This window comes from Patagioenas fasciata, chromosome 4 (assembly GCF_037038585.1).
Source record: "Patagioenas fasciata isolate bPatFas1 chromosome 4, bPatFas1.hap1, whole genome shotgun sequence".
NCBI classification, from domain to species: Eukaryota; Metazoa; Chordata; class Aves; order Columbiformes; family Columbidae; genus Patagioenas; species Patagioenas fasciata.
The window spans coordinates 40,934,270-41,174,788 of record NC_092523.1 but is presented as its reverse complement, the minus strand read 5'-3'; the positions used below and the strand labels follow the sequence as shown (position 1 = coordinate 41,174,788).

The window sequence follows — 240,519 nt, the reverse complement described above, 5'->3', positions numbered from 1 at the left end:
TTCACTTTTGGGCAACTGTACGACAACGTAATGAAAACCCAGAAATTTCTGCAGATTTTGACAAACACCTTATTCTCAGTGTCTTATTCTAAGAGCAGTTACTGGAAGTAACTCTTAAAAACCACTTGTGCTTTTGCAGTCATTAAAGCATAAGAAATGTATAGTTATGGCAGTGCTATGTCTGTGCTGTGGTTTGTGTGTGTTTTATGGTGAGTCCTGGAGTTCTTCCTACTGTCCAAATCGGGAAATCTGTTAAAAAGCACCAAACTCCCTTCACTTAGATCGATCGCCTCTGCAGCCAGAGTTGGTTTGGATTTTGTCCCAGAGCAGAGTCTGAATGTACCTGTGCCACACTGCCAGGCTTAGGAGCAGGGACGGGTAAGATGCTCCAGGATAAATATGTGACATCTTTCCATATGAAACTCATGAGTTTTTAAGAGTAATTTCTACAAGAATTTGCTAGCTAGTTTAAATTCCAAACTAGGCCATTTTAGAATTTTGAGTGCTGCAACAGTTTGATAGCTGGGGAAAAAAAAAAACAAAGCACACCCACAATAAAAGAGAGTTGTCATGTTAGTTCTTAAAAGCATGCTCAGCTACTTTTTTTCAGAGAGATTTATTTCCTTAGAATAGCATTTTCCTACTAAAACTGCCTGCTGGGCAGAGCTATCTGACAGGCAAGTAGAATTATCAGTGTGTTTACTTTTCAAACATCTCTGCCACACTTACACAGTTCTGCTGTGATATCAAACACACATGAATGATGAGAGAGTGGATGATGAGAGAACTGTTGTAAGACTTTGTGGACAAGGGTATAAACAATCAAAAGGTTACAGCATTTAAAGAGCACTAACATTTCCATCCCAAACTAGTCAAAGCAATGTCCTTATACCAAGGTAAAGCATTTTCTGTGACTGAAGCACCCCTTATTGAAACATATCCTCAGCTCAAGGAAAGTTGCATTCCCATTAGCACAAGTTATATTTCATGTGTTGTCTAAAAGATGCAGAAGCTCCTTTGCAGCTTCAGTTATCTGCAATTTCTAGTAAACTTACGAAAGAATGTAGGCAGAGGTTTGGATGTGATCATTGTACCATCTACTGTTGTTTGTGTTTGTGATATCCTAGAAGCAAAAAGCAAGGATTTCCAATGTAGCTTGACTCTGAAGGAAAGTTTTGAACTACACTGGGATGAAAGTAAGGGAATAAAGGGACAAGTTCCCTGGTGATTTTTAGCAGAATCACTATCATTCTGCTACCACAGTTCTTTACAAACAAAGGAATGTAGAAGAAAAACTTCAAAACTTTCCTTGTTCAAAATAAGATTAAGGAAGTGAGATAAATTTATGAAGTATTCAGGGCACTACTTTGGATTTCTTTTATAAAGCTTGGGAGTTGGCTTTCAAGTTGAAGACATTGAGATGCAAAATGAATTCTCTGGGGCTGCTGGTGCTACAAGGCTATATAATCACTCTGGGATTGCCAAAGAGGTTTTTTTTTTTTTAGTAGATTAGTGTCACTTTCACTCCCACACATCTGGCAAGAGACCTCTCTGCACTGGCTTAGTTGAAAATCTTATCTCATAGATCATTACTAGCAATAAATTCCAGCCTTTGTGCTTACTTATATCGTCCCACAGCCTGGAGTCACCGATTTTGTGGAACTAGGAATGCGGGCTGTAAAATATTTACTCGCTAAAACACACACACACACAGACACACACAAAAAGCCTCAAAACCAACTCTCTAGCTCCTTCTTTGTGAAGCCAGCTCTGAAAATGTAAATCACATCGAACCCACTGTCAGAGCCAAAGAAAACAGGCAGCTGGATTCCATCCCTTTAGTTAAGAATCAGCCCTTAAATACCTCTTAAATATACTTTATACGAGCTATAGTTAAACTCATTTTCAGGTAGTGTTTTCCCACGTGTCCTAGCAAATGCAAACAACAACTCTTCTGCATGTGGATGTGACTTGGGTACTGACAATGGATAAGTGTGCCAAAAACCTGTTCGCACGCATCACTGCAAACCGCTAGTGCAGTTCTACCACCATTCTTCTCCAAGGTCACACCTACACTAAAAAAAGGATATATTTCTAACCCATGTCACAGTCTTTAAATATAGCTAAGGCAGCTGTGCTCAAAACAGTTGTCAGGAAATGGTCTGTGTTAGGTGTTTTCCTGTCTGCTAGTTCACATTGGTCAGTGAGAATTCCCCTGGTATTGCATTCTGGAAGCATTCTTATTTATGGTATTTATTGTGCTATTCCTTTTCTGTATGACAGGGATGGGGAGCACAAAGACAGAGGTACCTCACACATTGATGACTTTGCAACTAATAACGAAAAAGACTGGAAAGGTAAGAGAAGGCAAGATGAATGAGGGGACATAATGACCAGCATAGATGCAGTTATCTCTGCAGCATAAATTAAATATTTTGCTGGGGACTAAACCACAGATCTCTTGTTTAGTGACCTCTTCTCCTGGAATACCCTTAAGGAGCAGGATCAGAGTTAGTAACAACCAGTGACTGTTGCTGGGTAGCAGAGGCATTCTCTATGTGCGGGGGGAATGGTATAGAGACACTTGAGGTGCAATGTAGTCTTATATCCCTCCATTCTTGATTGTCAGATTTCAGAAGAAAAATTGGCAACTGGCAGATAATAAAGCCAGAGTATTTTTCCAAGTGTCCTGATTATTATTATTTTTGAGTAACATACCCCAGCAAAAACATGGCAGAATAAACAATCAGGGTATAAAAAAACTTGCAATGCCTTCCCCTTTTGTTTTCATAGGACAAATTAAGACTATTTTGACTCTAGGTAGTGTTGCATAAGATGAAACATAGTAGTTTTAACTAAAATAATCCAGGAACAAACTGTATCTTAACTTTTGGCTTTTTTATTTTCAGTTTCCCAAGTGAATACCAGTGAGTGCATGGAGGTGTTTTTTAATCAGCCCTGATCCGTATCCACATCCACTGCCATCTAGAATGAGGTTAGTGCATTATAGCTGATGCGGGAACCTTAACTCACTTTCATTGACTTTAGGAGGATTAAGTCAGAAACAATACTATTTTAATGCAATTTTTTGCATTTACTTGGCAAATACTCTTGTCAATTTAAAGTTTCCCATGGGAGGTGTCAAGAGGTCACTGAAATGTTCCTGGGCAAGGGAGGGAGAACAGCTGAAACCTTGGCCTCCCTGCTGCTTCCTTCAGTGTTTTTCTTCATGTCATTAGTGCTGTGCTCGGCACTTTCCCCCCAGGTTCCATTAGAAGAGGGAGTGAGTGAATGTAAAAATGTTAGTAAGAAATGGAGGCAAGAAACACAGAGAAGGCTTCCCTGCTGTTTTATTTGGCTAATTCCAGGCCTTGGTAACAGTAAACTTGGTCACAGAAAATGAGTATAGAGTATATTGTCTTGTATGCACAAAAAACCTCCCAGATGCTTTCAGCACATTTTTTTTTTTTTCCAGTTCATTCTATTATTCTACACAGTTTTCTGTCCCAGGATCACAAAGCCTTCTGACCCCTTCGTTATCCTATGGCAAGGAAACACAGTTCCCTAAGGCTGGAAAAGCATCAGGGTTTTATTTCCAGAAATGAGGTACTTGCACTTTCCATGAACATCAGTGTAACTGTGAGCAGCATATTTTTCAGATACTACTAAGACAGAAATGCAGAATGGAGGGCAGGAGAGACACCCCACATCTTACAGACCTTGTATGCAAGATTTCTGAATTTTAGCTGAAAATACCTGAGTTGAGGTATCAAAACCAGCTTTGTTAAAGCTAGTGACTGTAGGAAGGCATCTGACCCATCTCATACTATGGATTAGTGTCATCCCTCTAACAAGCCCTTGTGGTTTATTGTATGACAAAACAGGCAATTTCATAGTTACTAGATATTTTAAACTATTTCAGTTATACATTTCTCACATTTTCAACTGCTGTAAGACAGAATAAAACATCTGTGGGGAGTTTTGCCAGCAAGTGAAAACAAAAACAGTGTTAAGTAAGCACATTATGATTTGATTAATTTAAGATAAGCATTATACATGGCACAGCTTTTGCTCCTCAGCAGGCCTGTTTCACATTGTGTATTCATACATAAATGTATCTTACTAACACTGCACAAGCTGTCTTGCACCATCTTTGGCAGATGAGTTTTAGGAAGTATTACAAAGTGGTTTAAGTTATAGCTCCATCTGTTACACTCCATCCTTCTGATGGAGATTGCTTCCACTGTAGCAGAATAAGCAGAGTGGAAGATGTGCTGATACCCTCACCAACTGCAGCTCAGAACCTGGTGACTTGGCTCAACCCCCTCTTTGCGCTTTAATCAACAACGCTATGCTTTGTGCCAAAGTGCGAGGTTGGGCACACATTTCATTCTCCATGTCCTGATAATCATCAGCAGAGGGAAAGAACAAACAGCTGAAAACAGGAGCACCTTAACAGATCACAGTGGGATTTGACTCAAGTTTTCTTTAAGTTTTACTGGGAAGATGGGGGCCTTATGACTGTGCTCTGTTATTGTATGTACAATTAGGTACTGGTAGTTATGGAAAATCTGTCTGTGACTGATCTGAGCAGACTAGTTATTGCAGTGTCACTGCATGGTTAATAAAGGTCACAGGCCAGGACTGAACTGGGCTCCCTGTTCCAGCTGGCAATGCTTAACCCCACTGTCTGCTTGAGTCAGAATTTGCCAAGTCTCTTCCTGGACAAACAAGATTGCCCAATGGAGAGAAAGCAACAGTGGTCACCTGAGGAAAGGAGGCACTGCAGTGAATTAGGTGAATACAGTGAGTGAAGTTATTCAGGGCACTGTGATCATTAGCTGATGTACTAAAGTCCATGGTGGAACAGGATATACAGCTCAGTGCAATCAGGCTTTTCAACAGCTGAAAAAAATGTGGTATTATTAATAGCTAAAAATCATGTGAGATGTTTTAGTGCTGTGAAAGAATTCTCCGTATGTGTTTACTAACAGATCATCTAAATAAGTCTTTTAAACTATTAAGTATGAAGCACTAAAAAATGCTAACATTTCTTACCATTAAAAAGGCATAAAAGTATGTCCAGCCTAAGCCCAAACTTACTCTATTGAGAAGCCCAACTGCCATGATAATCTTTACCTTTTGATTTTGTCCTACAAGGTTTGAAGAACAAGACTAAAATGCCCCAAACCGCTATGTAAGTTATTAAGACTATTATTGGTGGGAATGGATCAACTAAGTGCACTACAATAATGGTAAATTAGGTGCATTTTATTTCTTTTAGATGTCTTCATTGAGAGTCATTACAGCTTTAATACAGAGGAAAAAACAGAGGGCTTTTTTAGTATAACAGCTACACCAGTTTATAAAAAGGAGACTGACCAACCCTTAAAGCAGTGGTCATGTTGGTGTAGCTCCACAATAGACAGAGCTCTAGCTCATCATTAATAGCATCTCAAGTTTTCTGTCATTTCTATAGCCCTATCACATCAATCACTTCTTCAGAAAAAGGCAGCATACCTTACTTTTGCAAAACTAGTCTGATAACTTTTAAATAATTCCCATAGCAATAAAATGAAGAGCAATGAGAACTCTTGCCAGCTGATGGGGAAGGCAATAGAAGGGAAAAATAAAATCCCTGAAGTATTACTTGAGATTTAAAATTTTATTAAGAGAGCTAGAGCCACAGAGGTTTTGCCTAAAATTTGAATCAGGGGAAGTTTTTTCCTATATTGAGGATACAGCGAAAATGCATACTTCATCCCTTCCGCTTGAGAAGAGATTACTGTCAGGACTGTCTGCAAGACACAGCAAAAATGAGGGTATGTCAAGGACCTGATTATGGTGCCATTATCCTGAGTGTGTCTGCATCAGCCTGCGCCACAGTGCTGTTTAAAACAGTTTTCTCCTGGCTGGCTGTAGTCCCCGAGGGAACATCCATCAGCCAGGCAGAAGTGACTCATGCAACGCCCCAGCCTCACACTTGATACAGTCAAGCTCGGGAATGACTTGTGAAAGAGCTGTCACAGCCATCCTGAAACTGAGCAAATGCTGCCTCCCTGGAGTGTTCCCCCTGCGCCCCCTGCCTGGGTTTGGCTTTTGTTGTGCAGCTAACGTGAAAAAAAAAAACCTCTCCGAGTCTTTGGCTCCGCGAGTTTTTAAACTGCATCATTACAAGGAGAGTTAATGGAATTAGCTAAATCACATCTTGGTTTAAGAATGTCTTGGAAATAAAATCTGGAAGAGTGCACTGGATCAGAGGTGCTCAAGGCAAGCAGTTTAGCAGGAGCAGCTGAACTCCTATGTTCACAAGTAACTACAAATTCATGTATCTTTATGGAAGCAGCTCAATTAAGGGTTTAGTTGCTGAAGAAGTGTTTTTAAGACTGTTGCACAAGCCAGCCATTCAAAGTGCTACTATTTGATCTGATGAACACATCAGCTCAGCTGGAAAACATATCAACTTGAAAATGTGTTTGAAGTGTGTATTGCATTAATACACAAACTTAATTGAAATGAAGCAGCTCTTAATGGATTTTAAAACTGGTACTTAAACTCTGCAAATTGCTCCATCTAAATTGCTATGATAAAAACGGGCAAAATAAATGTTCTAGGAATGGTAACCATTGCTTTCTGTTTTATGCTAAATTTTAGCCTACATGGCTCGTGAATGAACAAGTGTTAAAATAAGATCTGAGAAAACACTTTATTTTATTTGGAAAGAAAAATATTTAAAAGGATTGAAAAGTCAAATTTCTATATTTGTCTTTGGTTTATCAGTTAGTAAACTCTTAGCGGAGAGATAAAAGTCAAACCAGTAATTTAGTCAGGGACATTTCTGCCCCCCGCCCCCCAAGTTGAAGGGAAGATTGATATAGTCTGACCATATACAACATCATAACTATGCTAAAACTGTCATATTTTGTTTTATTAAAATTTGCATCTAGTGAAAACTGGACATATCCGGCTGCCCCTCTACCCCCCCAGGATAAGGAGCATAAGGATTGCAACAACTGATACAAGCTGAGAAACTCCGCTCTATCTCAAGCCTGCTTACCTAGTTGAGTAGGTTCTATATATTTCTCTATATTTTGATCTCTAAATTTTTTGTAACAATGCGTTGTAAACATATGGAAGTCTTGTGTTTATGTGTAGGGTTTTCAGAACATGACCTTGTACAGGGATATAAATCTTCATACATCAGAGGAACTTGAGAACTCCCAGGCTGATTCGGGCTCAGTTATGCTGCCACCTGGCGGCTGAACGGCGGCACCACCACCCCGTGTCAAACATGGAGGCTCGGGCCGCGTTTTCTAAATCCCGGTTTAAGAATTCGCAGTTCAGCTCTAGAGTCGAGGACAGTCAGCTGTTTGAAAGGGTGTGGTTTCCTCTTCAGATAAATTATAAAAAAAACCCAACAAACAAAAGTATTTCGTAAGTTTTCAACATATTTATACACTTTAGAACAGAAGGGTTAGAGGAGAATGCATGTTTGAATAGACGTACAGCATTTATGCACAATTCAGAGCAAGAGGAAGAGAGAAGCACTAAAAGCTGAATAAGAATTATTGATAAGTGTTATAAATGTCTACAAGAGCACAGAGGACCTTGTCAGGAAAAGGTACACTGGAACTTTGTTTCAATCAGCCGTTTGCTTACCAGACCACAGAAACATTAGTGATCTGCTTTGGTTCACGTTGCCCAACCAGGTAGTCAGTTTTTTGTTTTTGTTTTTTTTTTTTTTTCCTACAGTACCTTCTAGCAGTAACTTCAAATAGTCAGAGTTCAGCAAATTGAAAAGCAAAAGCCTCTTCAGGCTTTCTTCTTCAAAAAAGATTTTAGGCACCAGTGCTTGTGGTAGCATTACTGTACATGTTCAGCTCAAAACAAAGCCAGTTGGCAGCCAAGACTCCCTGTTCCTGCCACAGCCCATGAGAACACATTCGCTCTCATACTGTCTTGCTGCTGGGGTTTCACTCCTTCCTGCTGAGGTCACAAAACTCCCTGTGTACACACAGCAGTAAATGGCACAGCTGGCCAGGTGCCACTGACAGGGACTACAATCACATCTGCAGGGCAGCACAATACAGGGGCATGGTGGTTTTGTTATTTGTTTTTTGTGTTTTTTGTTGTTGTTGTTGTTGTTGTTGTTTTGTGGTTTTATTTTAATAAGGATTTCTCATCTGAAATACAGTGGGCTTCGGAGGTCAAGATGAAAGACCAACAGGGACATAATGTGGAACAGTTCACAGAGTTGTGCCAGAAATACCATTCTGTATCTCATCTTGCTACTAGAATTACAACAGAAATTTCTTTATGGTGAATGTAATATGAATACAAGCCAAATACACAACTAATTTCAATAAGTTGTTACATACAGACCAATAAATTATCCTGAAGTCACACTGTCTTTGATGTCATTATAATGTATGTTAAATAGGGATTTTAAATTTCAGATAAAACTGGTTTTTAGCAAACTTATTTACTGTGTCGATTTTAAATTAGCTCTTGGGGGATTTCAAGGCTATCCAGTATTGGTTGGCAGGTTTGAAGATTATTCTTGAAAAACTGTGCACAATCTATGCATATTTTTCAAATAATTAATTGATAAAAAGCTGTATGTCTATAAAGCTTGGCATCTGGAGACTAGGTTCTTTTTCCTTACCAGAAGAAAGCCAGCACACTGCACAAGAAATGAAGAATGTCGATAATGATATTATTTTAATATTAAAATAATTAAACCCTCCCCAACCCTTAACTTCATTACTACCTTGAGAAAATTCAAAACCAGAGCATGGAATATAGCAGTTAGTATATTTTTTTCTTCCTATGCAGATCTACATCCTTGTAAATCTACAGGTTTTGGGTCATCCCCCCAAAAGGTGGGCAAGGTATGACCTGAAAAAGGAAAATAATGCGGACTCATGCTTTGTGAAACCCTTTAGGATGTGTTTGCTAAATGCCATGGATGATGTAGCTCATGAGGATCATTTCACTGTTGAATAACCTATTCAGAGAAAAGTGGAACAGAAACCTTAGAAAAAGCTGCAAAATTTGCTGTGGAAAGTTTAACTACCCCCACAAACAAAAAACCCCAAAACCAAACCCAACAAGCTCCCCTCCTCCCACCCTCCCCCAAAAAACCCAAAGAAAACCAAAACAACAACAAAAAACACCCCCATACACACAAAAAAACCCAACAACAAACCAACACAGAAAGGGAAGGGAAAAAGCAGCAGCATAGGACAGAACCAGCACTGCTTCCAACAGTGGTAATACTTTCATATAAGATGAAGCAAGATGTGTTTGTCAAGTGAAAAAGGATATCAAAATTTTAATTGAAAGGCATTTCTGATTATTAATTTTATTTTCATAGCAGGTTCCCAGGATCTAGCTGAAATAGAATAAATTTGGTCCACCTTCAAGAGTTGGATGTCTTTAAAAATAATTATCACTTCTCAGTGGGCAAAACTTTAATAACAACACCATAAAACAGTTATACAAAAATCATGTACATATTTTGACAGCTCTAAATAATACATATATATATACACTTTATTTTACTTTGTTGAAAAGTAACTTTTGACAGTTTTAGATTGTGACTGGCTGTAACTGAAAAAAAAAAAAATTAAACATTTTTCTCCAAGAGGGCAGTTGGAAGTTGGACAGTCCATCAGATTTGTACCAAGGAACATATTGTATGGCTAAGCCAGTAAAGCTGTTCCAGAGATGATGATTGGAAAGTACACCTGATGTACTACCCTGTATGGTACTGCTTTGACCAGGAGGAACAAGGAAGTGTGGGGCAGAAGAAACCTGTTTTTTGTTTCAGGCAGTGGAAATCAAGCTACAAAACATGAGCCAAAAGCTGCAAAGTACTTGTGCCTGGAATATTTAATTGCCTGTGGTGGTTGCTGGAACCATGAGTTTAACAGGAAGAATTTAAAAACCAACTGGAAAAAAACCACCCCTTTCAATTCAACAGCATACTATATCACCATTGACCAGATTACAAAATTCAAAAGAGCTAAATACTTGGGAGTTTGGAAAGGGGCTGGGGAAGGGGACAATGAAGGGGAAGAAAAATAAGAAAAAAGAAAAAGAAAAAAAAGTATTCTAGCTCCAAATGAATCTTACAATCTCAAAAACCCCAGACATTGCAATGACAATTGGAAGTACCTGTTTGCCTTGTCTTAGACATACAGCCCCGCATTGCGATATTTCAGATGACACTGGTTAAAAAGTGAGAGAAGCCTTCAGCTTCAAATTACAATAATTTTTTTATGAAGAAAAAAGTGAAATACACAAACTGGACCACTAGGATTAAGATGCTATTAAAATACAACCACAAGGGTCAATAAAATGAAGTAATTTCTTTATGTAGTTGTAAAGAGAGGCTCTTTTAAGTATGTAAGTGAACAGTTAGATGTACTTCCACAATACAGGAGTCCTTCCAGTTGGTTAACCGTACCAGCCAACTGCTGATACAGCAGAAATTCTGTTTTACAGGATAGGTCTCAGTTTTGTATCAGAATCTCTACAGGTATTCCTCTCTATACTTCTTCTGGAGTTTGAGAGATAAAAAGGTTTGAGTGGGTTTTTTTGTTTTTGTTTTTTTTTTTTTTTTTTCCTTTGTTTTTAATTTTTGGGCTATGATAGTTAATGAACACACATGAGAGTAGACACAAGAGAAGCATATAGATATCGCAGTTTCAAAAGGCATGTTTTTCCTGTTTTTCATACAATCAACATTCTTTTCTGAAGTCTTGCTTCTCCTGCCCCATGTTACATTCTCCACTATGATTTGCTATTCAGCCGTGCAGACTTCAAACACCGATCCGTAGTTCAGCATTAAGGAATTTCCTGAGTCAGGTTTATTCATCATTATCTGTAAAAAGCAGAAGAGGGGGAGAGACAGGGTGAAAAGGAAAGACGCACACAAGTGAAGCTGGGGTTACAAAAACTAGAAACCACAATTTCCTAACCAATAATACAAGAATTAGCACTAAGTCAGTCACCAGTGAGGTGACTGTTACCAAAACTGCCTTGAAAGTGCTATGCATACAAATACTGAACAATACGCCATCTTCACTGGATGAGTGAATTTCAGACAGTTTCATCCCAAGTTGCCTGCTTCACTTAGAACGATCCTCTTAGGAAACAGCCTACCATTTGTATGCCAACAGCAAAGTGTCTAGTTTTAGTTTTAGTTTTAAAATATCCTTAAGGCAAAGTGGTAGGGAAAAGAAACTGGTAACAGTATCGTTACCATTCTCTTCTTGTTCTACATTGCCAGTCCTTTGGACACTTGAAAAACGCACTACTACAATGTATCTTTCAAACTCTGTCACTAAATCAACACACTGTAGTTGAAAATGTATTTTCCAGGCACTTCTCTGTCATACTTCTATAATACAGCATGAAAGCAACCTGGTACTGGTTATTCTTACTGAGTGGTTCTAAATCAGTAGCAAAGAAAAATACGAAAAATGTAATTTGTATTAGAAATTTTTTTGTAAATTATTGTTTTTAAAACTAGTTTTAAGACTTTTTTTCCTCCAAGCATTTATATATAAAAACCATAGAAAGCCATAATCTTATTTGCAATAGCAGTGAATAAAAGGTCAATGTATTTGTAAAAGAATTCAAAAGATGCAGAAAGTAGACATTGGTTAACATTCATTAGAATTTTTTTTAAAATTGAAATATATTAAATAGTGATTCATTGCACACCATTCTAAAGCCAATATGTAGGTGCTTCTGATTTCTTTAAAAATAATTGAGATTTCCGTTTTTTTTTTCCTCTCCAGTAAAGACTTTCATCATAAGAAATCTAGAATTACACAACTGCAGTTATACTTTTGACATGAGAGAAGAAAAAACCAAAGACATTTCTCCTCAACAGTGGTTTGTGTGGTATTTAACAGAGTGACTCAGATCTAGGACCTATCCATCTGCCTAGTAACCTGTGCTAAGCTCAGCAGGGCTCCAAAGCAACATAAATTCTCTTCGTGTATTACTAAGCCACCTGAAAACTAAGATGGATCGTGCCTCCATATCAAGTTCTTCTGAAAAATGACAATTATAAAGAGCCACATGAAATTTTTTTCAGAAAAGTAGTGATGCTGCAACTCATTAGAGTTTTGTAAAGAACATCATTAATTTAGATTAAAAATCATTAATTCTTAAGACAACATTACTTTTAATTCTGAAAGTTTTTTTCTAGATTTCCATCTTCTCAATCTGCATAAGTGCTTGACAGAATCTAAATAATTATACTACACCTTTCATAAGGCATCTATTGTTACACTTGACTGTATATGTACATGCTGTTAAATCCAAGTGGTCAGCATCCCTAATCAAAGTTTGTAACTTTCTTTGCAGGAACAAAAACACCCTTTGTGAAAATGTTATTTTTATCAATGTAGCCAATCAATATAACAAAGCACAGATGTGTTTTAGCAGTATATTAGCATCTATTGTATATAACCAAAAAAGAACTAAGACAAGCCTTAATTGCCAGGACACAGTGAGATCACCTTCTTGGTAGGCTCCATCTGCCATCACCAGGTGAAGTATTTTGGCATACAGGTGTTTGTGCTCGTTTCCAAGAATAGTTTGAACTATGGTGGAACAAATATCGATATTTTCATCTTCATCTTCATGTATAGCCTGGGAGAAAGGACAATCCATGTAGCCCAAATTAAAACTAGTATAGAATTAAATAGTTCAAATTTATTAAATGCAATTCATGGTTAAAACTGAAGATTTCCTCCTCTTTAAATCCACTGGTATGACATTTTCTGTGTATTTTAGTGTGTTGAAACAGAATAAAAGACTAAAGAAATAAGCATTGATTCTAGTCACACAATGCAATTAGCTACTGGCACAGTAAACAGCCCCAGGTACATTTATCTTGTTTCTTAAATTATTTTCTGCTTGAGGTTATTCCACAAACCTTTATTTTCTCATAAACTTCAATGAATTTATCAAAGCCTATTTCCTGCTCCAGGTTATATCTCAACTCTTCCAAGTGGCTGAAGATACTATCACATTCTTCACATTCACTGGCAATCTCACCATCACTATTATCTGTAAAGAAAGAAAACAACAGTAAAACCCCCTCAGTTTTCCTACATTCTTAATGTTTCTGTGTCCCTGAACTTTATATTCACACAGACCTCTAAATGTAATGAAAGCAGGTAAGCTCAGGACCAGTAGATGATGTTGACAGATGTTCTGAACAACCTGCAAGGAAACAGGAACAGTCCCCTTCTTAACAGCAAATAAATTCTGAATCCCAAATGGGAAGCATCTAGCTATCACCTCTAAAAGCCCACTCTGATAGCTAGCCATAAGGGTATTCACACCAAAAGAAAACCCTGTATGGTCTTAGAGCAGACTTTGATTTATCAAAGCGATGTTAGTAGCTCAAGTTCCATATAACCATTTCACATATTCCTGAGGTGGAACTAATGTGGGGTTCAGTGGCTGTCCCACTCCAGGGAAAAGAGCTTTACCTTAATGAAGCAGCTGTCTTCTATCTGAAAATAAGGGCATGTCTATTAAGAATCAGTTATCTAACTTCTGCACTGAGATGCATCTTGTTCCATGGAGCAAGTCTACAAAACTCAGTGCTAATTTAGCTAAAGTTCTTCATTCTTCTATGAGTGCATTTCTTTTATGCTGCAAATTTACTATGCCAATTGGTGCAATAAGATATGACAGAAATCAAGATGATTTTGCCTATAGTCTACAGAAACCTTACAAATAGGTTTGTAACAGTCAAATATTAGGTAAGTTTACCAAAAAAGGGTCTATTTAAAAATACAAGATAGAATCCCTATGTGAAATCCTATTATAAAATGCAAACTTCTTTTGCCCAAGAAAAACACCTCCTTAAAGTAAGCATTCAAATTATGAAAGAATTTATCTATCCAGGGAAAAAAATATACAACATTTTAGATTTCAGAGCTTATCAAATCTGTAAGAAAATACATAGTATTGCCTGGTAGGTGACAGACTTCCTGAGTTAGTATAAAAACTCTACAGATTTCAATTCCTACATGTGACTAGTGTCAGGTATAATCCTGACCAAATCATATCCCTTATTCAAATATCAACAATAAGTTATTATGGAAATAAGAAGAAAAGTCGTATATAGGTTAAAGACCCACTAGATGACTTCTAATCCTGTATTTAACTTACAGATCTTGAACAGATTTGGTTTCAAGTTCTGTCTGTTTCCCTGAGTTTTGAAGGCCTTCCTCCTACCCCCAAAAATGAAACCTGCAATTCTTATGAAATATAATGAATCTAGAAGGTGGGACACTGACACCAAATACAACAACACTTGCACCAACAACAGAATCACAGGAACAGAGAGTATCATATGTTTTCAGTGTATAACATCAGCACTATCAGATATGAAAGAAGATGGTATTACCCAAGTTTATTTTCCATAACATACTTATTGGAATGTATTATATAAATAATATTTTACAGGAACATTGACCAATTTTCAACTTGTTTAAAATTTTCTTCAATAAAGCAAAATTACACAAAAGCTATGGTTTAGATTAGTTATTGATTGTATACATTTTTTACTATCTTTCTAAAAGCACTTCATTTTACTGCAGTAGTAAAATACTTATGTTTCAACCAGAATTTAAAAAGCAGGACTGAGGCTTCAGGACACCAATGTGTGTAGCTAATGCAAAATGCTAAAAGCAATAATATATTTTTCTGTCTCGTTTTTAGTTTAACTGCATTAATAGCTATTTTGGACTAAGGACAAAGTTGAACACTTCATGTTCATTTTGACTGCTTGTTAAATTACTAAATTGTAATGTAAACTGGACCCCAGATACTCCAGTCACATCAATTGCTATTTCTTTTTCCCTCTTACGTTGCAGTCATGAATTATTCAACACATATGACATGCAGAGAGTCTTTCATCTTCCTTGAAAACAAATTTTAGGCAATTAGAGAAAAAGTGACTTATAATAACTGCTGAATAAATAGCCAACATTTAATTTGCAACATTCAATGTTGATTAGATGTTGACCTTAACATTTAGGAAGTCTACATATTATATGACTTTTTAAAACTTCTGTACAAAAACTATTAATTAAAGCTTTATTTCATTGTAAGTATACAATGAAAAAATATTCTTCTGTGTTCAAATTGTTAACATGAATAACTTGTAAAACACATAAAAGAAATTATACCTGACTGCCATTCTTCATTAAGTGCACTTTCACTACTGGGGTTATTTTCGTCTCCTTCATCCGCCTCTGTACCATTTGTGATGCATTCGATGACATTTGCCTTTAAAGTAGACTCCTCCTCTTCACTGAATTCCTCACTAGGCTGCTCCCTAAGCAGTTGTTCCATTGAGGCCTGGAGTTCCTGCAGATCCGTATCTGCCTCCCCAAACATACTAAAAGAAAGTGATACAGAGGTTATATTATTAATGCCTTACAAAACAAACCCTGTCAGAAAAGCTGATTTCTTTTGTTGAGCCAACAAACTGGAAAGTCAATGTAAGTGGAGGAAAAGAAGAGAGAAATATTTGTGTCCCCAGTTCAATGTGATTACAGCACTAATACCACTATGTTGTGCAAGACACAGGGAACAAAGATAAGCTACATGGATATCAGACTGCTTTGTAGAAAGATGATGGCAGGTCCTCTGTTTGACTTTATTAGTAAGACAATTTCAAAATCTTTCTATTAGTGTAGTATTATAGAACCCCAGAATCCCAATTATTGCGAAATAGTTATTGAAACTTAAGGAGTTAATGGTAAGCTTTTCCTTTTCTGTCTCACCCTTCTAAGAGATTGTAGACAGAGAGATCTGGGAAGAGTTCTCTTTTACACAGCTCAAATAAGTGATGCCTAGAGATGAAGAAAGGTAAAGACCAGGTAGTGATGAGCCTGAATTGGCGTGGCACAACTGATGGGTAAGGAAAGGGAAAGCGATCTGCACAGATTTATTTTTTCAAGAATAGAACAGGAAGAATTTTATTTGATTCCACAGGGGAGCACTTGCTTGTCCAAAATAGAACACAACCAATAAGGCAAAAGCATCAAGAGAGCTGTGTAGAAGTAACAGGGTAGGATCTGAGTCATTTTTCAGGGCACTTTCTACATATATCATTTAAAAACAAAACCAAAAATGTCCATTAGGAAGACGGATTACTTTAGTAAATGGCAACAGAAATTGGTAGTAGGGGCCAAGAGTACACATACATATCTCGAAAATTGAGGTGAGGGAAGAAGGGATGATTCTAAGTAATGGAGCAGAGAAAAATTTTATGTTGGTTTTTTTTTGTTTTTTTTTTTTTTAAACCAGGAGAGGAGCTGGCATAGGAATACCAAAAATGATTATATAGTCAAACCAGGAAAGTAGTGATTTTTGTAGTAACATTCTAGATACAGAGGTATGAGTTAAGCTCATTTTTAATCAAGGCTAGGGGAAAATATGTTTAAGTATTTAGTCCTAAAACAGCATGAAACCAGTTGACTTTCTTAAGCCCATGAACAGAAGAAGCTGAATATTCTCATAAGTGTTATTTAAGACACAATCTGATGAAAAAAATAAGTATGGTTTGGATACAAAGACATAAAAAGCTTCACTTATAGCAGCAGGAAATATAATGAGATTGTTCAATGGGACTTAAAACAAATGAGAAAAAAATCAGGATGAGAAAAAAAGCACAATTAATAGCTTGGTTTTCAAGTCCCTGGATTTGAACCAACATATTTATACATTACAAGGAAATGCTGGAAATAAATGAAAACTCGAATCCAGATAAAAATGTGTCTGAAGCAAAAATAGATCACAATCTCATCAGAATAGATACATCAGATAATTTTATCCCTGCAGACTATCCAGGCTGCAGGGAACATTCAAGAGCCAGGGTCAGATTTTTAAGCCCCTGGAAGAATTTGAGGGACTTGAAGGACATCCCGGTACAACAGCAAAGGAGAGAGATGAGCAAGATTCCCAGAGAACATGAAGAAAAGAAATAGTCAAGAAATCTTTATTTCTAGATGAGTGGTAGCCATCGACTTTGATCTGCTTCAGCGGAATGCAAGGTGCAGAAGCCAGATAGAGTAGCATCTTGGATGAGACTTGGAAAGGAATTTCAGACAGCTGCTGTAAGCAGTACATCCCATTAGCTTCTCTGGAAGAAGACTTGAAGTAAATGGAGATTCAATACAGTATTTTTAAAATTTGGGTAAAAACCTCATGCTGGTATACCATGTATAATTGTTAGCATCTAACCAATAATATTATTGATCTAAGATGCCTGTTGAAACACTCAACAAACTTGATATACTCACGTATCCTCAGAATCAGAGGGTCCTTCTTTGGCTTGCTCATCTTCCGTATCATCTATTTCAAGATTATGTTGATGCTGCACATCTGCTACACTGGGAACATCGACTAAAGTTCTACAGAGTTTGTAAAGATCCGGAAGAGAACATGTCCTCAACATCTGCAAAGGTAAGAGAAGGTCTGTTTGCTAACACTGCTAAAGACAGGCTGAGCTTACAAAAGACTTCAAAATGAGATTTTTTTTTTTTGTCCTGTCTCATTTGAGGGTCAATTTCAAAATAATGATGTGTCCAGCACAGATACGCTAATTGCTGCAAGTCGGACATCTTGAATTTTGCCTCTCAGCTAAAAGGAAAGCATTCCTTCTGCCTTCACAGGTCAGTGATTGAAAAGCTTTGAGAACGTCAACTGACATACAGATCCCCGTTTCTGCAGATTTGTTCGGAACCTTAACGGCTATCTAAAGAAAAGGAACATTGCAGTAGATAAATTATATATATATATATATATGCAATTGTTTACAATGTATGTCTGTCAATCACTTTTAAGATGACACTTTATTATTTCTCTAGGTTGGTTACTGAAAACAGTTACTTTTGTTTACAGTATACTTCAAGGCAGTTCCATAGTATTAGAAAGAAGGTCAAATCTGGGGCAATAGAAATAAAGCAACACAGAAACAAAACAGCTATTTGATCAGTGATCTACCAGATCACTTAAGAAGTCTAAGAACCCCCAAAATTTACTAAATATTCATCCTAGTGTTAATAAAACAAGATCTCATATGCACTAAGAAGTTTTACCAATAAGCCTCACCTGCCTTCAGCATAGCTCTGAATACATGCATGTTCAGTGTTTGCTCCTAATGAAACCCGCTCAATTTTAATGAAAAAATAGTTTGTACCAGCGCAGTGTGTTCATATACATGCTCCAGTATCAAACCTCTGTCAGCACATGGCCAGAATATTACTGCCATCAAAGGAATAACCACTATTTTTGACCACTACTACCAAAGTAAAGGAACAATTAGAAGACTGGCTTTACCATCATTTGAAAGATTAAGATATTTCAAAAATGCTTCTTTTCCTATTAGCCTACTTCTGTTAGCATACAGAGCTGCCTACAGACTGGACACTATGTCTGCCCTGCTCCCTGCTAAAGGTTTTATTAGTTTCTGAGGAAGAGCTGCAGCAGACATATATTTGAAAAATTCCAGAAAATTACATTTGCAGGTACTGCAAAGAAGTACTGAAATTAGTCTTGTTGCAATCAAATGAGGAAAAGGAATTAATTGTTCTCTTTCATCAAGTCTACTGCAGCAGTAAGAAAACATATTTGTTGCTTTTCTTCAAGTTCTCTGCTATTATGTATAGTTCATCTGGTACTGCATTAACAATTCTGTTACAAACACAGCCAAAACACATGCCAAATAGGAAGTAACAAGGGACATACTGAAGCGGTTCACAATGGTACACTGAAGAACTTAATTCTAAAACACTAATCTGTAAATCTGCTAAGTGTACAAAGAATGTTCATCTGTCACCCAACTGCAGATAACTTCCCTGCTTTATGAAGCTGTTTAACAACAGACTAACTCTTGAGGAATCAAAATTAGAGTCATGAATCCATTATGATGATCAGACAACTGGAGCACTTCTATGAAGCCAGGCTGAAAGATTTAGGTTGTTCAGCCTGGAGAAGAGAAGGTTCCAGGGAGACCTTACAGCAGCGTTCCAGAGCCTAAAGGGAGCCTAGAAAAAAGCTGGAGAGGGACTTTTTAGAAGGTTGTGTAGTGATAAGACAAGAGGTAATGGCTTTAAACTGAAAAAGGGTAGATTTAGGTTGAATATGAGGAATAAATTCTTCACCATGAGGGTGGTGAGGCACTGGAACAGGCTGCCCAGAGAAGCCGTGGATGCCCTATCCCTGGAAGTGTTCAAGGCCAGGTTGAACGGGTCTTTGAGCAACCCGGTCTAGTAGAAACTGACTCTGCCCACAGCAGGGGGGTTGGAACTAGATGATCTTTAAGGTCTCTTCCAAACCAAACCATTCTATGGTTGACTGAATGCAACACAGGTGTGCAAGTTTCCAGAAACCCCTTGTCACCACTGTTTCTCGAAAGCCAGTTGTTCTTTTACCTACTTTGCCCTTGAAAACCTAGGGAAGTATTTCACATCATTTTAAAAAGTCTATTTCACCTATCAGTTCCATAACTATTCTTGAAGTATTTTAAATTAATATCAAGAACACATTCCACCACCCTATGCTCATTTCACAGACCATGAGCTGCCACTCAACCTTCTGTAGCTGACGAGGAAACACCTTCAAGAAAATTCTTAGTTCCACTGACTCTTTTTCAGTTTTCTGCTTCACAACCTTCGCTAATCTATTCAGTGTTTATGATGGCAAGGTAGCAATAAGTCTGAAAAACTCTACAAGAGGGAGAAAGCAGATATCAGAACTCAGGAATCTCCTCTTGAACTCCCTCAGTTGTATCTCAGAAGTGGTGGCATTCCTGCATAAACACTTGGACATAGAATGCTGAATGGTGAAACCAAAGACTTTCAATGCTGCATGAGTCCTGCTGACAGAATGAACACGGGACACAGTCCTACTGCAGGGCAGACGTAGTAAGACAAATACAAACATGTGCTGAAACAGTTATGCCATCTGTTCTGGCCTCATTCAGCCTCAATAAGAAAATAAGAATAATATTATTATGGAAAAACAAGTATTCTTTTTTAGTTTTTTAAACTTGCCTTTGGGTCATTCGCATCAAAAAGCCCTGTAGAAAGGCCAATCAACAATGAACTTTTGCCTTTATTTTTTGCTGGCGATATGGAACGTGAGCGAGGTACAAAAGACTCCTCCTGTGAAGACTGAGCTGACAGAACCGGTGAGGCTGTTGGTCCAGCTGTGGGCTGTATTACCCTCTGGAATAAGGGTTCGGGTTGCAGAGAGTCACTGGAACAAGTTTCTGATGTGGTAAAAGAAAGTCTGTTACAAATCTAAATAGATTAAAAACCCCATGCTCTTAAGCAAAAGGCAACTAAAGTGAGTAAAACTAACTCATTTCTGTTGTACAATTAAAACCAGAAATAATACAGAAAATAGATAGCACTGTAAAAGTATTAAATTTATTTGGATTATTTTAGAAAATACATTATAACATTAAACTGGCACATTTTAACTTTCTGAGAATACACCGCCCTCAGCTATAGCCTGTTCTGCTCTCATGCCTTCTAGTTTCTCATTAACCAGTCCAGGCCTGAAATTATAGTGTCATCCCTTTTCATCTGTTGCTTTTTACCTTATACTAGATTTCTGCAAAGCTACCTCAACATAATTCATCCAAACACAGGAAAAAAAAAAAAAAGTTTGCTCAAGCCACCCATAGATAGATGCAAGAGTTTCACCAATGATACTTGACAGTATTGCCAATGTATTTTCTATTCTACTGTAAAATATGCAGACCTTCTGAAGTTACTTCAAAGACCTCCAAGAGCAAGGAATTTTTCTATGCAATAAAACCAAAAGATTATAATTAGCAGCTGCCTAAAACATTTAAGCCAAGCTGCAGCTCAAAATTAATTTGAGATGTCTATAAACAAAGCAAGAGTTATTAAGTAAAATAATCAGATTTCATAACATTTAAAACAGTAGTTTTAAAAGGTCATAACACTCAGAAACTTTCAAGTATCAGTGTGGGCCACTGCCCTGTTTATCTACACATACTCTGGCTTTGCTGTTACAGGTTTTCTTCCCAAGTGGCAAAAATAACATCCACAATTTCTCTTTGTAATCCATCAAAAATTTGCTTTTTAGAAGTATGAACTAAAAAAAGAAACCAAAACCAGAAAACCTGCTTTTCTGGAATTGGTGAAAAACTGAAAATGGATGGATCAAATATTCCATACTGCCAGCTACAATAAACAAAACGAGAGACTTCAGCTGACCTTCTGGAGCTTCCTTTTGTGGCTGCACCTTGTCCGGCACTGGTTTCTGAGAAGCTGCCTCATTTCTTCTATCATGTTGTGCCCTATTATAAAATACCATATCCAGGGGAAACATCATGTAAAGAGAGTCATTAATCTACTGAAGAAGTCACCAAGTGCAATAAAATTAACATGTCAGACAAGCCATAAAGCTTTAGCTAAGCTTAACATATTAGCTGATATATCTAAATCCTACTCAGTTAAAGGCAGTTGTTTGAACAGGAAAGAGAAGGCTAAAAGGAACAGAGTACTTACTCATCCTCCTTCTCTTTTACCCATACTTCATTAACAGTGATGGGAAATTTCTTACTCTGGTGCTTTTTATCATCTTCTGTTTCTTCCAACGTCTCTGTTTCCAAGTCATCAAGCTCTAAAATTAATAAAGTCATACACCCCATTAAAAATTAATCCCAACCAAACAAAAAGACAAGAGAAACTGCAGATCTTAAGATTAGACTTAAATCCTTCAGCTTTAATAGTTTTCTGCATTTTGTAGGGACAACTGAAGTTTTGTAACCCCAGAGGTAAGGTTTGTTTCTGATACAAGAAAAGCATCTTAAAGCTCCAACGAACTATGTGTCCTGAAAACCTCCATAGCATTCATTCCCCTAGACATCAGCAGAGTGCTGGTATCACCTAGGGGAAAAGATTCCATCACAATTGATGGGGAGAAACAAACAGAAAACCCAACAACAACAAAATTGAAGCACTTTACAATTCTACTTGTATTCTAGAGAGTTTTCTATAAGCACACAAAAAAGGTTTCCAGAAATGTCCAACATAGGCTAGTGAATCAAATTACAGCAGGGAGATACCTAACATGGGCCTACCTAAAAGGCATTAATAAAAAACTGCTCATTACTTACCGGAAGATATAAAAGCATAAAGGATCAGTACTTCCCTCATCAAATTGGAAAACGGATTGTAATTATTAATGAAATTACCTACCATTCAGCATAATAGGTTTGCTCTGCACCTGGGTAGGTCCAGCTCTTTGAGATTCTTCTGGTATAGTCATGTCAGACACTGTGACACCAACTGGTACTGAAGACTGAGCTTCAACAGGAGGAAAAGCTTTTTGTTCCTTCTCTTTTACAATTAAGGACTGGTGACCTCCTTCAACAAGTTCTGCAGTACCTAGCACAAAAATTATTTTACTGTTTAAGCAGTGCTTTGACACAGTTTGATAATAAACTACAATGTGACTAAAAAGTAGGTTGAGAATTTTTGTTTTGTTAAAAGAAAACAGAATGAAAAAGTTTGCAAGCTTTCATTGTAACTTACGAAAAGAAAAGCTAGAAATATTAAAACTTGAATTTTACTTGCTACATTATCATAACTACAAGTTTATACTTGGAATAAACATAAGTCCTTTGGTCCTCGGAAAGGATAAAAAGTGGGAGCTGACCAGAAAATAATATCCACTGATACAGTAAGTCACATGCTAACAAGAATGTTATAGGAATTATCTAATACAGAAGTCAGTTGATGACATCCTTTTAAAAAAGACTTGTTTCTATCAGTAAGAAAAGTCCAAAACACCAACAAAATGAAGATACTTCCCTTTCACCACATCTTTCTTAATTTCTTATCACTTCACTGAGTTAGAAATATTTTGGTGTATTCCAGTATCAGCGTTTGCTGAGATTTAGAACTGAGGCAACACCCCACCCAGAAATGGAAAACAAGAGTGAGGGTAAAATACGCTTTTATGACTTCAAAATTATTCTCGATAGACGAACTGGTGATCTGACACTTCCTACACTTGCAGTGCAGATAATTAGCAGCTGTGCTTACCATTTATTACATCTAGCTCCTCGAGTAAGTCGGTTTGCAGCTGCAACTCTGCTTCTCCTAGGATCTTCAGGACAGAATCAGTAGGGCTTTTGCCCCAGACTTTCCTGTGGGGTTCACCAATATCTAACTTAAGTACTTCTCCCAGAGTTTGACCTGTTGAGACACAAACACAATACAGAAATATTCAGAAATTAGAAACTTTCATTCACATTCTATATAATAAACAAAGAAACAACCTCCACAAACCTGAAAACTACAAAGCCAGAACTCATGTCACCTCCCCGCAAGTTAGACAGCCTGAAGACTGTGCTCAAAAGTCTAGAGTTTTTCTTCTGCCAATTCCATTGAATAACAGGAGTTATCCAATGTCACTTAATGTCTGCAACTTAATAGCAGCAGGAGATCTTTCAGTAATTCAAGAACGCCAAAATAAAACAGTATGAGAAATGTTTAAAACTAGCATGAGATGGTCTTGACTTTACCAGAAATGGTAAACTATAAAGTCTCTTGTCCTGCTACTCTTTTACATTTGTTTCTGTTATTTCTCCCTCCAAGGAAAACAGAGGATACAAAGCAACAAAGGAAAACAGAGCAAAAGAAGTTTCTTGATCTTCCAACATTTCGGCTGTGTAAAACTACTGTGCTGTGAAGGAAGTATTTCACATTCTCAATGATTATTTATTTCTACAGTGAAACAGACCCTTAATAACACACACTGAAACCAGGAAAAAGGTCTGCCACCTGAAAGACCAGAGAAGGCAGACTGAAAATTTGAAGATAGGCTTGACATAAAAAGAAAACAGGAAAAAAAACAAACCAAACCCAAAAAACTAAGAAGGCCACAATAAAAGTAACAGATACAAATTGAGAAAACCCTCAGTTTTTAATGTCCTAATAATAACATAAAATGATATCAAAGTTAAATAAGAAACTTTTATCTATCTTAAGTGCTTTTATTCTTTCTGTTAAATAGGTGCCTATTTAAAAGACACTTAAAAAGAAAGCTCAAAGAAAGTAGCCACGCATTTATTTAGGTAACTATTTGTTGAAATTAGGGAATTATTTGTTGAATCTCCTGCATGCCATTTAATTACTCAGCCTGTGCCTTATTCCTTATCCAGAGGAATACAAAACCACCTGTTTTTCAGAAGCAGATGACACACAACTGACAACAAAATGGTAATAATAAAGACTACTGGCTTTATAAAAGCAGACACTACACATGGTAAATTGATTTACTCATGTCATGGTGACAAAAGAAAAAAAAAAAGTACTTACGGTCTGTTCCAGAGAGAGAATCTTCCATTGATAGCTCAGTTAAAGGAACTACCAACTCTGATGGCTCAGGTTCCCATTTTTTGCGATCTCCTAGAAGTGCATGGTCACCTTCTTTTTGTTCCTTACCATCTTCAGACCCAGCTGATTCAGAGGTATTTTTACACTCCTTTTTTCCTTTCTCATCTTCTTGAGCTTTAAGATTTTGATTTAATCTTCTCAGTATTTCTCGTTTATTCTGAAATAAGGGGCAACATGTATCACTTAAACAGTAACTTTCTTAAAATGAAAACTATATCAAATGGAATACGATTTGACATACTTGAATTGCAAAATCTGCCTTTTTGATTTCTTCCTCAGCTTCCTGGATAGCCATTACATTTTCATCCTTTAAGTCCAAGAAGCATGAAATAAAATGCAAAAGAATGTCAGAAAAAGATAATCTTGAGAATATTAATAGACATAATAGGGAAAAATCACATCTAAAACCTTTTCATTGACAGCTGCAGATAGACTGAGACAGAATGTATATTTCTGTTTTTATGGAACCTCCCAGAGACAGAATTTCAAGGGCAGCTTCAGTCTTTGGGCCATTCACTATCTGAAAGTGGTGAGCAAATGATTCAGACTCTGTTTAAGCAAATATGTGAAAGTTCAGAGCATGAAACACGTAGAGATAAAGCTACATATGACCTCTACAGCAAAATGTCATCAAATTCCAATGCTAGAAATGAGTAATTCTATAAGAGAACAGAAAAGTGGCAGGGACAGAGTCAAGGAACACTTGTAAAGAAAAGCAGAAGCAAGAAGCGACAACTTCAGTGATACGTAAAACAGTCAAACTAAAAATTGAAGGCAAAAATGTAGAACTTATAATCCTTGTGTACAAGGCTTATCTTCTGCAGTTGCTCTATGTGCTAATTTGTAGTCAGGTATAGTCACCATCTTGCACTACTGTAAGACAAACTATCCACATGGAAAAAATACTCTAATGATTTAAGTATTTGCCAAAACATGATTTGTTTATTTCTCCAGCTGTCAACTGACATCTTTCAGCATATTTCATTTTACATACACTACTTAGCACTAATATTCCTATAGTCATAGCCTTCAGTGTTGCATACAGCACACTACACTGAAATCTAGAAATAGCTTAGGTAAAACCACAAAAGTTAGCATACAAATTAACACACACTGTGTTAAGAACTCGAATTACACAAACATTCACTAGTATGCTCGATTTCACAATCATTATTTAAATCAAATGGTGGTACTTGAGGTAAATGTGTAAGCATTTACAATATCAGGACCCAGTATAACAGAAAATAGAAATTAGGAAGCCTCTAATAATGTTTTAGACAACAAGAAGAGACAACATTATCAGATTCAAGTCTCTTAAACTTTATATTCTTTGTTATATTCAGTACATACTTTCAAACTCACTGAAATAAGAATTAATATAAAATAGTCTTATTATTCAAAATTTATCTTCTCACACTAGGTTACAGATTCCCTAATTCTCCTCTTCACAGGGTTTATGAAAATGCTGCTATCTTCTTCCACTAATCATCTCTGCCTTGATCAAAATTGAAATTGCAGCCTAAGGTTCATCATAACACCATTTTGTTAAAAACTGACTGATTTTGAGTTTCAGTGTACAGATGTGTTTCAGCAGCTTCCAAGTTTTGGTTTCTTTATACATATTTTTTCCTTTCCCTAGTCAGAAACAAGTATCCTTAACAATTTTTTTCCCTACCTAATCTACACATTCTTCTAAAAATTTTTTTTCAAATCAGTATTTTTTTTCCCCATTTATTTTAGCCTCTTAGCAGAAGTACCTACCACACCCACTTCCTTCAAAGCAGAAGTCATTGAGATGACTGGTGTACTGGGCTTCACTGGAAGTTGTGGCTTAGGAAGAGCTGCTCCAAGCTCCTGTAGTCCATGCACAGGACTGTGTTCTGTAGCTCCCACATGAAAAGGCACATTAGGACTCTTTACCCCTTTCGCTATCAGCTGTAGAGATTCAATTAAAAAAAAAAAAAAAAAAAAATTCGACAAATTAACTTCAAGACTTTGCACATGAAACACAGTATTATCAAACAGGCTCATGTAAATCTTAGAAAAGGACAATAATGCCACACATTTTTATATAAAGTTATTTTTATACAAAAGACAACTGCCAACTGTACATGTGAACTATTTCCAGTTTATCAGCTTCACAACATCCTGCTTTTTGTAGTGATATATGTTACTAGTTGGACTTGTCACTCCATAGCATGCAGAAGCAAAAGCAGATGAAGTACACTTTGGTAAGTTACAGATCATTAATGAAATACTTAAGGTAATCCTAGTGATTCTTAGGTTTGATGTTCTTAAATTCTTGAACCAAATTCTTCATTTCAGTATACCTAAGATTAGGTTACTAATGAGGGAATTCTGACTGACAGATGCTCTCCTCAGTTTCAGAACATAAACTAATTATCTAAGCTTGGAAAAAAAAAAAAAAAAATCACACAATGAGATTTTAACTATACAAAGATATGGCACTACATACTTGGACTGTATGTAACAGATTTATTTTCTTACATGTTCTTCCCAGGCTCTTTTCTCTCTTTCATATGCTTCCTTTCTCTTTCGCTCTAACTGTTCTTTCAGAACTGCAGCTCGGGCATTTGCTTGGGCCTGTAGTAAACAAACAAGCAAAAAAAGGCCAACTTAAAATAATGTAAAGCATTAGTACCTAATTCCATGGAACATTTTAAAAAGAAACATTCTTGGATTACCTCATCTTCCTTCCTCTCACTTACTACTGTATAGACTATGAAGGGAGGACTCCATTGACAATCGAGATCACCACACAAGTATAACAACAGATCTTCTATGTTGAAAATAATGGCAACTCAAAATTTAATTACAGCTCTTGATTTGCACAGTTATATATTTACTGTACATAGTAATGTTAAACAGAGTAATGTAAAATTAGAATATCTACTTGAAATTAGTTTTGAAGCCTAAATGCATTAATTATAAAACATTACATGTTCAGTTTAAGCTTTACATACTTACTCAACATAAACACAAAAAGCTTCAGTTGCTGGTTCACCCCTAGTTTTAAGGGTAGGCATAAGGTTAGCTTGGTTTTACATCGGCTCTTTGAATATGATGGGGAAAAAAAAGCAGAGAACTGAGTAATACTTGCTATTCATCATATGGTAGACACAGTTATTGACAAAAGAACTCCACAGGGAATAAAGTTCCAACCGAATGCTGGATTTCTGCAATCACATTTGCTTTAAATGTACTTCACCACAGGGGTATATTGCCCACTTTCCAATCCATACGTGGTCCATGTCAGCACATGTAAGGAGTCTTGCCTTCTTTTATTCTTCTAACTAAAATAAAGTTGTTGCTATTTAAGGTACCTCTTCCTTTCCCCTTTAGTTTTTAAGGGCTATCTTAGTTATACCAAATTGCCTAAAGAACTAAAGCTAACCTAGAGGAAAATCTCAGAGACAGTAAAAATCCTTGATCCGCTATGTTATGTCACAACACATTTGAAAATTACTGAGATTTGAATAGAGTTGAATAGAGTTGCTACCTCAGTACAGTTAAAGTAAAAAACACTCTTGTGGTGGATGTATGAACAAATTCTTGATAGCCAAATGAAATGTAAGAAACTTCATGAGATATGAAGCAAATCTGAAAACAGCAAGTTTCCATCTCCTCCCTCCCCACAATTACCTTCTGCGCTTCTATCTTTTTGCGTTTCAGTTCTGCTTCCTCACTTGATTCTTGTCCATCAGAACTGGCAGCATCATTCTGCAAAGCAAGAGTCCTCAAAGAATTATTACATAATTAATTAATGCATTGAAAAGCTGAGCAATCTGAGTGACTACTCAGACAATTTAGATCGACTATGACTAACACGAGTCATAACTTTTTAGTGAGGAGTTACCTAGTAAAATTATGTCTACTTGTCAGAACTTTGAGATTTCTGTGTGGTTTTTGTTTATTTGTTTAGGGTTTTTTTGTTTTAAAAGATATTAAGTTTGTACAACCCAGCAAAAAAAGTTATGTGGCTCCTGTTGCAAGGGAAGTGACCTAATGATGCGGGGCTCTCACCCGCCACCCCTCATCACTGTTGCATGCTCTGCAGGTAAAGTATAGGAAAAAAGGTTTGATCCTCTGGAATTCCAGTTTATTCCACTCTATGTGCTCCAAAGAAGATGGAATAGGTGAGGGGAGAAATGCTAACAAGTGAGAATATATGTCTGCCTCTGAAATCTCTTCTTTCCATGGCCTCTGCATATTCCAATTTACAGAACAGACAAGAGTTACATGAAAAAGTTCTGTCAGGAGCCTTTTATTGCTCATCACCAACTTGTGCAGGCCTTTTACTTAAAATAAAACATTTAGAACGCCTATAGTAGGCTTCTTACAGTGTAAGAGCATTACTAGAAATAATGTGGCAAAACACAAGCAAGAATTTTAGATAAATCTTTAAAGAAAATTTAAAAAAATAAGGTCATGCCCAACATGGCTTCAGTCAGGTAACAGTGAAAAAAAAAAAAAAAAAGGATGACTGGAAAGATCACTGAAGACAGAAAAACTTCAGGAGAATAATTTGGTACTTTTCATAGGCAAAGGAATGAATACATATATTCATCAATTGTATATAAAATAGGATACTATGCAGTAGTGACAGAAAATTAACTCCATTTCAGCTGAAACCAGGACAATAAAAATTGTTAATCAACATAAGGAAATAAATGTATCTACAATAAGATTTGGTCTGAGATGGTGTTCCTCTAGAAGTGAACCTCCATGCTAAAGTTTGCATTCACAGGTCATCAAAAAAAAAAAACCCTCTTAAATTTGGTCTCTGAATTCTGACTTAGTTTAGGCCTACTTCCTGGAAATATAATAATCTATTCTCTGTTCCTTTGTAGGTGACATACCTTCTGGGACATCCAACACTACCCCAGGTAAGGTACAGTCACTGGGAAAGGAAGTGTGGTTCCTGACATGCCTCATAACCCATACAGAGAATTAATATCATGGTCACAGCAACAGTACTTTTGCCTTGCAGAAGCAGCCTTGGCTTCTAGAGGAAAGGTTTCTGCTGAGTACCTTTGCTTCTGCAGTTAACTGTGCTGCAGGTAGAGTGCTGGTGCTCCTAACTTTGAAAGGAAGTTTGGCAGTTTCTCTGTGAAAGAACTGAAAAAAACAGTGCAGTATAGAAATGGCTCTGTGCTGGTAACATTTTAGCATTGTCCTGAGTATTCTAAGGATACTCAGGACACACAGATGTCGTAGGGCTGTGCATGGAGAGGATTAGTCTCACTGCAGCGGTTCTGAAGCTTGTCCAAAACAGCAAAGGAGACAGGAGTGAAATTAGAACCAAATGCAATTAAGAGAGCATGGGCTTACAGTGCATCAGCTTAACATTTTATGTGAGTCAGTTCTAGTGATCAGCTTCACTGACCAGGCTCTACAGTAACTCCATAGACTCACAAGACCTCAATTTTCCTGATGTTCCCTATGAAAGACTTAGGAGAATGGTCCATGTTAGTCTCATGCTAGACTCAGCCATTAGCACATCTTATGAAGTTTGCATAGTCTTCTCAGGTAGAAATGTACATAACTTTTGCTCTGAATCATTAATGTTGGATTTAAAAGGGAATCCTCTTCAATGCACTAAAAAAATTTTGCACCTCAGGCAAGAGATTGAATTTGGCTCTCTTGTGTCTCACCTGTGAGATGCAATCAAGGCTAAAGAAAATAAAGAAAACTATTCAAAAGAACTAACAAAAAAACCAACCACCACCAACAAAACCCCCAAACCAACAAAAAACAAAACAAACACAAACAAAACAAAAAACACTACAGCAATGCAAAACTCTGTTTAGGTGGGATGGTGGTCCAAAGCACATGAGTGGTACTGGACATGCCCTTGCCTTACATATCCACTCATTATACATAAGATGCACAAAAGCACTTAACATGGGTGCTTAAAGAAGGGCAGGGGTGGGGGAGGAACATTTCTCTAGTTTTAAATCACAAAGTACAATGAGAATATATAAGCTGGTAATCACTTGTGGAATCCTGAACATTTCCTTAAGACAAATGGACAGGAAGAGGAAGAACACACTGGAGTACAAGATCACACAGTAGGTTAATAAAAAGACAGAAACAAACTCTGGACCATATTTACTACACGGATTGCCTCTCAAATGAAACTTTTTTAAACAAGTAAATGGGTTGCTTCCAAGGGTGCCTTGGATTATTCAACAATAAGAAGTGCTTGTTCTGAATCTACTATCTACTGTTGTATTATGAAAAGATTTTGAAAAGTGATGTTTAAAAAAAATGTATTGATTAAATTGAGCTCATGCCAGGAATTTCTAACTTTAATACACATCTACAGAATGTATGAAAAGAATTGCTTCATATGTATTCTGTGTGAGCATTGTTGAAAAGTGAATTCGGAGAAGTTCCTAACTAAAAGCAAATAAATGCAGACATGCTAGTGCTTGAGAAATGTATATGTCAAATTCAGATGTAACCTTATGTTGTCTTGTTTTTAAAACACTGTTAGTTCACAGGCACTGAAGCTGCACCCCCAGCACTGAAACAAACAAACATATTTTGCATATTCTGGAAAAAGAGAGAAGTACACTAAGTGTGGAACAGAACTAAACGTCAAAAATATATGCCTCTATATACAACTGCCTGTGAGAAAAGTCTTCCTACAGGGATAAAAGAATAAATACTTATGGAAGTTGGCTGGGGGATGTAAGATTTTTCAAACCAACCTTTTCTCCACGAAGTTTTGCTCTAATCTGTTGACGTTCATTAAAGTTTTGTAGTCGGATCTGTCTTAATCTAGCCAAATATTCCTGAGGCAAAGAAAGGAAATAAGCTTCAGTTATAAGGAAACCATCTCCGGTATTGTTAACTTAAAATACATAAGGTTCCACAAAAAAATAAGATGGGTGAGCCCCCTCACCCCCACTATTGCTGTCACCATATTTGCATTTACTGATCTGCAGGAAAACCCTCACCTAATGAAAATAAAGAAAACTGCAATGTATGTTTCCCAGTATTAAGCTTTCATTACAGTTTAGATCACTGAAGGCTTAGGAATCGTTACCTTTATCACAACAGGATTAAGATACAGAGAGTCATATCTATATGTATGCACACTCAAGTATCTCTCTGAAACAGACTGATATAAACAATAATTTCGATGATTTAAAAAACAACAAACAAACAAAAAAAACCCCAAACACACACAACAAAAAAACAACACACCAAAAAACAACCAACACACCCAAACTCTTTGTACAATAAATTATTTCTTAAGAATTTACAGTCCTTTTATTTTGTTACACAGATGGACCATGCAGGGAACTAGGCACAGTCAAGGTCAGCGCTATTTGTGCGATGAGCAAAGTGGTAAACATGCGGTAAGCATACCTCTTCCTCCTTGTTTCTGGATTTCCTTCCTCTTGCAGAAATGGACCTGCCTCCATAGATATCTGCCATGTTTTGCAGTGTACCCTGTTTGCCATTTAATGGTATCAAATTTAAGGTGGCTGGGGCAGTAAAATTATCTGCTTTATCTAATAACTGTTCACTTACAAGAAATCAAATCCATCAATAATCTGCAGTTGTTCTGTAATTAATCAATAACCCCTTTTCCCTTACACTAAACATATGACAGTAGTAACTAAAAATCCAGAGTAGCTAAAGAGAGAATGGAGTTGCCCACTCCCTGTAATTCTGACTTTCTCCTGCTATGTTAGAAAGCCTAAATTCTGATGGGCACGAGTTTTTCTACATCTGGTTTATATACAAATTGTGGCACAGAATTGGCATTTCTGCCATTGTTAAGCCAAGCCTAAAGTAAAAATAGAACCTTAGTATGTTCTTAGATTAAGCTTTTCCACAATTATGACTTTTAAAAAATATACAAGTCGCAAACTCAAAAACCTAATAAAATACTTTGATATACATATTCATTCAAGTAAGCTATGTTAAATGCCTAGTACGTGTGCATTTATAGGGTACAGTCTTGGTTAGTGTGATTTACTCTGAATCCAAAAGGATTCAACGTTTAAGGCAGTTTGATACAAAATAATGCAGAGATCATCTAACTCCAAGTTTCCTGCTTGAATTAAAATCCAAATTATTTCAATTATTTTGTTCATGATATACCATAAGCCTCTGCTGAACAGGCTAAAAATATCTTGCTTTGTTAACTCAACACAGGATCATAGACAGTAAGCATACATGTAATAGTTACATGGACCTTCTGCCTTATAAAATACCAAGGCTTTAGATTTCTCAAGTGTGAGTATAGAGAACCATCAGCAAGTAAATACCCCAGTTAAGTTCTTGATAGGGATGACTGAATCCAAATAGTCTGGCTAAATACTCTCTCAGACTGAGGAAAAAAAATCATCAATAACTCAAGGAAAATAGCAAATTTCTGCATTTCTGCAGTTTAGTGACTGGGGGATCAGAAAACAAATTAAAGGAACCATCCTGTGGATAAGAAGTAGCATACATTCATAGAGACTCCACAATTTCTGGTTTCAGCTTAAGCATTAAGCCCTACAAAACGGAAAGAAATATTTTCGTATTTACCTTTTCAGAAAACATTTGGGTTTATTTTTATCTTTTTTATGCCTGTTCCTGAGTTTTACAACAGCTGACACTATTCAAGTCATCGCATTGTTCTTCATTCTAGCATTCAAGTTTGTTTAGGTATTTTCAAACTGATGGAGATTTATACCTCTGTTCTTAAACAAGAAAGAAACTGGAAGCAGGATTTTTGAGAATTGATTTTCTTTCTGTAGATCACTAACTTTTACTCATCTGCCTACATGAAAGTTATCAAAGACCAGGACTCGAAGTTTTGCAAAGCCACACAACTGTAGTGAAGTAGCAAATCAGGTCAGCAGCTGTCTCAAAGAAGAGACGACTGAACGGATCAACTGAACTACTGAGGCAAACTTCAGACTGTTGCTTTAAAATTAAAATTGACAGCAACTACATTTAACAGAAGCTGGGTAAATTAGTGTGAATCATCTAACATACAACTACTTATATGACAGAGAGATGCATATTAGTTGATGATTCCTACTGATTTTCATCATGGTCTGGACAATAGTCCTGTCCCCATAAAAGAACTACAGCCAGCTAGTCAAATGATTTTCCTGCACAAGTAGAAGGATGCTGCTGAGAACTTCTGCCATCAAAGGTAAATGATAGTACACGAAACTGGAGCCTTGGCTTTGAGTTAGAAGTCCTAAACACCTGGAAGTTACTTTTACAACTGTTCAGTAACCTCCCTGTTTTATTATGGCAGCCAGTCAAAACATTCGGGCTCGGTTGAATACATTAGATAAACCTGAGAAACATTAACCTGAATAGTTGGGTATCATGCATCAATCGATATCACATATTTATATTAATGACAACAAAGTCAAGAACAAAATAGAAGCAGGTACTACTAAGGACTTGTCTAAGAACAAGCAGTCTTAACTAGAATTTTCACTTTTTTCAAAACTATTTACTGGTCTTAGAGGTTTTAAAAAACAGAACCATATTTTTAAAGTGGAAGATTTGTCATTTAAATCATATATACTAATGTAAGGATACTTCACCATCAAAGCAGTGAGTCAAAGTACCTAATAATTGTTTACTGTGAACTGTAAGTGAAATAATCCCAGAAACAAAGACCTGGCTGTACATCATGATCTGATATTCAGCTATAACGCGGGTGATGCTTCTGTAAATCTGCAGATGGTCTTGTCTTACTGCTGTGCCAGCACGGTCAGTTTAATTTCAGCACCTGACAGTGATTTTGTGACTTGGTTGTATAGGAATAGCGTGGAGAAGCATTCAAAATGCAAAACCCTCCACATCACAAATACACATAGTTCAACACACAAAGTCCTAGTGCAAATAAGTAATTTCAAAGATATCTTTACTGCAAAACAAACTTCCTAAAGGAATACTGAATTTAGAACTGCAACACAAAGAACATATTGTGACACTGTCCACTAGTTAACCTCTACAGAGTAAAGGGTTTAGAAACATCAACCTTGACAGAGATAGATGTCCTTATAATACCTTCTCAATAAGCAGAATGTGTTTTTGTAAAACACACTACTGTAACTGATCATTAGCTGTATCAGTTTAACCAAACTTCATTTTAGTTGCAAGCTACTGAATAATACATACAGTTTAATTTTAACCATATCTTTAAAGCTATACAGGAAAAAAGGTAAATGAATGTTCCAAAATTCACTGTATCAAGTTAGACACATGCAAAAAAATATACTTTCCTTCATTAATAAATGTATAGTCATGAGAAGTGTATTGCAAAATTCTGTTAGATTTTAATAAAACCAAGAACAGAATGCAAAAAAAAAACTTACCTACCCCCTTTTTTTAATACTTAAGGAAAATATTTAGCCAGCATTTCATGTTAATGATGCTACTTCAAAGATTCATAAAGCACGCTGAAACAGTAATATACATAGGAAGACCAGATTCCATACCATGTGTCCCTCAGCTCGAGCTTTGTTTTCCATGGCTTCTCTCTTTCGTTGCCAGAATTCTTCCACTTGCTTTGCTCTATCTGCGGCTATCCATCCTTTTTGCCTGAGTAATTGCAACACATCACAAGATGAAAGTCTCCAAAACATGACACTCAAAAAATCCCCACTGCATTTATTCTACTATAACTAGGACACATACAAAAAAAAGTAACTTTATAGGAACAAAGCATCTTCAAAATATGCCTTACATTAGCCAAAATACAAGTGAGACTTCCATAAAATGGAAGAAAATAGGCTCAACTAAGTTAAAAGAACAATTAAAAAAAAAACCCAGACCAAACCACTACGTTGTCCTTCCAGATCCTGGTCATCGAGACAAAAATGAATGTCAAAACACAATCTTAGTGCGTTGATTTCTGAAAATGTCTCAGCTTGCTTCATTATTGTTGTCACTTGTGAAAAAGAGGACTCCTTCAACATTTCCCTTCAGAGATGAGTAAGAACTCATTACGTGAGCTGCTCAGGAAGGTCAATACTGCAGCAGTCTTTCAAGACTGACCTACACTTGGAGTAATAGCTTCTACCACTTAGATAATTGGTATTCTCAGTGTTCTGGCAACAACTTTTGGGGGATTTTTTCTTTTTTAAATGGATTGTGAAGGAATTTTCCTACCTTAGAACTAGCCAGAGCAAGATTTTTTTTTCACATTGTCCACCCCAGATCAGGGACCTGCTTGGGTAGACAAGGTAGTTGTGTTCAAGTTACCCCAACTGAGCATCTAGCAAGTCTCCTAGTACATATACATGATCATTGGCCTCAAGTTGCACCACAGAAGGTTCAGATTGGATATTAGGAAAACTTTCTTAATGGAAAGGGTTTTGAAGCACTGGAACAGGCTGCCCAGGAAAGTCCCTTAGTCAGTCTCCCTGGAGGTGTTTAAGAGACATGCAGATGAAACTCTTAGGGACATGGTTTAGTGCCAGAGTTAAGTTGTGGTTGGACTTGACGATCTAGAGGGTCTCTTCCAACCTAAAAATTCTTCCATTCTATAATTTAGTAGAGGAGCCAGTTTCTGACAAATTGTTTAAAAGTAGACTCAGAGGAAGCTTTCTATTAATACAAACAAACGAGACAAAACACAACACCCAACTGAGAAATAGTGTAAGATAGTCTAACAAATGGCAGAATGATGAGGCAATCTGCTCGCCAAGGTTCCCCTACCCTCAGCTGACTGAGGAATATTGGGAGTCCAGCAACAGAACTTGGAATAAGCTGATAGCAATAACCCATCAAGCTGAGACAGTTAAAGACAGAACCATTTTGCAACATAGGAACTATTGCTAGTAATTAATAAATGAATTAGCACACTTAATTAAACATCTTTGCAACTTGTTTTTTCTCTCCCCTCGCCTCCCCCCCAAGCAACAAGAAAACAAAATATTTCTATATGCTACAATTCATTATGAGGATGACAGAGATAAAATCACTTCGATAAAATAAAACAAACACTCTAGCTAACACCAAACAATTTATAATCTTTGTATACAGATATGAGACCCACTAGGAGATTTTTACTGTAACAGTTCATTACATATGAACTTAATTGGTGGACGGTGAAATCTGTCCAGACCTGTGTCACACAGCTGAAGTTTAGTTTACATTGTTGGAGAGGTGCTTCCCAAGCAAAAAAAAAAAACCCAAAGAACAAACAAACAAACAAAAAAAAATCAAGCCAAAGCAAACCAACCAAAACAAACTTACTTGTCTGAAGCCAATTCACAGGAAAAACTTATTTCAATTACAGTTCATGAAAATAATTATGCCTACTCTAAAGCTGAGTGACTCATTTTGATAAAACATTTCTTCTTGGCTGTATTTCTGGTCAAGAGACAATTTTGAAAGATTGTTGATGTTGATACTTAGCTTTATGTTAGTTCTGGTAGTGTAATCCAAAACATTGTAACTTAAGGACTTCTCAGCTTCTTTAATTTATGCTCTAAATTACCTATGTTTAAGAAAGTTGTGACTATTTAAATGCTTCATTTGAGCTAAACATTCTGAACACTTACCTTTATATTTCACCTCCAGTTGAAAGAATACAGTGTAGGAGAGAAACACTGCTAGGCTAGTTATGATAATAAAATAGCTTCTGGATTATTAATAAAGTACAAATACTTACCACATTTTAAATGCTAAGAAAGAGAACCTGTTTACGGCTAAAGGTACTCCGGTTTATAAACAGAAGAAAAATCTCTAAGTATTTTGAAACTACTACATAGTATTTTCAATGAGTTCTTCCAAGTTCATGTATTTAAGAAATATTGAATCAGTTTCTCTTCATTATCTCTATGTTAATAATTTGCAGTCCTCCACTACAGTTCATCTCAATTTTAACACATTTAAAACACTTTACCCAGATGTAGCCAATATCACTTAATATTGTCAATGTGCGAGGCAGTGTTTCCTAATGTAGGCAAGACCTGGGGATTGTGCCACTTCATGCAAAGCACTGAGAATAAATAGAGGAGGATAGAAATATGCACCTACATCAGCTGGGAAAATACACCTTCCAGTACTGGGTTCTACCAGGAGGAATTTAGCTCATAACAGCCCAAATTACTGTAAGAAAGATAAAATATATCTTGTAGCTTGCAAAATTGTAACAGTGTTATGTTATTGCTGCAAATTTTAAAATAGAAAAAAAAAAACCTACAGAGGCAAAATATATTATTAATACATTGAAACATAAAACTTAATAAAATTAGTTTAGAAGAACAAATGTTTTCTTTGGCCTCTTTCTTTTCCTGACATTAACACCATTTATTTCTTCCTCCATAGGATACATCACAGGATCTGCAGACGTTTAAATAATGCATGAGAAAATTGGTCCCTCTAGGAAAGTTACTTAGTGATGCTCATATACTACACTTCTAGAAGGATATTTTCCCATTTATTGCTCAAAAGTGTGGACACAAATCTTTGGGCAATACAAACAAGTCTGAAGGAGTACAAAGAAGTTTTGAAGAAGTGACCTGAAAGAGTGAAATAATTAAAAAAAAAAAAAAAAAAAATCAGTACTTGTTTACAATCCTTTCATATATAAAACACTCAGTTTATAATAATTGAAAAGAATAAGTGTCACCAAATCAGAAATTGCACACCATTATAACATCTTGATGAGGAAAGCTTCTGGAAGTTTTCCACTGATCAATAAACAGGAGCTAACAATTCTGGAAGCATTCTAGACACTCTCCTATGCTAGAGAGCCAAACACTTAGATGTAGGGAAGGCAGGCACAGAATGAGATGACAGGAGAAGGAAGCATCTAAACACGTAACACAAAAAGTGGAACTATGAAAACAGCAAAGGAGGAGGCTCATAATTATAATATTATCTGCAAGTGCATTAAGTTAATAATTTTGGCTGAAATGTAGTTTACTAAACAGTTGTTAGTAATCTACTTTTTTCCACTATTGGGGAAGCCAAGGTTTCCATTGGTTCTAAAAGAACTGTGGTCTGTGAGGGACTAACGCACCAACAGACAGAACAGTACCAATGGATAAGAGTGATTTTGAGACATGTCAAACTACTAAATGAAACAAGACACAGAACAGAATCTAACATGTAAGGACAGATTTACGGATTATTGTAGTCCAACCTGTTTGCATTGCCTTGTTTAGACACTTCCTTCAATCTTTTCACTTTTTTCCTAATTGCACCAGCATCAGGTAAATGGTGATGACCTGCAGGTCCCTTAGGAACTCCTGGACGTACTCCAGGTGGAATTCCTCTGTAGGTAAATATGTACAGTAACTTTCATTACTTTCATCTAAAGCAGACCACACACAACTTCTAATGCAAGGTACTGTACCTTTCAGAAACTTCTTGGCCTTGTACTTTTGCCCTCAATCTGGCTTCCCTCTCTTCAGCTACTCTAATGTTCTCCTTCTGCTGTTGCATCTGGTCAAAAATAGCATGATAGTGTTCATATGGTCCTCTGGAAGACACAGGAAAAGGGCCAACACCACCTCCACCGCCATAATATGGTGCCTGAAAATCAGAAAGGAGAGGGTGGAAATCTCAAATACTGGTTTTAACAAGCCCTTCCAATTTTCACCTCTTCAGCAGAATAGGAGCATTAATACATCCTGCAACAATTCTGAATTGCTCCTAGTTTTACTCCTGGCATGCCCCAATCTTAAGGAACTACAAGATAAATATATTTAAAACTTATTTTTCTGTTAGGACTTCAGAATAATACAGCATTTTACCTCCCTCTGATACCAGAGTAGTTATACACAAGACACCTGTCACACATTTTGAAAGTTATCAGTAACACATCCATTGAAGTGCAGTTAGAGATAGATGTTCCACACAGGAAAAAGAAAAGTTTTAACACAAAAGCTAGAAGTGACAAAGTACTAACCAAAGTACTAACAAGTGACTTGTAGCCAAACACCCTTTTTTTTTTCATGAAGCTAGAAACGGTTAAGCACACTTCTAAGGTTGCTGAATGGCATTAAGCGCAGATTTATCTAAGAATCCCTCTTGCTACCAACCTATAGTTCTGTTTCATCACTAGAACTGAGATGCTTCACTATTAAAGCTCAGATCAGGGGCACATCTACCACAAGTGACTACTTTGAGAATGACAGAGATAATTTGCATAAAGAACTAGAGTTCCTACAGAACCTTCATATGAAAATAATAATAAAAAAATATGTTGCAAGCAGCTGTGTACAGTAGCAGGCAAGGATGGAAGCAGAAGATGTGAAACTGGCAAAACAAGGTTAAGGTTGTCAGCACATGCATAAAAATGTTCCCTTTACACCTGAGGAAGCAGTTAAGTAGCCCATGGTAGAGAATCTATGGGATTTGTTTTAACAATAGTGTAAATGTTCCTTCCAGAGTGGCCTTACGTACTTTTAATAAATTCGAATAGGTGAGTGCACATATGACAGGTTCAAGATTGCCTGCTTAGCAGTTCTTGAACAAATTACATCTGGCGATGGAATTTTGCTCACATTCTGAGTTTCAGTTGCTCAGTACCTATCAATAGCTCCCTATAACTCATATGACAGAACACTGAAAGATTTATCCAGGCACTCAAATACTTATGCTGGTATGCTGTTCATCTGAATAGAAGTAATTCACTATACAAGACTCCAGTTTCCACAAATAGAATGCAAAGTCTTGCATTAGACACTATTCAAGGTTTCACCTATCACTATTACAGCTCAGTTTTTAAAAGGATTATCTAAAGGAATAGTATGATCAACATCCAGGCAAATGCTGTGAAGCAGGCGCTCATCAATAACCTGCAGAACAGTTACAGCCCCCACTAGAACCACAAATCCAAAAGCCAGATCCTTGTCACCTCTTTCTCCACTTTCCTTCAGAAACAGGTACCAGCAACCAACCCAAAAAGACAACAGGAGGAGAAAATCATGCAGTCCCTGAGCCTACTGTGCTTTCATGAGAGAATGTGGTTCGACAGCATTGTCAGGAAGTTGCTGGACACACTGTTTTCATTTTGGAGAAAGGAAAATGATAATGAAGTCAAGAATACTATAATAATATACGGAAAGCTGGAGTGATGATAACCTAGCAGTATGCAGTAAGATCTGCCCTAAACCATCCAATCTGGAGAAGACATTTCAATGAATTTTAAAGCATGTTTCCCATGACATTTTGCACCAGTGATCCTTACTGAAAAATATATGCAGTCACTGAACCCGTTTCCCTAGATGACTGAGGATACTGATAATGATGCAGCTGTAGCTACAACAGAATACTTCATACATTTGCAGTGCCTGAGGACCTTGCAATAAAATTCTCAAAGCTAACCAGAAACATGACTGTTTTCAGAAATATATATAGCTCTGATCCAAAAATGACAATGCTGATATATCGTGTTGTGTGGAAGCTTGCATTGGTGCCTACCAGTTTCATCTTGAGAGAGAAGCATGACATGGCATAGCAAGCAAATTATGTTTTTTGATTTTTCCATTAAATGCAGTTTTTAAAATCTAGTATGCTTAAGCGTGCTTTTATATTTAAGCTTTACTTATATGATGTGTGACACACATCCAAAGATGATGTCTATTGTGAAATAATATACTTAATAAGCAGCCACTAAAACCTTGTCAAGTGCTTGTTTATTCCCCATATTCTTGTACAAGGAACAGAAAATAAAACCTTATTCATTTTGACTCTACAGCTCAGTCAGACCTTGTTTACAAAAACACTACTGAACATGTTCAGGCCAAATATTTTTCTAAGACTCACTAACACCACAACAAATAGCTGTGTTTAATCCATTTTCTACTGTGAAATAGATTTACATCACAGCAATACTTAAATTCCTGCACTGGCTCTGTCTGATGAGAGTACCCAGACCTTTATACTCAAATAACTTCACAAGACTACTTCCCAGAACAGTTGTTTCCATGAAACTATAAGACACAAAGAGGAAAACGAAACTGTCATAGAATCAGATTAAATTATATAACTAAATTATGTAAGAAGCGAATGGCTAAAGAGTTTATTGTTTTCAGACAAAAATAATTAGATTTACTGAGAATTTTCACCCCCCTCCTGAACAACTTATCAGTATATATAAACATTGTCATTTATGTCACTAAATAACAAAGAATGCTTAGAACTAGGTGTTTAATACTGGGGAAGAGGTCCATTATCATAATATGAGAACCTGGAAAAAGATTTCAACAAAGGAATTCAAGAACAAACTTGAACGTGAAAGCAGCTGTTCATGCATAGATTAAGCATAAGAAAAGTAGCAAAAGCAGGAGTGGAAAAAAGAAAGTGGTGCATGAAAACCATTACTGGCAGAAAGAGAAGAAATTCAGAAATTTAGGAAGTTGGAAAATGAAAATTGCACATGTTCTCCAAAAAGCCAGGGAAGAGAGTCTGTTATAGAGTTTCAGTTAAAATATCCATAGATTAATAGTGGACAGCCCCAAGAGTTGACCTCCAAGAACAGATCTTTCTGAAAAGAGAAGACCATGCCAGATAACCAAAGTCAGGGGGAACAGACTAAGCACATTTCTGCATCTGCTGCCAACCTTAACATCACCACTTCCACCTGAACCAAGCACATTCCTCCATCCTTGTTCCCTGGCTCTGTTTATTCGTTCCATCTGAAGGAGAAAACAATACAGGAAAACGTAATTCAAGGAATCACTAAGTAAAAATTGAACTTCACTATTAACACATTTTAAACATATTTTACCCTTTCTTTTTCCAATCTTCTCATTTCATCCGCCTTCAGTAAACTGATCTGCAATGTGCAAGGTTTAAGCATGTTTAGTAACTGAGAAATTGAACTACTCCATATTCTTATGCAATGTACAACACACCACAAGATATTTCATTAAAATTAATATGGGTGGAAAAAGAAAGTCTGAAGAATCTTGTCTACCTGATCTCTCTGGCGTTTTTCTTTTTCAGGCAACTCTAATCTTTTCTTTTTTGAAAGTTCCTGAAAAATAAGCATATAATTTGGTATTTATTACTGAGCCACTATTCTGTCAAGTCTCTGTCAAGATAGGCCAGTGCTCCAACTGCTGGTGTATGTCCAAGAAGATTAAAAAAAATATTTAATTTTTTTTTTTTCAGGTCACTGTTACATAATGTTTGGAAAAGAGGAGGAAAGGTTTGAAGGTTTTGTCATTCTTGCTCTGTACTTCGCTTTTGCTTAGTTTGAGAAAATAACATTATTTCATGATACCTCAAACATTTTCCTCCTTTCTTCTCCTGGACTAATTTTCTTCGTTGGAGTTGGAAAACCTAGATAAAAGGTGAAACTTCAAATTAGATAGTATGATGCCAGAATGAGAGAAAAATTCTAATTAGAAAAAAAATCTTAAATCCCCAACTTAGTACATGCAAAATGAGGTTTAAAGTAATTACTCAGGAGGTTTTCAATGAAAAGCACTGCCAGGATCTAGAAGTAAATGTACTTGTTCATCTTCTACTATAAGCTCTGCCTTGAAGGTTGAAGGCAGTAACTTTTGAATGTGTTTGTCTTAATTTTTCTTGTCTGGCAGTATCATTGTGCATCACAATCTCTTCCTATTAGAAGTCTTTGAGGGTCCCTGGATTTCTTGTTTATTCAGAGAAGAGATTTATTACGTTATTCTCAGGTTCTTGAGCCTGGGTAACTCTAACCAAGGCTCTTGCTACCTATGGAAAAGAAGAACACAGCCACTACTCAATACAGAGTAAAGAAACACCCAGACATAATAAAGCACACTGCTTAGTCTAGTCTTCTTAAAGAAGTGGTTACTTCTAAAGCACGTTTTTCTGACCATGCCAGAACACAGAGAGCTTCATAGTATTTTCTTATGATGACCTAAAGACCTATCAAATGAGTACTTTAAAATCAAGTATTTCAGAAGACAAGCCTTTAGAGACTTAAGTCAATGTAGTTCAACTACAGTGAGTTAATGTAATATCACTAAACAAAGCAGATGATTGCTGCATGCTCCTCTGAAAAAACAGTTGAGAGATGAAAGCTCAGACTACCCTGGAACAACAACAAAGAGAAGAAAATGTATATGACACTGTAGTAATTGTTTCTATTTTACATCTTATTCCTCATCACCAGGTACAATCCACACAAAGAGTATGTCTTAAAAATAGCAGTGTTACAGACTCCTTACATGTAGAGCAAAAGGTATTTCCTCAGTGCAAGTTGGATTGGTGTTGACTGGTGACAATGATTACAAAGAGCAGCAGCCTTAAACCATAAAAACCTTGTGGTCTCATAAGGCCACACAAGAAGTCTGTGCTCTCCCTTCTTCTTGCTCTCTTTGAAAAAGTATGTATCCCAAGGCATCAAGACTTGTGTGATCAATAAGTTTTTCCATAAACCTCCAATAATTTTGAACTTAAAGGATAAGTTACATCTCAGGGGTAATTTTCTATCCACCTATCAAATTTGACAGATGGGTAGAGATATCAATATCATATTCCCCAAAGTGCCATGGAGAGAAGGGAAAAAAAAAAAAAACAAAACACCAACACCTCCAAAATCCACAACAAAATACTACTCATTCAGAACAAAATGTGAATTACTTCTCTTGCTGAAATGGGAGCTTCTTGGTTGCTAGTTGTTTGGTGTGTACATATAGCTCAAAACTAGCTGTATCATAAACACCTCCTGGCCATGCAGTAATTAAAGGAATAAGGAGAGAGAAGAGGAAAAGGAGAAGAAAACAAACAAACAATGTTTTACATAATAAGAACTACAGAAAAGATGACTGGCAGAAAGATCAAAAGTAAAGTATGAAGTTATACAGAAGGCTATTTCTCATTAGCTCATGGAATTAAGTCTGGGAAACTCCTCTTCCAATTGCACAGTTTCCTCTGGCTGACAACACTTCAGAAAATGACTAAGAAATTTTCTATGTCTTGAAAATTTGAGATTATTTTTGAATAAGGAAGAAAGATGTAAAGATTCTTATTGTGTCAATTATCCTGACAGACTTCCAATATTTCTAAGAGTGGTTAACATTAACAAAGGAACTGAAAACATGCAAAACACATCTAATTCAGCACTGAAATTAAACCCCAAACTTATGGTAGCAGTCTCCAAAAATCATTATATTAAAACCAACTAAACAAACAAAAATCAATAACAAAGCAAGCCAAGCAGTTAGACTACTACTACTACTTTCTCTGCAGATGCATGTGTCCAGATAGAAGACATTTTGAAAAGGAATGCATAGTAAATATGAGCAAATCAGTTCAATTTAAGTAACTTAGCTTCTTACCTGCCTAGATTTAGTCAATGGCTTCTTTTCATTAGGCTTTTTAGGTGCATCACAAGACTTCCTGATCGCTAAAGGCACTCCATATTTTGCAGCAGGTTTGGTAATTTTCTGAGCTGGTGCAACTGAAGTCAGTAATTGTTCTTGAGCCAGTCTTTTAGCTAAAAAGGAAAAAAAAAAAAGTTTTACAGCTATCCTAGGTGGCCAGTTTACCGTATTTCCCTTTACCAAGGTGTTGGAACAGCCAAACCTAAGGAACACAGATGAACTGCTAACATTTCATTCACGTGGGGTGATGCATAAGTGCAGTATACCCAGTTGTCTAAAACAGCATATCTAAATATCATGCTTGGTAAGAAACAGCAGAACACAATCCCTGAGCTTTTCACTCTCAACACTTCACTCTAAACTGCAGAACTGAAGCTTATTTCAGCTGCCATGCTTTATTATCCACTGGATATCCCATAGCCACAGGGCAAAGTTTTCCTAATGGAATACAGAGACAGGCATCTCTCCACTAAAGACACTGGACTGCAACCTGCAACACTCGTATCAGAAGATGATGAGCCCTGGAAGAGCTTCAAGGGCCTTGAAGGATATTGTTTTCCCTGTAGAGTTCTCAAAAATATGTCAATATTGTGGATTTTATTCTGTGTTAGCAGTGTTCTCCTACTACAGAATAGCAGGATATCAGTGAAACACACAACATTCTGACAAAACATCAAAGCATGTGCCATAGCTTCAAGTAATTATGAAGAAAAATAAAGGGTAAGAAAATCTAGGAAAAAGGGTAAAATAATGCAGGAAAAAGAAGTAAGATACGAACATCTAAACGAAGTGAGGCACAATCTCATTTCATAGAACATAGAATAGTTTGGGTTGGAAGGGACCTTCAAAGGTCATCCAGTCCAACCTCCCTGCAATGAGCAGGGACATCTGCAATTAAATCAGGTTGCTCAGAGCCCCATCTAGCCTGGCCTTGAATGTCTACAGGGACGGGGCACCTACCACCTCTCTGGGCAACATGTTTCACCACCCCCATTGTAAGAAATGCCTTTCTCATGTCTAGCAACAACAGGTCCTGCTAAAAAGCATGTCTCCATCTTTCTCATAGGCCCCTTTTAAGTACTGAAAGGCTACAATAAGGTCTCATTGGAGCCTAATTTGCTACCAGTAGTAGAAATTCTACTGCTTTGGGCTAAAGTCAGGGCTAAATCCTGGAATCTTTACCAAAACCTCCCACATTTTTACAAGAAATGGTATTTCTCATTGCCCATTTGTCATTAGTAAGGGAAAAAAAATAAACAGACAATAACAACATATAAATTATTTCCAATATTTGCAGTCTTCACTGTCTCCTTTCATTTTGGAAGCGTAGCATACTTCAGGAGGAAAAAGTACACCTAAAATCTTACAGAAACATAGTTCATATTTGCATCATTTGTACCCTACATACATCCAAGCTCCCTGGGGGAGATGGAAAAATTGCTTCCCTCTCTTTTTTTCCTGTCAGTTCTACAATCATGTATAAGAACACACCAAAACCAATAAAAGAACAAAGCTCTGTACACCGTCTTGCCAGAACTGAAAGCAAAAGCACTTTCCATACTTACTTACCTGGTGCAGCATGCGGTCCAAACTTCTGGAAGATTTTGTGATTGAATTCTTCAGCAATAAGCTAAACAAAAAGTCAAACAGTTAGCCAACAGTGTTATGTCTAAAGCTTGAAAGAACCCCTTTTCAGACAAACTTATCTGTAAAGATTTCTGAATGTTACCTTTCATTGGTACTTCCATCTAACTATTATGAGTTGAAAGTCTATTTTATATACAAAACAAATGGCCTTCTCCTGGAATTTCTTTAGTTGCCAGTTAGAATCCACTAGAATTCTTTATACTTAGTGAGGTCTCCTTTTGCATTAACTTCCTGTATGTCCTTTCTCTGCCTATATTTATTTACCTTGTATTAGTACTAATATTAAAGTGTTAAGCTTGATCTCTTTTGATTAGATTTATAGTAAAAGGACATGAATAGATGTCAAATGTTATCAACAGATTCTAAACTGAATAGTGAGCAACTTCTAAGTCATATATACATGATACATTTAAACATCAATAAATTTAAAGATGACTTTGCAGTATTTCACAGAACACACTTTCAGGACATTCCAAATTCCAATTAAAAATGGCTTAAAGAAATTGTGATAAAGAAGTGATGCTGAAGTCATTCGCAGCACCGTTTTATGAAAAAATACATATGTAAACAAATCAACATCTCACTCATACTTCCTCGCTATGTAGAAAACCACACAAAACAGTGCTCTGAAAATGTCAACTTAAATTTGTTTGTGGAAACTACCAAATACTTAAGTAATTTGAGATTTTTCTTTGCAGTCTGTAGTAAAACCTTTTCTTCCACAACTGAAAGCATCTCTATAAAAGCTCTAGGAAATACCATTACTCCAGTTTCTCATGTTGTATATTGACATTGCAAAAAAGAAAAAGAAAAGTTCTATGATGTTTTCAGCAAAGTTAGAATTAAAACTAACTCCATACCTGTGGTGTGAGAAATTTTTCAACCCGTTTGGCTATAAAATTTTTCTCCAATATGGAGTTTACTGATGGTCTATTCCTAGGATTTCTTTTAAATAACTGTGACAACAGATTACGTAGATCATAGGAGTAATGCATAGAAACCGGAGGGAAAGGTCCAGAGATTATCTTCAGTACCAAATTCTTCATGTTACCAGCTTCAAACTACATCATGCAAGAAAGAAAAGTTATTATTACTTACTCTCTGTCCATATGTGAGGCTGCACATAAACATAAAGAGAAAAACAAAACACCTTCCCTTGCCTCAACGTATCAAAAAAATTTTCAAGGCCATCAACAGTTCACATCAGTGGTTTGAAATAACCTGCTGCCTCATAATAGAGATATTTAATACTACAGAGATACAAACCTTGCTAACAATTAATTACTTCACTCCAAATCCAGACTGACAATGATATATAATTAAGGACAAAATAATTATATAATTATCTGCTTCATCTCCTCTCCCACACACTTTCAACCATCACATGCCCTCTGCCCTTTTTAGCAAAGCCACATTTCAAATGAAACAATGTCAAGTAGTCACACTCGCACAGTGTGAAATCCAAAGGAATGTTTAGACTTCAGCTTAAGCTCAGGAAGCACAGCACACTGTTTCAATTCCTTTGTACTATAAAAGAAAAACAGTACATATCACCCAGCTCACAGAAAACAACCTATCGCTATCAATTCTCAGGCAACATTGTTGGCAGTGCTGCCACAGAAGAGACCAAGCAATAAGAAACTATAAAAGCTTGAAATGAAATGAAATCCTTATTCCTTGGTGTTTTTTTTTCTGATATTAATATTTTAATCTTTTTGTTTAAATAAAAATAGCTATTTTAAAAAACAAACACAAACAAACAAAATCATAAAAAACCACAACCAAAACAAGACAGAAAAAAAGGTTTTTCTTCCCTTCCTAACTGGAAAACGCATGATAAAGATGTGTTCTTCAAAACAACACATACACACACAAAAAGGCAACTCTTTCACGTCAGGAGCTTTTTCTAAGAACTATTTCTGTTCTAAACACAAACGCATTAATCCATCTGCACAAAAGCCAACAGTCCAAATTCAGACTTGCAATGAAAAAGTTTTTGGAAAGAAAGGAAGACTACTTGCAGTATCATTTGCTACAGCACCTGATATTTTTTTTCAGCTAGCATTGTTCATTAGAAACTGACATTTAAACAAAATATACAGTACAAAGATTTCTGAAGAGGTTGGAATGAACAGAAAACAGATGGAAAATGTTGGTCAGTATAGGAAGAGGAGATGAAAATGTTGAGGGTAATTTTAAATAGTCACCATTAAAGCCTTTCATCAAGTGAGACACATTTGCATAACATCAGGAAAAATTCCTGTTTGAAATCACTACGATTTTAAAGAAACAAAACGCTGCTACTCACCGCATGTTTAAGTGTGCACATTTCATAGAGAACACAACCAAGAGCCCAGATGTCACTAAAGCAAAGAGAACATGCTTAAGAATTGGTTCTAGGAGTAACATGGCCATGCAACCTATATCTGTGAAGTCCATCTTTGAAAAGGAAAAGGTTGTATTTTGAGTATGTACAAGCTCTCTTGTATCTTCCACCCCTTCAAACACAACATCCCAAACAAAAAAAGAATTCAACAAGCAAAAATCAGGCCAACCTGAAAACCAGCTGGGGTTATTTTGGCTCGAGATTTTATTTAGACCTTTTCATCTATACCACCCCAATCAGAGAAATTAGACAAAATATGGACAAAGGTTTTCCTTCTTTAGATGTATACATTTACCTGAGGTTTTTGAATAAAACAAACAAAAACTCAAACAAAACCCACCATCCAGTTCAGCAAATAAAATTCTTACAGTCAATTTGCTCTGTTTAGCCTTGACTTACCTTACCCTTATTCATGACAGGATTACAGAATTTGGTTAGAATACCATCTGATAATAAATCCCATACAGGAGAAATTAAGGGACAAGGAACTGTAGTAATTTTTATCTTTGAAGAAACCAATTGGAATTAGTACAAGACACTCACAACAATGGATGGAGCAGCTTAGTGAGGCATAAGACTAACTTGAGAGTGACCATGTTAATGACATGATGGATGCTGTTACCAGTTACAGCCTAGTGCCAGGACAGCAAATACATAAGCGAAGTATCTGTATGATTTTGTTATCTGAAGCAAGCTGAGCCACTTATCTATGCATCTGCTTAGAGAACTCAATTACTGTGTTTGTGATTTCATTCTCATCATCATTCATAGTGCATAAATTAAGGCAGTAGAACTAGTGTGGAGATAACCAAAAGCTGAGCCATCATGAAGAACACAGCTAGATCAAGAACTCAGAGCATTAAGCGACATCATCTCTGCATCACATTGCTTTGTACTGCACAGACCTGCTAACGTCCCACTTGTACAGACTCAATACTTTCTTGGGTAAGAGATGGAACAAATGGCTCCTCACCATCATCTGAATAGAACAGCTTCAGATTTCTAAAGAGCTCACTCTATTTTCCTTACCAAAAATGTTTAATAAAATGTTTATTAGTACCTTTTATTGTTGTAAGGTTTGTTCTGACATATTTCAGGCGATAAATAGTACGGTGTTCCTATGCAAGTGCGAGCCAACTCAGCAGTACTAAGAAAAAAATAAGAATGAATGTTAACTCGTTAACTCACATGAAGTGCACACATGGTGTTTTCCTAGATCAAAGCGATTTAGATTAAGTCAGAGAGAACAGCATCAAAAAGGAATTACCTGTTAAGAACTCTGGCGATCCCAAAATCTCCCAGCTGTATTGTTCCATCTTTGGTTAAAAATATATTCTTGATATAGAAATTTTAAGAAGTCTGTTAATTAAAACATTCATACAATTGCAAACTTCTTGTTCTCAACATGTTTTGGGAAGAATAAAGTTTTCTACTATTAAATCACTATGAAGTAACTAGCAGTAGCGTTACTGACTACTCCGATACACCAGACTTACTCTAGTCTTGCTTAATCAAAATTAAACACTATTACACATTCTAGAATATAACCTTTTCTGTCCCTACTGATAAATACAAGTAATAATCAAGTAGCTTCATCAAATGGCCTCATCTGTTTGTACAAATATCAGATAAATCTCTTGCAGACAATTCTGAGGAAGAAAAGTGCTTCCAGTATTCAAAGTGTTTAGGTAAAAAGACTATTTTCTATAATTTTCCAACTTACACTAGCAAGATATGAATGTAACCATTTTGGAAGTAAATTCAGTTAAAAAATAGTTACCTACATACCTGTGACTTTATATCCCGATGCAAGATTTTTCTATCATGTATGTGTTTTAGTGCTAAACAGATTTGTACAAACCAATCCAGAATCTATGCGTGAAAGAAAATGCAACATTAGTACTGCTATTTATCTGAAAGCTGCCCCAGTTACATAACTGAAGATATTATCAGATCAGCTTTAGAATTCTAACTCTAGATTTCACCCTCTTCCCACGAACCTGTCATTTATACCACAGAATAATTAAAAACATAACAGTACTGTCACTACAGTGCAAACTTTTAAATGAAAGATGCGTATTACCCAAATTGGATATTAAGCCAGAGACCACTACATATTATAAAGCTAAAAAAAAGTACGCAATATGAATTTGATTGACTAAAATATTTAAGATACAGAATTAGCATCTTAAAGAGTGTACTTTTGCTGTAATGAATACAAGTCTTCTTGCAGTCAATCAACCAAGAGTCCTACAAAACCATACCGATGTTTATAGAAACACTTATTGTATCATACAGTAATTTTATCTATTTTACCATAAATAGAAAAATAGTACAAAGCACATTTCAACTAGAAAAGCAATGAACTACATATGCCTAGAAGATTAACAACAAGTCAACAAAACCCACGTTTTCATAAATTTATAAAAACCATAATATAAAGTGACTACCTGCAAGAACTTGTCCATGTGAACACTGGTTTCACATTTGCAACTTAGTACATACATGTCAAAATTACAGTATAATCCAAGGTGTAATTTTCACTTTTCTACGTTAAGTTCCTCTTGTAAAAGTGAGCCCAAATTAGAAAAAAAGTTTTACAAATCATATTCAAAATGTTTCATGATTATCCTATTCTAAACACCATCAATAGACCTAATGTAATAGCAGGCCTTTCCAGCCACAGGTAAACTGAGATACTACTGGAAGCAGACACAAAAGCATAGAAACAGTTTTATAAACAAGGAAACATATGTTAGTTGTAAACAAAAAAAAAATTAATCCTACATAATCTATTTTCACATAATTGAATCAGATCTACATAAAATCCTCTCTTTTATTCCAAACTCTCACACAGTATGAATGACTTTATAAGGAGTATCATGGAAAAAGAAAATCTGCTGGCATACATGAATACAAGATTAATTTTTTTCTAATGGAAAAATGAACTTTTGAATGGTATCAACTTCATATTGCCATATTTCATATTAGTGTACTTATAAAGTATGTTATTCTATATTTCTCGTAAATGCAAATCAGTGTTACAAAACAATAATCCTGTGCCATTACATATTTCCAAAAATAATTCCAAAGGTTTAAAAATATTCATGTTGTCTTTCAGTATTTTTCATTTCTCAGACTTTGTTTACTTACTTCGTAAGAGATTGAACTTTTTTTAAATCATCTTACACATATAGACAAAGCCGCAATTAACATAGCCAAAAATTTCAGCTACATTTTTTTTTAAGATATTCCTGTAACTGATGGCAATGAGAATCACAGTTTGAGAACCTCCTTTAGATTAGCCAACTATATCTACCACACTGAACCAAAATAATTTAAAACTCATGAAAAAAGTATCATGCAAGAAAACACTATAGCAGTAGTTTCCTGTTACCTGATCTTCAGAGAACAAGATTCCTTTCTGGGCATTGATTTTTTTAAATAGGTCTCCTCCTTCACAGTAATCCATCACTATGTAGAGACAGCCATTTTCTGTAAAATAAAACAAAACGTATTTCAAAAAGAAAAAGACAGATCCATCTTTAATGCAGCTTTCCAAATATCTTCACTGCAGTCACAGAAAAAGCTACAAAAATGCTAACCTTTTCACATGCAGCTTCAGATATCACTTATTAAGTCCTTTTTTTTTTAAACTTCAAGCAAAATTACTTCTATTATTTTGAGTTTCACAACATAAGTTTCCCATTTCTGGTAAGATAAAACTATTTTGATATGGAGAAAAAAAAGTCACACCTGCTGAACCAATGGCGCAAAACGAGGTTCAAAACCACTGAAATTAAAGGTGTCACTTTATGAATAGAATATAAAACCACTCTTCAACCTGCTTTCAAACATCTTATAGATCCCCTACTCTAAAAACAGAGTTCTAATTCAGGTAGTTGCCTCTATTTGCCTAATCCTTTCTTGGAGTTTTATCTGGCCAAGGTATTACCCACAGTAAGTGAAAGACTGTGACAACCATTAGCTCTCACACCAGACACACTGTTCATTTCAGAGACTGAATAAAACTTCCAGCAGATGATGACAGGTGGAAACAATTATTTTTCTTATTTTTTGAATGAAATTTGGGGAGACTTCCAAAAGTCCTATGCAAGTTTCCATTAGGATGTAAGAACATATATAATACATTTCATACAAAGTTACAGTTTTGCTCCCCAATGCAATCTTATCCTGTTCCTGATGAAAAAAAGACTGGGCAGAAGCAGGTTACTAAAAACTACAAAGAACTACACTAGCCACATATTAGGCATAATTTGGTAAGAGCTGAATAAATGCATTATATCAGTCACATGTCACTCAAAAAAACCCTCTTATTTTTGAAAGAGATTGTCATAGCACTTAAAATCTAAATAGAGTCAAATTAATTAAATCATCTAAGTTGCTTAAATTTTACTCCTTCAGAACGCTTCTGGAATTTGCCTTTCAAAACATCAAATTCAAGACTTTTCTTTCATGCTTACAGCTATTTGTATCTTGATTAAGTTTTATAACGGTGTAATTTTAAAAGATGATCCTAGGATTCTGAGTTTCTGGTAAACCTGTTGCTGAAATAGTTCTCTTTTAAAAACCAAATCAGTACAACTCAAAATCAATGTCCTTTAGCAATAAAGATGCAACATGAAGTCTCTTGAATTACAGATTACAGGATCTACCCTCGAAAGAAGAAAAAGTAAAAAAGAAGTCTTAAAGAACAGGCTTCTGTTACAAAGAAAAAAGTGTAGGTTTATAAATTAGAAGACTATGGCTGTGCAATGATTCCAGCGCAAAATTCTAATTTAATGAATAGACAAAAATAAAAGCCCCAAGAAGACATAAGAAAGTTAGCAGAAAAGAAGGAAAATAGAAAAGAGCAACATTCCTAAAGAGTACCTCAAATAACATACATTTTAATAGTATTTTAACCTACAAAATAGGCTCTTTAAATCTTTTATCTGTTCTGCTCATTTACAAAAACATTCACTGTGAAAACTAATGTGGGATTATATTTCTCTCTTTCCTTCACAGCTTGGTGAAGCAAATGGTCCCATGTATTTTTCCACCTCTGAAAGCAGTTATATGATTATAGTTACTGAAGACTGTATTCTAAGACAACAGGCTTTGACATCCAAATTGCTCTAGGTTATCAATACTCAAATTTAGACCACTCTCAGATTTAACATGCACAAGCATTCAAGTCATTAGAGTATACAAAAGTATTCAAGGAGACTTACACTCTGGAGAAATAAGGGGAACATAACCCTTTCATTTAAGCATCAACCAAAACTGACACACATAAGGAAGAGACATGAATATTTCTATTTAATCGTTGCACATTAACTATTATTTTTAAACGTGCAGGGAATTGTGGAAAAATACAACCAGAAAGAACTGAAAAGAGTAACAGAACTGTGAAAAAAAACTGATTAAAGAGAGAAAACACACTGACTTTTAAACTATGTGCAGTAAGTAATGCATGGACAGTCACTATCATTACTTCAGGTTCTACTGTGTTAATTAATCTTACCTTCAAATGACTCCCTATACAGGACAATATTCGGATGTTTCATGTTAGCCAATACAGCAACTTCCCTCCTTGATTCTTCTCTCTCCTTATTTGACATCTTCAGAAGGAAAATAATAATTTTGAGAAAAGGAATGCAAAAAGAATGAATCAGTAATTAGTAATAAACACTCACCTTAGAGATGTTGATTTCTTTAATAACATACTGTTGGCCATTTTCTTTAGCTTTAACAAGAATCGCTTTCCCAAAGGATCCTTCTCCAATCTTTCGCACTTTAATATATTTATCCATAGTTATCTTCTTAGGGCATCCTTACTCAAGTACTAGGGAAAAAAAAACCAAAACAAAATACACACACAAAAATAACAAACACAAAACTGATCTAGTTTGCTGTACTTAGTCATCTGACTTGCCAAGTCATCTTACTTTTTTTTTTTTTTTTTTACTCAAAATGTCAACCCATTTATCTCCTCAGTTGTATCACTTGCTTTGTAGCTTTTCTGTAAATCACCTACTCTTATTCTCAATTCTATTTGGGTACAGTTGGCTTACTTGGTGTAAAAACAAAAAGGCTGCATTGAAAAAAAAGAGTTTAATCATTCTGCTTTACAGACAGTATTTTAAAAATTGTGTGTTTTATAATTAAATAAAGCAAGTAGTCAGTGCCATAACTTCTGATTTAGCTAGCATGCAATCATCATATAGAGCTATAACACCTGCTTAACAATCCTCCATTCAGCTGTACCTGGAAGAACTATGATAGTGGTGAGGCAGAAATTCCTACATGTTGTTTCTTAAGAAGCACTAAATCCAATATTTTGGAAGTTAGTCACTATAATGAAGCAAAAAATAGACTAAATTCAAGAGAGCCACATCAAGTTTAGAATTATTATAAAATATAAAAAGGTGTGACCTTAACTTTGACTGAAAACTTAGATAAATTATTCTTCCATGTTGCACAGAAAATAAATTCATTACAAAATGGTGCAAATCAGTATTTTTAAATTACTATCTGACCACTTAGACTACCTTTTGAGATTGAACAGATTACTCAGCTGAATGTTGATGGTGTTTATGGTCCTATGTTTAAAACTACATTGGTAAAAATAAGACACTAGTGAGTTGCATGTGCAAAGTACACCAATATAGAGATGTGTCAAAACAAAGACCAAAGTGATAAACATCAAAATAAACTCATGGTGGACTAAAACATATTTCCTACTGCAGATGGAACCTACATACCCTGAGTAAGTTTCCGTAAACTTGAAAAGGCAAAAGGTTCCTAAGCTTTTCTGCATCCAAACCTCACTTGAGAGCACTAACAGTATTGTGCCCTATTAGATCCATACTGCACACACATCTCAGGTGCGGCTCTTCTTCCAGATCGGGGATTTTTTTTGGTCATGAAATTACCATGCACCACAGACGCTGCTAAAGAGTGTCAGGATGATGAAGGACCCATACCACAGAAGGAGACTAAAATGAGTAAGCTGGATTAATATAGCAAGACAAAACACAAGAGAACTGCAGTAATCTTTTCTGCAATATAGAAGATGGGGAAACAAGCAGGACTAAGGATAACTACCAGGAAAGAAAAGAGTAACAATAACAGGCCTGCAACATCTTGGGTGTTTCTTTGCCTTGGAGTACCGAAAGATAGTTTAGAGCAAAGCTGCACTTCTAAAAAAAACAAAACAAAACAAAAGACTCAGTATTAACATTAACATTCTCTTTTGGGCCATAGTAAAATATAGCAGGTGAAACATAATTCTAACTTCAAGTGGCTTTACTAAGTTCTCTTCCTACTCCTGCTTTGTTTGTGAAACAAGCTATGCTGTACTACTGCTTAATCAGACGCATTAGGCGCGGCTTAGGGCTCTCACACTTCTGTACAAATATAAGCGATCAAGAAGCAGCCTGTGGGTGAGAAGGTACAGTTCGGTCAAAGAGAGTATATAATTTCGTACGAGTTAGATGGCTTATTTTTACCCGTGGCATGGGAAATACAAGTCTTGAGAAAGGGCCGTCAGCGCTGACAGGGCGTTGGCTTTTCAAGCCCTGGGCAAGAAGTCATTTTACCCATCACAGACGCGCACAGAAAAGCGGCTTGTGCGCCAGGGCACAAGTCACATCCCGAGACAGACAGACTGACCAACCGCTAGGTGCGGAGGCGAGGCGACAAACCCGAATCGCACAGACAGACCACAACCAGGCGGACGCGAAGCGGTATCGCGCCGTGCCCGCCGGCCGCAGCCCGGCGGCAGCGGAGGCCCCCAGGCCAGCGGGCCCCACCAGGCCACCGCCTCCGCAAAGCTGGGACAAGGCCGGCGGCAGGTGAGACTCGCGGCCAGAGACCCCCGTCCCAGACCGAATGAAACAGGAAACCAGCCACCGGCCTAGCCCCACCAGCAGCTCCTGCTGCCGCCCGCTCCATCCCCACCCCAGCATACCTCCGCGCAGCGCCCGCCGCTGCCACGGCTGCTCTACCCAGCCTCACGCCAGCCGCGGGCCGGCCCCCTCAGCGTCTATTGGCTGAGCCCCCAGCGTCTCAGCTCCTATTCGGTAACGTATGCCAAGGCGGGGCAGCTGGTTCGCTTGACCGCCCTTCCCGCGTTAGCGGCGCTTCACCGTGGTAACGCACGGGCGGCAGTCACGTGACGGGCAGGGAGCACTTTAATACAAATGAACCTGCGGGTATTTAACAATTTTTCCTTGGGGAAAAAAAAAACAAACATTTAACCTGCCACAATATTTTCTGGAACCTCCGTTCTGTGGGTGCAAGTTCGCTCTTTGCTGGCCTCCGTACCTCGGCGGGCACTGCAATGCCTTGCGCCTGCCTCAAGCTGGGAGTGCACAGCAGTGACGCGCTCTGCCCGCCATCTGCACGTCACCTGCAGGTAACATTTGTAAGCTCTTTGGACCCGACAGTCAGAGCGCACGGCGCCCGTGAAACTCGGCCGCGTCTTGCTTCAGGCAGAAACCAAACGGTGCTGCGATGTACGGAGCCACCTCCTTTACCTGGGAAGCAGCCTCCTCTCTGTTCTGAAGCATGGGGGTTTCCTGCTCCCCCGTTACCGCCCACTCCGCGCAGCGGCGAGCTGCGACCCGGGCCCGTAACCCGCCCTCACAGAAAGGGCCGCCGCCCGCGTTACGATCCGCCTGCGGCGCGGCCGGGCGGACACTCGGGCACGGCGGCACCGCTCCCCGGCAAGGCCCCTCATCGGGCAGTCGCCTAACGGTAGCTCTCCTCAGGGGCCGCCGGGAAGCCACGCCTCTCCGCGCTCTCGGGCAACAGGGAGGACCCGTATGGGCGACGGACCGCGGGAACCGGAAGCAGCGCCGGTGACGCGGCCTCGGGCGGCCCTGCAGGTGCCGAGCGGCGGCTGTACCGCGCGTGCGCGGCAGGAAGCCCCGCCCCCAGGCCGAGGGGGCGGGGTTGGCTGCCGGGGCGACCGTTGGGCCGGGGGCCGAGCCGGTGTCCGCGGCGTCTCCGCGACCCCGCGCCGCCGGCGCAGGAGGATGAGCCAGCGCCTCCCCGGGGAGCAGCAGGCGGCGCCACCCGGACAGGTATGGGCGGGACTGGGCCCGGCTTGTCTCCCCTCCTCTCGGCGGAGGGCCGCGGCACGGGATGGTCGCTCTGGCACTGCGACGTGACAGGAGGGGCCGCGGGCGGGCCGCTCGGTCCTGCCCGCTGCGTGGGAGCGAGCGAGGCCCAGGTGGCGACTCCGGCCCGATGGTGGCGAGACGGGAGGAGGAGAGGAGAGGAGAGGAGAGGAGAGGAGAGGAGAGGAGAGGAGAGGGCAAGGCAGCCCCTGCCGCACGGCCCGCCCGCCCAGCGGATGCTGCGCCCGCGTTAGCGGGACCGCTTCGTTCGCGGCTGGGAGGCGGGAAGTGGCAGAAATGGCGGTTTCTCATGGACCCCTCAACTTATCTGACCTCCTCCCCCGAAACGGGAAAGGCCGGCGTCGGGGGAAGTGTTCTGCGTGTTTACTCAGCGTGTAACCTCATCACCTGATTTCGCGGCTCTGTGGCAGCTGTTCTGACGGCTCTGCTGCTTGGAAGATCCAGAGTCTCCTTGTCATGTAAACAGAGTTGGAAGTATTATTCTGCTTTAGTTGCTCACTTTATGTTGACTCACGGGTTTGGTTGGTAAAGCTGTTGTTGCACAAGAGAGGGAAATAATTGCCTACTCTGGGAGCCTCTTAATTAAATGAGGACGGTGCAGTCCAGTGAGGTTAAAACCGAAGATTGCTACATTCTTTCGTATTATCTTCCCTCCTTATCCAAAATCCTTCCCTTCCCAATCAAAAAACATGGAGCTGATTGTAAAACAAGTACATATCGATTCACATCTAAAATGAGCAGGAGCAAGTGTGATAGTAGAAAATCATGTGCTAATAGTGAAATATGTTGTGTTGAATAGCAAATTTGCTGTGTCACACTTTAAAATACTCAACTAGGTAAAACAAGGCCTTAAAATCAAATTAAAAATGTTTCTGGTGCTAAATTATATTAGAGTAGCTACTTAAAAATATTTTTTGAAAGATGTCCCAAAATGGCAATAGTTTTTGTTTTAGGACTTGAACCTTCTTTCTGAGGCTGTTGGACCTCTAAAATTTAACGTGCAGAGTTTGTGAAAGAAAGAAGTTCATGATTATTTATGTGTCAAATATATTGGTACCTCTAGCTTTTTGACACCTCTCTTCTTGGTGGACCTGTGAAGGGTTTTATGGCCTGTATCCCTTGGCAACATGGATGCTTCTTTGCAAAAACAGCAGTTTGAATGAAGGATCTGTATGCAAGTGTCTTTGCTTGGCAAGCAGATGAAAACTTAGTGCTCAGTACTCTGACTTGTCAAAACGGGAAGCAGTTCTGCTGTGGGAAAATTGCAGCTAGCGTGAAGCTCACAACTTGAAACAAAATGACTTTGCATCTGTCTTCAAAACTTGTGGAAATGCAAGGTTCCATAAAAAGTGAGCTTGTTTCTCATTTGCTTCTGTTTGTTATTGGTATATTAGTCCTGAAAAATCTTTGCCTGACAATAGTAGATGTCATGCACAATGTGTATTGCCATATTTCTAGAAATATATTTTTCGTGTTCTATGATTTCCAAGGCTGTCTTTGCCCAAATCTTTATGGCATCCTATCTTTAAGTGGTTTACAATACCACTGTTCTCCTTGTGCATACTTGCAAGTAAAAGTAATCCTGGGGTGTATGTCTTCTCTCTCGTGCTTCATATTGACTTGTAATAAAAACAAGGCTATCCAAATGCTCAACCGGAAAGACACTTGAAGCTGTTGGTCTTTGCTCTTCTACCTGGACTTGTGCAAAGCATTTGTCACTGTCCCACATGACATCCTTGTCTCTAAATTGGCGAGACATATATTTGTCAGATGGACCACCCAGCTGGTAAGGACTTTGCTGGATAGTTGCACTCAAAGAGTTGTAGCCAACAGCTCGGTGTCCAAGTGAAGACAAGTGGTGTTCCTCAGAGGTCAGTATTGGGACTGGCTTTGTTTAATATATTTGTCAATGACATGGACAGTGGCATCAAATGCACCCTCAGCACGTTTGCTGAAGACGCCAAGCTTTGTGATGCGGTTCACAAACTGGAGGGAAGAGGTGCCATCCAGAGGGATCTTGATAGGTTAGAGAGGTGGGCTTATGCAAACCTCATGAAGTTCAACAAGGCAGAGTGCAAGGTCCTGCACATGGGTTGGGGCAACCCCAAGCACAAATATAGGCTGGATGGAGAATGGATTGAGAGCAGCTCTGGGGAGAAGGACTTTGGGTTGTTGGTTTATGGGAAGCTCAATGTGAGCTGGGAATGTGCGCTTTTAGCCCAGCCAACTGTATCCTGGGCTCTATCAAAAGAAGCATGGCCAGCAAGTTGTGGGAGGTGATTCTGCCTGTCTGCTCTACTCTTGTGAGACCCTGCCTGGAGTACTGCATCCAGCTCTAGACCCCCCAGCATTAGAAGGACATAGACATCTTGGAGTGAGTCCAGAGGAGGGCCATGAAAATGATCAGAGGGATGGAGCACCTCTCCAATGAGGAAGGGCTGAGAGAGTTTGGGTTGGTCAGCCTGGAGAAGATGAGGGTCTGGGAAGACCTTGTTGTGGCTTTTAAATACCTGAAGGGGGCCTACAAGAAAGCTGGAGAGGGACTTTTTACAAGGGTATGTAGTGATAGGACAAGGGGTAATGGCTTTAAACTGAAAGGGGGTAGATTTATATTATAATAGATATAAGGAAGAAATTCTTCACCATGAGGGTGGTGAGGCACTGGAACAGTCTGTCCAGAGACACTGTGGATGCCCCAACCCTGGAAGTGTTCAAGGCCAGGCTGGACGGAGCTTTGAGCAACCTGGTCTAGTGGAAGCTGACTCTGCCTGCAGCAAGGGAGTTGGAACTAAATGATCTTGAAGGTCCCTTCCAACCCGAACTGTTCTATGATTCTATGACTGCATTGCTCTGAGCCACTTTATTTTGTGAGTTTGCCTGCATTTTGCTCTTGTGACTATGTATTTCCTCTTGTGGTTGCTTCAGCTAATGTTTTGTCACAAACATGTTTCAGTAACCTGCAAGTGAGAACCCACTGTGTGCTGGTTATTCTAGGAACAGCTTGGTCTGTTTAATATATGTTCTCTGGTTTACTGAATATACACTTCAGGTTTTTTTTCCCCCAGTTTGCTTTGGGGACTGTATGTATCTTACACTGGTATTTGAACAGCAGAGTTGTATTCTTTTAATGTAAACACTAAAGCTGGGACAACTGTTCCAAGTTTGCACCATTGCTGAAAGGCATTCTAGGGAACATTTAGAATTTTTTTCCCTCCCCTTATTGAAGTGACTTCATATGCATGTGGAATAGGTGTTACTGTGCAGACCAAGTTTTCAGGGTGAAGCCTTGTAATAATTTGGTAGTAGGGATATTTTTAACTTCATCATAAGGAAAAATGGAGTAGAAACTCTACTTTTGAAGAGAGTTGTGCCACAAATTATAATGCCAGTTTGTGTTGATTGAAGGGTTAATTTCCTAATTCTCAGCCTCTAGGTTGCGTGTTCCTAAGCATCCTGCTTTGGCACCTCCTTGGCACAGCAGTAACCGAGTAATCTCTGAAGGCGGTCAGCAGTGGCAGTTACCATGAGCATGAAACTGCTTGTATACCCTCCCTGCTCATTCTCCCCAAACTAAGGTTTCAACTTAATACCTGCATGCTCGGAGAGCAAATTCCCAATTCTCTGCTCCCTGGGTCAGTCTTTCCCTTGTGTCATAACCTGAAAGTGCAGGTTCTGTGTTGGCTGATACCCTAAAGCTGTACAGGTGTCAAGTCAGACCGTCTCTTTCTCTGTGCTCATGAATGAGGTATGCAGTTCTAGGCTGTGCTACACAGTATGTTGTGCTTGTTTATGTGGCAGGCTTTGGAAACCAAAGGTGCTCAGAATATTAGAAAATTGGCAATTATAAATTTTTATAGCTATTCAACTTGAAACTTGTTTTTTGAATTTTGGAAGCCTTTATAAAATCACCTGAGAGAATAATGTTTAGACAAAACAATGTTCATTGAAATTGATTCTGATAAGAGGGTTGTAAACCAACTGTAAAAATAATGTTTGTTGGGATGTGTGCTCTGCTTTAAAAAGATTAAGTGGAAAAATCTACATAAAACGTTGAGATGTTGGTTAAACTTCGTGAGCTGATAATACCTGTCACTAGCGGAGAGCAGAGAATTGACAAAGTAATTCCTGGCTTTCATGCATAGCAGAAAGGATTCCAGACAAAGCTATTAAAATAGTTGTAGATCTTTTTACATCTGTAGTATCCTTGTTTGTTTGTATTATGTAGTTGAATATGTACTCCTGGAAATGAATGGAAAGAAAGCAATTTATAATTTCACAGTGGGTACCAGTGGTTGTTTTTAATGACTTGTAGGAAGTCTAGTTTATTTCCCCTTAAGCTTTCTAGACATTCAGCTTTTTTGTTTGTTAAGCATTTTACTTAGGCTTTCTCATTAGAGGAGTAGACTTTGTGCTTACTATGGGAGGATAAGGAGGAACAGTAAATGAAAAAGTGAATTAAATTCCCTTCTAAAGTACAGACGCTTTGATATAGATAACCTTTGCTGTTGCTTTTTTTCCTTGGTTTTGGTATATTTTGATAAATTTATCTAAAAAATTCATGAAAGAGGAAGTACTTATGTCCATTTTGCGTTTTTATACTGCAATACAGTATAATGGTGAAACATTTCCTAATTGAAATAGTTAACATGAAATTTTAGTTAAGTAATATGTTTAAATTACAGATAGAGCTACTGAGTGACTTAATACTTTGGTGTCCTTTCAGTTAGAGTTCAAGTACTCATTTTCCTGAAAGATAAGTTTGTGTTTGAATTCCTTCCACTCTTATCCCCAGATTAGTGTTCCCTGCCAGATTTGTTGGGTTTTAATGTTTTATCTGCAGTTCTTGATCTACTGCAGCTTTCCCCACAGATTTCTGTTATTAATGTCTTTTGTGTATGTGTTGGGAATAAACCCATGCAGTTCTCCATATGCTTCCGAACACGCTCATTTTATGATTCTGAAAACTGGATCTACAGATTTCCAAAGGAGGTATCTCTAGGAAAGAAAACTAAAGATTTTTTCAACTATTATTTTGCTTTTTGCTTCTTGACTTGCAGAAGACTTTTATTCTTATGTGGAACACTACAAGAATGAGTAAATACAATTATTATCAGTCTTACAGATTACCAGTTTTCTTCTGGTTTGTGCTGAGACATGAATATTCTTTTAACTTGTGCAGCGAAGCTTATAAGACTGCAGAAGCCTAACTCACAAAATTCTGAATGCTTATTCATCTAAGAAGTTTTTTAAAACCTTTTGGTTCTTTATATAGGTAGAGGATGGGTTATTTTTAGTAAATTCGATCTATGAACCCAGTGAACTGATCTCATCTCTGTGGTTATGTAACATGTTTAAGATAACTGACCTTCTTGTGTTAGTTCTGTTAACTAGAAGCCTTTTAGTGAAGTATTACTGAATCTTTTTTTTTCTGTAATTTTCGAAACTTAAAATCTCCCATAAAGCCACTTTATTTTTTTCCTCATAAAATATCTGCCACGATTAATGCTTTCAACTTGATACCACTATTTAACAATAATAATTTCCCTCCAGACTTTCCTGCCAGGAACTTGTCTACCATTTGTAGACCCTGACAAAGTATACATAATTTTACAAGTTGTATTTGCCAAACAGCCAACTAAGTTTTACAGCTGGAGAGAAGAATATTCAAGTGAGTGGAACTTGCTATGCATTCAGAACTGCTAACACACTTGGTTTAGTGACTGCTTCACTTCTGGTGGTATTTATGCATTCAGGGCTTCATTGCCTTTTGGTTTGATTTTGGGGTTTTGTTGTGTTAGTGTTTGTTGTTGTAGTTTTTGTTTGGGGATTTTTTTGTTAAGGTATACGTTTTTAGTAAAATACAGAGACAAGCCATTAACAATCTTACGCACGAACATCAGAGGTTCACAGGTCTTTCCTAAAAACTTAGTTTCATCCTTTGAAGAAGACCAGAATGGAAATCAGTAATAGTTGGATATGCTGTATTTACAAAAATGAGGCGGCTTCTCTCTAGTACATGCAAGAAGCTCAGCTATGAGCCAGATCCAGGTGTTTCTTGCAGATTGCTTCAGTCCTTCCTCACCTTGCTGCCTTAACCCTGCTGCTTAAGATTATTCAGAACAAGAAAAAAAGCAAGCCTATTGTCAGGGCTCCCGGCCTTGAAGTCTGAATAGCTGCATCTGTCAGTTTATCTGTGCATAACACAGGCCAAGAAGAACCCCCAGCATTTTGTACTTCTTGGCGACCAAAGACTTGTAATTTCTGACCTGAGTACAGTGAAGGGGTTCCTCAGTAGCTGGTATTCACTTCTTTGAAGTCTGAAAATCGGTGGTAGGGAGAGTAAGTAAACAGGACCCACCAGGGGTCCCCACAAGATTTCATAAGCAGTGGTTGTCTGCCTGTGCTAGGTTTTGGAGAGATCCATAGGATTTTTTGTTTCTTGATTCAGGGGCTTTAGTGTGTTTATAAATAAATAGGAGTTCAGTGCAAGGATCCTAAAAATCTGTGGTAGCTGCTGTTATTGAGAAGATGCTTAGAGTTAAAATGGGGATAGTGGTGCTTCTTCAGATTCCAATTTGACTATCCTGAATTATAATTTTGTCTATCAAGAATGAATACTTTTCATGTGCTTCTCTTTTTGCTGGAGTCTGTCTTGGCTTGCAGAACCTCTTTTCTGTGATGCTCTCTTATTTCCTTTAATATAAAGTTTCTTTTTCATTCCTTGAGTACTTTTATTAATCATTCAGATATAAATGTATTGAACTGGAACAAAATTATCTGAAAGATATCCGGCTGAAGTGTGACCCTGAACTTACAAATCTGTGCACATAGCTGAGGACTGTTCAGTGCATTTCTCTGAAAAGAGAAAGTAGTATGAATGACAAGACTTCTGGTAATTCCTGTGGTGTATTAAAGCTCTGTTCCATTGTTTGTGTAACCCTCAGATGACTGCAACACAAGTCTCTATTAAAAAGGAACAAAATCCTTTAAAAACTGCAAAGAGAAGGTTGCACACTGTTCCCATGTCTTTTCATCAAACAGAAAATGAGAATCATGGCCAAAGACAGTCATAGTTCCTGCCCTTCTAAAGAAGAGTATGGGTTTTACCTTTCAGTTGTCTTAATGAATTTCCATGTCATTCTCATGTGAGTATGATCAGAGAAGAAACACCAAAGATTATTTTGCTAAAGAGGTTCTCCATCTTCTCTGAACAAAATATTTACAGCTATAGGTACCAACCCATTAGTTTAGAAACTAATACATTGCATGTATTTTAGGCTTGCTCTGAAGTGGCAGCCACAGACACAGTTGTTTGTTTTTTTCTCTTTAAGTAATTAACTAAAACCCTCTTAGAGACCTTACCACTCACGTAGCTGCTTATTGTTGTGCCTGTGTGGGAGACTACTCTTCAACTCAGATAGCAGAGTTTTTTCTAATGTATCAATAAATGAGGTTAGTTTAGTGAGTTTAAATCCAAGTTTTTAGCTAATCCTACTAGTTTTGATTGAAAGCAATTAAAAAGTGTTTATATTGGTAACTTGGTGAATGTGAAAGAAGCAATTCCATCATATAGGTGAATATCTTTATGCCAGGTGGTACAGATCTTCAGCTGTCACAGCTATGCGTAGCCATGGCGTTAGTGGTTAAGACATTTTTACAGAGTGGAGATGAAGTACTTTTGAATGCTTTATACAAACTGAAGTCAATACCCTTAATGTTTGGAATCATATGACTAGAAGCATGAGTTCAGTATTCATCCTGTAATTAGGCTGGCAGTTTTTAGTTTTTTGATTTTGTGTGAGTTTTTTTTTTAAGCTGAGAAGGTTAAAAGTCCTATAAAAATGAGTATTTTTTTATTTATTCTGCTTCTGTGAAGATCAGATATAGTGCTGATATTCTGTATTGGTATGTATCATAAAAGTGAAAAAACTTTGCATGCTGTTATATTATATTCAGCTTTTATAACTAAGAGTGGTAAGATTCAGTAAATTCTAGAAAGTAGATATGAATACTGGGCGGGGGGTGGTGGTGGTGGTGGTGTTACAGTTTGAATGCTAAAATTATCTTCCTGCTTTACAAGTATAATCTTTTCATGTAGTTTTGTCTGTGTGTTTCTGTTATTGCCCTTGCTTTTTTTCTTGTTTAAAGAATATTTGAGTTTGTGTATCTTTCCTCCACGAACATTGTCGTTATTTTGGAAGCAGCTGTGAATGAAACTAGACTAAAATTTACCTAGGTATATTTTTGCAAGTTGACTTTGAATCTTCTGTTCCAAGAGAACATACTATGTAAACTCAGAGGTTGCCTTTTTTTTTTTTTTTTAATGCAAATAGCTTCAGTTAACTGGCAGTGCTCCTTTGTGACTTTATTTTTCTAAATATGACCTAAAAATTGACCAAGATCCTTTCTCACTAAATGACTGCAATGAGAACAGTCTTGTCCCTGAAATGAGTACAAATTAGTTTCAGATGGGTATTTTTGAATGCTCTAGAGAATGATCTTCTGTGTATTTATTTTTGCAAGGTTAGAATATGCATTTCCTAAATTGTTAAGAGTTTGGGTTCTTGAGTATCCTTAAGAATTTTTATGGTTCAAACTGACTTGAGAAAGTTCAGGAAAGCTGCTGTTGCACTCATCTTCCCCTCTGTATTTGAATTGAAGTGTAAGATTTTTTTTTTTTTTTTGAGCACTTTTATGAAGAAAAAGTCTGCTAGTGATCAAAAAAACCTGAAGTTCAGAAGATTAGTGATGTTCTCATCTCACTTAACAATCTTCACATGACAGGCAAAATAAATAAATGGAGGTTAGATATACTGGGTCTGTGATGAAAGTGAGAATGTAATTCTGATGCTGGTGAGACTAGGGATGGAAGAGTGGCCACAGCATGGTCTTTTAAAAAACTGTTATAAAAGTCTTATTTCTGAGCTCAAAATTTCTTTCTGAAGGGTAGGCTTATTTAAAAATTAAAAAAGATGACACTGTGTAATTTTAAAGTAACATAATATGAAAGGTTTGGAAGTAAGCCTTTAAAGCTGTTCTTGACCTCCTGCATTTTTTGGGCAGTTGTTCTGACACATATCGCCATATATGGGGTATATGATAAAATTTTAATTTAAGTGTGGGTGTGGGGAATGTTTCTGTCATATTATTTACCTGTCCTTAAGGTATATAGTAGTTGGATACTTTTTAGATAAGATGATGTATTTAGAATTTCTGTTTATAACAAAAAATGACTTTTGAAGGTTCTTACCAGTTAAAACCTTTAAAATCCTATAATTTTTTTTTTTTTTAAATTTACAGCAAATGAGTTTTCTATTGCCATCACTGCATTTCCTCTACTGTTGGACACATGTTTAGAGACTGTATTCTTAATTTTCATTTCATCTGCTTTTGATACATGTCTGTATAGCATTTCTCACTAGGTGCTGTGCTTTTGTAGGGTTTGCATGAAGGTATGCGTGAGTTAGGGGACTTCAGCTCTTGTTAGTACTGAACAGAAAAATTGAATATTACACTGATTTTGGGGTTTATTGAGATTCTTAGTTTGGGAAAAAGTTTTTCTGTTAACAAGAATAATCATGGCTTTGTTTGTTTGTGGGGTGTTTTGTTTGGTTGTTGGGGGAGGGGGGCAGATAGGGGGTAGTGTGTGGTGGTGTTTTTTTTCCCCCCCACTTAATCAGATTTGGAATCTGGAAGAGTACTTTTAAGTTTTCACTCCACCTTCCTCCCAGGGAAACAACAAACTTAAGATGCCTTGGTTTCCTGCCACCCCTTTGAGATAAAGGAAAGTGTTTTTATGGGACAGCAGAGCACGTAGCAGAGATTTACAGATTACTCAGATCACCTGACAACAAATGTCCTGTAAATCAGACTTTTAATTGTCCTACTCTGTCTTCTCCAGGGACACTTCTCTGAGTTGAAAATGGTTCCCTCAGCTGACTCGCTTCTCTGCTTGACCTTTTCTTTGTAGAGCTTGGAAGATAAGCAGGACATCTGATGTTTGAGAGTAGAAAAGTGCCTGAGGTACTAGACTGTGCAGAAAACTGCAATAGCCTTACATTCTTTTGCTACTAAGAATGTAACTGTTTCTGTGCTGTTCTCTTATACCAGTCTAGTTCCTGCGTGCACGGTGTTTAATTAGATCTTTTACAATTCAATATACCTACTTTTTACTTTCTTCTCTTCTCCCTAGTCATAACAGTAAGACATCCTGCTTTAGCTGCCTGTTCTTTGGTTTTGTTAAGGCTTTTTGTTGTTTTTTTTTGGTGGTGGTTTAATTTTTTTGGTGTCAGAGGCTTGTATGTTAACCTGCTTTGTAGAAGAATTTTGATGGGTCAAGACATCCTGGAAACACCTTAGTAATGGAAGCATGATGGATTAGTTGCACCTTTATTGCTTTACAGTCTTTTCATGGAAGATTTGGGTGTGTGAGTTGAGTCAAATTCCTTACCTGTTTCAAAAGCTCCATGAATATTGCTTAGAATTTTGTTTCTACTTTATTTTATTCTGAGGGGGAGACTACTCATGGTGTCCAGATCACTTGGTTTCCTTCGCTCAAGCAAGTCAGATCTCTTACTTGCTAATACTATTTTAAGGTTACATAAGCATACACTCTTAAGTTGTCTTGAAAGTTTAACACAGCTCAAGATAGTTCATCCCTAACTTTATATCCTACTTTGTTAAACAAGCCCTTTTCTTAAAGGTACTCAAAGAGATTTATTGTTATGTTGACCTAAGCTGTCCTCCCTCCAAGAATTGCAGGTAGTGGTAGACAAATTAGTGACAGATGTGCTCCCAAGAAGTGAAATTTTAGTCCCATGTGAAGGTTATTGCACGGTTAGCATTCTCATGCTCTTACTCCCTGCATAAGGCATTATCTGTAACACAGTGTCAGATACAAAGCAGTTAGTGTAGTTGACTCTCTTTGAATACAGAGGACTAATGTACAGTTCTTAAGAATCTTGATTAGGGTGCTTGTAATGGATGGTTTTGGTGTTACTACTTCTGCTTGATTGTAGGAGAGGTCTGTCGAAAGTGGTACTTCTGCGGCAGGGGACATACAGTGTTTCAAAACAAGAAGGGTCAGCCTGTAGAATCCTGCCTGTGGTGTATCTGTGGGCATGTATGTGCCAAAGGAGTTGGCATGAGGGATGGCATCTGTGTGGAGATGGTGTGGGGTTTCTTTGCAGTATGCTTGGTCTGGCTCTGAAGAGCCTGTTGGGGTTGTTTGTCAGTTACTGGTTGATTAAACTTTCCCTTGCACTGTAGACCACCAGGCTGAAAGCTTTTTCTCAGTTATTGGAAGATTTAATATCTATAAGCCACTGTTCTGACATTTCTCTAAAGTGATTAAAAAAAAACATCCAAAGGGAGAGTTATTTATCTTATTCTGAATAGCAGATGTGTAGTAAGATTAACTGAAGCTGTGGAATTTAATACAAAGAAACATATCGTTTTTTTTTAAAGAGACACTTACAGTGTTTCAGCTTCATGCTGTAATAAATATTTCTGCTGAGGCCATTGCAGGAAAGTGTCTTTATTAGATGAAAAATCTGTATGTGGCTTTCAAACTTGGTACAATAATTCGAAGACTAAGCAGGTTTTAGCCATGCCCTCAGTATGCATCAAACATAACAAAAAAGAATGTTAATAACAGAATTCACTACTTACGTCTCCTTAATTTGTGTCTGTTAACACTATAGGATCAATTCCTTCTGAGCTCAAGTAATTGCCTTTGCTAGTTGTGTTTCTGCCTGTGGTTTACAAAATGTGTATTCTCGCTTTTGCACACTGAGGATCTTCAGGAGTCCTTGGAGCAGTGTGAATTTTGAGCTTGGAGGCCTGGGCTTTACTTAGAATTAGTAGTACTTTTGGGGTCTAGATTTGCTACTTCTTTTTTGTTTTGATGTATTTACAAGCAACTCTTGGTGATTGCTAACTGAAAGGTGGTCGTTCTCTTGCTGCTTAATTGTTTTCTCCTTTGTAATAAAGATTACTACATAACTGAAAAAAATTAACTATCAAAAAAGTCTGATATACAACAGGAAGAGAACACAATAGACTAAAATTTACAGTGTGCTGCAGGGAGGGGTTTCTGTCCTGTGCTTTTTGTCTTCTAGTGCTACTTTTATGGGCAAGGCAGGAGACTTTTTTCCTTACTTGCAAACCTCGTTTGAATGGAGGAAAAATCAGATGAATGTAGAAGTAACAAAGATTTCACTCAAACAGGAGGCCAATTGACAGACGAGAGTCTAGAATATAATTTTTGGTGCATGTGGAGGAAGGTGATGAATGATGCAATGAGTGGAAACACTTGTGGGAAGTCCCAGTGTCTCATTTCAGTTGTGCTGTGTGGCTTCCATTTATGATGGTACCCAGCTGGCACTGGCAGAGTGGTATTAACAGGACTTTCTATGAGCATAATAATGAAATAGTCAGGATGTTTGTGATCAGACTTTTTTTTGGTGCATTTTCTTTGTAGGTACCATTTTATTTGGAATGCCAAAAATTACTGTGTTTGAAAACTTAGTAGCAGTTGAACAGTTTCAAGTATAGCTTCTGAATAAATAGTAAATTGTGATCTGATTTATTTGGGAAAAAAATGGAGATGCTTTTATTGTTTCCAGATATAAGCAACTGTATTTTCTAATAGGATATGCTTCATAATATGACACTATGAAATTTTTTTGGCTGTCCATCAGGAAGTTTTTTTCTGTGGCTGTAGAATGGTAGAAGATCAAACAGAATTATCACATGAAGATGAATGGAAGAAATTTATTTGAAGAGAGAGTATGTTTCAAATTGTAAATATTCTAAATATTTTTTTTTAAGGAAATGAGAATGAGTAAAGCCAAAGAGTTCTGTCTTGCCTGATAACAGATCTCTAGGGAAGAGTGTAAGAACAGAATAAGCATATGCACATTTCCGGAATGCTTTCCTAGCCTCTAGCATTTCCACCAGAGGTGTCATCTTTATAGCTTTTGATGTTATTTTTTTCTTCTGTGAATTTGTCAGGCTACTTTATGAACCATTGCCTACTTCTGCAAAGTAGCAAAGAATTCCACCACTTCCCTACATGCAGTGTGAAGAATCAGCTCTTTATTCTCCAGTTGTCACCTAACTTCTTTCATTATGACATGCAAGGACGATTGAAAAACAGTGGATGCTCTTCACTTTCTTCCTGCCCTTGTGATTCTGCTGACATAGGTTGTGTTGGCTTCTACATGAATCTTTTCCAGACTGAAGAGTCGCAGTGCATTTTGTTGCCCTGTAGAAGGAAATCTGTTTTGTACTCGATCATCACTGTGATCTTAATGAAGTTCTCTCTCTTAACTGATAATTCTTGTATTAGATTAATTTGGGGATTGTTATTGCATGCTGAGTTCATTCTTGTAACTTTTGTGAATGGTAGTAGTTGGGTCAGAGCCCTTTGCTTTGTAAGGTAAGTTGGGTTGGTTCTGCTGCCCCCTCACCATGTGATGCGATTCACATTGATCTGTATAGAGCCTTATCTTGTGTTATCATCCGGCCGCACAGTGCTGAGAGTTCCACCTGCAGCTACCCAGCAAACCTTGTTGCTTTGTTTATCACCCCTTCCTTTAGGTAAATTATTTAGAAGGTTGAGTCATTGGCCAATATGAGAAAGCTGTCTGTCTGACCTCCACTCTTAACTCTTGATACTGGCCAGCCACTGTGGCGGTACCTCACAAGGCTTGACAGCTGGCTAGAGGAGAGGGATCCGAAATGGAAGTCCTGTTACCAGTTTTTATTGCTGCCGGCTGGCTGGATGTTTACAGTGCATATAGTGTTGTAGCAGTTAGAGTGAATGGTTACAGAATTTGGAGATTAGCAGGGGGAAAAGGGTATAAGGAAAAGATTGGGAGGTGGTTTGGGGGGACAACTCCTTTGCTTGGAGAGAATGAGAAGTTTCTTATTACTGAAAAAATGGATATTGAACTGTTGTATGTTAATAAGGAATGATGATCTTTGAGAAATGACAAAAGATTTTCTTTCAATAAAGAAGAGCATGGAACCAAGGTCTGATCATGTCCTCCCTGACACCCCAATCACAAAGTTATTTCTGTGGATTTAATTCTACAAGGCAAAGGAGGACTCAGCCTGAGTCTGTGGAAACCTAACATGTTAGTGCACAAAAGCAGGTGTTGCTGACACCTCATTGTGTTTAAAAATAAATTAAGAACCAAATAAAAGGCAGGTAGGTACGAGTTTTGAAAGCTTTATGTGGACATGAAGATTTTAGGCTGTTTTCAACTTTTATATTTTTGCTCTTCCGTGCAAAAGAATATGAACAGTTATGTTCAAGGGGCTACAACTTTAGCCTGCCATCTGTTTCACTGCAAGCAGGCATAGTACAAAGATAATATGACTAAAGAAACTGATCTTTTAACCTTAATGTTGGCTGGGTTTTGCACCAGCTTCATGGTGCAATGCACATGCTTACGCATGGGGCATGCACATTCCAACCACCTGTACTGAAAGTGAAATACTTTCATGATGATAACATTGAACTGAGGGGAGGCCAGGGAAGGGGATGAGGAAGCATCATCCAGTTAAAGATCATTACAGATGTGTGCAAAATGTTCTGTATGTAAAATGTTCTGTATTACTGCTACATGTTTTGTAATTTAGAGTATTGTGACCTTAATATTTTTTCCCCAAAGCATGAAATATAGGATTTTTTTTTGTTTAATTTGATGTAAACTTCTCAGTCTTTTGTGCATATTCAAATAGAAAATAAGTCATTTTCTTTGTATAGGTTATAAAGCAGCTAAATGGAGTCTGAGCAGCTGTTTCATAGAGGCTACTATCGAAACAGCTACAACAGTATAACTAGTGCAAGCAGCGATGAGGAGCTTTTAGATGGAGCAGGTGTAATTATGGACTTTCAGACCTCTGAAGATGACAATCTCTTGGATGGTGATGCATCAATTGGTAAGTTAATGTTAATTTCCACTTAAAAGTTTTTCGGTGGTGTATTTTTCTGGTTTTGTGGAGTTTTTTGTTTTGGGGTTTTCTGTGGGGGGTTGTTTAATAAACAAAACCAACCTTTTTTTCATAATTAATTAATGTTTCTCTTTAGTTAATCTGGCTTTCAGAGGGATCCTTTAAACCTGAAAGTGGCTGGATGTTTTTCTGTGTTCTTGCCCAACAGTTACATTGTATGGGATGACTTCTGATACCAGGCAGATATTAACTTATTTCTGGCGATTGGCAAGTTTGCTGTCAAGTAGGGGAAGGCTGGCTATTCTGCAGCTACCTGGTCTGTCTTTGCTGCAGCAGGATTTTGGAAGTCTTACTGTCTTCAATATTTCTTTGGGGCAGAAATTAACAGTCTCTTTTTAATCATTACTGCTAGAGATAAATGTGTTTTTGCTGGATTCAGAGAGGCATAAACCTCTTAAGTAGGGGTGTTAGAAGTAACAGAAAACACCATATGATTTGAACTTTTGACTAGGTGAAATGTTGCAAAGAAAGGTTGTTATTGTGAGCACTAAGAAACACACTGAAGTAATACAAATGAGAAAGAACTGGGAAGCTTTTCCTTCTTCTCATTTTTTAATTTATAAGCAGTTAATGGAGTGAAAGTGTTAACGTTCTCTTAGCAATGGTCAAAGAGGGGAACAGAAGAAGGGAAAGTAATTTCTGCTTAAGATAGTAAACTTGATTAAATATATACTCTTGTCACTTCCTCTTAGTTTGTTTAAAATCAAAGTCAGTCTCATGGGTTTTCTTTTTTTACTGTCCTTTCCTCCCCTGTTAACATTTAGTTGTCTTCTGTCCATGCAGAGTCTCTTCCTTCATGCATTTCCCCTTTGCCACACTTAGCAACTGGATGCTGGCATTTTACTAGATAGTTGTGTTGTATTGTTATAAGCATCCTTCTCATCTGTATTCCTTCCATCTAATTACATCTGTCTTGAATGTGCAGTTATTTAACTCTTAAACCAATGCAAGTGTCAAGAGCCAGGACACCTTCAATCTACAGGAAAATTCCTTCTGCAAAATTACTTAGAGAACACCAGCTTGATGAAGTCAAGCACTTGGTAGTTAGGAGATTATTAAGTGAACAGCTGGCTTCCATGTGTAATATTTTTTTTCTGAATATCTGGCACTTTTAATAAAATGAGTGCCTTGCTTGTCCAACATAATATTTGCAACCTGCACTGAAAGTCTGAAGCTGCTCTGGTTATTGTTTGGATAAATCCTCACCATCACTTCAAGCTTTACAGGGAAATAAGTTTCCAATAAAAGAAATGGTTTACAGAGCCAGTATTCTGTGTCTTACTTGTTGTGAAATTAGATGCGTAAATTGAGTTTAAACAGATGAGTTTGTTGTTTTGTTTGCACTGTCAAAGGCAATGCTAATTGCTGCACGTGCCCATAGCCCCTCTCTCATAATGCTGAAGCATTAGAATGTGCATTAGAACTTAAAACTAATGTATTTTCTTTCCTGGAGTTGAATTTTTTGCTAGTGGTTTGTCGGCTTGCCATAATTCTGGTCACTTGGTAAGAAGCAGCAATGGTAATAACCACTACTTTTTAAGTGAAAGGTGATTTATGTGTCTCTATGCATGCAAAATATTTTCTTGTACAGTAAATCATAGCAAATAGCAGTAGATCAGAATCTGGTGTAAATTTTCATTTCCAGGTGGTAAGAACGTACTTCCAAAGAAGTTATGAATAAACTTACATGCAGGAGGTGAACATCTGTGTTTCTTGTTCTTTAGGTCTCCAAATGTGTAAGGTGGTTTTTCTTGTGTGTTTTTAAGTCAGCAAATCTCATTGACAAGAGCAAACAAGCACTTTTTTGCTGGACTGCATGTGCCCTTTTTGTAGTCCTCTGTTACTTAGCATCAACTGTTTGATTTGTTTGTTTTGTGTCATTGTTATTTAAAAACTGTTATCCTTACTTGTTTTTGTTTTGCTGAGTCTAAGTACAGCTGAATTCACCACATAGAATCTATCCCACTTCCTGAGGAAGGGCAGAACCATCTCAGGAGCTGGAAGATCCCTTGCTTCTCCACACTGCAGACCCCCCCAGAGCATGATGTGAATGCAGAGGCCTTAGATCTAGCTCTGTACTTTAGCTGGTGAACCCTGCCAAAATGGGGAGTCCTATTTAAACATACAGTTTGTGTTGTAGGTCTGTAGGGCTGGAAGAATTTACAAGCTTGGTTTCTTAGCAACATGAACAAAATGGCAATAATGTATCTGTACTCAAAGTGATGGTGGAAATAAAGTGGTTAAATTGAAAGCTGCATAGCTGTAGAATGTAAGCTTGAACTACAAATGAGCACAGACATGAACTTATTGAATTCGGATAAGCTGCCATGGACAATAGAGTGTTCATCATAATTGTGTAGCTTATGTAATGAAATATAAAATTACAAAGTTTTAAAAATCAAGACCATGCAGTGAGGAGAAAATGAAGGATCAAGAATTTTTTTTTTCTCCTGTTTTTGGCTAATGATAACTGAACCATAAACTACACATGTATTATGCAGATAAAAAACTAACAATATGGAATTTCTAAAATAATTGTAGTCTTCCCCCCTCATTCAGGGGGCAGTAAGTTAATGGAAGAAGTCTGCTCATTTCAGTAGGTTTGGTAAGTCCCTTGGCTGTCAAGAACAGTGATTCTATAAAGCTGGCATGGTGCTGCCATTCACATTACCACTCATACTTAAGCACTTAACTGGGGTGTACAAAGTCATTGAGGCTGTTATTCAATGGTGAATATGCCTTCTTTTGAAAGCATGTGAAAATTGGATTATATTGGGAAAGAATACTAGTGACACATGGTACTTGTCTTATTTGGGAAAATTTTTTATATCATATGAGATTAAACAAGTGAATGTTAACTGGAACCTGTCTTCAGAAAGTCACCTAGAATGTTACGTGTCTTTAATACGTGGTTCGCAGAATCACAGAATGTTAGGGATTGGAAGGGACCTCGAAAGATCATCTAGTCCAATCCCCCTGCCGGAGCAGGAACACCTAGATGAGGCTACACAGGAAGGCATCCAGGCAGGATTTGAATGTCTCCAGAGTAGGGGACTCCACAACCTCCCTGGGCAGCCTGTTCCAGTGCTCTGTTACCCTCACTGAGAAGTTGTTCTCAAATTTAAGTGGAACCTCTTATGTTCCAGCTTGAACCCATTACCCCTTGTCCTACCATTGTTTGTCACCGAGAAGAGCCTGGCTCCATCCTTGTGACACTCACCCTTTATATATTTGTAGACATTAATAAGGTCACCCCTCAGTCTCCTCCAAACTAAAGAGACCCAGCTCCCCCAGCCTTTCCTCATAAGGGAGATCCTCCACTCCCTTAATCATCTTTGTTGCCCTGTGCTGGACTCTCTCCAGCAGTTCCCTGTCTTTCTTGAACTGAGGGGCCCAGAACTGGACACAATATTCCAGATGTGGTCTCACCAGGGCAGAGTAGAGGGGAAGGAGAACCTCTCTCAACCTACTAACCACCCCCCTTCTAATACACCCCAGGATGCCATTGGCCTTCCTGGCCACAAGGGCACAGTGCTGGCTCATGGTCATCCTGCTGTCCACCAGGACCCCCAGGTCCCTTTCCCCTACACTGTTCTCCAACAGATCATTCCCCAGCTTATACTGGAACCTGGGGTTGTTCCTACCCAGATGCAATACTCTACACTTTCCCTTGTTATATTTCATTAAATTTTTCCCTGCCCAACTCGCCAGCCTGTCCAGGTCCCGCTGGATGGCAGCACAGCCTTCTGGCGTGTCAGCCACTCCTCCCAGCTTGGTGTCATCAGCAAACTTGCTGATTAGTACACTCTATTCCCTTGTCCAAATCATTGTTGAATATATTGAATAATATAGGCCCCAGTACTGACCCTTGAGGCACTTCACTAGATACAGGCCTCCAGCTGGACTCTGCTCCATTGACCATGACTCTCTGGCTTCTTTCCTTCAGCCAGTTCACAGTCCATCTCACTACCTGATCATCCGGACCGCACTCCCTCAGTTTATCTGTAAGGATGCTTTACTCCAGTCCTCAGGCACCTCTCCCATTTCCTATTGATAGACATTTGCCTTTTTATTGTCACCTGATTTGCAGTTTGGATGATTTTTGTATATTTCTACATGGAGGATTAACCATTATGTTAAAAACAGTGCAGGACAATGATCTTGTTTCTCTTTAACACCATCTGAGACCATGTATTTTACCTAATCCTTCACTGTGTCATCTGAGAAGAATACAGAAACTGTGAGGATGTAGTATTACATAAATATGAATGTATAGTAATTATAGCATATATGTAGTATATAATATGTCTGTTATGCTGCCCAGTAGCTGTTTTCTTTGCATAAATTTTAGACTTTTAGTGAGAGCATTATGGAAGACAAGTAGGTATAGTAAAATTGTAAATTCTTTGAGCATAGTGTGTTTTAACATGCTAAATAATTAAATTGCTATGCATGCGGAGGCTTGGATGGCTTGCACCAAAGCCCTGCCTAGAAGGGATACTGTCTGTCAACTTGGGTCATAACTTGTTTTTGTTGCTTATCGAAACTAATCTCTTTGTAGTTCTGAAGTTAGTGGTTTTCCTTGATAAACTGCTGTGTAATGAGAATTACAGTGACATTATACTGATAACAGAAGTATCTGCCTTTTTGTAGGGAGGATGTCTTAACTAATGCTTGTACATGTAATGTACTTCCACAGGTGCAATCTGCAGAGATCATTTTCATCATGACTTTCTGTATTTATTTTTAGACTGTATACTCTGTTTCTTGCAAGGTCAGTTTAAACCCATTATGCTTACCATTGAGAAGCTATAAATTGTTTAATAATGAAGTCATACAAGCTAATATATACTGGTTTAAATGTTATAGGAAGAGATCTATACTGTTTAGAGAATAGTTCATTGTTTTCCATCGCTTTAATACGGGAAAAAAAAGAATTATTTCTGAACAGAAGTGAAATCTCCTAAATTGAAATATATTATCAGATTCATATTTTAACTGGGGAATGTGAATGAGAAGATGAAATGTCTGATCTATTCTTTTTCTCTCAACGTTGGCTTGCCTTGCCTTGCCTGTCTCTGAAGTTTGAGAGAGACACAATTTCTGGCTACTGGCTGGGTTTGAAGGATATAACAAGTCTCTTCCAAAGTTCAGACTTTCACCTTTTATGACCCAGGGTTAGCCAGCTAGCAAGGTGAAACGGAGAGGTCTCCATAATTGTACTCGGAATTGAGAGTTGTTTATATGATGTAAGAGGGGACTGCATCAGGGTTTTTTTGTTTGTTGTTGTTGTGGGTTTTTTTTGTTTGTTTGTTTGTTTTTAGTTTAAGTGCAGGGCAAATTTAGCAGAAGTTAGATTTCTGTAATGTTGTCAGACTGCAAATTTTTCAAGGCACTGACTGAAATCAGATGATTAAGCCTTATTTGCAGGAGAAATGGTTTGCAAACAAATAATCTCACTGGTGTTTACGTCTCAAGGTACCTTGATCTACCCATGGGAGTCTAAGTCCTGAATGAGCTTCGTGTTCTTTTCAATAGTCGTAGTGATTCCTGCTGCAGTTGAAGGAGCTTGGTTGCTTATATTGTGACTTCAGTGTGGAGACAGTTTACAGTCTGGCATATGGTGTTAACAGAAAATTGGCAAAAGTTAACCTTAATATGACAACCTGTAAACTGGTAATTCAAAAGCTGCTGCTACAGCTGCTACTATCTCCCCACAATGATAGCAGCACCACTGAAAAAAAGAATATGCCAACAGGTCATGGTGTAAAACACTGCAGCTCTCCTATACTGTCCTTACGCATGAGTTGGACTCCTTTGCCTGAAGTGAGACTACAATGATTAATTTTCAACACCCTAAAGACCAATATCAAAAATGTGATATAGTGAACTAATGTTATGGCATTATTTGAGGAACAGAATGTAATTTTCAGCAAGTGCAGGTTCTTCTATAAATCCAGAAATTCATACCACATCAGAGGTTAATTATTCAAGCAAGATCTAGGCATAATTATGTTTTCCGACAACTTGTGAATGTTTTTTCACATTTGTTTGTTTGTATTTAAATATCGCAGTTCATAAAGAAAAGAAAAAATGCAAAGAAAATAATAAAATAACTTATTTGCTGCCTAAAGAACTCCAGTTCCTGTTATATTTTTTATGCGTGGAAGTTGCATTAACAGGTGTACTTCCTCTTGTCCATGGCTGATATAAAGAAGGCTCTTCAGTGTCATTTTGCACCATTGGCATTGTTTGTGTTTTCCGTGAATGTGGTATAAAACTGACATGACTGAACAGTCCTTATGACAGTTTGACATATCTCTTTCCTAAGTTACATACAACCTATTTTCCAAGTTAGCAATATTTGCATTAAAGGGCTCATTGTTCTTCTTGTGAAGGGAATATATTTGCTTTCAAATTATGTCATACAAATTGAAGCATGAGATGACTTGCTGTGATTACAACAGCAAGCATGAGGCACAGCTAGTTTATTGCGAGTAGTTAAATTGTCAGTAACTGGTTATCATTTACTTTTTTCTTTTGGATTATGGTTAGAATTGTAGACATTTTGCCTGTGCTCCATGCTACTAATGCAGGTGGACACAAGATATCTGACAGTACAGAACAATGTTTCTTTATTTTTTCCCTTATTAGTAATGCATGAAGGTAATTTTGTCCATCTATCTGGAACACAGGTTGTTAGACATTATGTTTACATGGATAACTGGGCTAATTAACAAAACTCTTCCATCAAGGATTTCAAACTTCTGGCAGAAAATGAAAAAATTGACTGGAAGATTCTTAGGTTAAGGTTCAAAAAAATGTTTTCTCTTTAGTTACTGGATGTCATTATTGAATGAGTTGCAGGTGTTTGAAATTTCTTTTGCATCTTATGTGTTTATCATGACGGTGATTTTCTTGGACTCTAATCTGTTTTGTTTTGGTTTGGGTGTGGTTTTTTTTGTTTGTTTGTTTTGTTTTGTTTTAACGTAACTATTGTCCAAAATGAAAAATCACTTGATGTTGTTCTAGTTGAACAACCTGTAACAGTGTTTAGGGTGTTAGTCTGTGCCTTTAGATTTGGATTGGTGTGGCACGAGACTTCCTAAGGGATGGAAATTATGGCAGTGTGTGTATGTAAAGTTCTAATAATGAATTTCTCACAGATGCCAAGGTCAGTTCTTTGAAGACTTGTTTATAGGATATGAGAATTGTATTGGTTTTAGAACTTAACCCTCCCTACAGTCCTTGAATAGTCTTGTCAGTCTTCCTTGTCAAAGTTGTATTTACAAAATTAGGTTTCATCATCTTCCAAAATACACAAGCATATGCATTTCTAGCTTATTACGCTGGAAGAAGATAAATCATAATACTAGTAATTCATCCTTTCTGTCTTTCAGATATTATATAATCTTGGTGTTTTCCTTCTGCAGCTCTGTTGAAGTGCTCACAGCACACTGGCTTTGTTAACAGATGCTGCTGAGGCAGTTATTTCTGACTTGACAGCCTGGTAGAGTGCTATCAGATGGGTGTCCTCCTCCCAGGCATGCTCTATGAATAGTGTAAGGAGAAGGAATGAAAGCTGAGGAAATGTGATGGCAGATATGTAGGAACAAGAGTCTGAAGCATGCAATAGTCTAATATGACCATAAAGTCTTTAAGTACTAAATAAATAATCATAATCACAACATTAATAATAATATTTCATTTATTCACTTTGCCTTTGATTTGTTCTCTCAAGTAAGCCAATGGAGGCAGATAAGATTTTAACCAAATTGATGTCAGGCTGCACTCTTGCTTTCTACCTTTGAGAATATTCTTGCTTACCAGCTAAGAAATGCATTTTGAAGTGAAAGCTTTTCATCTGCTCAGAATGAATAGAAATGTTCTTCTGGAAGAGGATATTGTGATGTTCCTGAAATGCAAGAACAGCTTTACGGGGTGAAACCACAAATCCACCCAGCTCAGCATCCTGTCTCTGACAAGAGTCAAAAGTTAGTGCCTACGGAAGTTCATCTGAGTACTTGCACAGTGGTTTTCAATGGCTGAGGGCCTCTCTCAGCTGAGTGGTGGGTTTTAGAGTTTTAGTCCTCATCAGTGGATTCCTTTTTCGTGATCTTTAGCACCCACACCATTCCTTGGCAAGCTCTATCAGCTCAGCTACGCTTTATGTGAAGAACCACTTTATTTATTGTGAACCTCAATCCAGGTATAAATACTTCTAACAACAGCTATAACTGCCAGTCTTGCCTAGGCTGACACTGGCCTATGCAGTAGCATGGACTGACACATGGACTTCTTTGTCCCTCACCCTTGTACAGCATAAATGCTCTTTTTTTTTTTTTTCTTGATATTGCAGCTGTGAAAACTCTTTCTGCTGATACATAGGGGCTTAAGAGGTTATTATTAGCTTATTGAAATGAAACTGCTGTTGGTACAAAAGGGTTTGCTATGAAACTAGGACAGGGTGACCTGAAACTAGGTTGTCTTGGTTGTCTTGCCCAATACACATACTCTGATAAGGCCTGTCATACATTGGCCATATGCAGGTAGAAACTAATGACGGTCAGCACATGGACAGCATGGTGCTGTGGCTGCGGAAGGCTTCTCAGAGGAGAAAGGAAAGAATCATGGTTTAAAACCCAAGTTTCCCACCAAAAAGAACTGCATCAAAGCAGTAATTCAATTATAGCAAATCAGTTAGTAGGTAAATTTGTTAATCACTAGTGTGAGGTATCAAACTGTTTATAGCTTATGTTTTGCTATACCTGTATACAACGTGTAGTCATTAACAAAAATTTCTTGTTGTCCTTGCCTTTGTCATTTGTTGTTTTGTTGATCCTGCAAACCAGTAACTATCTTAAGAGCTCTTTCATTAGAATAGATGGCAATAATTTTATTTCCATTGCTGCTTATTTCTTTCCCTCAGTTGTCTCTTTTCCAGGTTAAGGACTTCTCGTTTGCTCAGCTGAACCTTGCAGCTATCCCATGCTTTGAATCCTTTTTAGTGCCCCTTTCTGAACCTTTTCTGTTATCTGTAACTTACAGGAGGGAACAGAACTTCACATAGCATTTGGCATGTCATGAAGTAGCAAGTCTTATTTTGACCACTACTAAGTATTGAGCTCATAGTTTCATGGAATTCAAATATGCCTGGCATAGAATAGCATTATGTATTAACAACATGCAAAATTGCTGTTGGCACTATGTTCACACAGTTCATGTATGTATGGAGAAGATGTAATATTCTTGAAGACAAGAAGTAAGCTTAATATATATAGCACATCTAGGGAGGAATACATATTGATGCTGTAATTTCGTCCCAGTGTAAGTTGGAAATAGTGGCAAAAAATAACCCTAAAACTGAATAAGGGCAATCTAGCAGATAAAGGCTATTTCCTTAAATGCATTTACCTAAGGGGGAAACCAAATGATCTTGGTAGCAGAACTTTGGCTAGTCCTAGAAAAGGGAGACGTAAACTTTAGGAAAGCTGCTAAGTAAGCCAGGATTGCTTCCTACTAAGAAAGCAAAATTGTTTTGTTGATGAGTTATAATTACGGTTTTAGCATATTGGAGTTGTGAGGAAGGGACACGTCTGCAAAGGTGAAAATGCAGTAGGACTCTTTCTTAGGAAAAGCCTACCCTGTAAAGAACAGAAAAATGATAGAAAGTAGTTAAGAGGTACGTACAGAATCAGAGAAGGCAACTTGTTTGCAGACCATAGTCCGTTTTTCTTTCAAAGTCCTTCTTGCATTATTAGTACAGTAGAATTAGATATTTTTAATGTCAGTATAAAGCTAACCAATTACAAAAAAAAAAAAAAAAAAAAAAGAACCCCACTTCTCACAGCTGATAGCTATATGTAGTTTTTTTGATGTAAAGGATTTTCTTCCAGTGTTGTTTGGCTATAGATGTAGTGTGATGGACAAGTCCAGAAAGAAGTGAAAAGATAATTGAAGAGAGTAGTCTTGCTTTAAGTGTTTTGGTCCAAGGTGTCAAAGCAGTCTTTAGGGACCAAACACTTGGGTTTTTTCCACTTTATTTTGGTCACATTGCATCATGATTTCATTATTTCCCCTTTTTTCTGTTTATTTTTTTCTTTTCTTGTCCTAAAGTTTTACATGGCAGTAGGGAACCTTTATTCATATTTCACTGATTGGCAGTGAAGGTTCAGCTACCCTGGGGGGAAGTCAGTCTCAAAATTGATTACACAATGTGCTTATAGCTATATGACCTGTTCTACAGCATTCTGTTTGCTGGTTGAGTTTGACTTAAATTACCATCTTCCTTGTCTGGACAGTGAATCAAAGCACCCTTGGAAGTTACACAATACTGTAGAAGCATAATTGAGGAACATGTGGTTGGCCAGTGAAGACACAAGCTTATTAGGTTAGATCCTGGAATCAAGTGTTCTCTGCTGGGTGAAATGATTGCAAGCAAAATTAAGGAACTAATTTGTGGGAAACAAATTATATTGAAAAAAACCCTGTGATTTAGAAGCTGGGTTTTTTTCTGTGTAATAAAACACAAATAGAGGAAATCTTATTGTGTATTGCTGCTGAGCACATTCCTCTGGGCTTTTTGACTCCTGTTTTATATAAACCCCATCTGCCTTGAACTACTTAACAGCATTTTATAATTTTTTCTTCTGCTTTTACAATTTGGTCTAAAATTTTTTGTATTGTTGTCTATCTGCCTTAGTGAGGCTTTTGATGAGGTGGCAATGGAAACACCTTAATGGAGCCTTCTGCGTATCACAGCATTAGCTTGATACAGAGCTGGGAGCCTTTTGCTACCACCACTGTGATCAAGCATGGGGTTCTATATAATGCTAATGAATGAATGAAGTTTGGAACTCTTTAATTGAAGATTAATATAATATATTTTTATTGTGTACTAATTTGAAGCTATGAATAACTGAACTAACGGAAGTTTCTTTTTTTTCTCTCTTTTTCTTTGTTTTAATCACATCTTTGAGTTATTTCATTCTGGACTGTGTCTGGGTACCAGAACTGAGAGAAGCGTGTTTGAAAAAAAACAAAAAAGCGGTATGATTCTATGCAGAATTAACAAAAGTTAGACTGAAGGGGCTGTAAGATTAGTAAAACTGAAGCACATTAAGTATAATAAATCAAGCTGGTAGAGGGATTAGACCTGGTTTTAATTAGGCCTCATAGATTGAGAAAAGAAGAGACTGGAAAAAAGACAGGGTAATAAAGCTGGAAAGAAAAGGAATGGAAGGAAGAGAAATGGGACACAGTGGATTTTAAGACATTTTGTGTATTTTTTGGGGTAGCCTGTTGTAAATGGATGCTTTCATGCCCAACCTTCAGTTTAGGATGTGTACGAGTTAAATGGTTGGAGATGGCAGCTGTTTTGAGGAGTGCTCTATTATGTAGCATTTTTCAAGAGAAAATTACATCCTGGCTCTGCTGAAGGAAAGGCTTTAGTTTTGAATAATAATAGGAAAGAAAATGACAGTGAAGAGTCACCAAAATGTTCTGCATCAGTCACACTAACTTTTGTCATTATCAGACATATTTTTGGCATCTCTTGTTACTTTAATGAAATTATTCAGCTTCCTCAGTCTTAGATTTGGAATTTTATAAAAGACATGATTTTTAATTTTCATCATCTGATGCAATGAAATTACATGTTCTATCACCAAAATAAACCAAGTATTTGAGGGAATTGAGAGATTATGTTTGGTTTATATATAACAAGATGTCTGGTTGTCTCCCTTTAACCTAGTTTACCTTTTAATATGAAATGGTGGAGTAGTGCTTTGGAATGAAGGTCCTCCATCCAGCCTCTGGTAAGCAGGCTGTCATGCCTCTGTGACACTGCTCTTCTTTTCACTGGCCTTGTTTTGTCACCACAAAACACCTTTACCTGGGTGCATCTGATTTGTCTAACCTCTCACTTGTTTTTGTATTTTCAGATACTTTAATGTGTTTCTTCTCTCTCCCTAAAAGGGAAAAGGTGTGGAGGGAGGATTAAGGTATCTTTCTTCATTCTCAGTATTCATTAAAGGTGTGTCACCCATATACATTGTGACATTTATAGAACAATGGACTTAGAACCCTTTTCTGCAAAGATAAATGCATCTAAGGAAGGGTTAACCACAGCATGTGCCAGCTGAGAACAATGGGAGCACTCAGATGTGTGAAGTTACTTGGACATGGAGGATTTCTGGGATTGAGGCCTTAGTCTGTAATTACTGTGATGAAATCTTGAAAGGAAGCTGCTGTACTAACCTGCTGTTTACATATAAGCTGTTCTGTATACTGAATTGGCCATTTTAAAGGGTTCTCAGTCATTGAAAAATAAGGCTATTGTAAAACTAGGTTTAGGCCTTACAACAAGTGTTCATAATATTAGGTACTCCCTAATGCCCCAAGTACTTAGTTAGCTAGAGACACTATTTCACAAACTACAATGTTGGAATTTGTTGAGCTTCACAACAAAAATAACTGACATTCTGTTCTGAATATAAAATTACCAGTCAGACACTATTTCAAACCAGGTAGAAAGAGAGTAATTTGGAAAGATGAAATTGTAGACTTTTAAATATTAAAAAAGACTGGCTTAACTTCGTCAGGTTAGCATGCATAGAATCTTTCTCTTGCTTAAAAACCCCACACTTTTCATTGTATTATAGGAAAGGGAATACACACAGTGGTAGTGGTTATGAACAATGAGAACACAAGCTGCTGGTAATTGAGAAGGGAAAATGACTGTTCTGCTTTTTAAGAGTAGGCAAAGAAAGGACTGTATTTGGCAGCCAGTCTACAAGTGACCTTGGTAGAGCTGCTGCAATTAAAATTAGGTAGACTTGAAATACTATGTAGGAAATGAGAAGTTGTATCTGATTTACACTGCAGACTTGGTGCCATTTATTTTCTATTTATATCTAAAGTTTATAAAAAATGCCCTCCAACTAGTTATACTATTTATATTTTCAAACTTGGACTGCATATTAGAAATGCGTAGAAATTTTTGCATGTGTCTTAGTACAGTGAACAAGTTTAGGCCAACAAATTAGCCATTTATTTGCTGTGACCGATTTTTAATAGCCGTTCTGAGACATTCCAGGCCTTTGGTAACCACATCAAACTCTTAAACTAGCGATGATCTTCCAGACTGTGTTAAGTCCTTTATATCCTTTATTTCATATTCTATCAAATATGAAGTCTTCTATTATCAACATAAAATAAATGCACCAACAGTTCATTCTGTAATAATTCTTTCTTCAGGTTACAAAGATTGTTGTTGTATTTCTTCCTGCTGTGAATGACTTTTTATTTAGAGCCTTACAGTAAGATTACAGACTCTTTCCAGGTGCTGTTGAGGTAAGGAGTTGAGAATGCTCAGGGATTTCTGTTTTACTTCTACTTAATGGAGCAGTAATGAGGATAATTTGAAGTTCAGAGGTGCTTCGGTTTATTTTTCAACAGTCAAAAATATCTGGTGAGAATGCATAATGGCTGTGAAAGTCACACCACTTTTGGATATTAAAGATCATGAAGATTCAGTTGCTCTTGTTGAAAAGGTGATTGTAGGAGGCCACTCTTCAGAAAGCATTTTATTGTATAGATGACAGCAAATGCAGATGTCTGTTTTAACTCAGTAGAAGACACCAGTATTTTAAAACTGAGTATCTGTGGTTCAAGGCTTCCCTTCGTCTTAGAGATAAGATAGTCTTTAAGGTTTTAAAATATATTTTGCTGTATTATTTTCTTTTTTTCCTTCATTGTCATTTGTTTTTTCCATGTAGAGAGAGAGCAGCATTTTTTCAGCATTTGTATTGGAGCAATATTTGAAAGATTAAATTTACTTTACAGACCTGTCAATATATTAAATATTTCTTTGTCCTACTCTGTGCTGAAAAAGATCATTTACAGTACATAGGTTGTAACACTGACATTGTCTTATAAAATAAATCACTTCCTTAAGAACGTACTTGGAAAATTATCTAAGAAACCAATGCATTTGAAAACTAAAGTAGTTGTCTGTCTGTCACACTTTCAGAGGTAAAAAGGCATACATAATAAAATTAGTTTTGTTCCTTATTTCCTGTGTGAATGAAACTGGAGCCGGGCCGTGGTGCTGTAGGCATGCGTTGTTCTCAACTTTGCTAAGCATTAAAGGTCTTGCTAATTTCACTGGGAGCCTTCAGTTACATCATGTGTTTCTGTGTAAACATACACATGTACAAGATATATTACAGTGTTATACTGAGGCAGTATGTCTAAATAGCATATCCATTTTCAGCTCTTGAGAGCATTTTTTACTGTTATGTAGTTTCACAAAAATGAATCTCTGCAAATTAAGTGATAGTGTAGTTAATGTATGACACATTTTTCTGAAGCAGAACACTTAAAATGACTGAGAATAATATATCATGGAACAATAATTTTATGTGCTGAAGAGAAAAAAAAAATGTACATCTTAAGTATTTCATTACAAGTGAACTAACTATGGAAATCTCATGTAAAAAATTAATTCTTACCAAGGTAAGACCAGTACAAGATCATACAGTAAGTGTAAATTAATATATGGATACAATATATAGTAATCTGTTTCAAAAGCAAGCAATGATGTAGTCAGTTCAAGATTTCATGTCTTTAGATACTGGTTATTTGAAGTGCTTGGGCTTTGACAAAGCTGTAACAGTCACTATTTGGTGATGTATCACATGAACGCCTTGCGTAGCATTCATGTGGGTTGTTGCTTATTTTGTGTCTGAGACCTTTAAGAGACTTGGAGCATTTTATCAATGTGTAGAGTAATGCGAAGTTAAGTATGGACCTGTGTTTATTACATTTGCTCTCCCCCAAACTTTTTAAAATATGAATATGGATATTATGTGGTTATAATACCAGGACAATTACCACAAAAAAAATGGAGATACCAGACCGTTCTAATTAAAGATGTAATTAATTCTTGCTTTAATGTTTTGGAGTGCATATGTTCGTATCAGACATTCACTTCTGTAGAACTCGAAGTTCTACAATGTGAATGGGGTGGTGGAGGTGAAAGCAGGGCAAGCTCACCCTGTGAAGCAGTGCTTGGCTTCTAGCATGTGTTGTGGTTTAACCCCAGCTGGCAACTAAGAACCACGCGGCCGCTCATTCACTCCCCCCAGCAGGATGGGGGAGAGAGTCAGAAAAGTAAAAGTGAGAAAACGTGTGGGTTGAGATCAAGGCAGTTCAACAGGTAAAGTAGAGGCTGCACATGCAAGCAAAGCAAAACAAGAGACTCATTCACTGCTTCCCATGGGCAGGCAGGTGTTCAGCCACCTCCAGGGCAGCTGGGTTCTGTCACATTTTACGGTTACCTGTGAAGACAAATGCTGTCACTCTGAATGTCCCCCTCATTCTCTTCCCCCCAAATATACACTGAGCATGACATCATACGCTGTGGAATATCCCTTCAAGGCACATGGGGTCAGCTGTCCTGGCTGTGCCCCCTCCCAGCTCTTTGTGCATCTGGCAGGGCCTGAGAAGCTGAAAAGTCCTTGACTACCATGCAACTACTTAGCAATAACTAAAACACCAGTGTATTATCAACATTATTTTCATACTAAATCCAAACCACAGCACTATAGCAGCTCCTAGGCAGAAAATTAACTCTGTCCCAGCTGAAAACAGGACAGCAGCTTCTCTTGTTCTCCCTCAGTCGTACTAATTTTGATGTTTGAAAAGAGTAAATAAAATTACTGGGCGACAGGCTTTCCCCCCACCAGCGGTAATAAATGAACTTTAATCTTTTACATCCCTTCCACATAAAATGTGATGGTAGCTGTTTAAAAAGTCTGTGCTGCTGTGACTCCAGATGGGCAAATAAAATTAGTTCGAATATCTTTCTTCAGTTTCATTTGCCAAAATGAATTTTTGCCTTTTAAACTGAGCCTGTAACCTCACCGTTCCCTTGTTCAAAAAGCTGGCAGTTTTGGCAGCTTCACATGTGCAAGTGAGGTTCTGCCGTCGTTTGTCTGTCTGTCCCCACGACGCTGGAGCTGCAGGACGGGGCGGGGCGGGGCGGTGCTGGCAGAGTGGGGCCCCAGCCCTGCGCGCCCGCTCGGGGCCACCTCTGCCCTAAGTCGCAAACGGGCTCTTTTCCTCTTCTTCCTGTCAGCGGTTAAGTACGTGGCTTCGTTTTCCTGCGCAGAGGAAACAGCCCGCAACAGCGAGCGCTGCCGTGCGTGGCGGGAGGCGCAGGTAGCGGGGCCGCCCCGCGGGGCCGCGCCCGCCGCCCGCCCAGCCCCCGGCAGCGGCTGCGGCCGCCCCGCGCTGACATCAGCGGCGGGCAGAGCCCGGCTCCTGCGCCAAGGCGGCAGCGGCAGCTGCGGTGCGCAGGCCGGATCCTGGTCAAACATGGCAGCGTCCCCCGCGGCCGCCCTTGTGTGAGGAATGCCGCGGCCCTTCTGAGCCGGCATACGGGCCTCGGGTTCGCCACATCCATGGATGCCTCTTCTGATCCTTATCTGCCCTACGATGGGGGGGGAGAAGACGGCATTCCGCTCAGGGAGCTGCATAAGCGAGGTATGCCAGATTCACGTTTGAGTTACTTGTTTGCATATCTGGATGTGTGAGACTGCTGTTCAGCTTTCAAGCAGAGGGCTAAAGACTTGTTAATCATCACATTGCTTTGTTTTGCCAGCCTCGTGCCGTTTGTAGGAGGAGAATTCAGTTCTGGCTGGTTCCTCTGCTGTCGGTGACTGTTTTCTCTGTGGGCAGATCAGTCCTGCTGCACATCGCATCGGCTTGGGACTCCATCTTCGATATGTGGCAGTCTTCGCTTTCTCTCTCTTTTAAATCAATATAATACTCGTGCGTGCAAAAAAACCAACACAAACACAAAAAAATGTGTTTGTGACTGACCATGACCAAATTGGCAGGAGTGTATTAAATAGGCTATTTTCATGCCTTTCACTAACTCGGAAAGGAACGGTGTCTAGCTTTGAAGTTTCCTTACGTGCTTTTAGTCTTGACTCTCTGTTGACGTCTTTGATATGTGAAGGGAAAGCTATACAATTGTAATATGTCTGTTAAGCCAGTATTGATGAGCTATTAAGAAACTGGAGCTTTATGGTAGGTTCTTCACACTGTTGCTTGCAAGGAAGCAGATTTAAAAAGAAGTGTGTTATCGATGTTGGGAGGAAAAATCCTATTTGGAGCTTGCCTTTTGTTTCTGCAAATTTAAAGCAGAATATGTTCTATAAAGATTTGGGTTTGTTTTGAGAGAAGTTGTAGTGGGATTAAGTTAAAGTTATGCATTCAAGTTCTGAGGATATGTTGTTTTTTCTTGGTTGGATTTGATGGTTGCACTTTGGTGTTCAAAACCAGTAAATGTGGTAAATGCTTACTTTAGTTTTGTTTAAATTGGCTAATCTAAAATTAGAAAGTTATCAATATTTATGGATGATGGTGATGGCATTAGAGGGGAGGTAGGCTGAGAATAAATATATGATTTACATAAGATTTTTTTTCCTCGTTAATTTGTTGTTTCACCTTTCCTTGTAAACTCATTTCTCTAAATAGACAGACTAGGTCACACTTTTTAATGTTCTTCTAGCATTTTTATCTGTGTTTTAGTAGTTTGCTTTAAAGGTTACTTGTTGTCTTTTTATGATTTTTAGAGTATTTTTCAGTGTATGTTAAGAATATCAACAGGTTCTAATATGGCTTAGAGTGTTTTAAGACAAGCAAATTTTTCTCTGCCCAGATAATTATTACATAGCAGGTGCTGGATAGTTATCTAAGTCAGATTTTAGAATCAGTTCCTAGAAATCAAGGATGGTATTTTCATAGAGTATTTGTGAGGTGTGAATTGGAGATCTTATCAATGTATATAAATACCTGAAGGGAAGGTGCAAAGGAGCCAGGCTCTCTTCAGTGGTGCCCAGTGACAGCACCAGAGGAAATGGGCACAAACTGAAATGCAGGAGGCTCCTTCTGAACATCAGGTAAACAGGGAGCAGTTTTTTATTGTGAGGATGACTGAGCACTAGAACAGGTTGCCCAGAAAGGTTGTGAAATCACCTTCCTTGGAGATATGAAAAAGCTGTCTGGACATGGTCCTGGGAAACTGTTTGTAGGTGGCCCTGCTTGAGCTGACCTCTGGAGGTCCCTCCCAGCCTCCACCATTATGTGAGTGTAGATTTGTAGATAGTTTTAAAGTTGAAAACTGTAAAACAGACCTATTATTATTACACTTTCAAACTCTCCAAATTATAGTTAGGTATTGAAAAGTGATCAGCTGCATATTCCTGGAAATTACCAGATTTTAGTTGATTTTACAGTACAAAAAGTAGAGATCTTCACAGTGCAAAATGGTATCTGGCTTACCGGAGTATTGATATTAAATATACAGTTTACAAATACTGTAATGGAAACAGTGGAGGGTTTGACTGGGTGTTCCCATTTGGTGACAGCTCTAGGAGCCAGAAAAAGAATTCCCAGTTATGATGTGTCCCATTAGGGCTTGTAAATCTTGTATTCCGATACTGTATTTCAAAACCAGTGTTACTGTTGTTTCTTTGATTTGCTGTGGTGAGGGTTGTTTTTTTTTTTAAAAAAAAAAGCAAGAACAAAAAAAACCCAACAGTATTACCATAAGCTCTTGCAAATCTTAATTTGTCAAGTGCATATGACTCAGTAGAAGACTGAGTGTCCAGACCAGTTTGTTCTTTAGAATTCGTCAAAATTTGTGTGTATTTCCTGCTGATTTACAATACCAAAGTAACCTGTCACTGTCATCTTGCTATCAAAATGAGACTTGAAATGCTAACAGTCAAAACCAGAAATTTAAAGTAAATTCTGGACATTTCTTTATTATCTCTGAGTCTAGAAAAGGATACTGCCAAGATTTTTTTCATCTCATGTAGATTTCAGAGCATTTTAATAACAAGCTAAGATAAAATGGATGAAGATATTTTTCAGAAAATAAACTTAATTTTTAGAGCCTGCAGATTTTTTTCCCTTAATTCACACGCTGACAGCAGTTCTGTCCTGCAGAGTACCGTTCATGTCATGCAGATCTGCTTCATAACATCAAAGCATTTGTTGCCCTAATTGACTGCAGTGGCTCATCCAATGTGACTGTACCTCAGCAATGATGAAATCACTATAGGGGTCTTTGAGATTAATTACTGGCCTTCACTAATGTTCAATGAGATGAGATACAAAATATTGTAATGCATTGTTATTAAAAGCCTGACCTGTTGGTTTGCATTGAGATTTTTTTTTTTTCAATGCAGATATGCTGTGAAACATCAAATGGAAAGATTTAAAAATATATATTTATTAGTTGTGTTTATTTTTTGGTGTTGATTACTCATCATTATCTCTTTGAAAAAAAAAAAAAAGACGGATATTATTGAATACTTTTTATTAGGTCTTCCTTATGTTGCTCCGTCCTGAGACTTCTCTTTCTGTGCTAGTAAATGCATAGTTCCAGACTTTATCCTCCAGTTCCTTATGCTCTCTCATACACTGAAATAAAATTGCAGGAACACAGTTCATTTCTATTCTTCTGTGGTAACTAAAAGAGTTAAAAGTAGTTCTTCCCTCCTCAGAAAGGGTTTTTAAGTCCTGGTTTAGGATTGCATATATGGTAGGAATTATTTATAGAATAAACCATACGCTGGAATATATGTCGTGTAAATAAATTATTAGTGTTGTTCACTTCTTCCCCTAGATTTATTTTTGCATCATTTTTGCTAGCTGGACCCTTTTGAAATTATCAGTTTGCCTTCTAACCATTCACAGACATACTCACACTCTCTGATTCCCTTCTTGCCTTTTTTTTCCTAAATAAGCACTCATTTTACCTTTCTTTAATAATTTGAAATCTGAGCAATGGCAGTACATGTATAGTGGCTAGGCTACCGGTAGCAAAACTTGAGCTTCAGCAAGAATGAGGGTTGTCAACTCCCTTTTATTTGTCACATATAATAACTACATCTTATTAGGGTTTGGAAGTCCTCAAGCAAAATTAATGAAATGCTGTTCTGATAATAATCGCAGTTAGTGACCAGGAGATGTGAAAATTACCTCTGTGAAGAGCACACCAAATTTACTGATGACTTCATTTTAGTAAATTGTTTTTTTTGAGAGAGAGAGACAAAAGAACTCACAATTTCATTTGTTGTGCGCCGATTACCACTGCATGTAGGTGCAACTCCTGCTGCTTAGATTACACTATTAATAGCAACACTGGGGAAACCCTCCCCCTTCCCCAGCTTCCCTTGTTATCCTCAGCTATAGGGCAGAGGATGTTTAATCATGTCTTAGGAAGATTTTCGGTCAGATGCCTGCTGAGCCATTTCAGATCCTCTAGGTGGTAAAAGTTATACTTTTGTATTTTAGGCTACATTCCTGCTTATGGGCCTCTCATGTTTAAGAATTAGTAGATAAATCAAAAGCAATTAGAAACTGGAATTCTCAGTGTGACCTTTGAAGAAAATGGGTGTGAAAGTTTTGTACACATGCTCAGAGCTAGAGTTTGACCCTGAAATTTTATTGGTAGCAGAGGAAGAGTAATAAAATTGTTTTTTAGACTAATTACAGGCTTATGACAGAAAATGTGCTCAAGTTGCTTATAGCTGTCTAACATTGAATGCTTTGAGAGAAAGTATCGCGTGGAGGAATTCAATGTGGTTACAGCTCTGAATTTCCGCTGAACTTTATTTTAAGATTCCTAGTATAAAAAAGGGATAAGGATTTTCAATTATGAGTTTAGCATATTTGACTTCGGTGATTAATAGAAAATACCATTAGATATAACTGCAGTTCTCTGAAGGTAGTTACAGGCTATTTGTTTGCATCTGCTGTAAATCTGATAAGGTTCTCTATTGGGTTTGTATGTCTCAATTTTTGTAAGTCATCTTGAGATGTACTATTGTCTGAGATATTAGAAAACTAATGAACAAACTGAGTTTATGCCCTCCTTGGGCCTGAACATGGCCTGACTGGGATAATCCTATTAGCAGAATTATTATTTTTGCTGCATGCTGTCTTTACCTTCCAGAACAACATATGAATAGCTCTTATGTACATGCAGCAGCAGTATTTAAAAATCTGTTTATCTAAATTTCTGTTGTTCTGACTGTTACTCCCTTGGCCATTGCTAGATAATAGATTATTTCCCTTTTGTAATGTTTGCTTTATTTAACTTCGTATATCTTTACACCTTTTTTTTTCCTCATCTCCTTCCTGCACTGTTCATGTTATATTTAAGTTGCAGTTCAGAAAAGGCAACTGAAGAGACAGGATGAAAATTCATAATTAGACACAAAGGGGAACATACTACTTGATTACAAAGACTTTAATATCACCAACAGTAGCACATGATAGCACTCTGACATGACATGCTGTGCTTCTGATTCTGAAATTTAGAGATTAGTTCTAGCCATGAAAAGACAATAGTGTTTAATGACTCTTCTTGAGTGGTTACAGACAAATTTAAATAAATTGACAATTGTATTTTGTTTTTTTTAACAGAAGGCCTCATATTTTGAGATCTGAATATGGAGACAGAAGCTGAGGTGCTAACACATATCTGTGTATACAAATCTTCTTTGTTACAAGTGCATTGCATTCAGGGTGCTTCCCGCCTCTGTTCCCCTTGCCACCTAATACCCAAGGACACACGGGTGAAGCAAAGCCTTGGATTAGTATCTGACCTTCGGAAAGCTACAGCTCCTGCTGATTTTAGCACTCAGCAGGTCTGAATGCTCATGTCAGGGAGAGCTTATTCCAGCCTTTGGTGTAAACTGATTAGCTTCATTTTACTTACAGAGGTATATGTATTTTTTCCGCTTCTTTGACACTGCTCCAAGTAGCACAGGTAAAATACTTTGCACTGCTGCCAGCCAGAAGGACAACTGCTGCGGGGAATACCATGTAGTTGTGCACTGTCTAGAAAATGAGATGTGTGAGCAGCAGCAAACTAGTGTATTCTTGCTGAAAAATTAGCAGTTACGTAGCTTGTAGAGAAATACCTTTGAGAAATTGGTTCCTATTATTGCTCTGCCATTGTCTTCAATATTGGCATTGTTTATCTGTTGGTGTGTTCACAACTCTGAAATGTTTCTAAACATAGCCACCTTTGGGAATTTGGAAATGGATATTACTGTGAAATAGATATTGCTGTATGGTGTCTGGATATTAATATTTATGTAAAAGTTTTAAATTGTTTCCAACAGAAAGACATAATTAAAATCTAACAAGACCCCAAGGGTGCATTTATATATTTCAAAGTAACTAGTCTGACAGCTTGTTGCTGTGGAAGAGAGTGAATTTGCTTATTGTGCCCAGTCTCTGCTCTCAGTTCTTGCTCTTGCACTGGCTCTGTTTCTTGTTTGACAGCACAGAAGCTTGATTCCAGTTCTGTGTAAGAGCAGAATTTTTTGTTGTTTGTTTTGTCTGTTTAGTTGGATTAGCATCTTAGATTGGTTTACTGTGCAGTTGGATCTACCGGTGACAGAGCTGGTCTGAGGGTGAGAGTGGGAGCATGTGACCAAGAATGGAAAGAAGTAGTAAGGGGAGCAAGATCTCCTGTTTGGGTGGCAGCAGTCTCTCAAGTCAGCTCAGCCTTCTGTGTAATTATGTCCCAAGAGATGTCTCATTTCAGAAAATTCAGTAAGCTGATATATGCTGGGTTTAAGACCAAGCCACGTATTTTGTGTCATACATTCACTAGATGTGTATCATATGCTGTACAGCATATGGAAGGGGTCTTAAATTTTATCGTAAAATTACGGTCCATTGTTAACTCTGCTAGCTGCTCTCTTGAGCCTGTTCATGTCTCAGTTCTGTACCTTATGCTCTGCAGAGGCTGTAGCAGTGTGGATTTGTTCTTTTGGTTATATTGGGTAATTGTTAAGATGATCACATGGTGGAGAACCACATAAAAAGCTGTCGTGCACCATTTAATCAGCATGCCACATTTGTCTTAAATCTTGATGCTTCTCATTGTTTTTATGAGAAAAGAAGGAACACTGTACACAAGGAAAGAGTCGGGAAGGATTGTTGAAAGGTTATACAGGAATCAGGAGCTTTAGTGATGTTGCAAAACCTCTTGCTTGTGTAAAACTGTGTTTAGGTAACTGTGAAGCACCTGCTACTTCATTCCTTTAACTCAAGATGGTCCAAATTTACTTTCACTGGGAATTTTAAATAGTAGAGTGTGGAAACTGGAATCCACTGCCTCCCCAGAAGAGAGAACACCAAGAAGTGAGAACCCAGGTCCAGTGGCTCTTTGTTTCTTCATACCAGGGCCTGGGTAGCAGGACTCTGTAGATCTTTATGATGTACTGTGTTCTATCGCTGGGGATTTGTTCTGTGAAGTGAAAAATGCGGCAGCCTATCAACTCACATTTTGATTAGTTAGTGTTTTAAATGTTTCATCTTGATTATTTTTGAACAGTACCATAGTGAATAGTCAGTAGTGGTCTGCTCATGTTTTAAATGTATTAGTCTTTAGTGATGTGATCTTTTAAAATGAATTAGCTAAAAACCTAGCAGGTATTTTTCTCAAAAAAAACCAAACAAACCAAACATGGCTTTCATCAGCTTTGTGTTGCTCAGGGTTGCTTTTATATCTGAAAGAAATCTACTGAGTTACAAAAGGGCAAGGGAATATGGGATCACTACTGCAGGAGGTGAGACAGTCTTTGAAAATGCTCTGCATGGCACCTGAAAAGTGGTGTGTGTAATCTACATAAATAGCTTTTTGTCATGTTTATCATAGTTACAACATCAATCAAGATTGATTGTATGAAGGCACATATACAGAATATGATAGAAGAGATATTCCTTGCCTCGGGGGGACATAAGGCAGGGAGGAACCTGTAATGCATAAAACCACTTGTGTATGTATAGCAAAATATTAGTTCTGTAAATTCTTTGTTCCTGCTTTACATCAGAGGGGACTACATAAGCAAAGCAGGAGGTTGGATCAGTGTTGGGAGCTGACAGCCATTCAGTGTAAGTTTGTGTTCAGAGAGAGATGGAAGAGCAGTATGGTAAAGACTGATTTCTCTGTCAGGCAGAGTGTCTTCTCAAGCAATTTTGGATTGCATTTTTTTATTCTCATTAAAACAAGCAAAAAACAACACACAAAACCAACCAAACAACAACAAAACAATGAACGCCCCACTTCAGAGATGAGTGCTTTTTCATGGTCTTGGAATCTATTTCTCTTATTCCAGTTTTGTCCATGTAACTCTTTTGTTTGTTTTTGCTTTACCTCATTCTGGTCAGGTGTCCCAAAGTACCAGTGTTCCACTGTTAACCTTAATGCTTATTACATTGTGGGTTTGTTGGTTTTTTATTTGCTTTCAACATGATTCAGTGTTCTTTATTAGTTTTTCATTGGTTGCTGTTTTCTTTTTTTAATTTTTTTCTTTTTTTTTTTTTTTTTAAGCAGCTTCACTTGAAGCAGTTCTTCAGCAATACCAGAGCTGATTGCTGAGAAGGGATTGTGCTGAAGGCTTGGAATTACATGCATGGAAATGATAATTAGTCAGCTGCCTTCCTACAAGGTAGTTCAGGCAAGACCTACAGTGACTGAATCATCTAAAAAAGTCGGTCTCCTGTCTCTGAAGAAGCATGTTACTTTTTATTGTCTAGAAGCTTACTTTCTATAAGCTTGCAGTCTCTGCAGCAGCTCATTGGTTACATGTTGAAGATACAGGATTGTTACAGATGCTGTTGGAGAAGACCATGCTAATAAAGGGATGCCAGCTACCTTAGTTTTGCTAAGTATGGAAGGGTTGTGTTAAATTTGCTTTGTAAGAATTCCTGTGAGTTGCATCGAGCCTCTAGAGAGGATCAATGTATTGCAATTTGCCTCCCCATAGTGACATGGGTTAATTTGGAATAACAGTAATAATAAAAGTTCTGCCTGCCACTTTTACCATCTACTTCCCAGTCTAATAAAGCCTTAAGCAAACTCATATGCAACAAAGAGAAGGCTTTATTTTCTTTACAGCTGCAGAATGGCTGAGGTGTGTACATACAGAAAATCTTTCCATAGCTAGAGGCTGTGTGCTAAGTGCTGCTTGTATTTTGATGAAAAGTCCTTGCGTTGAGTTGTAGCCTGAGAAACTCTTGAAACTTAAGGACTGGGGAGCAGGGGGAAAAGGGAAGGGGAAATAACTCTCTGAACATTGGGAATGTCCAGAAGGATACCTTTGCTAGATGCTACAATTTATCAGAGTAATGGTGCTTTCCTGCTTGGAGGTTAAAATGGTGTGATGAAAAATACATATTATGGTAAGGATTTTAACAAAGTCTATTGAGTTGAAAATACATTTAATAACACTTTGATTAAATTGGCAATAAACGATGAGAATTCACATGTGTTTATGTTGGTGAGAATCATTATCATCATAGCTGGAAAGAGCATCTTATGTGAAATGCTATAGAAGGAAGAGAAGAAAGGGGAGTGGAAGTTTGGAAAAGTGTTGAGTATTGGTAAAAGTATATTTCTCTAAATTCTCCTTTAGAACAGTTATAACCTGTGTAGATTGGGGATTGTCCTTTTCCACCGCTGTCAGACTTATGTATCTTACCTACAGAGCATCAGATTTTGTACAGTTGTCCTCTTGGTGGTCCTCTATAGGGCAACCTTTCTACCACACAGTGCTGCAGGGATCACTGTTGCCTGTTCCTCCCTTGGAATAGTGATTCAGCTGTGTCAGGTGTTCATGACAACTCTATATTCAACCAAACCACTTCTTCACATCTTGTTCTGTGTCTCCTCCCCATCATACAAGGATCATTTATATGCCAGTATTTGGTGTGACAGCAAATGCTGGCAAAGCAGGAACATGACACAGTCTCAGTGAGGTCTTAATGTATCCAGGCAATGACCATTCTTTGTAGCCTGTTTCAAGTTTTGCTTGGAGTCTGGTGCAGCACCTGTGGTGCTGTCCATGATGGTTTCCCTGGACAGAATTCCAATTCAACACCTTGTGATACGCATAAATTGTGTTACTCTTTGTGATACATTTATAACTCTCAACTTTTCTTTGCCTTGTGTGGCATAGGATTGCATGCTCCTTGTAGCTTGATATTGCTTCATATAAAGCAGGGCGTAAAACCAGCTCTCCTGGGGCAAAGGCAAACTTTCATCCTACTGTGATCACTCAGATTCAGGAAACTGCTTGTGACTTTGTACGAGATTAATAATTAAACTGTGCCTGAATTTAGTTTATGTCCCCTTGCTTTGTGAAGGAGGTTAATTTCATGTAAAAATAAGATTTTTCATAAAGTGTTCTGTTATTCTTTTAATTTTGAGAGCTAAACTAATCATTACAGTGTGAATATTTTTACTACATCTTCCACAATATTGGCCTGCCCTTTCAGCTAGCCAAATATGTATCTTAGTCTTCCTTTCTAGTTATGAGACTTGGAAATGGTAAGAGAATTGAATCTCCCTTATCCTAAAACAAGGTTTTCACAATCACTTCTATTAGCAAATCTGATTTAATTTGTTGTTGTAAGCCTTTTATTAATTGAAGCACGGGTAATGCTTTTTTACATCTGCCTGAAGAGGGACTAGCAGCAGCTTCGGAAAGAGTTTTACAGGGCTTAGCTATGGTGAATAGTTGAGGGAGAATTTAATATGGCATAGACTGGAGGAAAAAACAGTGTTAAGAAAGATGGCAGCCGGGCTGGCATGAGAGAATGGTATTGACATGTTGAGGAGTTGTCACCTGCATTTCAATTCTCTTTTTAGAGACTTTCATAAATGTTAAGGTTTTCTATATGTAGTGTTTATGTGTAATAAATAATATTTTTTGTCTTTACATTGTCTTAATAGGATTTTTATATTATTTTCTTACATGTTTTCTTTCACTACTAAGAAAATGTTCAAATAAACACTGGGTTATCTAGCAGGCATAAACCAGACCTCTCAAGTAATGTATGGCTGAGGCACACCTTTGAGGCTGAGTATAGTGCCAGGTGTCACACTGCTTCTGCTAGAGCTCAGACTCTAAAAATTTGAAGGGAAAGAACACATTTTACCTATGTATAGATCTAATTGTCAGTTATTGGTGAGAGCTGGGACTGCTGAACTCTCGGCATTTATAGCATTTGGAAGGAGGTTACAGGTAGACCCTTAGAAGACTTTTTTTTTTCTTTTTCTTTTTTCTGATAAGTTGGAAACTTCTGCTGTCAACACCAAGAAGCTGAGCCTGCAGTTAAAAAAACGTGAACAACCCTCCACCTGGCTAATTGTGCCACTGTCAGTCTAGTGAAATGGGTTCTAGTGCCTGTCTGAACTGATAGAAGTCTTGGCCAACTTGGGCCTGCATCTTAAGAATAGAGGTTACTGTGGAACATCATATGCTGATGGCCAAGTTATTTTGCTCTTAGTCCAACATTGATTGTCTATATTTACCTAATTACAGATGTTCCCTGTATAGCTATAGCAATTACTGTTGCAGAAGCAGTTTGTGTTGGGTAGGCAAATGGTGGCCGCGCTATATTGAGGCAGGAACTCATAAAAGTCAAGATATTACAGAACTGATGATGTTTGAAACCTTAAAACAAACACACCACAGCTTTCTTGATCACTTGAGAAGGAGGAAAATTTCTCAGTATTCCTCTTGCTCTTCTGATGACTGGAATAAATACTGTTGGGGATGTTGCTATGCAAGCTGTCCATGAAGGGACTAGCTAGTAATGACAAGTTAGTGGAAATACTGTATAAAGAAAATGCCTTCTAACTTTTCATGACTGAGGGCTGTTCTGTGAATTGTCTGAAATAAATAATTTTTTTTTTTTAATTTGCTTGGCTTTCTTTTCCTTTTTAGTTGCTTTGATAATATGTTGATTTTTTTTTTTTTAGATTTAGTGTAGGCATGTAGGAGAGATTGGTAATCAGTAGTATGTATACTTAAAAATAACTGGCAACTTATGGAAGTGCTGTGAACTTTAATCATCTGGTTTTGTTCTCTTACAGTCAGATTTTCCTCTGATAGATCATAAACTGAAATAAACTTCAAGTTAAGTATGTGTTGAAGCTACTCATTTTTCCCACTTTGTTCCTTTGGAGTTTCTCTGGAGTCTGCACACAAAGAGCAACAGTTTCACTAGTACATTAATATTTAACCAGTGGAAATACAAAGTTACCAATGTGCAAATTTAACCTACAGATGAGCAAGAGAAAAAAGTTCTATGCAACTTTGAGAGACCTAAATGAAGTAAAATATGCATATTATGGGAAGTGTCTTAATTACTTGTTCAGAAATTTTGAATACCATAGTGCTATGAACATTCAAATACTTTGTTTATTGCAGAATTAGTTCATTTCTGTCTTTCTTCTGCCACAGGAACTCATTATACAATGACAAATGGAGGAAGTGTCAACAGTTCAACACATTTACTGGATCTTCTGGATGAACCGATTCCAGGAGTAGGAACGTATGATGACTTCCATACCATTGACTGGGTTCGAGAGAAGTGCAAAGACAGAGAAAGGCATAGACGGGTACTTGAGATAAATAACAGTGCTTGAAAAATATTTTTGTTATATGTTGGCATTAAGGTCTGGTGTAGCAACAAATGAAAATATGTGCATACTTCAAATATGTAGGTAGCTACATCAGCTAGAACTACTTGAATGCTATTTAAAAAGCACCATTTCATTGGTACCTGCAGTCCTGCAGCAGTATTATAACTTGGAAAGGAAACAGTAATTTAATAGAGTGGGAATAGTTCCCCATCACCCAAATGACATTTTCACAGTGCTTCCTTTTTTTGCATGCTAGTATATTTAAGGCTGTTCTCCAGTTTAGATATATTTGTAGTAGTAGAGTAGTGCTTACGGTGGTAGCTGTACAGAAAATGAGCAGTAACGTATATTGGTTTTTTGCTGACACGAGTGTATCTGTGCTACTGCTATGTAGTGCTGCGGTCATTTGGATTATGGAAAGTGAACATTTTAATGTCTAAAACTTATCAGTGTATATATGGTTAACAAAAAGTAGTCTCAATATACATGGTGAATGTCCTTTCCACTCTCCCATCACGCTTCAGAGGATCATCGAAGTTCGGGCCATTCACCTTAATCAGTGTGCTCTGCCATGAGTTCTTTAATGAAATGGACTTGGGTTGTATTAGTCAGTAACATGCTAGATACTGTTGTTCGTGTAATAGACTTGTGTAATAGCATTTTAGGAGGAAATATGCTCTTTAGAGCCTTATTGCCAGACTTCTGGGATGCTTACATTAGTTAACCTTAAGAACAAAACAGAGTTTGAGATGTGATTTCTCCTAAAACATCTATAACTGATCAAAATTACTAGTTAAAAATGAATTGTAATTGTATGGAGGCATCAGAGGAGAGGTTCTTCACATCCAACACTGTAGCATTACTCTGCTCTCTTTGGAAACACCATTTTTAACTTTCTGGAAGCAAATATAGGGTGTATATGCTGATTTACTTTGACATGGTTAAAAAAAAAAAACAAAAGAATCCTACCCCAGTTTTCAAACCAGAATATCCACAGTTGTGCTATCTAGTGCTTTTTTGAGGGAAAGAGATCCTTGGGCAATGGACCTGAAAGCACGCACCCTGATTGATGTCAGGTCCCACCCAGGGGTGTGAGTTGGGGTGGAGAGGTGACTCAGGTTCCTGGGTCCCCTTGGTTGGAAAACAGTACACATGATACTTAAGGTCCGTAAACAAAAGGCCTGTATTTTGCAGCTTGGCCTAATTGGCAAATGATTTGGTGGCAGAAGGATTTATGTGATTTAAGTTCAATTGGTAAACGTAAAAAGTTTGCAGGGGCTGTAAATCTATATATGTATATGTTACTATATTAGTTAGAAAAGCGAAAGAATAGAAGTATAGGAAAGAAAGAAAAGAGAGATTCAACGATCTTTATGTCTCCACTTTGTGTGTGATCGGCTTTGTTGTCTTGGATCCAGCAATGTGCCGTGTCCTCCAGTGTCTTACTCAGTTCCTGTGGTGAGACTGCTGGATGGAGTGGTCCTCAGGGTGGTGGGTGGGCACCAGCAATGTTTGTGCAGGTGGGCTTTTATAGTCCTCTGGATCGCCTGCTTGCATAATGTTTGCCCTTTTGTGCTGACATCAGTGGGGGGTGATTGTGGGAGATGGAAAAGTCCTGGATGGAGCACTCAGGGGTCTTCTCCCTTAGTACCATGCTGCCTATCAGAAGACAGGGCTACGTGCCCTTCAGCACGTGCCCCAGCCGGCCTTTGTCTGTGGCTCGTTAGCTTGTTGTTGATATGTAAATCGCAATTCCAGTTGTCCCATCTGCTGCTAGTAGGGATGTGACATCTCCTGCTAGATGTTGTAGAACTGGTTTTGCCACAATGTTTTGAGACATTCTCCTTTTCAGTCTCTGACAATTGAATGCTTTTCATTAAAAGTAAGGTGTTTTCCATGTAATGTTTTTTCATAATTTGATGTCTAAGCAGTGATTAACACAATGCCAGCTTTACCCTGTCAGTGTCCAGTGGACATGCCATTGGATAGAATGCCAGGCCTGACCAAATCCTGGCAAGGCAGATCACACCTGGAAATAGTTTGTCTGGGGTGAATTCTCCCAACTGTTACTCATTTTAATGTGTGAAACCAGAAAAGTCAGACAAGACAGTTTGCAGTTTGTGGTCACAGAATTACTGTGAAATTTATAAATATGCTGTTGTGGTTTAACCCAACAAGCAGCTAAACACCACAACCAGCCGTTCACTCACTCCTTTCCCCAGGATGATGGGGGAGAAAGTCAGAAAAAAGGTAAAACTCGTGAGTTAAGATAAAGACAGTTTAATAGTACAGGAAGGGAAAATAATAATGATGATTATGATAATAATAATAATAAAATAATATATAAAACAAGTAATGCACAATGCAATTGCTTACCACCCACTGACTGATACTCAGCCAGTTTGTGAGCAGTGATTGCCGCTGTCTAGACAAATCCACCAGTTTATACACTGAGCATGATATCATATGGTATGGAATATCCCTTTGGCCACTTTGGGTCAGCCATCCTGGCTGTGCCCCTTCCCAGCTTCTTATTGTGCATCTCCAGCCTTCTTGCTGAATAGTCCTTGACTTGGTATAAATATTACTTAACAGCAACCAAAATATAAGTGTATAATCAAGATTCTCCTCATACTAAATCCAGGACACAGTGCTATACCAGCTATTAAGAAGAGAATTAACTATCCCAGCCAGAACCAGGACATGTCCCCTGAATTATAAGAGATTGTCCATGTAATCAAAGATGTAAAAAGAAGAAGGAATGAATACTGGTTCACTGTGGTTTTGAAAGACATGATTCTGTAGGAACAACTTTTTTTTATTTAAAAAAAAGTTTGAGAATCTCACAAATGTCAAGGAAACTATAAAATACATTTATTTCCATGAGGGATGGTATATTTTTCTAGATTTCCTTGTTTAGTGTTGTGCTTTCATGGTTTGGTGGCTTTTATTTGGTGTTGTTGTTTGGTTTTGTTTGGTTTTTTCTTCTGTTTGTTTTAAATACTTTCGCCCTCTATTTACAGTATGAAAAAATCATTAAAATAGCATCCAGTTACATAATGAAGGTTTAATCATAAAACAAGTTATGCACAAATTTGAGCTAATGGTAGAAAGTAAATAAGAATTATTATTTTTTTTTGGTACAGTAACTTTAGATGTCATTAGTAATAGTTGTATAAAAGTGTCATAGGGTAGTTGTCCAGTTTTTGTTTTATTTTCATGTGTTTTTTAGTCTAAAGATGAAATACATTTATTTTTAAAATAGAAGTTTAGGAATTTGAATTTTATGGAATAGCTTATTAGTACTTCACCAGTAGTTTATTTGAGGTTCAACAAAAAATAATTCAAGATTTAGGACAGAAATTATTTTTCCAATTACAGTTTTAGGTGTGTATCATAGCAAGTATTCATTATCCTAGTAATGCATTTCTTGGATTTTGGTTCTTTAAATTAAGCAAATTTTACCTTCCTCTGTCAGTTGTTTGATGTCTCAGTAATCAAGGTAATTTATTGATGTAAAGCACTGATACAAGGAGAATGCTTGTAGTTTAAAGAGAAGGTATATTTGCCTGCAGCTTGTGTTACGCAGTTTGTATGTTCTACTTACTTTTTTTCCTCCTATTCATATTATAGAAACATACAAGTATACATGACGATTTCTCTTTGCAGATTAACAGCAAGAAGAAAGAATCAGCATGGGAGATGACAAAAAGTTTGTACGATGCATGGTCAGGATGGCTAGTAGTCACGCTAACTGGTTTGGCATCAGGCAAGTTAAAAAACAGAGGATTTCTTTCTTTATGTTTGTCAACAAGTATAGTTACTGTGCTTTTTGTTTGTGTGTTATCCACCGACTCGGATGAGAACTGGTTCTGACCACTGCTGGAGTTCCATGAGGGAAGAAAAGGGTTAACTCTTTCGATTTACAGGCTTTAGCATTTTGAGGGGAGGGTTTACCAGTCAAATGGAAAACGAAGTCCTGACTGAATTTAGTGAGAGTTTCTCAGTTATTGAGTTTCCACCTATTAAATTATCAATGTTCTTTAATCCAATGATTTAAATTGCTGTTTTCTCTTTCTGTTAAATTTGGATTTTTTTCTTGTAGGATTTTTTGTGAAAGTATATTAATTGATTCTGCTAGATGTTTTTTCTGCTGTGAATTGTTTGTTTGTTTGTTTCCTGGGAATTTTATTGAACCCATCAGTTTATTACACATGAACCGAAAGTTAGCTCTGGTTTATGTATAGTTCTGGTAAACATACTTCCTTGTAAAGGATGTATTTATACATGAGCAAAGTCTAGCTGTATGTTTATGTCATATCTTTCAAGAGGTTGTTACACAGAAAATATTAGCTTTAACAGGTGAAGTTTGTTGGCCTCTACATCGACTTTATCTTTTCAGTGTATTTTAGGATGAGTTTTACAGCTAAAATTGTCTGATAGTTTGTGGCCCCACTGTCAAGCAGTGTTGCATTCTAACAGCATAGTTTGGAGTGACTGAAACGTGCAGGAGTGAGAAGTAACCAACTTAGTGCGCAGTTTTTCCGAAACAGTATTTCAAACAGAGATAGTAGATTAAATGCAAGGAAAATTGGATTAGTTGCAGAGTATGGCTATGCCTGCTAAAAAGGCATGGTAACTGTATAATTACTACTTACATACAAAATCACTTTCACAAATCACATATAAATTAATCTATATGCAAAGTATATGTTGTAGCATGTTTATATACCTCTGAATGTACAAACTGGGAGTGTATAATTACTGGAAATTGCTTGTGATAATTTGGGTGGGATCATGCAGTGTTGTGTTTCCACCCCCCCAAGTTGCTATGTATATTGAAATTGCTTTACTGCATTTCTGAGCAGAAAAGCAAACACATTCTAGTTGTGAACTTTCCTAGCTTTTTCAGTTTCAATTGCTTTCTGTTGCATGTGTCTAGTGAATCTTAAATGGTACAACATTGATTTCAATCACAGGGAGATCTTTTGTGCCCATATTTGATTAGTTCGGTTGAAATTTTGTTCTGCTGAAATACTGCTTTTGACTTTGGCCCAGGATCCCAAATTGAGGGTCTGTAAAGATTAGTAAATATAATTTAGAAAATCAGAGGTAATTCTCTACCAGCAACTTGCACAAGTATACTGTGTCTGTCTCTAGACAGCTATGTCTAGTAGTGATTAATACTTTAAAAACAATAAATTGTAACTAGCAGCTGTACATATTCACAAAAATACTGACTTTAGAAGTATTAACAGTTTTTCAATATACTGCTGCCATGAAAAACTATTTTGCTTTAGTCAAAAAAAGGATTTTTTAAAAATCCTTTGAAGCAGTTCCCCGAAGATACATTTAACTTAGGAACTATACACAGTACTAGATTCTTCAGCAAATACTAATCTTACCATATTGCAAACAGGATATATTCCTGGAAATCAGTAATGTTTTAAATGTATATTTCTTTAGGTTTTCTGCAATTTCAATTTACATCAATTAATACCAGCACATTTAATCATTTTAGCTGTGTGTGTTATTTCTATTTACCAGAATATTAATACAAACCTGTTTCTCCAACAGGGGCACTGGCAGGATTAATTGACATCGCTGCTGACTGGATGACTGACTTAAAGGAAGGCATTTGCCTTAGTGCTTTGTGGTTTAACCATGAACAGTGTTGTTGGGGTTCAAATGAGACCACATTTGAAGAGAGAGATAAATGTCCGCAGTGGAAAACATGGGCAGAACTAATAATTGGGCAAGCAGAAGTAAGTATGTACCTATTCTGTGATGATCTTGCTCAGCAGCTCAACTGAACATGGAAAGAAAATAATTGTCTTAAGGTTAGGGTACTAAACATGGATTTGGGCTGTACTGTCAATTCTGTTTTTCAGCATTTGAATTGATTAATAGGTTATACTGTAATAAATATGCATTTAATGCACTGCAAGGGGGCTTGGAATGTTGCAGGTGTGAGTAAATTATAAGAGTATAGAATGATTAACAACATGAGAATTTCTGTTCATCATCATAGTTATACATAACAAAATAAAAATTAAAATGGTGGTGTTCTCCAATAACTAAGGATAGATTTGGTTTATTTTTCCACCACAAATTTTTTCAAGAAGATTTACTCAGTATTCAGTAGATGTTAGCAGCAAATAGCTATTAAAAAATACCTGTGCTATGTTTATTTTTTCTTTTTAAGATAAAGTGTTTGAACACTTTATACCTTGTATAACCTAGTCTTTGCTGATTTGTGGGTGTCATGACTTTATGCTTTTCAAACAAAACTGTCTCTTGGCTTGGTAATAATTACTGTCCCGCAAAATGTGTGCGTACTTGCAGCAAGAGTAATCCTGGGTTATTTTAAGTAGTGATTTTGCTCCTATATCAAATTTAGATTCTGACTTTTTTTGTTGTTGTTGTTTTTGCTTTTAGGGTCCAGGTTCATACATAATGAACTACATAATGTACATTTTCTGGGCTTTGAGCTTTGCCTTTTTAGCAGTTTCTTTGGTGAAGGTGTTTGCTCCCTACGCCTGTGGCTCAGGGATACCTGAGGTGAGGTGTAACTAATGTGTACATTACAGATGTTTCATATTAACGTGAAAATTCCTGCTGCCTTTCATGGTCGGGTGAATCCAAGAGGGAGCGCTCTGTGACTTTGATGAAATCCATTAATACAAGTATTCAAATAGGAATAATGTAATTGTTCTAATTTGGTGCTGAGAATTTCAGAGAATCCCTTGAGTTTGTAGGTTTTGCTGCCCGCTTCTGGTTGGACTACTTTTTGAGGAAGCACTCAGCTTACGAGAGTAAAATTCTGTAGAGTGATTGCCAAACCTAACCCCAGTCCTCCCTATCACTGCAGTGATGAGAAATCAGTGGTTCATTGACATTGGTCCTTTGATACAGCAATTGTTCTTTTGTTGCACTGGTTTTAATCACCTTAACAAGCACAAACCATCAGACAGTCACAAAGTAAAATGTGTAGTAGCCTCAAAACCTCATTGTTTTTACAATTGCTGTCTGCTGCTGTATGCAGAATGGGAGGGAAAAACCCAAAGTCAAAGACTGGTAAGTCTCACTTCTCCAGTCATTCTGTAAATACTTCTTTATGTATGTGCGTTGTAGGAGTTGAAGGAGAAATCGTACCTCTGAATTCCAAGTCCGGAGTAGTTCTGTGCCATTATTCCAGATGAGATTTCATCTTGAATTGCTTTCCAAATTTAGCTGACCTTTATTTTCCAGACACAGCTGCCCAGTGTTTTGTGTACATCCTATTTATAGACATGTTGTCCTTTTCTGTGATAACTATATTATTTCCTATATATGAGCATATTTTCTGGGCTAATATGATGCTGGTAGGCAAAGTAATACCTTAGGTGAGTGACACATCTTTTTTAGTGGAAAAAAGCTGATCTTTTCCATCTTTATGTCAAGGAATCTAATGTTAACGTTTTATGTAGAGATGGTAAAACATAAGGAGAAAACCAAGAGGTGTGAAATTGGTGCAAATGTGATATTGCTACAGTAGATGACCTTGAGTATAGTTTTTGCAGGTTTATTTTATGTTTGGGAGTTTTCTGACTTTCACTTGATAATTTACATCATAAACCAATGCAGTCTCAGAACCTGCTGCAGATTAATTTTCTACTAAATGTAGTTGATAATGTTGTTGTATGTTATTGTCCAGTGTTTCAGAGTAAGTTCCAAGTGAAAGCTTCTGGCAACTAAATGGACTCAGTGTAACGATCTGAACAATTTACAGTGTGATAAAGTTAGTCATTTGAAAAGTCTGGTATTGAACTTATGCAGCTAAAATGATAACATGAACTATTTTCTGAAGAAAGCAGAATACAGTAACAGATATTGTTTCTTTTTCTTCCAGATAAAAACTATTTTGAGTGGTTTCATCATCAGAGGTTACCTGGGGAAGTGGACTTTGATGATAAAAACAATTACTTTAGTCTTGGCTGTCGCATCAGGTTTGAGTTTAGGAAAAGAGGGTCCCTTGGTACATGTTGCCTGCTGCTGTGGGAATATTTTTTCCTACCTCTTTCCAAAATACAGCACAAATGAAGCTAAAAAAAGAGAGGTAAGTTCTTGTAAAAGCATTTCTAGAATGTATTCGATACCCATACATTTAAAAGACAATATTTGTTCTCTCAGTCAGTCTTGAGGCTTCGATTATCAATAGTTATTTATTGTGTTAAAAACAATGTATTAATTATCCCTAGAATTCTCCAAGGTAAATTGTTTCCATGTCAAAGTAAGTTTGCACTTCTCCCACCTCAGAAACTGTTTGATTTTACTTAAATGCTTTCTGGGCTTTGCTCTACATTTTTGTAATGATGAGTGTCTTCAGTTGTGAGGACAGCAGGGAATTTTTGAATCCGTGAACAAAATATTCATGGAAAAGGATTGGTGACAACAGGGTTTCTGCTCTATTTCAGTTAATTGTTAGTGAGTGTGGTGGATTAGCTGTGGTGCCCACCAAGCCGCTCTCTCACCCCTCCTCCTCAGTAAGATACCAGGAGAAAGTAAGATGAAAAAGTCCTGTGTCAAGATAAGGACAGGGAGATCACTCACCGATCGCTGTCGCAAGCAAAACAGACTAGACTTGAGGAAGATTACTTATTGCCAATAAATAACAGAGTAGGATAGTGAGAAATAAAAACAAAACTAAAACCACCTTGCCCCTACTCCCCCTTCTTTGCAGGCTCAACTTCATTCCTGACTCTTCTATGCCAAAGGGGCACAAAGGGATGCGGAACGGGGCCGCAGTCACTTTGTAACATTATGTCTCTGCTGCTTCTTCCTCCTCATGCTCTTCTCCCGCTCCAGCAAGGAGTCCCTCCCATGGGAGACAAGTCTTTCACCAGCTCCTTCAGCTTGGGTCCATTTCCACAGAGTGCAGTCCATCAGGAACAGACTGCAGTTCCTGCCAGAAAACCTGCTCCTGTGTGGGCCCCTTTCCACAGACCGTGGCTTCTGCCAGGAGCCTGCTCTGTCATGGATTTTCCACAGGCTGCAGCTTCCTTTAGGGCACATCCACCTGCTCCAACTTGGGGTCTTCCCTGGGCTGCAGGTGGATCTCTGCTCCACCATGGACCTCCATGGGCTGCAGGGGGACAGCCGGCCTCACCATGGCTGCACCACGGGCTGCAGGGGAATCTGCTCTGGCACTTGAAGCACCTCCTGCCCTCCTTCTTCACTGAACTTGGTGTCCGCAGGGCTGTTTCTCTCATGTTTTTCTCTCTTTCCCAGCCGCCATGCAGCGTTTCTACCATTTCTTAAGTATCTTATCACAGAGGCACCACCAGCATCACTGACTGGCTCAACTTGGGGCAGCAGCGGCTCCGTTTTGGAGCCGTTTGGAACCAGCTCTCATGGATACGGGGCAGCCTCTGGTGTTTTCTCACAGAAGCCACCCATGCACCTCCCCGCTATCAAAACCTTGTCACGTAAACGCAGTAGAGAGAGCTATGCTAACGGAGACAGTTACAGTCAGAGAGTAGCAAGTTTTAACATTCTTATTAATTCAATAAAATTTTCATATTGTAAAATAAAAAAGGGTATCATCCCAGCTGGGCTTCAGGTCTAAGGCTCAACTTCCGTACTTCTAGGAGACTGCAGAGCATGGGAAATTTGGGTTCACTTCCTGTTTCAAAGCTGTGTATTCTTAAGTCATTTAACTCCTGTGGTTCAGCTGCTCATCTCCGAATAATATAATAATTCTTTGAGTTTCTCTCTGTGTTCTTCCATAGGTATGTAAGGGCTACTACCTGAGGTCAGTATTCTTGCAAGGAATTAGTCCAATATTGTTATAATTAGCACACACTTTAATCATCCTCATATATTGAACATAATTCATCCATGATGCTGTAGGACCAGCTGTTGCATCAGTTCCTCTTAATCTCTCCTTTAATCTCAGTTCACCTCAGAACTTTTGCAGGTTTTTGCTTGAAGACTACTGGGGTGAGTCCCATCAGGCCCCATGGGCTTGTGAACATTCAGCTGATAACAGCTACTCCCTTTCAGTTTCAATGTCCACAAATGGAAAGTCACTGTTCCCACACTTGTGGTCCTCTGACTCAGAGGACTGGGCAGCCCAAGGTCTGTCAGTATTATTAGAGACTGAGGCAAAACCTGCATTGAATGCCTCTGCTTCTTCCTCATCCTTGTTAGTCAGATGACCATCTTCAACAAATACAGGTCCAGTGTTTTTCTAGACTACTTCTTGCTATTAACATACTTAGAAAAGCCTTTCTTGTTATCTGGCACAACGCTGGCCAGTTTCAACTGTAATTGAGCTTTGGCTTTTTTGTCATCTCCTTGCATATATGAACCACAGCTGTGTGATCTTCCTGCGAAGCCTGACCTTGCTTCCAGAAATCGTACAATTTCTTTTTCCTCTTGACCTCCATGAGCTGTTCCCAGTCCAGCCAAGCCGGTCTTCTGCCCTGCTTGCTTGACTCACGACACAGTGGAACTGGCTGCTCAAGCACAGAAGAATCTTACTATAGTTCCTTGGAAATGAGATACCAGCAGTTTCGTACTGAAGCACAGACTCCTTCAGGTGCTTTGCTGGGGAGGCTTTCAGCAGCGTCCTTGGCTTCATCATGGCTAGTACCTGTTCAGTGATTGCTGCCACCACTGGCCACAGCTTATGAGCATCCTGATACACTTAACTTTTCTGTTATCAAGTCTGTGTGTCCTTGATGGAAGTGTAGAAGAAACTGATAACTGTAATGAGATTTTGTTGTTCATGTTTAAAGCATATCACAGGTTGCAAATAAAGCCCTCACCATTGTTCTTTTTCAGGTGTTGTCAGCTGCTTCAGCAGCAGGAGTATCTGTAGCCTTTGGTGCACCAATTGGTGGAGTCCTTTTCAGTCTGGAGGAGGTATGTCAAGAGGTGGCACTGAAGGGTAGATATTAAAAAGAATCTCTTTTATCATGAGTAATCTTAGACCCCTTTAAGCTGTGGAGTCTTTTCTAAGAAGGAAATTATTTTTGGACCCACATTTTGAAAGTCAAGAGTCCTGTTATCAGCAGACTGCCACAGATTTTTTTTTTTCTTTTCTTTGGATGAATGTCAGCTTTGCTTTATTCTCAGTTATATTTTTCTGGAGAAGAGCTGAGTCAGTTAATAATTACAGTTTACATACAGATAGAGATATAACAGTTTTTCCCTCTAGGAATGTATCCTAAAAAAACAAAATGAACCCCAAAGAACAACCAAACAAATAAAACCCCAAAAACTAACAGGGAGCTTTCTTTTTCCTTTTGCAAGAGGCTGTAGAAACCTATCTGACAGTTTTGTGATGCAAGTTTTTAAACATCTCTTAAAGTTTCAAACACTAAACACACTTGAATACGTTAATCGTTAAAAAGACATATATACTGTAAAACTGATCTCCAAGGCAACCAAATTCTGTTCTCCAATAAATGTTTCATATTAAATCAGTTTTCATTAGTTGTTTTCAAAATACATAAGAATGTTATTTAGATCATTAGCATTTTTAAAGAATCTGAAAATCTAAACATCTGAGTTGAAAAAAGGAAGCAAAATATTCTTTTGTATATAATTTTGCTGTATCATTAGGGGATTTAGAAGAATTCTTTTGTTGCCCCAGAAAACCTCAGAAGAAGACTCTATTGAAATTGAAATTCAAATCAGGCTATGTGGGGCTTAAGCACGAAATGGCGTGTTCTGTTTGAGGATTATTTTTTTTTTTTACCTTTTAGCAATACTTCATAAAAATAACACATCTGACTGAAACATTTAAATGTTGGCTGAAGGGAGGTGAAACTATTAACAGGAAACTCAAGAGAGCAGCTAGTACATCATCTGGCTCTTATGAATGCTAGAGAAAGATACTTATAAACAGAGGAGCTTTTAAACATTAATTGCCATGCATTATTTACTAGCAGTTTTAAAACAGCAGTGGTTTCAATACTGCTTTAATGTTGACTTTAAAACTGATCTAAGTATGACTTCTTGTAGAGCTTTTTAAAAATGTAGTATGTGCTGGAGAGCCAGTGTTCCAAGTGATACGAATAACACTGATACCCTACAAGTGCTTTTTTTTATCATCTATCATGTGAGCAGAAGGACTGTAACGCACATAAAACAGTTTTCCCAGCATGTTTAATTGAATCACTAATAATTTTCATGTTTTGCCTTTTGCAGGTCAGTTACTATTTCCCCCTGAAAACTTTATGGAGATCATTTTTTGCTGCTTTAGTAGCTGCATTTGTTTTAAGGTCCATCAATCCTTTTGGTAATAGCCGCCTAGTTCTTTTTTATGTGGAATATCACACTCCTTGGTACCTTTTTGAACTGCTTCCTTTTATTCTTCTGGGAGTATTCGGTGGGCTCTGGGGAGCATTTTTCATCCGAGCAAACATCGCATGGTGTCGTCGCCGCAAATCTACGAAATTTGGGAAGTATCCTGTCCTGGAGGTTATTATTGTCGCAGCAATAACAGCTGTCATTGCATTTCCTAATCCATATACAAGGCTAAACACCAGTGAGCTTATTAAAGAGCTCTTCACAGACTGTGGGCCGTTAGAATCCTCCTCCCTCTGTGACTACAGAAATGATATGAATGCGAGCAAAATAGTAGATGATATTCCTGACCGTCCAGCAGGCACTGGAGTCTATTCAGCTATATGGCAGTTGTGTTTAGCACTCATATTTAAAATAATCATGACAGTCTTCACCTTTGGTATCAAGGTAAGCATGAATGCGGTGGTGGCATCATCTGTTGTGATGATGTAATTATTGCCTTTCTCATTTCCCATCTCTCAAAGCTAGCAGCTTTGTTTATAGATTTTTTTTTTTTAATGTGGAGTTCTTTTATAAAAAGGTCTTTTTACTGTTGTTAACAAGCAAGTTTTGTAGAAAACAATATTAAGTTTAATTAAATTCAAACTAGCCCTTTGTTCAGCTGAATAGGAACATGTGCTAAATTTAATAGGAAACAGTAACTGTGTGGGTGGGTGGCTGTTTGCATGGGCCTGATTCAGCAATAAGGATGATTCCAAAATTTCCAGGAGCTGAGTTCAGCTGAGTTCAAACAAAACCAGTCAGGTTCCCTAGTCGTGTTACATGGAAGAAGAAAAGACACTTTTTCTTGAGCACCTTGTAGGTTTGTTTTTTTTAATCCCCTCTCTCATTTATCACATAAATGTAATTACTGCAGACTGTCAAAAGGAACAGATGATGTCTTCTTTCCTGAAATTTCCAGTATTGCATGTCAAGACTAGAAAGCAGGCTTTGTTCATGTGAGTGTAATGGGAATTTCTTCTCCATTACCAAGCAGCGTAATTTTTGTTTTTTCCTGGTTATTTTGTACATCCGTTTTGGAGCTCTCTTCAGCTTATCTCCAAGCTGTGACCATTTTGTGAATGGCATAGAACTGTCATGCCTTCATCATTTTCTGTCTTTTCAGCCTCCCTTCATAGTTTTTTGCAACTACATCATTATCAAACATGTCTTAACACAAACATATTGTAGAAAGTTCCTTAAGCAGGATTTGCATTTGAACTGGCTTTAACTTTTCAGTCTACGTGGCTGTTCCATGTGACTGTATACATAAGAAAACACTTCTTTACTGTGAGGGTGGCTGAACACTGGAGTAGGTTGTCCACAGAACTTCTGAATTCTCCGTCTTTGGAAATACTCAAAACCTGACGGGATGCAATCCCGGGTAACCTGCTGTAGTTGACCCTGCTTGAGCAGAGGTGTTGCTTTACACAGTCTGGAGTGGTCATGTCCAACCTCAGCCATTCTGTCGTTCTGTAACTGACAGAACAATATCATATTGTGTTCCTCACTTGTTGATATTTTAGAAGATGTTGCAGTCTGTTATTTGAAGTTATTTTCCATATATTGATGGGTAAGAGAAATCCATTCCTTATATTTTAAATGCTAGTCTTCCATAGGTAAGAATTTCAGACATTATTCTATAACATGACCACTCAAATCTATTATATTCACTTACTGTATTTCACTTGTATCAAGGGTTCTGCCCTTCTAAGCATCACAACATTTACCATTCATTTGTTTGTTTGCATCTGACTCTTTCTCATGGGATTGTCGCCACAGGATCACACTTTGATTACAGAAGGGTAGGGCTTACACCTCATTTGAATTTGGTTCATTTTCTAATGTCAGCATCTGCAATTTGGTGGAAATACTTTTGTGAAGTTGTGAGAATATATTTTATCACTTTGGAAATAAGCAAGGAGTCCTGGTGCTGTCATTGATGGGACTCTTTTGTACACATTTCTCTGAAACTTTAAAGCATATGGTTAGAAAGCTGGTTAGAATGTCAACCAGTATCTGGAGGAGGGGGGATGTCAATTCAATATTACGTTTACTTCCATTTTATACTTTATGAAAGAAGGAGAAAATGCGATTTTTTTGTAATTACTTTGTAATTAAAATCATTATTAAGGATCCTCTGGGCTCTCCAGGTGTGTTCCTGGAATGTAGCCATGTGCAGACACATGCAGTACCACAGGAACTGTTTCCCTGGGAGATGAGCAAAGGCCCTTGGCTGCCGCTGGTGGGACGTGCAGGTTGCTGCTGCTCCTGCTGCTGCTCCTACTGCTGCAGACAAGGACCACCAGGAAGCTGATGTGGCACTGTGTGGTTGAATTGTTTTGGTTTTTCTTTCAGGTTTTTGTGCATAAACTGTACTGCTTATTATCAGTAGACTCTTTACTGTGCCTAAATGCTGATGGTCAACAGATGGGGTGGGATTACAGCTTTGCCTCAGAACCTGACTGGTGTGCAACTGCGCTACCAAAGTGGAAAGTTGCACCCGTATCCTGATTTCTTGCTCATTATGATATGTGTGCCACAGAACAAATAATTTCCTCTGTAGTATAACTTGGGTTAGGCTGGCATGCACTGGAGAAGAAAGCTGAGATGAAGTACAGCATAACTTTCTTTCCTTGTTCCTTCTCAAGGAAAGTTCCTCTTCACTTTGTGACTTGTGATTCAGAGGCTTATGCAAACAAGTGCCGCTGTAAAATCATAATTATGGTTAGACTAGTAACCATGGAAAGAAGAGAAGGAGCTATATGCATTAAAAAGTTATGTTAACAAAGGACCAGAAACAGTTTGGATGTAATTTCCATGTGGACACTGAATTTCTATGGCATACCGCTGTAGCAGACCATAATCTCAGGCAGATTATTTAATTGCTTTAGTATCTAAAATGTTAGTTTTTCACAATGCTACTGAACTGATTGCCAAGAAATAATTTTACTCAGGAAAAAAAGAAAAAAAAAAGAGTTAGAAAGGGGTTTAGATGCATGATTAATTGTGGGAAATAACAGTAGTGGTATAAACGCACAATTTGGATAATATGCTAGGATGATAGCATTGAATAGTTGCTTCTTATCGACACTGAAATGTTAGGTAATTCGGGATGGGAATGAAGGATTAGTGAACTTTTTTTGCCAAAATTGTTGCTGGCTTTCAAACACGAAGTTTGCTATGTTCCTGTGTCCTTGGTTTGTCTGTTAGAAATCATCTCTCCTACCATAAAGACTGGCAATATAATAATAATGCAAATAGATTCTGAAATACAGTTCTGCACCAGCTGTTGGATTCCATGGCAAAATCTATGGTTTGGAATTGCCAATACTTAAATTTCACAGCTGTGCAGTGGGAAAAAATTAATGTGTCCTGTTACACCGGGAGTGTGGTTCTTTAATGAAGTTATTTTGACAAGATGGGTTTAGATGCATTTAGACAAAAAGTAAAAATTCTACCACTTATTTGTAGTCAGGTCTGTACCTCAGTCACAGTAGAAAATATTTTGATACTAACAGCTGCTGTTAAGGAGAAGCAGTGGGCATTTCCAGTTTAATGAGACATTTAGACACCAGTGTGTTTTTTTGGAAAGAAGAGCTTCCTAAGGAGGACAAAAGATACACAACAGCAGTTTCTCAGATGCACCCTCACTCTTTATGAAGCTGCTGATGAAAGCAAGACTTGCAATAATATTCTGTTACGCCATGTTGGTATTGCAAGGCTGTGTGGCCTTTTCAGGTTTTAGTTAATAACAGAAAAAGAGTTTAAATAACTAAAACTACATCATCTTTGTTTTTCTTTTTTAAGTAATGTGGGGGTTTTTTTAAGTAATGTGTTATCTACGTTTTGCAATGGGAGTTGTCCTTCCTTTTTCTCTCTTAGTGTATTTATCATTCTATGTAGATTCTTTGTATGGGAAACTGCAATATAATAAGCAAAGCCCCTTTTAAAAATCACCTGTTTAGTTGGCTGTCTAATGTATAGCAGTGTTAGGAAGCAGTTTGGTAAGGCAGTCATTTAGTGAGCGAATGTTGACTCATAAGAACATGAAGTAATAAGGGAGTTGGGAAATAGGAAGACCTTTTGATATTAGTAGCACAGCTCAGATTGGACACACATATGGTAAGAATTGCGCTGTTGGCACCAAGTCTAATTTGTAGTCCTGTGTTGGTGATAGATTTGCTCTTAAATACAGTAAAATACAACCACATTCCTAAAAGGGATCCAGCTAACTGGGTTGATCAGAGGTATCCGTAGCATTGTGTTAAGTTTTCCTAACCTTGCAATGTCAATTTACATCTTTTGAACATGACAATTTGAGCATTTGCATCTCTTTTGGAGGAAAAAAAATATAAAACTGTGCATCAGGTGTGTTCCCTTCAGCGTGACAGCAGTTCTTCTGTTTCTGTTGCAGGTTCCATCTGGACTGTTCATCCCTAGTATGGCAATCGGAGCAATAGCAGGAAGGATTGTAGGAATTGCAGTGGAGCAGCTGGCTTACTACCATCATGACTGGTTCATTTTCAAGGAGTGGTGTGAAGTTGGAGCTGACTGTATTACACCTGGTCTTTATGCTATGGTTGGTGCTGCTGCATGCTTAGGTAACTAAAGATAACAAAGTAAATACGTATCTCATTTCTTTTACATTGCCAAAATATCGATTAAAAATGAAAAGAGATAAAAATGTGCAGTTTTGGAACACCTGTTTATGTGGACTTCTCTCTCTTCAGAATAATAAATTCACATCTCTACACAAGACTGTCAGATTCTTATGGTCTGAGGAATAACATGTGAAATTTAAATCAACTATAGGATGAGAAAAAGAAGAATTCAAGTAGGAGTGTTTACTTTCTCTTTCTGTTATCAAGAGGTGTCATTACTACATCAGTCAGAAAAATCAGTTTGTTGAAATATATAAAGGAGAGGATTTGCAGAGTCAAGTACTGTTGAAGTTATCACAAGGAGGTGACGTGATCAGCTGCCACGTCTACATGAACTGCAAAAACTGTTCTTGAAATTAATAATCCAAACAAAACTTTCAGAAGTGTCTTAATGATTTGAGGGGTCCACCTTGAGGTATTTTTAACAAGCCTGATTTACAAACTGTTGAAAATCAGCTTCATGGAAAGAGGCTTAAGTTGGGCACCTGAACTAGGAGAGGATTTTTGAAGGTCTTGTCATGTCCTAGCTTATAACTTCATTGCTTTAGACATTAAAAATTATTAGTACATATTCTGCAAAAAAAAGAAGTAGACCTCTTCCTCAAGGAAAAGTACATTTGGGTGACCAAATAAACTAGTGGTATGAATTTATTTTCTGGAGAGATTTCTTCCTCTTTTACTACATCAACATGAATACCTTTTGAAAGCATTGAAAGAAAGATCATACTCTTTTATTGAGAGAAGATACAGCATCAGAAACTTTGGCAGAAAAAAACATCTTGAATACTAATGTACTAACGAAAGAGAAATATAATTCCAGTCTTCTCCCGTTGTACAAGACAGAGATTTCTTTTCGCCAGCTCAGAATTCTCTTAAGCTTTTATGATTCAGCAATAACATTAGATTCCTAATCCTTTGGACAGTACAGCTGTTGAATTGCTACCTGTGACTTCCCTGCAATAATTCCATTCTTTTTTCCAAATTATTATCTTAGTAGTTTTCCTGGTGTTTCTCACTATTTTTAACCTAGGTGTGGTAAGGAGAAATACATAGTTGTATTCTTAGCTTACATGAATGAACTGCACATGTTTTTTAAATCCCTTTATTGTCTTTCTAAGAATTTTCCCTAAAGCTCACTTTTAATTCTAAAAGTTTTGTGGTGTTTTGTGGTTTGTGGGTTTGTTCTTGTTGTTGTGGTTGTGGTGGTGATGGTGGTGGTTGGTTGTGGTTGGTTGCTGTTGGTTGTTGTGTGTTTTTTTGTCTTTCTTTGGTCTTTTTTTTTGTCTACTTTTCTTTTTATTATACAGAATGTTTGTTAGGTGACCTCCAGTGGCAAAGTTGTATTTGTAGTTCTCAACAGGAAGTCAGGAAACTCTAAATTCGTTGTTATTTGTTATTCATTCTTATCTACTATTTTTCTCGCAGGTGGTGTGACAAGGATGACTGTGTCCCTGGTAGTTATTGTCTTTGAGCTAACAGGAGGGCTGGAATATATTGTGCCCCTCATGGCTGCAGTCATGACCAGTAAGTGGGTAGGAGACGCCTTTGGTAGGGAAGGCATTTACGAGGCACACATCCGACTGAATGGATATCCTTTCTTGGATGCAAAGGAAGAATTTACTCACACAACACTGGCTGCTGATGTTATGAGACCTCGAAGAAGTGATCCACCTTTAGCAGTTCTGACACAGGATAATATGACAGTCGAAGACATAGAAAACTTGATCAACGAAACCAGCTATAATGGTTTTCCTGTTATTATGTCAAAAGAATCGCAGAGACTAGTGGGCTTTGCTCTACGAAGAGATTTAACTATTGCAATAGGTAATTCTCTGCAAGTATATATATGTGCAAGTATATATATATGCTAAGTTAAATTGATTTTATAGCTTAAACCAGAGTTTACTCTATGTATTTCAAGACTTATTTCAGGTTCCTCGCACAGGCTGGCTGTTTATTTATTGAATTATGTGATTATCCTCAGTAGCAGGCTCTGAAGTGAAAAAAATGCTTCTCTCTTTGTCATAAAAACAAGAGTTGTCATACTGAAGTAGGGCAAAACATCATCTAGTCCAGTATTTTTGTTTGGTTTAAGGCTTTTACTGGTGTTTCTTTTCTTCAAGTCATGCTACGCTAACATTCTTCTTCGGAATTGAGTAATTCTCATTTTAAAACAGAAGGATTTGTGAGAATTACTATCCAAGGCATTTTTAAACATACATTGTACTTCTCTCTGACGGTATGTTATTTACAGTTGTTTTAATAAATAAGAATGTATTGTGGAGAGATAAGTAAAATATTAATTATTTTAGTTTTATATTTTTCGATTTGTTTGTGTAATGGGGCATTTGGCCCTGGGTACATGAGCACACAGGCCCTATTTGGGTCCTTTTTCTCCAGGTGGGTCTTGGAACTTGTGTGATATTTGTGACAATGCTTTGTGCACTGGCAAGAAAAATTCTGTGGTTTTTGAGGATATTATCATAACCAAAGGAAAAAAATCAGTATTGGGTAAGACAGTGTTACAAAACAGTAACATTTGGTGCATGAAATCAGTGAAGTTGCATCTTCTACTTCTTTTTGATAATTCATACATTTGTACATTGACAAGTATCTCTAACAAGGACACGTGAGAAAGAGACACAAACATCTCCCGTAACTTTTTAAAAAGTGTTTTGTGAACACAACACTGTTTACTTCAGTAAAACTTTTGCCTGTGGTCTTAATGTTGTTTATACTATGGTATGACATCATGTAGGATGTATAGGAGTGTCCAAAACTTGAAAATTATTATAGACATGATACTGTTTTAACTTTACATTTACTTAAGAGTAAGCAGGGGAATAGCAGCACATTCTTCTGATAATACACATTCACTGGTAAGACTCATTTCAGCTGCTGAGATTGCACAGTGTGACTTGCTTAGTTGTGGATTTTGACTGGCTTATTAGAGTTGGGATGCTGATGTCACCAAGGTGATAAAGACATGAGGAAGATCCAGTTACACAAAGTTAAATAAATTCATATAACAAGAAGACAGGATTTTCAGAGTGATCAGAAATTAGTTCTTTGGTTTCAAACTGACAATAGTTACAGCCATTGGAATCATGACGGGGGAGCTGGCAACTGAGATTGGCTTTCCCTTTCACAGTTTCTTCAGCAGCCATCTATGTGCTTCCTGCCTGGTAGTTTTTAAGCCTTTCCACCTCTTTATAGTAAATAAAAGTCATATTGGAGTAGGAAAGGCAGTAGCCAAAGAATGACTAAAGCTGTATGGTAGATGGCTTTTGTGATTTCTGCACAAGCACTTCTTAGGGATAAAGCAGTGGCTATGGAAACAGATCCAGATAGCATCTGTCAGAATATCAGCATTTACAGGATAACATCAGAGTCTGGTAGTGTTGATTGATCTGTCTGTTTGCACCAAATTATCTTACTCCATGAATGTAAATTCTTCCTCCTCTGCTCTTTCCCCCCGCTTCCCTCTTTTTCGTGAAGAAAGTGCTAGAAAGAAGCAGGAAGGGATTGTTGGCAGTTCCAGGGTCTGTTTTGCCCAGCACACCCCATCGCTTCCGGCAGAAAGCCCTCGACCTCTGAAGCTCAGAAGCATACTTGATATGAGCCCTTTCACCGTGACAGACCACACACCAATGGAAATAGTGGTGGATATTTTCCGGAAGCTGGGTCTGAGGCAGTGCCTTGTAACACACAATGGGTGAGTAAAGTGGCAGCAATGCTGTTCATTTCAGTAGATACAGTAACTTTCATTTCCAGGGTCAGAGTATTTGAACCAGGATATATTCCAGGATCATGGTATTTGAACCCAGAAGTTTGTTACTGCAACTGAGGACCTAACTGTTTGTTATGGAGGTGCTGTGCTGTGGCACCTCTCAAGTCCTTATTCCTCCCTTGTAGACCAAGTAAGCAGGCAAGAGATTTCAGTCACTTCAGAATGTTCTTTTAGAAATCATCTCTTGTTCAGCAGCAGAGTTTTACATGTGACACTTGCATGTGGAGAAGACACGGCTTGTCTCACAGAAATTTAGTCATGTGCACAGTCTGAGGCTTGTGTTTCCTCATTCTTACATATATTCTGAGAATGTCCAATGTATGTATCAACTATTGAACATCTACAAGTATCTGGGTTCATAGAAAGTGAGGGAGAAAATGACCCAGTTGATATCTCCTCCTCTGTAGTTCAGTGATGGTGTTTACCACCAAGCTCTTGGGTTTGGAAGACTGAAGAATTAAGTAACTGCTACCAGTTCTGGAACTTCAATCTGCAACTGTTGTTTTTGCACTTCAAAATATTTCAATAAAGTAATTTTAAGATTTAGAATGTTTGTAAATGAGATTATAGGGAATTATCAGCCCAAGGCATGGAAACATACATGCTCATTAAAGTTGCCTCTCTAAATTCCTCCTTTTTTTACATGATCTTTTTCTGTCTAGCAGTTCCTTTGACATTCTGCTTTCCTATATCTCTTGCTTTAAACACTTGACACACAACACTGCAGCTCCTACCATAGTATCTTGCTTTCTCCTTAGCTTGTCTTTTAAGGCACTTGGGAAGTGAAACATGGTCTGCTAATCCACATCATTTAGGATCAATGTCCATGGCACAAAACCCAAGAAACCTGAAATATGAGTGGGACTTACTTTGTTTTGCTCTGGGCAAAAGAACTGCTGTTATAAATGGCAAATATTTACATATCACATTGGTTTCCAAGTTTATTTTTTCAGATGTGTTTTAAAAGATATTTATTTTACATGTTCTCCTGGTTTTTTTTTTTTTTTTTTGCTTCAATTCATCCCTGTATTGAATGGCGAGTAGATGTTTTCAGAAGTATAAATGACTCTTTAAAAACCTTTCTCTGATGGGGAAAGGACATTGTGATCTAACAGTGCAGGCACGCAACTCTTGTTTTGAGGAGGGAAATTTGAATTGATAAAACTTCAGTGAAGAATATTTACTATGATTTTTTTTTCTTAGTTTCTGTTGTGGTTGACTGCCCAGACATTGCTATTGATGTCAAAATAGACTCTGTGCAAGGCTATGTCACACTGTACTATAAATTTTTAACTTTTATGGTAAAGTAGGAACAAGTATGGATTGCTTTAATAATTCACTGTTTTCAAACATCCGTATTGGTTGTCCTACTTCAGTTTACAAACTTGTGATATTCCATGAGCACACTGTCCATTACAACAAGATCAGATAGTAAATACTACTACTAGTGGTATTTAACCACAACATATTGCCATGTGGACATCAAGGACTAATCTATATTTTGGCAAATTTCCTGCAAATTGAATATACCCACATAAGGACACACACCACCTTATTGGTTCCAGGTCAGATTGGAATAGGAACTGTGCAGTAATTGATGCAAACGTAGAGATATTTAAAGACTGAGCCCGACTCTTCCAAATTTGCATGACACTGTCCATTCCAGGGAATTGCTCTTGCTTTACACTGTCATGAGCAACAAATTTGTCTGTTTCTAGGGCCACCAGATAACCCTGCTCTGCAGTGCAGCTTCGAAGTTCGACTGCTGTGACTTTACATAATTACTACATTGTTCGTCTGCTGAGGCTTGTTAAAATGTGAATGATGATTTGTATGTGTGAGGAGAAATAACTATTGAAGAAAGGAAATAAAGTAGATTTTAGTTTCAGTGCCTCTAAAACCTGAAGAGATGTGAGTCTGGGGAGAAGGGATGCAGTGCGCTTCCCTGACCTGTACTTGACATGAGAAACCTACTGCTCTGGAGTGGTTAAAGACCCAATTCTGTTCAGCATTTTGGGAGAAAGAAAAGAGGCAATGTCTGGGAAAGGGTACTGACTTTCAAATCATTTTTCATTTAATTATCTCATGAGCTTTCTTGCAACCTTTTTTTTTAATTATTAGTTTTGCTCTAATCCTTTTTCATTATGATTAGAACTACTTTTTATTTGATTTCACACCCAGTTATTAGCATAACATGATCTGTTTCAGGATTGTCTTGGGGATCATCACAAAGAAGAACATATTAGAGCATCTCGAGCAACTAAAGCAGCACGTCGAACCCTTGGTGATTAGATATATCAGATCTCATAATTAGACACATTAGAAGTCAGGAAGCATGAAACTTGTGAACTGTTCAGGGCTTTGATGACATCGGCTGAGCAATGAAATCACCTTATGCTAAAAATTTGTATTAAACCCTAAAATAATATGTGCAAAATCCTTTTGTAGAAATTAAGCTGTTAATATGGACATACTGTTAGTCACAACATTAAATGAAAGTAAACAATAGACTTTCTGATATTTTTTGTTCTTGAGAACACAACTCGGTAAGAGTTGATCTGCCAATTTCTGCAGGTGGGAAAGCGCGCAGCCAGGAATACTTTTTCCCCTCCTAATGCAAATTAAGATTTTCATATCTGCCTTTTTTTCTGATCTTGACAGCTGTAAGTAGCTGTTAAATAGTAAAGTATCATGTCGTTTGAGAAGCAAAACCAAGCGTATTTTTAATGTATCACAGCATTAGATCTTCGCTGTAATTCCCCTTTATCAACATGGTTTTTTAGAAGTACTCTTGTTTTTAGTAAAGTCCTGTGACTTTATGTAAAGTCGTGTGATTCTGCGGCTGTTACTTACAGCAATTAATGTACTCCTTTATAAAATATTCAGTGATATCCTAAGCCACTGAGTGACACACTATTGTGTTGACTGTTGACTTCAGAATCTAGATATTGTTTTAACCATGATGTTGTGAACTAACCTTAGACAGAAAGTAGACTTTGTCTTAATTTGGACATGGGTTACTAGTTACATCTCTACTAAACATACCCACCAAGTTTAGCTGCTTATGTGCAAAACATGCTAATTATGTTCTCATTTTATGCTAATATTTCACAAGTATTTCATGCGTCCTTTAATATGACCAAATTAAATGTACTAACCAGAATAACAAGGGCAGCAGCTCATTCGTTCTGCTGTTTGCTTCACCTGTGATATTATCCTTTTGGACAATCTCACCCTTTTTGATATTTTGCAGAGTTGTAATTTAAAAGCCATGAAGACCCTGTCATAAGAGCACAGTATCTAAATTGGAAAATGAAAACTTTTACTATTCATAAGTTTATTGTTTAAAGCTGTGAACTCCAAAAACTAGTTAACTATTGTTTATTCTACAAAAGTTTCATGGCTGCTACTGTGTGCTCCTGTGAGCACATTCAGCCTGAGCCCGTGCATCAGACTGGCAGGATCTTTACAATTTAAAAATGGAGGGAAGGGGAGCTTGATTTGCTGTTAGGATTTGGGGCCATCAGGTGGTATGTCACTTCTGATGGCCAGGTTGGAACATGCCTCCCTTATGAAATGGGATCAAAATCACTTCTTTTTCATACCTCTTTTTTTCTTTGTCCCTCTTTGTTACTTTTTTGTTGGCATATGCTAATCAAAATTTCATTTTTGTGGAAACAAAAAATGAAATAAAAATTGTCATGGGCTCCGCTTGTATTACTTGTATTTTATTAAAATGGACTACAGCTGTCAGAGACCACATGGTATGGTGTCTCCGCATTGCTGTCTTTAACAAACTGGTGGTTCCTCAATATTTTGATTAATAAAATGTTTTTGTTTAAATAAGAAAATCAGGCTGTTTACTTTTGTTCTATTCCTGTCAACAAAAAGGACTTGGCTACAGATTTGTTCTGCTTTATTGTTTTCCCGCTTGGATTAATGCTGATCTTCCATTTATCCTTTCCAGGCGCCTCCTTGGCATTATAACAAAAAAAGATATCCTCCGTCATATGGCCCAGACGGCAAACCAAGACCCCGCCTCAATAATGTTCAACTGAAACCCATAGCTGAGGAGAGAGAGGAAACCGAAGAGGAGGTTCATTTGTTGAATAGCACAACACTTTAGTCTGCAGGACGCTTCTAAAATCAGAGACGAGAGCTGGGTTTTTGCATAGCGGTGCCGCTGGCAGTCGGGAGTTGGTCTGGGGGAACGCATGGCGAGAGGAGGAAGGCGAAGGGAGTGCTGCCGGCCTGCACTGGATGCGTCCCGAGACGTCAGGTCTGCCATGATAGTGCAGCAGGCGAGCTCTGTGAGGTGGCGCCATTCTCCAGCCCCAGCCTGGTACTTCAGCGTTGAAGAGACGTGTTATTAGTCCCTGTTTCTGAAGGGATCATTCCGAATTGAGCCATCTTACAGAGACTGAAAGGTCTTGCCCTTTTTACCATTGAAAACTGTTGTGTTAACTCACAAAGCATTATAATGATTACACGTCACCTTTCTACATTCCAGAAGAGCTTTATTTCTCTCTCTCCTGAGCTGTAACAAAGCCTCTTTAAAATTGGTGTGCCCTTTTGAAGCCGTTGTCTCTCATATTGAGATGTACTGTGAGTTACTGAGGTTTGATCACAAGAAGGGAGTTTTTTCTTGTGCCATTAAATGTGTAAGTTTGTATATCATGAAATGCTTGGAGCAGTACAGATCCAGTGCGACAGAAAGAGATGGAACAGGTAATACCTTGCAAGAACCACGTGAGACTTACTTCAGCCCATGTGCTGTCATGATGTGAGAAAAATTTGAAGCAGATGAAACTAGCATTTCAAAGAAAAATACTGGTTTTGCTGCAGAAAATATCAATAATGTGACCTGGTCTTATGCAATTTTTGTATTATTGAAAACACTATGATATATACCAATGTTGTGCAGTACAAGGAAAAATACTGCTGTTCTACTAGTTAAGAGCTGGAACAATTCTGTATACGTGTACCTGGTAAAAATTGCATGCTACAACACTGGAGATCTTTTCCCCCCTGTAAAATTTGAGAACGGTCATTTTTATTTTTTCTTCTCCACAAAAGACGTTCCACTGCTGACATGGTAAGAAGAAATGTAACTCATAACTTGCACTAAATGTATATTATTTTTCTTGAAGTTTTACCATTCTTTATTTATATTTCTATGGATTAAAAAAATCTATTAAATATGAATCAGTTAATATCTCACATAACTAATTACCTTTTTAATGTGATTTTATAGAATAGTTTGTAATCCTCTGCAAGTAATAGAGGATTAGCGAATGTTTACAACTAGATGAAGGGTTGAAGCAAACTGGTTTCTTTATGATCCAACATGCATATAAGGTAATTTTCAAATGTAACTTTCACTGCCATTACCTTGAGATTTTCTTTTTTCTTTACGAGCATATAACTAACTGGAACAGTAACATTATAATTTTATTTACGAAAACTGCAGGGCTTTAATAATGGGAAGAAAGCAATGATAATTATTAGATTGCTTTTGACTTTTTTTTTTTTCCCAAGTATATAGAGGTGTAAATGATACACAGCCATAGAAGAGGAGCAGCAGGGCAGAAACTAATCCAGTACTTGAAACTTTGGCAGGACTTTAAAATTCAGCAGCAACACACACACTAGCAGGTAAACTGACAGATCCTTCTGTACTTTTTTTTTTCCAGGCACTAGATGAATTTGTTTCATATTCACTTTATCAAACCACCACAAACACACAGGAAAAAGGCAACGTGCCATAAGCCTGAAGTGGGGAAGCAGAAAAAAAAAAAAAGCAATCTGGCTGACATAAATCATGCTTTATAATATGGGGCTAGATAAACTTTCCTTCTTTTAAAAATTATGCCCATAAGACTGCAAAAATATAAATGGTAAATGTCTAAAATAGTAATCCTAGGCATGCCTAAGGCAATCGTCAGTTACCTTAAGAACAGTAACATACTGAAACAAAACTGGTACTTCTGGCAAGCTCCAAAATAATGCCTGTGCTGAAGTGTTCCGCTGAATTTTTAGTGATCTGAGTATAAAACTGCCATATCATCATCTCATCTCTTACAGCAACTGGAACCAGTAGAAAGCAAAATGTGCCTATGGGCTCATGGTGATCAGCCCCTGTATTTAAAAGGGGGTGGGAGCTGAAGTCAATGCTAGTGGTTCAAAATGTGTTCTGTTACAGTGTGTAAGCCTGAAGAAACTTTACAGAAGCGGCTTCACAAAGAGCAGGATTTGGCCCATTTCTAGAAGGCAGCTCTGGAAGTTGGCTCTGATGCTGATTTCTGCATTTTTTTTTTCTACAGTGAAAGAACGTACTACATATATGAAAATTGCTTTAAATCAGTTTGAAACCTCTACCCTTTCTGATGTTTTTCTATTAACTTGCTCCTAATCCTACAGATTGTACCATCTGAATTTAAATACAGTTTACACCCCTGCTGTGTTTTATAATTTCAGTATGGATCTCAAATTCTGCATATAAGTTGTGAATCTCTGTTCTCTCTTCTTACCCGCTAAGCTTTCCCTATTGACATTTAAAATGTCTTCTGGTAAACACACATTAGAGGTTCTGATAAGGAGGTATGTGTGCCTGTGCTGTGCAACAACAATTTTCTAACATAAAACTTCCAGCACCTTACTCAAGTTACTAATTTGAAACAAAATGTGATGGATGGGAGGGGGAAAGTGTCAGCTTTTGTTTATTTTTTTTTTCTTTTTTTTAAACCATTCAGTTACTGATTCATGAAGAATACATTCTTTGTTAATCTGTGATATTGCCTAGAGCTGTATTTAATATTGATCTTAATGTTTTTATTTATAATAGTGTGGTAGAGCTGCATATCATTACAGTAAAAATTCTGATTACTGTAATGATTTAATCAAACATTAAAAACTTCTGTATGACCATTTATTGTTCTGTCACATTCTCTTGTTTTCATGAACAATATTTGTGTTGAATTTTGTGTTTATTTTCCCTGAGAGAAAATTAACAGCTAGGACTTTTAAATGCAAAACTATAGGAGACAGATAGATAAGAAACAAAAGAATGAGTTTTAGGAAATGCAATCTTTGTATTGCCTGGGATATGGCTACAAAGCAGTACCATATCAACCCAATCAAAAAGATCAGTGTTAGGTATATTTTTTTTTCTGAAGTAGACATTTAAAAAATTGTTTTAGTTATAGAATAGTTGTCATCTTTGTTTACAATGTTAAAAGTAGATGATGCTTTTACTGTCTAAAAGTCAGGACTATGTATTTTCTACCTCCAGTTTAAAAAAAAGAATTAAGTTAGACATCTGTTGATGATGTAGATTAATCACATAGAACACTTCAGTATTCTTCCAGTTGTAACTGTTTTCCTCCTCAATTAGAGGTTAACAGACAAGATTGGAAAATCCATATTAAGATCCCCATTTTTGCTGATTTAAGCTCAAATAACAATACTGAAAGTGAATACTTTTTTGTTACTTGTATGATTTACAGGGCATTAATATAAAGGTATCTTTTGCTTGGAACCTAAGATGTAAAGGGGAATGAGACCAAATTTTCAAGGAAGCACTGGTCATATAAGACATAACATTATGGGCCTGTGAAGAAGTCTCTGTCCTTGTGCTTGCGTTTGAATAAATGGAACATTTATATGCCAAGTGTTGGGGCTGTCAAATCTACAAAAGTAAATGACATCTGATCCCCAGAACTGAAAATACCTTTTTGATTTAAAACTCAAAACCCACTTTTACAGCACTCTAACCTACATTCCTAAGGGGACTTAGGAAGTGTAGTAATTTACCAAAAAGTAGGGACAACTTCAAAGTTTGAGCATGTTCGTAGTGGCCTGTAATCTTCATCAGTAGTACATTGTCATTACTAATGACATGAACTGCTCCAACAGAAGCAGGCCTGGTGAGTATAAGCAGATGGTATCTTCCATTGCTTTGTGGACTCTTATTCCAAGCAGTTGCCTGAGAATAACACTCTTAATACCAAGGAAAGAGAGCAGTGGACCAATGAACTTGAAAACAATTCACATCTTGTACAATATCAGTTTGATTCTATTTTTAAAGGTCCAAGCTGTTGAAAACAGGGTGACTTCATCTGACTGGTGAAGTACCAACTGCAGTAGATCTTCTCATTTGTCTTGTAACATCAGTTAGCTGTTTTTCCAGCCTATTTGTTTCCTGTTAATTCAGCCAGATCCAGAAGACTGGGACCTTTGTTACAATCCAAGAGAACACTACTGTGAGTTTGTTACCTGTGTGGTGAGACAGAACTGAGGAAAAACACAATGCCAGTCACAGGCCCCAGGAGCAGGGATATGGAGCTCGGTAGGTGTAAAGGAGCAGCCACTTGTGACTGAGCTGCTCTGAACCAGCTTGCAATTGATTCCCTTTCCAGCACCCACTGGTGGGCCAGGCGCAGCCCCTCCCATCAGCACATACACTAGCAGTACATACACCCCTTCAAGCCCCGGACAGTTTGGTGAGAGAAACCAACACAAAGAGGCACCCACTCATTAGAAAAGCTTTACTGAGTGTGGGGCACAAACCCACACACACACAACACAGAAAACCCAAACCCCACACCCGAGAACGCAAGGATGCCCCCTCGCCTGCACCCCCCAGCTCAGGGAGCGAGCTGGTCCACCTTGTCTTCCCGCCGGCTGGCCAAGTGTGATTGGATGATCTCTGCAAAAAGGTTCCTCTTGAGCAGGGTGTAGGCCAGGGGCAGCAGCTGGCCCACTGTCTTGTGGAAGTACTGTAGGGAGAACAAAAACACAGCACCCCAGGGATCAGCAGCTTTAGGTACAGAGCTCAGGCTTTGCCACAACCAAACTGGTTTCTGCAGCCACCTCTGAAAGGAGTGAGACCCCACCTGTACTACACCCCAACAGCCACAGGAAGGCCAGGCTGGGGGACCTGAGCTGCTGCAGTGATAGAGATATTGTCTAACAAGGCAAGAGGTGACAGCTGTTCTTAAAGCATGCAGACATCCAGCCTGGGACTGAAGTCCCTTGGCCTGTCTACAGCTCAAGGGAATGACAGTGGTACTTAGAGTAACCATTTAAGTGCTCCAAATATATAAAAGTCATCAGTATATTTAGCATCTGTAATGTATGTGTAAGCCCATTATAAACATCTTCCCCGTCACAGGAGAGGTAAGTCATTTTCTGTGTCTTCAGCTACAGAGAAAGTGTCAATGTTTCTTCTGGCTCTGTACACAGAGCTCCATTCAGAATGAAAAGCACCTCTGAGCATCTAGAGACAGGCAAAAAACACTGAGACCAAACCATGGTGCTATTTATGTGTGAAGTCATTGTTTTTTCTTATTTTTTACTAAATTAGAAAATGAAGTAAGGTTTCTATTTTCAGAAAACAGCTGCAAAGTTATAGCAGTTTCAAGTTCCTCCATCAGGTATCAGGCCATGTCACAACACTGTAAAGATATCATTAATCATTGCATGAGTTTATCAGTGGTTAATCTCATGTGCTGAGAAGCATGAAGTGTGAAAGACGGAGTTTCTCTCTACCTACTCAGCCAACTGGAAGTAACTATTTCTTCCAGTGCCCTTCCAGATGTAGGAAGGAATTAAGCAGCTGAAACAGTATAATCACTGAAGGAAGAGTCCTCAGTAAGCAATATACCAGAGAAAGATACATTATCAGATGCTGTAGGGAATTTAAAAAGTAGAGTGGGGAATCTTAAGAAACACATTAGCAATTTAACAGTGTATAGAAAAAACAGCAAGTTTTCCTTCATCTCAGTGGCTAAATACTTTTAACTAGTGTTTAGCAAAATGTTTCTGGGTCTACATTTAATATTGCAAGATTTTTATCTTTCTACATGATGCTTTGGAGCACCCCTTAGCCAATACTGCTTTTACTAAAAAGCAGCTATTTTGCACAGGTGTTTACTGTGACTATCCTTTCCTACTACATTTATGTTCAAGCTTCTTTGTTATTTCCTAGTCACGGATTTATTACAGACATGACCCTTTTCATCAACAGGGCAGTGGCTAATACAAAACAGAAGTGTTCAGTAGAATATTTATGTGTGATTAAGTGCTAAGTAACTCAATGAGCTTATTTATGATATTTGTTATTAACACAGAACCAGACACCTGGTGGGAGATCTTTGATGCAGCCATACGAGCATCAGCAGGCAACTGACCTAGGCTCAAGTTTTCTCAGCTGGGGTTGCTACAAACATCAGTCTGTTTCTTGATCCAGGTGACCACGAGTGCCTGTGCCCATACAAGTAGCTGGGGATAGAGGGCTATAGCTATTCAGTATATCCCAAACAAACATTCTGCATTTTTAGGAATCTTAATGACAGCTTGTTGTCTTACATCAAATCACAACAGTTAAAGGCTGCTTAAATGCTTCTGAATTGCAGGATTATACTTTCATACAAGCAATTTTAAATTCAACATGGAATGTTATCATAAGTGTGACTTTTTAAACAGCCTTCACAAATTAAGACTATTCTTGTAGACTTTCACAATTCCTAGGGATAATTATATAATTGAGTTGGGAATAAAGATCTATGACACATAACTCTTGGTCCACACAAAAAATAATGCATAATTTTGTGACATATGGTTGTTGTATTACTCACATGTGATCCATAGCAGAACAGGTCCATGCCTAGTTCATACCCCATTCCATAGTCACATTCATCATTCGCAAACTGAACAAAGGTAAGCATTTCTTGAATGGGTGCAAAGGCCTTCAGTCTCTCATCATCAGTAGGAGCATCAACAATGGCCTTACAAATTTTTTTGAGATTGGCTGCAAAAAAACCCAAACATTTAGATCTTTAAATAAAGAAATCTAATGTTGCACAGAAGTAGTTTGTGGCAAAAGCTTACTGTGTGTCACGCTTACAGGAAGACAAAGCGAGCACATCCTGAGCTGCTGGTGAAAAAGCCTCCCCCTTTGCCTTTGCTGCACATTCTTGCCCCATGCCCACCCAGCTCAGTTCCCCATATAGAAACAAGTATTTGTGTGGTGAACTTGCATCAGGGAACTGATTCTTATTAGAACACCACTGGGAGAAGACAGGGAATAAGAAACAAACCCACAAATCCCTGAATGTAGGTCATCTCAACTACTACTTCAGGAATTTTCAGATGTAGCACATTTCATTGACTCTCATCTGGTTCATTTAAAGAAAATACTTTGAGCTCAGGTACGATGGTTAAGACTTCTGCCTTTTACTCCCATTGCTCATATTCTTCAAGCAGGAAATATCAGTGCAGTTTTGTCTTTGCAGAGTAGTTGTGTGACTAAAGTTTGTTTACTTAAATAAAACAGGGAAATGTAGCCAACAAGATAGTCACCATTTGTTTCAGGAAGTTCTCTGTATCCGACATCATTTTTGTCTACAGGAACAACTAAGCCTGCTCCATGAAATGCTTTCGTCACCACCTAAATAAAGAGACATTAAATTGAATATAGCGCTCTAAGTCAATACTGTGACATAAAACCACTGACTTCACTAAACAATATTAACACCTGACTGCTGGTGGTCAAACCTAATATAATGTCCAGGCTCCAGGACATCAACATACTTTCAAATTAAAATAGCAGTTACTTTTAAGTACTGAGGTGTAAAATAACTGGAAAATCTATTTCAGTCGAATTCTGAAATCTAGGAATCCTTGTAGTCACTTGTGTAGCACTGTACTTCATCTGTTTAGTCACCTCCTACTATAATTATTTCTGATAGGTATGCGAAAAACCTGTTACTAACCCACATCATCCTTTAACAGTCCTGTTTCCAATAGATCAAACCCAAGTGTTAGCATTAATTTTCACTTTGAAGCAGTTTTCTTCATGCTCCCCATTTGTTTTAATTTTTAGACTACTTTCCTTTTTTTTTTTTTTTTTGTTGTTTTCTCTTTAATTGAATGCTAAGCTATCAAGCTATGGTTTACAAGAATACAGTGTTTCGATTTAATCCTTTTATTTGGAACACGCTTGTATTAATCTTCCCTTTCCTGAAGTTCTAGAGAAATTCCTAAATGAAACATCCTTACTGACTAGAAGGAAACAAAAAATGAAAAAGAAGGCAAGTAAATGAAAAAAGTTTAACAGAACTTGGTGCTCTCCAGTTGATCAGGAAAGTCATACTTTCTTATCTCTCTGTTTCATCTTCAAGGTTTTTTGTTCCAAAGAGTAACCCAGTTCTTTTGCTGTTCTTGTTAGTTTTTCATCTATGTCTTTCAAAAGAGCATTTTTCTTTTTATCAGTCACTTCCTTAAGGTTTTTTGACAAAAATAATCTGCAAAGAAAAAGAAACAGGTCTTAAGAGAGCTTAACAGAAGACAAACAAATGAATAGCCTTCTAATCACTAAACCTCCACATCTTATAATGAAGATTAGCAGTCATGGGTTTATTTATACACATAGACTTGGGATTGCAAGCTTCTTGACAATGAGAAAGATAAAAAGTTAAGCACAGACAGTACTTTGGCATTGCCTATCTGTATTTGCATTACGATCCAGCTTATGCAACCTGCAAGTGAAGATTCTCTTGGACTCAGTAGCTGTTCATCCTTCTATCTTAAGAATTCAATTTGCTGCTTCAGTGCTGTTACACTATTTATCATTCAAGTCATGCACATAAATACATATTTATGAGATTCATCATGGTGCTTTCAAAACAAACGTCCTCGTTTAACTCTGCACTACACAAGGGGTCTTTTGCAGAAGCTATTCTTCAGTATGCTTTCACTTACTGACATGCGTCTGTAGAGAGCTCTCCATTTTTAACTGACAAGTGATGAAATGTTGTTTACATTCATGATGCAGGGCCATATAAAGCTTCATTAATCATATTGAACTACATATCCATATAAATGTTATCCTGCTCCAAGTCTGAAATGGTACTTCTTGCAGTTATTCATTATATACAAAAAATAATATATTTTTATGTAAGCAAGAACAAGAGATAGATACTACTTATTTAGTGAAATATTCAGATTTCCTTCACCACTGTTTGAGATGCCCTTTACTTATGAAGTACTTTAACACACCCAGTAGTCATTTTTTCTTCCAATAGAGCCTATCCCTGCCAACATACTTAAAGGATGAGATAATCAACACTTATCTATTTCATTTTTAAAAGGAAAACATTGTCAAGAAGGCTATTAAGGCTTTTGAGATTACCTTAAATCTTGCTAGCAGGAACAGAAAAATCAATGAGCATTTCTTGAGAAAGATAGATATATAATAAATCTGGTACATTACTCTACATCACATCTCCCAATTAATCTCTTTACTCTTTATGAAGAAAAGTAAATATGAACCTTACTTGACTGCTGCAAAGACATTATCACCAACTTGTGTAATCACGCAGCCCTTCTTAGCTTCATTTGCACCAACCCACACTGGAAGTTCATCTGGTACATCCCTATATATGAAAAAATACACACAAACAATGAAGCTGTTTTGAAGTAAAATTAATTTGCCTCCTTACCACGCTGCCACCTCCTTCAGAAACATAACAAAAAACTCCCTTAGATCTAAAGCTCTGAAGTCTTACAGCATGGCTTTTAGAGGTATTTATATCAATATAAGTAAAGAGAAGACACATTCACTTTATTTCATAGGGCTTGACTTTTTCTTTTAAGTGACATGGCAAACATTTAAGATTAATAAGTGAACGTGCTCTAGAGGGTTGAGGAAGGTAATTTAATAAATATTTAAACCTAGTCTTCAACCCAATATCTGTGATCTTTTAAAATAAAAGATAAATCCATCTGTTAATATCCTACTACAGAAGAGAAAGATTATTTGGTAGTAGCACACAATTCTAAAATCCTGTCTTGTGGAAAAAAGGGGAGAAAAAGCTACATATAATTGCAGTCCAGCAAGAGTATGTATTAAATAAAATACCTGAAATATCCCATGTGATACTGTGTTTTGCTATCCCCAACAAGTATAGTCTGGAATTCTGGGGGATCATAGAAGAATCTCCAGTGAAGATTGAAGTCCAGGTCTGTTGATTTTGCTTTTTTGTGTTTTCCAGCAAGAATATCATATGGGCCAACCAGCTTAAGTCCAACACTTGACATGAGTGCATCTGAAAAGCAAAGCATGAATTAGTTTGCCTTCTGGTGGGTGCATATCTAAAACCAAGAAGTTCTTGTGTCACTCACGTAACAAAAGCTTCCATAAATACAAACAGTCAACCACACCGCTTACCAGAAAGGGAAAGCAGAGACAATCTGTTATTCAGATAGCTCTCATTCAAGACTAAGGTTATTACACTTCTCATATAAGTAGTGGTCAATGGTTCAACATCCAGATGGAGACTGGTGAAAAGCGGTATCCCTCAGGGGTTTGTACTGGGACAAGTACTGTTTAATATCTTCATCAATGGCATAGACATTGGGATCGAGTGTGTCCTCAGCAAGTTTGCAGATGACACCAAGCTGAGTGGTGCAGCTGACACGCCTGAGGGAGGAGATGCCATCCAGAGGAACCCGGACAATCTCAAGAAGCAGGCCCATGTGAATCTCATAAGGTTCAACAAGGCCAAGTGCAAGATCCTGCACATGGGTCAAGGCAACCCCTGGTATCAATACAGGCTAGGGGATGAACAGATTGACCGCAACACTGCCAAGAACTTATGGGTACTGCTGGATGAAAGACTGGACATGAGCTAGCAATGTGTGCTTGCAGCCCTGAAGGCCAGCTGTATCTTGGGCTGCATCAAAAGGAGTGTGACCAGCAGGTTGAGGGAGGAGATTCTGCCCCTTTACTCTGCTCTGGTGAGACCCCACCTGGAGACCTGCATTCAACTCTGGAGCCCTCAGTACAGGAAAGACATGGACCTGTTGGAGAGTGGCCAGAGGAGGCCACAACAGTGATCAGTGGGATGGAAAAGGCCTCCTGTGAGGACAGGTTGAGAGATTTGGGGCTGTTCGGCCTGAAGAAGTGAAGGCTCTGGGAAGACCTAATTGTGGTCTTTCAGTGCTTAAAAGGGGCCTAGAAGAAAGATGGGACAGGCTTTTTAGAAGGGCCTGTTGTGACAGGACAAGGGATAATAGTTTTACACTAAAACAGGGGAGATTCAGATTAGCTATGAGAAAGAATTTTTTATTTTTTCAATGATGGTGGTAAAACACTGGAACAGGCTGTCCAGAGAGGTAACAGATGCCCCATCCCTGGAAACATCTGAAGTCAGGTTGGACAGGGCTCTGAGCAACCTGATCTAGTTGAAGATATCCCTGCTCATTGGAGGAGGTTGGACTGGGTGACCTTTGAAGGCCCTTTCCAACTCAAACCATCCTACGATCCTAAAAGAAACTGTCATTTCTAGAGCACCCAGGGATGCCACATTCTGTTATATAATAAATTTGGGTAAGCTGAAGTGCTGATTGATATGAGGATACTTCAGTTTCATACTAAACATTTTCAATGGACTTGCAGGAAAGGCAGACTTAATATTTAGTCCCTTTGTATTACACCATTTAAGTAATTATATTTTAGAAAGCCTTAAGTGTACTAACGTCTTTGTAATTATCTCCAGTATTCTTGTTTACACTCATTTGAATGTCCTTCATCATAACTGAACACTGAAGCAGCATTAAAATGAATTTGATCCCCTCCAGTCTGCCTGTCTTCAGGCTGTTTTTAAGAGTGAAAATTAGAAGAGGGAAAAAATATTTTAAAACCCACCACTTGGTTTCTCAGGATCTAGTTCCTTGCAAAACTTCCAAAACTGATAGAAGTCTTCAGGTAGCCTAAGCTGATAGCATGCTTCTGCTTCTTGACGAAGATTATCAGGGATATCTGCCTGATTTGACCTTCTCTTCTTAACATCTCCATTTTTTTCACACTGCAGATAAACAAACCAAAACACAAATTTCAGTTAGTGGCTTCCTGTCAGTTCTATTGAAGGATTTTATAGAGCTTCTATATTCAGAGAAACAATGATTAAAACCATCAAGTAATGCTTGTTACTTAAAGCAGCATATATACTGATTAGAACTTCTATTTTAGACAGAATCCCTTAAAAGTGCATTATCTGAGACATGTGCTAAACATGTATGTAATATCAAAATAGCACTTTGATATTTATGGGTCACTGTAACCAACAGAAGCATTTTTATTAGCTAATCAAGCAAAGGACTAAGCAATCCCAAAGTTTAATCCAGGTTCTATGTTATTTTCAAATAACCACTTCCAAACACACGGCAGCTTGCATCCAAGAAACTCATGTCTTTTACAAACACTTGAGAGTAGGCATATTATTTTGTCACATCTGGTTAAACGACACAACAAAAATCCATTGAGGCTCAACTATCTGAACTACTCCACTATTCAGCATCCAAACTAGTGCAGTTTACACCATAGCATTTTAAAGGTAAAGTTGTTTTAAAAATGATGTAATATGAACCATTATGTTTCTGAAACAATCCATTTGGGCATGCACAGTGCTAAAGTGGTAACCTCGATTACCTCATTCCCACATAAGGCTCCAAGAATTTCTAGGAATTATTATCCTACTAATTTAAAGAAAGAAAGAAAAAAAATAGGCAAGGTTTCTTTTATCTTGTCAGGACAGTACATGAGGCAGACATCCCATCTCCTGAGCAGGCCACCACCAGGTACCTCACCACAGCAGGTGTTCCCGGGCAGGTGTGTTTACAGCACACCCCAAGGGCGGCGGTGACGCGGGAGATGCCCGGGTAGCAGGAGAGGCTCCCGTGTCGGAGACCGAGGGGTCGAGAGTCCCAGGGACTTTTATGAAAGCTGCGGGGCGAACAGAACAGGGGCAAGGAGGCCAAGGCCCAGCACTACGACAAAGCACTCACGCCGACTCAGGCCTACGGCCCCGCAACTGCGGCCCTCAGAGCTCGCCAGGGTCTCTCAGGGGGCGGCTGCCGCTGCCCGTGATTCCCGCAGGGCCGGTGCCGCGCGCAGGCTCGGCCCCTCAGGCACCACCACTTCCCTCCCCGCCCCGCCCCGCGCGCCCGCTAACGGCCACCTGCTCGCCGTCCGGGCCCGCCGCCCCGCGCGGCCTCCGCTTCCCGCCACCTGTCATGCTCCCGCCGGCCGCATCGCACCCGCCCCTCGCCGCCGCTTCCGAGCCCGCGCACTGCGCCTGCGCAATCAAGCGGCGCGCTCCTGGCCGGCCACGCCCACCCCCTCGCGCACCGGGGCGTCAAACGGGAGTTTAACGGCTGCGGGCCCACAGGAGGGGCCGGGAGGGAGCAGGTTAGCGGGAGTCTCCGCGAGAAAGGAGACGCTTGGCAGCGGCCGGCTCGGCCTCCGCCCCTCGCTGCTGACTGGCAGGGGAAGGCGGAGTGGAGGGGCGGGAAAGAGGCGGCACAGCAGTACCCGGCAAGGCTGCGTTAGCCCTGGGCTGAAGCGAGCGAACGCGGTTAACCCTTGATTGCGTGCACGCCTGTGGCTGGAGCCAGAGATCAAGCAGGGCGGTTTAGCGCCATGTTTCCTCAGCGTAGGCTAACCCACCTCAGGACTGCCTGTATCAGGGGTGTCAAACTCATTTTCACCGGCGGCCACATCAGCCTCGCGGTTGTGGAAAGGACTTTGACATCCCTGGCCTATATACACTTTTGAGGCTTTAATTACACATACCTGCAAATTATATAATAGAATAATTTAGGTTTGAAAAAACCTTTAAGATCATCACATCCAACCATAATGCCTGTAAATCCCTGTAATGCAAGTTAAGGTAGTATATTTGGATGAGACTGAGGGAAAAAAAAAAAGATTACCTGAAACAAATGTAATCTTCCCCTTCAGAGCCAAAAGTGTAAGAGACAGAGGAAGTGAGACCGATTTTCAGTATACAAAAAAAGGAGGGAGAGGAAGCCAAAAAAAACCTCACAACAAAACAATCCCCAAAGCCTCTGCTTTAGCATTTGACAGCTGCCAGGAATATAAGTGTCATCACATAATTTCTCTTCTAATGAAAGAATTGAGGCAGCAGCATGTAACATGCAGCAAGTGGGACACATTCCTCAATTTCGAAAAGCACATGATCATGTTTATGCAACATCCAGTCATTTGAGTATATGGGCTAAAATGCTTTGCAAAGAAAAAGGTCTAGAGAACCAATAGCACAGAAGGAGGCTGGGTAGCTGTTTACATATAAACCTTCACTTTTCTATTTCAGTAAGTCAGATTGCAGTGGCTTTATTTAAAGCAGCATAAAGTAGTTTAGCTACAGGAATTTTTTTGTGTGTGTAGTGTATATATAGCAAAGGTGCAGGTGTGCTATAAATGCAGCGGTGTTTTATCAACCCATTAAAGTTGTAAGTATTTTCTATGGTATAGATTATTAGCTTAGGTCTAGAAATAAGCTGCAGTACCTTTCAACCACATATAACATTGACAGTTACGCATTTAGCACAAAACCTTGATAATTTTAAGTCTGTCTACAGCATTCACTATTAGAAGTTACACACAACATCCCAGGAAACTTGATCCTGACTGGTGTTATATGTATGTAAAACAGCTAAGCACTTTGTAGAAACCATGGGTTGACATTCTATAGATACAGGACAATCAATGACAAAGACTCCTCCTTCAGCTGGGAAAAATGTTGTTTAAATCAGCGTACATATTAAATAGTTTGCTCATAAAATCCTGCACACATAAGCAAGGAATATTAACTCCATAACTTCTAGTATACCAAACCTTAACCATAGTGGATGCTAGACAAAATGGCACCCAAAGGAATGATATTTTCCTCAGCAACTTAGTGGAAAGCATTCTAGGTGACTTCAGAATAAAGGCATACATCCCCCACCCCTATCACGAGTATCAATTTTATACCCTAGCTAAGCTTCCCCAAATTCCAACCTCATGCAGTAAATTCATTCAGTGAGACCAAAGGCACCAATATTCCCTATGTCAGTGTTGAAGCTAACAAATGCCAAGTTCTGAAACTGTTACTATTTTCAGGATAAGCTTTTTCCCCTGTTGCAAGGTGAGGTTAATTAAGGAATTAACCTCACCTCCAAGCCTAGTTTTGCAGATGCTTGTCATGCCTTTCTCTTATCTCAGTTTTTACTGAAACCTTTCACATAAACATTTTTCAGTTCCACATTTACAGTTTTACTAAGGTGAATGCAAAAGTGACAATGGAAGGATAGCCCAAGCATCTTGAATGATTTAGCCTAGAGTCTCAAGTGTGTATTCTTGCCACATTAGTCTTCTGCTACAAAACAAGTAAATGAAGTCAACATGAAAGCTTCTACCTTTATGTTGGGTCAGGAAGAGAACAGAACCTTTTTACACGTGAAAAACTTTGATAACTTAAGAGAATGATATTTGCTTCTTACAAGATTTTGCATTATAGCATTGAGAATAGTGGCATGACAAACTTGCAGTGGCCCCATTTTAGGTATGCCAGTATCTCACAAAGCAAAACTATGCTGGAAAAAAATGAAAGTTAACTAGAAAAATACCTCCGTGTTGGCTTATTGTTAATATTAGTGCTATGTCTCAAAAACCTGACTTGGAGGGCCTTTACCACTTTGCTGAAGATACAGCTTTTTTGAGCTTTATCAATCAGGTTTTGGGTTGTTTGTTTGTTTGTTTTGTTTGTTGTTGTTGGTTTGGAGTTTTTTGGTTCTTTTCTCCACACAAGCTATTAAGGTCTCTGAGAACACCTTTCCTCTAGAATAGCCTGCAGTCTGGTGATACCCCAGGAGAGAGAGATACATAATCCAGGAGGGAAGATACTAAATCGACTCCATGTGAGGAACTTGTCTCTCATCCTTTACAGGCATGTACCCCAACCACTAGATTGTTGGCTAAGAGTAGCAGTGTTTGGCCATGTTTAACATAGCATGGGCTTTTAAAAAAATATTTGTGTATATATGTGTTTGTATTTATAGTACAACTCAATCCTTTTATAGAAATCTTCAAAACAATTTTGAAATTAATACCTTATGAGAAACAGGTAATAAAATGCCCAGTTGCCTCATCCTATCCCATCAGGCCTGAAATAAGGCACCTAGCTTGGTTCCATTAAGATTATAACAATGGTTACATTCAGAAAACTAAATTTGCATGGCTGCATAGATAAATGGGGTATTTCTGAGGTTAGATGTATCTAGTCCCAGTTGGCAGCCAATAAGAACAGCAGTTTAGAGCTTAAGTACACACTTTAGGTTTGATAAATGCTTTCAGTTATTCTTCATTTAATTCTGTCCTCATCAGTACTTCTCTGAAGTGTGGAAATAGATTGTGGGGTGCCACCATGCAAGCCCTTAAAAAAGAAACTAAGATACTGAATGATTATTCAGTGTACCATAGTAATTTTTTCCTCCTCTGTGAGCAAGTGGTAACTCCATCTGCATGTATATACCCCAAAATGATTCGTTCTTAATTCAAGTCCTAGATTTGAAAAGCATATCTTTGATATTGGTAGTCTTACTGTCATTCATTCTGTTAACAACCTGTAATGCTGCAACATGGAAGACTTTTTACAGAGAAGGATAAACAACTAAAGCAGAGAGTTTATAATATAGTATTTTAACCCCCCCCATCAAACTAGTACATGTAGCTTCCTGTGTCTGTACCATCAGACTTCTGAATGAGCATGAACAGAGATTATCTCAAGAGAATAATCCGCAAAGTAGCTTCATCAAGATGTAAAACTATCTATATGATAGTCCTGTGCTGCAGTGAGCCTAGCTTTTTTTAAAATAAAAAAATTTCATAACTATACAGTAACAGATTTTGTGAGAAACCACACAACTGGGATCTGTTGTTTTGAAACAAAACTTTTCATACCTGCTTTCTCAAAAGCCATGGTAGATATTTCCTGTGTATACACTTAATTTGCCTTTTGAAGTCATCAAGACCTCAGTGTGTCTTATGAGGATTTTTCCTCTCCGATGTCTATTTCCAGTATTATTGCTTGACATCCAAAGTATGCCCCATGCTATGATAAAATCTCAGTTATTAGTTTCAGAATTTTATTGCTATTAATTATTCTGAAGAAAGCCTTCATGAGTTAAAAGCCCAAGTGAAAGCTTTATCAACTATTTATAGTAGATACTAGAAAGAAGGAAAGCAGACTTTCAGGGTTGTCAAAATCCAGTTTATGCTTCCTCACTGCCATTCTCTGACTCATTTATCCTAATAACTTTCCTCCAGAGTTGATTGCTTTCCTCCCTCCCCTTACAAGATTCAGATTTGCTCACCTGTAAAAACAGTAGAAATAGATTAAGATGTGCTATGCAGATACTCTGTGCTAAGATGTTACAGAGATTTATATTCAAGGACAGGGTTCTCTTTGAGACACAGTCTAGTCTGCATTAGCAAGTTAAATGGGGTGCAATACATATGGTTCACAGTGTATTTTCCCTACCCTTCACTGTATATAACTGAAAGGCGATCGTTTCAGGCATGCTTAGATAGTTTTCTTAGGTAGTTTCGAAACTACCTAAGCAGCAAGGCATGAATGTGTGTGGTTTCCTCATCACCAGAGCGTACTGATGACTACACTATGCAGTAAAAATATATATAAACTCTAATTTCTGTTCAAGGACTAAGTTTTGCCAAAGAGTAATACTGAATTTTGCTCACCACCAGAGGGAGCCGTTGAAATACTTGTCATTAAAAAACATTTGCAGAACAAAGGCAAAACCATCGGTATCTTAATACATTATTTGCCTCATTGATGTAATTTTGTACCATTTGGTATAACTCCTTTAAAGGTAGACAGCTTGTTTCTGAATACCAGGTAAAATAATCCCGGCATATGTAGTACATGTTGGATTTTTGTGCATGTCAGCTGTTGTGTTTGGGTTGTACAGAATGCAGTGTGGCACCAATACAGTGAAATTATGCTATTTTAAAACAGTTTTAACACAGCAGCTCAAGTGAAGATCTTAACGAGTTGCTTTACAAAACTGCGAGCCTCCTTCTCTGGCTAAGCCTCAAATAATCCTCAGATCACAGAGAGCCTCTGTAGCTTCTGTAGGGCAGCCCCGCATTCTCAGGTTCAAAGGAGGACATGTCCTACCTTCCATCCAAATAAGGATGGAGCAGGAACTGTGGACACATTCAATGTCAAAGACAAGGTCTGCCTCCAGGAAGGTTGCGAGTGAGCAGTGCTGCACCAGATTGCAAAGACACACAGAGCCTCTGCTGAGTCACCACCTCACTGCTGCCTGTGCTGACAGGTTGTCCTGGATCTCTGCCAGCTCCCCTAGCAATTCTGTGAGGTAGGCTATGTACATCAGGATGAATGAAAGAAAATGCTGTGGGAGGAGGGGTGGGGGGAAGTAGTGCCACTGGAAGAAAAAACATCAGGATGCTGCAATACATGTATTTCCTGAGAAATCCTGGAGGCTTCAAGTTACTTTGTATTGTGAATGTTTAAAAAAAGAACGAGTGAAGATACACAGCAGTCTTGCTGTGAAGGACTTGAAGTTAGATATACATTTTAGCATAGTGATTAATACTATTTTGGCATAAATTCAGTGAGCCTTGCAATAACTGCTCTTGACAAGAATATAAACTCACAGCTTGCTACAGCATTTTGAAGCATTATTTGTTTAGATCTGGCAGCTAGCAGTAGACTATGTTTTTAAGGTGGCAATTGTATTTTACTGCAAGCCAGAGTCTTTTTGCTCTGTTTTGAGTATAAGGAAACCATTCTGATCACATAAATTAGTGCTTGGAACACTGACCCCTACATCTACAGTATTCTGCATTTAAATTACTTTTTAGTCCTGTGATTGTACAGAACTGCTATTTATGTAGGACCATTTGCCATACCTACCAGTTAAGTTTTATAGATAGCCATAGACATAATATTACAAGTTGCCTGGTTTACTTGGAAACAAAGCTATGTGTGTTCAAAGCAGCAGTGAGGCACAGTTCAGCCAAATGTATTATCCCAGGAATTTAAGAGTCTTCCTGTAGGAATCTACTCCTGTAGAGGGCTACTGATGTGGACATCTATCACTAAAAGGATTTCCTCCAACAGAAGCAGAACAACTGAGTTAATAGATATAATCCAATTTTATTTCTAGTAGGATAGTTTCCTGAACCAGGCAATCTAAGTACAAGATTTTTTCAGTTATAGTCTCTTGTAATTTATGGGTATTGTGCTTCTCTTCTCTAACTTTTCACCTTAAATCTTTCTCTGCATATGTACAAAATACAGCATACAGATAAGGAAGATAAAATGTATACATTCAAATGGGTACCATTGGAGGCAATAGGTGAAAAAAAAATAAACCACCACCTTTGGTCCAATACGTAGTCTAACGGCAAGTTATTTTAATAAATGGCTTCTTAGTTAGAAATCCCCTTGTGATGCTTTACATTTTTAAATATGAAAGAAGAGTCACTTAATAGACATGCTTACCACCAAGACAAAACCTACACACATTGTTTTGCCGTTAGTAACTTCTGTCACGGCTTCTGTATTTACTTATAGTCATACACACTAACTTCCAATCTTCCATTTCAGAACCCTGTTTCCATGGGGCTGTTTCCTAACATATAGAGCAATTCACATGCTGCTGTCACCAGATGTTAGGGTGACAATCAATACAAATAATCAAACAATTTGTATTCACTAAGCGTTGACTGATGACATTAACATTTCATCTAGTACACGTGGCTTGCTTTCCTCCCACAACAGATAATGGGGTGAGGGAGGTGGAAAATAGTGGCTCTGAGTCATTTCAGCTTCAGCTAGAATGAGTCAAGAGGCAAGCAACTCCTTCTCTCCTTTTTCTTCAGCATCTGAAGTTGGGTGAATTGATCATATTTTTATTATCTGGTCTTTAGAGACAGAATTGCTTGGCTACAATTGACTGACTGGCAAGACTCCTTTAGGAACTGGGTAATCCATTTTTGTGTTTTAACATCTTGAGAGGCAGTAGTTAACATTTATCAAATAAACCACTCTCAAATAATAACTTCTGTAGTCATTACTGCTGTGAGACTCCCTAAAGCTAAGGATTTAGTGTATGGTTTAGGGTGAAAAAATCCAATTATATTTAGCAGCTTCTATAAGGAACATTTTTTCTTGTGGTTTTTCTGAGCACCCTAGCAACCACAAAACATTAAAAGGAACACAAGCTGGGTTTAGCATAAATCTTAGAAGCAGCCCTGAAGTATAACATTGACTTTGGACTTGGGTTCATATTTAAGGCTCTTTCCTCAGACCTGCTGGGATGTTTCCACTCCATACAGCTTCTAGTGCAGCGGCACAGTAGACTTCTGCTGTAAACTTCTAGCTAGTAAAGACAGAACCCAGCGTGTTCTCACTGTACCATTCCTAACTAATAGCTGCAGTGCCTACAGCAGTGTAGCATTAGCACAGTCCGTTCCCAAATAAGTTAGCTCTCTGTGTATAAGCATGACTAGTGGCAGCTTCAGCACTGTGCTGACACAGCTCTACTGTTTCCATTTCTGGAACCAGTCAAATGCGAAGCTTACCTGGCATTGCTACACTGTAACATTGCACAAGGTAGGTAGCACTGACAATATATCCAACTCTGGTTTAGATGATACCATTTCACATTCGTCTTGATATTATGAGCTACCATAAACATGTGCCACTGCAGTGAAATACATCTAAATCCTTCCTCCATGATTATAGCATATTTAAAGACAACCACCCTAAGGCAGGTTTACACCCCGTATTAGGAAACAACCCTATTTTCATCAGGATGGTGATGGGAGAAGGTAGAGCCTGGCATCCCCACTCAATACACACCTGCTGACGTCTTAAGCTTGCCACACCTTTCTCATCAGGGTTGAATCTGCCCTTAGTCCAGTAACCTACTTACTACAGACTCCTTTGGGAAGCTGCAAATACAGTATGTATAAAAGCCAGGCCTTCACAACACAAGAAGAGATTGACAGCTTCAAGGAGCCAACAGATTTCTTACGTAACTTCAATTACAATGTTTTGTACAGATATATAAAATATATGAGCAATTTAGACAGCTAGAATATCAACACTGAAATATAAAAATAGGTTAATAGCCCCAAAAGATAGTGAATGCTTCTTGCACAGTAGGATTTTGTCCTTAGCATTATCACTGTCTTCTGTTGCAATCTTGTGAAGTTAAGCTTTGTCTTTGTTGGGATGTACTACTTTTCACAAATGACAAATGCACACAGCTTTTAGGGATATTCACGAGCATACTGAAATTGTATTTCATCACCCACCCATAGCAGTACACCAACTTTGTAAGCCACCAACTTAATTACCAACACATTACAAGCTTCAAGCGTTTTTCTGATAACTCACTGACAAAAAAATACGTAGGCTTTGACTCTGTTTTAAAAGTTAATGTGGGACCCTTCCTAACGGCTGCATTAACAGTTATTAGTACCAGCTAGCCAAGATAGCTTTAAAAAACAAATACCTCCCTTCAAGCCCCCTCCCTGCCCCAACATCCAACAAGAAGAATAACCACAGAGTCCCCAGACAACCCAAATAAATACTACCACACAAAAAGCCAAGATCATGAAGAGTCTCATGCAGGTGTTACATAGATACAAGTCTCCACATACAAAAAGATCAGTTCTCCAGTTTAGAAGCCAACTACTGAATTAAGTTTATCATCAACTCCACCCTTTGCAACAAACATCAAAAGAATTAGAATCCCCAAGTTGGACTGGTCAAAAGTTAGAAGACAGCCTCTCTCTTCACTTCTTATTCTGTATTTACAGTGATTAAACTATTTTATAATTAACCTTCTCTGTTTTTTAAGGTATTTTCCAACCTTGATAACACAATATAAAAAATAGTCCCAGTGCACAAGACCTCTATGTTAAACTGGAAACAAAATTGCTACAGTTTAGCCAAGTAACCCATTTGTTAGTGCTCAGCTCCCTCACAATTTAAGTATTGTTTTTCACATACTTCATAGACAAGTTAGATCAGCAGTTTATCTCAACACAACCTAGCTAGTACTTCTCTTTACCAATCAACGCTTGTTGCTTTCTTAGCAGGAGGATAAATATACCAACTATTGTTAGACAAGCTCTCTTATTCTTCCACTGCTCTCAAAGCAAATAGGAATAAAACCTCTTATTAAGTTACACATCCCAACAGTTTAAAAGAACAAACTCTAAATGAAGACTCTTACCATTGCAGGACAAAAAAAAAAAAAAAAAAAAAAAAAAATCCAAAGTACTTCCAAAATCTGTGACTCTGTGGGAAAAGCTGTATGACTTCCTAACAAGCCAGAAGAAAGCTACTATGCCTTGTTCTCTTATGTAGATGTGCTCTTACCAAGGTATTAGCATTGGCTGATGGGTTGCAGGATCTCAGCTGTACCTGCTGCTCCCTGGCCATTTAACCCCTGCATTTCTGGTTCCAGTTTTCAGCAGATATAACTGGAAAAAGAAGGTTTACAATTTTGGATTTTTTAGCAGGATGTAGCTTAAGAAACTTGTAGTGCACCCCAAAACACAGTATAACTTACTGTAGCTGGTTTTTTCCTGCATGATTTCCATATTTTTCTCTTACTTGTTACAGTTTTTTTACTCCCTTTCCTTTATGTCGATCATCAGAAGAGATAACAGGTGTAAAATTTCCCCTGAAAAAGAAAAGGAGGAAGCTAGGCAGGGATCTCATCACAGAAAAAAATGCTCATTAATATGGCAGTTACATGTCTTTCTTTTTGTGACAGTGTCAAGACTTGCCTGAAATAATAGAAATACTTTTTATATTGATTCTATAACTCAAATAATTCTGTGTAACTAGAGGGAACTAATTAAGCAAAAGGAAAGTACTGAAAAGCAGCAAATGGGATGGATGTTGCAAATAGGGCTTGTCGAAACTCTTGTTGAACTACCACTAGTTGTACTTTTGCTATAATTGGACCATGGTCCATTAATAGTAAAGAAAGAAATCTTGGATATTACAAATAAATTCTAAAACCCAGTTCTCTTTAATGCAAACTGTTCAAAGTCTTATTGTCTTCAGAGTGTCCATCTAAATACTTAAGCACCTAAATAGACCATTTAAGCATTACTCATTTTTTCAAATTGGTATCTGTTAAAGGCTCAGTTTCTATCATCGGTCATGTATAAAGCCCTCATGGTGTTAATGCAGCCTACAGCATGGAATTTAAGCTGAAACATCAAACATCCTAAAATCCCTTTTTGCTAGGGAAGTTTGGATTTCTGATACCTTCTGAAAGGTTCTGGGAACTCTGAATTGTAGGTTCAACATGCTTTTCAATGTTGGACTTCTAAGAGCAAACTCATCGCATTATGGGTTTTGCAGCACAGTTCATAGTTGCAGCAACATAATATACACACATAATATGGTGTCCTCTGGAATGGTAAACTGTATAGCATGAATCATGACCAGTGACTTCAAAAATTCATGGCAAAATGTGAACTGCAAAAGTATGCATAAATCTGTTGTGGACATTGGACAGAAAGTTATTAAAGGCTTTGAGCAATCAAAGAAGTTAAGTAGAGGGGCTTAAGTACACATAAGCAAGACATGATTCCAAGGGTATTACTGCCACATCCAGAAATATATTCAGTTATGTGGATATTCCAGGGCCAATGTTCAAGTCCATGCAATGTCATAAGAAAACCCAGAAAAATGCATTGAACAATATTTACTGTTATGGGCTAAATTCTGATGGAAACATCCATTGGCATGGTAACGGGGAATCCAAAGGAAAGTGATAGGCCTGAGAATACTGGAGTGTTATTTCCTAAGTCAAGAACAATGAGAACATAGAAATTTAGACTTGCAGTTCAGATGGGAGTTGGAAGTAGAGCAAAGTCTTTCTCATCTTCCTCGTTAAAGCTTTCAGAAGATTCCCATCCTCTAGTCCCCACTCTTGCTCTGAGATTGTCCTGATGGCTGGGAGCTTGGTGGTAGCTGGTGCAGCCCAGCACTGCAGTCTGCAGAGTGATTCTTGAACAGTAAGAAAATTCAGGATCTGTGGAATGGACACTCCATGGAAAGCTTGCCATCTACATGAAGTTTCTTCACAGTATTTCTTTTAATTGAGCCCCACAGAGCAGGCAAGGACTCCTGTGCAAAGAAGGCTTCATACTCAGTCAGTTATGTGAGCGCTGAGCATTGCTAGAGATGTAACAAAATCATGTAAAATTTCATTTAATGTTGTAACAACCCATTGTTTAACTTCGCCGTTGTCTTCTCTCATATTCACCATTAATATGTTAGTTTTGCTTTGTGATATGACGTATCTTCTTCCTTCTGTCCACTCCACCCCCTCAAAGGTATATTTTCACAACAGTTATCTTGGCAGTCTATGTAAGATTTTTTTGAATTTACATTCTGTGGGGCGGAAAAAAATACACAGATAATATGGTGTGTACATATACTTGAAAACAGCTATAAAACACAACAATAGACGGTCACTGTCTTCATCCTGGAGTTGACTACACACTCATCATATTACCAGCTATGTGTATAGTATGATATTGATAATCAAGTGAGTTTTGTAGTAGGAGATAAAATCCAAAATGTCCACAAAATGGAGAGTTTTGTTGTGAGAGAAATTAAGTATTAAAATCATTAAAGAATTTTTTTTTTTTTTTTAACCACACATCTGCTAAGGGTAATAGCAGGCAAGCAGTTACATTTCTATAAATCAGAAAGAGCATTAACCTATTACAGCTTCAACTTTTTTAAAACAAATGGAATACTGTATAATTTGGCAGCATTTCTAATAATAGTACTTATCAGCCATTCTTAAATCAGTCTATTATCACAAGATTAGTTAGCATCATCATTTTATTCTTCATTAATTAAATAAGGAATTTGTAGCTAATTGCTAACTCCTTGCATTTCTCAGAAATCCTTCCCCAAGATGATTTGCTTCTCTCTGCCTGTATGATATCACCTCTAATGGGATGCAGCACAGCTGTTGAATGGCTCCACATGCTTTTTGGAAAATGCAGGTAAATGACATGGTTTCTCACCCTTCTTACATGCATGTAGTCAATGTGTGTAATCTTATTTCCATGTGATTAATTGATTTCCTATTCAGTTCTGATAGTAGCTTTGCATTTCGCTGAACTGTTTCATGAGTTAAAAGTGGATCACAGTTTTCAAGAGCCTTAATCTAGTGGAGTATACAACATGTGGCTAAAGAAGCTGGTAATGCCTTGTGAGTATCCTGTCACAATAGACAGAATGAGATGTAAAGTGAAAGTGCATTCCATCTAGCTTTGAACTGAAATGTATCCTATCACTTTAAATTAATGGCTTTACATGGGGTCCATCATGAGCAAAGAAAGTTGTCATGGAAACCTTGATGGGATAATTACTATCCAGGCAGAGAGCAATAAGGCCCTGGAGACTGTGTAATGAGGTGTCCATTTATTCTGGAAGACTCGGGCTTCTGTCTAGTAAAGGAGTATGGAATTGGTTGGTTAAAGGAAAGCTGCTCTAGTAGGATCCAATAATGAGATATAAACATTTTTCCTTGTCTATCAAAGATAGTTACTGCATGACACTTTCATTTATTCACTGGTAGAAATATTCTAAAGCTATTTAGAGGAGTCCAAGTGTGGAAGCTAAAGAAGGGTTTGTTCCGGAAGATAGTTTTGCTCCAAGTTCTCCTCCCTTCTGCATTGTCTACACTCTTGCTGTAATTATCACAATTGTGTTCTTTCCTGTTAGCTTGGGTGTCTCTCTATTACACTGCATTGCACAGTGTACGCATAACCAAAGTGCCAGTTGCACCACTTGAGATAAATATCATCCTGTACAAAAAGAATATGCGTAATTAGTTTTGTTTAATTTGAGTATTTCACAGTGTAAGTGCAAAGGGCTAAAATAGTCTTGCAATTGTAGTTGGAAATGTTTAAAAAGTACTCTAAGTACTTTTGTGAAATAGATGATTGGAAAACTTATCGAGTCCTCTGAGTCATACTATTCTGGTTATCCAGGAATCTGGAATTCAAGCTGCACATGTATCATTGATGTAGCTTTTGGAGCAGTTTCCTAAATTGATCATGTTTTTATGTAGTTACCACAACAGAAAGGAGATGGGAACTGAAAAGAAATGTCTAGATTGTTTGCTAACTCGACACTAGGATTCTGAATCTCTCCAGTGTCATTGTTTGCCGTTTAAAGGTATATAAGGTAACCATTCAGAACTGTCCACTTATTTACACTGGCACCATGTTGGAGACAGTTCTGTCTTAGATTGTAGACATCACTTGTAGGATGGTTAAAAATAAAATTGCGATTGAAACTGTCTCCTTCTGAGTTTCAAAACTGTCATGAAAGCAATCTGTTCACACAGTACTGCTATACATCAGGGCTGGATGCAGGCAGGATGTGAATAAGGGTGCTATTGAACAGCACAACACATCCTCTGTCATATGACATGGAGAGCACATCAATCTATGCAGAGCAAATGGGGTCGAGCAGGAGCTGTAGCTTTTCTATGTGCCCCTGGGTAAATCTGTCCTTCTTCTGGAAGTAAAAATACTAAAACTGTAGTTATATAGAGGCTTTCAAAAAGATGGATTCCCCTTTTTGGTTTGCGGAGCTAACTCTTATTATGTAATTTTGGTCAAATATCTGTATGCATTGGGTGCATCAGTGGATCCGATCAAGTGCTTGGTGGTCTGTGAGGCTCTCTAAATATATTTAGTTTAAGAAGATATTAACTTAGTGAAAAAATAATGTGTGAAGAGAAAATACTGGAGTGGAGGATAAATTTTGCACAGGTGCTGGGGAAAAGTAAGGAGAGGGTCTGTGTTTACTTTCCCAAATAATTTTTCTGCTGAAGGAAACCAGTCCATGGAACAACCTGTGTGAAGGTACCCCTGTAACTACAAACTCAACCAGATTGTCTGTCTTTTGAGAACAGAGGTCTGTGTACAGATGTGTTTGTCTCCCTGATGAGCACAGGTAGTCTAACCAGGTGTCTAAAGTATTTGTCGGACCCATGTGTATTTACAGAATCAAATGGAAATGTAAGACCACCTACAGATGGACTGGATTCCTGCTGTTTGGCCTTCAACTCAGGATCAATGTAGAGCCTGTTTTGTGCTCTCCATATTCAAATACATGCCCCTTGGAGAACAAAACCGTTAGAGTTTGTGAGGTGATACCTTATTGCTCTCATCAGAGCCTTATAAATAGCAGTTCAATACAGCTTTTAGTCCTGAATATTAAAGGGTTGGGTGTTAGAATGGGTGGTTGTATCAAGTTAAAAACCTATTTAAAGCCTGCTTTGTTATCTGGGTGAGCTAAAAGCAGGTATATATCCCATATAACTTGTGGTAACAGCCCAGCAGTGAGACAAATGTCTCCCAAGACAGATCCAGCTAGTAAATGATTTTAACTGCAGCATAATTGACTAATGTGAGCAGGGTAGCAGTTCACAATAATATGACTGAAATACTACCATAGAATCCAATACTGCTGATTCTACTACAAATTCTGCACTGCCTTGCACATCTAAAGAAGAGTCTGTCCTTTTGGAATGTTGTTAATCTATCTGTATTCACTTCTGTGTTTTTCACCTTCAAAAATTATTAAAAAAATACTAGGGATATTCTTACTCTTTATTTTCCAGAAAGGCACCGTGTGCAAAGGTGACCCGAGACCATTTAATATCTATTTGCAAACTGAGTAAGAATTATTTTTTTCTAAGTGTTCAGAGAGACTGAAGAAAATATATAATTTGAGTGTATGTCTTAAACATTTCAGTTGTGACACTTCTGGATAAACCGGGTCAAGACAGTTTGGATGATAAGAAGGAACTGCTTAAAATGTTCTTCACACTGTTAAATCCTAGACTGTAGCCTGTCAGTTTATTGCAAGAAGTCAGTTGCTGCCTGGTAGAGATGAGGATTTTCTTTTACTTACATTATCTTTACAGTGTTTTCAACAAAAAAATATGATGGTTAGGGAATGCAAAAATTATTCTCATAAGTAGTTGTCCATTTGTCCAAAAGTTTTATGTACTTGTGTTTTCTATCAATATTTGTGTAGAGCGAAGCCTTTTGTTTAATTGTGTCTGGCAAGACTTGATTGGATTAGTATTAATAAAAAAATCACATGGCTCTCTGCTGGAATATCATAACTAAATAGCATTTGGATAAATCCTTATTTTATTTGGGATTAGCCAACACTTTTTAACTTACTGTTGTGGTTTCTGGTGAACAGTACTCTAGAAAGAGATGTCCTGTTGGCTCATGGAATTAGATACAGGAATCACAAAGCTCTACAGGAGTATTGTGACATGGAGGAACATGTCTTAAGGAGAGAAACAGTGTACTTCATGTTTGTTACGCTGCCTATCAGTAGCAAAGATAACTACAGAAAGCTGTGACTTTGTTCAGTTTTGAAATATGCTGTCATATTTGAAATATTATATTAATCTCATATAGGCTAGCTCTTACTAAACTACACTCATGCTAGCAGATCAGCTCTGAATTATGATGTACAGGAGAAAGATTCTGCCATTATTCATATCCACAAAATGCATTGCTAACATTTTATTCTTTCTGCAGTAGTAACTTAAGGGTGGCCCCTGAATTAGATATTGATGGTGGAATTTGCTAGCAATGTAGCTATAGGCTTTGACATTTTGGTATCTGAGGCATTAGTATTCTGAGATTTAGTCAAGATCTAGGGCATTGATGAATATTCATAGATTATTAACCTAAATACTTCCCCAAAAGTAGAATAGTGGGAGGAAAGAGATGCTTCTATTGCAGCTTGTACTATTCTGTGCTAGTTCTTACTGCTTTCAAATTGTAGAACTAAATGATGCCTCTAGTCCCAGTAAAAATCAGCTTGCTTGGCTGTCTTGTATGCTAGCCATCAGATCATCTTTTGATGGATGGAAGCTGATGGACTGTTGCAACACCCCTGGTGCATACCAATCAAGAAACAAATGTTGTGCAAGGTTAAAAGTATGATGAAAATAATGTGTTGATATAATACCAGAAGGTGAAATTACACTTTTTAAATTAACTTCGTATGATCTAGAGCTTCTTGTCTTCCTCTTTTCCTTTCAGTCCCTTTTGTACTTGATTACCTTCACAGTGTCAAGATCTATATGCAAATGCTCCTTTTGGTCTGCAAACCAGATTCTGTGGCTACCAGCATACAAAATAAATTATTTGATGAGTCTGAATGCCTTTGGATCCCTGATCTGAATCGCCTTTACCCATTTATATTTGGTCATCTGAAAACAGCCTTTAAAACTCTGTCTTGCGGAATCAGTTGATAACATTCTGTTGCCACTCTATCACCATTCCTTTCTGCTGTGATGGCTTACAGTATAATTGGCATTTCATAGATCCTTGGAGTTCTCAAACCTGAATCACAGGTCTCGGCAACTCTGTCTATACTAATCGGTTGCTCTTTTTAGACTCTCATAGTATTAGTAACTGTTACAGACCCACCAGTTCTAGATATTTGGTTTATTGGTATATTTTGGGGAGTGATAATTTTTGATCTTCTGTGTTGATAATCTTTTTACTGTGACAAAAAGATTCATGTTCCTTTTATATAGTAATACTAAGACACTCATGAGAAAGTGCTCTGGATTCACTTTTGCAACATATAAATTAATTTTTTTAGCATTACTTATCACTGTGCATTTGCTCCAGCCAGGGAAAGAATATATATTTCATGCAATAATACATAGAAAAGAAATTTTACATTTCTGAGTGAGAAATGCCAATATAGTAATCCAAAATATTGTGATAGCACCTATCATAAACACTGGTTCTCCTTAATTTCCCATTATTAGGAAATGCTCCCTAAGCCAGAAGTTTGGGTTAAACACCTTTAGGTTTCTGGTGCTGAGGGAGGGGAGTATGCTGTGACTGCCCTCCAGACCATGTGCTTAAGTGCCTTCCTCTTTGAAAAAAATACACACAAAAGGAATATTGGATATGCTGATGTGGAACCAGGCACATGTGCCTGCACCCAAGAGATAACAGATGCTCTCAGATCCCGCAATACAGACAGAACCACAAAGGCCAGATCAGATTTAGATTCATAAAAAATGTGTTCTGCATCTGGAGCAGGTTATCTGTAAGAATGCATTTTTCTCAAATAACTGACTTTTTAAAATTTTCATAAATAGAGGTTAAATTGAAATAATTTTATTTGTAAAAAATATTCTTGCAATACATGGAAATTAGGCTAACTCCATTTGCCTTTTCATTCCCTCTTTCCTGCTGTTGAAAATGAGATATTATTTTCATCAGTAAAGATTGTAAAACATGCTGGTGAAGCCTTGTAAATGACCTTTGAATTTACAAAGACAATATTTTAATTCTATTGTCATGCTAGACTGTTACTGTAGATTTTTGAAGTAGTCTAACTTTCTGTGTAGTGAACCGAGCATGTGCTGTTTTTCTTGAACTTTTCCCATTTTCATGCTACTAAGTGGCAAAAAGGAAAGCTAATGCTATGGACATTTCCAAATGCCTATTTTGGAGTGTTCACTTCATGAATTCTGTCTTCCAACTCAGTTCAGATTGCAGGCTAGAAAGATTCTGCCTTAGCACCAAACTTAATTATCCCTTTCCGAGTAAGAGCTGCTATGCTTTGTGTCTTCAGGGACTGACAAGGGAGGAGGGAAAGAGAAAGAAAAGTTTGTTAAGAAATTTAAGTTCTTGCCATAAAATCAGAAATGTCAATCTCGATCTTTTTCCTAGAATTGCAACACAACTTCTCCATGCTGTAGAAGGACGTTGTTCAAGCAGCTTCAGTATGTGACTCTCTCATGTCTTCAAAAGCCTCTGCTCGTGTGAATCTGTAGGTCTTGATAACCAGTCCTTAAATAGTTGCTTCACTGCATTAAATACTCTCGGGCTTACATATGCAATGTATCCTGCCCAGGAGGAACACGGGGCAAATTATTAAATTCCATTAAAGAGCTGAAGTTATTTTTCAGTTTTTCTTGACTGGAAAATCTGACTTATTCAATTACCATTTTGAAGATATTTATGTTTTAAAGAAATACCCTTTTTAATAACAATGCAATGAAAAGCATTTAAAACTCTCCTGTGAAAGACTGATCTGCTTAAGCAGCTGTAAAATACTTCCTGCAGTACTGCAGTAATAAGTGACCTGGTTTGTGTCTACTTTTTTTCATTTCTTTTTCTTGAAATTTATTTTCTTCAAAACTCTGCCACCAGTTTTCCAATCCGTTTTTGCTAAGATCTCTTCAGAAGCCACATTTTCTGTCTTCCCCTGCTCTCATAGTCTGATATTTTCTCTTTGTTAATAAAGCTTCAGTATGTCTTTCTTATCCATTAGCAAGATGACAATTTTTAAATAAAGAAATTATTTTGCTGATGTTGAATATACACAGATATCATTCTAACGATAACCGATCTGCCAGATTGTTACAATAATCAGGATAGAATTTTTGATTTAATTTCACTTCAAATAAGACCAGTGCTGAGATGGGCTATACTAACATAGACTCTCAAGGACTCATAAATAGTGTTCCAGAGAGTTTGAACACAAATACATTTGATCTAAAATAACCACTTTCTCTCCTTCAAGAAGGTGCTGAGTGTGAAAGGAGATGAATGTGATTTATCTTGTTTATAATACACAAGGTAATGTGCTAATAGAACAACATTTTGCTTTGTGATGGAGATTTACGTGTAATTTGTCTGTTTTTCTTTCTCATCACTATTCATTTGCAGCATTATAGGACTTGAATGGCATTTTCTTTTAGGTAATGATTGACTTTATAGATTTCTAGATGAGCAAATGCCTTTCATTTAAAGAATTTAAACTTTGTCATGGGTATTTTGCTTGTTTTTCCTGACTTTCAATATTCAATGTTTTTTAATTTTTCTGTGTTGTTTCATTATGCTTATAAACATATAACCTTCTTCATAAAGTCACTTTGCATTACATAAAAGTAGAAGACTCCTGCTTATTACAAACTTCTGAAGGCTTTCAAGTTAACATAGAACAAGATGAATATTGGGAAAGGAAGAATAAAATAACAAGCTTTTTTACAGAAAATAGTTTCAAAAATCCTTTATTAAATTTCTTCCAATTTGTTTAAACTTTTACAAGTTATATAATAAATAATTATACTATAAATTATCACATACGTACGTCTCAGCAGCTTTCCTGTGTGGTAGGGTATATATATATTTGTCCATGTTACCTGTGGACATAGATGTTTGTTATAGGTATATTCTTCACCATAATCTTTCTGTGTTTATGCTTTGTGACATTTATATTACATATGCATAGGTACTGTTTTCTAAATTACTGAAATGTTGCAAAACTTTTAGAGCTTCAAAGAGCTGATCTTCCACAGAATCTTTGCTTCTCCCAGTTACTATTAAGATAAATCAGTTATTTGTGTGAAGACAAATAGGAGACTGGTAGAGTTTGAAAGCAGTACTGCAGATTGGCTGCTCTATTATTTTGTTTTATATCATCTATTTTGAAGCCTTTGACATAGTTAGTCATAGTCTATATTACCAAAGAGAGAACATACAGAGTGATTTAGATGATAGCAGATGCTATTTTGCTTTTTCCAAACAAGTATGGATTCCTAAGCAATGCCTGTGTCTTCCGCTCCTGCCACAAATGGGACCTGTTCCTGTATTTTCATTTTGTGTGACTTAGCTATAGAAAACAGTAACTGATTAAATTTAAGTGTGTTTCTCAAAGTGAGTTGAAATAGTCTCAGACTTCTGGAAGGGGTAAAACCCAAGTGTTAAATGTTAACTAGTGAGAAGTTGAGCAAAATGTTTTTTACTCCATATTCTCCCTTAATTGTCCAGAGAAGTGAAGTTGTAGGACCAACATGTCTCTTAATGGCTACACCTATTATGATACCAGTCATAGTCTATAATTTCTTCTATAAGGTGTAAGCATACAGATATGTGGGTTTAAATGTTCGATAGTAACAAATGAATATAGAAAAGAGGACTGAAAAGACCCCTGGGTCACTAAGTGTAACCTCCAGCTGTTTTCAGAAATCATATAATAGAACATATTAGAGTCCCTTTCATGAACAGCTTAAGATGCATTTGGAAGTGAGTCGTATTTCTGGCATGTACTACTCTTGGTAGAAGGCTCTTCCAAAAACTCATTTCATGATTAAACTAGAAGCCTCTTCCTAATCCTGGCCTAAGTTTATTCGTGACCAGTATGAATCCATTTGTTCTTGTGCCAGTATTGCTTAGCCTAGATTAATCTTCTCTTTGCTTGTGTTCTGGCTTCTAATGTGCTATCATAATTGACTTAATTTTCTTTTTCCCAGGATAAGCAGGCCAGCTTCTTTAGATCATCCCTTAGAAGACATGGAATCTCTCTGTTCCTCTGATTATCTTGGAAGACTTATCTGCACCTGAGGTAGTTTGAATGTATGTTTTTTTCAACATAGACGATTGGAAGCGTAGACTGCATTTGTGCTCCAACATCAAAAATGCTTTATACAATGGCATTTATACAATGGCATTTATACTTCCTTTTCTTTGCTGGAAATAGTTTTCGTGATGCATCAGAGGATTTCAGTTGCCTTTTCCACAGCTATATCAAATGAGTGTCTTGGGTATCCTGAGATGGCCATCCTTTTCCTATCTTGCTTCCATTTGTCTGTATTTCATAGCACCCCTTAAGTGCATAACACTAATTTGCCGTGTTAAAATTTAATCCAGTTTCTGTTACTTCATTCCTCAAGGTCTTATAGTTCTTTGTGTATGATATTCTGGTCTTCACCCAGACTTGTGCTGCTTCCCAGTTTTAAATATTAGCAAACATTAATTAGTACAGGTATTTTTTGTGTCCAGGCCACCAATGAAAATATTAAGATAAGACTCACCCTAAAATGGATCCTTGAAGACCTCCTTTAAGAACTATGCCCCATTCAAATAGTTCCACTTTTGGTACACAATCATTGTGTTTGATTTAGCCTGCTTCTTGCCTTCATTGCATTTCTTGTTCTCATTTCCTCCATCATGTCTAACTTATATTCCATGCAGAGTGAGTAAATGTCTGAAAGTCATTGTGTTCCTTTGGGGGTGGATGCTTATCTTTTCAATACCTTTCTGAAATCCAGATGTAATCTTTTCCATTTCCATTGGTTTTGTGTAAAATAATATAAGATTTTATGGAGAAAAAAAAGTCAAAATAACCTTTAAATAGAGACTAGGGAGGCAGATAATAGGTCCTTTTCTCTCTGTTTGTATTTATCAGTGTGAACGTATGGGTACAGAGAAGGATGAGGGCAGACTTGACTGTTAGAATTGTTGGGATATTACCTGGGCTCTAAGATTCTAGCAGCCCCTGTCACGTGTCTGTGCAGCTGCCTTCATCACTGTTAGATTTATATAGCATCTACACCTTGTTTTCTCAACATTATTATTTAGGAAAATCATTCTGCTTGCATGGCTTTAAGTTATTGAAAATATGGTGATTTCTCTCTTGGAATCTGTCTTCTTTCCAAACATTTATGTGGGGTCACCCAGAGCCTTAAAAATAGTTTATTTTAGTGTAGTGTAAGAAATGTTTTAACATTACTTCATTTCTCCATCTGTGATATGCTGTCTTAGCTCCTTGATACTCAAGCTCAGTCATGCATGAAGGTTTCTTAGTTTCCCTCCATATAATATGGGACTGTCAACAAGAGAAGGTGCCAACTGTGGTTGGCCTGATCTCAGGAAAATGTTCACAATTAGATAGTAATATTGGTTTGTGTTTTTGTCCTCATTTGACAGAACATCTCTTCCAGTGTGAGGCAGTACCCTGATATCATGGTAGGCAGCAATCCAATGGTGTCTCTGTTCTTAGTGTATGCATCAGTCTTTCACTTGACTTCCTTTTGTGTGACTTACGTGAATTACTCTGTTTGTGTTCTGTGTGTGGACCAATTTTTTCTTTAATCGGACGGTGCTTCTGTAGTCTGATCACCATGCCTCTCCTTCAAAAGGTGAATCCTTTACATGTAACCCAGTAGAAGAAAGATCTTTTCTGTCTCATCTTTATACAATAGCAAATCTCTACTTTTCAAATGGAGATTGAGATAGGATCCTGTTAACTACTGCAAACCTACAAATGTGCATGGTAGCGGTTAGAGCTGGTACATTGAGTAACTCACTTGAATTCTAAAAGCTGAGATTAATGGGAAGCTTGTGCTAGTGAGAAATTTTATTGACCAGCTCTGGGAGTCAGCCAGACCACCAGCATGGATCCTGTGAGAACCTTTTCCCCCATAGGACAAAACCCCCTATCCTAAAATGAAGGCACTGTGTTATCCATTCACTTCCAGCATTTTTGTTTTTCTGTCTTGTGTAATCAATCTTATTCAAGAGCTTTCTTTTACTTTCTAATTATACAATACCAAAGGGACCTTCATCTCAGATGGGGTCTTTAAGGGCTACTGATAATGCATATAACCTTTTCCAGTACCAAGATTTGAGCTCAAAATTAGCAGGAAAAGGCAGAAACTGAAATTAGACTAGAAATAAAATCAGTGTTTTTTACCAGAGAGTGTAATTAGCCAATAGAGCAGCTTCTGGTAGAAGTAGCTGATCCACAGTCATTAAAATGTCAAAGACTTACTGTGATTTTGTTTGTTTCCTTGTATTTAATATGAGCCATATGGCAATGAACAGTTCTTCATTTTGAGTATCCAAGAAGGGGAATTCTTGTTAACAAAGGCTTTATAGTAGCATGTGTGAAAGAGGGCTTTCATTATATTTGTAGGGTTAATTTATGTGGGGTAATGCTTGGTCTCAGTTAATCCATCTGTCTAATATGTTAACAATATTTTAGTGAAACCTTGAGCCAGATATCAATGTAGTAGGAGTTGCCTGTTTTGTCCATTGATTTTCAGTAAAATATTGAAGAATGAAAAACTGAAACCCTAACTCTAACTAACAGATATTACAGTGATCATCACTGATTTCAACAGGGTCAAAATTTTATGGAGCATTTATATGTTCAACTGCTGAAGCAGTGAAATATAAATATACAGATTTAAGATTACCTTTATGCATGTAACAGAGGGAGTTACTGTAAAACCTGCAACTCTGTCATATGTAGTGTGTCATAATGTTTTATAATACGTAGGCAAAAAACCAAAACACAACAAAACAAAACAGCAACAAAAACCACACAACCCCCCTACCTTTGTAAAACATGAATTGCATGTCAGCTTCCTTCCTAGTTAATGATGATCACAAAGCTGGTCTCAAATCTGTAGTTGCCAAGTGAACACTAAATTGATACTGGTCATTCTGTTTATTGTTCCCTAGTGTGGTCATGACTATTCTTAGCCCTTTGACTGAAAGTGTCCAGCAGATATTAATCTATCCTCATTACAAGCATATTTTAACTGTTCCTTGAATCTTTGAATTAGTTTCTGCTGGTGAAGAAGCACAGACTTATCAGGGTACTATTAGACCTCAATGGTTCTGAGCAGCCTTAGCTTAGATTCAGCCCCTGTTCAGCTGACAAAGGGATGTTGCTTATGGATGTTAGGATTCTGGGTTGAGTCAATCCCTGAAAGATTAAAAAGAAATCTGAGGCAAAGTCAGCCTTAGTTGGATTCTGGTCACTAAAAAGTTTACATTTAATAGTTACATGCATGAGTCTGTGATTGAGGAGTTGTTACAGAGTGCTACTTGGTCATTAGAATATTGAACCTGTTTGGGACTGTATTTAGGAGACTCACGGGTAATATTCCAACCTATTGCAAAACAAGAGGCTTTTGTCAGGCTGTCATTTCTTCACTTCAGAATGGTTAGATATTGCATGACATAACTACCCCAGATGGCTGGCAAGTCCTGTGTCCCTGATTTATTGAGTCTTCAAAATTTCACTGCTGTCAGACTCTTGAATGCGCTTGTGGCTGGATATAATTTTGGTTTCTGTGGCTTTTGGTGAAATCTAATTTTTAGTTATTCTGCACAACATTCATATCCCTCCTCCCCCTCCTTATGATGTGTGTAACATTTTTTTTCTTCAGACTATTACACCTAGCAGTACATGACTCATGGCCCATTGCAGCTCAGCAAAATGTCACTGTCATGAATATATTGCACAATGAGCCTGCCTTGCACAGCTTTCGTGCAATATTTATTATTCAGCTCTTGCTGCAATCAATTGAAAGATTCCCATTAGGCTGCAAAAATATTTAGAGCATGTCTGATTTTGCCTTTAGTGTGCCTGACTACTAAGTGAAAAAAGAAGGTGTATTTGTAGACAGGGTAGCCATCTATTTTATGACTTTAATGCAGTCACTACTGGTGACTAAATGGAATTTTCAGCATACTCTGGTCACAAGACCCAGGGCCTCTGAATGCTCATAGGTTTTCACATGGGCTAACAACATGTGTGAACATGTGAGCATTAAGAACACCTCACCTACTTCTTGTTGCACAAGAAGTCTTTAGCAGTTGCCCACTGAGATGTCACCCAGGATGCTCTGCCCACTTCTCCTAACCTGGAAATTCTCAGCTGGCTCCTGTCTGTCCCCAGGCAGAGCTCCATGTTCCACTACTCTGTCATGTATAGGGCAAATCCCCCCTCCTTGGCTTCTCAGTCTCTCCTTCCTAAAGAGTCTCCTTTCTTTCTGAAATTTTCTTTAATCCTCATTAACTGCATTTCATTCCTGTTGTCTATAATTTTGCCTGCCTGTTTATGCATTCCTCCCTAGGCCCACTATTACTTTTCCCCATATTCCCTTGTCCCCATTCTTACATGTCTCCTTATCTTCCTCCGTCCCCTCTCCTCTTTCACCACTTTGATTTTTGTTCTTCACCTCAGTAGTTATCTGGCCACACCTCAACAGATTTGCTGGGATACCATTCCCTCAGAAGTTGTACTTTTTCCTCTATTGTCTTCCATGGCTCTCAAGGCTTACCTTTTTGTGAAGTAATCCTCTGGAAGCAACCCCTGTCTGTTTTCTTATAGTCTCAGAGCATTGTTATTACTTAAGTTGCTAAATGAAATTGTGAAGACACTACTGCTTTCTTAAGAAAAATTAGGAAGTATTAGACCAGCCAGAGTAATTTGTGTTGTGCTGGTTATAGGATCTAAACTAAAGGTATGCTCTGGGCTTGGTTTTGATGGTGTTCCGTTTCTTCTGTATGTATTTATGCACCCGGCCTGAACACCATATATACAGTCAAAGAAACCACATGCAATTTGTCTTTTGTGATGTGATAAAAATGTACCTTTTTTAAAGCCACCGAGATAATTTCATCGGATGGCACTGACCCGTGCCATTCTGTGTGGGCTCACTCATTTAGAAGAACTCCACAATAGCTGTGATATCCCAGCAGGATTTTTGCTGGATATCACAGCAAAACAGGAAATCATTGGCTGAATTTGAAAGCAAGGGAAAGAAAACAACATGGAATCCTAGCTTAAAATTATTTACAAGACAAATACGCAAATGGTTGGAGCAGTCACCATAAGCATTTAACTCATTCTTCAAAGTTTGTGTCTACTTTTCAAATAGTGAAACTGAGTAATTTTGTTCTTTATGTTATCTCTTTGATCTGAGGTTTACTAATCTCTGCTGCAGGAAGTACATTTGCTGACAATACACCATTACTACAACACAAATAAGTAGTTTGAATACATTACTTCTAGCTAACTGGTGTTCTTTTCTAAGCCTTGAAATTATGGAATTGATTCTTCATTAAGGCTGATGGGAATTGAGACTACCTCTGCAGAAATAAATGGAATAATAGGAAAACAAGAGGGTGCAGAATAAGGCTCAATATCTCTGACAGGAGGTGACATTTTTGGCTTAAAAGATTGTCAGTTTTTATAGTCATTTATGACTGATTCCCAGAAGACAAACATAGTCTAAAATTAAATGCTTCAGATTTGCAAGCAACAATGAGTCATGGGTAGATGTAGAGGAAAGTAGTAAAACCAGCAATGGTAGAAAGTGAGTGTTAATAATACAAAATAAATCAGAGGTCTGACAGCTGAATATTCATAATTAACCTCATTCTATTTCAGTTTTCTAGAAAGATGTTATTTGAGTTTCATTAGCTAGTTTTTCAACATCAGCAATCCCAAATAAGAGGAATAATATGCTATCCAAAACAGCAAAATATTCGAATTCAAATAAGAGAATTTATAGGACATGTGAAAATCAATAATTAAAAAAAAAATCTCACTGTTTTTTGAAAGAGTTCTTGTGTGTTTCTCAATTGCAATGGATTCTAATTTTAAATTTCTTTATAGCTATTTTTGCAAAAGTATTAAAAATAGTTTCATATAGTGCATCTGTTCATTATTTCTTCCAAAACTTTTAGTCTGATCTTCATGGTACTCTGAATAAGACCTACTCATCCAGATAGCTTGTTTCTTAGCCTGGTACAGACACATCGGGTGAATGATAACGATCAGACTTAGCACGTAGAATTGTGGGATCATATCCCAATGCGTATTTTCTCTCCTGGAAAGGCTGTGAGTAGCTGGCAGTCACATCTCTAGAGGATCAAAGCAAGATGCAGATGAGATTTTGATGGCAGCCATTTTTGCAAAGATTTCATTCCCTGAGGCGGGAAGATGAAGCTCATGAACAAAGCAATTTCTACATGAGTGCATCTCACTGCCTTGCAGTCAGGTTCCCTTTTCCTTTCACTCCTGAAAGATGTGCTTAATAAAATAACAGATAATAACATCTATGCATTTAGTATCTGGTATACTGAGAAGATATTTCTCAAAATCAGAATACATTTTAAAGGTATTAAATTTTAAAACTGGACTTCATATCAGAATAGGAAAAATCACACCTGAAGTGTTGATGAAAAAGGAGAAAATAAACTGTAGTTTTTCATAGACTTTAGTTTTTAATTACAGATAAAATGGCTTTCTTTATGTGGTTTCATGAATGCTTTGTTAATTATGCATCACTGAATATTCTGACCCAGTTTGTATACTGGAGTATGCAATCCCTAATCTTCATGTATTAAACACTCTATAGGAAAAAAAGCTGTACCTTCTGTCCTGGGTAACAATAAGAAAACTCAATTTTCTGAGAGTAACATGGGATGGAAGGAAAAGACACTACCTCCGAAGAGGAGACCTTACTGTGTCTGGTAAATCTATGCCTGGCCTTCTGTTTTGATTGCACTGCACTGAGCAGCCCTAAAACTAACACAGAGACCAACCTGGGTCACGGTAGCTCTTGAACAGAGCTAACACCAAGCACTTTCCCGTCTCCTTCTCCTGTTTCTTCTGATCTTTTCTCTTACTGATCAGTGATTGCAGCTCAGCTTTGTGGGGAAAAGTGAGGGTAGCTTTCAAGCTTTCATCCACATGCCTCCATTAAATTGAATTGCAATCATTTGAGTGGGGAATATGAAATGATGCATCATCCTTTAATCAGGAGAGAAGTTGTCCCTCTCTCCCACTAAAATTAAGAAAGGAACTAGGGTTAGAACTTCAGTGTGGGTCTTCCCACTTCTTTTAGTTTAATATATTTACACTGGAGCTAGAAGTGACTTTTATATCCTTACATTTAAAATACAACAATGAAATAATAATTGGTAAAAGGCTGCTCTATGTATTATTATATCTAAATGAAATGACCCTTAGCAGTTTCCCAAAGGACTGAAAAAAGTAAATAGTAATGCCTCCTACTGCCCTGTTGATAAGAACAGGCAATTATATTTTATCCAGAAGCAAATAAACAGAGGGACAATGGAAAAGACATGTGAGGGACCTTACAGTGAGGGCTTCGTTTATCCAAACTCGAGACTTTTGGCATTTAGGACACCTTTTTGACCTCACACTGTGCAATAGGCAGCTGGACTGCACATGCCTAATAGCCTGTACATATAGAGAGCAATGACTCCAGCCGGGTGTGTGATGACAATCAAGAATCTTAACCCTTAGAGAGAGCTTTATTAAAAAGAGTAAAATGTGATACATGAAATAAAGAATGAAATAACATCCGCTGATTAAGTTGAAAAGTGTGGTTAATTTTCCAAGTCTCGTGTAACAGAGATACTTGAAGATCTACTCATGGTAGGTCTGCCTCTTGCTTGCATCACTGAAATTCAAGACTGATTCCAATACAGCCATAAAAAAGTTGCAGGTCTCGATGACTCAGTGACTTGCACTATCTTTGTTTAGCAGTGGTATGAGTGCTCAGTATCTGTAGATGAGTCAGCTCCTTTTCTCCCTGCCTCATTTTTCTCCTTTTTCTACTGCCACTTCTTTGATGGGTCTACTCTGAGTTTGTTGTTTTCCCCTTTCTGAGGCTGATGTAGAAGCTATGTTTCATGCTCTTTTCAGGCTGCACTGCGTAAAGGTGCCATTGTTTTGAAAGATGTTATCAATAAGTTAGGTTTTAATATTTAAAATCCTTGGAGAATTTGAAACTGAAATAGTTTTCCTCACTAATACAGACTGCTCTTCCACTGTGTGAGTGTAGGCTCACGTATGTGTCCAGTTTACAGCTGCCAGTTCTGGCCTGCTGATTTTTGTTGTTGTTGTTGTTTTGGTTTGGTTTTGTTTTGTTGTTTTTTGTTTGTTTGCTTGTTTGAGCACTGAAGGTCTTGGGTTTACCATCTCTACCTCATTTTGAAAGAGAGGCAGCTCCGGCTGATGGAAGATCTGGGAAGAAACCGAATTAATTTACGGGCCATAGAACTTCACGGTGTTTTGTTAATTAACGCTAAAACCACTGGGGAAACAAGCTAAATAAGCAGCCAGCTGGAAGGAGGTGCACAAGCACATCACAATACATGTAACTGTAAACTGATGGCTACAATCACTTTCATCAGGGAATTAAAAGAATGTGCTACATTTCAGTGCTTCTGAAGTATTTTCCGTGGGGATTCTTTCTAATCCTTTAGGTAATCCCAAACCAAAACACAAATAATTTATAGAACAGAGGGTGCTAATTCTTCAAACAATGTTGCTGGAAGAATGAACTAGTCTGGGAGGAAAGGACCCACATCTTTTCAGTTTGACCCTGCTACTTTTTTATAATCTTCCAGTGTGCCAGCTGCAATGTAAAATATTACCCTACCCTTCATAGCCCCTTCTGTGAATAGAGATGCTCTCACAATCATAGTTGTGCTTAATTGTTCAGGACATGATCCTTCAGTCTTCGCAGGAATAAAACCGTGTGGAATATTGACACAAAAGGTACCATCAGCCTTGTCACCAGACAGCTGTCTTTGTTTGTAGTAATGAATTTCTCGTGTTGATTAAGTTCACCCTGTAACTTTTTGTTTTGGTGGTACATCTAAACCAGACTTTTCTTCAGACCAAAACTTCTAAACTCCAGTATGCTTTACCTGGGGACTATTTCTTGCCCTGCCACTTTTTTTTGTCCTCCTGCACCTGGGTTAAACTGCAAGTCCATAGGTAGTACCCTATGGACAGAATTAGGAATTTCAACTCAAATTGAGTTTTGCACTAATGAGTACAAGAATTGTCATTCAGATTTAGGCCCAATGCCAGTTAGCTCTTTATCAAAGGAGTGCATAGTGCCTGGTCCTTCAAGGAACAGTGTAAGAGCTTGGCAGACTCTTCCTGTGTGGAGGCTTCTCATCTCAATTTAGAGATTGGCGAAGTCTGTAATGTAGCCAGTCTAATGTCCTCCATAAGATCTCTATGAGTCTCATGCTATCACTTGATACTTTCAGCGGAATGAAAATTTTCAGTCCAACTTCTGCATGTTGGCAGATATCTGACAGCCACTGGCAATAAGTTCCTTAGTTTTATATCTGTTTCTGTGAAAACATAGTCTATCAACTAGGAATTTACTTTCTTTTTGTTTGACTGTATATATCCTTATTCTTCTGTCACAAGTCAGAGGCAATAGTTGCTCAGTGTTCCACTTGTTATATACATGATATACTTGATGTCACTTAGTATTCTTCTTTCTGATGTAAAGTACAAATCCTTACAGCATTCTTTCTTTTTTTTTTGTCAATAACCAAGCATTTCTGATTCTGATATATATTTTCACAGAGTAGGTGTCCAGTGCTGCACAGAGTAGACCAGACAAGTCTGTACTGTTTATTCATATAAAGGTATTATCTGTAGTAGTGGAGGATTTTGAGATTTAATTTTTTTTAATGCAGTTTTTCTGACTTTCTGTAATAACGTGCAGCTCTCTTTGAATACAGTTAAACTGTATAGGTGGTTTATATATTTATCTTAAATGTGTATGCTCTTCAGTGTGCATATTAAATACTCAATTATGCTATCATAAGGCTCTCGTTTAGGTCTTTTTGGACTTTCCTACAGTCTTCACTAGACATTGCAAACTTTAGTAATTTGGTATGTGACAATTTGTCACCTTGCAAATTTATTTTATTGCAGCATTGCATATTCCCTTTAGTAAGTCAGTCATTTTACATACAAACTGCATCTGAACGCTCAGAGACACTATTTAGGTTTGATGATTTACTGGTTTTGAACTACTAGTTTGCATTTTCTTCTATCCACCTTTTTCTGAGTCTACCTCTCTTTGTTCATTCTATCTCAGTTCAGGGGCTTTCTAGTGGATATTTCTGATTATTTGGATACATTTGGATACTTTGATGAATGCCAGACTCATGCTTGAGTGTGAACAGACAAACCCCAAATTATAAGCTTCTAGCAGTGCTCTAGTCTTCATTTAGAGAGGTGTGTTTCTGTGGTTTTGAATTTGTAAAAGGAAGCTCATAAAAGCTGTTCAGACAGGTTTCTCACTGCAGATTTTATATAAGAAAGCCTCTTAAAACTTAGCTGATCTGGATAGAAATTAATCCTCTGGAAAAATAAATATCAGGTAACTTCGTTTAAAATGCGAATAAATATTCTCTGTTAGTGTGTCAAATATTTCTACAGCCAGTTATCACAAAAAGCAGAGATGATTGTCAATACATTACCTTAAAATGTACCCACTCATGGTAAGCTTGAGTGCCTAAAACTCTCATCTAATAGCCTAAAGGAATATTACAACTAACTCCAGGATTACCTTAAAGGATGGACAGTATGCACTGAAGGGAAAATACGATTGGAGTTTGGGAATACTTCAATTTGGTCAATTAAATGAAGCAAAATTTTATGATAATCACAAACCTCTTTAGTAGGGCTAGGTACACTCTCTACGATTAATCTCTATTATTTTCCAGTAGACTAGTGGGTCTAAAGGGAAAAAAAAAGTAGCCTCAATTTATAGGTTGGACAGTATATACACAACAAAAAATAATAAGCAACAGTGATGGTTTTATGCAAGCCTATGGAATGAGTCATAACCTAGTTGTATTTTTTATTGGATTTAGGCTTGTCTTTGGCTGTTGGGAGAAAGAATGGAACCTGACTGTAAAACTTGCTTTTTGGAGTAGCAGGATATGGGGTACATTGCCATAAGCTGTCACTTTCTGGTTCTTTTAATTCTTATAGTTATGAGTCAATAGAACATAAGCAACTGATTCATTCTTCATAAAATAGAAGAAAACCATTTTCTACACACTTATAAACAGGAATAATGCTAAAAATAGCAAATATTTGTCATAAGTAATCTTACTAATAATGGGTTGTTCTAAGAGCAGTTCCTGAACAAAAAACTTCCAAACGTGTAATCTAAGAAGTATCTAAACTGAACAACAAAGCAGAGTAATGGCTTGCTGCTTCAGCTCTCCTACTAGAATATTTTATTATGTATTTATTTCAGCAATAGATAGAGTATTTGTTTACTGAATACAGATTAAAGATGAGAAATACTCTCTATTTTCCAAAGCAGTTTGCTGCATTTCAAATATTACATATTCATTTTTTATTCCAAAAACAACCAGAGACTTTACTTGAAAAAACAAAAACAAAACACAACCCAAACTGGGTAGATTTTTATACTGTATGAATAAGTCTAGCACATAATTAATTTTCTTTTTCAAATTCTGCCTTTAAACATTGTATTACATATCTGTACTCTGTATATCCCATAGAGAAGTGTATAATCTGTTCTGAGTGATTTATCTTTGTGCATTTAAGTTCTACTTTTGTTAAGGTCACAACTTAGAAAGCTCTTGACAAGAAAATTTAATGATTACTGTAAGACAAAATGTATTTTTGGAGAAAAATTTTATTGCGTACTGAGGCTCTTCCCAGAAATAACCTTTCATTTTATTTACCCCATGTTGCCATTGCTGTGTATGCATTAATTTGTGTTTGAAATAGCAAATACTGGTCAGCAGTGAAAAGAAGCAGAAGTGCATAAAGAAAATGTGATGAAAAGACGGTGATGGGATATCATGAAAAAAAGAACAGATGTTGCTTAATAAATCAGTTCATCTTTAACATTTGATCTATTGCTGCTGAAATTCTGGGTATTCTCTAAATGCCTTCCATTGTCTCTTATTACCTGAAAAGCCCAAAGGCTGTTTGGAGGGGGTTGTTACTTTAAATGCATTGCAATTTAAAATATGTACTAATCTGCTTGCAGCTCTTTACTAGACAATGCTGTGTGCAGATATTCTTCAGAGAAAGGATTAAGAGGAACTAAAACCCCACAATGGTCAACCTTGCCAAACTGTGAAGAAGTTTTACTCTTGATTTGAATTAGAATAAAAAAACCTCTCCTGCTGGCAGCCATCTCTGTACTGCCTTGGAGACAGAGCACCTGAAAGGCATTCTTTAAGACAAAATTGAAGGGGCTTTTGTTTGTTTCTTATGTGTCAGTGCTGAAATCAGGTGTTCAAAAGAGCTGGACTAAGCAAATCTTGAACACAATAAGTGAAGCAATTCTTCATGTTTGGCATGTCTCTGACAGAATGCAAAGTGATGTTTGACTGCAGAGATGTTTCTCCATTTTAGATTAGTTATGTTTGCTACCCAGGCAGCCCATTTCTGATTTCAAAAACAAGCAAGAGTCTGATTGCTCAAGTGTCTGTCAAGGGTGTACCACAGCTACCTTAGCCTATGTGGATTCCATCGGAAATTGTAACTTGGGGTCACTGATGAAGAGCGGTGGAAGAGGAAGAGGAAGTGTAATAACCAAGCTTTCGTAAAGCACTTACAGAAACATAACAAAGAAATATTCAGACAGTGTCACATTTATTTAATGGGAAGAAAAGAAACTCATTAACATGGAAGTGGGAGGCTTCTTAGCCCCAGCTGAGGCCTTGAAGCTGTGAAATGACACCGTGGACTAAACTGAATAAAAAAGTGCAGGGAAGATCAATAAGATACAAAAGGAGAGAAAATCATCCAAGTTGCCTGGAAATGTCAAATTTCCTGGAAATTTCAGGTTGCATATTGGTTTAGAGGAGAACACAGGAGAATAGGGATCTAGGGAAAATTATAGACGTTATATGAAAACTTTCATACATTATAAGCAGTCCAAATAACAGGAAAAAAAAAGAATTAAAAAAAAAAAAAAAGAGGGTTTGGACAATTTTGCTTGTGTAGGTGGAGTTTTATTTCTCCCTGGGATTACCTGAATTGTAAAATAGAAAGCAGGATGTAAATGATTCACTATAGTCCCAGCTAACTGAAGTTTTCTGCAGGAGGATAGTGCTCAGTGCCTGTGTCTGTACACAGTAATATCAGCACCCCTGATCAGCTGTTCCCTGATGGGCTTCAGAGCCTTTTGAGACTACTTTCCAGGGCAAACACAAATAATGTGTCTTGTATTATTACATGCAGAAATAGAATAACATGGAGAAAAAAACATATCCCTAAACTGACCAACTAACCAAATAAATAAAATTCCCTGAAATATTTACATTGAGAAATCAGATTAAGTGATGAGTAGAACTAGCAATTTTTGTGCCAGTGATATCAGGCAACCTGTTTTATTTGTATCCAGCAATGGGCAGCAGTACAGCCACACATTAGTCACATCCTCCCAGCGGGTCATGAGCCATTTGTACAACTTGTTTTCAGTTACACATTTTATTTGGAAGAGCTAGGATGCTCCACTCACTCTATAAATTGTTTAGATTGTGCTAGTGCTGCAATTCTAATAGCAGTAAAAGAGGCTGGTAAATAAATAGTGCTACTGTCATGCTTGTGAACTCAACCTTCAGGCAGATTTTCAATAAATTATGAGAATTTGTGAGGCAACAGCATGGAGTCCTGAAGAACTGCCAGTTTTGCAGAAAAGCAGAACATAAAAAAGCAGTAAAGGTAACCTGCTTAGAATAGATTTTTTTTTTTTTTTGCCACTAAAGGAGTTTTATAGAAGCACTGTGCTGAAGTAAAGATGTTTAAGGATGTATTTATACATCAGTTCTAAGTACGACAGTGGTTGACAAAATATGATGAAAGCAGTATCAGCTATTCAGTGTGTATGGATAGAGTTTAATATTGTCTGAACTGATTTCATAGGGGATTTTTCATTTTCATACAGTGTTTTATTCTCTTTCACTAAGGATCAAAGTCAGGAAAAGGGCCGTGCCTTTAGAGTGGTTTTAGTGAGGTTGTACCCTGTTTCATAACATTGAGTTACAAGAATTTTCCTGTTGACTTCAGAGATAGTTGGGCTGGGCTCTTAATGTTTGGTACATGGAACATTTCATTGATATTGTTGTCTTCTTAAATATCAGGAGTTTCGGTTGTGTGTTTTGTGTTTTTTTTTTTTTTGTGTGTGGTTTTGGTTTGGTTTGTTTTTTTTGGTTTGGTTTGTTTTTTTTTTTTTTTTTGATTTGTGTGTGTGTGTGTGTTAGGGGGGGTGTGTTTGTTTGGTTTTTTTTTGTTGTTTGTTTTTTTTTTGTTTGTTTTGTTTTTGTTTTTTCCCTGTGCTAATGTTCAGGCTTTGTAGAATTTATTCCATAGCGCAGCTGATGTGTTACTGGCACACCAACACAAAAGTAAAGCATGTTGTTCCTACTTCAGTATGCATCTGTTGCTGTTTTATTAGCAGGAGGGTTAAAATATTATTCCTTTTATGTGTCTTTTTGCTATTGGTGGGGTTGGGAAAGGATTAATACAATTTAGGTCTGAACAATTGTAGTAAATAGAAATACTGTGATGCCTAGCATAGCACTGTTTACAGATGCATGTTCACCCATGCTTACATATAAAGTGGAACTTCATTCTGATCACATTTACATTAATGGGAGCTATGAATAACTTATTTTAACTAAGTGGATTTACATAAATGCAGGACTAGGAACAGAGGTAAAGGTGTTAGACTACCAAACTCCATACATTCTAGGGTACTCATTGAAGTTAAATAATTGGATTATATTTTTTGTACAACAGGTTTTTTTCAGCAAACTAGGAGTTTGTCTCCATCTGTAAGTGAAAATTTTCAGTGGGTAGTTAAAAGACTTTATTCACACCTTTATCATTTCTCATTTGGGTTACAACAATGGTTAGGCACCATCCAGTACAAAATGTTACTGAAAAATGTCTTCTGCCTCACAGATCACCAGGACCACACTCAAGCTTCCCCTTCTCTGCTAAAATTCCCCCCTGAATTTTGCATTATATCACTGCTTGGACCCTGATAGTCAACATCTTCCATGGTATATCTAAACAGCCAACTAAAAGCCTCAAGTAAAAGCCATCATCAGTAAGTTTCTTTGCTTGATACTGCACAGCTCTCTATAGGTAGAAATTGTGTGTTCAGATGCCAGATGTTTTTCAGAGCAGTCAGACGTGGGACTAAATGACCACAGAAATCATACTGACACAAACCTCCCTGCCCTGCACTTAAAGCATAACATGCCATTCATATACTTACCTTCTCTAACTTTAATACTTGGTAGCATATATAGTTTAAAAGAACTATATGAAAAACATTCAGTCAATACATTTTTCCCCTGTAGAGTAAGACGAGAGCAGAAATCTAAGTTCAAAGGCAGAGGCAAGTAGTCAAGTTGCCTTTACTCAGAATGATAAAAGGAAATGTTGTAGTGTTGAGCTGCAATCATGTGATATGTGGTGCTGTTGCTGATCCAAACTAGACCAGAGCTGCAGCACATGCTGCAGTGATGCAGTTCCACATAAAGGAAGTGTGAGGGACCAGCAGTGATTTTTAGTAGCAATGCTTACAACAAAATGAAGAAAAACATTTATTTTCTTCAATTTCCCTTTCTTGTGTTTCTTTTTTATTTATCTCGTGTGTTTTTTTTTTGTTTTTTTTTTTTTTTTTTTTTTTGTTTTGTTTTGTTTTGTTTGTTTTTTTTTTAATTGCAGTTGGGTTGAGTTCAGATACGGATTATTTGATGCAGCTCCTTTTGGACGTTTGCAAATTAGTCTCATCGGTAAAGGTGTATTGTGGCAGCCCTTTGCTAAATATTCGTGATACCAGATACCTCATTCATAGATTCAGGACAAGAAGCTGGAGTTTTAGAATATTTCAAGAGGAGCGGTAATAAATAGACATATTTCCTTTTTGTCCAAATAATTTCCATATTTACATTAGATTTTGATTTATCTTCGAAAGCAAAACAAAATATTAGCACTGAATATCAGCTTGTATTAGGAACTCGGATTTTACTGTGTTGGTGATTCAGGAAGCTGGTTAGTATTTGCAAATATAATTGTCCACTCTGTTTCAAAGGTGAAGTGAGCATAACCTGTAACATTTGAATTGCCCGTTTTATGGAGGTGTTGCAGAAGCTGGACACATACAAGCAACGCTTCAGTTACCAATAGCTGAAATTTTGATGGAATAAAATTTCCGTGTCTTTCAAATAACTCTCCTTCTCTACCAAAACAGAAAGCTGTATGATAACATTTTCACAAACAGCTTTTTTAATGATGCACAAAGCTTAACAATAACAGATACGAGTTGCCAAATAAAGGATAAAAGCATATAATTACAACCTAAGGAAAAAAAATCAGAGGTGCCTTTTTTGTCTGTTTGTTTAAAACAGCTTGTTTTTCACTGCAATACTACAATAATTGACAGAAAGGTAATTTCAATAAAAGTTTTGACATAGGAGGATTGTCAGACACCTTCATTGTATCTCCTAATACAACATAGTCCAGCTCTTATATTCTTCACTGGAGTAGACTGGTGTTTTGCCCAAGTACAGAACAGAATGTGGGACTTCCATTGATACATTGATCTACTCATTCCCTTTTTGTTCACCCTTGTTTTGCAGTTCTGTTAGAGGTGTTGAGTCAACTGGTCAAATTCTGTTGTTAATAATAGGTGGTAGATTTGGAATTACCTGCCCTAATTTTGTGGAAGGTTGTAACTTTCCGATAAAGTGGCTCAACATTACAGATGAATAGCTCAGCCAATACTTCATGAACATGTTGTACAAAAATAATACTTCTGAGTGTTGCCAGTTTGTATCTTAAATCATAGTTTTATCTCATTTGCTGTGTTTTCCTTAAATTACTGACTTTGTGACTGAGATTAGAATGTATTTGTTGTCAGAAGCAACAGTTCTTCTATTAAGAACTACTGAGAGGAGCACTGCCTAATTCTGGGACCTTGTGCCTTCTCTAGCTCCATGCTGGGGTGAGACCTTCTTGTACACTCTTTCTCCACTTCAGTTTTCAGTGGAAGTGAACCCAGCTGTGTGGCTTAGGCAGGCACCCCAGGGTCACTGCTGAGGTTCTTTTCTGTAAAATCTGCTTGGTTTACATACAGCCTGGGATTGTTAGTCCTCAGTTAAAGAAAGCTCCTAGCCATAGTCGCTGTGAAGAAAAGCCTGAAAATGTGATCATAGCTGCCCTGACATCAGAAGACAATTAAACCTATCAAAAATCTGCAAGGTCTGAGATTTTTACTTTTGTCAAGAGTGTCTTTCTGTTTGCTATGTTAAACCTTGCAGGGATGATGCTTGTCAAACACATGAATCCCTTGTGTAATTTCATTGGTTTCCCTGGAGCTTTTCCCAGTGCTATTTCAGGACGACCTCAAATGCTTTCTCTGGTTGGAGTTCTCCGTGTTCTGCATTCATGAAAATGATGACTGTAACTTGGCCTTTAAGCTTTGGCTGTTTGAAGAGCTGTGTTGCCCATTAAGCTTCATGATGTGCGTTACTGGTGTTCAGTCAAATAGTGACAGAGACTGGTGTCACATTATGTGTCTCACAGTACTCTGCTTGAAACAACAGGTCTAGGGTCCACCCTTAATCCTCTTCTGAGGCTAGTTAAGATGTTGAGCTCACAACTAGAAACATTCACCTTTTAAAAAGCAGAATGCACCTGAATGATAAAAAATACTTCGCTGATTTAAATAAAACAGTTTCATAAGTAAGTGAGATAAGTTTATTCTATGGATCTCTTTTTTCATGAAGGAAAAAAAACAGTTTTCCCTTTCTTCCTTTCCCCATAGGAATCTTTTACACATTTTCTCTTAAAACTAAACAACACCCCACTTCAACATACTGTGGTCTCCTGGACTTCTCACCACCATCCCTTGACTCTGAATGGGTATATCCATCACAGATAAAGCATTTCTCCTCCTATTTCCCCCCCCCACTTGAATAGCACCAGTTTAAAGACCAGTTGACAAGCGGATCAACTACATAGACATGAAGAGGCATTAACTTCTGGAGGGTAAGTATGGCAATGGACTAGTCTGGACAGGGTGTGGAAAACTTGACTTTGCCACCAAAGTAAGAGTGAGCCTGGGAGGGAAGAAAGGAGACAGAGAGATTGACCCAATCTAAGTCACAAAAAGAAATGCATGAACTCCTTTTTTTCCGCTCCCTAGTCATCTTCTGGCTTGGACTTAACAAGTGCAAGAGAGTTCGTTCCAGGAGAAAGAATGAGGGTGTGTAAAGAAGGAGAGTTAGCGATGGGGTAAACTGCATGTTTTCTGAAAGAAATGTGATGGGCCAGCTGGTTTTTAGCATGTTCAGCTTTAATTATTGGCTGATGGTAAAATATGTCAATTGAATATTTTATTCACTTAAAGATAATGCTGATTTAGATTAAGCATATCTTTGTGTGAATTCAACAATTTGGTCAATAAACCCTATCAGAAATTCAAATGTTCTCATCAAAAGCGAAAGTATTTTGAGTTGATTTTTTCTTTTATTAAATGGTTCAGATTTCAACTTCAGAACATTTTATATCTAAGTATATTTACACGTAGCTATAAGGAAGAATAGCCTTTTCAAGGTGGCAGCACTGTTTATAGGCTTCCTTGTTTGTTTCTCTAGAAAGAAATTGAATAAACACTTCAGGCTGAAGTGTTTTAGTTTTCTTCTCAGCTTCCAAGTCAGTAGCTGATTTAGTACACTTAGTTTCACAAATTTAGCTAAAGCATCCCCTATGTCCATTGTTTAGTACGTAGAGAGATGGGGACAAAGCAGATCAAGAATCTCCCAGAATTCAAGAGGTACAATCAATATTCATATACTGCATCAAAGCTGAGGTTTTCGGCTTTTTAATCATTCGTTTGCATGGGATCATCTTGATGAATTCATTTGTGTGCCTGTCCCCAGTTCAGTTAAATATTATTTGAGACCTGTTCTACTTAAAGCTAATACTCAGATTCCTGGAAATATGTTCTTTGTTTTTATCTTGGATTTAGTTGTTCTATATCTCATTTTAACAGACGTTAAAAATTAACCTCTGAAGGTGTTGGAAAGATTTTTTGATTCAATACAGATTTCATCCTTCTGCGACAAGTTCCATTTTCTGGTTTTTCAAAGAATGACAAATATAGAGTTTCTGGAAAAGCAGGACTGAAAATTAAGTACTAATTTTCTATCATTATGTTACATTATCAGAATGATATAGTGTCTGCAGAGAAGATCTGCTTTAGAAAACAGTGTACTTCTGTAGTGGTGTGAGGAAAAGAAGGCTGAAAAAGAGCATGCAGATACTTTCGAGAACTTCTAATATTAGAATGGCCATTGGCAATGGCTTTATCTCTAATTCAAATCATCCACTATTTGAAGAAAAATGCCGCTACATAAATGTTCATAAATATGAGTGTGTGAGCATCTTATGCAAGTTTTTCAGAATTTCAGTAATCTCATTGATAAAAGTTGTTGATAGCAATCAGCCAAAAAACACTGTATCTTACTAAATCAAATAAAATCAAATCACCTATACTCAGCTAAAGGAAGGACTTTTTTTCTTCTTACACTGATGCAAAATATAAATAGTTTCATTCCTGTAAACAGAGCAAATCAGTGCAGATGAGAATATATCATGGAATCATGGAAAAGTTTGGGTTGGAAAGGACCTTTAAAGGTCAGTTAGTCCAACCCCCCTGCAATGAGCAGGAGCATCTGCAACTGGATCCGGTTGCTCAAAGCTCTGTCCAGCCTGGCCTTGTATGATATGTTTGGATGCCAAATAAAATCCAGACAATTTATGTGCTGCATAATAGCTCAGGAAAAAAAAAAAAATGCTGACATTATCTTCGTCCAGTTTTTCTAAATTAATTATTTTCTTTGTCATAATGACATCATCGTGTTCTTATAATCTAGCAGAACAGCAATTTTTTTTTCCACAGTAATAGAATTGAAACATAATCTTTAACTATGATCACTATACCCATATTCCCTATGCCTTTTTGTTTCCTGTGATGTAAAGTAAAAAGCTGTACAATGGTTGGACTTGATGATCTTAAGGGTCTTTTCCAACCTAAATGATGCTATGATTCTATGACAGTAAATTAAATATGCCATAACCAACCATCTTTAAAACCAGAAGACTAATGTGGATTCATGTACTTTTGAATTAATACCCTTCATGATTCTTTTTTTTCAATATTGGCAATTAGAAGGGAAAAAGATGACCAGAGTTTGGTATTAAGTTAAAAACTTCATATGGGTTATTAGAAAATCACACTGTGGAGCAATAAAAACATGGAATTTGCTGTGATTTCTTGTGTGGCAGCAATGCAGAATGGCTGTGATTTACCCATTAGTTTCAGAAGACTTGAGAAAACAAGAAAATCGCCAAGAAGATACCAGTTCAAATAGAGGTCCTTCTCCAAGTACGTGCTCAATACCAATCAATTCAAGTTGCACTACTTTTCCAAGTGCACCTGGTTTATTGACAGCTGTATTTCTTATGTTTAAAACCTACTGTCCCTGTGAACTTGTTTGTCAACCAGGTCTGATTTTGTCTCAGGCTAGGGCTTATTAATTGTTTTGGTTGCTGAGTCTTTGAGGACTTGTTATGCAATGTCTGCACAGTTCTTTGCGTGGGAGATGGGCTGACGTTTTTAGAGTTCCTAGTTATTATGATGATAAAAATGAGAAATAAATATTAATCACAACAATGTCCACTAGAAATTTCTGGCTCGTGGTTGAAAACTTCCTAGACATAACACCAAAATCATAACATTTTAAACCATGTCCTGAAAAATACTGCTTTCTGACAAATCTCATTGGTACTTATATGTAAAACAACTGTTAAGAGCTTGCACTGAGTCAGAATGAGTTGATGTAATGTGTAGCTTAATCCGTGTGTCACATGTGCATTCTTTGATATATTTATCCACATTTTAATGGTGATACACACACGTGGATTGTAAAACCACATGTATTTCTGGGGAACAAATAAAAATATTTGATTTGTAGTTCTGTAGTTGGCTCGAAGTTTCTACTCAAGTGTTTGCTGACACATAACATGATTTTTAACTGTGAATTAAAGAAGTCTCCCAAGTGACCTCTGAACAAAGTGATCTCCAAACAAGGGGAGAAATGCTGGATTAACCAGTCTGAAAGGTGAGAAGTATTTTTCATTTAAGACCTCTGCTCTCCTCAGGCACCGTCTGCGTGAAACTCTTCAGTGAAGTATTGGGACCCAACAGATCTCTGTCATTAATTTCACACAGAGCAGGCAGTCTCCTGCAGAGGTACTCAGTGTTTTCTTTCCTCCCTTTTTAATCAGTTAGGATGCTGTTAAATCACAGGAAATTCTAGTAGTATGGTTAATGCCAATAATGAAATAAATTGCCTATCAACCCTGCAAGCAAAATATAAAAAAAATTTGACTGCTTCAGGAAAAATAAAACCACAAAAAACACAAACCACCCCAACTAATTTTTTTTTTTAAATTTATATTATAAATATAGATATAAAATATGTACATTGAAAAGCCAGTGCTGGGTTTTAGCTGGAACTGAGTGGCAGCTTGAAATGTGCTGTATCTCTCAAGATGGCAAGGATCATATTAAATTAAATTGGATTTCATTGCAGAACATGATTTCAGCAGCCTGTGGAAGCTGCTCACTAATATTCTGCCACTAAATTGAATGACAAGGTTGCTTTGATTCCCTTTTATACAATGGAAGAACTAATTTAACTTCTGGTTTCTGTCAGATCATTCCTGTCAAGAAGCAGCATAGTCCCAAAGGTAGAGTCCCTGGAAAGAAATACTGGGTGGAAGTATTTGAAATGAATGAGATTGCACCCAGACTAAACTATTTAAAAAAAAAAAAAAGATTATGAGGAAAGCTCCATGTCCCATTGTGAGATGCTCATTTACTCTGTGCTATTTCAGATAAAACTAATTAAATACAACAGCTGCTTCTTTATGGGCAAAGAATAGGATGGAAACCTTATAAAAAGTCTGAAAAACAATTCTTGGTGTAAGTAGTGAGGAGTACACATTCTTTTTCCTGGTGACTGGTTAAATCCACTTGGGATGGGGATGGTCTTGTTTGCCTTGCGAAGTTATCCTGGGAAGGAGTGAGACTTTTTTCTCTGCTATGGTAGGCAGCCCCTGTGCTGACTGAGTGACAGCTGTGGCACCTCAGAGACAGCTTGGCTCTCTTCAACACCGTTCTCAGCCAAGGACCCACCTGGGCGTCAGTCCCTCCAGCAAGCTCTCCACCCAACAGTGCCAGAGCTCCTTCCTGAACAGATGGTTTTGGGTATTCCTTTTACAGAGATCTACTCCTTCCTTATGTCTGAGTGCTCTGATAACCACTTTGAAGGGCTCTTGTCCCTGAGCATGTCTCTGGAAAGATATGTCACAGCTCCTAGCTGAATTAGCTTTTGCATGTAATCTCTACCAAGCCGAGGAGAGATATGTAGGACCAGCCTTGGCCATCTGTGACTGCAGCACAGTGAGGTGGGTTCTGGCCTTTCCAAGAAAAAGGGATCACATACAGAATAAAACATTGATAATTACAAATAGTGGCCACATCCAAACTCTGTTCTCTCTAAGTCAGACCATCTCTAAGACCACCAAGTAATTGCTAATTTTGTCAGTGAACTTTGCCCTTCGTTTTATCTGTATTTTCTTTCTTTGTATTTCAATAATTGCTGTCTTTCTCTGTAAATACTTGTTTTTTCAGTGAGATCAGAATTTGTCATCTTAGAATTCCACATATGAAGAAAAGGTTATCAACTAAGGCAGCTGATAAGGGGTGAGGAAAGATTGGTCCCACTGGGGCAAATGTTTCTTCATCTGACCACCCCCATGTCTCCCTCAGAGTTGTTCTGTATTATGAGGAACTCAGAACCAGGGACTTCAGTCTAAGCAGATTCTGGTGAGCAATTATTCTCTCTAAGGAGTCTGCCTTGCCCAGTTCCCATCTCTGACTCACTGTAGCTGTAAATGCTGGGGCATATAAATTTCAAACCCTCTCCAGAAGAAGTTCATCTGCTTTTACCACTGATTTCTCTATAATGTACATTTTGTCCTCTTGTATAATAATTTCTAATTCCTGGCATTGGCAAGTTCTTCAGGACTGGACTGCAGTTACAGAAATGTTAAATTTGGACAAGTATTCCTTAAATAACTTGTGTTTATGTAATTCTTTTATGTATATAAAATAAATTTTATGGACTTAGTTAAAACTGTAAAACTTGGATACACAGGAAAATTACATTCTTTTTTCCTGCGGTTGAAACAGGCGTCCCCTGTTAATGCTATTGTACTGTCTGGATTTAATGAAAACCTTTGTATTTGATGGATTGATCTTTTTTTGAACTTTGCCCTTTCTATTTCTAGTTATACCAGCATGTGAAATTGGGAGAAACTTTTGCTGTCTTACTGCAGGCTGAACCTATGTTAAAATCTGAGCTGCCTTCTGTGTGACAAGATGACACTTCTTGGTCCCTGGATACTATGTGCCTCACCTGTAGGAAAAAATCCAGGAGATGAAAGCACTGATTTAAGTACATAATCTCAGATCACAGAGTTATGTACCGCTTGTGTTTTCCTGTGGATATTTGACTAGCAAAGAAAAAACAAACAAACAAGCAAAAAGGCCCCAAACAGAGAGTCTTTTGGTACTCCTATTTTAGGAACTCAGAACTTCTCAGAAATTGTTCCTTTGGGCTGAAGTTCCATACCCTTGTTCTGAACTCAAGGGTGATTTCCAAAGAGCAAATCCAACAAAAATGCTTAAACTATAGCTCATGTTTTAATCTTAAAAGCCTTGAAAGAAAAAGAACGGTATATTTGTTACCTTGCACACATAAAGCCTGTGCTCAGGATATTTTAATATATAACAGAATTTGACCTGCTAATTGAGCATTAAGATCCAAACTTTGCTTCTTGGACCTAGCTCCAGTTAGCAAAAGAACTGCAAAATCATGTCAATAGTAGCTATGATAAAAAGACTATATATGCTTTTACATGAAATATTTCATTGATAGATCCTTTTTTTCAGTTTTATGAATGATGGCTTCAAATGTGGAAAAGTTTAGTCTGTTTTCTGAACTAGTTACAATACTCAGGTTTTCTGAATCCCAGTTCAGAGCTCTGTACTTCACTCTGATAGAGCTATGATATTCAAGCTGGTGCTTTTGTGTTCAGATAGCATTGGAAATGTCTGAATTGGTCATGAGGATGTAGAAATTTATAATTTATCTGCTACTAAAGTATTACCTTTCTTCATGAGCAAATTTACCATGTATCTGTAGTTACAGCTGCTACAGGAGGCAAGAACTGTGAAGCATGACGCACTATAAGCCACAGAGCTTGGGCTCATAGGCAAGTCAAGCAAAGCCCTTTTCTGCTGGGCACTGAACAAGAAACCAGTTGGCTTTCTTGGATGTTGCATGGCCAGCATAGTTGATCAAGTTTGCAGTAAAGAATCACTAAGTGGCCTCACTTGTTTGCCCTCAGCAGAATTACACATACTGCAGCAAAACTGAGTTCAGGCTGTGCCTAATATCACCAAGTTTGCAATAAGGAAGCAGCTCTTTTCATTTTAAGCACAGTTTCCATCACAATAGGTGAGAAAAGGATAGAATATTAATGAAGAAAAACACAGTATGACCATCAAGACTGAGTTTCTGCACGTTACAGCTAAAGATCCTCTTTAAATGATCTCTGTACTGACTACCACATTTCCCTTTGAGAATTTGTATATCTTTTTAGAAAGATATATACTTTTGATCTGGGATTTCTTGGAAAATAAGCATATATAAGTTATTCCAAAATACTAGTTGAAGCTTCAGCATATATCCTTTAAAATTATTGCTGTGATGTATACATTGAAGCTAACAACAAATGAATGGTTTCCACAGAAATATTCAGTAGGATGCACAGGGAGAACTCAAGACAACATGTCTTGAAAGATCTTGATTCAAACTAGCAGGACTTAGTGTCATGCTTAGTGTATCCAGCTCATTCTGTCAATCACATCACACAAGAGAGACCAGCCTTGTTTTGCTGGAGTTCTTACTTTATAGCTATGAGTTTAGCTCAGAAAAACATAAAATCTATTATCTCCAGTATTAACGATTATTATTCACTATGTCTGTATATCACCTCATATTTGTGGTTCTCAAAGAATTACACAACAGTAGGTATTTTATTAGAGCTGGTTGGCAAGACATCAAGGATGATACTGACTTTGAAGGGCTTTGAGAGATGAGTTTTGCCCATGTTAATTTAAAAAAAAAAAAAGCAAACAAACAAAAAGTCATTTGACTAAGTTTTGACATACTTAGAATAATGAGGGGTTTTGTTGCTGTTGTTCTTTGAAATTATGTCCATTTCAATTGTTTTCTTAGCTTGTATTTAAAAAACCAAACCCAACCAATCGAGCAAACAAAACCTACAATGCAATCAAAAGATTCTGCTGGAGCAGAAAATAATTTTGTTTGGTTTTTATTCCTGTTTAAAAAATTGTTTTTGTGTAGAATTTTGAATATGTTGAAGGGCTTCTTTCCAACTTGGTATATCACCATTTTTCATTAGGCAAAGTTCTATTTTCCATTTAGGTCTAGTCTTTATTATACGCTTGTAATGGTTGGCTTTTTCCAATAGCTCCCAAATGGGGGAACTAGTGAAAGGACCCTCCCAGTATGACAGTGGCTGCTGGTAAAGCTCGGCACCCCAAAGCCACTTCTCCAAGTACCGGGTTTGAGGATAGAGGTCAGGTCAGCTTAGTCTGCATTCTCTGTTAGTGCACACACTTCCTATTTCTCCAAAGGTGAAATCACAGATCTGGAGGGGTGTCTGCCCACCTGCCAACCTACAAGCATCTGTCACAAACCAGCAACAACAAATTGTCTCTTTCTCAAAATTCAACCAACACTTACAAATTACTAAGCAGAGCCACACTCTGTTTTTCTAATAAATACCAAGCAGGCATCAAAACCACTGGCTCTGAGGTTATTAGGCTTTTTTTGATGTAAATATAATGTATATTTTACAGTATAAACAATATATATTCTATGCTATAAATAACATGTTATATTCCCTACTGTGTACAGAATGTATATGTAATGTGTGTGTTTATGCTGGTAAACAAAGAGTGTTGGCATCTCTGAATGGTGTGCAGGAGACTGGGACTCCATCCCGCCTTCTGCCATGGATGTCCCATGTCCCTCTGGATACACTATGTAAAATGCAACCCTATCACTACGTATCTCAGTGACAAAACACTGCTGCTGTTTACCAGTGTAAGATCATAGTCTTGTGTGTCAATTTGCCACCTGTGAAATGAGTGTTCTGAGTCTGCTTTTTCCCTGCCAGTCTTGCCTTGTCTGTTTAGCCCTCAAGTTCTTTTCTTTCTGGAACAGAGATGATCGTTTATTATGTACATGTTTGTACTGCACAGTAGGGACACTGAGTTGGGGCTGCAGAATGCAGTAACAGAAATAAAATTCAGTATCAGCTGATGTATCAAAGACAGATAAATAAAATGGTCAAAAGACAAACAGGTATGCTTGGAAATAGTACCTTAGAACAACCTTTTGCTTCAGAATTAGAGTGGGGTTTTTTTTGTTTGTTTTTTGTTTTTTTTTTTTTTTACAATACAGCAGCATGGTTTTTATCACCTCTTGGAGCCAGCAATGAGCTTTCGTCTTTGTTTCTGTTTTGCTCAGAGATTAACGTGGGATTCCACCCTTGCATCAATATTTTTACTTTGTTGGCTTAAACTTTCATTTGCCTGATCAGTTCAACTGACCGAACTAAATTAGCTGCTCTGAGAATATACTCAAAGCAAAGCATTTTTATATGGCTTCTCTCATAAAAGTTTAATGCAGTGTATAACTAGAAAAGGTTGAGTGCTTCCATTAATTCTGCAAAGTTTTCTCACCCATTTATTGTGATAAACCCAATATTTTGCTGACAGAATGAAGCTAGGCTCAATTAAAGGTGTACATCCCACAGGAAGGGAAATGAAGCAGGGGTTTTCGGGAGGCTCAGCTGACATTTGCTGTCCTCTCAGAGCTTTAGGGAAGATGGAACACTCCGTGGGAATGTTGAAGTCTGGAAATCTCAGATATGTGGTTAATGGAGTTGAGCAATGTGCAGATCACTAAGATGTCTCCAAGGAATTGGTGCCTCTCTGTTTCTGTTGCAGATCCCTTCCCCTAATAGCCCAGGCTGGGCAGAAGCCGCAATGTTGCCATAGTCGGGTAGCAGCAGAAATAGGAAGAAATTTGTGAGAGTTAATACTACTTGAGGCATCATTAATTCCTAATGAGGCTTGAAGATAACAGTATTGTGGAAATCTTCTCCTGCTTGAAATCCCATACAGTCTAATCCCTCTGTGTACTTATAGTAGTGGTGTAAAACTATTCACGATTCTGTTATTACATCTTCTACTTTGCTCTCTGTTTATCTGCTTTTATTGGAAGCTGGCTAAAATTAGGCCTTCTCAGGAATTTGTAGAAAGATTTATCCTTAGGATTATGAGTTTGGGACTCTGAATATTATGTATATTTCTGCTGTACTTTGTGATTATAAAAGCTTCCAATAAATCTTGCAGAGTACTATGTAATTTCTTAAATCATTTTAATACTGTTTCCAAACAGTATCGCTCACTTCAGAACAAAACTAATGTGGAGCAAATCAGACCATAAATGTGTTTTACAAGACTCACACCCTCTCTCCCCCACACTTTTAACTGTCAAGTTTCCATGCAAGATTTCGCCAGAATGCATGCATTTCCATATTTTGCATGTATTTTCCATATTTTAGTACACTAAGCTACAAGGTGTCTTTAATACAGACACCTCTGATCATCTCAGGGAGATAATTTCATAATCTCTGATGTGTGGCCTCATGATGTGCGTGTGTGAATTCTTGACTCCTCTGAACCCCAGAGAACAGCAGCATTTTACGTCTTCTTAAAACACTTCAGACACCTCAGCAGAAGAACAGTTCAGTGATTCCTGAGCTGGTAAATTGGCTGCTGCATCAGTTCCCAGCCAAGGTCAGCGCTGCAGAGTGTTGCAGGTAATGGGAAGCAGCTCTTCCAGCAGGTGTGTATCATCCTCCCTCAGAACTGTGCCTCTCCTCTGTGCTTGTATATATGGGGAGAGAGGGGCTGTGTGAGCTTGCATGTGTAGCTTTTCCTGTTTAGGTTTAGTTAGTTCATCACTGGAGTATGAATGTATGGAAGTCAAAAGACTATGTCCCCTTAACAGAAATTTCTAATAAGCAGACACTAAATGTATATTCAAACTGTTTCCATGCTCCTTACTGCTTTCTAAGGTGCCTGTCCTGCTCTCTCCCTAATCCCAGTCTCTGTGCACATATAGGGGTACAAAGGATACACAAATTAAGTTACCTGTCTTCGAACAACTTTCCCATTTTCCCAGAACCAAGAATAATATTGCAATATTGCTGCAACAATACAGTTCTGTTCCTTAGATATGCACCCAGATTTTCTGAACGGCCAGGGAAAGAGGGAGCAAGGCTCAAAAGCCAACTGTCTTCCCAAGAAAAAAGTTAGCAACATTTTCCTAGAAGAAGTGGAACATGAACACACATGGCCAGCTGTCCTAACTGCTAGCTGTTTCTGTGAACCAGGTCTGCAAAGTTACTCCAGTGCTTTTAATTTGTAGCAGAGCATCTAGCATGCAGGCTATAATAATCTCTGCCGTAGTGCCACTGAAATTCGCCAGGGATGTCAGGAATGGATTTGGCTCCACTGTTTGTTGGCCTTTTGTACTTTGTCAAGAAGATTTTCCATTGTCTGTTTCCCAAAACAGTTGTGTCTTTCCATAGAGGACTGTGCTGAGTCCAAAGGAGAGGGAACAGATGCCTCATCATTCACTCCAATTAAAGAATTTTTAGAGAGAAGGAAATCCTGCTGTGGTGCCTGAGTCACTGAGCTAATGTCAGGGACCAGCATCTTGTTCCCATTGGGTGCTGAATAGATACTTCCTGATATAATTAACATTATATCACTCCTTCTGCTCTTAGGAATGCAGAAAATTATTCTGGGTTCCCAGTTGCATTGTAATGGGTAACTTTCACTGAAATTTAGGATAGAACTCAGATATACAAATACTCACGCACTTTTTGAATGCTTTATCTGAAGCAAGTTTTGTGCCACAGAGTTTTGTTTAAATTTTAAGGAATTGGAAAGCTAAGCAAAGAAAAAAATAATTCCAAAGCCCTACTGGTCATGATTGTAAAGAAAGCCTTAAAAATATGTCCTGGGCATGGTTATATGGTGTTATGCAAGAACAGCTATTCCTGAGCAACTCCATATGTGGGCATTCTTATTCTATAATTAGCATTAGTCTCATTTTTAGCTTAAGTCCTTTTCAAATCACATTAAGTTGAGCAAGAGCATAGCAGTTTGTGAAAGGAAGTAAAATTTCAAACCAACCTCCTGAAGAATTGCCTTCCTGTCTTAGCCATGGAGTCACTTTACAGGATGCTTTGAAGAAGGAAGATGGGGAAGATCATACCAAACCAACTGTCACCCCAAAGTGGTGACGTTATTATCACAGTTGCGGTATAGAACTAGTAATAAGCCACATATTTATTTTTTTAATACAAGTCTATAAATTAGCGATACGGACCATAAAGTTCAAGCAGCAAATGCTTTAAAATGAAACGTGCACTGAGTCATCAAGAGGGGCAAGGGAAGAATTTTACCCCTTGTTGACAGAAGGAGCTGTGTGGTGGGTCAGCCCTGGCTGGATTCCAGGTGCCCATGAGGCTGCTCTACCACTCTCCTTCACTGCTGAACAGGGTTGAGAAAATATAATGAAAGGCTCATGGGTCAAGACAAAGGCAGAGATCACTCACCAATTGCTGCCATGGGCAAAACAGACCTGACTTGGGGAAAACAGTTTAATTTATTACCACTCAAATCAGATTAGGGTAAAGCAACAGGTTTTTTTTTTTCCTTTCTTAAATATGTTATCAGAGAAGTGCTACCGCCATTGTTGATAGGCTGAGCCTTGGCTAGCAGCGCATCCGACTTGGAACTGGCCAGTATGGAACTGGCTCTGTTGGACACAGGAGAAGCTTCCAGCAGTTTCTCACAGAAGCCACCCCTGTAGGCCCCTGCTACCAAAACCGTGTCACACAAACCCAATACAAACTGTTAATTAGCCAGTCAAGCATAGGACCTGATACTTCATCTAGAAAAGAGATATTTTTCAAGTCAAAGCGAGTGAAACAGTGCTTACTTAAACAAAGTGGAAATGGCCAGCTGACATTGTGGAGAAGGAGGAAGAAGAATGTTTTATGACTCCTGGAAGGATTTTAAATGGGAGTTGGCTTATAGAGGGTTCTCCAGCACGATAAGAAACTCTTTCACGATTGTTACCTGAGATGTGCGTATCACCGAAAGAAGGAACCTTTTGTCAGGAAAATCTGTAACTATTCAGCTGTACCATGTAAGAAAGGTGTAGGTGTAAAAGGATGCTTGTATGTGTGTCTCTAACTTGATTTCTGGTAAGAGTGATTTTGAAGTAGCTGGGTAATGAGAAGGCATTCCACACCCACAACTGTGGTGGCTCTAATGCCTTCACACCTGTAAACTGGGGCACCAGGGGCATTGGAGCATTGTGCAGTGTGTCCAAAGGATAGCAGTTGCCCATTCCAGGTGAAGAGCATGTATTACTGGAGTCTAGAAAGGAAGAAAGGTTTTCTGGTGACGGGTTAGAGCTGATGACAGAGCTCACTGACAATCACAAAAATACTGGAGAGCACTCTTGGAGTTTGGCTGGCTCAAAGGGAGTTCGCTACAGTCAGCAACTGCTCTTGGCTGGCACAAAATGCAATTTCAGCACCTCTGGTTTGCTGGAGCAGGAAAAAAAATAAATATCACAAGGCACAAAATACACACTCCACGGGCAATTGTGCAGGCCACGCAGGAGTGGTTATAGGGAAACAACCCCCAACGCGTGTGGCAGAGGTGTGTATGGCACAGGGAGAATTTCCGAGTCTACCTCAGTGACTTTATGAAGTCTTTGTAGACTGTGGTCATTTTCATGGGTTGACTGAAATGGTCTGCTGTAGTGCTGAAAAGAAACAAATGGTCCTTTGTGAAAATAACACAGCCAAAACCCCCTGAAAAACACTGCACCTTGTTTTGTGAGACCCTCTACTTCCTCTTTATGCATGAACCATAGAAGGAGTTAACATTGCTTAGAAGTGAGGAGCTCCATACAGGAGCAGGTTTTATTTTTGTATCAGTTTGTTCTTCTTTAGCATATTTGAATAGATTGCTTTTTGCTATTTTATTTCTGTTGCCTGGAAACATTTAGTAAGTTGTCAGCACCATAATGTGGGCTGATTTAAGATTCAACTGGAATGAGCTGTAACACAAAAGCTTATAGTCTGTTTTTTAAGAACACCCCAAGAATATTGAATTAAAGCTTTTTTTTCTTTGTCAGGTTTTTAGCAACTAGGAATTAATTTTACTAGGACAACAGCATTGAATGTACCAGAACCAGACCCATTATCCCTTTCTCTGAGAACCAGAATGGTGACATTGCATGCATTACATGTCACTAATTCAATACAGATTTTTTTTTTTTTTAATTGCTCTTTCAACTTTCAACTTTCTTTTCTGATATTAATCTCAGAGAGCTGGGGTATCTGCTACATGATGGGTCTACCAGGACTTTGACTTGGCAAGATTTTGAACGCCTTCCTGAGACGCTGTTAACTGCCATTAGTTTATGAAGGTTAATGATGAAGAATGTTTGATCAGCGTTGGTATTTCTGCAATACTGACCATTGGACACAAATAATTCAGTGAGTAGTTGCACCACGTTGAACACATCTGCAAAGAGTTCATGTCTGGCATTTTAGAGTAAATATCCCTTCAGCGCTTTTAAATGTCTGGAATCTCCAACAGGAATTCCTAAGCCTAAAGTAGGATAATTGAAATTATTTATGTGAAATTGCTTCTAGGAGAATTCTTGTTAATGATCGGCCTCAGTTAATACCTATCTCCGAATGTTTATTTTGCTTATGGGACTGTTTGAAATATGTTGATATCTCTCCTCTACATATACAGCACTGCTAACAGGTGAAAGAATATTAATAGATTTACACTAACATAGAATCCACACTTTATTTTTAAGTAGTTTAGAGTATTTAGCACTTAACTTCCCAACTATATTGTAACTCATAAACCTTCACTACTTCTTCTGCAGTGATACTTGCCTAACTAAATGAACTACCGGGATGATTTTCCTAAAAGTTTAAGCTGAACAAGCAAGCAAGCCAGCAGTTGCTCTGACACATGCTAATTGGTTGAGATGAGCAGCAGTGCCAAGAACTTTCTGACATCTCATTTTAAACACAGTTGTTTGTGTGTTTCATGTCTTGGTTCTTCTGAGACCCCTCTCCTCTCAGTCCTGGGGATGATCATATACATGGCCTGCACCCCATTTTGAATTCACAGGAAATTTTGGAATAAACAGGCTACATGCAGTAATGAGGAACAAAGAAGCAATAGCAGAGAAAAGATTGATGGCAAATATTGGGAAAGAGCCTGTACCCTTCACAATGATGCTATTCATATATATAAATCACGTGCTTATGTGTTTTTCTGGGTCTGGACATAACTGCACAACTGGATTTCTTTCAAGTGGCAAGCAAGTGCAAGAAAAAGCAGAAGACAAACTGATTCCTCTGGCAGAGAGTGTAGTTCAGGCCCACAAATCAGGGAGTCAAGGACTGTAAAGAAAAGCTGCAGAATACCTGGAAAAAAGAGTAGAATGTGACTTTGCACAGTGGTGGTTTAGTATTAGTATTTAAAATTGAAGATGCTTATTTGGTGAGCTTGAAGATTAATTTTCCACCTTCTATTAATCTTTGTGGGTATTTTAAAAGAGAATGGGACTGGTTGAGGACTAAAACCCTTCCGAGGTAAAGAACAAAGCCGTATTTTGTTCTCTGAGGAGGCTAACTCCTGTTTTAGTACAGAATAAGGTTTTGAAAGCTTTCGTAAGAGTGCATTATGAAACATTGAATTGGTAATTGTGGTGACTGTGAAAGATATCGAGGATATGGGATGTGGTAACAGATCGTTGAATATCCTGAGTGCTGTGCAGTATAGAACTAAAGTGCATGTGGGTCACAGCAAATTCCCTTCAGGTCTGAGCAGTGTTAATATGCAGAAGGCAGAATACAGCTTGTTCATCTGCTGGATCAGAGATCCTGCTACCTTGCTTAATCTGCTCTTTTGTCAGGTAGCCAGTTGGCAGCCTAGGCTCTGTGCCATATATTTTCTTACTTTTAATTTGTGTGTTGCATAATAAAAATATGAGAGATGTGGAAATAAAACTGCAGCTTGATTATTTTCATTTAGAAGCAGATAATTCATTCGAATGGAAAATTAATGGCTATTCTAAACTGTATTTTCCTCTACACAGATATACATTTATTAATTGATGATACATTAATGTCATCTAAAGATGTAGTGAAACAGGAAGATAATTGGATTAATGTGTAAAATACAATGTTTGAGCCCAACAAATCTAACAAATGTGACACTGTGCTTTATCTAATGAGTGTAAATGAAATCTCACATGAGATTAGAGAATGCAGTGCTTTGTACTGCAGAATCTTCCATTCCCATTCCAACCACATAGCCATAATCATAAGTCATTCATGGCAAAAATCAATGATCTTAGTTTTCTGACAGCTTTTGTTCACTGTTCTTAGGAACTGTTTTCTATCTTTTCTCAAGAGGGTATTTAGAATTTAAGCTCCCTCTCTCTGCTTGTTTATTGTGTACAGTGCCATTCATCTACCAAGTGACCATGGTGCCAAGTTCCAGCTTGGCATTTGTGGAACATTTTCCTTTCAGTCCCTTGAGAATACTCGCTTTGGCCTCTCCAAAGCCAGCAAATTCTCAGCACTCTAACAGAGTGGTATGGTCTAGCCTGAAGTGGGTAGAAATGTTACAAGCATCTGCCTCAGTGTCTGTGGCTACAACACAGCACAAAAGGTAGAGCTATAGATTATAACTTTTGAAAGAGAAAATATGAAAGAAGACATTTTTTTCTGATTCTGTATTTGAGTAAAATATTTCTAATTGCATGGGTAAAACATTGAAGTTTTCTAGTACATATTATATCCTGTAGCAGACTCTTAAGAAAAAAGAAAAAACATGCAGCAGTAGGCCAGACTTGTGAAATATTGTGTAGTTCTGTTCCAGTAAAACTGGCCTTTTACAATCCAAGTCAATATAAAGGCAGCAGACCTCATTTACAAACTGGGAATTCCCAGTGTAGTTCCTTTCCATACAGGGTACCTGACCAAAAGCATTTGCTATCAATTCTAATTGACAGTGCCTTAAAGCCTTTAATTCTGTTACCTGAAGGCAAGCTGAGGACAACTGCCATAATTGAAAAAAATATTGATTTTTCTAGGATATCCTTTGTTTGTTCTGCAATTACAAATAGACACAATATAATTTATACCATTCTGAGAAAAAAGTGTTGTAAGCCTGCAATCTGTGTTCCCTTAACCCTTTATTGCTCAGTTTTCATGGGTTTAAAAAAAAAATCATATACAACTCTAATTTAAAACACAGCAGTAGGTCAAGTTCTGTTAAATCTGGCCGGCATCCTGACATTACCGAAAGAGAAGATAAATAAGCGTACAGGGCTTAACCAGGCAGAAGGTTTAAATCTGTTAATTCATCTTGATGTGTGTAGCTTCTGCACATCCTGCTTTAGAACAGAATATTTGGTCTGTTAGGTCTCTGAGGACTAGTGTGCTGGCAAGTGAATCTCATGCCTTCTTGTAAGTTAGTAATGGAGAGAGACAGGGCAAGAAAAGCCAGAACGAATCTCCATTAAGATTAGACAGCCTTGTAGCTGCTCATTAAGACGCAAAAACTGGCTGGTCAGAGCCTGAATAAGCAGAAGGACAAGGAGCTGTTGCTGAGCTGATGAGGGCTGACACAGCTCTTTGGAGAAGTGGCAGGGGCAGGGAGCTGATTTTGCTGGAGGTGTTTTTCAGTGGTAAGTGTGGGACTGACATCTTAATTCCATTTCTACTGCACTGGCCCAGCCTGACTCCAGCTCACTCCCGCCTGCCTATTCTTGTCTGCTCCCGGCCTGTCTGGATTCCCAGCATCACAGCCCTTTTCCACTGGAATGCTGGCAGGCCTCTGCAGGAGTCTTAAGCTCCTATGAGCTGCCCATTCCTCTGTGCATTTGCATGGTTGTCTCACTGAAGAGCCCATGATCAGTCTCCCTTGAAGAACTATGAGGTGGTGCTAGGGCAAATGAAGAAGAAGGGTACTTTGGTCACACTATCAAGCCAACAGGAAGGAATTAGGTTCTTGTGAAAGGGTCTGACTCCACCATCCCAGCACAGAGCCTTTGGTGATACTCCCAGTGCCCTTCTCTAGTCAGGAAACAGACTTGAGTTTCAGATGCAGTGCCATCACCTGAACAGTGTGGGGATTGCAATACCACCCCTAGTCTCCTGGTCACAGCCAATTTACATGCCGTTGAATAATGTTTCTCTCCTTATAGTTTCAAGGATTACCCTGAGAAAGTGTCTTTAGCTACTGTCTGACAACTGACAGCTACCTACAGGCAGTGATGAGCTTCCATGCTGTGCTGGGCTCCTGCATCAACTTTACAAGCAAGATCTCCAATAATTAAATAGGTGTTTGCTTTTTGTTTTGTTTTGTTTTCTGAAAAACTTGTAAAATGTTCAGTACTTCAGACGTTTGCAGTTCCTGCTTCCCTGCTGAGAAGTGATGGGTTTTCTCTGGAGTTTTTTTCTGGAGTTGGTGCAGAGTAGGAACACAGTTCTCAGTGGTGCTATATCATATGACACTTGGCTAATGCTCTGGGACTATTTCTAATAACTGCAACAGGAGTTACAGTGTCAGGATAGGTCTACTAATAAAATAACTGGTAGTCTGATGCAGGCTACATGAATAACACAGTTTTGGAGCCTTTCATCGAATTTGTGGTTTATGTATTACAGAATGAGTTCTGTGTTTAGCAGAGATGACACAGGGATTATGAAATGTAGAAGCTGTAGTTGAAAAAAAGCAGTTTTATTCAGCAGCAGATTACTGTCATTTTACTGCACACTTAAGAAAAACTGGAGTTTCTAGTTAAAAGAATACAGAAAAACAGACTCCATTAACATATAGATATCGGCCTATGTGGAAATACAGCATTTCAGTTTAAAAAAATGTGAAAAAGCATTCATCAGTGCATTTGAAATTAATATCATTTACATAGCGTCACCAAGCTGTCTGCAGTCTGATAAAAAATATCTGAATTAGAGAGGCCACTGCACTTAGCAAGCTATCCAATGAATGAGATAAACCAATCCAGATAATGGATAGCTGATGTGTAAGTGTAGGGACTGTGCAAATGTGCTTGTCCATCCATGATGGGAGGCTAAGCAAAAAGAAACACATTATTTAAGGCAGAGATGTATCATATGTGCCTTTTTTTGAAGTGAACAAACAAAAACACATATTCATAGACCCATATAAGACTGAGGACACTTATTTCACTTGTATCTTGGGAATTACGTATTTTCTTGTTCTGTTGATGCTGTTCTGCAAAAGAAATCTGCTTCAACCTATTGATTATTTCATCCTGCACCAGCCTGGAAATAGTTAATTGTATATCTGCATAATTAAAATTGAATTATACAGATTGGTGCGAGTGATCTTGCCCAAAAACAGGCAACTGAAAAAAATATTAGTATCCTCTGCATTATTTTAAAACACGAGGAATTTTAGGGCAAACAAAAAAAAAATCCAAACAGTAAAACAAAACACACACAAATAAAGTATCAAAATGGGATGCTACTTGGAAAAAGGAAGTAAGAAGATAAATCTTCAGTGGAATATTGATTTTTATACACAAAGAAGAGGTCATACAGGGTAGAGAATATTTAACCAAAAAGAAGACCACAGAAAGGAAATGCACTTCCAGCAATCCCCTAAGGAAGCTGCAGTCACCTAAGCAGAACTAGAAAGGACTAGAAATATCTTCCCAGATAAAAGGTATCCTGAAAGAAGGGTTGAGCAATATTTTTCATATTTTTGTGATGATTTACTTTGGGGTTAGGGGTGGAATTTTCGTTGTTTTTAGGAATCTCCTTTTTCCCCACTTGAGTAAGTCTAAAAACAAATGAACACACGATTAGATGAGTTAGAATTTAATATATTTTGAAGATACATAATCTCTAGATGTTTTGAGTGAGGAGAAAAATTTTCCATTGAAATCTTACATGTCTTTCTATTTTTTACTGTCTTTTCCTGAGGTTGTTTACTCTGCATGTATTAGGACGATAATGGAGCATTTTAAACAGGCAGGATCCATGCTTGTCTCCTTAGAACGGAGCTTCTTTTTCTGGCTTTCTGACTAAGGGAGTGTTCACCAGCAGGAAGGAGTTAAAGGATACCCAGAGAGCTCAGGAGCTATTTGTCTGTCAGGGCTGATCTTGAGGTAGAAGCAATAAGATGGAAGTGGTGGCAGCATTTATTTTGCTTCTCTGTAATTATCAATTGAGAATGTCTGGGCCTCAGCCATTAATAAATCTGGGTGGTTTATTGGTGGTATAATCAAAACGCATGCAAGAGAAGACAGAGATATTTCAGAAAGATCAGCTTGTGCATCTCAGACAGGAGCTCCCAAAATGTGTGGCTCCAGGACAGGACAGGGTGGCAGTCTGCAGTTGGCCTTCGATGCACAGCTAAATAGGCCTGAAAATAACTTCAAAAATGGTAAATGAAGGAGGCAAGGCTCCTTCTGATAACTCTTGTACCATTTCCATGCCTACGATGCTTGCCCATATAGAAGAGGTCTAGTTAGAGTTAAGAGAATCTGTTCTCAAAACAGAAAGTGGCTACAGAATGGTAAACTGATTTGATACTGATGCTACATTTCTACTCAGTCATGAGCGAAGTTTTAGATATATTCTCTATGCTATATAAGGCTGGCTGAAATAGCTTCTCGTTATGTAATTGGAGTGTCCTGTCACATTTGTTTAATGCCATACATTTTGTTTTTGAAAAGAAATTGCTAACTTAGCTTCATTTTATATTACTCTCTTTGACCAATTTGCAGACTTACACATGTACCATGGATTCACTAGTCAGCCTTTACTGTAAGAGTATAATGACTCACTTCAGGCCTAGGAGCCAGAGAGCTAAATATAGAACATAGCATTAGAGCCTGGTACAGCTGGGAAAAAAAAAAAAAATCCTTTTTGGGACTTATGAAAGGTCAGTTTGGAACAGAGGTGCGTGGAGTACACAAACACTTGCCCCAGCCACTAACTTCACTCTGTTCTTATTTGAGAAGCAGCACTGCAGAGCTGGTGGGGACAGAGAAAAGTGCACAGAGGTAGGACAGGGAGATGAAGAGATGGAAGAAATGGAGACTGAAAAGGAACTGATTCTCAGGTCTCTTAGTTGGTTATTCCAGGCACTGGTGCAGGATGTGGATTAGAGAATGTCCAGTCCTGTGGCAAAGGGGTGGTGTAAATATCTGGGCTACAAGCCGTGAGCTATGCACTGGCTTTCCCTGGCTCCAGTCTTAGTAGGAAAGCAGAGAGACCCCTGCTGCCCCTACCTTTGTCTCTGTGGAGATACTAGCCACCAGCCGCTTTTAGTTATGGAGTGCCTCTGTAGTACTGCTGTAAGGCAGTCTCCTCTGCATGATAAATATCTTTCTTTGTAAGAAGCACTGGAGCTGGGGAGAGCCTTTTTTATGGTGTTGAGGAGCACAGGTCACTGGAAGAACTGCTTGGTGGTACCCTGCCTTCCTGAAAAATGCTCTAACAAGGCCATTGAAGTTGTTCAGCATACTGGAGGGGAGCATCCTGAAGTGCTGCTGTTCTATGTATAAAAAAAGTCACAGCATATCAAAAACTACTCCAGTTACAAGACGGTCCCAAGCTGAGACAATAAAATAGCATATGGCTCTAGTCATACATATTTCACTTTTATGATCAGTTTGTGACCCCTTCACTATTTTTCATAGATAATTTTAGATAGATTGTGGACATCTCTCAGCTCCATTAGCTCAAGCAAAACTGTTGAACAAAAATGCTTCCGAAAGTATTTTTCAAAACTGGAGCACTTTTTCAAACAGCAAAGTTAAAACATGAAATAAATAGCTATTGTGTTCCCACTGTTGGCTATGTTTTTCAGCCTAAAACAGACACCTGGCAAGAGCAAATCCTTCATGTGTGCCCCCTCCACCTCTGTCAGTGGTTGCCCCTGGCTGCCAGTTGTCTCACATCAGCAGAGCCAGGACAAGGTATTACAGCATCTGCTTCAACTAAGTCCTGCTGAAGACTCTTAGGGCAGTGATACAGTCTAGCTGCTGTGGGACAGGAAAAGCAATTTCACCTCACCATTTTAGGGTGGATGAAAGAATGGGGGTGGGTATGGCAACCCAGACTTATTTTGCGTTGGTACCAGGGTGCCTCTGGTAGAAGAGCCGCTTACTTTGTTGGCCTCAACTCTGAAACAGCAGCAAGACTTTTTGCAACGCCCCATTACAGGGCTCAGAGAGGAAACAGCTGACAAAAAAGTCCTTTGGATTTCATGCAGACGTGCTGACATGCTTCCAAAGAGAAGATGCTACATACATGAGCCATGCAGGCTATTAAAACCAAAACCAAATAACAATTGGGTCTATATTCTGAATAACAACAACAGCTCCCTTTCAGAGGTTTATTAAAACTTACTTTCTAGGTAAATAACTCTTTCTTCTGATCAAAGTTTCTGGAATGTTAGCAGATGTACAACGAAAGACATAGTTTATTTCCACTTGAATTGGAGCAATGGCATAGTTTTACTAGGAAACCATAATCCTGTTGATTGCGTACAAACTCAGTATACTTTGTGCAAATTCTTTATTGAAACAATGATCAATTTACAAGCTGGATCACATTTCATTTTGCCACTTCAGCATGAACTGGTCTCTTTGTGGTTTACGGCTGTGAACTATAAAATCATGACAGTTATTTAAATCAAAACACAGTAACTGCTTCTCAAAAAAACCCACATTCATATTTGTCTTACATTTCTTGTAAAATCAAAAAGGATTTCATAATAAATGAAATATAACTTAAGATACTTTAGTGCGTGCATTTCCTTTGCATCTAAGAAGCTTTCAGTTGTCCCACTAAGTATGGCATACTTAGGAGCCCAACTCCTAAAATAGCATGTTGCCAAGATATTCCATGAGAACTTTTAAAATTCTACACTGTTAACACTTTCCAGAATTAGTTGATCTAAACCAAATTGAACATCAGAAAGCCCTGGTTATATGTTACAGTACTTTTGTCAAAAGGTAACTGCAAGTAGAGGAACTGACATAGGATGTACACTAGAATAAAACAGGCACTGATTTAAAAAAACCCATCTGCCTATATATGTAATTCTGCAAGTCTTATACAGAAAGCACAGGCCTGAGCTGCTACACCTCACCTAATACCAATAAACCTCAATTAAAATGCTGATCTATGGGTTCTTTTACATTTTTAAAAAGACAATCTCAAAAAATGACTGAAGGGTAGGTTTCATCATGAGCATCGACAAATCAGAGAACAAAAAAGGATCAGCAGTAAATATATGCTGCTCAAAAAGAAAATGTTGAATAAATAAATAATGAGTACTGTATTCAAGTGGTCTGATTAATATGGTCTTACATGTAGTGCAAAAATAATAGTAAGTGTAAAATTCAAATCCAACACTGATTTCTTGTGCTGCAGAAAGCTAGTCACATTTCACGAAGTTCTGGCAAAAATATTTCAAAATGACGTAAATATATCCTGCAAATCTCTTTTCCTTTCTAAGCCTGGCTTGGTGTTCCTTATACTTTTAGAAGGCAAATTTAGTTGGACTGGACTTTCCAGATTCTGAGTGTTCTAAGAACCATTGGTGTTTGGTGATACAATAAATAGAACAATGTAATAAAAGGTGTGCATAGTCCACATATGGGAACAGATCACTCTGATGTCCCTGAAGTGCTTAAGGTGCATGAAAATACATAACAATGCAAATGTTCATGTTTTCTTACAGCCATCGATAATTTTATATTTCTCAACTGTGTTCTTGCACCATAAACCAGCCATTTCATAAGAAATACTCTAAGACAGAATTGTTTACTTTAAAATAGCATAGCCAGAAAGTTTGCAACAGGAAAGATGGGTGTGGATCTTGCTTCCCATCTATCTTCCACAAAATAAGTGCCTGAGAGCGTGTAAAAAGCTTTAAGCTTGCAAGTGTTATATAATGGATGCATAAAGATACTGAGCAGCATACATGAAAACAGAAAAAATACATAAACCAGAAAGATTATAATCTGTGTTTTCTTCAGATCCAGTGCTATTCTCCTGTCATTCTGATAATACCACAAAGCTACACACCCAAAGACTTTGTAGCAGACTGGCTGGACCAGTCCTACCTGTGAACTCTCAGCTCCAAGTGAGTCCAGCTCCAGCAAAGTCAAGGTTCCCTTTGACCTTGCAACAGCTGGAATTCAGCACTTACTGCTATTATATGCATCTAATCCAAAAAACTGTCGCTCATACATCGTTTGTAATGTACCCTTGTGTGTACTTCAAATACATGCTCTTTGTGGGCAACTTTTGATAAAAAACATAGTCTGTATCTTCAAGGAAGTTCACACAGAGATACTGAAGAAAACCAGGGGGACTGTTTGCTCTCAAATATTTCTCAATAAATAAATAACAAACAGGCCAGAGAACAGCCTGAGGGTAGTAGTCAGGATCAGAACTGTGTGGTACCCATCACCATATGAATACATGAAGGAGTCTGGTCTCCATAGTAAAAAGTTCATAATTAAAAAGCAATTAAAATACTGTAGTTTAATAAATAATTATGAAACATATATTTAAAGACGTGTAATTTTAAAGCTATTTATATGCTTTCAAGGAGAACATCCTTGCTTATCTGTGTAATCTTAGTTGGGCACCAGGCAGGTAACTTTAGAATGCATAAGCAGTTTGTAAATGCTGGACAGGCAGAAAAATCAAGATGCCTCTTTTCAGGAGGCTAAGGTGATTTAAAATAATTCAGTGCAAGTTCCTGCTTTTTTTCTCGTGTCCTCCTTTTTCATACCAGAAGCAAATTAAATGACTTGAAAAACTGATGTGAACACTAAACAGAAATGTACTTTGGACTCAGAAGAAGAAGTTAACAGTTTGCATCAGTAGTATTTGCAATCACACTGGTCAGAAGTGAGGTTCTGTATGGTATTCTCTTAATCTACCCTGTCTTCTAGATTTATATTGCTTCACTGGAACTAAAATACTTCCAGCCACATTCCAAAAGGGACTTTGCCCATGCATGTTTCCTTTTGGGCATGTGCAAATGTATTTTATAGAGGTGCTTGCCACTGTGGTGAGCTCAAACGTACGTTAGGCAACTAAATGTTGTCATTTTCATAAGCTGGTCAGAAAATCTGAAGTCCATTATTAAACATGTACCTTTTTTTTAATAGCCACAGAAAGGTAAATATGGAACCTTCTCTGCATCACCTACGTAAGTCACAGGATGTTCCTGTATTACACCACTAGTGAAACTCTGCAGTTTAAGACAAAGAAGTTCACATAAAACCTCAGTTCATTATCGAGGTTTTTTTTGTAGATAGCTGCAACACTGACTTTCTTTGGTCTCAATTACCTGTGCAGTTAATTTATCTGATTTCCTCCAAAGGACACCTTACGTAGACGTAGGTACTTCAATAAAATGTCAAGGGAGCCATTCACGCATCATCTCCCCATACCCCCAAGTGACTTATTTTTCTGCAATATAGCAGATTCCAGATTTATTTTGAGTAGACATACTTACACTACAGTCCTTAAAACCTATCAGGTGATAGTTTGTTCATTAGTTCCAAATTAAATGTACATCAGATAATTACAAAATACGCTATTAATCCTACACAAACTCTTCCTTTTAAGTGCTTTCTTTCCAGACTCAGTCTAGAGAAGGTCCTTTTTATTGTCTGTCTGCAATAAAAATTATCATTTCCCGTTCACTCCTGGCGTTTCCTGGCATAACTGTTGATCCTTTTTAATGCCACAGTCACTGTGATCATTAAAGCTTTACTGGGGTAGAGTCACATGTACTCAAGCAGTGAACATCTTACAAAGGTAGAAGGTTCCTAAAATACCAAAGCAATTATACCACAATAAACTGTTTGTATGATGGTCATTGTAATTTCACAGGACGCTTGATTTTTTTAATAGTTTGGATAAAACACCTCAAACTTACGCTTATAGATGAACTGAGGGTTGATCTTCAGACTATGGATCTGCACAAAATTGAGAATCCCAGTAAAAGAGGCTTCTGCCATTTCAGCCTTGTCATCAGCTTATTATTGGCGTTTGCAGGACTGTTAAGGAACCTGTGTATCTTCTGGTAAGCTAGTACATAACTTACTCCTGCCAAATTACTACAAAACAAGACATCTTGCATATTTGTAGCTGTTTTCTGCATAAACTTCTAGCAAAGTAAAAAATGGTCAAATATATAAAAAAAAAAAAGGTGTAGAGCTGTTGTGACTGCAACTTTCTGTAAGATGTTTATGGGCTTTCCCACCTGTAAAATACACCTCAAAGTTGTTTCTGGATGTGAAAAAAAATGTTGCCATCTTCAGACCATGGAAAAGGGAAAACTATTTCCCTTGTGCCTAAGCAGTGTGGTCTCAAATGAAATTGAAACATTTTAACTTTCTTTAATAGCCCTCTAAATCACAATGCAGCTGAGCAAACAGGCTTTGTAAATGGGATCTATTAGGATATTATTTGGCTACTGGAGTGCTGCCTCTTGGGCAGTATTTCAAATTCACAAGATAATATTTGCAAAAATGCAACAGATGGAAATAATGAGAGTGGAGGAAAACGAAAACCAGTTTTATAAGTTCAAGTGTCCTACATCAAAGACTACCGATGACTTCCAGGAGGCCACTACAGGTGACTCCGAACTAGAAAATGCTGAGGTAAATGTTTCTTGGAAATACTCCTAATCCAAAAGAGCAATTAATATTAATGTAATAGCAATTACTCTGCCATATATCATGGCAAACTAAAGTCAAACTGAGAAGAAAGTGCCGAATAACCCACATACATGCTTTTGCTATGATAGTCTCCAGGTAAGGCTTAGCGGCAAGTACAATATGTATTTTTAAAAGAGCTCCACCTGATTTTCCTGCTATGCATAGATTCAGGAGTAACTATCATACATGGCTTTCATATATAACGCATGTGTTTGTGTCATTTGCCAATGCTGTGTCATCGGAACTGAGTTCGGCAGAAGGCTCAGGTGGGTGGTCTGCAGGAAGTGCTGGTGTTTGAGCAGTGTCTTCTTCCTTGGTGTCCAACTGCAAGCTTTCTTGTGACTGATCATCCACGCAGTCCCTCTTGGACAATGGGTGAATTGACACTTTTATTGCAATCTGTTGAGGTGGTTCATGCAGTGACGATGCGTCAGAGTCTGCTGTGGGAGAGTCACTGCGCTTCAAAGCATTCGGGATCATATACAGCTCATCCGTTTCAGTGGTCTCCTGGCCTTCTGCTGTCTGCCGTACAAAATTCTGTCCTTGCTCCTCCAAACCAACAACCTCCATAATTTCTTCCATTATAGTCCTGCAGTTCATTATGAGAGGTGGCAAAGGTACACTCCGAGCAAGCTCTTCAATATAGCGAGCAAATTCCATGGTCTTGAACTGGGTTACTTTGGCAAGCTCGAGTGTTTTGGCTGAAGTGATAATTGGGATACGCTTTGCAATCTCAAAGGCTTTCTGGAGTTTCTCTGCCCCTTCTGTTCTGAAGAATTCATTGATGGCTTTCTCTGTTTTCTTCAGATGGCTGCTCATCATACATAACCGAGTTATGTTCAGTATCATAACAATGGTAAAAGCTACAAGGCAGACAATCATGTAATAGATTCCCATATCTCCGGAGGTAAAAACAACCCTCAGTGTTACGGTATTGTTAACACTGCCGTAGGGATTAGATGCGACACATGTGTATTTACCTCTGTCTTCAAAAGACACGCTGGTAATGTTTAGTAGTCCGTTGTCAAGAAACCACCACTTTCCTGCTGGAAAGGAGACAGAGTCACTTAGTTAGAAGTACTTTGTTCACATGATCAGCATAGCCTTAAACAACAGCTTTGTAAAACTGGCTTCAGTTTTTGGAAGAAAAAAATAATGTTCACAGGAAGACAAAGAATTCACCATCACAAAGGCATGCCTGTCCTTGAGAGCCTAGCTGTGTTACTATCAAATCCCTCACATCAGCTGTGAATAATTGGATCATGCCCTAAAATGTCTCAAAAAAATCAGTTAATATGCATGACATGTACCACAATCTTATGGCCAGTTAAGTTACAAAGAAATTACTACATACCCCAGAGAGCCTCCCAAACATGTCACACTTCCTCAAACAACAGTAACAACGGGACTGCGAGGCAGAAAAATCCACTAAACTCTCCTTTCTTTATTCCCTGCCAATGCATTTTCTTACAATTGCATTATTTTTGGTGTTTTGTTACAGTATCTCATATAATTCTGCTACTGTAAACTTGAAAACCCCTAACATTTCAGACATCATATACTACACTGCCTGTCCTCTATGGTGTTCAGAATCTAAATCTGAAGTATGATTTTTAAAATGGGAAATAGTAGGGAAGGAGTAAGGTGGATGGGAAAGTGAGGAACCATGGCCAACTAAGAGAACATCCTGTTTGCCAGTATGGACTTTTATGCACCACAACAGAACTTATTTTACTTTTAAAAGTAATTTCTATCTGTGTAATATAATTGATATCTTTGGTCGCTACATGCAATTGTACATTTCATATCCTTTGAACCTGGCACAGCAGAGCAATTTAGCTATTAAACTGAGTTTGAAACAACATGTTAAAACCCAGCGCTTCTATCACTGCTAAAGTGATTCAAAATTCAGCTAGTTATTGTGTTTGTTATTATATATTGATAAGGAAATAGGTTTTTAGTTCCCCAAGTGAGCTTCATTTTATTAAAATATCACTACCATTTAAGAGCTGAGCATGTATATTTTTACTTTCTTCAGTGTGATACCACTTATTAAATTGCAACTTTGCCACAAAACACATGATTCAGCTGCAATAGAACAGCCTGGTGTCAATTCTTTCCTTCATGTAAACCCAGGCCTAAAAGTGTTCAAATGGTGGAGAACACAGCCATGAAGTGTAGGAGTGCCCCTGTATCTTCTGAACACTTCATGCAGGGAGATGTCATACACAAGATTTCCTTGTAAAACAATGACATCAATATGCACTGCTGCTCAGGGGCAAACTCAACTGTTTTCGATCTCTGTAACACAATCCCAAGCCATTCTTGACAGGTATCTGTTGGAGGCAGTAATGGAATTTCAGTAACCTTCCACAGCAAGGAATTTCATTTGTTTACCTGTCTTTACTATCAGAAAGTTGTTTCCCTTAAACCTAACCTAACCGGCTGCAATTTAAGTCTATTAAGGCAGCTGAACAAAGACACAGAATCTGTCATTAGAGGACTGAAACAGCACAAAACCCCCATGCACCGCATGTAAATCACAAGGCAAGGATTGCAGTCCCACCACAGGCTGGTGTACACTTTGCTTCTACATGTATTTTATTATTTTCATTGTTAAAAAGATTATTATTTTTTTAAATTTATTTATTTCAAGGAAGAATCTGTGAGCAATTCTGAAACTCATTAGTCAAAAAAGCCTTTAATTCAGAGTAGTTATGGGCTTTTACCATTTTTAAAGTTTTTCTAATTAAACATGGCTTTATCCAAATTAGTTTTTTACATTATCTCTAGTAGAGCTTATGTAGAAAGTATTCCCACAAGATCCCTGCCTCAGTTCCTGTATGGACAGTTCTTAATTACATCTTTTTATCCTCTTACTTACAATTTTTAACTTAGCTGAAACAGTATTTTTTTGCCATAGTTTAATTCCTGAAAAGAGCTGAATCACTTTGTCTGAAATTTAAACACATAGAATAAATAAAAAGCTCAGTCTAAAGCAGACTTTCACATAAAAAAACCACCCCAATCTGCTAAAGCTAGACAAATTCAGAGGAAAACTCTCTTAGAGAGGAAACGTCAGCATCTATAACCGATAACTCCACCTCTAGAATAAGAAAAAATACAGAGTAGTGGCTGCTCAGTACTTCTTTGAATGGCAATGTTGGCCTAGTAGGTCTTTATTAATTGTAAAATGACAAGACGCCTGGCTGCTGTACCCTGGCTCCAGCTGTTATAAATGATGTCATGGCATTGAAATGTGACTCAATGACTGGGTCTGTGTCAATGGATCCTGGCAGATAGTAATGAGAAAACGATGATGAGAAAAAGTTTCATTGCTAGGTTTGGTAACAGTTTGGTGCCATACTCAATACAGTTATATACGTTGTAAAGAAAGGTCTTGTGCTAGAAGACATTTCTTACAGGAAGACAGTCAGTTTCTTAAAGGAGCAAATGCACTGCTGAAAGTCAGTGATGTTGTCTTAATACTACATCTACAATTTTTACTGATTTGGTCGAAGTTTTTGCTCACCTACCTGAATGTGTATGTTAGTAGCTATCTCTCTCAGTTGACTACACAAAGACCTAAAGTTAGATGCCTAACTAAAGGGGGAAATTTCTGTTAGTGAGCTTTAGGGAAACACTCTAGTGCAGTCATCACAGTATGTTGCTATGACCGTACAAATTATACCTGAAAGTCTGTTTACTAGCTCAAGTAGTTCCTTTCTCTAGCTTTACTCAGAAAATTATGAAGTACTATAGAGTAAAATATAACCAGTTATGCAGTGAGCTTTTGCAGATACACTAGGCTGTTGCACATCCAGCTGGGCCAATCATTACTCCTATCACAGCAAAGTTGTCCCTCAGGTCAGCTATTAGTTAGGTAAGCTATCTTGCATCTAGCATGAATAAGAGTTTATTTCATCATGCTGTGAACAAAGAAATCAGTACGGAAGGATTACATGAGCTAAACACCTTCCACCCCCCTTGAAATGTTCTCTAGAAATGTAGCTAGGATTATCACCCAAACCTTCCATTTAAGGAAAACAAGCTCATGTGTAATTAAGGTCTCTGGCAAATGCAACTGAAGAGTCTTAACTAAAGCCAGGAAGGCTCAAACTTGGCTTGTCCTTCTGACTGCTGCCCTACGTAGGTTTTCCTGTTGGTCATTCAGGGCATCTCCTGTTTCTCACACTCCCATGGCACTATACATAAAGACAGGAGGCGTATCAGTTAGCTGTGTTGAATTCATGTCAACAAATTATTCCCATATGTCAAGAGAATCCTTCCTTGAGCTGGAAAATAGTTTTATAGCCCTTTTTTTTTTTTTTTTTTGTGACAGAGAAGAATAAAAGAGGACAGAATGGGAAACAGGATCAAGCCTGAAGTCTTCCAATGAAAAGAAACCTGTCTACAGCTTCTGTTAAGTGCTTCAGTTTCTTGTTCTGTGTTGCTATAAATAACACATTACAAAAATGTTACTGTTTTCTTCCAAGGTGTGCACAACAAATTTATGGCTCTCTTTGGGCTTTCATATATTTTCACACAGGAAAACACCACAGTCAGACCATTAAATTCAAGTTATTAGTCAACCTGTTGAAACTGGAAGTGTCTCTGGACAGGTTACAAAGCGAGAATACTAAGATCTTACCTTTATTATCTTCCTCTTGGAGCAGGTGGCCGTTGGAATTGTACCATCTGTAATGTGGACTAGGACTACCTTGGACATTGCAGTCGATCAAGGCACTACTCCCCTCTTTGACTATAATATGGTCAATGTGGGAGATCACCACAGGCACAGATCCTGTGTTCATGCCAGTGCGGTTCAAAGTGCTGTTAGTCACATCCTCAGCAGTTGTCAAAGCTGCTAATAAGATGACAAGGCGTGTGGTAGGCAGAAAGTACAAAATGTGGTGGCTGTTCAGTATGTTCATTTTCCCTCAGTGGTATACACAACTGGCTGGAAACTGGGATCGGTTCCGTTGAACGCAGGCCCTTGAGGTGAGGAATTCACAGGAGAGTTCTACTTTGATCCGTGCAATTTTGTGTTTAAAATAGCCTGTAAAATAAATAAGTACAATGAGATGGCATATATAAACAATCCATTAGATGTGCTCTTTTAAAATAGTGACACATCCATTAATGCATTTCATGATCATCAACCCAGTGTCTTGTCTAAATGGTAATGTTATCACAGTCCTTATTCTTACTGGAAAAAGATGCATACATTTTCCTGACAATAAGTGTTGTTCAGAATGGCAGGCGTGGGAGAAGGCTTTTATCACCTAGACACTTAGCAGCAATTTAGCTACAGCAGCAGCTACAGTTTTATTCCTAATCTACAGATTATTCTTTCTCTCTTTGTGTTTTTGTTTTTTGGTTTTTTTTAACATTTGCAAAATCAACAGGAAAACCAAAGGTACAGCACATTAAAGCTGTTGCTACCAGTTCAGTGTTGCAACTCTGCCACGTACATTTTCTTAGGTGAATTGTGGGCCATGGTATAAGAAAGAACTGCTCCAGGAAAGGATTTTGGATCTTAGGTTGGAATCCTTAATATACACAGTTTTGTCCAAATACAATAGCACATACAGCAGACCATTCACTGTTATTAAGCTATTGCATTTTTTAAAGTTTCCTGAGTTAAAATATAGCACTGAAAAATATTCTTGAAAGAAGATATTTAGTAGTTGATAAAGCCATTTCAGTATCATTTTTAAAACAAACTTATAAAGAAAAATACTTGCTAGTGACATAATTATGGGTAAGGTTTCTCTGAGACACAAATGAAATCAGGAATTAAGCATTTTGCTTGTATACCTTTTGCACACTCTCACTACAATATTTTCCCTCAACTAATCATCTACAATGAGCCCTTTCTTTAACAGTGATTGCAGTTTGTAGACAGAGGAGGGTTACAAATGTGCTCTCTATTGGCCTCATTATGCTCCCAGTGAACACAACTGGCATTCAGTACTGTCTGAAGGCACAAAATTGGCATCAAAATGGGCACCTACGAAAATTTCACTCATTTAACTACATTGGTTTTACTCATGTTTTTGTAAGGTAAATAATTGAAAATTAGTGAAACTGATTAGGTAGAGGAATCTAACTGGAATCCAAATATAGGTAACCGTAAGTATCTATTAATAACAAACCTTTCCTAAATGCACGTGTTACTTGTGACTATTTACATTTTCTTGAAGATCTGTTTGACACCATGATAACTCATCTATCTTAGCATGCAAAATGACTGCTGACAAGGTTAAGTCAGTTCCATATATAAAGGAAACACAAAAATAAAACCAACCAAACAATCCTCTTCCCTCTTCTTAATTCAAAAACGGAAAGAAAACAACATTACTGTCTGTCACTGGTAACATTTTATTTGGGTTGTTTTCTTCTCCAACTCCTGTTCTCTGTAAGGTAATGAACTTGATTTTATACAAATAGATACAGCTGTTATTAAAAGAGCGAAATAGTTTCCTCCATTTTGTAGGATGAATCGTTACTAGAAATGACAAACTATGTTTTTCTAGATAATCTGCATGCATGGCGTGGATGCCTGCCACAGCTCCAAGCCTGCCCTCATTTTTTCTCTGTTTTTGTAATTATTGAATGTGGAAATATTTGTCTTGAAGAGCCAGAATAATTTTTACCTTTAAATTAATATGCAAATCTCATTTGTCATTTAAAGCTGTATAAACAATGACTCCATAAATCCATTTCCAATCATGCAAAGCGTGTAGAGCCTGCGCTTTTGAAGTTCTGTATACATACAACCTGTCTGAATCTGCACTTTGGAAAAAATCCTTCAATTCTGCCTATTTACATCTCATTTCTACTACTCCATGAACCTTAGAGACAACCATTCTTTATGGTTACACATATTCACTCTATAAAATGTTTCTGTACAGTGTTATAGATCTGCATTGCACCATATAGAAAAGCCAAAAGACACGTCACACTTCCTGGCAAGGGAGTAGGAACAAAGACTGGCTGGATTAAAACAATGGGAAGGGCAAAAGAACAAGATAAATTGATTAAGCTTTGTGTTGCTAACTACTGGCTGTGGCTTGTTATTGTATTTGAGCCTACCATTTTTTTGATGGCAGAAAAATCAGTAGCAATCAAAAAAGGTGTTTAGCATGGGAGAGGGATTTGCATTCCAGAAGGAAATGAAACAGCATCACCCCAATGGGTGAATAGAAAACCTGTAAGGAAGGACTCGCAGTGTATTGGGAAGCTCAAGGCATTGATGGGCCACTGGATCCCTGCAGCACAAGGACGCTGTGGATGTATCTTTGGGAAGTGTGGGATGGCAGTTACAACAAAAGGTGTGCCCATTCTGTACAGTTACCTGTGCTTAACACAGAGCATGTGAAAGCAAAAACTGTACCTTTGTGTAGTGATAACAAATGTTCTTAACAGGGTCAAGAGGCCAATTACTTGTCTCAAAAGAACAGTGACTCCCTCACTCTGGCACAGAATTGAATCACAAATAGCTGCAAGTTTAGAAATGGTCCCAGGGCAACCAGAAGTGATAGAGAATATTTTATTTGGTGTCCATACTCTGCACTGTTAGTGGAGAACAAAAAAATGGAAGAAACCAAAGGTTTTCTCAGCCTCACCTAAGAAAGTCAAAGCGTGGCCACACAGAGAACTACACATCCAGGATCCTCCGCTAACCTGTTGGGCAGGACCAAAGTGCTAGATTCAGGTTAGCAAAGCAGGAAGAAGCAGAGAGAGTGAGCTGAAAGAGTAGAAAATGCGCTCAGACCAGACTCTGGTGCAAAGGGAAATTTCCTGAGACCTTCTGCCCTACCGTTTTGCCATAGGCACAATAGCAGCCTGAGGATATCAGGGTAAACAAATCTGGGAGCCAGCTGCTTTGTTAAATATAAGTGATGTAATGGGTTATGACTCAGTCACACAACTAAAAGGGGAGAAGGGTAAGGAGACCAAAATAGGACTGCTAGTGATGTCAGCCCACTTCTGGCAAAGAAGAATCCAGAGTATCAGTGAAGTGGGCACAGTGCTGCCACCCCGGATCTTGGCCACTAGAGGCGGTAGTGGCCCACGATAAATCTGACGAAGGTAGCCAGAATTGTAACCTTTTAACGTGACCCGAAGTCAAACAGCTGGTTTGACTGGACTAAAACAAAGATTCTTTTAATAACTCCCCAAGACTGAGAGTAACACAGGACACTAGTGAAGGACATCTCCAATACTGAGTATTTCTCTGTAGGAACAGACTGAGTCTCTGGGAGCATTTTTGCCACAAAAGGAAGTCACTATAAACAAAAAGTTAAATTTCTGGTCATGGAAAGAATGGAAGCATTCCTTTCTCCCATCTTCAAAGTACATGAGCTGTCCACGAAAGACCTATAAAAAGTAAAAGTTCATAGTAGATTTAATGTGGTTGTGTACACTTTTTTCCTTTTTTTTTAAAACTGTGGTGCATGAAAAGGAAAAAGCACACCCCTAGCTACCCTCATCTACCTTTTCCAACAGAAGTTGTAGTCAGGGACAGTCTTACCTTCCAAGATGGAATCAGAGGCATCCCCAAACTCTCCTTCAGCACCTAAAACATATATATAGATAACTTACCCTGCCGTATGGTATCTCTGGCAACATTTACCACTGAAAGATGGTTGCCAGTGGTCCTTGCATTAAATAGTTTTGTGTTTTTATAACCCGAACGGTATAAACTGACAATATGAAAGTAGTAGATTTACTGCTCCTGGGATTAACTTCCAAGGAAAATTGCATGAGACTTGAGCCACATGAGGGAATTATGAAAGGTTTTTCTTCTAAGTGACAGGATAGCCATCTTTAGCCTGCTCTCTATGCATTTCTATTCAGAGAAGTCCCCTGGAACGTGCTCCAGAACAAGCACGGCTGCAGGGTGGTGGTATTACTCCTGACTATATGAAACAAGGATGAAAACTGAAGTTAAAATTTCTCTGTCCAAAATCAAGCATCAGTCTAAACAGAAGATACAGCTTGGACTGGCTAGGAACATTAATCACTCAGAGAACTGTTCTGACTGCTCAGGGGCCACATTTGTAAGCACTGCATTTGTGCAGAGCAACATGATGACAGAGCACAAAAGAACAGAAAAGGAGGGCAGTGATGCATACCTTTCCTGGCTTGCTCACTTCTGTAAGACTGGCCTGTTCTTGTTCTTGGAATAATGTGTAATCCTATTAACTGTGAGGTTATTCAATTCAGAAGTGAAGAACAAGAAGCCAGCTTATTGTGTAACGCATAAATTCTGTTCCTGTAGCTTTAACATCTCAATGCTATCTTTCTTGACTCGTAAGTGATCAAGAAAACGAAATTATTTTCATTCTAGTTCTCATTTGTCTATAAATACCTATCAAAAATGATGCTACATAACAAAACTAAAGCTGATTCTTTATTATTTAAAAACTACATACCACGTTTCCTCGATTCCATGGGCAATGCCTTTACAGAGTAGGCAAAAGTAAAAGTTAACATGTTTTACTGGAACAGGAATGCAAATGACGGAAATTACACCACATGGAAGGAGAGCAGCTCACTGTCAGTTCACAGGCTTAAGAGTGAGAACCAGCTACTGAAAAGGTTATACTATTAAGGTCCAGAGAGGCAAATGAAATGTCATTCATTTGCAACTAACAGAAACTTTCTGACTTATTTTTCTAGTCATTTGCTACTCGATAAAATGTTGCGGTTTGGTTCTGAAAGAGCTGCTCTTTTCATTTTCTTTGGCGAGATTTCAGTCCTTTGTAACTTCATGGTTTTCTGCTTTCCTGTCTATGCCGAATAGGTGGCACGCTGGTGGTATTTGTAAGATGAAGAGTTTCCTTCTGCTCATCTAGACTGGGGCTTCTCAACTGGGCAGCAGCTCCCAGCTCTGTGCACGCTTCCGTCTCTTCAGCTGCTTTCAGCTGCCTGGGAATCTTTCAGAAGCTCTTTGTCAGGGCTGTGGGATGCTGCCCTGGCCACGTGTGCTCAGCTGCTTGGTGTCACACTTGCTGCCCTCAGACACCTGATGGAAGGGTATAAAGAAGACAGACTTGGGCTCCTCTCAGAGGTGTGCAGTGAAAGGACAACAGACAAGGGACAACAAGCTGCAACAACACAAATTATGATTATTTATGAAGCATTTTTTAAGCAAGAATTCAGTCAAGCCCTGCAACAGGTTGCATAGAGGGGCTGTGGCATCTCCATTCTTTGAGGTGTTCAAAATTTGAAGAGACACAGTCTGAGCAAAGCAGCCTACACTGGCCTCCAGAGGCCACTCCCAACCTGAAGAAACTCTAATACTCAAGAAACACAAATAAAATAATAGCCTTGGAGAAGTCAATGTGAAAAAAATATGGCAAGTCTTAAAAATTTCTATATGGGATGCTGGAAAATTGCCTTCATGCTCCCCTTCACGAATCTTTTATTTTTGAGTAGCAGTATTTTAGAATGACAGGACAAGCTGAGAGTGTTGACTAGAGCCTGAAACATTGTACTTACACGATAAGTAAGTACAATGATAAGTCCTCTTTACCATATAGAGAGGACTTATTTCCAGCCTAGGTAACTAATGAAGTATCACTAATTTAGGGTGTCTGCAATGGTCAATGTTGGGGTTTTTCCCACACATAGATAGCCAGGCTCTGAAGTTCATAGGTTATTATCTGCTGATAGATTTGGCTTCTTGATGCTAGAGAATTGCCAGCTGTGGTGAATCTAATCTTGAAAAAATAAGGCAGAAATAAGTCAGACTCAAAGACAGGCTAAGATAACCTTTTCAGACTACTAACTTGAGACAGTAGATGAGTAAGAAGATATGTTATTAAAAATATACGCAATACTGAGTGGCATAAAGAAGACAGCTGAGACATATGTATTTACTGGTTCTCAGAATACTAAACCAAGACAAATTTCAGTGAAACTGAGGTGGAAGATGGGGCAGTAGGAGGAAAGAGAGGGAAGTTTTTTGATTAATGATGCCTAGACTGTAATTTCTTGACACAAGATAAAAAAAGTGCTGGAAATTTAGGAAGATTCAAGAGACTGTATATAATTTACCTGCACATGTTCATAGATTATGATGGTTAATGCAGAATGTGGGGACTTAATTGTCTTATGTGTATTCATTGTCCCCTCAGTGTGTGGCCCTGGGCAGTGAACAAGAATGGCTGTCAGTATGGCAACCTGGAACCCCTTCCTAGAGCTCCTGTCTAAAAGAAATTATAATAAAGAAGCCTACAAATTAATTTTATGTTTTGTAGGTATATTAAACTATTACAGGCAAACATTTGTTAATTTGTTTTGTAAGGTGACAACTGATAAATTAAAAAAAGAAAGAAAATGGAAAAACCAAAGGCCATATCTTATTCTACCACTAATGGCCGAAACAGAATGAAATTTTTAATGAGTATCTTACACAGTTCTTTTGTTCTGAACACATCCAATGTTGTAGGGGGTAACAGAGTAAAGTTAACGACTGTAAAGATTGAGTTATCTTAGTTTCAGGGTTCCATAGTGCATCAATAAACTGCAGCAAGAAAGCATTAATAAGGTGATTCCACATTTTCTATCTGTGATTGAAAATTAACGCTATATCCAGACTTTCGGTGTAGGGAAAGAAGCACATACCATTCTATTCAGCCATGGTACAATGAAGGAGTTATTCATGTTGCCTTTGAGCAAGTAAATACTTTAGAATATTTTTACTGTAAATTTCTCCCCATTTTTCTTAATCTTTTTTCATGTCTTGATATTGATAAATTAGCAAGCATATGGTGTCCTAGAGACTTTAAAACCCACTTCATTTCAAGTATTTGAATGATTCCGCTGATTTAACTGTGTGTTTGAATGGTCTGCTGTGTACTCCACTCATGACAATGAACACTCAGAGAACCTAATCCACTAACCCAAAAATGAACACATGAAGGCTGTTGGCAGATGAATATTGGAGAGATTATTTTAAAGGACCTCAAGAATGTCAGACCTCTGAACAATTGCCTTTTGATGTCACAGCTCCTGTAATCCCAGCATCTCTGTTGTATTAAATCAACTTTTTTGCAAAATACACTGAAGTAATGAAAACACTCAGACAACCTGGATGCTTAACTTTTCATTACATAACTTTTAGTTCATATGTGCATATGAAATATTGTTTCAAATATTCAAATATTCTTTCTTGGAGGTATTTTAATGAACGCAGCAAAAACAAAGCAAAGTTTCCTATTCAGTGAAGAATCTTGCTGGTTTTAATCAAGACAGGCACTGTGCTAGAAATGTCCTACTGAGCTGTGGGCTATCCAGATCATAAAGCAGATTCAACATTATGAGTAGTGGAGACTTCTTAAGGCCCAGCTTATGTTTGAATAGGTACACATTCCTTACAGGATTTTTAATCTTAGAAAAAAATACTTATTTTATGTGGATTATGTAGATTTATGTAGCATTTGTATTTATTTGGAGGCTGGACAATTATCACTCAATTTAGTTTTATATACAAAGCTATTATTCCAGAAACATCTGTATAGCTTTAAGAGACACTTGCTTAACTCCTTGTGAGCTCTCAGCAGAGCTGCTCTTTTGCTGTTGCAGTAAACGCAGATGGATCAATGCTTAAAAGTCCCCTTTGTTGAGAAAGGAGGAACAAAGAAGATGCACAGACATTCTCTTCCACACTTGCACACACATCTGTGCGCTTCCTGGCCTCACCAAATACTACATATCTTTCATTTTCTTTACTCACCTCGTCTTTCATTTATACTGTCACTCTGTAAGCATTATTCTGCCAACAGTTTAAATAACCGATCGGCAAATACAGCAGATCTCATATGATTTTGACACAGCTTACATGACCCTGCTAAGAACACAGCAATGCAGAATGCTGCCCAATTCTCTTCCCCCTGCTTCCTCTTCTGAGTTGTGTTCGTCAAAGCTAAACATCCTTTAAGAACATCTAATTGTTTTCTTTTTTCAAATGAATAAGAAAAATTCCAGATGCAGGACATTCAAACAAGATGTAAAATTAAAAATTACGTTTTGTTTAAACAAAGATATGAAGGGCTTTGCATGGCTAAAGACCTCTACTATCAAACTCTACATTTTGTATGTGCTTTGAATAAGTGAATGTTTTCCATGCACTGCTACTGTTTTCATTATACTATTTTAGCAGAAGACTCCCATTTTAGCTGGAATATAAACAGGAAAAAATAGGAGAAAGCAGATATGAGTATGACTAATTCTTTTCTATTCCTATAGAATTGCAAGAGGATATAATTTTTAACAACTAGTTTCCACGTTTAATGGTTTCCAGGATACAGGGCAAAGAGATTACACGTGGATGCTGTGACTAGGACAGGATTAACCTTGTCAGAGAATGAATTTAAAGGAAACTGACCATTCACAACTGATTGCAGTAGAAAAGGATTATTTCAGGTTAAAAATGCCTGCACCTATTTCCTTCAGGGAGGTGTCACGGCCCCAAGCCTGACAGTGTTCAAGAAGAGACTGGACAACATCCTCAGACACATGGTGTGAACTGTGTCATATGCAGGGACAGGAGTTGGACTCGATGATCCTTGTGGGTCCCTTCTAACTCACGACATTCTACGATTCCACAAGAAACAGAGGACAGCAGATGGGATTCAAATGAGTTTGCCCTGCACTACACAATAACTTAAGTCTTGCTTGTACACAAATGGGATCAATTCAGCACTTTCCAAGCATGCCTATATCAAGCCATGTATATGCTATAATTTAGCTGGAAGCCTTCAAGAGTTTACTAAAGAACCTCTATAATTTCAGACTTCTGTGCCAGTTATTTCTACTTCAGGTGGAAAAATATAACATTAAAGTAACATAACTTTCTCAGCATACAGTACTGCTATCAGCATCCAGTATTGTTGGTAGGACTGTATATCACACAGTCACACACATATGACTGGGGACCACACACACAGCAGTGCAGTATACATGCCCTGGCACTGCATGACTTAAAAATACGAGCAGAAATCTCTTCTTGGTATAAAACTCTCACAGTGGCAGAATCATGTCAACTAAATGTTAAGTTTGGGGTAGGTAGGTTATTCTTAATGTAATTCCTCTGCATGTGGTAGCCTTCTTCCAAAATAAGACATTTACACATGCCTGTATAGAGTTCCTTATCTCTGAAAAATAGGCGGTACTCATGGTAATTACTTTTACTCTGAAATAAGAGAGTACACCACCGATATTTTTTAGCAAAATCAAAATCACTAAATGTTTTTCTTCCTCTGGCCTGGCACAAAAAGGCAGAAGTTTTGTCTGCCCTTCGCAGCCTTCCTGGCACATATGATTCTCTAAAGTGCTGCTACAAATGATTTTAAACACAGTAACTGGTGAAAACTAATAGCATCTTCATTGTCTTGGAAAGGATGTTTCTAAGATGGGTCTGTACATGGACAGAAAATGACATTGTTAACAGAACTAAATAACAAAATTAAGACTACAAAGGGAGGTTTCCAAGGGCTTACAAGTCTGCATGGATGGACAGCAGCTCAGAATTCCAGGAATGAAAAAATTCCAGGAAGTATCCAAGAGCCTGGTCTTACACCACAGTCGTCTGGTGACACATTAATATGGTCCAGGATAGCCCAAAATAGGATCACAGACATTTGTGCCTGCACAAATTTCTACAAAAGGTGCAGCTTGGTGACAGAGAAACAAGACCTTGCTAGCAAAACTCAGTCCAGGTTCCTTCAGTTCCTTGGAAGCTCACTGTTACAAGTTGCATCCACATCTCAGTGGTGCCTTACACTGGCAATGAGTTTAAACCATAATAAAAAATGCCAGTCCCCAGACTACAAACTTTCCAGGCGAGAACTGAGAGAGAGATTGGTTTCTTCAGCACCCATATCATTGTGTCACAACTATGACCCTCTTTTAAACTGTATGGGGTGGCTTTGCATAGTTCTGGTGGGTTTTCTGTTTGGTTGGGTTTATTTTTTTTTCCCTGGTTAAATTGATTAATAGACTTTAAACAGGTTCCTATGCCAACTCCATCCTCCTCCATATTAGAGCAAGACCTGTCTAACTGCAAGTAGGCAAGGAGGATGGGGCAGGGAGACAACTGGAGCTGTACAACATAGATCGCTTCAGAATTCACTGCCATGTTGCCACCATGTGTTAACTATTTTAAGAGTGACTGATTTTATCTTAAGCTTCCAGGATGAGAAACATGCCTTGGACAAATAACACATATTACCGTATTAAAGTATGAAGAAAGCCTTTTTTTGGTGAATGTCCTGCTGTCTAGGTCTCTGAAAACTTCAAATTCTTCAGGAAAAAAGGGTGTACAACATGCACTCCCATTGTGTAAGTTGCACTCAACATCAACTGATGTTGATATACTGCTGTCTTAATGAGAAGGCTTTCTAATAAAAAAGGATCCCTACTACACCAACCACAAGGATATCAATGGTGCTGTTGCTAACTGTGCATGCTAAGCCAGACAAAAGATTGCTGACATGCAAACATCCTCACCACTGAAAAGAGATCTGCCATATTTTGTCCTACTGCAGTGAAGAGAGAAACTCTTCCACAATCTAAAGGCTCTAAACAACTAAATGTTATATACTTTCCCTTTTAACTTCTCTGTGTTTTTCCCCGTGAACTGACTTTACAGTCTTTCAGGCAAATACGTACCAAATGAGGCTGCATGGAGTATTTAGCATTGCTTACACAGTTGGTACTTTTATTTCCAGAGCACGATTATCCAGGATCTTCATTTGAGATGCTTCAATTTAACAACTGGAAGAGGACTGTTAGGAAGTGTAGTCTCTTACAAGACTCTCCAGATAAGTGCAGTAGAAAAGTGCCTGCTCAGTTGTGCTCTCTGTTCTCTGAAGCTCGTTCCTCCCAAGCTGTTCGAATTTGCCCGTTAAGAAACAGTATTTGACAGCTATTGCAAGACCGCTCTGAAGTTTTAGATTGTTCCCTCAGGGCGCTTTTGAAATTGAGTTTTATCTCGTGAGACTATCCTGTGAAGTAAAAGGGTAATTAAACCAAATATCAGGAGGCAGCCTTTATTTTAAATTTAAAGTAGCACAATTTAAGCCCTCTCTTAAGAAGCCAGCTCAGTTGAAGAGGTCTCTGCAGTGAATCACTCCCTCCCTTTCTCCTTCCCAGCGTGGGACAGTAGCGAGTGCCGTGGCCACGGGCTCAGGCGGCAGCGCAGGAGGTGAAGGTCCCCGGTAAAAGCTGCGGGCTCATTAGCTTTTCTGTCTAAAGAAGCACATTTTCCTGCAAGCCACGATTCTCATTTGAATTAATGTCTTCAACTTTCATGCCTAGCACAGCGTTACTCCACTCCCGTTGCGCGCGTAGCTACCGCTCTCCACCGCGGACCCGCCGGGAATCGCCGGGCGACTGCCGCCGCGGGAGAGGGACGATGTCGGGCTCGTCGTGCTCCCCCAGGCACTGTCCCTGTGCTCCGGCCCTCTAGGCTCCCCTGGGGCCGCCGCCGGCGGGGCAGCGCGCCCGCTCCGGGGCTCATCGCGGGGACTCCGCGCCGGGGGCCCGGGAGCTCCGCAACTACCGCGGCGCAGGGGCCGGTGCGCGGGTCCCCGCAGCCGCGGCAGGTGCCGGCGGCGAGGCCGGTCGAGGCGGCGGCGGGCAGCGCCGCCCCGGGACCGCCGCCTGCTTGCTCGCCCGCTCGCCGCAGGGGGAACCGCGGCCCGCGCCCCCCGCCGCGCCCGCTCACCTGCCCGCCGGCTGCTCCCGCTCGCACGCCACGGCTGCTGCTGCCACCGCCGCCCCGCGGCAGCGCCCGCCGCCGCCGTGCCCCTCAGCGCGCCCCGCGCAGCACCACGCTGGGGCCGGGGCGGGCGGAGCGCGGCGCTGCCGCAGCGCAGTGCCGTGCCGTGCCTTGCCGCAGCGCTGCCCGCCGCTCCGTCGCTGCCGGCTCCGATAGGGGAAAGTAGGTCAGGGCGGCACTGAGCATGCTCGGGGCCGGGCCGGGGGGCGGCCCCGGGGCCCGGGTGTGGGGCGCGGGGGGCGGCAGGGCCCGGGAGCGCCGGGGCGCTATAGGGCCCGGGGCACCGCCGCCTCTGCGGAGTCGGCGGGGGCAGTGCGGCGGCTGGAGGCGAGGCGGCGGAGTGTGAAAGGAGCGAGCGGCTGCGAGGCCGCTGCGGGGGCGGCGGGAGTAAGGGGGAGTGTCACCCCGGCGGTCCCGGAGTCGCCTGTGCCTGTGTGGAGCCTGTGGTCCGGCAGGAGCTCTCCCCGCGCCGGCCGGCGCAGCGCCGGCGGCTGGATGCGCACGCCTGTCACCGCATCTCTTCTCAGAGACTTCTGCGGGAGCAAGGGCTGCAGGAAAGGGGGAGAAACCCAACCTGTTTGGATAATCTTGAAAATCCAAGTGCTGTGCTTCAGGGGAATGCTACGCGTGGTTTCCCCGCAGCGCTCTATTCGTAATGGGATTACAGCACCCAACTCCAGTTTAAACCCAGTCTGAAGAAGTCCCCGCCTTTGGGAAGCTGACACTGACCCTGACCCTGTAGGTGTTCACGTGCGCTGTCACAAGAGGGTAAAGCTGTCTTTTAGCTTGAGCAGAAGTGCTTGAATGTGATTGGTGCTACCTGTGCAGCCGCTACAAATGGATTGGGATGTATGCAGGCAGCCGCAGGCAGGAGCCTGGCAGGGACCTCGTGTGTGCCGGTGCTGTCCTGCATCACTCACATACTTCGTCTCTGACCTTGTGGCTTCGGAAGAGGAGGATGAAGGGCTACCTTCAGCTGAGCATCAAGGGCAGTGGAAACAACAATGGAGGTCTATGTGTCCAGATGTTTGTAATTCTCCTATAGCCAGACTTGGACCTTACTCTTAATATCCTCTTCTGATTGCTTCCAGGGCAGTAGTAACTGAAGCTCCTCTGCTCCTGGGAGGAGTAATCAGATAAGAGAGCATTTGGTGAAACTGTCAGAAAAACTTGGGTTAGGACTGCATCTCATTGCGGGGGTAGGGGTATGAGAGGCACATTGTGGTGCACATCCAAGCAGGTCTCCAGCCTGCATAACGAAAGTGGAACAGCAACAGAGGGTTCAGAAATTAAGAGGAAGACCCACTCCAGGGAGCTGGTCTAATCATGCCAAGGGCCTGGGCACCTTGACCTACCACCTTGCACGCAAGAAGAGCAGAGGTGGATGCAGCCATTGAACAAGGATGCAGCCAGTGCTCAGGTGTGGCCAGAGCCAGGTGCCAACTGAGTGAATAGGTCAGGGAGTGTGTTTCTTACTCATCCACTCACACAGCAAAACATTTTCTTGATGGAAGGAGCTGTTCTGGTCATAGGACCTTGTTTCCACTGACTTATGACTTGTACTAGCTTGGCCCCACTTGCTATGCATTTGTTTTTCCTTCTTCCCATGTTTAAGTATGGGTTTTGAACCAATCTGGGTTTTGTTGGCTAGTGATGGAGCAGTTAGATAACTAAGTCCCCAATCTCACAAGCTCCTTTAAGTTGGGTAGGACTTTGCTGCTTTCTGAATGCATGCCAGATCTGTGTGAGATGAGGCTGAATTTTTGTCACGTTTTTCCTCAGTCCCTCTGAAAGTGGATACCCTTTCAGTCGCCTTGGGTTTCAGTGAACATAGGCTTGTGTTGCTAGAGACAGCAATAGGAATTTGGATGCCCACACACCTGCTGAAGAGGCAGTTTTCCTGGAACTTTTGTCTCCTTCCAGCACTTCCACATCTTGATAGGACCCCACCTCTGACAAGAAGGCCACCACATTATTTGCTGTATGCCCTTTCCTGGAGATCACTATCTCCCACACTTGGTGTGGCCCATGCTTGTCCTCCCATTCACTGTAGCTGTTCTGGGGGTAACATAGCAGGGAGGTGTAGCCATGTAGACAACCATGGGAAGTCTCCTGTTGCTCTTCATGGTCTGCAGCAGGTAGGATGCAAGGATTTAAACCACCACAGCGGTTAAAAGCAGTGCCCACTTTCCTTCAGTTCGATGCTTCCTCGACGTCCATTCCCATTTCCCACTCTTGCAACCAGTGTATAGTATCCATGAGGAAGACAGCTGAGCTGTGAATGGGAACTGCCACAGTCACAATCTGACAATGAACTCCTCATGGCCAGTGGGGAACTGCCCTCCAGCAGGTCAGGCTGCCTTGCCCAGGGCTTGAAGTGGCTGGTCCTGACCCTTGCTTCCAGTATTAAGTGCACCCACCTCGTATATCATTTGTGCCTCAAATGCTGCAAGTTTGGCAAGCTTTTTTGAACTGATTCTGCACCCTGGTGGCTAAGCTTGATGTCTTTGGTGCACAGGAAAGAAACAACTAAGGTCTCTGGGAGAGGGAGAGCTGGCTCCAAATTTGTGCTTTATCCAGCCTGGAGCAAGGTCTGAAATCCCAGTCTGTCAAGTAAGTGTGTGGACTTCTGGAGGCATTTTTCCATGCCAACTTTCCGACGGTGCACGCAGAGGACTGGCACACTGAGTGCAGCAAGGACTGTAACAGAGGTCTTTTAGCTCTCGATTAGCTATAAAATCTCTCTAATTTACCCAAGTTTAAGTTATTATATTCAGATGAAAGTGCATAAAGAATAAATTTGAGAATGTTGTTCTTTTATTTGATAATGCCTGCTGTAGATAAACACTATCATTTTAGACTTTGTGCTACAGTGAGCACATTTAGCTCCTATAAAACCATAGCATCGTTTAGTAAGAGGCGACCTCTTATCTTAGAGCAAACAGAAGTTTGTTATTGCTGATAGTTGTATCTGGACAGCATAATCAGGGAAATCTTGTAATCATGCTGTTAGATAAGATTAAATTGTACATTTTGTGTAATTACAGACCCTCGTTCCACTAGGCAGAGCAGGATACAGGAATGGCTGAAACAAGCTTGTGCGCCACACAATGTAAGTAACAGAAGAGAAAAAAAGAAAAAAGGGAAGTTTTCAAATAGTATTGACCAAAATAGCCGTATTAGCATGCCAGTCAACATAGATACATGAGAGGATATTCCATTTAAAAATTAGATTGGCATATTTCACATAAAGTAGAAAGGAAAATTTTGATTACAAGAAATGCCTTTTTTTAGTATGGTGATACTACTCCTTCCTTTTTTTAAATTTCTAGACCCAGGTAAAATTAGATCTTGCATGAATACTAATGAGAAAGTATTAACTATAATTATCTATGTCTTCAGCATGCTATATTAACTCAATTTAATTATTTTCTGAAATGTGAGATGCATTTTAGTTATATTTGTATTAATATCTGTTACCTGAGATTGTTACATTAGTCACTGTAATCACATTATTCCCATTTGAAAGACTGCAGTTCCAGGCTAGACCAACACTGCTTTCTGGGTTGAGTAGCAACCCAGTTTTCAGGAAAGTTGGAAAGTTGGAATGGCATGGATCTGGCCTGGCACTGATCTTGGGTGGGATGGAGATGCAGAAATGGCATGATCCTGGGAACGCCTGGCCTGCACTCCATGTGCTAGCCTAATGTGTCAGGAGGTATCATGGGAGGGGATGGACATTCCTGCCTTGAGCCAGCCAACTGGAGTCTAGTTCAAAATGCTTTATTTGTTTATTTTTTTAAACTAGCATACATTCTTGCAGCAAGTGAAAAAGGACTCACTTCTTTTGGTACCTGATCAGGGAGAGAGCTTGTTTTGTGTCAGTCCTTTCAGAAATATCTTATTCTGAATTGTATCCTAGAGCATCGTAGCTTATATCATGGTTTGTGTTTTGTTCTTGTTTCTCCTCCCTACCTTTTGAAATAACTCAAATAAATCTAAAAAAATTAAGCATGAAGCTCTTGATCTTATGGTGTTTTTTATTTACACCTCATAATATCACATAGTGATAACTATTTCTCTTGTGCATTTCTGGATTTGTTACTTTTTTTGTTGGTGATTTCTTTTTGTCCTCTACAAGTGTATAGATGAGAACGACCAGTTAAATTTTATTCCTCCCTCTGCCTTATCTTTTAAGGGATGGGCTTACAAAAGTAACTTGTGTTTTTTTACTTTTACTGTGACCCCTCTCTTTGCTTCTCTCAGGGGAGAAAAAATTCTTGTCTTGTTGAGGAAGACTTTCTTTGCAGTGAGCCACTTCCAGCACTTCTGAGGGAAATTCCTTCCTGAACTACGTCATAGACACACTCCATAAATAAAACAAAATCATGGATTATGTAGACACTATAATATTTTACACAAATGAAAATATGATTCTTCTCAAAATTAACAGCATATCTTCTGTGGTTTCATTTCCTCTCCGAGGTTCTCTTGGCTTTGCAGTATATTCTCTTGTCATAAAAGTCTCTTCCTGTCCTACAGCATGTATGTGGGTAGTTTCTACATGTGCTTGTAGTTGAGTTGGAAGTGGTGTTGCTCAGGATCTTCAGTGATGTGTGCTACCAAATCCTAGCTGCATGGATGTGCCAAACCAAGGGCAGATATGTCTGCATAAATTATTGGCAGCTGTGGAGAGGGTTAAATCAACAACTCTTGTGATCTGAAGGGAAAATTCCACAGAAAACTGCGTTTAGACGGTTTGGCACCATTGCTTAGGAGTTGCCAAGCTCTTTAGGACATAAGTAAATAAAAGAAGGGCTGGCGAAAGCCCCTCTGTCTCCATCCTTCGCCCCAGCAACTTGCAGAAAAAAATTTCCATGTGTAAGTTGAGGCCAATTGAGAGCACTTCTTAGTGATAAAAGAGTTTTGGTTCCTTTCTTTTTCTGCACCTCCCACCACCTCCCTGCCCCATGGTTTCCTATACATTTCCTTCTAGCTACTGAAAACTGGAGACAGGGCATTTCTTCAGATGATACTGATGAGATAGAACTCTAGGCTGAAAATGAAGAGTTGCTAAGCCAGGAACAGAAGGATCTGAGTGCTCTGTTAAAGCCTAAGAGGGCCTTTTTCTTTAGACAGAAATACTGGATGACAGATGGATTAGTGGGGACCCCGGGTGAGCCAAAGGTCTAAGGATCAAAACAATTGGTTTACAGTTACCTTAATAATGTCAGTTGCCTCAGACTCTTTAATTCTTTTCCTTTCTACTTCAAATAATCTTATTTATTTCAACTTTCTATTATATGAAACAGTGATCATTTCTCTAATTGTCTTTGCTGACCTCGCCTGGCCTATAGCTCTCCAGCTGAATAAACTGAGATAAGGCAATAAAAAACAAATCTACACCACTAATTAGCTTTTGAAACATTGGTGTTTACCATTCACTGCATGAACTGACTATCAGACATTATACCACCATGGAAACGATCTACAACTGCATGTCATGAATGTAAAATAATATGAGGCACAGAATACAGTGCTGAATTGCACATGAATGAGAAGATACCAGGAATGCTGTGTGACCTTCAGCAAGCTTCAGTGTTTATGTCAGTGAGAAAGATGAGCCAAATTATTCATGAGGCTGAAAGGGGGAGAAAAGACATGTGATCTTGGAGCAGTTAGAATGATGTTTTTCTTGCGGGAAAAAAATCAAGATGAACACATTAATTTTACCATTTCTGTTACACTGGCACCAGATGCAGAATTTTAGGACTGTGTCAAGCTTTGTGAGTATTATCCAACTGCAAAAAGGTGGTAGGACTTTAAAGCATCGGTCAATGCAGATTTTATTCCTTTTTGGGGGTGTATTATTAATAAAGCAAAGGTTTTTCAGAAACAACGCAAATCAATAGATATGAATCATCAATAAGATGTCTATAGGACGAGGTAAGCTTTAAAGAATGTAATGTAATCATGCATCAGTATGTAAAAAACAACAACAAATAAACGACAACAAACTATTAAAGATTTTATAGAATAAAAACAGAACTCCAAACTGCCATAGTCTGAAGCTGCGTTCTTTAGTGACCCACTACGTTTATCAGAGGAAGTTGAGTATATTGTTGCAGGAAATAATAGGAAATGTGACTGTTAAGATATTGTTTCTCATTAGGAATGATAATTCTGTTTTTCTGCATGGTCCACAGTCAGAGAACACTGCTCAGTGGCACTGGTGCAATAAAAGCAGAATTTGTCCTAACACTGCAGGTATGCCAGGCTGGGCCTTGTTAATTTTCAGAAGCCCTGTGTATCGTAATCCATGCATTTTCTTATTAGAACTTAACAAAAGAAAGCAGGTATCCTCTTTTTCTGAATAAATATAGCATTTCCACAAATCTTCTAGTTCCACAGTATAATAGTGAAATTAAATATGAGAGTGGTTTCAGTGAGGCAAGCCAAATCTGGCACAGACCAAATGAGAAGCAAAAGTATTGGGTGTCTGATGTCTGAATCTTTTCTGCTAAATAAAACTCTATCAAATGTGGACTGGCATTTTTTTTTTCCTGCAGCCATTTCTGTTCACCTGCAATGTACAGAGGTTTGGCATCAGTGGTTGTCCACAAATGTTTTTAGACAGTGTTGACACAGCGAGAATGCCTGCATTTATAGCCACCTCACCAACATCCAGCTGTTCTTCTGGGAGATGCCCATACAACCTCAGAACAATTACAAGGGAATTAACTTACTAGAGTCATTTTAAGTGTTTGAAATACAGTGGTACACTTCTTACTGCTTTGGCTAGAAAAGCAGATTCAGAGAACTGTATTTTTAAAAAGCTGAAGCCTCACCCATTTTCAGTCAGTAATTATTGTCATACTGGGCAGAGCGTTTTGGTTCCCGACATGTAAAAAACATTTCTGAGATCCTCAGGGTGCATCAGGCTTTCCTCCTGGCTGCCTCTGAGGGGGGTTCCCAACCTCTGAGCGTGTTCTCCACCCGCTGAGGCCAGGATTTCTCATATTGACAAAAGCGATACAGAATTCCCTTTTTGGGGTGCTCCACGTTAGCTCAGTCCCTAGAAAGAGGTGAACACAGAAGTGTACAGCTGAACTTATCTTGGTCTCAGAAGCCGCTTTCGCTGATCACTTTCAGTAATATTTGCAAGGCCTATTGTTTTTTCCATTACTTTATTCTACAGTCAGCAATTCCAGTGGATTCTCACAATAATATGTTTTCTGTCTTGTTAGTTTTGTGACATAAACAGTTGCCTAAATGAAGCTCATTTTTAATAAAGCTTATTTTTAATTGTTTTGAGGTTAAAGATATTTCACTACCTTTAAATGTAACTTCAATATTCCTTAGCTTGCATTAGATCAGTTAAGCCAGCATGTATTTGTGCCTTTTCTGATATTAATTCATTCTGCTAATTAAATATACTTAATCAGTACTTGAACCTTTATCCAGCAGCCCTTGCAACTTGAGACTTCCAGTTTTGTCACAAGGTAACCCTGCCATCTGCTGGGAGCTCTTTAGTAATGGGCTTTGGTCTGTAAAACGGGAGAGGATGTGAGCAGTTTTTAACTACAAAAAAACCACGTCTAGTCTGAAAAGCACAGGCTGATTTCCTATTGCTCGGGGAAACGTACATCTGAAATGCACAGATAATAAGTTACCCGGGAAGGGATCAACTATGTAATAATCAAGGGCTTTTCCTTTCCCTCTTGAGCTGTCAACATTTTCACCATCTCTCATCCTCCCTTGCAGCAACTTTTTGGGCGGTGTCCCAGGACCAGGGCAGATGGCTGAGGAGTCCCCTGTCCTCCCAGTTCTCTGCATGGTCAGACAGGCTGAGAGCTTGATGGGCAGTCAGGGATGCACAGCTCCTTTGATGGCTCAGAGATTTTGCACATGATTTCCAGTTGAGTGTGCAACTGAACCCTGGGGACGGCAAGGAGAGACAGGGAGGAGGCAAACATCTGGGTAGAGCAGCTCTGAGAGACCAGCTAGCCTGGGGGAGCTGTGCATGTTTCTATGTTACCCATCCCCACTTGCAGGTGATGCTGTGGAAGAGGCTCTGGGGCTACCTGTTCCAATTTGAGGCTAGTTTGTCCTCTTCTCTGTAAATTACTTTGCAGCTGGTAGATTGCTGGCATCTGGCAATGCTGGATCTAGTAAAAGGTGAAGACTCTTTTGGGTTTCAGAGCTCATGTTTTTCTTTCCCTGTGTATCTGTGTGGCTGAGAGGTGCGAAGAAGTTTTTGTAACACAGTCAGACATACACTGTTATGTCTGTGCTTCTGGGAGCATCTTGCTTTGAAGGCATCAGAGACGATACCTCTACTGACCACAGACTCACTCCATGTTGTGTTCTTCCCATACCCATTCTTTGTGGGCGAGTTTTGCTTTACAAGCAAAACAACCAAACAAGCAAACAAACAAGACTGGTTTTATGCCTAGAATTAAGCCTATAACTTTGTATAAAAGTCAATCCAGGGCACAAGAGGAATTATCTCCTCTGAAAGAGAGGGAAACAAAACCCAATCCCAAAAAAGTAAAGCAAAGTTTGTCTCATGAAAGTGTTGGAGGAATGCAGCAATCATCTGGTATTGGTTTGCAAGGACTGGGAGCTATGTCCCTGTTTAGTCACCTGCCATACTGAGATTCCCAGCTCAATCCGTCTGTAGGGGTTCTGTACCCCTTAGCACAACACAGGCAACTTCAGCAGCTCAGGTACACCTGTATGTGTTGCATCATGTTCAGTCCCAGCAAATAAACTCAACGGCAGCTTTAACTGTGCTTAGCAGGACATAGCACTTGATCAGACTCACATCCAAACATCTTGGGTGCTGTCTTCACGTGGAGTCCCTCCTGCTGGGCTCACAGCTAGGTTAGCTGTGCCAGCACCTGGTAATGCAGCAATGCCTAACCCAGGACTGGCTTAGCAACCAATTGACAGCTTCCCATTAGCAAGCAGGAATTTCTCCAGAATGATTTTTAAGTGTAAACAGCTTTGCAAATGAAGTGTATTAAGCATCAGTTTCAGTTTTGTTTTTAAGTCTAGATTAAAATCAAGATACAAGAGGTAATGGCAGAGCTGTAATAAAAATCTCATTAGGGCTGTCCTTCCTCCACATACTATTTTTTCAAAAGAGATGATACTTCTTGACAGGAAACACTTGTATTATTGGGGAAATAATGTACCTTTCTCTTTGCTAGCAAAAAAGACCAAAATTGTTATCTACTTTCCATTAAAACTGTCATTTTACAGCTCACCTCCTCATGGAAAGACCTTGAATAGGGTTGGTATTACTTTCAGATATCAAAAGAAAAAAGTAATTGGTACCAGCATATTGTCTGGATGTTAATAATACTTCAGTTTTACCTTGTTAATAAAATAACTTATTACCACCATATATTAGAAGGGAGGAGGCTTGGCACAATTATAGGTTTACTTAAATTTAAGCTCAAAACCATTTTAGGTTATTTAGTCTTACAGAGGTTGGTCTCTTACAGCATAATAGAGTGCAGTTTTGGATAGCAAGGTTTTAAAGCCCCAGACATGGGATACGATTTATCTAGGACTGAAATGGGATGAACTGCAGAATGTTCTGTGTCAGGGATGGGACCGGTGGGCTCAGCCTCTGGGCTTTGCAGAAGCATCTTGGCATTAGGCATAAAGAGGGGTAGTTTCGTAGGGAGAGGACACAGAAACTCCTCAAGCCACTCACAATCAGAAGACAAAAAAGAAGGATAATTGGGTGATCGTCAGTGAAGCAGTTTCTAATTATCTGCTTCAGCACTGAAGTAGTGCTGCTTGTACTTAGGCTGAGAAAAGGGTGGGCTGGGGTGGGAAAAAGTACTGGGAGAATGTCACATCTCCTTCCTGCAGTCAGCCAATTGATGTGAGTTGGATTATTTTTCTTCCTTCAGCTGCAATACACCTCTGCATATTACATTGAAGTACTTCTTGAACAAAAGTGGGAAAATTTCAGCCATGTCTAGATCCTAAAGGGAGCAAATAACATTCTGTTTTAACTGCTCCTGTCAGATCATGATACAGCGTATGGGGCAGTAGTAGGAAAAATCTTTTCCATTTCACATTTCACCTCCTTAAAAGACCAGCTACTGTCTACCTTATGCAGAACAAGTTATTTTTTGCCCACGTACCTCCTTTTTTTAATTCTCACAGTTTTTAAAAGCTAATTAAAACCAATTCTTCCTTTTCACAATCCATTTCACAGAGCTTTGATATTTATGCATTATAAAACTTCCCTTTTGTCTATAATACAGGTTGATTTTACTGCCCACTCTTACTGTTCCCAAGCCTGCATTAATGAGTCACTTTAGGAGAAGTCCTAACAGATAGTGGCAGATTGCCCAAGAGGAAGAAAGTCTACTAGAATAAATAAAATTCCAAGAAATTCCGAGACTCATAGACTGTTGCAGGGTTAAATAGGGTAATTCTCGCTTGCAGAAAGCTACCTATGTACTTTTCAGAACAGACAGATATACTAAACTTCTTTGAAAACCAGGAAGAACAGAGCAGAATATCCATCTGCCCAGCCTCCCACCAGTAACCCTGCTCCGAAGATGGGAACGGGTGCTGTGAAAGAATTGATCATGGTCAGGAAAGGGTAACTACAGTAACTCCAACGGATGGAACGAAAAGGGTATATTTTGTTTTTCTTCTGTGTTCTGCAGAATTTTCTTCTTTTATTTTCTTTTGTCCCAAATACCCATCACCTTTAGCACTTGCATGGAGTAGCAGTGAGTTGTCCCTCCACTCTGAAGAGGAGAACGGTGCCTGTTCTCATTTACAGTGGAAATGCACTGGAGGGAAGCAGAACCAGTACACTCCAAGATGCTCTTTGCCCCCTCCCTTATGGACTTAGAAGCCAGGAGTCATCTTACCCATCTTACCCATCTAAGCCCATTTGGTGTGAGCCACGTCCAGCCACCTCACAGGTGTGGTGGGACAAACATATTCAAGCTATCCACATCAGGTATTTGGTGGGAGATGTAGCTGAGCATTTCAAGCAAATAGATAATTCAGGATAGTAGATTCCTCACAGCAACAGGAGCACACGGCTTTCTCTTCATTGCACATGAACGGAGATGTGGGTAATTGGTTTCTCTTTGCATGATACATATAGCACATGTATTGATGTCAAGTAGTTGTTGAAAGAATTTGCAGCTCTGGAAAAATGAAGCACTTCCACTCTTGGTGTTTACTGTTTGACGAAAGATACACAATTTTGCTTGGAGAGCTTATTTCTGGAGTAGTGAGAACAGCTTAATCACTTTAGAAGGCTGATTTATGAAACTGCTGGAAAACATCACAATCCATAGAGTAACTACACATGTGTACAGTGTGGCTCATAAAATAAAACCGTATTTAAGCATAAAAAGTGAGAAAATTATTTGATTGTATATCTATTATTTAAAAAAAATCAGATAGGAGATCAAGATGTATTAGGAAAAAAAAGCCTATTCTTTCTTATTTTATTTGGAAAATACATATTGGCGGTAAAATGAATTAGCTGTAATATCTATCGATTTTAAATTCAACTGAGACTTTTAAAATATAAAAATTAAACAGTTATTCACTCAAATGTCATTCATTCTCATAAAGATAAAGCAAACTGTCAGTTCATCTGAGTGGGGATTTCCTGTCATTTAGTTGTTTGGAAATAGTTTATGAAGACATTTTCAAAACTAAAATTCGTCTTTTAAAAACATTCTTATTAAAAATCACCAAGATGTTAAGGAAAAGGGGCTCTGCATTGTAAAAAAGATTTAACTTTGGTGACATTGCTTTATGGAATGTAAGGCCAAGCACATCAGACAGGTCCTATTGAAGTACATAGAGGTGCTGCTGGGTGGCTGCAGATGGATCTTGTGGTTCTCCTCTCCCTCATATGCCATGCAAGGAGGATTGCAAATGCTCATATTTTATGTGGAGAATGTAGAATTAATCCTTTTGGCTCTGCTCTTTCATGTTTTAGGATCTCAGAGTGCTAGAAAAAGTATATGAAGCCACAGGGTGTATGCAGCCACTTTCGTTAGTATTACAAACCTTACGGCTGACACGATAGTGACAGCACTGAGCAGCCAGTATTTCTTTCTCATTGGGGTTCCTGGGCTGCTTGTCGATGAGCATAAACACACTTACTAAAAAGGATACAAAATCATAGTGTGCTTTGGTCACACAGAGAAGCAACAGCAGTCTTAAATCACACATCCAACGGGCTGGAAGCTCTGAAGTCATGAGCTCTCAGTAAGGTGGGGTGTATCCTTGAGCAAACTGCTTAAACCCTTTGCCATGAGCTACAGTTTATACACCAGTAAAATGGGGGTAGTAGATTCATAATTATGTCACAGAGGTACTTGCAGGAGGCCATTGCTGGATGTTCTTTTGTTTGCATATACTGTGTAAATAATTATTTAGAATTATTGTACAATTCTTGAAAGTTACTGAAGGTAAGATTGTTAATTTTTTTCACTGTCTCAGTGAAATTAAAGCCACAATTTCTATACATTAAAAAATGCAGGTTTCACCAGTTCACAAGAGAATGTTGTTTTGATCTCTTCATACAATTTATCTTACAGTTTCAGATAGTGTCCTGAAATTCTGCCATTGAAAATATAGGAAAAAGCAGGTAAAACAAGTGTCATAAAAGAAGAGAAACTGGAGTTGACTTAATCCAAATACTAGCAACTAACATGCTGACTGCTAATATCAAACTGTAATACTGTGCTTGTGAGGAACTTCAGGCAGTAGTGTCATTTCACCCGTTAAAAACCCCAGGCAGACTTTCCATCTTACTCCCCTCTGTGCCATTCCACTTGATGGCACTTTGAGCCTCCATCCTCCCAAGTCATGATTGACTTGAGTTGTTTGTTTAGGAGGGCATATAGGCTGATATCTTACGTTTCAGAATTAATACTTCAATGCAGCAATTTGTCAGTGTCTGAAATGACCCGGCTCTGCAATGAACTGAATAATCAGTCTGAGGGAGCTGGGGAGACATGAGCGGCACTTCTACTTGCCTGGGACAGTCACCGGTATCTGCAATCAGCAAACACAACAACAGTGTCTCTGAAAGCTGTATGGTGAGATGCACAAATTCTATGTGAGCTAGAGATACATGGTTCAGCTCTGGAGAAAAGCATATGAAAGCAGTGAAGTATGTCAGGAAAAGTGCACTTATTTGTCATGCTGCGTTTGCTCCCTTCCCTTGGGCAGGTGGGTGATCTTGCTCTGCACCTTCTGAGCAAATGAGGCTTGGCACTGCAGATACCCAGTGCTGACTCCATCCTGCTCCTCTCACCTGTACGCTTTGCATCAAAATAGCTCAGAGCTCTTTGTGATAATTATCTGTGTAGCTCAAAGTCGCCAGGCATTAACAATTGTGAATTTGCCAGTATTGTAAAAATTAATTTGACTGTTTACAACTAATGAAAATAGCCACACATTAATGAGGAGATAAAGATGGGTGGCTTTTTGGTTGGGCCCATTAGGTAAAGAGAAAGCTAGCCATGTGCCGTCATCTTGCTTTTTGGTACTCAGGCTGGCATTGGCTGGTGTAGACAAATCCGTTTTCTGCCTGGGCCAACTGACTGTGTGAATGGCTATGAGTCCGTTGCTACCACATTGGGAACTGCTGAGATCTCCAATGCCTTGGCTCGGCTACTACTGATTGCTTTTATTCTCACACCCAAACATCTCCTGGACTTTCTGATCCACAGGGTGAGAGCCACTAAGTATTTCCAGAGAATTCCTGTGACAGAGGAAAGAAGGGTTTGTGGTCATGTCTGCTGTGTCAGCTGCCTGAACAGTCTTGAGAGTTCAGCCCTACCAAGCAGAGCTTCTGGTTTAGTCCTCAGAAATAGCCAGACTTACTAGTATGGCATCATCCCTAAGCTAACAACCCTTCTCTTTTAGTTTATGCATGTCACCACTCCAATGTAGCTTCATTGCTGCCAGTTTCAAGGCAAACCACCTCTGCTAATTTGGTGGTACGGTCCACTCCCTGTGGCCATCATCTGCTTGATGGGGTTGTAGGGTTTGCAGAGTGAGGCTGCAGATCCCTTTGTGCAGCAAACAGGGAATGCTCCTAGCAGTGAGTAATAATTATGATCCACTCTGAATTTTACTCCTTAAGCTCCCAATGGCAAAATGAAGCTTTTATCTACATAGTAGGCATGTTGTGAAAAGGCCTACATTATATATTATCCATCATTCCAATACTATGGCAGTCTTTGACAAGCAGAAGCAATGATACTTCTGATTTTCTTCAGGATGCAACTTCTTCGGTCTTTGTGACTTCAAGTAATTACTGACATACAGGATCACATACCAACTTTAAGCTTTTAAGAGAGTTTTTAATAGCTGATCTCACAACTACCTGGCATCTCCTTCCTCTCTCCTGGTATTACACTGATCCAGGCTCAAAGTGAACAGAATTGGCTCTCATGTTGTGACAATTTCAAATGTGATTATAAGCTATAAATAACTAACTAAAAAGTTATCACAGACCCTCTAGGCTGATGGACAGAAGAGATCATGCTTAACAGGATCTTGCAAGGAATATAATTTCTTCATTTAAGTGAGTAAAATCCAAAGAACAAATTTAGGCTAAAGGAATGCATTTTTGATGGATGTACAAGCCAATTCCAGTGGGGACATAAACCAAGAGTTATTAATTGTGTTTCAGTTGCCAAATGACAAAAATGGATGTAAATATTTGATAGTGCTACAGAGTAACCACTGTTGTCAGTTTATATGACTTGGGCATTCATCAATGGTTTCAAACAAATTGTTTGCATGTGAAGGCAAACAAAGTGAGGAGGATTTAACAGGATTCAGCAGGATGAAAAATAAGCATCTTAGTCATCAGCTTTAGTTTTTCTCAGAACACTCTCTCATTTTTTTCAACAAGCTTAGGTGTAAGGGCTATCCCTTCTCTGCCACCTGTGGAGATTATGCCTTCTTGAGTCTGAAGCTTAATCTGAGCCTTACAGAACTTCAGATAAGTAACGACAAGTGTTTTGGGCTAGATTCTGACAAATAACCCGTACAACTATTTACAGAAATAACGGAGGTTTTCCCTATTATGTGGAAGTATCGTTTCTGTTCAGTAGTGGTGGAAGAGTTAGGTGCCGCTTTCCTGATTGTATGAATGTCTCTTGCCAATACAATAGTGAAGGAGGATGTATAGCGGATGTAGAAAGCTGTAGAGTCCTTTCTGCTAATTGAAAAGTGATCCACAGTGACTGTAAGATTAGGAATGTGTGTCTGGTTTTGTCCTGGAAGAAAGTAAGTCAATGATTTCTTTACAAATGCAATTGATGTTAGAACAAAAATTGAAGATGGAAAGAAAGCTAAGACTATTGCAAGGCTATTTCATTAGTTTTGGGGATTCCAAGAACCAATGAGCTCACGCTATTTAAAATTCTCTGTATTCTGTGTAAATACAGTTTTCATACTTATATCTAAGGTGCAGGGCAGGTTTCACTGGGGCTGACAGAAGCCAGTGGAAATGCTGTTATTTGGGACAGCATCTTTTAATATGTGAGTCGGGTCACTCAGAAGACCTTCCAGGCTGATGGTGTCCTTATAATAGTATATTCATACTTCTTCCAGTGTTTTACATTTCTAGTGTAAAACCTGTAAAACTACTGAAAGTTCAGACCCTAGTCTTGCTAATTTTTTACCTCTGCAGTGATACTTCTTGCTACTTGCTAATTACCTTACATCTGCAAAGAGTCAGGTAAAATAATTGGTAGAACCTTTTTCGTCAGTACATAAGAGAGATTAGTACAAATATTCACTCATTCTGGCTTTTATACATGCCTGGGGAGACAAGCATTTTTCTTTGTGGATGTTTTCTGTGTCCATCTCATTCAACAGAATTTTATTATACTACATTTCCAAAGGTAACAACATACAAATAATGGATCAGATCCAAATCATTATGATAACCATGTAATTCCCCTTTCCCACCCCTTGAGATTTTATTGTCTTCTGAAAGAAAACACCACTTTACTCACAGCATATTCAGAAAAACAAAAATTCACAATACAGGCAAACCTACTTTCAGAATTAATGTGGGGGAGGGGTGTGTGGGTTTTTTGTTGTTTGCTTTTTCTTTGAGTGGATAGTTTTTACTTACCACCCTCTCCATGGCTTCTTCCATGATCAGCTGTTGTGCTTTGGAGGCGTCCTTAACTGTAATCCACAAAACCATTCCAGTGGAAGGACAGTTCTACTCTGCCAAGCCTGGCAAAAGAAAAGATAAAAAATTAATGTTTTCTTGATCCCACAACTCTCCAACATTGTCATACTGGCAGTAGCTTCAAGATGGGCAAGATTTCATCTACAATACTGTGGCTAATTTATTACACAGGTTTTTTTAACAGCTGTGTTTTAGGCGATAAACAAGCACTTCTCTCTTTTTTCTGGACCTGGGCTAGGTTTCCCATTGTCAAACAATGAGTATTCCAAATCACTGATGTACACAGTTCAGCGTAACTTAATAAATACTTGTTTTAAATTAAAAGTTTAATTTAATTAGAAGTTAAAAAAGTAATTTTAAAAGCATAATTATCTTCCATTACAACTAGATGTATACTGGCACAAAAGGTAAAAAAATGCAGGAATGCTGTCCTCATTTGTTCTGGTAGTGGTCATGCTAATTTGATCCTTCACTGTGCAGCATGTGTGTGTGTGTGTGTGCAAGGGTGCACACATAGACCCTCTGGACACATATTCAGAGCCTGGCAGCTTGGTACACCACCTCTTTTCATCATTTCATTATGTGATTTGTTCCTGCTGCTAGGTCATTATGTTTGCAGTAAATCGTGGTACCAGTTTGCCTTGTATTTCACTGTGAAAGCTGTAACTTTAAAATTATGCATCCTCTTGAATACTCCTTCCAGTCAGCCTGTTTGCAGCTAGTGCCTTTCAGTGAGAGGCCTGCTAACTTCATTTGCTCCTATCTGCTTTCACACAAGTGGTGGGCTCTAGGCTCATTGACAGAGTTAATTTTAAGGAGAATTTTAGGTCTCTAGTTTTTTTTCCTAGCAAGTTCATATAGGCAATACCTTCTGATTATCAGCCTATGCAGCTGTTTGAATAATATCCTCAGATGATTTATTTCATTCTTGTAAATTTTCTGCTCATTGTCAAAGAAGCTAAACAGTGTTTTGTGGAAGGTCCAGTTCACCAGGTCAATTTTGCGTGGCACTTATTTTTTAAATAAAACAGCATCACAAAACAACTTCCTGGGAACATACACATCTCATATAATTACCTCTGAGTAAACTTATGCTGAGAACATCAATCTGAACTGCAGGGTTGTTTGATGCAGTTAGAAAACTTTCTAGATAGTTTTAATATTTATAGCAGTTCTTAAAAAATGAAAGTCCAGCAGTTTTAGTGAGATGTGCCTTGCATAGCTTATTTACCCCACAGACAACAACTATTTCTACATATTTCCCTAAAGGAAATTAACCAACTGTAGTATATGCTGTGCAGCTTGTATGTAAGCTCACAGCCTGCAAAACATCACTCAGTTGCCTTAGCTGTGCATTTCAGACACCTGCCCATCACACAGACCCATGCTGAGACAAGCAGCTCCTGCCCTCAGAGCAGCAGGACATGCACCAAACTTTACTGTTCTGAGTACAGGCTGATGGAGTTGTGAGTTACTGACCATTTCTTCTGCCAAAAGCAGTAATTTGGCTTTTTTTTTTTTTTTAAATCTAATTAGCTTATGTTTTGTATATTGTCTGGAAGTCATGACTTACCTAGGTAGCAGAGTGCTGTCACTTCCCACCACCAGAGTGACTCAAAAATTAGGTCCCTCCAGGTGCTTCCTTCTCTGTGAGTCTTGGGCTGTCAGCTGAGCTCAGAATATCTTTTATATCCTCACTAGGCAAAAGATTTCACTGGAACTGCCTGCAGTCGCTGTCCTTTGGCAGACAGCAGGACAACCCAGAGCTGAGGGTGATTTGTGTTTGGATCCCCGTGACTTTCCTGCAGCAGATGAGTCGCCTGCTTTGAGTGCTGCAGTCAATGGGCTTACAGCCCTGGCTCCTGCCTGAGTGTTGCTCTCTGATAGTTTCTGGTAAAACTGCAGGTATCACTTGTTATCTATGATGACCTGGGTGATTCAGGCTTTCTGATCTTTGCTTCTGTCTATATGACTTCTTGTGTGCAAGGAGCTCACTGAAGATGCACAGCAGGGTGTCCTTTTCAGGATGGGCTCCCAGCTGAAATCTCCCTGACTCTCATGTTCAGAAATCTGTGAAAATTGTCCTGGAATTCATCCATGTGTAGTTCTTAGCATCTGCCTGTTCCTTAGTGTCTGTCTGCCCTTCTGTGTGGAAGTGACTTTGTGCTCCAGGTGAAGAGGGGCTGCTCCGCCAGGCTGATTTCTGGCAGCCTGGTGAGGTGTTACAGCCCATGTGACCTGTATGTTTAAAGCCAGAGACGATTATGCTAATTTAAACATTTCTACGCAGTTTGGCTGTATGTGTGCGTAAGTGTAAATATTCAGACCCTCACTTCCAAAGACAGGCAGAGGCTGCATCACCTCTTTCCCTCATTTGATTATGTGGCTCACTGCTGCTGCTAACAGATTACATTTTCAGCTATCACGAGTGGCTCTTAGATGATGTTAGATGCTTGCTGTGATGTAGGCAGAAAACAAAACAGAAAAGGGCAATCAGTTATCAGATCATAATACTCTTTCCTCATAAAACCTTTTCAATTATTACTTTTAAGTTAGTCAATAATGTGTTCTGATGCTATAATATAAGTGGGAGTGTGGCATCCAGAGTAATATGAGGCAGTGCACGTACACAGGAAACATTGTCTCATCTCTAAAGCATCACTGTATCCGTACTGCAAGAAAAAGAAGTTAATTTTCATAAAAGTTCAAAGAAACTCTCTGCTTCTTGTCAAGCTTTGAGGATTTTAATGTCTGAAGTTCTCTTGGCACTACTTCTGCCTTAATAAAAGATACAGTTTACTGGAAGATTGGCAGATCTGAAAGGCTGGTATTCCTGACTGTATATATTCCTGACTGTAAACAGGTTTTGCATAGAATTAGAGGTTGTTTATGTAAATTTATAAAGTCATGACTTCAGCAAGGCTTTTGACACTGTCTCTCACAACACCCTCATAGGTAAGCTCAGGAAGCGTGGGCTGGATGAATGCACGGTGAGATGCGTCATGAGTTAGCTGGATGGCAGAGCTCAGAGGGTTGTGATCAATGGTGCAGAGTTTGGCTGAAGGCCTGTAGTTATTCGGGTTCCACAAGGGTCAGTGTTAGGTCCAGTCCTGTTCAACCTGTTCCTCAATTACCTGGATGAAGAGACTGAGTGCACTCTCAGCAAGTTTGCTGATGATACCAAACTGGGAGGAAGGGTTGATGCACCAGAAGGCTGTGCTGCCATCCAGCGAGACCTGGAGAGGCTGGAGGACTGGGCAGAGAAGAATCTGATGAAATTCAACAAAGGCAAGCGTAGGGTGCTGCACCTGGGGAGACCTGCTGGAAAGCAGCACTGCAGAGAAGGACTTGGGAGTCCTGGTGGAAAACAGGTTGACCATGAGCCAGCACTGTGCCCTTGTGGCTGAGAAGGCCAACGGTATCCTGGGGTGCATTAGGAAAAGTGTGAGCAGCAGGTCAAGGAAGGTTCTCCTCCTCCTCTACTCTGCCCTGGTGAGACCACATCTGGACTGTTGTGTCCAGTTCT

At 38.3% G+C, this 240,519-nt stretch overlaps 4 protein-coding genes and 1 long non-coding RNA gene across 15 annotated transcripts; 2 read left to right on the top strand and 3 right to left on the bottom strand.

Moving 5' to 3' along the window:
• Window positions 1-9,303: 9,303 nt before the first annotated feature.
• On the bottom strand, window positions 9,304-57,384 carry NEK1 (NIMA related kinase 1). Of its 2 annotated transcripts, XM_065836562.2 has the most exons (34): window positions 56,842-57,060; window positions 54,566-54,714; window positions 54,394-54,490; window positions 52,264-52,361; window positions 50,655-50,738; window positions 50,134-50,201; window positions 49,927-50,013; window positions 48,789-48,843; window positions 47,341-47,541; window positions 46,403-46,463; window positions 44,789-44,946; window positions 42,433-42,492; window positions 42,244-42,291; window positions 42,077-42,151; window positions 38,863-39,041; window positions 38,650-38,781; window positions 34,991-35,093; window positions 31,896-31,979; window positions 31,232-31,315; window positions 28,158-28,235; window positions 27,003-27,098; window positions 26,256-26,429; window positions 24,736-24,801; window positions 24,417-24,651; window positions 23,139-23,291; window positions 22,290-22,478; window positions 21,597-21,711; window positions 21,303-21,385; window positions 20,106-20,323; window positions 17,352-17,506; window positions 15,231-15,442; window positions 12,959-13,092; window positions 12,540-12,672; window positions 9,304-10,888 (listed from the first exon to the last, which is right to left on the bottom strand). In XM_065836562.2, the coding sequence occupies exons 2-34, from the start codon at window positions 54,680-54,682 to the stop codon at window positions 10,875-10,877; spliced, it is 3,846 nt and encodes a 1,281-aa protein (XP_065692634.2). In that variant the 5' UTR covers window positions 54,683-54,714; window positions 56,842-57,060; the 3' UTR covers window positions 9,304-10,874. The 2 variants fall into 2 exon arrangements, with proteins under 2 accessions (XP_065692634.2, XP_065692645.2); XM_065836573.2 differs by lacking the exons at window positions 9,304-10,888; window positions 12,540-12,672; window positions 12,959-13,092; ... (13 more) ...; window positions 31,896-31,979; window positions 34,991-35,093 and adding an exon at window positions 35,140-38,023 and having other exon boundaries at window positions 56,842-57,384.
• Window positions 57,385-57,798: 414 nt separating this feature from the next.
• On the top strand, window positions 57,799-129,295 carry CLCN3 (chloride voltage-gated channel 3). Of its 7 annotated transcripts, none has more exons than XM_065836574.2 (14): window positions 57,799-57,958; window positions 72,792-72,967; window positions 101,395-101,552; window positions 105,246-105,345; window positions 107,154-107,341; window positions 108,015-108,137; window positions 109,468-109,674; window positions 112,404-112,484; window positions 113,775-114,320; window positions 118,330-118,516; window positions 120,002-120,400; window positions 122,075-122,291; window positions 124,575-124,650; window positions 126,334-129,295. In XM_065836574.2, the coding sequence occupies exons 2-14, from the start codon at window positions 72,808-72,810 to the stop codon at window positions 126,490-126,492; spliced, it is 2,601 nt and encodes an 866-aa protein (XP_065692646.1). In that variant the 5' UTR covers window positions 57,799-57,958; window positions 72,792-72,807; the 3' UTR covers window positions 126,493-129,295. The 7 variants fall into 7 exon arrangements, with proteins under 7 accessions (XP_065692646.1, XP_071663812.1, XP_065692649.1 ...); XM_071807709.1 differs by lacking the exon at window positions 57,799-57,958 and adding an exon at window positions 97,479-97,593 and having other exon boundaries at window positions 72,839-72,967; XM_071807710.1 differs by lacking the exon at window positions 57,799-57,958 and adding an exon at window positions 97,476-97,593 and having other exon boundaries at window positions 72,914-72,967.
• Window positions 129,296-130,897: 1,602 nt separating this feature from the next.
• On the bottom strand, window positions 130,898-139,589 carry HPF1 (histone PARylation factor 1). The gene is made up of 8 exons (XM_065837914.2): window positions 139,388-139,589; window positions 138,076-138,235; window positions 136,288-136,474; window positions 135,704-135,802; window positions 134,521-134,671; window positions 133,728-133,815; window positions 133,004-133,176; window positions 130,898-131,143 (listed from the first exon to the last, which is right to left on the bottom strand). Exons 1-8 carry the CDS (start codon window positions 139,442-139,444, stop codon window positions 131,012-131,014), a joined length of 1,047 nt encoding a protein of 348 aa, XP_065693986.1. The 5' UTR covers window positions 139,445-139,589; the 3' UTR covers window positions 130,898-131,011.
• A 60,177-nt stretch (window positions 139,590-199,766) lies between these two features.
• On the bottom strand, window positions 199,767-220,980 carry MFAP3L (microfibril associated protein 3 like). Of its 4 annotated transcripts, none has more exons than XM_065837753.2 (4): window positions 220,703-220,980; window positions 219,646-219,980; window positions 208,610-209,017; window positions 199,767-205,004 (listed from the first exon to the last, which is right to left on the bottom strand). In XM_065837753.2, the coding sequence occupies exons 3-4, from the start codon at window positions 208,890-208,892 to the stop codon at window positions 204,139-204,141; spliced, it is 1,149 nt and encodes a 382-aa protein (XP_065693825.2). In that variant the 5' UTR covers window positions 208,893-209,017; window positions 219,646-219,980; window positions 220,703-220,980; the 3' UTR covers window positions 199,767-204,138. The 4 variants fall into 4 exon arrangements, with proteins under 4 accessions (XP_065693825.2, XP_065693827.2, XP_065693826.2 ...); XM_065837755.2 differs by having other exon boundaries at window positions 199,767-205,001; XM_065837754.2 differs by lacking the exon at window positions 219,646-219,980.
• A 151-nt stretch (window positions 220,981-221,131) lies between these two features.
• Window positions 221,132-226,815, top strand: LOC139827808 (uncharacterized). Its single transcript, XR_011738803.1, has 2 exons — window positions 221,132-223,868; window positions 225,023-226,815. It is a non-coding gene; the product is annotated as an uncharacterized lncRNA (long non-coding RNA).
• Window positions 226,816-240,519: the final 13,704 nt, after the last annotated feature.

What these genes read in the sequence shown, in the direction of transcription:
- NEK1 (XM_065836562.2), bottom strand. Translation starts at nt 54,682, where the DNA reads ATGGATAAATATATTAAAGTGCGAAAGATTGGAGAAGGATCCTTTGGG. An exon ending in CAAAACTTCGTGGAGAAAAG is followed by an intron (nt 28,236 to 31,231) that starts GTTGGTTTGAAA and finishes CTTGCTTTGCAG; the next exon opens with AATGATGCTGCCAGTTCTGA. An exon ending in GTAAAAGAGAAGGAGGATGA is followed by an intron (nt 21,386 to 21,596) that starts GTAAGTACTCTG and finishes ATTTTATAATAG; the next exon opens with GGCACAACATGATAGAAGAA.
- CLCN3 (XM_065836574.2), top strand. Translation starts at nt 72,808, where the DNA reads ATGGAGTCTGAGCAGCTGTTTCATAGAGGCTACTATCGAAACAGCTAC. An exon ending in GGATGGTGATGCATCAATTG is followed by an intron (nt 72,968 to 101,394) that starts GTAAGTTAATGT and finishes CTTCTGCCACAG; the next exon opens with GAACTCATTATACAATGACA. An exon ending in GTGGCTCAGGGATACCTGAG is followed by an intron (nt 108,138 to 109,467) that starts GTGAGGTGTAAC and finishes TTTTTCTTCCAG; the next exon opens with ATAAAAACTATTTTGAGTGG.
- HPF1 (XM_065837914.2), bottom strand. Translation starts at nt 139,444, where the DNA reads ATGACAGGTGGCGGGAAGCGGAGGCCGCGCGGGGCGGCGGGCCCGGAC. An exon ending in CGGGCCCGGACGGCGAGCAG is followed by an intron (nt 138,236 to 139,387) that starts GTGGCCGTTAGC and finishes GTTTATCTGCAG; the next exon opens with TGTGAAAAAAATGGAGATGT. An exon ending in AATGTCTTTGCAGCAGTCAA is followed by an intron (nt 134,672 to 135,703) that starts GTAAGGTTCATA and finishes TTTTCTTTGCAG; the next exon opens with ATTATTTTTGTCAAAAAACC.
- MFAP3L (XM_065837753.2), bottom strand. Translation starts at nt 208,892, where the DNA reads ATGAACATACTGAACAGCCACCACATTTTGTACTTTCTGCCTACCACA. An exon ending in CCAAGAGGAAGATAATAAAG is followed by an intron (nt 205,005 to 208,609) that starts GTAAGATCTTAG and finishes TCTCCTTTCCAG; the next exon opens with CAGGAAAGTGGTGGTTTCTT.